The following is a 288,358-nucleotide window of genomic DNA, read 5'->3' as shown; positions in this document are numbered from 1 at the left end:
TTATGGTAGCAGGGTGAGGGAGTTCTTAACTTGGCAGTTACATGATTGGTTGAAATTTGCTTGGTGTACTTTTAATGGCTAGTAATAATTTCAGCTTGGTATGAACAATGGCTGCTAACTTTTTTTTTTTGAGACAGGGTTTCTCTGTGTAGCCCTGGCTGTCCTAGACTTACTCTGTAGACCAGGCTGGTCTCAAACTCAGAAATCCACCTGCCTCTGCCTCCCAAGTGCTGGGATTATAGGCGTGTGCCACCACCACCCGGCTAATGACTGCTAACTTAATCAATCTACTTTAGACATTAGGTGCTTTCCCCTTAAGAACTGATTTGTTGTTGCTGGGAGTGGAGTGGCTAGGGGAATTGTGATTGTTACTAGGGTGGCATGGCTCCTGGAACAAGTTGGAGTTTTTCCACTGACTGAGTTCATTTAGAGGGCAAATTAATCAGAAAATGGAGTCTGAAAACAAAATGAAGTTGGTAATGTTAAACTGGGCCATTCATTCCCCCCCATCACAAGTTCCTAAGAGGGCCCAATCATGGGACCTCAGTATCTATGCTCTCAAGTTTTTTGTTTTCAGCCAACATTTTTGTAACAAATGTTATATATTTTTAACCATTCCCAATAACTAATAAGCTAACAACTTGTACCTGAGACATGTAGAAAATAGTAAAAATACATTTAAGATTGTCAGGAATGACCATGCAGTATCCACATATATTTATACATTAAAACAGACTGACAAAACTTTCTAATTTCAAGGATGGAGTACCTTGTTACCTGTTGAATCCAATTTTAACAGGCAAAGAAGTTGTATAGCAGGATGAGCCATCAGCTTCCTTACCAGAGAAAGACTCATGCCAATCTTAGAGTAGCTTGTACACGATCAGGCAGCCTCCTATCTGGTGTCACCTCCATTCATTACCTGAGTTGTGCTTGAGACCAGCACCAGTTTAGAAATCCCAGTGATGGATTAAGACTGAGTTAATGGTGAACAGCAAGCAGATTAGTTTGGCCCATTTTTTGAAGTATGAAACAGAGCAACAATCTGACCAAACTAAGGCTGACATGACCAGGGAGTCTAGAGATGACATCTCAGACTTTGAATAAATTAGACAGATTAAATGAGCCCTGAGATGGCTGATTTGGAAGTCTGGCCCTTTAAGTTGGTAGAACAATGGTGGTGAAAAGGTTGGAGAATACAGTGCTCTCACAGGGCTAAGACAGGTAAAGTCTAGAGTCATGGTAACAGGCTAGGTGTGCTGCAGAGAAAATAATTTTTTTCTCTTTTGAGGATTTAGGCAGTGGAGGAAGGCTATTTTTCTTTAATCATTTTCCCCTTTGTAAAAAAACACAGAATAACAATCAAGCAATGAAATAAAATTACAGACATAAACGGGCAAAATGGACAGACTGGAACCAAGCAACCAATAGAATTGAGGGCAGGGGAGAGAGAAGAGGACCAGATGACCCAGCAAAGGGACCCAGACATCCTGTCAAAGGGAGTCATATGTTCTACTGAGCTGGCTGTCTTTCCAATCTTTAAGAATCAAACAATAACTTACCCATGAGGACAAAAATCATGAACAAAAATACACACAGACAACCAAAGAGCGATGTTCCCAGGAAAACCAAGGCAAAACAGAAAGGCTGCTTCAGATGGTCTCTCCCTCTGTGCACCAGAGAAAAGGAAACTGACTGCCATTTAAACAAAAACTAACAAACCAAAAAGCAGTTTTGAGTGGTCTTCCTTCCTGTGAAGGGAAGGCCCACAGAACCACAGCAGTTTTGAAGATCAAATGAGAACTAAGTTCTCTCAGATGGGTTTTCAGGAGCATCCTCCTTACACCCAGGCTAGGTGACAGTACATGTCTGCTCGGTCCCATTATTTTTAATTCAAAAATAAGAATAAAGTACAATAAAACAGACAAAAACCCCACAAACAAATGAACAAAACTCACAGACAAATAATGCCCATCAGTATATAATATGAAAAGCAAAACTGAGATGATGGCTACTTGCCATGTGGTGGGTAAGACCTGCTGGGTTTCTTCCAAAAAACAAGGGGGACCCAGTCTCCTATTAATGGCTCAATCCTGGTGGGGGCTGGTGGGGGGATCTCAATGGGGCCTCAAGATGTTATGTCCTGATCACAAAGTCCCTACGAACCACCAAAATCCACCAGGAGTCCAACTCATTTGCAAAAGCAAAGAGTAAGTTTGAGCTCAGACCCTCTCCAGCACAGCAGATTGTGTGGAAGGTACTGTGCTGATAACAGCATTGCCTTTTATTATGGTGGCAGGGTGAGAGACTTTTTAACTTGGCATTAAATGCTTGGTTAACATTTTCTTGGTGTACTTCTATTGGCTAGTAATGATTTCAGCTTTGTATGAACAATGGTTGCTAGCTAAATCAATCTACTTTAGACATTAGGTACTTTCCCCTTAAGAACTAATTGGTTGTTGCTAGGAGTGGAGTGGCTACTTGACCAGGGGAATTGTGATTGTTACCACCTGGAACAAGTTGGAATTTTTCTATTAGCTGAGTTCATTCATAGGGCAAGTAAATCATAAAAGGAGCCTGAAAGCAAAATGGAGTTTGTCATGTTAAGCTGGGCCCTTCAGAAGTTGGTATGGTGATTCGTCCCTTTAATCTCAGCACTGGGAGGCAGAAGGAGAGGAAGGAGTGACAGGCCAGCATGATCTGCCTAGGATGTCTTGCCACCATGTAGAAAGACTTTGCCTCTAATAAATAAATGAATGCAGAAAAAGATATCCATCCATATATACAGGTATGCATGCATGCAGGGAAAATGAAAAACAACTAGAGGAATCATCAAAGAATAAGCAGGAAAAAAAAGCAATCTAGCAATTGCTGCAATAGCAATTCAATATAAAATTTCCATTGCAGTGAGGTGGCTCAGAGGGCAAAGCTGCTGGCTGTTAGTGTTTAGGTAAAATATTAAAGCCCAGATGGAATGTTAAGGCTTAGGTAAAATGTTAAGGCCTAGGTAACCATTACCTGACTAGCCAGCTATTTTGGGCTGGTACTACTTTATAAGGAAACAGTCTCACATGTTGTTTCTGCTGTTACTAGGAAACATTCTCATGCCCAAGTTGATTACATATTTTGCTAGGTTCTGGGCTCTGGGAAACCAGTCATGATAGAAATCAGTAGAACTGCTTTGTATAGTTACCCACAAACACCCAGCAGCATTTCCTGAACCTGTGTATAAGTTTTTATGGTATTTGCTTTTAAAATCTGCTCCTGGGGTGGACCCCAATGTACGATACACACTTGACACAATATAAGAAACTATTTGGAGTAAGACTTTCATTTTGAGTAGGGGTTGAGTAAAGTTTAAGTTCCCAAGACCTCCCTGGAAACTGACATCCTACTGGGCAGAAAGAGACGTGTACCTGGGTAATTGACACTCTGGTTGGTGAATTAAGACATGAATTTTAGACAAGGCAAATTCCCTGCTGCAGTTGAATACACAAAGCAATGGGAACAGGATAAGTGTACACCAAAGATATGTTTCTAAGGAAATCCCCTACCCCTAAATCCATATTGGTGGAATAACTTGGCACAAATGTTTGTGGTTTTAAGGCATAAAAACCCTGTAGGATCTTAACTACAGTCACAGTTCACTTCTGGAACCTGAATTGTGACCTTAGTTGATCAATTCTATGGTGTATGCAGTCTGGAATCCAACACTGGCCAACCTGCCTGATGACCTGACTTTATTATTTATTTTGTGTGGGGAGGGAGGGGGTTGCCTGCCTGCCTGCCTGTCTGTCTTTTTGTTTATGTACCCTGTGCATTTCTGATGTATTCAGAAGACAGATGAAGGGGGGCAGATTGGTTGAAATTAGAGTTGTGGATGGTTTTCAGCTGCTTGTTGCCTGCCCTGTAGGTGGTGGGACATTAACCCATGAAAGACAGAGACATGACAGGAGGGAACAGAAACAGGCTATTCATTAAGCTTCTGTCATCCATTTTAGTGCTACAGAATTATATCTGAGGAACCTCCTAGGTACATGAAACAAAAACAATAATGGGGAAAATCATACATGTGTGTTCTGGTTTTCCTACTTTTACTTAAAAATACTTGATTATTTCTAAGGTATACAGATCAATGAATGCATACTTCCTGGAAATACATGGAAATAAACAAACAACCACAATCACAACCAACAACAAAAAAGCAAACAAAACAACTATGAGGAACAAGAGTCTGAATGCCACCTACCATCCTACCTCCATCACACACACACACACACACACACACACACACACACACACACACACAGTTTGTAGGGACCCTTCATTAGCTATCATGCTGCTGGCAAAAAAAGTCATGAAAAACTACAACCCATGGAGCTAGGGGGTAGGAGTGTGGCTTATCTTCATCTTTCAAGATATTGAGTGGTGGGATTATAGTTGGTGTGGCCAACACCCGCAGATTATGATGCAATACTGAGAGGATGGAACCCAGGGCTTCATGGCACCACCTAGGTAGGCCAGGGTTTCTCTCTTTCCTCATAATTCAGATCCCCAGCACTTCTATCCCTTGTTACTCCAAAGAATGTATGTATATATGTATGTATGTTTGTTTGTATGTATGTATGTATGTATGTATGTATCTATCTATCTATCTATCTATCTATCATGCCTGCCTACTCTAGGAAAGCCAATGTCTCTGACCTCTCTGAGCACCTACACTTGAGTAAGAGTGAACATACCCCCCCATACACATGTACACAATAAAAATTAGTAAGAATTAAAATTATCCATTTGCGTGAGATTAACAAACACATGATAATACAAGCGGAAGAAAAACAGGAATTGGGATTTTATGAGGCTTCCAGCGGTATTGGGTCAGGAAGCTGAGCTGGGCTCTAGGGTTATAGCCACCACAGTGCATAAAACTGGGATGTTGCCATAGTATACGGGAACAGAGCTAGTTCTGGTGGTTTGGAGGTGAGGTTAGCATGAGAAGAAGTCTGGGTGCTGATTGCAAATTTTCTGTCTTTCTTCCCTTCCCCTGTTTTTTCCTTAAGGATTTTGTTGTTGTTGCTTATTTGTTTATTCTTTTGTACATGAGACCCAAATCAAATAGTCATATAAACAATATGCACAGGAATCAATTGCTTTTCTCTCTCTCAGGATCTTTCTGTTTTTTCTATTTTTTGTTTTTGTTGGTTTTTCTATGTCTGTAAGTCCACATTTCATCTTTCTTTCTTCTTTCCTTCTTTCTTTCTTCCTCACCCCAACATTTAAGTTTTTTTTCTTTTTCCATGTAAAAAATACTAGTTGCCTGGATCAAGAGAGCCTCCTCACAATTCTGCACACACAAATTGGGTTCATGTGCTGGTCCTATGAGACTAGTAACTAGAACAAAAACTCCTTGAAAAGAATGTCACATGATTACTTTCATCTTGGTGAGGTCAACAGCCAAGCAATAGGCTAAGCAGTTACTGAAAAAGTTTGAATGGTGACTTCACACTTTCCCCCTCACCGAGAGAGAGGGGGGGGAGGGAGAATATGAATTTAAATGAAACATACAATAAAGTAACAGAAAGAGAAATTAAAACAGAAAACCTTCCTGGTGTTAAAGAAATAAGGAAACTGGGTGTGGCCATATATGCCTTTAATCCCATCATTCAAGAAGGAGACAGAGTTGTTGTATTCGATTACCAATTGAGGCCCCAACTTTAATGGCAGTCAGACTATTTAACAGTTTGGTCAAGCCTCTTCCCCCAGACTCCAGGCTGAGTTCCAGAAGTTGTCTGGTGGTCCTTGGCTCCACTGCTCAGGCAGCTGGGTGGGTCACCTGCTTAATTCAGGAATTCGGAGGCCTGGAGGAACAAAGAACTTCACCTTCACTCTGAGCACTCCACCCTAGGTGGAGCAGGATCCTGACTAGCACAGGATTCCCTGTTCAACAAAGGCTGGGAAGAGTTCACCTTGACCAATGTCAAGTACACTCTGAGCGCTCCACCCTAGGATAAAAATTCCTGCCATAACTTACTTCCCTATTATGCCCAAAGATCCTGTTCTTGGCCAATCCTGTTCCCAGATTCCTGCCCGAAGATCTTGTTCTTGGCCAATGTCAAGTTCCTACCATGTGGCATGACACCCCAATATGGCTCTGTACACAGAGTAGAGAGTGAATTGGAGGCAGGTCTGATCTAGATAGTGATTTCTGGGGCTATGTGAAGAAACCCCTGTCCCAACTAAATAAATGAATAGAAAAACTAAATACACATAATTATTGACTTGGAATGAAAAAACAAGCAAGCAGACAGACAGACAAACAAGGGAAGGCAGGGCTGGATGCTTGGCTTATTAGGGAGGAGAGAGAGCTGGGCTAGTGTCTGAAGCTCTGGGCTCCATACTCTCTACTGCATAAACTGGGTAATCCCAATACTCAGGGGGTGAAAATAAGCAGATAAGGTGCTGGTCAAATTGGGTTGGGGTGTGGAAGAAGTTGCTTCCATGCTGCTTCCCAAAGTTGTCTCTTTTCAGCTTTCTGAGGAAACTCTTATTTCAGTTTTTAATTTGATTTAATTTTATCTGCTAGTCAGATTGCCTTCTCTTTCCTCTACTCTTTGGTGGGAAGACATAAATGTAATGTGATGATGATTGATGATGATGATGATGATGATGATGATGATGATGATGATGATGAAGATGATGATGGTTAGGAGCCGTCTAGGAGAGATTAAAAGCTAGCAGGTGATATTCTTGAGATAGTTTCACAGTGGCAAGTGAACTGTGATGAATGAGTCCATGGAGCAAGGTCCAAGTGATGATATTTCAGGATCGATTTCTGCTATTGATATGCTTTTCCTGTTATTATTAAATTAAAATACAATTCCTGGACATTAGTTCATCTTATTGGGCAGATTTTCCGCAGACCAACAAAGACGTAGTGTCTTCTAGTGATGATATACAGACAAATAAATGATTTCTTAATCTCGAAAGATGATTTGTAAGAATTCCTAAAATTATACTGGTAATAATTAAGCCCTTTATACAAGGACTTCAATCAGAGCCTTCTGTGATTTGAAAACTGCTTCTGCTAATCTTCATATGTTACCAGTTAATTGCTTCTTTGATAGAAAGCAGGCATTGATACAGATTTATGATTTTGGAACACCTCCCTTTAGGTCTGTAAGACAATTAACCAAAGGTCATAAAAGGAAACGAATGATTTATTGTAGGTTTAAGAACAGAAGATGACAGAAAATGAATGTCTAGTTAGACAACTAGTCTTAATGGAAACATATATAAACATCTCTGTTGTAAACTTCTTATTTTATTTATGATTTGAATTTATGTTCAAAACTTTTTTTGTTTGTTTATTTTTTGTGTTTTGTTTTGTTTTGTTTTTGATTTTTGAGACAGGGCTTCTCTGTGTAGCCCTGGCTGTCCTGGAACTCACTCTGTAGTCCAGGCTGGCCTTAAACTCAGAAATCCACCTCTGCCTCCCAAGTGCTGGGATTAAAGGCGTGCGCCACCACCACCCAGCTTGTGTTCAAAACTTTCAGGGAACTTTTGAAATAGATACCATGTGATATACTCTCCTAAAAAAAGGCACAGAACAATAGAAACAATGACATTAGGTGGTAGAAGAGAGTGTAAGACCTGATAAAACCGAGGGCACCCCATGCCTCGGAAGGCGACACCCAAATCACCCGCGAGAAATGGTCTCGATGCAATAGCAAGTTCCAATTGTAAGCAAAAGGAGTAAAATTACAAAGGGTCTCATCAAAGCAGAAAGCAGGGTGGTCAAGAGTACAAGATAAGGGCCTTTCTATCAAGTCTCAAGGTTTTCTGTGCAGTGGCGGCTAACGTAGACCAAATCTCCAACTTGGAAGTGATGTGGGACTTGCAAGTCTCCTTCCCCTGAGTAGGCCTCCTGTAGCTGCTTCCACACTCGCTGCCTCATCCACTCGAGCACCTTGAGCCTAGAGAACAAAGGCTTGAATAGCACAAAGGGTAGGAGAGCTATTTAATCATTAACACCAGTCTCTGTGGTCAATTTGGCGAGGGTTTCTTTCATCAGGGTTTCAGCAACAGTTCCTGAAGCCTTCTTATACAGATCCAGTCACATATCTGGAAGCAGTGAGGAGTCTCTGACATGCTTGGAGCATTTAAGGCAAATCACATATTGTGGGACACCTCCTGGGAGGGCCCAGTGGATACCAAAGGAGTTGGAGTATCAAGGAGGAGCTCTAGGGGGGTCAGGCTAAAATGGCAGAGGCTGTTCAGGCACCACTCAGCCTGAGCCAGTCTCCAAGGTCAATTTAGTTAAGGGCTCTCATAGGGTTTTGTTTGTTTTCTCTACCTGCCTTGAGCCCTGGGGACAGTACATCCAATAATGTTTCCAATTAGTCCCCTATATCTGTCAATTTTTGACTTACCTTAGAAACAAAAACAGAACCATTGTCTGATCCAATTACCTTGGGCACTTTGAAACTCGGGAAAACTTCTTCTAACCTTGGCAGCTGTTTCCTGCTTACTGGAGAAAGTTTCAACCCATCTAGAGAAAGTATCTATAAATGCTAGAAGGTATTTTATAACTATATTCTCCTGCCTTAGCTTTTATAAAATCTCTTAATATACTCTAGGGTGTTCTCTTCTAAGTCTTTTGCCCTGTTACTTTTTACTGCATAAGTATTTACTTTCTGGCATATCTTACATTGTTCTATTATCTCTCTAGCCTAAAGCCTGAGTCATAAATATATACATTTGGTCCCTTAACTGCCAGGACAAGATTTTTAATCCCCTAAATGAGTCCATCTGTGCATTTGGCCTAGTGAGCCTTTGGCTTACTTCCTGGGGAGTATAGTTCTCCCTTTTTGTGTGCACCTTCTCTTGGTAATAGTTGGTAGGGTACCAGCAATCTCAGTCCTTTTTTTAAGTGAGGCTGTTTCTTAATTTTGTCCCATTTCCCAGTGGGTGTCTCTTACAGACCCATAACCAGTGTAGGCTCCTGCATATCCATTCCTGGAGTCACTTGCTCTACCTAGTTATTGCCCATTGAGTCTTTTCCCTTTTGACGTCCTGAGCAGTGAATAATACTCACAGTTGCTGGATTCATTAGGACATCTAAGAGGTCCAAGATTTCCTATTGGTTTCCTCTGATGTGAACAGTCCTCTTGGCATATATCCCTGTGGACATGGGCTGTGGCAAAGGCATACCTGTTATCCGTGTAGATGTTGATTTTCTTGCTGGTTTCAAGTTCCAAGGTCTTGGTGAGGGCAATGAGCTCCACTTTCTGCGTTGACATGCCAGGGGGTAAAGATTCTTTTACCCAGATGACACTTGTGCCATCTACCATAGCAGTACCTGATTATCTCTGTCCATCATGAAGAAAACTGCTCCTGTCTGTAGCAACTTTCAGCAGGGGTCAGTCTCTCTTTTGGGGCCAGTTAGCTGCAGCCCATTGGGCAGGAAGCATATCTGCCCCCTCCTCATTTTGGAGATTATGTCTTACTCCAACAGAGAGTAGGAACAGTCTGGGGTGACCCTAAATGACCTAGGGCTACCCATCCCATCCCTAGGTCAACTGTTCTTTGGGTAGTCCATGAATACATTTTGATGAGTGGTTTCTTGGACCCAAGATCTTTTCTTGGAAACAGCGCCATTGGCTTGGAAGACAGAGTGTTGAGCCCCTGTGTCCACCAAGAACTGAGTGTGTTTCTCTTTCACTCCCACAGTTATCCTGGGTTGGGGGAGGTGGTCAGAAACCCCATCTCCCCTAGTCACTGTCTTCACCCAGGGCTAACACCTGGGTTTTCTATTTGGGGGCACTTTTCCCAAGACCTGGGAAATCGTGCTCCCAGCTTCTATTTCTTAGGGCACACTCTGGCTCAGTGGCCTCTCTCCTTACAGTATGCACACTGGTCCTTTTCTGTCTCTCTTTTCTGCTTTTTCTAACTATTATAGCCAGGATTCTCTGTAGCTTCCTTCTCTGTCATTTTCTCCATTTTTTCTCCTCCTCTGTCTCCCTGTCTCAGCAAACTGCATTAACTCTCTTCACAGACTTTCTCAACAACCTATACTAAATCCTTCTACAGACCTTCTCAGCAACCTGCACCAAATCCTTCTAACCTCTGAAGCTTTTTCCTGATATCTCTACTAGCCCCATCTATAAAAGCCATTGTCATAGTAGCTTTATATTTCTTGCCCCTGGAGTCATAGCATGTATATTGGCAGAAAGCCTCTATGAGCTGCTCTAGAAAAGCTGCAGGTGACTCATCTGGTCCCTGCTTAACCTTACATACCTTGGTCAAATTTGTGGGCTGCCATGCCCTTGAGACCTGCCAATGGAGTCTGGTGTTAGTCTTTCAGGTGCCTCTTACCTTTTGTCTGAGGGGGGTAATCTTTTTGGCTTCCTGTATTATAAATAAAACAGTCTCAAAGAGATTAATCAGTCTCTTTGAAATATGCCCTTAGTGAGAGAGCTACCAGGGTATCAGAATAGGTGGTCTCCGGTCCTCTCCTACTGCACTCTGTGGTCCTCTTTAAATATCAATTGAGCATAATTATTACCATCTTGTAAATTATAAACTATAAGATAGAGATAACACCTATTTTATCATCCCTGTCAATTAAACAGAATCCTTTCATCTGTATTATCTTGAAAGACTGTCAGAATTAACACTTAAGAATTAGCATAGTAAGAATTGACCCATGTCTTGGCTTTAACATTTTTTTTTTGAGACAGGGTTTCTCTGTGTAGCTCTGGCTGTCCTGGAGCTCACTCTGTAGACCAGGCTGGCCTTGAATTCAGATATCCGCCTGCCTCTGCCTCCCAAGTACTGGGATTACAGGTGTGCACCACCACTGCCCGGCTTTTGGCTTTAAATTTTATATCACCTGAAAACCATTTATTTAAATCTATATCAGCTTTCTCAGGATTAAACAGCTTGGGCTGTCTATCAGACTAACAGTCTTCAAACCCATCAGAAATCTAAGAGTGACCAATATTAACTGAAAATATATAGAAAACTTAACACAGCTTTTAAGACTTAAACATCGGGGGCGGCAGTGGCGGTGGTGGCAGTGCAGCAGTGACTGGTCCAGTTGAAGGGCCATCAGCAGTGGAAACAAGGCGACACAGGGTCCAGTTAGGCCCTGCGCCCACGACCACTGACTTTTGCTGACCAGCCGGGCTGCAAGCAGCTGCGGATTTACGGTGCCTTTCATCGCACAGAAGCCACTTCAGAACTCTGCCTCCCGCCAGTCAGGAGAGACTCACCTCCATCTTGGTTTCAGACTCCAAAGAGATTGGACAGACTGAGGTTCACAAACATAACCCGAGGCCAACATCATGGGGGGGGGGGGGTCTAAGCCCGACGGGCATTGGCCTGCACCCAGCCCTGGGCTGTTCGGGGGGGCCATCGGGGTGCCAAACCAGCCAGGAGGTTTTTTTGCCCAGGCGGGTGTGTGCGCTGCCATTTTGCCTTCAGGACACCAGAGAGCTCTAGCAGGCAAAGCCGGCAAACAGGCATAGCCTGAGGCTAACAAAGCGGGGGTCTAGGCCCCAACAGGCCCTGGACTGACCCCAAGAACTGGGCGGCTTGGTGGGCCATCTGTGTGTCAACCCGCCCAGGAGGTTGTTAGTCCAGCAGACTCTCCCAGCACTTTCAGGGAGCGCTGGCCACCTGACAGACCCAATTAACAGTCATAGCCCGAGGGGAACTTTGCTCGGACCTTGGCCTCCCAGGCTTTTACCAGGACCCAGGGCCTGAGCAGCCAGGCTAGCCTTGTGTGCACCAACCCGGTTGGGAGATTGGCTGCCCAGCAGAGTGATCAGCAACATACACCATCAGCACTCCCTGAAGGTGCAAACAGGCTCCATCTGGTTCACAGACACAATCTGGGGCAAAGCACACTAGAGCTGCAAGGGCACCCAAGAGGAGGACAGCACATCAGCAATCTGCTACAGGGGAAACCCAGCCATATAGTGTTGCAGTAATAGCCCCAGAGCCCCTTAGGAGGACCAAACACCAGCCAGGGGCAAGACCAACTAACTCCAGAGAACAAGATGGCAAAGGGCAAATGCAGGAACGCTACTAACAGAAATCTAGGCAATATGGCAGCATCTGAACCAAACTCTCCAACATCAGCAAGTCCTGGTTATGCCAACACACCAGAGAAACAAGATTTGGATTTAAAATCACTAATCATGATGCTGCTAGAAGAACACAAAAAGGACATAAATGAATCTCTTAAAGAAATACAGGGGAGGCGGCGGCGGCAGCGGCGGCGGTAGCAGTGGCTGCTCCAGCTGAAGGACCATCAGCAGTGGAACCAAGGTGACACAGGGTCCAGTTAGGCCCTGCGCCCACGACCACTGACCTTCGCTGATCAGCCGGGCGGCAAGCAACTGCGGTTCTGTGGAGCCTTTCGCTGCACGGAAGCCACTTCAGAACTCGGCTTCCCGCCAGTCAGGAGAGACTCACCTCCATCTTGATCCCGGGCTCCAGAGATCGGTCAGACTGAGGTACACAAACATAATCCTAGGCCCAACACCGCAGGGGTCTGAGCCAGACGGGCGTTGGCCTGCACCCAGGCCCTGGGCTGTTCGAGTGGCCATCGGGGCGCCAACCCAGCCAGGAGTTTTTTTTGCCCCGGCCGCCATTTTGCCTACAGGAGCCAGAGTGCTCGGGAGGGCAGAGACTGCTAACAAGCGTAGCCTGAGGCTAACAAAACGGGGGTCTAGGCCCCAAAAGGCACAGGACTGACCCCAAGAACTGGGCGGCTTGGTGGGCCATCTGTGTGTCAACCCGCCAGGAGGTTATTAGCACAACAGACTCTCCCGGTGCTTTCGGGGAGCGCGGACGCGCACGCCCGCCATCCGGGTCACCTGGCAGACCCAAATAACAGTCATAGCCCTAGGGGAACTTTGCTCGGACCTTGGCCTCCCAGGCGTTTGCCTGGACTCAGGGCCCGGGCGACAAGGCTAACCTAGTGTGCGCCAGCCCGGTTGGGGAAATCGGCTGCCCAGCGGAGTGAGCGGAGCACAGGGGAGGTCACAGCAACATTCACCTTCGGATCTCCCTGGGGGTGCACACGGGTTCCACCTGGTCCACAGACACAATCTGCGGCAAGGCCTCAGGCAGAAGCCCCCAGCTCAACTCTCTCCGCTTCAGATCAGCCTGGGTGGCCGCCACATCTCCAGGTCCCTCAAGAGGCTAGGGGGGGCTTCCGGGCGGCCAGCTGGGAGAAGTCGGTGTGCTCCAATAAATCCTGCGGGCCCCAGCGGGAGCCTTCAGGTGCCTGCTTCGGGATCTGAACAGCCTGGACAACAGCACCCTGTCTACAGGCAGTGCAGAGTGTAAGCTGTGCACCAGAGGCCAACGGGGAAGGGGCAGCTTGCACTGGTGAGTCCAGCACTGACAAGACCAAGTAACACCAGTGAGAGCTAGATGGCAAAAGGCAAACGCAGGAACGTCACTAACAGAAATCAAGGCAATATGGCAACATCTGAACCAAATTCTCCTCTACCAGCAAGTCCTGGATACCCCATCACACCAGTAAAACAAGATTTGGATTTAAAATCACTGGTCATGATGCTGGTACAGGAACACATGAAGGACATTCAGGAGAAAATGGATCAAAAGTTAGAAGCCCTTGCAAGGGAAACACAAAAATCATTGAAAGAAATCCAGGAGAATACAAAAGCCAACAAGGAGAAAATGCAAAAAACACTTAAAGAAATACAGGAGAACTTTGGTCAACAGGCTGAGGTCATGAAAGACGAAACACAAAAATCTCTTAAAGAAATACAGGAGAACTTTGGTCAACAGGCTGAGGTCATGAAAGAAAAAACACAAAAATCTCTTAAAGAATTACAGGAAAGCACAAACAAGCAAGTGAAGGAGCTAAGCAAAACCATCCAGGATCTAAAAACAGAAGTAGAAACAACTAAGAAAACTCAAAAGGAGACAACTTTGGAGATAGAAAGCCTTGGGAAGAAATCAGGGGACAGAGATGCAAATATCAACAACAGAATACAAGAAATAGAAGAAAGAATCTCAGATGCTGAAGATTCCATAGAAACCATGGACTCAACAGTTAAAGAAAATGCAAAATGCAAAAAGCTTGTAACCCAAAATATCCAGGAAATCCAGGACACAATGAGAAGACCAAACCTAAGGATTATAGGCATAGATGAGAGTGAAGATTTACAACTTAAAGGGCCAGCAAATATCTTCAATAAAATTATGGAAGAAAACTTCCCTAACCTAAAGAGAGAGATGCTCATGAATATACAAGAAGCCTACAGAACTCCAAACAGACTGGACCAGAACAGAAATACTTCCCGTCACATAATAATCAAAACACCAAATGTTCTAAACAAAGAAAGAATATTAAAGGCAGTAAGAGAAAAAGGCCAAGTAACATATAAAGGAAGACCTATCAGAATCACAGCAGACTTTTCACCTGAGACTATGAAGGCTAGAAGGTCCTGGGCAGATCTCATGCAGACTCTAAGAGAACACAAATGCCAACCAAAACTACTATATCCAGCAAAACTCTCAATCACCATAGATGGAGAAACTAAGATATTTCACGACAAAACCAAGTTCACCCAATATCTATCCACAAACCCAGCCCTAAAAAGGATAATAGGAGGACAACACCAATACAAGGAGGGAAACTTCACCCTGAAAAAAGCAAGATAGTAACCTTTCATCAAACCCAAAAGAAGTTAAGCAATCAAATTTAAAAAATAACGTCAAAAATGATAGGAAGTAACAATCACTATTCCTTAATATCTCTTAACATCAATGGACTCAATGCCCCAATAAAAAGACACAGACTAACTGACTGGATACGTAAACAGGACCCTACATTTTGCTGCTTACAGGAAACACACCTCAGGGTCAAAGACAAACACTACCTTAGAGTAAAAGGCTGGAAGACAATTTTACAAGCAAATGGTCTCAGGAAACAAGCTGGAGTAGCCATTTTAATATCAGATAAAATTGACTTTCAACCCAACGTCATCAAAAGAGACTCTGAGGGACACTTCTTGCTGGTCAAAGGAAAAATACAACAAGAAGAACTCTCAATCCTGAACATCTATGCTCCAAATGCAAGGGCACCCTCTTTCATAAAAGAAACTTTATTAAAACTCAAAGCACACATTGCACCTAACACAATAATTGTGGGTGACTTCAACACTGCACTTTCCTCAATGGACCGATCAGGAAAACAGAAACTAAACAAGGACACAATGAAACTAATTGAAGCTTTGGACCAATTAGATTTAACTGATATATATAGAACATTCTATCCTAAAACAAAAGAATATACCTTTTTTTCAGCACCTCATGGTACCTTCTCCAAAATCGACCATATAATTGGTCACAAGACAGACCTCAACAAATATAAGAAGATAGAACTAATCCCATGCCTCCTATCTGATCACTATGGAATAAAAGTGGTCTTCAATAGCAACAGAAACAACAGAAAACCCACATACACGTGGAAATTGAACAATACTCTACTCAATGACACCTTGGTCAAGGAAGAAATAAAGAAAGAAATTAAAGACTTTTTAGAACACAATGAAAATGAAAACACAACATACCCAAATCTATGGGACACAATGAAAGCAGTGCTAAGAGGAAAACTCATAGCCCTGAGTGCCTCCAAAAAGAAAATGGAGAGAGCATACATTAGCAACTTAATGACACACCTGAAAGCCCTAGAACAAAAAGAAGCTATTTCACCCAGGAGGAGTAGAAGGCAGGAAATCATCAAACTCAGGGCCGAAATCAATCAAGTAGAAACAAAGAGAACCATACAAAAAATCAACAAAACCAGGAGCTGGTTCTTTGAGAAAATCAACAAGATAGATAAACCCTTAGCCAGACTGACCAAAGGGCACAGAGAAAGTATCCAAATTAACAAACTTAGAAATGAAAAGGGAGACATAACAACGGAAACTGAGGAAATCCAAAAAATCATCAGATCCTACTACAAGAGCCTGTACTCAACACAACTGGAGAATCTGGAGGAAATGGACAATTTCCTTGACAGATACCAAATACCAAAATTAAATCAGGACCAACTAGACCATCTAAACAGTCCCATAAAGCCTAAAGAAATAGAAGGAGTCATAGAAAGTCTTCCAACCAAAAAAAGCACAGGACCAGATGGTTTCAGTGCAGAATTCTACCAGACCTTCAAAGAAGAGTTAACACCAATACTCTTCAAACTATTCCACAAAATAGAAACAGAAGGAACACTACCCAATTCCTTCTACGAAGCCACAATTACGCTGATACCAAAGCCACACAAAGATCCAACAAAGAAAGAGAACTTCAGACCAATTTCCCTTATGAACATCGATGCAAAAATACTCAATAAAATTCTTGCCAACCGAATCCAAGAACACATCAAAACGATCATCCACCATGATCAAGTAGGCTTTATCCCGGGAATGCAGGGTTGGTTCAATATACGGAAATCCATCAATACAATCCACTACATAAACAAACTCAAAGAACAAAACCACATGGTCATTTCATTGGATGCTGAAAAAGCATTTGACAAAATTCAGCATCCTTTCATGCTTAAAGTCTTGGAGAGAACAGGAATTCAAGGCCCATACCTAAACATAGTAAAAGCAATATACAGCAAACCGGTAGCCAGCATCAAACTAAATGGAGAGAAACTTGAAGCAATCCCACTGAAATCAGGGACCAGACAAGGCTGCCCCCTTTCTCCTTATCTTTTCAATATTGTACTTGAGGTACTAGCTCGGGCAATTCGACAACATAAGGAGGTCAAAGGGATACAAATTGGAAAGGAGGAAGTCAAACTATCATTATTTGCAGACGACATGATCGTCTACCTAAGTGACCCAAAGAACTCCACTAGAGAGCTCCTACAGCTGATAAACAACTTCAGCAAAGTGGCAGGTTACAAAATCAACTCAAGCAAATCAGTGGCCTTCCTATACTCAAAGGATAAGCAGGCTGAGAAAGAAATTAGGGAAATGACCCCCTTCACAATAGCCACAAACAGTATAAAGTATCTTGGGGTGACTCTTACCAAACATGCGAAAGATCTGTATGACAAGAACTTCAAGACTCTGAAGAAGGAAATGGAAGAAGACCTCAAAAAATGGGAAAACCTCCCATGCTCATGGATCGGTAGAATCAATATAGTTAAAATGGCCATTTTGCCTAAAGCACTATACAGATTCAATGCAATACCCATCAAAATCCCAACTCAATTCTTCACAGAGTTAGAAAGAGCAATTATCAAATTCATCTGGAACAACAAAAAACCCAGGATAGCTAAAACTATTCTCAGCAACAAAAGAATATATGGGGGAATCAGTATCCCTGACCTCAAGCAATACTACAGAGCAATAGTGTTAAAAACTGCATGGTATTGGTACAGTGACAGGCAGGAGGATCAATGGAACAGGATTGAAGATCCAGAAATGAACCCACACACCTATGGCCACTTGATCCTCGACAAAGAGGCTGAAAACATCCAATGGAAAAAAGATAGCCTTTTCAACAAATGGTGCTGGTTCAACTGGAGGTCAGCATGCAGAAGAATGCGAATTGATCCATCCTTGTCTCCTTGTACTAAGCTCAAATCCAAATGGATCAAGGACCTCCACATAAAGCCAGACACTCTGAAGCTAATAGAAAAGAATCTGGGGAAGACCCTTGAGGACATCGGTACAGGGAGAAAGTTTCTGAACAGAACACCAATAGCGTATGCTCTAAGAGCAAGAATTGACAAATGGGACCTCATAAGGTTACAGAGTTTCTGTAAGGCAAAGGACACCATCAAGAGGACAGATCGGCAACCAACAAATTGGGAAAAGATCTTCACCAATCCTACATCAGATAGAGGGCTAATATCCAAGATATATAAAGAACTCAAGAAGTTAGACTCCAGAAAACCGAACAACCCTATTAAAAAATGGGGTACAGAGTTAAACAAAGAATTCTCACCTGAAGAACTTCGGATGGCGGAGAAGCATCTTAAAAAATGCTCAACTTCATTAGTCATTAGGGAAATGCAAATCAAAACAACCCTAAGATTTCATCTTACACCAGTCAGAATGGCTAAGATTAAAAATTCAGGAGACAGCAGGTGTTGGAGAGGGTGCGGAGAAAGAGGAACACTCCTCCACTGCTGGTGGGGTTGCAAATTGGTACAACCACTCTGGAAAGCAGTCTGGCGGTTCCTCCGAAAACTGGGCACCTCACTTCCAGAAGATCCTGCTATACCACTCCTGGGCATATACCCAGAGGATTCCCCACCATGTAATAAGGATACATGCTCTACTATGTTCATAGCAGCCCTATTTATAATTGCCAGATGCTGGAAAGAACCCAGGTATCCCTCAACAGAAGAGTGGATACAAAAAATGTGGTATATCTACACAATGGAGTACTATTCAGCCATTAGAAACAATGAATTCATGAAATTCTTAGGCAAATGGATGGAGCTAGAGAACATCATACTAAGTGAGGTAACCCAGACTCAAATGGTGAATCATGGTATGCACTCACTAATAAGTGGTTATTAACCTAGAAAACTGGAATACCCAAAACATAATCCACACATCAAATGAGATACAAGAAGAAAGCAGGAGTGGTCCCTGGTTCTGGAAAGACTCAGTGAAACAGTATTTGGCAAAACCAGAACGGGGAACTGGGAAGGGGTGGGAGGGAGGACAGGGGAAGAGAAGGGGGCTTACGGGACTTTCGGGGAGGGGGGGGCTAGAAAAGGGGAAATCATTTGAAATGTAAATAAATTATATCGAATAAAAAAAAAAGGACAAAAAAAAAAAAAAGAAATACAGGGGAACATGAATAAGCTAGAAACCCGTATAATGGAAACAGAAAAATCACTTAAAGAAATGCAGGAGAATAAGGCTCAAGAGATAGAAGCCAATAAAGAAGAAACGCAAAAAAAAAAAAAAAAAAAAAAAAAAAAAAAAAACTTAAAGAAATGCAGGAGAACTTGAGTCAAGAGGCAGAAGTCATGAAAGAGGAAACATAAAAATCTCTTAAAGAATTACAGGAAAACACAAACAAACAAATGATGGAACTGAGCAAAACCATCCTGGATCTAAAAACAGAAGTAGAATCAACTAAGAAATCACAAAGGGAGACAACTTTGGAGATAGAAAACCTTGAGAAGAAATCAGGGACCATAGACGCAAATATAAACAACAGAATACAAGAGATGGAAGAAAGAATTTCAGATGCCGAAGATACCATTGACTCAACAGTCAAAGAAAATGCAAAATGCAAAAAGCTTGTATCCCAGAACATCCAGGAAATCCAGGATACAATGAGAAGACCAAACCTAAGGATTATAGATATAGATGAGAGTGAAGATTTACAACTGAAAGGGCCAGCAAATATCTTTAACAAAATTATGGAAGAAAACTTTCCCAACTTAAAGAGAGAGATACCTATGAATATACAAGAAGCATACAGAACTCCAAACAGACTGGATCTGAGCAGAAATACCTCTCGCCACATAATAATTAAAACCCCAAATGCACTAAACAAAGAAAGAATATTAAAGGCAGTAAGAGAAAAAGGCCAAGTAACATATAAAGGAAGACTTATCAGAATGACACCAGACCTCACCAGAGACCATGAAAGCTAGAAGATCCTGGGCAGATCTCATGCAGACTCTAAGAGAACACAAATGTCAGCCAAGACTACTATACCCAGCAAAACTCTCAATCACAATAGATGGAGAAACCAAGACATTCCATGACAAAACCAAATTTACACAATATCTTTCCACAAACCCAGCTCTACAAAGAATAATAGGAGGAAAACTCCAATACAGGGAGGGAAACTACACCCTGGAAAAAGTAAGATAGTAACCTTCCTTCATCAAACCCAAAAGAAGATAATCACTCAGATATAAAAATAACATCAAAAATGACAGGAAGTAATAATCTCTATTCCTTAATATCTCTTAACATCAATGAACTCAATTCCCCAATAAAAAGACATAGACTAACAGACTGGATAAGGAAACAGGACCCTACATTTTGCTGCATACAGGAAACACACCTAAATGTCAAAGACAAAAACTGCCTTAGAGTAAAAGGCTGGAAGACAATTTTACAAGCCAATGGTCTCGGGAAACGAGCCGTAGTAGCCATTCTAATATCAGATAAAATTGACTTTCAACCTAAAGTCATCAAAAGAGACACTGAGGGACACTTCTTGCTGGTCAAAGGAAAAATCCACCATGAAGAACTTTCAATTCTGAACATCTATGCTCCAAATGCAAGGGCACCCTCATTCGTAAAAGAAACTTTACTAAAGCTCAAAGCACACATTGCACCTAACACAATAATTGTGGGGGACTTCAACACTGCACTCTCCTCAATGGATCAGGAAAACAGAAACTAAACAGGGACACAGTAAAGCTAATTGAAGCTTTGGACCAATTGGATTTGACTGATATTTATAGAACATTTCACCCTAAAGCAAAAAAATATACCTCTTTCTCAGCACCTCATGGTACCTTCTCCAAAATCGACCATATAATTGGTCACAAGACAGACCTCAACAAATACAAGAAGATCCAACTAATCCCATGCCTCCTATCAGATCACTATGGTGTAAGAGTGGTTTTCAATAGCAACAAAAACAACAGAAAGCCCACATACACATGGAGGCTGAACAATACTCTACTCAATGACACCTTGGCCAAAGAAGAAATAAAGAAATCAGAGACTTTTTAGAATTTAATGAAAATGAAGGCACAACATGCCCAAATCTTTGGGACACAATGAAAGCAGTGCTAAGAGGAAAATTCATAGCCCTGAGTGCCTCCAAAAAGAAAATGGAGAGAGCATATACTAGCAGCTTAATGACACACCTGAAAGCCCTGGAACAAAAAGAAGCTATTTAACCCAGGAGGACTAGAAGACAGGAAATCATCAAACTCAGGGCTGAAATCAATCACGTGGAAACAAAGAGAACCATACAAAGAATCAACGAGTCCAGGAGCTGGTTCTTTGAGAAAATCAACAAGATAGATAAACCCTTAGCCAGACTGACCAAAGGGCGCAGAGAAAGTATCCAAATTAACAAAATTAGAAATGAAAAGAGAGATATTACAACAGAAACTTAGGAAATCCAAAAAATCATCAGGTCCTACTGCAAAAGCCTATACTCAACACAACTGGAGAATCTGGAGGAAATGGACAATTTCCTAGACAGATACCAAATACCAAAATTAAATCAGGACCAAATAGATCATCTAAACAGTCCCATAACCCCTAAAGAAATAGAAGGGGTCATAGAAAGTCTTCCAACCAAAAAAAGCACAAGACCAGATGGTTTCAGTGCAGAATTCTATCAGACCTTCAAAGAAGACCTAACACCAATACTCTTCAAACTATTCCACAAAATAGAAACAGAAGGAACCCTACCCAATTCCTTCTACGAAGCCACAATTACGGTGATACCAAAACCACACAAAGATCCAACAAAGAAAGAAAACTTCAGACCAATCTCTCTTATGAACATCGATGCAAAAATACTCAATAAAATTCTTGCCAACCGAATCCAAGAACACATCAAAACGATCATCCACCATGATCAAGTAGGCTTTATCCCAGGGATGCAGGGTTGGTTCAATATACAGAAATCTATCAATGCAATCCACTACATAAACAAACTCAAAGAAAAAAACCACATGGTCATCTCATTGGATGCTGAAAAAGCATTTGACAAAATTCAGCATCCCTTCATGCTTAAAGTCTTGGAAAGAACAGGAATTCAAGGCCCACACCTAAACATTGTTAAAGCAATATACAGCAAACCGATAGCCAGCATCAAACTAAATAGAGAGAAACTTGAAGCAATCCCACTAAAATTAGGGACTAGACAGGGCTGCCCCCTTTCTCCTTATCTTTTCAATATTGTACTTGAGGTACTAGCTCGGGCAATTAGACAACATAAGGAGGTCAAAGGGATACAAATTGGAAAGGAAGAAGTCAAACTATCATTATTTGCAGACGACATGATAGTCTACCTAAGTGACCCAAAAAACTCCACTAGAGAACCCCTACAGCTGATAAACAACTTCAGCAAAGTAGCAGGTTATAAAATCAACTCAAGCAAATCAGTGGCCTTCCTATACTCAAAGGATAAGCAGGCTGAGAAAGAAATTAGGGAAATGACCCCCTTCACAATAGCCACAAACAGTATAAAGTACCTTGGGGTGACTCCTACCAAACATGTGAAAGATCTGTATGACAAGAACTTCAAGAATCTGAAGAAGGAAATGGAAGAAGACCTCAAAAAATAGGAAAACCTCCCATGCTCATGGATCGGCAGGATCAATATAGTTAAATTGGCCATTTTGCCAAAAGCAATATACAGATTCAATGCAATACCCATCAAAATCCCAACTCAATTCTTCACAGAGTTAGAAAGAGCAATTCCCAAATTCATCTGGAATAACAAAAAACCCAGGATAGGTAAAACTATTCTCAGCAACAAAAGAAATTCTGGGGGAATCAGCATTCCTGACCTCAAGCAATACTACAGAGCAATAGTGTTAAAAACTGCATGGTATTGGTACAGTGACAGGCAGGCAGATCAATGGAACAGGATTGAAGATACAGAAATGAACCCACACACCTATAGCCACTTGATCCTCGACAAAGGGGCTGAAAACATCCAATGGAAAAAAGATAGCCTTTTCAACAAATGGTGCTGGTTCAACTGGAGGTCAGCATGCAGAAGAATGCGAATTGATCCATCCTTGTCTCCTTGTACTAAGCTCAACTCCAAGTGGATCAAGGACCTCCACATAAAGCCAGACACTCTGAAGCTAATAGATAAGAAACTGGGGAAGACCCTTGAGGACATCAGTATAGGGAGAAAGTTTCTGAACAGAAAACACCAATAGCGTATGCTCTAAGATCAAGAATTGACAAATGGGACTTCATAAAATTACAAAGTTTCTGTAAGGCAAAGGACACCATCAAAAGGACAAATCGGCAACCAACAAATTGGGAAAAGATCTTCACCAATCCTACATCAGATAGAGGGCTAATATCCAATATATATAAAGAACTCAAGAAGTTAGACTCCAGAAAACCAAACAACCCTATTAAAAAAGAATTCTCACCTGAAGAACTTCGGATGGTGGAGAAACATCTTAAAAAATGCTCAACTTCATTAGTCATTAGGGAAATGCAAATCAAAACAACCCTGAGATTTCACCTTACACCAGTCAGAATGGCTAAGATTAAAAATTCAGGAGACAGTAGGTGTTGGCGAGGATGTGGAGAAAGAGGAACACTCCTCCACTGCTGGTGGGGTTGCAAATTGGTACAACCATTCTGGAAATCAGTCTGGTGGTTCCCCGAAAACTGGGCACCTCACTTCCAAAAGATCCTGCTATACCACTCCTGGGCATATACCCAAAAGTTTCCTCAGCCTGTAATAAGGATACATGTTCCACTATGTTCATAGCAGCCCTATTTATAATTGCCAGAAGTTGGAAAGAACCCAGGTATCCCTCAACAGAAGAGTGGATGCAAAAAATGTGGTATATATACACAATGGAGTACTATTCAGCCATTAGAAACAATGAATTCATGAAATTCTTAGGCAAATGGATGGAGCTGGAGAACATCATACTAAGTGAGGTAACCCAGACTCAAAAGATGAATCATGGTATGCACTCGCTAATAAGTGGATATTAACCTAGAAAACTGGAATACCCAAAACATAATCCACACATCAAATGAGGTACAAGAAGAACGGAGGAGTGGCCCCTTGTTCTGGAAAGACTCAGTGAAGCAGTATAGAGCAAAATCAGAACAGGGAAGTGGGAAGGATTGGGTGGGAAAATCAGGGGAGGGAAGGGGACTGATGGGACTTTCGGGGAGTGGGTGTCTAGAAAAGGGGAAATCATTTGAAATGTAAATAAATATATCAATAAATTAAAAAAAACTAAAAAAAAGACTTAAACATCATATTCCATGGATTTTTGATGTTTTTGAAAACCAACTATCTATGTAAAGTAATGTGGATTGTTGTCTGTTAAACTATCTTCAGCTATTTCTGATTAAAACCTAGAAAACACCCTAACAACAGAGCCTTGTATTTCTATTTGGCCCTAACATCACAGGCTTAAACATCTTAGATCGGTAATAATAACAACAAAGAACTGGGTGTAAATTCTGTAATTTCAAATTTTCGGTATTTATACCAATGAAAACCTTGATTTTGTATCAAAATAAAACCTGTATCAAATAAGAACTTATGCCTTGAACTTAACAATTATAAAGATTTTAGTATCACAAAGACAGATTTTTCATTTAATATTTTAGAATCTAGTCTTCTGGAGGTCTCCCTTATTTTGACCTCTCTCCCAGAGGAACAATATAACCACAAAGTTTAACATCACATCGATCACCATAATTTAAACAATTTAAAAATAAAAGAAATAAATCATCTGTACCAACTTAAACCCAAAATTCTCGCACCTGCCACATTTAGCGTCTTGTCAAGACTTATTTTCCCCACCAGGGGGTATTAGAGTCCAAGTATTTTGTCTCTCCTTTTGTTCTAAGTTGATGCGATTGAGTCACATGACCTGATTTTGGCACCACAGAGAGAATTGCTTTTCAGTCAGTCCAAAGTCCTAACAAGATCATCCTTCTAAGTCCAAGAACACAGAACACGATACAAAACAGCACCACATAGACAGCCTGACCCTGCCACTGTCAGGCCTCTAGATCTAAGAACACAGAGAAAGGAAAAATCATACAATTTGCCCCTAGAGGGGCCCAGTTTCAGATACCAGGTGCCCCTGCACACACTGCAGGGACCAGATAAACCAGATTCAGCAAAACAAAATGGCTCCCGCTGTTACTGCCTTGCTGTTTACAGATGAAGGAGAGCCTTATTCAGCTCTCTCCAGGGTCTAAAGCTTCCTCCAACCCCACCCCCACCCCCCCCACCCACCCACCCCCCCCCACCCCACCCCCCCCCCCACCCCCCCACCCCCCCCCACCCCCCCCCCCCCCGTGGTCTCGACTCTAGCAGCTGCCAGTCGAAGGCACTGCACCAGACAGGCTCTTCGAGCCCCAGAAGCTTGCAAGCAAAACCAAAATTTTCAGAAAGGCTTATAGACTCAGACTTTGACAAATGGTGAGACAGACAGAAAACAAACTGCAGCACCCGTCTAGTGGTCAAACTGTAGACAAAGACACACAAAACTGACAAGTATTCACCTCCACTGAGATGGACGGAACCAGATCAGAAAACCAGAGGGCCGGGAGGGCGTATAAGTTCTCCAATCCAGTAGAACTACTAAGTTCTCTCTGACACTCAAATGGGAATCTTCCAGGGTCCCTGGAGTTCCCCCAAAACTCCCTGGGACATCTCCCAGGGTCGCAACCTGTGGTCTACAGAGCACGTCTACCCACCACGGTCCTCTGGTTCTCATGAGCGGAGAGAACAGCTGCTACCAAAAGTGCACATCTCCTCAGATTCAGAAAACAGTTCAGGACAGACACTCAGGACATTTAGAACAAAGACACCTCTGGCACATACACATTCTAGAGGGGATCCCCTTTACGTCCAAGTCGGTTCTCACGTGTGAAGGAAAGTTGCACTTCCTGGCCAATGCACCAAGAAAATGTAAGACTCCCAAAAACCAAGGGTGCCCCAGTGCCCCATGCCTTGGAAGATGACACCCATATCACTCGTGAGAAATGGTCTCGATGCAATATGCAAGAGGATTTTTATTCCAGAGCTCTGGGGTCCACAGTCATACACCACGCAGGGGTAGATGGGTAGAGGACCGTGGGACCCTGTGCAACTGAAGTCAGGGGTATTTAAAGGGGAAAAATCACAAGACAAGGGGTGGAGGACAAATTATGCATGGGATGGGGAAGTACAGAATGAGGAAGTCAGGCAATAGTTTATGCCTTAAGGCAGGTTAGAGATTATCTGGAGCAAACATCCTTGGCGCATTGTATAGTTAAACATTGGAACTTGAACAGGGTGGGCTATCTTTCTCAAGCTGAAAGCAGAAAAACAAGTTACTCCGTGCTGGGCTAGTTGTTTAGGGGTCTAAAAACATTGAGTTGGGGTCTCTCAAGAGCAGAATGCAGATAGAGAATTAGAAACTAAGGCAGAATGGAGAGACAGCAGAACATTGACAAATATAACAAAGCACAAAAGAGAGATGAAGAGAGATAAAGAAGCTGCAGAGAGAGCAGAAAGAGCAGACAGGCTTCTCTTTACCATGGGATGGGACAGGGCTTTTCTTAACAGCAAGGCAGGCAGGCTTAGTCTTTTTTTTTTTTTTGTGCAAAAGTCTTTATTTTAAGAAAAAAAAATTTATTTAACAAAAAATTTAACAAGTTTCACTTAGCAAAATACACCCAAAAGGAAATCACAGTACAAGGAAAGCTTTAAGTCAAGGCCTCACCAATTCCTACAGTATTAGTATTGTGTCTCAATTCTCAAAACTAACTTTTAAAAAGCTTAAACTTAACCTAAGGATTTTAAATGAAAATATAAACTAGAATGAACATGAGAAATGCTTCTCTTTCCATCAGGAATCTAGCACTTTTGAGTTCTCTAGAAAAGTACATGTCCCCAGTGTGTTCACTGTGGTGTGCTTACAGATCCACTCAACATACTTAAACTACTTAACTCAGATAACATCACTCTTAAGTATTCTACCAAAAATGTTAATTGATAAAAGCAGAAGAAAATAGTTTTAGTTTACTCAATATTACATGCTAGAAGAAAAGTTTGCATGAGAAACACTGAAGAGGTAATTTTAATAATTTTAATTTTTTTTTTTTTGGTTTTTTTGGATTTGTTTTTTTTCAAGACACTGTTTCTCTGTATAGCCCTGGCTGTCCTGGAACTCACTCTGTAGACCAGACTGGCCTCGAACTCAGAAATCCACCTGCCTCTGCCTCCCAGAGTGCTGGGATTACAGGCATGCGCCACCACCGCCTGGCTTAAGAGGTAATTTTTTTTTTTTTTAGTAAGACCTTGCATTATGGAAATGGTGCAGCACCAACACATGTTGAAGTATCATTCTTTTTGTTTGTTTGTTTTTTGTTTTCTGTTTTTTTTTTTCAGTTTTTTTGAGTCTTTATTTTTTATTTTATTCGATATATTTTTTATTTACATTTCAAATGATTTCCCCTTTTCTAGCCCCCCATTCCCCAAAAGTCCTGTAAGCCCCCTTCTCTCCCCCTGTATTCCCACCCACCCCTTCCCACTTCCCCGTTCTCGTTTTGCCGAATACTGCTTCACTGAGTCTTTCCAGAACAAGGGGCCACTCCTCCTTTCTTCTTGTACCTCATTTGATGTGTGGATTATGTTTTGGGTATTCCAGTTTTCTAGGTTAATATCCACTTATTAGTGAGTGCATACCATGATTCACCTTTTGAGTCTGGGTTACCTCACTTAGTATGATGTTCTCCAGCTCCATCCATTTGCCTAAGAATTTCATGAATTCATTGTTTCTAATGGCTGAATAGTACTCCATTGTGTAGATATACCACATTTTTTGCATCCACTCTTCTGTTGAGGGATACCTGGGTTCTTTCCAGCATCTGGCAATTATAAATAGGGCTGCTATGAACATAGTAGAGCATGTATCCTTATTACATGGTGGGGAATCCTCTGGGTATATGCCCAGGAGTGGATTAGCAGGATCTTCTGGAAGTGAGGTGCCCAGTTTTCGGAGGAACCGACAGACTGATTTGCAGAGTGGTTGTACCAATTTGCAACCCCACCAGCAGTGGAGGAGTGTTCCTCTTTCTCCACACCCTCTCCAACACCTGCTGTCTCCTGAATTTTTAATATTAGCCATTCTGACTGGTGTAAGGTGAAATCTCAGGGTTGTTTTGATTTGCATTTCCCTAATGACTAATAAAGTTGAGCATTTTTAAAGATGCTTCTCCACCATCCGATGTTCTTCAGGTGAGAATTCTTTGTTTAATTCTGTACCCCATTTTTTAATAGGGTTGTTTGGTTTTCTGGAGTCTAACTTCTTGAGTTCTTTATATATATTGGATATTAGCCCTCTATCTGATGTAGGATTGGTGAAGATCTTTTCCCATTTTGTTGGTTGCCGATTTGTCCTCTTGATGGTGTCCTTTGCCTTACAGAAACTTTGTAATTTTATGAGGTCCCATTTGTCAATTCTTGATCTTAGAGCATACGACGCTATCGGTGTTCTGTTCAGAAACTTTCTCCCTATACCGATGTCCTCAAAGGTCTTCCCCAGTTTCTTTTCTATTAGCTTCAGAGTGTCTGGCTTTATGTGGAGGTCCTTGATCCATTTGGATTTGAGCTTAGTACAAGGAGACAAGGATGGATCAATTCGCATTCTTCTGCATGCTGACCTCCAGTTGAACCAGCACCATTTGTTGAAAAGGCTATCTTTTTTCCATTGGATGTTTTCAGCCTCTTTGTTGAGGATCAAGTGGCCATAGGTGTATGGGTTCATTTCTGGATCTTCAATCCTGTTCCATTGATCCTCCTGCCTGTCACTGTACCAATACCATGCAGTTTTTAACACTATTGCTCTGTAGTATTGCTTGAGGTCAGGGATATTGATTCCCCCAGACTTTCTTTTGTTGCTGAGAATAGTTTTAGCTATCCTGGGTTTTTTTGTTTTTCCAAGAGGTAATTTTTTAATCCAGATTTCGCAAACTCATGGTGCAAAGAGGGTCCCCCAACTTCCTCTAGAGTTATAAACTGCTCTTGACTGCTTATTGGCTGCCTGTGAAATTTTCTGATTGAAATAACTCAAATGTTCCTACAATACTAATCATATCCACCCATGCCATTCTGACCACTGTAACCGGGCTCCATAACAGCCACTCACTGACTGGCTCTCCAGGCCACTGTAAGTTACCTGGACAGCTGACACACCCATGCCCTGCATCACCTGGCTGTTATAAGTCCCATTGCTAGCCCCTGTTGTTGAATTCAGGAAGAATTCTATGTATCTGTGCTGCATGTTGGCCCTGTCCTTGGACATAGTGCCACTGCTTCTTCATGAGTAGCAAATTCAACATCAGCTTCTCCCCTCACTCTTCCATCAAGACCAATCTCAATATGAACTCTCACAGGGTTGAATGGAGAGAAGAAGTTGTAAATGTCGTTCTCCATTGCTTTATAAGGCAGCCCTCTCATGCGGATGCAGTGGCCGGTGGTGCTCTGCACTGTGAACTCGCTGTCTCTGTATCTGTGGTCATACATTCCTGTGAGACAATAGCTGAGGTCTCTCCCAAACAGGTCAGTGGTGAAGCCATAGCCATCCCTGAGGCCACTGTATTCTTCATAGCCCCCATAGCCTGCACTATAGGCACCAGACCTCATCCTATCCAGGCCGTCCTGTTTCACAATGCCAATGTACCTCCGGGCTGTGCCAGGACTGTCATAAGGCCCTGGCCTCTGCACAGACATAAACTTTAGAGGTGGATCTGAGTATGACCTAACTTCCTCCTGACTGCTCTTGAACACTTCAATATACCTGTGCCCTCTTCTCTCCTTGTGCTTCCCTAAAGCTTTCTCAGCTAACTCTTGTGCAGCAAACTGAACGAAGGCCTCCCCTGTAATCTTGCCTTGCAGGTACACAGGTAGTGTGATCCCGTTTGGCACAATTTCCAACCCTGAGAAGAACTGAACGATTTCTTCCTTTGTGCATCCAAATGGGAGTCCCAGAAGCCTCACAAAGCCATCACTGGCACTGTCGGCGCTGTTTGGACCACTGTGCTTCAACACCCAATCCATCTCGGTTCTGTGTGACTTGAACACCTCAATATACCGGTGTCCCATGCTTTCCCTGTCTTTTTTCAGAGCCAATTTTACATCATCTTCTGACTCGAGTTCAACAAAAGCCTCACTACTCTCCCTGCCATCTCTAATATAAATGAAATGAACACCTGCAACCCCATCATGAATTATGCAGTTGGAAAAGAAGTTTTGTATGTCCTCAATTGAGCAAGACCAGGGTAGGCCATGGAGTTTGACCACATAGCCTTTACCTCCCTCGGGGCCCAGCATCATGGACACTTGACAGGGCTGATGTCACACAAGCTTGGACAGTTTTTTTGTAGTTTAAGAAGAACCACGACAGATACCTTCTGAAGGAAACACTTAATGGAAGATAACAAGTTTTCCACGGGAGGAAGGTAGAAGTGACTTCTATTTTCAATAAGGAACGCAGCTTAGGAACCCAAACTCCACCTGACGCCATAAAATCACAGAGGGCTCTGGGGAAAGTTCGGATGCATCTTCTTTTTGTTCTCCACCTGAAATTGAAGTTCGAATGACCAGGGGCAAATGCTTTCCGCTGAAGCGGAGCCCCTGGAGACCAGCGTTTTGGCGAGAAGCAGGGCAGAGGGCAAGGGGTCGCTGCTCCGCGGCCTTCGCCCGGTAGTCGACCACGCCGAGAGCTCCCGGGCCAGGCTTAGTCTTATTAAAGAAAAAAAATAAGCATTTTTCTTACAGACCCGGGTTTAATTCATTTATCAATAAAAGGGTGGAGCTTATTTTTCATCCAGAATGAGTTCTTTTTGCACTGCCACTTGGGCTTTTTCTCTATGTGCATATGTAAGTAGGGGTGTGTGTATGTGTGTGTGTGTGTGTGTGTGTGTGTGTGTGTGTGTGTAAATATGAGATAAGTAGTGGGGCCCAACATGACTCTGTGAGTATATGTGTACGAATGTGTATGTGAATATATGTGCATATTTGGTTGTGTAAACATTTTTCCTTTTGCTAGTGTGACTCTCTTCTAGTTCAATAAAAGGTTTATCACTCCAATTCTCCGTCTCACCTGAGGAGAGGTGGGGCTTCCAGGTAAGAGAAAAAAAAAGTCCTAGCAATTAATCTTTCACTTAGCTCCCCACGCCTTTCCCACTGACATAAGTAACCAGCTCCCTCCCCTCACACTATGTTTGGAAGCTGCCTTCCCCTACTTGTTCCTTGTCCCACTAACTAATTCTTCAGTCATATACATTCACATTCACTTGAACCTCATTCTTAGATTTTGCCTGTTTTCATAGTTTCCTGTCACGCTTTTATTTTGCAGACCTGAGGGCGTGAGCCCCAGTCCAGCGGGTGTCCACTATGGCTAGACAACAGCCACTGTTTGTGCCACTCTGGAGAGGTGGTGGGCACCCTGCTCCACTGTGTGTACATGTCCCCTGAGTTAGGGAGGATCATCCTGAGGGAATGAGTACATGAGGTGCTTCTGTGTTGTTTCTGGTTGTCGGGCGACACCTAGTGGTAACAATTTTCTGCTATGCTCCAGTTCCCCAGGATGACAAGGTCAGGGAAGTGCCTAGCATGATTAAGCAGGTGGGAATGGTTTCTATCTACTAGGTTATACTTGGAGTCTAGTGGTAGTTGCTATGCAACCTATAGGGAAAAATTAAGGGGTTCGTGTTGCTTGACCAGGTGCAGCAGAAAGCTTAAGTCCTGACCTGGAATTTGTGTTTGTTTGTTTGTTTGTTTGTTTTCCACTCCTGCTTTTTTACTAAGCTGGGATCAAGGTGAAGTCTTGATCTGCCAGACCTACAGCTTCCTGAATCGCGGAGCCAAGACACGCTCACCAGAGAACCCTTAAATTGTCAGAACTCTAAATAAACTTTGAGCCTCAATCAGCAATTGTGTTGTCCTGGCCTTGGTTCCCCCTTTTCTTTTCTTTTCTTTTCTCTTCTCTTCTCTTCTCTTCTCTTCTCTTCTCTTCTCTTCTCTTCTCTTCTCTTCTCTTCTCTTCTCTTCTTTTCTTTTCTATATTCTTTGTTTACATTCCATATGATTTTCCCTTTCCCGGTTCCTCCCTCCCCATAAGTCCCATAAGCCCTCTTCCCTCTACCCGTTCTCCAATCAGCCCCCTCCCATTTCTCTGTCCTGGTAATCCCCTACAATGCTGCATCAAGCCTTTCCAGGACCAGGGCCCTCTCCTTCCTTCTTGGGAATGATTTGATATGTGAGTTGTGTCTTGGGTGTTCAGAGCTTCTGGGTTAATAACCACTTATCAGTGACTGCATTCCATATGTGTTCATTTGTAAATGAGTTACCTCACTTAGGATGATATTTTCCAGCCATTTGCCTAAGAATTTCATGAATTTATTGTTTTTAATTGCTGAGTAGTATTCCATTGTGTAAATATACCACATTTTCTGTATCTATTTCTCCATTGAGGGACTTCTGGGTTCTTTCCAGCTTCTGGCTATTATAAATAAGGCTGCTATGAACATAGTGGAACATGTGTCCTTATTGCATGCTGGGAATCCTCTGGGTATATGCCTAGGAGTGGTATAGCAGGGTCCTCCAGAAGTGTCATGCCCAGTTTTCTGAGGAACTGCCAGACTGATTTCCAGAGTGGTTGTACCAACCTGCATTCCCATCAGCAGTGGAGGAATATTCCTCTTTCTCCACATCCTATCCAACACCTGCTGTCTCCTGAGTTTTTACTCTTAGCCATTCTGACTGGAGTGAGGTGAAATCTCGGAGTTGTTTTGATTTGCATTTCCCTAATGACTAATGATTTTGAACATTTCTTAAGGTGCTTCTCAGCCATTCAAAGTTGATCAGGTAAAAATTCTTTGTTTAGCGCTGTACCCCATTTTTTAATAGTGTTATTTGGTTCTCTGGAGTCTAACTTCTTGAGTTCTTTGTATATATTGGATATTAGCCCTTTGTCAGATGTAGAATTGGTGAAGATCTTTTCCCAATTTGTTGGTTGCCATTTTGTTCTTTTGACAGTGTCCTTTGCCTTTCCGAAACGTTGTAATTTTATGAGGTCCCATTTGTCAATTCTTGATCTTAGAGCATAAGCTATTGGTGTTCTGTTCAGGAACTTTTTCCCTGTGCCCATGTCCTCAAGGGTCTTCCCCAGTTTCTTTTCTATTAGTTTCAGTGTGTCTGGTTTTATGTGGAGGTCCTTGATCCACTTGGAGTTAAGCTTAGTATGAGGAAATAAGAATGGATCAATTTGCATTCTTCTGCATGCTGACCTCTAGTTAAACCAGCATCATTTGTTGAAAAGGCTATCTTTTTTTCCATTGGATGGTTTCAGCTCCTTTGTCAAAGATCAAGTGACCATAGGTGTGTGAGTTCATTTCTGGGTCTTCAATCCTATTCCATTGATCTAACTGCTGGCCTTCGTTCTTTTTTCATTGTCTTCCCATCTATTCCCAGCTTCTCTTCCAGGGACCAAGTTCGCTGTAGCTGTGGACAGTTACACTCTAGGACTACCTCTGTTCACCACTGGCTGGGCTCTAGATGGTAAGTCAGCAGGAAGTGGAATATGAAGTTGTCAATTGGAGTCAGTGCTGGTAGCAGCTGATCCCCACCCCACAAATGCTGACAGCCACAGGTTATTTACATACTAAATTAGCACTGGTAATGCTGAAGGGAACAGAAGTTAATTATGTGGGACTGGTACTCTCTGTGACTAACAAAACATTCTGAACTCTTAATGGTTTTTTTGTTGTTGTTGTTTCTCTGTTTTGTTGTTTCCCATTAATTAATTTATTTATTCACTTCACATCCCAATCACTATCTGCCCTCCTGGTTGCCCCTCACAGTTCCTCCTTCTTCTTGAGAGCATGGAGGCCCCCCTCCATGTATCTCTCCATCCTGGCATAGCAAGTCTCAGCAGGGTTAGGCATTATCCTCTCCCACCGAGGCCCGAAATAAGCAGCCCAATTTGGGGCAAGGATTACACAGGCAGGTTCCACAGTTTTGGGGAATTCATATAAAGACTGAGCTGAGTTCCTATTTCCTTCAGGACCCTCAGTCCTTCCCCTAACTCTTCCAAAAGTGTCCCTAAGCTCCATCCACTGTTTGGCTGTGCATGTCTTGATCAGTCTGAGTCAGCTGCTGGGTGGAATCTCTCAGAAGACAGTTATGCTAGGCTCCTTTCTGCAAGCATAATTGCACCTTCAATTGCTTATGGGATGGATCTTAAGTTGGCCTGGTTATTGGTTGTGCGTTCTCTCTCTCTCTGCTCCATCTTTGTCCCTACATTTCATGTAGACAGGACAAACTTGGGTGAAAGTTTTGTGGGTAGATTGATGTCTATATCCCTCCAATGGGGGTTCTTCCTGGCTACAGGGGTGGCCTCTTCAGGTTACATATCCCTATTTCTATGAGACTTAGCTAAGGCCATCCCTATAGATGGGAAGCTTTCCCCATCCTAGATCTTGGTACACCTTTGAGATGCCCCTCAATCCCTCCACAATCCCAGATTTCCATGCATTCTCCCAGTCCACTGGCCCTGTCTTCTATCTCTTCCCTACAAGTGTTCCTGAACACCCCCATTCCCCTCCACATCCTAGTTCCCACTCAGTTCTTTCCCTCCATCTACCTCCTATGATTAATTTATTACCCCATCTAAATGAGAGTCAAGGATCCTCACTTGGGCCTTTCTTCTTGTTTACCTTGTTTGAGTCTGTGGAGTGTATCATGTATCCTGTACTTTATGGCTAATATTCACATATTACTGAGTACATATCATGTATGCCCTTTTGGGTCTCGGTTGCCTCACTCAGGATGATATTTTCTAGTTCTATACATTTGTCTGCAAAATTCACATTGTCTTTACTTTTAATAGCTGAATGATACTCCATTGTGTAAATGAACCACATTCTGCATCCATTCTTAGCTTGAGGGACATCTGGGTTCTTTCCAGTTTCTGGCTATTATTAATAAACTTGCTATGAACAAAGCAGAGCACATGTCCTCATAGTATAGTGGAGCATCTTTTGTGTATATGCCCAGGAGTTATATAGCTGTGTTTCCAGGTAATACTATTTACAGTTTTTTGAAAAACTGCCATGTTAATTTACAGAGTGGTTATACAAGTTTCCAATCCCACCAGCAATAGAGGAGAGTTCACTTTGCGTCATATCTTTGCTAGCATGTGCTGTTCCTTGAGGTCTTGATCTTAGCCTTAATTATTGGTGTGAGGTAGAATCTCAGGGTCATTTTAATTTGCATTTCCCTGACGATTAAGGTGAATATTTCTATAGTTGCTTTTCAGCCATTCAAGATTCCTCTGTTGATAATTCTCTGTTTAACTCTGCACCCCAGTATTAATTGGGTTAATTTTGTTGGTATCTAACTTCTTTAGTTCTTTATATGTTTTGGATATTAGCTCTCTGTCAGATGTAGGACTAGTAAAGATCTATTCCCAATCTGTAAGCTGGCATTTTGTCCTGAAAGCTCTAGAACAAAAAGAAGCAAATACACATAAAAGGAGTAGACAGCAGGAAATAATCAAACTCAGGGCTGAAATCAACCAAGTAGAAACAAAAAGAACTGTACGAAGAATCAACAAGACTGGGAGTTTATTCTTTGAGAAAATCAACAAAATAGGTAATCCCTTAGTCAGACTAACCAGAGGGCAAAGAGAGAGTATCCAAATTAACAAAATCAGAAATGAAAAAGGAGATATTACAACAGAAACTGAGGAAATTAAAAAAAATCAGATCCTACTACAAAAGCCTATATTCAACAACACTGGAAAATCTGGATGAAATATACAATTTTCTAGACAGACACCAGGTAACAAAGTTAAAATCAAGATCAGATAAACCATCTAAACAATCCCATAACCCCTAAAGAAATATAATCAGTCACTAAAAATCTCCCAACAACAACAACAAAAAAGCCCAGGACCAGGTGGTTTTAGAACAGAATTCTATTAGACCTTCAAAGAAGACCTAACACCAATACTCTTCAAACTATTCCACAAAATAGAAACAGAAGGAACACTACCCAATTTGTTCTATGAAGCTGATACCAAAACCACACAAAGGCCCAACAAAGAAAGAGAACTTCAGATCAATTTCCCTTAAGAATATCGATGCAAAAATATTCAACAAAATTCTTGCCAACCAAATCCAAGAACACATCAAGATGATCAAGTAGGCTTCATCCCAGAGATGCAGGGATGTTTCAATATACGGAAAACCATCAACATAATCCACTACATAAACAAACTCAAAGCAAAAAAAAAAAATACAAGATCATTTCATTAAATGCTAAAAAGAATTTAACAAAATTCAGCATCCCTTCATGTTAAAAGTCTCGGAAAGATCAGGAATTCAAGGCCCATACCTAAACACAGTAAAAGCAATATACAGCAAACTAATAGCCAACATTAATATAAATGGAAAGAAACTTGAAGCAATACCACTAAAACCAGGGACTAGACAAGGCTGCCCATTCTCTCCCTATTATTAGTATTTGAAGTTCTAGATAGAGCAATTAGAGGTAAAAGGGATACAAGCTGGAAAGGAAGAAGTCAAAATATCACTATTTGCAGACCATATGATCATATACTTACGTGACCCCAAATATTCCACCAGAGAACTAAAGCTGATACACAACTTCAGCAAAGTGGCTGGATATAAGATTAACTCAAACAAATTGGTAGCCTTCCTATACTCAAAGGATAAATGGGCTGAGAAAGTAATTAGGGAAACTTCACAATAGTCACAAACAACATGAAATATCTTGATGTGGCTCTAACCAACAAATGAAAGATTTGTACGACAAGAACTTCAAATCTCTGAAGAAATAAATCGAAGAAGACCTCAGAAGATGGAAAGATCTCCCATGCTCATGGATTGACAGGATTGATATAGTAAAAATAACCATCTTGCCAAAAGCAATCTATAGATTCAATGCAATCCCCATCAAAATTCCAACTCAATTCTTCATAGAGCTAGAAAGAGCAATTCTCAAATTCATTTGGAATAGCAAAAACCAAGGAGAGCAAAAACTATTCTCATCAATAAAAGAACTCCTGGGGGAATTACCATCTCTGACCTTAAGCTGTACTACAGAGAAATGGTGATAAAAACTGTATGGTATTGGTAGAGAGACAGTCAGGAAGATCAATGGAATAGAATTGAAGATCCAGAAATGAACCCACAACCCTATGGTCACTTGATCTTTGACAAAGAAGCTAAAACCACCCAGTAAAAAAAGGACAGCCTTTTCAACAAATAGTGATGGTTCAACTGGAAGTCATCATGTAGAAAAATGCAAAATGACCCATTCTTATCTCCTTGTACAAAGTTGAAGTCCAAGTGAATCAAGAACATACACATAAAACCAGACATACTGAATCTAATAGAAGAGAAATTGGGGAAAAGTCTCAAACATGTGAGCACAGGGGAAAAGTTCCTGAAAAGAATACCAATGGCTTATGCTCTAAGATCAAGAATTGACAAATAGGACCACATAAAATGCAAAGCTTCTGTAAGGAAAAGGATACTGTCAATAGCACAAAATGGCAACCAACAGATTGGGAAAAGATCTTTACCAATCCTATGTCTGATAAAGAGCTAATATCCAATATATACAAAGAACTCAAGAAGTTAGACTACAGAGAACCAAGTAACCCTATTAAAAATGAGGAACAGAGCTAAACAGAGAGTTCTCAACTGAGGAATCTCAAATGGCCGAGAAGCACCTAAAGAAATGTTTAGCATCCTTAATCATCAGGGAATTGCAAATCAAAACAACCCTGAGATTCCACTTCATGCCAGTCAGAATGACTAAGATGAAAAGCTCATGTGACAGCAGACCTTGGCAAGGACGTGTAGAAAGAGTAACTCTCCTCCATTGTTGGTAGGATTGCAAGCTTGTACAACTACTCTGGAATTCATTCTGGCAGTTCCTCAGAAAATTGGGCATAGTACTACCTGAGGACCCAGTTATACCAATTCTGGGCATATACCCAGAAGATGCTCCAAATGCTCCAGTATGTTCATAGCAGCCATATTTACAATAGCCAGAAACTGGAAACAACCCAGATGTCCCTCAATAGAGGAATGGATACAGAAAATGTAGTATACTTACACAATGGAATACTTCTCAGCTATTAAAAACAATGACTTTATGAAATTCACCAGCAATGGATGGATCTATAATATATCATCCTGAGTGAGATAACCCAGTCACAAAAGAACACACATGGTATGTACTCACTGATAAGTGGATTTTAGGTTAAGATCATGGAATACCCATGATACAACTCACAGACCACATGAAGCTCAAAAGGAAGGAAGACCAAAGAATAGATGCTTCTGTCCTCCTTAGAAGGGGCAACAAAATAATCAAGGGAAGTAGAGGGTGGACTTGGGAGGAAGAGAAGGGGGTGGGTAAGAGGGGAAGAATCAGGTATGGGAGGAGATGTACAGAGGGTCCGGAAATTGAACAGAGGTGTGTAGCAATGGAGGATGGGGAACTCAGGGTAGCAAGCAGAAAGTCCCAGATGCTAGGAAAGCAAGAGCCTCCCAGAGCCACATGAGGATGACATTAGCTCAAGTGCCCCACAAAGGGAAGGGAGAACCTGTCAAGACCATATTCAGAGGTTAGGCATGGCCCTCCAGTTGAGGGATGGGGCCACCCACCTATCTCCAAAATTTTAACCCAGAATTGCTCCTGTCTAAAAGAAATACAGGGACAAAGAGTGGAGCAGAGACTGAAGGAAAGGCCATTCAGAGACTGCCCCATTTGAGGATCCATCCCACATGCAGACACCAAACCCAGACACTATTGCAGATGCCAAGAAATGCTTGCTGATAGGAGCCTAATAAAGCTGTCTCCTGAGAGGCTCTACCAGATCTTGACCAATAGAGATGCAGATGCTCCCAACCAATCATTGGGCTGAGCACAGGGACCCCAATGGAGAAGTTAGGCAAAGGACTGAAGGATATGAAGGGGCTTTATCTGGCATCAGTGGGAGGGGAGGCCTTTGGTCCTGTGAAGGCTCCATGCCCCAGTGTAGAGAAATGCAAGGGGAGTGAGGTGGGAGGGGGAGCACCCTCATAGAAACAGGGTAAGGGGGTATAGGATAGGGGGTTTTCAGAGGGGAAACCAGGAAAGGGAATAACATTTGAAATGTAAATAAATAAAATATCCAATTAAAAAAAAGACAACATGAATTTTTCTCAAAAAAAGACTTCATTTGCTAAATGCATTTAGTAAGCTTTGCTTTGGAATTGCTTTATTTTTATAGGAGAACACAATACATCATTACCTTCCTGTATTTTTACAGAAACATTTCACAGAACATAGCACAAGCTATAGCCAAAACCATAACCCTAACAATAGCCCTAGACCTAGTTTTAGTCATAGCCCTAGCCCTATCCATAACCCTAAACCAAACCTGTACTTATCCCTATCTCTAACCTAAAACCTAACACTAACCCTAAATCTATCCTATACCTCTCTCTACCCTTAACCCAAGCCCTAACCCTAACCTAATTATAACTATAACCCCTGATGCCCTAGAACTATCCCTATCCCTAGCTCAAGCCCAAATTATAACCATAACCCTAACCTTAATCCTAGCCTTAGCCCTAGTCCTAGCCCTATAAATAACCCTAATCCTAACCCAAAATCCTAAACCTAGGCTGAGAAATTGCCCTAGCCCTGGTTCTAGGCCTAGCCCTAGCCATAACCTTAAACCTAATCCTAAATCCCTTAACACTAAAACTAACCTTAACAGTTACCCTAACAACTCTAACCCTAACCCTCTAACCCTCTAACTTTCTAATCCTAAACCTAACCCCAACCCCAACCCTAACCCCGACCCTGACCCTTACCTTGACCCTGACCCTGATCCTGACCTTAACTCTGTCCCTAACTCTAACCCCTAACCCTGACCCTAACCGTAACCGCTATCCTGTCATTCTAAAGTCCCTGTAAATGAAGTTTAATCAACTTATATCAATTTCTTACTAAGGCCTGTGATCATAATGTTTAGGCAGGGGTTTTAGGTTTTCAAATTCATCCACAATGAGAGTGGTCAGTGGGGTGTGCTGGGAGGCCCATGGAACCAAGGGAAACCGTGACTAGCTCAGGGCAATGTTCATATTCTTCACTGAAGGTCCATGACTTCAGGGTGTAAAACCAGCAAGTTTTAACTTAGTGACTTGCAACTAGTTCTGTCCTCTCATCAGTGCCATTCTCTTTCCTTCAGCTTGGGAAGTCTCTTTAAGAACCTTGGGAAGTTTAAGTCCCACTTCTCTTATATTTTGAATACAACACATGTATATAGAGTAGAGGATGTCTCTTAATATGGAGGTTGGGCTGGGCAAGGAAGAAGATACTTGAAACAGCCCATTGGCTAGGGTGGTTGTTTTTCTGCCTCTTCCCTACCAACATCTTAAAGGCACAGATATAAGCAAGAAACATCTGGTGCAAAATAAATGAAAGGGAATCAGGAATACTAGGAAAAGGAGCTAAAATTCACCATTGATGGATGTAGTAGTGGTGCCCACCTTTAATCCCAGCACTTGGGTGGCAAAGGTAGGCAGATTTCTGTGTCACAGAACAAGTTGAGGGTGATATAGGTTCTAGTGAACTGAGGAGCCCTTGCTCATATAGTGATGAGCAGGTCCTATTTGCCTGGGTCTGATTCTAAGCCTTAGTGCCAGGCCCCTTTTGTGTACCTGAGGGGCGGGCAGAGTGAAAACATCACTGGCTCAGGACTCCATGGGCCAGACATTTGCTCCTTGCTCCCTGCATGCTGGGGCAGCTTGGGCCTTTCACCTATCCCTTTTCATCTTCTTCAGCTGTCTTCAATAACACCCTTACCATGTCTTGGTTTCTCCTTTTCCATTGCACTTCACATCTTCTCAAGTTCAGTAAGATGTCAGGTTAAAATAGAATGGGCAGGCAGTGCAAGTAGGATGGAGGAGTAGAGGCTGCATGGTTTGCCTTCTGTGGCTAGAACTTGACTGGTGTGGAACTTGCTGGGATTCTCCTTTCTCAGCTGTTGGACTACCAGAATTTTATAAATACTGGCAATGGGCACAGTGCGCCATACTCACGTGGCACAGGGAGGCAGCTTAACTACCCAGGAATGCAGAGAGACCACCCTGGAAAGGTAGAACCACCCTCAAACCCTCTGGCGGAAGCTCTCTGGTTTCTGACTCTGGCTTGGGGCCATCCTCTGGCACAGCGTGCCATACCCAAGTGGCACAGGGAGGCAGCTTAGCCACTCAGGAGTGCAGAGAGGCCAGACAGCACAGGTAGGACCATGCCTGCTGCTCAGAGGAAACAGCCGGGAACCCTGAGGACACGAGAGCCTAGGAGCAGCCTGGGACAGGAGTCTTCCCATTTCTGCCTGCACCCAGAGTTGATCAGGACTGCAGGGCTACATACCCAAATACAGCCGCAAGAGAGCAGGTCCCATAGGAGTACCAACATACCTGTGTACACAGTGGGAATAGGTCTCCCAGGAGGACAGACACAGAGACTTGCATGACAGATAAGCCACAGTCAGAGACAGCAACACCAGCTAACACCAGAGATAAACAGATGGCAAAAGGCAAACACAAAAACATTACCAACAGAAACCAAGGCAACATGGCACCATCTGAACCAAGTTCTCCCACAACAGTAAGTCACGGATACCCCAACACACTAGAAAAGCAAGATCTGGATTTAAAATCACATCTCATGATGCTGATAGAGGATTTCAAGAAGGACTTAAATAACTCCCTTAAAGAAGTACAGGAGAACATGAGTCAACAGGTTCTTTTTAAGAAGCCCTTAAAAAGGAAACCCAAAAATCCCTTAAAGAAATACAGGAGAACATGGGACAACAGGTAGAAGCCCAAAAAGAGGAAACACAAAAATTCCTTAAAGAATTACAGGAAAACACAAACAAACAAATGAAGGAACTGAGCAAAACAATCCAGGATCTAAAAATGGAAGTAGAAACAACTAAGAAATCACAAAGGGATACAACTCTGGAGATAGAAAACCTTGGAAAGAAATCAGAAATCATAGATGCAAACATCAACAACAGAATACAAAGGATAGAAGAAAGAATCTGAGGTGCTAAAGATACCATAGAAAGCATTGACTCAATAGTCAAAGAAAATGCAAAATGCAAAAATCTCCTAATCCAAAGCATCCAGGAATCCAGGGCACAATGAGAAGACCAAACCTAAGGATTATAGGTATAGAATGGAGCAAAGATTTACAACTTAAAGGGCCAGTAAATATCTTCAATAAAATTAGAGCAGAAAACTTCCCTAACCTAAAGAGAGAGATGCTCATGAACATTCAAGAATCCTACGGAACTTCAAAGAGACTGGACCAGAATAGAAATTCCTCCAGTTTCATAATAATCAAAAGACCAAATGTACTAAACAAAGAAAGAATATTAAAAGCAGTAAGGGAAAAAAGCTAAGTAACATATAAAGGAAGACCTATCAGAATTAGAGCAGACTTCTCACTAGAGACCATAAAAGCAAGAAGATCCTGGGCAGATCTCATACAGACCCTAAGAGAACACAAATGCCAGCCCAAACTACTATACCCAGCAAAACTCTCAATGAAGAAACCAAGATATTCCATGATAAAATCAAATTTACACAATATCTTTCCACAAATCCAGCCCTACAAAGGATAGTAGATGGAAAATAACAATAAAAGGAGGGCAACTACGCCCTAGAAAAAGCAAGATAACAACCTTCTTTCAACAAACCTAAAAGAAGATAACCACTCAAACATTTAAATATAACATCAAAATAACAGGAAGCAACAATTATTATTCCTTAATATCTCTTAACATCAATGGACTCAATTCCTAAATAAAAAGACATAGACTGACAGACTGGATACTTAAATGGGACCCAGCATTTTGCTGCATATAGGAAACACACCTCAGTGTCAAAGACACTACCTTTGAGTAAAAGGCTGAAAACCAATTTTCTAAGCAAATGGTCCCAAGAAACAAGCTGGAGTAGCCATTCTAATATCAGATAAAACTGACTTTCAACCTAAAGTCATCAAAAAAGAAATGGAAGGACACTTCATACTCATCAAAGGAAAAAATCTACCAAGAACTCTCAATTCTGAACATCTATGCTTCAAATGCAAGGCACCCTCATTCATTAAAGAAACTTTACTAAAGCTCATAGCACACATTGCACCTCACACAAATAGTTGTGGGTGACTTCAACGCTCCACTCTCCTCAATGGACATATCAGGGAAACATAAACTAAACAGAGACACAGTGAAACTGAAGTTTTGGACCAAATGGATTTAACAGCTATTTATAGAACATTTCATCCTAAATCAAAAGAATATACCTTCTTCTTAGCACCTCATGGTACTTTCTCCAAAATTGACCATGTAATTGGTCACAAAACAGACCTCGACAGATATAAGAAGATCGAAATAATCCCATGCCTCCTATCAAATCACTATGCAGTAAGGGTGGTCTTTAATAGAAACAAATACAACAGAAAGCCCACATACACATGGAAACTGAACAATGCTCCACTCAATGATACCTTGGTCAAGGAAGAAATAAGGAAAGAAATCAAAACCTTTTTAGAATGTAATGAAAATGAAGGTACAACATACCCAAATTTATGGGACACAATGAAAACAGTATTAAGCGGAAAACTCATATCTCTAAGTTATGAGAATCAAAAAGAAGTTAGAGAGAGCATACACTAGCAGCTTTAACAGCATGTCTGTGAGCTCTAGAACAGAAAGAAGCTAATACACCCAAGAGGAGTAGAAGGCAGGAAATCATCAAACTCAGGGCTGAAATCAACCAAGTAGAAACAAAAAGAACTCTACAAAGAATCAACAAAACCAGGAGCTGGTTCTTTGAGAAAATTAACAAGATCGATAAACCTTTAGCCAGACTAACCAGAGGGCACAGAGGCAGTATCCAAATTAACAAAATTAGAAATAAAAAGGGAGATATAACAACAGAACCTGAGGAAATTAAAAAAATCATCAGATTCTACTACAAAAGCCGATACTCAACACTAATGGAAAATCTGGATGAAATGGACAATTTCCTAGACAGATACCAAATACCAAACTTAAATCAGGATCAAATAAACCATCTAAATAGTCCCATAACCCCTAAAGAAATAGAAGTGGTCATTGAAAGTCTCCCAACAACAACAAAAACAACAACAACAACAACAACAACAACAACAACAACAACAAGCACAGGACCAGATGGTTTTAGTGCAGAATTCTATTAGACCTTCAAAGAAGACCTAGTACCAAAGTATTTCACAAAATAGAAACAGAAGGAACACTATCCAACTCGTTCTACGAAGCCACAATTACGCTGATACCAAAACCACACAAAGACCCAACAAAGAAAGAAAACTTCAGACCAATTTCCCTTATGAATATTGATGAAAAAAATACTCAATAAAATTCTTCCCAACTGAATCCAAGAACACATCAAAATGATCACTCACCACGATCATGTAGGCTTCATCCTAGGGATGCAGGGATGGTTCAATATATGGAAATCCATCAATGTAATCCACTACATAAACAAACTCAAAGAAAATAAAACCACATGGTCATTTCTTCTTCTTTTTTAAAATTTTCTATATTCTTTGTTTACATTCTAAATGTTTTCCCCTTTCCCAGTTCCCCCCTCCCATATGTCCCATAAGCCCTCTTCTCTCTACCCATTCCCCAATCACCCCCTCCCATTTCTCTGTCCTGGTACTCCCCTACAATGATGGATCAAGCCTTTCCAGAACCAGGGCCCTTTTCTTCCTTCTTCATGGGAATCATTTGATATGCTAATTGTGTCTTGAGTATTCAGAGCCTCTGGGCTAATTAATACCCACTTATCAGTGATTGCATTCCATGTGTAGTCTTTAATGATTGGGTTACCTCACTTAGGATGATATTTTCCAGTTCCAACCATTTGCCTACAAATTTCATGAATTCTTTTATTTGCTGAGTAGTATTCCATTGTGTAAATATACCACATTTTTTGTATCTATTCCTCCATTGAGGGACATCTGGGTTCTTTCCAGCTTCTGGCTATTATAAATAAGGCTGCTATGAACATAGTGTCCTTATTGCATGCCAGGGTATCCTCAGGGTATATACCCAGGAGTGGTATAGCAGGGTCCTCCAGAAGTGTCATGCCCAGTTTTCTGAGGAACCGCCAAACTGATTTTCAGAGTGATTGTGCCATTTTACAATCCCACGAGCAGTGGAGGAGTGTTCCTCTTTCTCCACATCCTCGGCAACACCTGCTGTCTCCTGAGGTTTTAACCTTAGCCATTCTGACTGCTGTGAGGTGAAATCTCAGAGTTGTTTTAATTTGCATTTCCCTAATGATTAATGATGTTGAAGATTTCTTTTTCTTTTTTTTTCTTTTATTCGATATATTTTTTATTTACATTTCAAATGATTTCCCCTTTTCTGGTCCTCCACTCTCCGAAAGTCACATAAGCCCCCTTCCCTCCCCCTATTACCCCACCCACCCCTTCCCACTTCCCTGTTCTGGTTTTGCCTTATACTGCTACACTGAGTCTTGATGTCGAACATTTCTTAAGGTGCTTCTCAGCCATCTGAATTTCTTCAGGTGAAAATTCTTTGTTTAGCTCTGTACCCCATTTTTCAATAGGGTTATTTGGTTCTCTGGAGTCTAACTTCTTGATTGTTTGTATATATTGGATATTAGCCCTCTGTCAGATGTAGAGTTGGTGAAGATCTTTTCCCAATTTGTTGGTTTTGGTTTTGTCCTTTTGATGTGTCTTTTGCCTTACAGAAATGTTGTAATTTTATGAGGTCTATTTTGTCAATTCTTGATCTTAGAGCATAAGCTATTGGTGTTCTGTTCAGGAACTTTTCCCCTGTGCCCATGTCCTCAAGGGTCTTCCCCAGTTTCTTTTCTATTAGTTTCAGTGTGTCTGGCTTTATGTGGAGGTCCTTGATCCACTTGGAGTTTAGCTTAGTATGAGGAGATAAGAGTGGATCAATTCACATTCTTCTGCATGCTGACCTCCAGTTGAACCAGCATCATTTATTGAAAAGGCTATCTTTTTTCCACTGGATGTTTTCCACTCCTTTGTTGAAGATCAAGTGACCATAGGTGTGTGGGTTCATTTCTGGGTCTTCAATCCTATTCCACTGGTCCACTTGCCTGTCACTGTACCAATACCATGCAGTTTTTAACACTATTATTCTGTAGTATTGCTTGAGGTCTGGGATACTGATTCCCCCAGAAGTTCTTTTACTGTTGAGAATAGTTTTAGCTATCCTGGGTTTTTTGTTATTCCAGATGAATTTGAGGATTGCTCTTTCTAACTCTAAGAGGAACTGAGTTGGGATTTTGATGGGGATTGTGTTGAATCTGTATATTGCTTTTGGCAAGATGGTCATTTTAACTATATTAAACCTGCCAATCCACGAGCATGGAAGATTTTTCCATTTTCTAAGGTCTTCGATTTCCTTCTTCAGAGACCTGAAGTTCTTGTCATACACATCTTTTATTTGTTTGGTTAGAGTCACACCAAGACACTTTATATTGTTTGTGGCTATTGTGAAGGGTGTCATTTCCATAACTTCTTTCTCAGCCTGCTTATCCTTTGAGTATAGGAAGGCTACTGATTTGCTTGAGTTGATTTTATAACCTGACACTTTGCTGAAGGTGTTTATTAGCTGTAGGAGTTCTCTCATGTAGTTTTTTGGGTCATTTAAGTATACTATCATATCATCTGAAAATAGTGATAGTTTGACTTCTTCCTTTCCAATTTGTATCCCTTTGACCTCCTTATGTTGTCTAATTGCTCTAGCTAGAGCTTCAAGTACCATATTGAAAAGATATGTAGAGAGAGAGAGGGCAGCCTTGTCTAGTCCCTGATTTTAGTGGGATTGCTTCAAGTTTCTCTCCGTTTAGTTTGATGATGGCTCCAGGTTTGCTCTATATTGCTTTAACTATGTTTAGGTATGGGTGGGCTTTGAATTCCTGTTCTTTCCAAGACTTTTAGCATGAAAGGATGCTGAATTTTGTCAAATGCTTTTTCAGCATCTAATGAAATGATCATTTTTTTCTTTGACTTTGTTTATGTAGTGGATTGCATTGATGGATTTCCTTATACTGAACCATCCCTGCATCCCTGGGATAAAGCCTACTTGATCATGGTGGATGATCATTTTGATGTGTTCTTGGATTCGGTTGGCAAGACTTTTATTTAGTATTTTTGCATCAATATTCATAAGGGAAAGTGGCCTGAAGTTCTCTTTCTTCATTGGATCTTTGTGTGGTTTTGGTATCAGCATAATTGTGGCATTGTAGAATGAGTTGGCTAGTGTTCCTTCTATTTCTATTTTGTGGAATAGTTTGAAGAGTATTGGTGTTAGGTCTTCTTTGAAGGTCTGATAGAATTCTGCACTAAAACCATCTGGTCTTATGCTTTTTTTGGTTGGGAGACTTTCTATGACCCCTTTTATTTCTTTAGGGGTTATGGGACTGTTTAAATGATCTATTTGATCCTGATTTAATTTTGGTGTTTGGTATCTGTCTAGGAAATTGTCCATTTCCTCCAGATTCTCCAGTTGTATTGAATATAGGCTTTTGTAGTAGGACCTGATGATTTTTTGGATTTCCTCAGTTTCTGTTGTTATATCTCCCTTTTTAATTTATAATTTTGTTAATTTGGATACTCTCTCTGTGCCCTTTGGATAGTCTGGCTAAGGGTGTATCTATCTTGTTGATATTCTCAAAGAGCCAGGGCTATGAGTTTTCCTCTTAGCACTGCTTTCATTGTGTCCCATAGATTTGGGTATGTTGTGTCTTCATTTTCATTAAATTCTAATAAGTCTTTGATTTCTTTCTTTATTCTTCCTTGACCAAGGTATCATTGAGTAGAATATTGTTCAGTTTCCATGTGTATGTGGGCTTTCTCTTGTTTTTGTTGCTATTGAAGACCACTTTTACTCCATAGTGATCTGATAGGAGGCATGGGATTCGTTCGATCTTCTTATATTTGTTGTGGTCTGTCTTGTGACATGATCAGTTTTGGAGAAGGTACCATGAGGTGCTGAGAAAAAGGTATATTCTTTTGCTTTAGGATGAAATGTTCTATATATATCTGTTAAATCCAATTGGTCTTAAGCTTCAATTAGTTTCACTGTGTCCCTGTTTAGTTTCTGTTTTCTTGATTGGTCCATTGAGGAGAGTCGAGTGTTTAAGTCTCCCATAATTATTGTGTTAGGTACAATGTGTGCTTTGAGCTTTAGTAAAGTTTCTTTTATGAATGAGGGTGCCCTTGCATTTGGAGCATAGATGCTTAGGATTGAGAATTCTTCTTGGTGTATTTTTCCCCAGCAAGAAGTGTCCTTCCGTGTCTCTTTTGATGACTTTAGGTTGAAAGTCAATTTTATCTGATATTAGAGTGGCTACTCCAGCTTGATTCCTGAAAACATTTGTTTGTAAAATTGTCTTCTAGCCTTTTACTCTAAGGTAGTGTTTGTCTTTGACACTGAGTTGTGTTTCCTGTATGCAGCAAAATAGGGTCCTGTTTATGTATCCAGTCTGTTAGTCTATGTCTTTTTATTGGGGAATTGAGTCCATTGATGTTAAGAGATACTAAGGAATAGTGATTATTACTTCCTGTCATTTTTTATGTTATTTTTTATATTTGGTTGGTTATCTTCTTTTGGGTTTGATGAAAGAAGTTTACTATCTTGCTTTTTCCAGGGTGTAGTTTCCTTCCTTGTATTGGTGTTTTCCCCCTATTATCCTTTGTAGGACTGGATTTATGGAAAGATATTGTGTAAATTTGGTTTTGTCATGGAATATCTTGGTTTCTCCATCTATGGTGATTGAGAGTTTTGCTGGGTATAGCAGGTTTGGTTGGCATTTGTGTTCTCTGAGGGTCTGCATGAGATCTGCCCAGGCTCTTCTAGATTTCATGGTCTCTGGTGAGAAGTCTGGTGTAATTCTGATAGGTCTTCCTTTATATGTTACTTGGCATTTTTTTCTTACTGCTTTTCATATTCTTTCTTTGTTTAGTACATTTGGGGTTTTGATTTTTATGTGACGGGAGGTATTTCTGTTCTGGTCCAGTCTGTTTGAAGTTCTGTAGGCATCTTACATATTCATGGGCATCTCTCTCTTTAGGTTAGGGAAGTTTTCTTCCATAATTGAAGAAATTATGTTGAAGATATTTGCTGGCCCTTTAAATTGTAAATCTTCACTCTCAAATATGCCTATAATCCTTAGGTTTGGTCTTCTCAATGTGTCCTGGATTTCCTTGATGTTTTGGGTTACAAGCATTTTGCATTTTGCATTTTCTTTGACTGTTGAGTCAATGGTTTCTATGGTATCTTCAGCATCTGAGATTCTTTCTTCTATCTCTTGTATTCTGTTGTTGATATTTGCTTCTATGTCCCCTGATTTCTTCCCAATATTTTCTACCTCCAAAGTTGTCTCCCTTTGTGATTTCTTAGTTGTTTCTACTTCTGTTTTTAGATCCTGGATGGTTTTGTTCAGTTCCTTCACTTGCTTGTTTGTGTTTTCCTGTAATTCTTTAAGAGATTTTTGTGTTTCCTCTTTCATGACTTCTGCCTGTTGACCCAAGTTCTCCTGTATTTCTTTAAGTGATTTTTGCATTTCTTCCTTATTGGCTTCTATCTTTTGACCCATATTCTCCTAAATTTCTTTAAATGATTTTTGTGTTTCCCTTGTAAGGGCTTATAACTTTTGATCCATTTTTTCCTGTATTTCTTTAAGAGATTTATTTATGTCCTTCTTGTGTTCCTCTAATGGCATCATGACGAGTGATTTTAAATCCATATCTTGTTTTTCTGGTGTGTTGGGGTATCCAGGACTTGCTGTTGTTGGAGAATTGGGTTCAGATGCTGCCATATTGCCTTGATTTCTGTTGATAACATTCCTACGTTTGCCTTTTACCATCTGGCTATCTCTGTCGTTAGTTGGTCCTGTTGTCACTGGCTGGTGCTTGAACATCCTGTAAGCCTGTAAGGCTATTTCCGCACCACTGGATGACTGGGTTTCCCCTGGTACAGATTGCTGATATGCTGCCCTCCTCTTGGGTGCTGTTGGAGCCCTGTTGTGTCCTGCCTCAAGCAATGTTATAGTCGGGTTGTCTCTGTGAACTGAACCTGGTGCTGCCTGTCTGCTCTGTCAGGGAGCGAAGATGGCAGTAAGGATCCCGCAGGCACCCCGCAGGGCACAGGACCCACGCCTGCCTGGCACCCAGATGAACCGCCGATCTGCCCACAGCAGATTCTGGGTTCTGGGCACAGGCAGCAGCCCACAGCTCAGTGGTCTGTGTCCCCAGAGATCTTAAACTCGAGATATCTCAGTACCTGGGGCTGTTTGACCTGTCCGACTGGGAGTGAGGATGGCAGTGGGGAGGGGGCACCTCCAAGTACCGACTCTGGTCATTTCATTAGATACTGAAAAAACATTTGACAAAATTCAGCATCCTTTCATGTTAAAAGTCTTGGAAAGATCCGGAATTACAGGCCCATACCTAAACATAGTAAAAACAATACAAAGCAAACCAGTAGGCAACATCAAACTAAATGGAGAGAAACTTGAAGCAATCTCACTAAAATCAGGGACCAGACAAGGCTACCCACTCTCTCCCTACCTATTCAATATAGTACTTGAAGTTCTAGCTAGAGCAATTAGATAACAAAAGGAGGTTAAAGGGATACAAATTGGAAAGCAAGAAGTCAAATTATCACTATTTGCAGATTATATGATAGTATATTTAAGCGACCCAAAAAACTCCACCAGAGAACTCATACATCTAATAAACAACTTCAGCAAAGTGGCTGGATATAGAATTATCTCAAGCAAATCTGTAACCTTCCTATACTCAAAGGATAAACAAGCTGAGAAAAAAATAAGGGAACTCTTCACAATAGTCACAAAGAATATAAAGTATCTTGGTGTGACTCTAGCTAAACAAGTAAAAGATCTGTGTGACAAGAACTTCAAATCTCTGAAGAAAGAAATGGCAGAAGACCTCAGAAGATGGAAAGATCTCCCATGCTTGTGGATTGGCAGGATTAATACAGCAAAAATGGCCATCTTGCCAAACACAATCTACAGATTCAATGCAATCCCCATCAAAATTCCAACTCAATTCTTCATAGAGTTATAAAGAGCAATTCTCAGATTCATCTGGAATATCAAAAAACCCAGGATAGCTAACACTATTCTCAACTGTTAAAGAACTTCTGGGGGAAGTGGTATCCTAGACCTCAAGCAATACTACAGAGCAATAGTATTAAAAACTGAATGGTATTGGCACAGTGACAGGCAAGTAGATCAATGAAATAGAATTGAAGACACAGATATGAACCCACACACCTATGGTCACTTGATCTTTGACAAAGGAGCTAAAACCATCCAGTGGAAAAAGATAGCCTTTTCAACAAATGATCCTGGCTCACCTGGCAGCTAGCATGCAGAAGAATGCAAATTGATCCATTCTTATCTCCTTGTACTAAGCTCAAGTTCCAGTGGATCAAGGACCTCCACATAAAACCAGACACAGTGAAACTAACAGAAAAGAAACTGAGAAAGAGCCTTGAATACATGGGTACAGAGGACAATTTCCTTAACAGAACACCAGTAGCCTAAGCTCTAAATTCAAGAATTGACAAATAGAACCTCATAAAATTACAAAGTTTCTGTAAGGCAAAAGACACTGTCAATTGGGCAAAATTTATAACTCTATGAAGAATTGAGTTGGAATTTTGATGGGGATTGCATTGAATCTGTAGATTGTGTTTGGCAAGATGGCCATTTTTGCTGTATTAATCCTGCCAATCCACAAGCATGGGAGATCTTTCCATCTTCTGAGGTCTTCTGCCATTTCTTTCTTCAGAGATTTGAAGTTCTTGTCACACAGATCTTTTACTTGTTTAGCTAGAGTCACACCAAGATACTTTATATTCTTTGTGACTATTGTGAAGAGTTCCCTTATTTTTTTCTCAGCTTGTTTATCCTTTGACAAAATGGCAACCAACAAATTGGGAAAAGATCTTTACCAACCTGACATCTGACAAAGGGCTAATATCCAATATATACAAAGAACTCAAAAAGTTAGACTCCAGAGATCCAAATAACCTTATTAAAAAATGGGGGTAGAGAGCTAAATGAAGAATTTTCACCTGAGGAATATTGAATGGCTGAGAAGAACCTAAAGAAATGTTCAACATCTTTAGTCATCAGGGAAATATAAATCAAAACAACTCTGAGATTTCACCTCACACCATTCAGAATGGCTAAGACCAAAACCTCAGAGGACAGCAGGTACTGGCAAGGATGTGGAGAAAGAGGAAAACTCCTCCACTGCTGGTGGGATTGCAAGCTGGTACAACAATTCTGGAAATCAGTTTGGCATTTCCTCAGAAAGCTGGGCATAATACTACTAGACGAGCCTGTTATACTACTCCTGGGCATATACCCAGAGGATTCTCCAGCATGCAATAAGGACACATGCTCCACTATGTTCATAGCAGCCCTATTTATAATAGCCAGAAGCTGGAAATAACCCAGATGTCCCTCAATGGAGGAATGCGTACAGAAAATGTGGTATATTTACACAATGGAATACTACACAACTATTAAAAAACAATGCATTCATGAAATTCTTAGACAAATGGATGAAACTGGAAATATCATCCAGAGTGAGATAACCCAATCACAAAAGAACACACATGGTATGCACTCACTGATAAGTGGATATTAGCCCAGAAGCTTGGAATATCCAAGACACATCACACATATCAAATAATGCCCAAGAAGAAGGAAGAACAACGTATAGATACTCTGGTCCTTCATAGAAGGGGCAACAAAATACCCACATAAGGAGATACAGACACAAAAGGTGGAGAAGAATTTGAGGGAAAGACCATCCAGAGACTACCCCACCTAGGGATCCATCCCATATACAGTTATAAAACCCAGACACTATTATCAATGCCCACAAGTGCTTGCCGACCGGAGCCAGATGTAGTTGTTACCTAGGAGGCTCTGCTATTGCATGAGAAATACAGAGGGGGACACTCTCAGCCAGCCATTGAACTGAGCACAAGATCTCCAATAGAGGAGCTAGAAAAAGGACCCAAGGAGCTGAAGGGGTTTGCAGCGCCATAGGAGGAACAACATTATGAGTCACCCAGTACTCCCAGAGCTCCCAGGGATGAAACAATCAACCAAAGAGTACACATGGAGTTACCCATGGCTTCAGACACATAGGCAGCAGAGGATGGCCTTGTTGGACATCAAATGGTGGAGAGGACCCTGGTCCTGTGTAGACTTGATGCTGCAGTGTAGGGGAATACCAGGATTGGGAAGTGGGAGAGGGTTGATTGGAGAATAGGGGGAGGGAGATGGCTTATGGGATTTTCGGGCAGGGGAACCAGGAAAGGGGACAACATTTGAAATGTAAATAAAGAATATATCTAATAAAAATAAATAAACACCGTCAATAATACTTGGGTAGAGAGCATTGTCACTGACAAAATTAAATAATCTTTCAGTTGGTAAGTGGACAAATAACAGTGAGTGTCTGCCAGTTAAATTCACAGTTGCTTATTTCACATGGCCAAAAATAGATGATAAAACAGGTATTCATAAAATATCCTATATGCGTAATTATGCAGAGAGTTTGGCTTAATTGGTGGTTTATATTTCCTCCAATCCTGAAGTCTTGTTTCATAATTGACCCCACAGTTTCCTCTAAGATGCTCTGTCTTTCACTGACTGTGGCAATGGGGAGGAGAATCACTTTACAAAGAGGGGTGTTTGCAACATATAGTCTAGAACTCATACCTGCTCCACAATTGCTGTACTAAACTCAGCTTCTCATGTGGCTGCAGTTACAGGCTTGAGTCACTGTTCATGATTGCAAATTTAGTCTTGCCTTGGTAAAAGTTCTTGCAAGTACCATTTAGAGTGGCACAAAGTTGTTATGTTTTCTATAATAAGCTAAATTTTAATTTTATATTCTGATATAAGTTTAATTTAGTCATAACAAATACACAATTTTAACGATCTCTCATGCTATTTTGGGGAGAATGCCATTCTTTGTAAGTAGTACATGATTTAACAGAATTGTTACCAATGAGATTTTGGAAATGTTTCAGGAACATTAAATATTTCATGCATAATTTCTGACTACATTTTGGCCAACTGGTCAAAAATTGAATTGGAATAAAGAAAAATGGTTAGTAGTAGAAGTATTGATAGTTTACTGAGAAGAGGAAAGAAGGGAGGGTAGAATTTGGCTAGTGGAAAAGAAAGCACACAAGCTCCTGACCAACTGAGTTGTTATCTGATCTCTTCTTCCTTTTTTTCATTTGCGTGTAATGTGCATGCAAGTTTTTATGCATGTCTACATGAATGTAGACACATCACTTGCTCCCATATGTGTGGAGGCCAGAGATTGTGTAGAGAGAATCTTTTGTGAACTGTATGGAAGCATCACCTGTCAACAAAAAAGTTTATGAACTGAGGCAGGATTAAAAAGTGGAATATCTAGCAGGTAGAGAAAGGAATTCTGGGAATCAGGCAGGGAGATTTACTCCAGGCCTCTGAGGAGATGATTGCATGAAACTGATGGAGAAGTAACTGGCTGCATGGCACTTATAAAATAGAATAAGTAGGTTAAATAAGTTACTAGCTGGTTGAGGAATAAGCCAAAGCTTGTGGCCTAAGAATTTATAAATAAATAGTCTCAGAGAATTTTTAATGTATTTTTTATTGGATATTTTATGTATTTACATTCAAATTTTATGCCCTTTCCTGGTTTCCCCTCTGAAAGCCCCCTATCCCCCCCTTCCCCTGTTTCTGTAAGGGAGCTCTCCTATCCACCCATGTACTCTCATCTCACTGCCCTAGAATTCCCCTACATGTGCAGATGGAGCCATAGTCCCCTCCATGTGCACTCTTTGATTGGTGGTTTAGTTCCTAGTAGCTCTCGGCGGGGATGGGGGGGGTGGGGAGTGGGGGGGGGATGTCTGGTTGGTAGATTTTGTTGGTCTTCTTATGGGGTTGCAAACTCAGCATCTACAGTCCTTCACTGTGGCCACCTGTGGCCACAGGTGAACTGGAGACCGGGAAGAGAATTCTGGGGATAAATGGGGAAGCGACAAAAGAGAAATGAGTCAGGACGACATTTGCCGATTAAGACTGATTTTTACTAATATTTAGTCAATATATAGCCTTTAAAGTAAAACCCTGCTCCCCCCCCCCCCACACACACACACACACTTCAGTTGGCTCCTCTTCTCAGTGGGTCGCCTGCTGGGATTAAAGGATTTCATGTCTCACAGGTCCCAGCATGTTTCCAGGTGAGACTGCCCTGAGGCAGCCTTAATTTCCAGGTGAAAACAGCTGTATTGTTCTCAGAGGAACAAAGGCCAGGGATAACACAAGCGGAAGGCTGGGGGCTGGTAGCCAAGAATGTCACAGCTGATGGGATGGGCTGAGAAGTCTAGCTCAATGCTGTGGGGGAAGGGACACTTCACCTAACTCCTCCATTGGGGTCCCAGTGCTCAGTCAGATGGTTGGCTACAAGCATCTGCATCAGGCTCTGATAAAGCCTCAGGAGATGGCTATATCGGGCTTCTGTCAGCAAGCACGTCTTGGCATCAGCAATAGTATCTTGGTTTGGTGTCTGCAGATGGGATGGATCCCTAGGTGGGGTAGTCTCTGGATGGCCTTTCTTTCAGTCTTTGCTCCATTCTTTGTCCCTGTGTTTCCTCTCTCACCTTTGTTGTGTATTTCATCTAATGTCATTCCCATTGTGTCCTGGGAGCCTCTTGCTTTCCTGGCTTCTGGGACCTTCTGGTGGCTACTCCTAGTTCCTCATACCCCATTGCTACACACCTCTGTTCAATGTCCTGACCCTCCATACTTCTACCCTGTCTCCTCCTATAATTGATCCTGCCTCCTCTTTTCCCCTGCCTCCTCCTCTCTTCCACCTAAGTCCCTCTCACCCTCTACCTCCCATGATTATTTTGGTCCCCTTTCTAAATAGGACTGAAGCATTCACACTTTTGTCTTCCTTCTTCTTGGGTTGAATATGGTCTGTGAACTGAATCATGGATATTCTTAGCTTTTTGCCTAGTATCACTTATCAGTGAGCGCATACCATGTGTTTTCTTTTGTGATTGAGTTACCTCACACAGGATATTTTCTAGTTCTATCCATTTGTCTGAGAATTTCATGAACTCATTATTTTTAATATCTGAGTAGTACTCCATTGTGTAAATGTACCACATTTTCTGTAGTCATTCCTCTGTTGAAGAACATCTGGGTTCTTTCAAGCTTCTGGCTATTATAAATAAGGCAGCTATGAACATAGTGGAACAGGTGTCCTTGTTATATGTTGGAGAATCTTTTGGGTATAAGCCCAGGAGTGGTGTAGCTGGGTCCTCAGGTAATACTATGTCCAAGTTTTTTGTCCAAAAGACAGTTCACTGCATACATTTTATTTACAGTTTTGTACACTGTCTTAATATAGATGGGACCGCTTTTCAAGTAGGAATCACACAGACATAGATCACTGATTTGAATGAAATGTGTAAATTTGTAGCAAAATTTTGTAGTTAGAAAAAACAAAAATAATTACCAAAGAATGCACAAATTTAATGTTTATTCCACCTTTCTTTCATATTCCTGAATCCTTTATCAATGTTACATGAGGAAAAAAAAAAAAAACAAAGGCAAAAAAAAAACCCCTGAAATCAGAATCACTAATGTTATCAAGGAGGGAAGCAAATAAATTAAATCTATCAGCCAGCCCTCAGCAAGAGGACAGCAAGGACAATGCTGAGACAGGACACAGAAGGTTGCCAGAAAGCTGTACTCATACTCCACACCAGCAAAGTCTGCTTCTGCCTGGAGTGGAACAAAACCAAATCTTTCCTGCTAAGGTAATAGAAATGCAAGCTCTTTTTATGAATACTGTGGAAAGGCAAAGAAGACAGCCAAGTCACATGCTGCTTCCCTTTTGATGAGGTTACCAGCCATCCTGGTAGCAAACCACATGATACCTTTCTGCTCAAAGTTAGTTCAGCTCCATGGGAAGGTGAACTCATCTCCCATCAGGCACAAGTTCCTGTGGGATACACACATTTCACAGGTTAAATGTGCACTGTCACTCCATTTCTTTAAAAAAGACACTTTAGTTTAGCATGTATATAGATGGAGATGATGCCTATGGCCTAGGTAGTCAGAACCCAAATAGCAAAGGGACAGTGGAAAGAATTCCATGGTCTCAATCAGAGACAGTCAAGTCCATGTGTCTCACATGAATTGTTACTGTGGAAGTCAAGCATTGTCACTCAGAGGTTTTACCTCCTTAGTTCCCAGGCACAGGAAGTTGCTTGGCCCCGTGTTATTGTAGTTGAATATTCTGTGAGCTGAGATCAGATAAATCTGTGATTCTCCATGGAGGCTGAGATTTAAAACTTTTGGAGATAAGCTTTTTGAAGTAATTTATTACAATTAATATCTTTTTAAAGATTTATTTATTTATTATATGTAAGTATACTGTAGCTGTCTTCAGACACACCAGAAGAGGGCATCAGATCTCATTACGGATGGTTGTGAGCCACCATGTGGTTGCTGGGATTTGAACTCAGCACATTTGGGAGAGCAGTCAGTGCTCTTAACTGCTGAGCCATCTCTCCAGTTCCCTACAATTAATATCTTGGCAGTTTATTTTGGCCACTTTTACTCAGATCATTGCCTCATGGCATCAAAGACAGCCAAAATTAATTACACCAAAAGACTGCCTTTGACCCTTCTACCAGACATGATCTGTGGTTTCCCAGATTTTTCCTGAGGGAACTGGGTAGGGAGGGAAACAAGGGATAATGACATACACACAGAAGAAATGTAGGGACTTGAACCTAACTTTGAAGCCTTACAGTGTTCAATTTCTCCTTAGCCAGGGTAGGGCAGGTTATATTAAAGGAGACTAATTTAAAGGAGACTATAGTAAAGGAGACTACAGCTACAGGACATGGTTCCCTCTTCCTAGGTGAAATGTTTTCTTTTTCAGTTATTAAAAAATATTTTTTTATTTCTTTACTTTTAGAGCTCTATCTAAGTTGTTCTACCATCTTAGTTTACATTGTGCTCAGGGTCCTTTTATGGAGATTTCTTGTATCCAAGTTTCATGTTACACAAATGTCTCAACCCAGATTATGAACAAACCATCAAAGGAATACTTTTCTGTTCTCCACAGCACTTCTTATGTTTGGTCTGTGTACAGATTATTCCTTGTTGCCCTGCAATTTCCTTGGACCACTGTCCCTACGATGTCAAGAGACCTCTGTCCACAGAGTTCTTTTGCTTACCTAGAATGTTCCAGAGGCACAGGGGAGCTACAGAAGCTGGTGGGAGGCATTTACCCTGTGAGACCATCTGAGGTGGTTCCTCAAGTGAGCAACATTCTCAGACAAACCTGTGGATTACTACAAATGAGGTTCTGGACAAGACAAACTTTTCTCTTGATTAGGAGGGTGTGCTTATGAAAAGGGATTTAATTAGACAGGAACTGCCCTTGGTTTTATCCTAAGGAATGTGCTGACTGTGTCTTTTCCCCAGTATTTGGGATTGACCCTCACAATCTTATTCATTATGTGAGTATGAAAAGAATTGTTGCATAGGAAATAAAAGAGGAAGGGGAAGAGAGGCACTGCTTCAGGGAAAGAAGAATCATTGCTCCAGTTCATCAAACTCCTAGAATTCAGATGTGAGCCTGGAAATAATATGCTGGTTGAAGAAGGTATTGATATTTGATACTATTTGGTAGAAAAGATTCATATTTGATATTCTTATAAATATCAGTATAGCTAAATTCGTTGAAACCAAAGTGAAAGTGGGAGCTGCAGAAGCATAACAGGTTTGAGTGATCATCTCCATGTCCACAGAAAGGGTAACCTCTGTCTGGGGGAAAGATAAACACTCGGAGAGTCAACAACCTAACAGTTTAGGATTTACTTTAAGTCAGTTTTGTGGGAGTTGTGAAGTCTTTGTGTATTTAATCTCTATAAATATAGAATCATAGGCAGTAGGATAACATCTGGCAATATCACACATTTCCTGCCCAAGTTTCCTTTGATCCTTTGTTTAAAATTTACCCTAACCCTAACCCTGAACCCTGAATCCTGAACCTGACTCCTGACTCTTTTTTTCTATTGAGTATCTTCTTCATTTACATTGCCAATGGTAAAGCCTTTCCCAATTTCACCCACTCACAAAAGCCCCCCTTCCCAAAGATTCCAAACCCCTCTCCCCACCCCCTGCCTCCATGTATATGCCTCTATCAGACACAATCCCACCTCCCCCCCCCCCCCGTCCGTTTCCCTTTGTTGGGGTCTCTATTGAGCCTTTACCTGACCAAAGACCACTCCTACCACTGATGCCCAACAAGGCATTCCTCTGGCACATTTTTGGCTAGAACCATGTGTATCCCTTGGTCGATGGTTCAGTTCCTGGGAGTCTTGGGGTGTCTGGGTGTCCATAGTCATTGTTCTTTCCATGGGGCTGTAAATCCCTTTAGTTCCTCCAGAACACCCTCCAGATCCTCCTTTGGGGAACTCCTGACTCTTGACCCCTGACCTTAACACTAACACTGATTTCCATAGAATTAATTTCAATTTACTGTTCAAGGTTACAGTCTATAATTTCATGGAAGTCACTGAAAGGAAAGCTTTAAATAGCTGTCTATGTTGCATTCATAGTAACGATGCACAGACTAAGGGATTACTAAGCCAGGGTTGCCTATTCCCAGGTTGGATTCTTTATTATGTACAACTTAGGATACCCTGCCCAGGGAATGGTAATACCCACAATTAAGATGATTTTTCACACATATGTTCATACACTCAAGATAAATCAAGACAGATATGGCCAAAGGTCCATCTTTTGATACATTATTTACCTGCCATCAATAGCTTCTCTTTTATAAGCACATATTCCCTGTGGTTTAATTCAGACCCATATTAAGCAAAAGAAAAATGTTTGCTAGAACTTTTGTGAACAGTAGAGATAGTTGAGAATATGGCATATTATCTATCCCATTCAAGAAGTTTATGGATGCCGGGCGGTGGTGGCACACACCTGTAATCCCAGCACTCTGGGAGGCAGAGGCAGGCGGATTTCTGAGTTCGAGGCTAGCCTGGTCTACAGAGTAAATTCCAGGACAGCCAGAGCTATACAGAGAAACCCTGTCTTGAAAAAACCAAATCCAACCCCCCTCCCAAAAGAAGTTTATGGATTATGCATCTTTCTTTTATAGTGAACAGATTCTGTTTTATAAACAAATATTCACTATGGCTCAAAGCAAGCCTGTATACATTTGTCAAGGCTGCCATGAGCAGGTTAGAAATAAATGGTCAGATCCGTCTTCCCTCTGAGCCACAGGAGTTAAACTGTCCTGTGATTGTTGGTTTGTACTGCATTTCAGTCCAATCATGCTTTCTCCGAGTAATTGCTAATTTAGGAAAAACAAAAACTCTTTAAACTTTGCTTGAATATGAAAATCAATATAAAAACTGGGGCTCTGTTACATATATTGAACAATGATAAAGAAGAAATACTTTCAAACTCTTTTTGCAAAGAAGACTCATATTTATGTCTTTTAGAAAATAGGTACATAAGTTTAAATATATCCTGGGATTAACTTCTTAAAAGAGCTAATAAAAAACCCTGACATTTTCAGACTTATGTAACTGTATAATCTCATGTAGCAGTGGCTCTGAGGAGCTTTTCATTTTGACCTGGTTGTCATATAATTAAGTAGCTGATGGGACTTTTAGTTAGTGAAAGTCCCACTCAGGGCAAGGTTGAGGGAGTCTTTCAGCTAAGTGTAAGTTCTTTGTAATGAGACAATATGCCACACTTCTGCCAAGAAAATGAACTTATTTGGCAGAGGAAAATTACTCAAATTCAGACAATAAAGCTATTTGCTGTAAAAACAATATTAAAACAAAGGCACTGTGATGTTTAGGTAATAAAAAATAAGAATCATATAATTTCTGACTTCTGGTCATTCATAAAGACCAGAAAGAGCAAATGGAATTGTTCAACTGAAGGAAGCATTCACATTGCATTTAAGAATTATTTTAATGTACTCACCTCATTGTTTATATATCTTTAAATTTTGGGGAAAAGGCTTGTCAAACCACAAAGAACGTTCATCATAAAGAACGCTAATATGAATTGTGTAATATATAAACCAATAGAGTGAAATACTGTAAAAAGAAATAGGTGGCCTAAGATTCTACAACTTAAATACACATATACTTTCTTTTCTATTATATATGCAATATATATAATACATATACTAACATGACTAATAAAAACAATTGAATAAGCTTTAACACAAATATTGAGAAAAATAATTTAATGAACTTAAACAAAGACAATACTATACAGAAAGGGAAATGACTACACTAAAATGTAAGTGATAAGGCTAGCATGGTTGATAAGGCCAGTACAAAATAGCTTAGGAGGACTAGACAGGAGCACTGTTACAAGTTCAGAGCAAACCTTGCCAACAAAGTGAGTTTCAGGCCAGCAAGGACTATGTAGAAATGCATTGTTTAAAAAAATAACAAAAACAAAACTAAAAAAATAAAAAAATGTGATGAAATCACTCTAATTTTAAATCAGAAGAAAAATAATCGCAACTGGTGTAATAAGCAATGGGTAAATGATTGATGTGTAATGAACTCTACAAACTAGCAAATAAAAGCACAGTTGAATTAATACTGAATCATAAAATAAGTTATTATTAAAGAATAAATAATTAATAAACATATGGTAAAAACTTCAGCCTTGTAAGTATTAAGAGATATGCAAGTGAAGTGACATATTGTCAATTTCCATAATACTAAAACTTTTAGCACTTAGTGTTGAGAAAATTCTGCTGAAACATTTGCTTCATATACTCAAGGGACAGAACCATAAAATTTAATTGTGGAGATTTAAATTTAAATCTTAACATAATTTTTAATTAATTAGAAAATAATTTGAAGTATCTAATAACATTCAAATTTACATAATGCTTTACTTAAAAAATCTGATTTGGAAGATATCTCTTCACCATGATTGTATACACATAGGACATATAAATGTATACATAAACATATTGGATATATATGGTTATGATATATATCATAATACATTATAATAGATAAGAAGCATTTCTACTATAGACATAAATGTAGAAATAATAAAGGAATTTGCCCATGGTTTAAATGTACCCTTTAATCTACAATGAAAAGGTGAATAGCATTTCAGGCAGAACTGACAAAATAAATAATCTCCAGACTTGCTCTGAAAATTAATCCATGGATTCTGAGATGGAAAAGAATGCTATTTAGAAGTTTTCTATTGCTGTGTATATTCAGTCTTTACTATTCCTTAATAAAGAGAAAACTTAATTCTTTTTTTAAATACTCTTTTTAGGTTTTTTGGATTTGGTTTTTTCGAGACAGGGTTTCTCTATATAGCCTTGGCTGTCCTGGAACTCACTCTGTAGACCAGGCTGGCCTTGAACTCAGAAATCTGCTTGCCTCTGCCTCCCAGAGTGCTGGGATTACAGGCGTGCACCACCACCTCTTGGCTAAATACTCTTTTTAAATGACTTCATATGTTGCCAGGCTGTCTTAGATATGTAATCTTGTCAGTTGAGAGGCTTGTGTCAGGAAGATTGCCAAAAGTTAATGCCTGAGTTACATAGTGAAACAATCTTTTTTTTTTTTTTTTTAATATTGGGACTCTGTAGCTGTCTTGAGACACACCAGAATAGGGCATCAGATCCCATTACAGATGATTGTGAGCCACCATGTGGTTGCTGGGAATTGAACTCAGGACCTCTGGAAGAACAGTCAGTGCTCTTAACTGCTGAGCCATCGCTCGAGCCCTAAATTTTTAAATTAAACTTTATACATGCTTTTTGATGATCTTTATTTGATTTTACAGTCATTTGCTGCACATTTCTAGAGAGACTTAAGGTGTAAGTACAGCATTTAGGAAGTACCAGAAACCTTCATACATAAGAGTATTTCACGTCTGTGAAAAACTAAATTTGGTCAAGTATTTGTTATACTGAATTGCTGATAATTAAGTCTCTTTTCAAACACAGGTATTTTTAGGACAAGGGGCCTTGTTTTTCCTTTTTAAACACTTAAGTAGACTTTGATCAGTTGCAGTTATGCCTTTATCATGTGGCATAAATATATTGTATATATTTGCATATTAATTTCTACATTAGATGAAACACCTGAAGTGTGGACTGTATGAAAACTACAGTAGTTTTTTTGGGTGTGAGTCATTGATGCCACCACAATTTATCTGTTGTTATACAGGGAAGAAATTTTATTTTCTGTTGGTGATGACTTTCACTTAAGTAAAGTACCTAGTTATGAAATAAACCAATTCTGTGAATAAGAGTTACATTAAGTCAACTAAAGCAAGCTTGGCATATGCTTTTCTAAGAAAGAACCGCTACTCTCTGCATCTGGTTCCTTTAAGTTTAGAAAGTTTTATTAGAGTAGTAACATTTAATTATACCAAAAGACTGAAAATATAATTTGGTGGGAGAAGCAGAATTGTCTTTGACTAATTTTGCCCAATACAAAACAATACAACCAAACAATACCATTAGCAAACTCATATTTATATTTTAAAATTAAAGATTATTTGGGATCTTTACAACTTTACAATATACAGTTTAGGATTTCTTTAAAGTCTTCTTCTAGACCTCTTTTGAAGAGGACTCACCCCTTGAATACTGTCCTCTGCCCAAGGTCAATCTGGGCCATTCTGCTCTCAATCTTTAATACTTATTCCTACTTTTGAACCATGATGTTTTAAGGGAAGGTAAAATACTACAAGGAAGCTCATTATGACAGGAAGCAAACGACTCATAATAGCATCAGAAATCCCTGGAACTAGATTCACTAAGACCTTCCTTCCCAAGGAGTATATAAACAATAAAAACTGCTGAAAGAAGACTCTCAGACAAGTTTAGCTCCCTGCAAGGAGCAGCCAAATTGTCTTCAAGAGCTGAGTTTCAGAGAAGAGGCTCAGACCAACTGGACCATCAGGAAAAGTCACTCTCCAATCTGCCTGCAAGTAGTGTAGAGAGCTCAGGTTTCCATTTTCATGGGCTATTATCTATGCTGGGGTGGGCTTTAATGGTACAGCTGTCTTTGAGTCATTTCTGATCCTGTAAGTAACCCCAACAAAATTAACTGGTTCACCAACTTGTACTTTGGTCTGTCATTGGTTTCCTATTAGGGGTGAGTAGACATTTGTTCACATCTCCCCAGGAGCTCCCCAACCCCCCCCCCCCACACACACACACAAATACACATATGCACATTCCAAAGAACTGCAGAGTCAAAGGCTTACAGATAATTTAAAAGACCAGAGTTGCCGTCATCTTAGGGAAATATGGGGTAATCCAAACGCACAAATTTCTTGCTTGGGGTCTCCAAGAATTTTCTTAAATTGAGGAAGTATGTTTCTAGCTTCTCCACATTTGAGGTCAATTGGAGATTCCTGTAGTCACTACAGCATATGATCTCTTCTGGAAATACAAGAGTTTCAGGACATCTACCATTTCTTGTTTTCTCCTCCCATAAAGATACTTACCTCCAGCAGCTCACAGCCTGCAGCTTCAGATCCTGAATGCTGCTCTTTAATACTACAAACATTGCCTCCTGAGAGCATGACCAGCTATTCCTCCCAGGTCCTTCACTGGATATTAATTATATAATTATAGTTATAAGATATAAATACATATTTTATATTTGTTATTAGTTAAACAGAATAAAGTTAAATATATTTTAATCTATTTATCATTGCTTCTTACTAAGTTTTTTGTATTTTTCTTTTCTGTGTGAACAGTATATATATTGTGTGTGTATACTGTTTAGTTTCTATTGATGTGATATAACACCATAACTAAAAGAAAGTGTCTAGAAAAGGGTTTAGTATGTCTTGCAACTTCCAGGAAACAATCCAGCCCTGAGGAAATTCAGGACATGAACTCAAGGAAAGGCAAAAGAATGAACCATAGAGGAAAGCTGCTTAGTGACTTGCTCTCCATTGCATGCCCAGCCTGCACAGGGCTGGATTCTCCCAAATCAATCATTAAGAAAATGCCCCATAGACATATCCATACTACAATTTGATGGAGACAATTTCTTAACTGGGGTTTCCTCTTTTCAAAGGACTATTTTGTGTGTTGAGAGAAACTAACCAGCACATGAGAACATTTGTATTGGGGTACAGGTACATTCAGATTAATATTGAGTAGATATTGGGATATTGTCTTCTATTATTCCCTATTTTGTTTTATTTTATTAGTTTGTTTTGGTTTTTGAGACAGGATCTCTTACTGAACCTAGTGCTTTCCATTTGCTGGGATAGCTGGCCATTGAATTCTAGGTGGCCATAAAATCTTAATGATCCACCTGCTTCTGCATTTCAGTGCTAGGATTTAGGATTACAACTGTATACTGTCATGACTAACTTTTTTTTTTTAAAGATATTTAGGGTAGGAACTCAACTACTCTACTAAGAATTCTACTAACTAAGCCATCTCCTCAATGCTAAGATTTTTTCCAAGTACTATATTTTCTCATAAAAGTAATAAAGAAAAATAACTGCTAGTTGAGGGATCATTTACAGACTTAGATACTTTGAGTACATGAAGACAAAGGTGAATTTTTTGTGTGAAGTTTTATTTTTTTTAATAAATATGCCTTTTTGCATTCTGTGGTTTGTATCCTGGGAATTCTGTAGTTTTTGGCTAATATACACTTAATAGTAAGCACATAACCATGCATATCCATTTGGGTCTGAGTTACCTCACTCAGGATGATATTTTCTAGTTCTATCCATTTACCCACAAAATCCATGAATACTTTTAAAATTCTACTTGATTGCTGTTCTCTACTTGGAGTTCTGGATTGTACAAATTAGCATGATCCAGGACAATGAATACCTTCATATTCTAGCACTTTGGTTTCTTTTGATAGGAAAGCATGGGCTGTTTCCACTAAAAGTAAAAAATATCCACTAAAAGTAAAAAATTATTCAAGAATATGTTTTACTTAAAAGACAAATGGGACCCTTCCTATAAGATTGGTCAAAGAAATATTGTGGTAGACTTGCTGACTCTTGAAGTTTCATTGATCACACAAAATAATTAGAAAACTGAATATAATAAATTCAAATTAATTTTAAATACAGAACGAATACTGGAAAGATGCAAAGGAAATCCCCAGGTAGAAACAAAATATTCAAAATCAGTGTAATGAGCAAAACCTAAACTCAGTGACCTATGAAAAAGACAGAATAAGGCAAATTTCCCAAGGCCTAGAATTTAACCAGGGTCATAGGCTTATGTTTAATGTCTTAAGAAAAATTAAATAGAACATTGTACTCACTAAACCACTGATGCTGCGAAGAAGCAGGTCAACTAATGTGTTCTGTGGAAGAAAACAGAAATGAGAAGTTTACCCCTAAACCTTACTGGAGGTGTTGTATGATTTGCATTAATCTGTCTGTGAAAAATCCCAAATGATGAATTCTTAGTTTACTAAAATTCTTAGTGTCAAAAAAACCAAACCTGCTTTTATCTCATAGATACATTTATAAATCTGTATACATTAATCTTGTGGAAACAACTCCATGAAGGATGAGTTCATAGTAAACTTTTGCAATCCCAGAGACAAAGAAGTACAAAAGAGAGAGAAATGGGATGCAAAAATCTAGAGAAATAAAAGAAGTTCAAATGATAAAAAATTCCTAAAGATACTTCCAATGTTTAAAAAAGAAATAAAAATCATTATACAATAATAAGACATGGTGAAAATGGTCAGTCATTATTTAAATGCTTTATTTTTATGATTTTTTAGTGATGGGTATGTATGTGTATCTGTGTATGAATATGTGAATGGGACAGCAAGTGCCCATGGAGACCAGAGGCATCAGAAATCCTGAAGTTAGAGTTACAAACAGTTGTGAACCACATGATATGAATGCCAGGAACCAAACTCAGGTCCTCTAGAAGGACAGAAAACATGCCTAACTGCTGAATTATGAATATAAATTATTCATAATCACAAGTTAACTTCAGCCCTACTGATACATGTTTATTAAGCAAAATTGAAGTTCTAAAAGTTAAAAATATGATAATTCATACATTTTGATCCAGCTGTATAATTAGTAGAAGACTTGCTCCAATTTCATAAACAATAATCAAACATAATATGTATGAAGTAATTAGTTTTTGACACTAACAGCTAAGTATAATTATGGCCACTGAGAAAAGAGAAGTGAGTTAGCTGATCTCTTCAGTAGTCTCATTGTCTACTTATGACAAATTTTGGATTTCAGAAGAGGAAAAAAACTCAGAACACAGTGGACTCCTGAGTTATAAGATATTGATATTCTTGTCAGCAAGTCTAGGGTAGCAAGACTTTTCTGGAACTGTAGTAGCAGAGGGAACAACAGACAGGAAAAAGCTGAGAAATCAGTGAACCTTGTGCTAGTGATATAAGATTCAGTACAGAGCTGTGACCCTTGGGAGAATGCAGTCACAGGGTGACACTGAGGAAGCCAGCCCCAGAGGTCCAGGGCCTGAGTCAAGAAGATAAAACTGGAGCTGTTAATTTTGTCCATATTTAAATCTTCCCATTTAGATAGTAGACTTTTTCTTCCTTATGCTTTCCATATCCATCCATACAAGGCTGAATCAAAGTCCAGGTACTTACGCAGGCTGTTGATTACACATTCTGGTCCACCTAAGTTATTCACTGAAATGCTTTTTGATGGTTCCTCATGCCTTTAGGTTTGGTAGGTTTCTCTAGCTTCTATAATATACTTGAGACATGAGACATTCTTTTAAAAAGGGGAATTCCAATACATATAATTTATGCATGCTGCCATTTCTTCTAAGTTCATCAAAACCCCAGAGCTATCAAAAAAATCCACCCCTTGTCTGCTGTTTCATTTTCACTTTGGTGTCTGTGAAGCTGAGTATCTGATAATTCTGGTATCTTTGGAACCCACCCTCTATAAGCATGGATGGGTGACTACACTCACATATACTCAATTCTTAACCACTAAAAACCATTTTGTTCTCTGAAGTAAGTTTCATGTGCCCCACTTTGTCTCTTCCAAACTTCTTATTTTTTAAAATGTGAAAATTTTTTTACATTTCAAATAAAAGAGCTGAAGTTTTACAGATTACTTTTATTTTTTTTTTTTTTGCAAATTTCAACATGTTCAAAAGTTAAATTTAAATGATCAATAAAATAGGAAAGAAAATAGGGAAATTACCAGAAAGACATCATTTATACTTCAAAATAGTATGCAGATAAATAATCACAGTTAAAGATGAAAATAAAAAGTGGTATATGATTAGGGAAAAAGCACCCTCTTAGAGGCAAGGGGGAGAAGTGGGATGAGGAGCTGTGGGAAGGGGGACTGGGAAAGAGGGCAATGGCTGGAATGTAAATAAATGAAATAATTAAAAACAAGACAAAACAAAACAAAACAAAAACCAAACAATCAAACAAAAAAATTACCATTTCTCAGCCACTCAGAGATGGAGGATGTCACTATTTTGGAATATGGGAAACAAGATCTTGACCCCATAAAACTGTCACCAACAACATTGTCAGGCAACAACCATTGGTGTTGTCTTATGTCCCCAAAATGTGATTGATTCAGTATTAGTGTATAGTCAAAGTATAGACCCTGGGAGTTCTGGTTGGTTGATATTGTTGTTCTTCTATGGAGTTGCAAACTCCTTCAACTCCTTCAGTCCTTTCTCTAATTCTTCCATTGGGATCCCTGTGATCAGTTTAATGGTTGACTGCGAGCAAGCCCCCTCTGTGTTTGTTAGGATCTGGCAGAGCCTCTCAGGAGACAACTGTATCCGGCTCCTATCACCATACACTTGTTGACATCCACAATAGTGTCTGCGTTTGGTGACTGTATATGGGATGGATCCCCAGATGGGGCAGTCTCTGGATGGTCTTTCCTTCAGTCTCTGCTCCACACTTTGTCTCTGTATTTGCTCCCATGAGTTATTTTGTTACCCCTTCAAAGAAGGACCCACACTTTGGTCTTCTTTCTTCTTAAGCTTCATGTGGTCTGTGAATTGTATCTTGTGTATTCCGAGATTTTTGGCTAATATCCACTTATCAGTGAATGCATATCATGTGTGCTCTTTTGTGATTGGGTTACCTCACTCAGGATATTTTTTAGTTCCATCCATTTGCCTAAGAATTTCATGAATTCATTGTTTTTAAATAGCTGAGTAGTACTCCATTGTGTAAATGTACCACATTTTCTGTAGCTGTTCCTCTGTTGAAGGACATCTGGGTTCTTTCAAGCTTCTGGTTATTATAAATAAGGCAGGTATGAACATGGTGGAGGATGTATCCCTATTACATGTTAGAGAATAATTTGGGTATATGTCCAGGAGTGGTATAGCTGGGTCCTCAGGTAATACTATGTCCAGTTTTCTGAGGAACCACCAGACTAATTTCCAGAGTGGACATACCAGCTTGCAATCCCACCAGCAAAGGAGAAGTGTTCCTCTTTCTCCGAATCCTTGCCAGCATCTGCTGTCCCATGAGTTTTTCATCTTAGCTATTCTGACTGGTGTGAGGTGGAATCTCAGGGTTGTTTTGATTTGCATTTCCCTGATGACTAGGATGCTGAACATTTCTTTAGGTGCTTCATGACCATTCGAGTTTCCTCAAGTGAGAATTCTTTGTTTAGCTCTGTACCCCATTTTTAAACAGTGTTATTTCATTGTCTGGAGTTTAACTTCTTGAGTTCTTGGTATATATTGGATATTAGCCCTCTCTAGGATGTAGGATTGGTAAAGATCTTTTCCTAGTCTGTTGGTTGCTGTTTTGTCCTATTGACAAGGTCCATTTCCTTACAGAAGCTTTGCAATTTTATGAGATCCCATTTGTCAGTTCTTGATCTTAGAGCATAAGCCACTGGTGTTCTGTTAAGGAACTATTCCCTTGTGCCCAGGTATTCAAGGCTCTTCCCCACTTTCTCTTCTATTAGTTTCAGTGCATCTGCTTTTATGTGGAGGTACTTGATCCACTTGGACTTGAGCTTTGTACTAGGAGATAAGAATGGATTGATTTGCAATCTTCTACATGTTGACCATTAGTTGAACCAGCACTATTTGGTGAAATGCTATCTTTTTTCCCCCACTGGATGGTTTTACCTCCTATGTCAAAGATCAAGTGACAGTAGGTGTGTGGGTTCATTTCTGGGTCTTCAGTTCTATTCCATTGATCTACCTGCCTGTCACTGTACCAATATCATGCAGTTTTTATCACTATTACTCTGTAATACAGCTTAAGGTGAGGGATGGTGATTCCCCTAGAAATTCTTTTATTGTTGAGAAGAGTTTTCCCTATCCTGTTTTTTTTGTTATTCCAAAATGAATTTGCAAATTGCACTTTCTATGAGGAATTGAGTTGGAATTTTGATGGGGATTGCATTGAATCTGAAGATTGCTTTTGGCAAGATGGCCAGTTTTACTATATTAATCCTGCCAATCCATGAGCATGGGAGATCTTTCCATCTTCTGAGGTCTTCTTCCATTTCTTTCTTCAGAGACTTAAAGTTATTGTCACACAGATTTTTAACTTGCTTGACTAGAGTCACACCAAGGTATTTCATATTATTTGTGAGTATCATGAAGGGTGTTGTTTCCCTAATGTCTTTCTCAGCCCATTTATCCTTTAAGTATAGGAAGGCTACTGATTTTCTTGAGTTAATTTTATATCCAGGCACTTTGCTGAAGTTGTTTATCAGCGTTAGGAGTTCTCTGATGGAAGTTTTGGGGCCACTTAAGTATACTATCATATCATCTGAAAATAGTGATATTTTGACTTCTTCCTTTCCAATTTGTATCCCTTTGACCTCCTTTTGTTGTCTAATTGATCTAGCTAGAACTTCAAGTACTATTTTGAATAGATATGGGGAGAGTGGGCAGCCTTGTCTAGTCCCTGATTTTAGTGGGATTGCTCCATTTAGTTTGATGTTGGCAACTGGTTTGTTGTGTATTGCTTTTACTATGCTTAGGTACAGGCCTTGAATTCTTTTTTTTTCTTTTTTTTTCCCTTTTTTTTCTTTTCGATATATTTTTATTTTATGTGATATATTTTTTATTTACATTTCAAATGATTTCCCCTTTTCTGGTCCCCTACTCCCCAAAAGTCACATAAGCCCCCTTCCCTCCCCCTGTTCTCTCACCCACCCCTTCCCACTTCCCTGTTCTGGTTTTGCCTTATACTGCTACACTGAATCTTTCCAGAATCAGGGGGCCTTGAATTCTTAATCTTTCCAAGACTTTTAACATGAAAGAATCCTGAATTTTGTCAAATGCTTTCTCAACCTCTAATGAGATGATCATGTGGTTTTTAATGTGGGGAGCGGGCACAGGGGTCAGTCTAAAATGGCGCCTGGGCTGGTTGCCAAGTCACATGATTCAGCAACGTTCCCCCACGTTCCCCTTTGAAAGTCACGTACACACCAGAGAAGTGCGCATGCATCCTTTGATGTCATATCAGGTCACTCCCGGGCCATCATCTCCATCCTATCATGAGCCTCCACGTGGCGGTCGCTGATTGGTGCAGGCTGGGATATATAACTGGGGCAGCGGGCTAGGATCGGGGGCTTCCTGAAGTAACGTTCCCGAATAAACTGCGTCGAGAAGAGTCTCCTGAGTCGTCTGGACGGATTTGGTAGCAACATTTTAAATTTGAGTTTGTTTATACAGTGGATTGCGTTGAAGGATTTCCATATATTGACCCATCCCTGCATCCCTGGGATGAACCCGACTTGATCATGATGGATGATTGTCTTGATGTGTTCTTGGATTCTGTCTGGGAGAATTTTATTGAGTATTTTTGCATCAATATTTGTAAGGGAGATTCTTTGTTGGGCCTTTGCGTGGTTTAGGTATAAGCATAATTGTGACTTCATAGAATAAATTAGGTAGTGTTCCTTATGTTTCTATTTTGTGGAATAGTTTGAAGATAATTGGTTTTAGGTCTTCTTTGAAGGTCTGATAGAATTCTGCACTAAAACCATCTGGTCCTGGGCTCTTTTTGGTTGGGATACTTTTAATGGCTGCTGCTATTTCTTTAGGGGTTATGGGACTGCTTAGGTAGTTTATCTGATCCTGATTTAACTTTGGTACCTTTTATCTGTCTAGAAAACTGTCCATGTCATCCAGATTTTCCAGATTTGTTGAATATAGGCTTTTGTAGTAGAATCTGATGATTGTTTTTGAATTTCCTTAGTTTCTGTTATTAAGTCTCCCTTTTCAGTTCTTGTTTTATTAATTTAGATACTGTCTCTGTGCCCTCTGGTTAGTCTGGCTAAGGGTTTATATATCTTGTTGACTCTCTTCAGAACCAGCTTCTGGTTTTGTTGATTCTTTGTATGGTTCTTTTTGTTGTTTTCAGCCCTGAGTTTGATTATTTCCTACCTTCTATTCCTCTTGGGTGTATTAGCTTCTTTCTGTTCTAGAGCTTACAGGGGTGCTGTTAAGCTGCCAGTGTATGCTCTTTCCAGTTTCTTTTTAGAGGCACTCAGAGCTATGGGTTTTCCTCTTGGCACTGTTTTCATTGTACCCCATAAATTTGGGTATGATATGCCTTCATTTTCATTAAATTCTAAAAAGTCCTTAATTTCTTTATTTCTTCCTTGACCAAGTTATCATTGAGTAGAATGTTGTTCAGTTTCCATGTGTATGTGGGCTTTCCATTGTTTTTATTGTTATTGAAGACCAGTCTTAGTTCATGGTGATCTGATAGAATGCATGGGATTATATCAATCTTCTTGTATCTGGTGAGGCATGTTCTATGACCAATTAATTATATGGCTAAATTTGGTGAAGGTTCCATGAAGTGCTGAGAAGAAGGTATATTCTTTTGTTTTAGGATGAAATGTTCTATAGATATCTTTTAAATCCATTTGGTTCATATCTTCTGTTAGTTTCACTGTGTCTCTGATTAGTTTCTGTTGCCATGATCTGTCCATTGCTGAGAGTGGGGTGGTGAAGTCTCCCACTATTGTTGTGTGAAGTGCAATGTGTGCTTTGAGCTTTAGTAAAGTTTCTTTTATGAGTGTGGGTGTCCTTGCATTTGGAGCATAGATGTTCAGAATTGAGAGTTCATCTTGGTAGATTTTTTCCTTTGACCAGGATAAAGCGTCCTTTCTTATCTTTTTTTTTTTTGATAACTTTTATTTGAAAGTTGATTTCATTTGATATTAGAATGGCGACTTCAGCTTGTATTTTTGGGACCATTTGCTTAGAAAATTGTTTTCCAGCCTTTTACTCTGAGGTATTGTCTATCATTTTCACTGAGGTGCATTTCCTGTATGCAGCAAAATGCTGGGTCCTTTTTACATAGCCACTGTTAGGCTGTATCTTTTTATTGGGGATTTGAGTCTATTGACGTTAACAGATATTAAGGAAAAGTGATTGCTGCTTCCTGTTATTTTTGATGTTAGAGGTGGAATTATTTTGTGTGGCTATCTTCTTTTGGGTTTGTTGAAAGAAGATTACTTTCTTGCTTTTTCTAGGGTGTAGTTTTCCTCCTTGTGTTGGTGTTTTCCATCTATTATCCTTTGTAGGGCTGGTACCTTTGTGGAAAGGTATTGTGTAAATTTGTTTTTGTCATGGAATTTTCTGGTTTCTCTATCCATGGTAATTGAGAGTTTTGCTGGGTAGAGCAGCCTGGGCTGGCATCTGTGTTCTCTTAGGGTCTGTATGACATCTGTCCAGGATCTTCTAGCTTTCAAAGTCTCTGGTAACAAGTCCTATGTAATTCTGATAGGCCTGCCTTTATATGTTACTTGACCATTTTCCATTACTGCTTTTAATATTCTTTCTTTGTTTTGTACATTTGGTGTTTTGATTATTATGTGATGGGAGGAACTTCTTTTCTGGTCTAAATCAATTTGGAGTTCTGTAGGCTTCTTATATGTTCATGGACATCTCTTTCTTTTGATTAGGGAAGTTGTCTTTTATAATTTTGTTAGATATTTACTGGCCTTTTAAATTGGGAATCCTTGCTCTCTTCTATACCTATTATTCTTAGGTTTGGTCTTCTCATTGTGTCCTGGATTTCCTGGATGTTTTGGTTTAGGAGTTTTTTGTATTTTGCATTTTCTTTGACTGTTGAGTCAATGTTTTCTATGGTATCTTCTGCACCTGAGATTCTCTCTTCTGTCTCTTGTATTCTGTTGTGATGCTTCCATCTATGACTCCTGATCTCTTTCCAAGGGTTTCTATCTCCAGGGTAGTCTCCCTTTGTGATTTCTTTATTGTTTCCAGTTCCATTTTTAGATCCTGGATGGTTTTGTTCAATTCCTTTACCTGTTTGGTTGTGTTTTCTTGTAATTCTTTAAGGGATTTTTGTGTTTCCTTTTTAAGGTCTTCTACCTGTTTACCTGTGTTCTCCTGTATTTCTCAAGGGAGTTATTTATGTCCTTAAAGTTCTCTGTCATCATCATGAGAAGTGATTTTAAATCTGAATCTTACTTTTCCAAGGTGATGTGGCATCCAGGTTTGCTATGGTGGGAGAATTGGGTTCTGATGACGTCAAGTAACCTGGGTTTCTGTTGCTTATGTTCTTGCGCTTGCCTTTTGCCATCTGATTATCTTTACTGCTACCCGAAGTCACTGTCTCTGACTACAGCCTGTGCCTCCTGTTATCTTGGCTGTGTCAGAACTCCTCAGCGTCCAATTGTCTCTGTGATCCTGTGATCCTGAGATCCTGGGTGTAAGAGCTCTTGGGAGTCAAGCTGCCTTTGGGATCCTGAAATCCTGGTGTGATCAAGCTCCTGAGATTCTGTAATCCTATAATCCTGGGCATCTTAGAGCACCTAGGAGTTGAGCCTCCTCTGGGTATTGTGGGACTTTGTGCATAGCTAGTGCCCAAGGTCTGCTCAAGGCACTGGATCAAACTGGAAGGAACCCCATGCCACTGGTCAGGTGGGGGTTCCTGCCTCTCTGGATCCTGGGGATCTCAGTTACTCCCAGTTTGGGGTAGATGTTGTAGTTTCCTAACCTATGATCTTGGGTGTGTTAGAGATCCTGGGAGTCCAGCTTCCTCTGGTTGTTGTGGGACTGGGTGCAGAGCTTGTGCCCAAGGTCTGCTCAGGGCACCAGCTCAGACCAGATTGTCAATCTCATCTAAAATTTCAAAGTTCAAAGTCTCTTCTGGTCTCATGGCATTATCTTAACTGTAAGACTCAGTAAAATCAAAATCTAAAAGCAAATCATATACTTCTAACATACAATGGCACAAAATATACATTACCATTCAAAAAGGAAAAAAAGAGCATAGTGAGAAAATACTAGATCAGAGCAAGACAGAAAATTGGCAGGGCAAATTCCACATTCTGCATCTCCATGTCTGATAAAGGACTCTTCAGATTTCTAGCTCCATTCTGCTTTGCTGATTGCAACATCCTTCTCTTTTGGGCTGGTTCCACACCTAATCTGTAGCTCTCTTTGGCAGACATCCCACGACTCTGGCATCTCCCAAATCTTGGAGTCTCCAATGAAATTCTGGTTTCACTTTCTTGTCATGGCTTCATTGGGCCTCCATGCAGAGACACTCTATATACATACCTGTCCTAAGCAGCTTTCCTTAGTGGCAGAGGCAAGTTTTACAGCCCCTTTCTTGTAGCCCTGACTCTAAAGCCAGAATCATGTGGCTGAAGCCCCTATGTTTTGCTGCTTGGTGAGGCTGGAAATAAATTTGCACCAGTTTTCTGTTGTTGATAGTTTTCATCACTGCTTAAGCTTTTCTTTAATGCCTTTCACAAGTTGGAAGCTTAACTGGATGGTGGTCTTTCTCTGAGGTCACTACTTTATTAATTCCATTTAGCACCTCTTTTCTTTAAATTCATTTCTAAGTACTGGATGCATTTCCATTATATTTCTTAGTGCTCCTTTTCTCCTCAAACTGTAGATTTGTATAGCTTTTTTTTTCTACTGGTTCCTTTTCATTGTATATCTGCACAGAAATAACAACTAGTAATTACGTGATAGTCAGTATTAGGCTGTCTTGAAATCTCCCATGCCAATGCCATTAATTCCAAACACTTCAATTTAGCCTCAGGCAGATTTTTAGAACGAGTGCAAAAAGCATCCACATTCCCTTTTTTCTTAGACCCCTTATGCCCCCTTTCTTAGAATAGAAATAAAAGCTGAAATCACTTTTCAAAGTGTCCCTTTTTTTCTTCCTGTGACTTCAACAAGCAGGCTGGAAGTTAGTGCTGCATAGTTCCTGCAGAGATAGAACAAAGGCTACTTTTCTCAATCAGAGGCTGTTTTATGATGAGGTGCTAAATAGTTTCTCACCTCAGAGCAACCCAGCAACAAGGCAGGTCAACTACAGAAGCAAAATGACTTAGAGTTAATATAGGTAAAGGTTTTATTATTAAATAGCAACCCTAAATATCTCCTAAGAGTAAGTCTTACCTCTACTGGTGCTCGTCCCCTTCCTTCTGTTGCCTCAAGAAGAACCAACAAGAAAGAAGTGCTGGGGCTGGCTCCCCCCACAAAATGATTTTCAAGAAAATGAATTAACAAAGGAGAATAACTTTATAGTTACCATCAATTTGAAGTCCTATTTGAAACTGGTTGCCTTGAATTTACCCACCAATAAAACCCCTTTTGTGATTTTCTTTCTTTCTTTCTTTCTTTCTTTCTTTCTTTCTTTCTTTCTTCCTTCCTTCCTTCCTTCCTTCCTTCCTTCTTTCCTTCCTTCCTTCCTTCCTTTCTAAAATTTCCTTGCTTTTGCTTTTGTTTCATTTCAATTGGTTTAATTTAGTGACAAGATCTTTAAATGTAGTGTTGGTATCAGGATTGGCTCTGAACCCAGTAACATCACATCTAGGTGAGAAAGCAGCACATCTGCAGTCATGGCAACTGATACACATTCCCAGAATCCACTTGGCTCACTTCCCACCTTTACCTAGAGTAGCTACTATCCAAATAAAAGGCATATCCCTCTGACTGACCTCTCTCTTCCCCACTCCCTCTTCTTCACTCCTACCTTTGCCCTTTTCTTCCACAATAAATCTCTGCCATGTGGAACTGCTTTGGCCTGATGTGGTCTGTCCGGAAGCAAGTCACTGTTCTAACACAACATGTAGCTCAACTCATCTGAAACTTGAGAATCATAAGATCCACTGACCATAGAGACACTTCAGGTATGGGTAGTGGTGTCACATGTGTCCGTAGATGGTAGAGAGGAGAGAGGCTATGTCTACTCTTCCATGTCCTGAACTATGAACATCTAGATTAGTAGCCCAACATTCCCTGAAAAAAAGCAAGCCTGAGACAATCATCAGTCTGGTCCCAGACAAGTCCAGATGGGCTCCCAGGACAGGGAACAAGACTGAGATCAAGATCATTCTGGCACCAGGCAAGCTGGGAGGGGGCAGACTTTACCTGAGTTGACCCCAGACTCTCAGAGACCCCAGGTGCCACTTAGAGGAGCAAGTAAGTAGAGAAGAAATGGAAGAGAAACAAGGATATGGGTACAATAAAAAGAGGCAGAACTGGAGATTTGAGAGTAGTGAGAAATAACTTGTGAGTAGGCAGTGATGCCACCTGGGCTCACAGTGGGGTCCTGGCCTATGCTGCCACCAGGGGCCATGTCTGGGTTTGTGTTCCTATAGCAGCAGGGGTCTCTTACCACCAAAGGCCAGGCAGATGTTACTGGTCTTGACTGAGCCCAAAGACATATTAATATCTGAGAGCTATGGAGAACTAGTCCCACCCCTAACCTGGGCGTTGTGGGAGAGCTGGCCTTAGAGGCATGAGAACAGGAGAACTGGCCCTGCCTCTCACCAGCTGTGGCACTTGGGAGAGTGGGCCTTGCACTTTGCCTGAGCAGCACAGTAGAGCTGATCCTGGTGGCAAGGGATTGTGCAAGCTGGCCTGAGGATGTGAGCTAAGAGAGCTGGCCCTGTCACTTGTTTGCCTGTGCAGTGACATGGGCAAGAGAGAGATGTCCACATGTCCCCCATGCACCCCTTGCACCTATAGCAGGCAAAAGAACTGGCCCAGAGGTCATCAGAGAGGGAGAGTTGGTCTTACCCCTTACCTGCTGTAGCACTCGGGAGAGCATACTCTGTACCTCACCTAGGTACCACAGTAGATCTGACCCTGGATGTGGGGGTTGTGGATGAGCGTGCGCTGAGGGCATGAATGTGGGAGAGCTGGCCTTAACTTTTGTTTGATGTTCAGTCAAGTCATCAAGGGAGAGATTCCCCCCTCTCCTTTTGCCCTTGCTTCTGGCAGCAGACAGGAGAGTTGGCCCCAACTGGGTCATGAGAATAAAAGAGCTGGTCCTGACCTTCACCTACTGTAGCACTTCCCCTGGGCAGCAGGATAAAGCTGGTCCTGGTTGTAGGGATTGTTGGTAAATGGCCCCAAGGGCATTAGAATGGGAGAGTCAGTGGACTGACCAGTTCAGATACCACTCAGGCTAAGATTCAGGGATTTGAATTGGCCCATCCCAATATCTACCCATCAATGAACTGCTGAAGTGCATGAAGGTACCAGTCCTATAGGATCTACATGACAACAGAGCAACCACATGATATCTGAGAGGAGTCCCAGTGAGGTTCTAGTATTGACAGTGTAACAGCAACCAGAGGCCTAGTACCAGACCAATGAATCATTGGAATGAACTATTGCAATCAAATAACTATATTCTACGGGACACAGTGTGACACACTACAGCTGCCACAATGAGATTTTCCCCCTCGGTTAGGTGGGGGAGGTTGCAAGGGTGGAGGGCAGGTATGAAAGGAGATAGATATAGGTAGGATTGGGGTATATGATGTGAGATGCACCAAGAACCAATTTTTTTTTTAAAAGAAGGAACCACAAGCTCCTTCTACCTCAACTTCCTAAGTCCCTGAGTACTGGTATTAAAGGATTACACTACTACACTAACTTTGCCATGTGACTTTAAATGGTAGTACTCCAGAACATGGAAAGTAGAAAATACTATTGAACCTGATTTGGAGTTTTCAAAACACTAGTGAACACTAGTCAACAGAGGCAAAGGACCTTCTACTGTTGGGAGGAATCTTCTTGAACTTGTGATTTATAGTTTCTAGAATAGTTGAAGAAGTTACTGAAGAATAGAAAGGTAGATGAGAAGAGTGAGAAAGAGAGGGGCAGAAGTTGCCACATAAATCAAATGGGAATTAAGTGATTTGACCTTTGAATACATGTAGTATATTTAGAGTAGACTGTAGATAAAGCACAACACTTGAATTAATGGTTCGGAAGTGGTACAAAATTACATCACAGCCAGGTGTAGAGTATTATCAAGAAGGTAGTTTGCTGGTAGTACTTTTTTTTGAAACCACGTGAAATCTGCACTTTCATCTTTAAAGTTAGTATAATATCAATTATAATATTTAACACTGGCATTGAGTTGCACCTTACTTTTAAAACAAATCAACAGGGATAAATTTACATGTTCAGTCTCTGAATCTATTTTCACTGACTTTATTTACATGTCTTCAACTGGTAGCAATGATAAAACCTTATATTTAGATTGCATGCTTCCTCTCAGTTGCATTCAAATTTCATTTAACAGTTTAAGAATTTCCTAACACTGTGCTTTACAATCTTTCCTGATTATCAGAATCTCCTAGAAACTTTGTGTCATATCTCTGCCCACATCTCACCTGATTCAGTAGCTCCCAGGTCGGGAATTGTTGTAGTAAACTGAAAAGTATTTCCTCAAGAAAGTACAAAAATCAGTCAAAACGGCAACCACTGATCCAAAAATAGGGAAGTATTTCTCAGGTGATCTGTCTTTGTCTTCTCAGTTCTTCATCACAAAGTTCTGTAAGAGGGCACTGAAAGCTGAAAGAAATGACCACAGGACAAGCCTAAATGATTAAAGCCTAAATTTTATATTTTATGGAACTACTTTATATAAATTTTGAGCACTTTAGTTATTAACTCTTTAAAAAGCATGTATTTGTGATTTATAAAAATAATAGCCAACAATTATAACATTGTTATAATGTCATACTATACTACTATAAAATATAATTGTGATATTAATTTCAATATTTTAATTTTCTTATATTCTCTTCATATCTTAATTTTAAAAAATGAAAAACTGTAATTTATCAAGACATTGTAAAAACCTAGGTTGAATACAAAAACTATAAATATTGCAAAAAGAATGTAAGGATATTACAAAATTGAGTGATTGATTAAATTTGTATTTCTACAGGATTTCAAAAACATTTTACTGCAGTATCTATTTCTTCAAATCCATGGCCTGGGACAAAACCCAGTTGTAAAGCCCTTGGCTAGCTTACACGAAGCCCTAGGTTAGATCTGAGGCAACATACAAACAGGAGAGCTAGTCTGTGATTGTAATTATGTGATTAGGGTAATAATATCAGCTTATTTTTCTTTTTTCTCTTTTAATTAATTTTACATCCTGACTACAGTTTCCTCTCTCTTCTCTCCTCACAGTCTGGCCCCCACTCCTCCTTTTGTTCTCTTCAGTCTTGACATATCAGTTTTGTGAATTAAAACTAGGCACATCTTCTATTGAGACTAGATGAGGCAGCCCGGTTAGAGAATAGAGTTCCAAAGGCAACAGAGTCAGAGATGGCCCCTTTTCCACTGATAGGAGCTCCACATGGAAAACAAGCTGTACACTTGCTAAATATGTGCAGAGGGCCTAGGTCAGCCCATGCATGTTCTTTGATTAGTGGTTGTCTCTGTGAACTCCTGTGGGCCTGGGTTAGCTGATTCCATAGATTTTCCTGTGGTGTCCTTGACCCCTCCAGTTCCCACAAGCCTTCTTCCCCCTCTTCCTCAAGATTCCAATCTAAGCTCCACGTAATATATGGCTGTCAGTTTCTGCATCTGTGTCTATCAGTTGTGGAATGAAGCCTCTCTGAGGACCATTGGTTAACCATTCTCTCAATTTTGCTCCCACCTTTACCCCTGAACATCTTGTAGGTAGGACAAATTGTAAGTTGAAAATTTTGTGGCTTATTTTTCAATGAAAAAACCAGAGACTTAAACTTTTCAATTTTTAAGAGCAAGTTTCAAATTTGCTCTTGTCACATTTGCTCACCTAGGAAAGCACCAGAAAAAAGAAGAATCGAAAAGCAAGTGCAATGGACCTTGTTTCCTATTTCCTATGGGAACTCTTATGAGAATTTAAGATAAAGCCCATGGGAGAAGGAAGGAAGTGAGTTTAATTATGTAAGCCATGTCAACCAGAGACTGCTCTGTTAAAGTACTACTAAGACTTATAACGGCTGGTGGAGTAGAATTAAACTCTTTTAAAGTCCACACATTTAGAAATATAATTTAACTAAAAATTCTACTTTATGACTTAAGTTAAATTGGTTTTATTGAATTGTTGTCTTGTTTAGTTGGCTTCATTTAGGTTTTTTCTTTGTTTTCTTATTTTTGTTTGTTTATATTTTTGAGACAGGGTCTCACTACACAGTATAGGCTGACATCAAAATCACAACCCTCCTGTCTCAACTTCCCTAGTTTTGAGATCACAGCTATGTATCACTATAGCTGGCTTCTTTAATTCTTGCAAATAATTTTTAGAAACCAATAACAGTTCAAAGACAGAAAAAACTTTGTCTTCTCAGAGAGGCAGAAGAACTTTTTTTGTGGCAGCTACATGGAACTTAAGGGACAGATAACCAAAGCTGGCTGGACTATGATACTCCAGAGTTAATACTGACCTTGGAAAACTTTTAGGGCAAAGCTAGCTTGAATAAATATTATAAATATAACTACAAATATGGATAATTGGTTAAACTTTTAACTTTCAAATGTTAAAAGGCCTAAGTTCAGTATGCTAAATAAAATGGCTTATGAGAAGTACATCTAAAAAACAAACAAGCAAACAAATAATTCACAATGTTCATATCTCTATGTGAGTCAGTAATGCCATAGAATTGTCCAATTTGCTTCTCTTATCTTAGGACACATCAATTTAAGTACATCGTTCTGGAAAATTGAGAAGATAATTCCAGCTTTCTCTTTGTCGATGACATTAAACAATGTTTAAAGCAGGTTTGCTTACCACTTTTAGAAGGATCAGGAACAAAATTATTTGTACTTCAATAATTTTATCCATGATAAAAATTTTGAATGTTCAAAATGTTTATGATATAATTGATTTAAGAAGTAAAACAGTTGATTTATGGAATGAGACAGTATGGCTTGTATCAAATAGGTGATGAAAAACTCTATTCATTCTGTATTGTTTCAAATGGCAGTTCTTAGTAAGGTCAGTGAATGGAAAGGACAGATGTGTGGGCAAAAGTTTACTTCAGAGTTCTTAGTACACAATTTTGATCCCCAGCACCAATAAGGAAGGGGAAAGGAGAGAGAGAAAGAGAGGGAGTGGGAAGAGGAGCACTAGAGAGTGGAATAGACAGCTGCAAATTGTTAAAAGAGGTGGAGGGGGGACAAAAATAGGCAAGACTTTATTTAGGTAGGAGGAAGGGAGATCAATACAAAGAGTAGCTAAGGTAAATCTAACTCTAAGGGAGAGGGGGGAAGAAGGGAAGGAAAGAAAAATTAGTAAAGAGAAAGAGAAAGCAGATCAAAATTTGTCTTTATTCCAAAATAAGTAAAGAGCAAATGACTTAAATTTTGAGACCAGAGAGAACTAGTCAATCTCTTTGTGGATAAATGGAAAAGTATAATGTCTTGCATAAGATCCCCGGGAAGGCACAGGAACTTGCTTACATGAACATGTTGAAAACAAGATAGGTAACCCCTGAGGAATAATTCCAAAGGCTGTTGTGTGGCTTCCATACACACTCATGCACAGATGCATATGTAATTACATATATGATCACATATATACATATATATATATATTTACATACGCATAAAATGCTGTTTAACAAATTCAATGAGGTTATAGTTTTAGTATATCTATTAGTCATTATACAATTTGTAAAATATTTAATATATATATATATATATATATATATATATATATATATATAAACATCTAATCTGTAAAACAATTTGAGAGTATTAAGAAAATGGGAGAAAATTAGTAGGCAGTGTGGTACATGACTATAATCCCAGCACTTGGGAGTCTGAGATAAAATATTGCAAATACTGAGCCCATGTCTGAAAAAAGAAAGAAGACTAGACCTAGCCCCTCACACATATGTAGCAGATGTACAGTTTGGTCTTCATGTGGGGCCCCTGACAACGGAAGCAGGGTCTTACCCTGACTCTGTTGCCTGCCCGTGGATTCTGTTTCCCAAATTAGGCTGTCTTGTCTGACTTCAGTGGAAGAGGGTGTACCTAGTCCTGCAGTGACTTGAGGTGCCAGGGTGGGTTAGTACTCAGAAGGACCTCTACCTGTTCAGGTGAAGGGGAGGGGTTATGGGAGGACAGGCCTGTGAGAGGGGGACTGGGAGGAGAGGGGTGTTGCAATCGGGATGTAAAGTGAATAAGTAAATTAACAGAAAAAAATAAGAAAGAAACAAATTAAAACAAGTTTTACTCTGTTTTTTATTTCATTATTCAACTAAGTTAGCTAACACCCTAAATGTTTGCCAGTTGCTAAGAAAATCCCAGGATCAAGTATAATACTTCTTAGCCATTCCACAAAAAGCACCAATGTTTCTTGATCTTATATAGGGATTTTCCAAGGAGGAAAAAGGAGGATTTTATCCAATTATCCTTATGGGAATTCACTAAAAATCATTAGAAAGTTTCTGATTATTAAAAGCTCCACAAAGTGCAAATATCCTTTAGTAAGCATGAGCATAAGCCAGGAACACTCAAGAATTGTAAATATTCTATTACCATCCCCTGGATCTACTTCCTCTGTGTATATTTTCACATGTGGCATCAGGACCTTGCAGAATAATTTGCTTCTAATCCAGAGCAAGGATTGCTGAACTGAAAAAGCAGAAGTAAGGACAGTTTTTTGTTTTTTGTTTTTTTTTAAACAGATGAGGTAGTTGGCTCATTTTCAGTTTTGAAAGTGCTGAGGACTTAAAATTCACAAATTATAAGTCCATTAATGGCTGAGGACTGTAGAATCAAAATCACCTTTTACAAATGATAAAACAAAATTTCAGGGTTACATGGTCTGATGAAAGCCTCTCTTTAGATACTAATAGTGTAATAGGGTTTGCACTGGAATCTGGGCCTCCATTCTTAGACACCATATTAGTATTTTTGTGTAACTGTGACCAAAATACATAATTTACAGAAAGTACATGAGTCAGTAAAGATTCATTCTGGTTCATGGTTTCAGAATATTTCAACCCATCTTAGAAGGAGATATATGCTGGAGTATCTTAATTCATGGCAATGGACACAGTGTATGAAGAAGAGAGAATATGTCTGAAATGGAGACCTCACAAGTAATTTTTAAAGCCCATCCTTAGTTACTTTCCTACAGCTAAACCTCTCTTTCTAAAGTTTCCATGGCTTATTACACCTAGAAAACAACTATCCAATACATGAACCTGTTGGGGGATATTCCAGATTCAAAGAATATCAGGAAAGGGAAAATCTAAGATCATCAGCTTCAGATACCACTCTCAGGATGAGTAGCTCTACTTAGATGAAGGTGAATGGTGGCAATGGGAGATGTAGATAACAGTCAATAGACTGTACTGACTAGATGTAACAGGGTGATGATATGCTCTACATGTACATAGGATGACACTGATGTAGATTAATGACTGGTAATTCAAGAACTAAAGAAAAGAGCTGGAGGTAAAAGTATGGCTCTTAGGATGGAAATATAGATGGTATGATTTGACTAGTATTTATTGAGTGATATTAACTTTATAAGCAAACTATAAGAAGATAGAACCAGAAAGTCAATGTACACAAAATGACAATACTACAAAGAGCTGCATAGAACCTGTGTTGTTATTTATCCTCTACTACCATAGGTAAATCCACATTATTGTCACTAATATTTTAAAGTTAAGAATTTTCAGAAAGTCCTCAAATACACTTGTATCTAGTAGGGAATATTATATCAAACAGAAAGAAAATTGGGATTTTGATCCACTTATAAAAATTTTTAAGTTAGATGTAAAATAAGACTTAAAAAGTGCCATAAACCTAAAAGTTAACTAGATGTTATTGTTTTTTTTTTTTGTGGAAAGTAAAATTTTTTATTATTCTTTAATTATAAATGTTTCATTATGAATTTTTCATATATATCATTGTACTTTGATGAATATTTCCATCCTATTATCCTCCTTTGTTTCCTTTCTCCCCACTTCTGTCCCACTTTTCTCCTCCAATAGTTCCTGTTCTTTCATGATATATGTATAGATTTTGATCTAAATTCAAAATGTGGTATTTGTCTTCTTGAGTCTGGCTTATTTCCTTTAGTAAAATGATCTCCAGTTCCATATGTTCTCCACAAAATAAAACTATATTCTTTATGAGTGAATAAACTCAGTTATGAGTATATAATCTGAAGTGCAAGATATAGTAAAATAATGAGAGGACCATGGTTAGTGAGGGGGATTGCTAGAGAGATCAAGGGCTGAATACATGCTATTTGAAGGGAGATGGGTAAAATAGGGAAGGCTTTAATTGAAGATAAGGACAGAAGATCAATATAGAGGGAGGTGGGCAAAATAACACAAAGGTTGTCTGAAGTAGCCCTAAAAATTAATATTTATTTACATAAAATTATACATATACATGCAATTTATGTGAATACATGAACAGATATAGTTTAAATTCCATGTGGACCAACAATTCATATCCCAAGACTATTTAACAAAATCCTCAATACTAGACTTAAGAAACTGCTCTTCACATTGGAGTCCAGTGTCATAGACATTGGTCACAGAGGCTTTAGAGACTCAAAGCAATGCAGGCTATTCCTTTTAGATCCCAGTGGTTAAAGGTAAGTTCTTATTTCTGGAGATGTAATGTACTTCAGATACAAGATCCAGAGGACGCAAGGTAGATCTGACTTGAAAGCCTCATCTCTGAGGACTAGCTTTCATACTACAGGATTATGCTGTGTAAGCTTCTAAGAGAGAAAAATCAATCAATAATCCTACCAATACACATATGGTATAAGCCATAATGATAACCAGCACAGCATGCTGTTCCTAAAAATACAGCAGTAGCACTTATATCTCGGTAATAATAAGTTCTCTAACTTGACTTAAGGCATACTCAATAGGACGGAAATCATGCCTGGCACTGGAAACCCAATCAACTACCCAGGCCCAGTGAGGTCATAGATCTTAAAGAATACTACTACTTCTACCATAACCAGAATAATTTCTAACCATATTCTAAATATTTATCTTTATAGTCATAGATAAATGCAGGTCTTACACCCTTCCCCCATCAAAGAAACTTCTTTGCAATAGAAGGAGACCGTTACAGAAAACAACTTGTTAAAATGCAGAGAACAAGAGACTGTGTTTGACAAAATTGATACATCTACCATATAACTCCTGCACCTAAAGCTCAAGGAGATTCATGGAAGAGGGGGCAGAAAGATTATAAGAGCTAGAAGTCCAGGAAATCTGATGTGAGATTGTGCTTCTTTAAAATGACAGATATTTCACCCATGATAGCTCAACAATATAGCTGTTTAAATGAGGCTTGAAGTACAACACCAACAGATAGGTTAACATGTAAAGGGGAAACTTCATGGGGCCCCACCTATAGACAAAGAACTACAGGTAACTCAGGAATGCTGAGAGCAAGAGAAATAATGTTCCCCAGGAATAAGTCCCCAACTGACTATTCAATACCAGAAGTGGTCAGCTCTGACAATATATATAATAAAGGTCACACTAAATGGACTGAGTAGATTATATTTATATTTAGGCTCTCTCTCTCTCTCTCTCTCTGTGTGTGTGTGTGTGTGTGTTTGTGTGACAATAACAAAGAAAAAAAGAAGCCATAATTTCAGAAAGGTGTTGATAGTGGGGCACAATAGAGAGGTTGCGGGGAGAACAGGGAAGGGGGAAATGAAAAATTTAGCAATAATAATTAAAATATCCATTGTGTGTATACCACATTTTATTTGCTTATCAGTTAATGAGCCTCTAGATTGGTTCCATTTCTTAGCTACTGTGAATTGTGAGGCAGAATGTGCAAGCTCTGTGATATGTTGACATCAGGTGTATATGCATGAGTGGTATAACTGGATCAGATGCTAGTTCTAATTTTAGATTTTTTTGTTAGTAACCTGATACCAAGATCCATCCCTGCATCAGTTTTATTTATTTATTTATTTATTTGTTTGTTTATTTGTTTGTTTGTTTGTTTGTTTTTTGGTTTTTCGAGACAGGGTTTCTCTGTATAGCCCTGGCTGTCCTGGAACTCACTCTGTAGACCAGGCTGGCCTCGAATTTAGAAATCTGCCTGCCTCTGCCTCCCAAGTGCTGGGATTACAGGCGTGCACCACCACCGCCCAGCCCTGCATCAGTTTATATTTTCATCCTTAGTGTCTAAGAGTTCCTATTTCTTTAGGTATTTACTAGCATTTGTGGTTGGTATCTTTGAAGTTAGCTATCCTGATTGAGATAAAATAGAAATTCCATGTATCTTTGATGAATGTTTTTGATGATTAAGGATGTTAAGATTCTTTTCATATGTTTATTGACCATTTGTACTTGTTTTGAGAATTGTATATTCAGTTCATTTAAACTACACTTCTGAATAGTAATATAGTCTCATAGTGAAGCTGGGTAACTCTTTGAGTAAATTTTGAAATATGATTAGTAAGAACTTATGTAACTATTAAATGATATATATATATATATATATTTTAGAAAGTTAAGACAAATGAAAAGGTATACATATGTTACAGAAGGAATTTCTAAACAAGAAAATAATAAAAGGTTAAATATTATTATAACAAAAGAAAATTTATTTTGCAATTTGATAATGCATTATTTTAAGTAGATTGGCTTATGACCTAATTTTTCATATTAAAATAATGGATATTTTAACCAATAGTTAAGTAAAATCTTTAGCTGAAGTTATAATCAATACATAATATAAAGTTTAGATGATTGCTAAAAAGAACTTGAGTAAAATACATCTTCATCATATAATATCTATAGAAAGAATTGACAATTCATGAAGGAGAAACAGAAAAATGTATAGTAAAATTATATAACTCTCTTATCAAAAGTGAGTGGATGACTATTTTATAGTGGCTCATTTATTAATGCATATAATAAAAATATGTAAGAGATCATTTCACTAGGCCAAAAATAATTAATTTAAACTCTAAATTAATTTAAAAACTCTAAATTAATGTGAGAAAGCTATAAAAACTATAAGCTCTAAAATACGATTTTCGTGTGCGATAACTGGCAACTTCCAAAACCAGATATTGCCATTAATCACATGGAAAGACATTTAAGTAGATTCTCTGTTTTCTGAACCAATGACTCCCTCATCTTCACGAGGCATTGTCAATAACCAGCACTGAGGCAGAACTCTGGGGCTGTCCTGATTCACCACAAAGTCCCCATGAAGTTTGAACATGACTAAAGACCGTTTTTTATTTTACAATGCATCTCTAAGCCACAGACATTTGGTGTTCCAAATATTCACCCTTTCTACCTGCTTCTCTCATTAACAAACTCTATTGTAATTTAGTTTTACACATATATGTGTGGAAATCATCTCCAGGGGAGGAGATCACAGAAAATATTATTAGGGGAATAAGTAAATGAGAGAAGAAAAGAAACCTGTAATATGTGTGTCACCATATTAGTAATGTCTGAATGCAACTGAAAGTCAGTCTCACTCAGGCACTCTGTGGGCAGTGAAGAATACACCTGTAGTGTATCACAAATGAGGGACAGGGACAGAGAGCTGATATGCTTTTCCAACAGTCATGGCCTTGGTACATGACTCCAGCAGTTCTTTTTTTCTATATTCTTTGTTTGCATTCCAAATGATTTCCCCTTTCCTGGTTGCCCCCTCCCCATAAGTCCCATAAGCCCTCTTCCCTCTGCCTGTTCCCCAATCAATCCCCTCCCATTTCTCTGTCCTGGTAATCCCCTACATTGCTACATCAAGCCTTTCCAGAACCAGTGCCCTCTCATTCCTTCTTCTTGGGAATCATTTGATATGTGAATTGTGTATTGGGTATTCAGAACTTCTGGTCTAATATATACTTATCAGTGCCTGCATTCCATGTGTATTCTTTTGTAAATGGGTTACCTCACTTAGGATGATATTTTCCAGTTCCAAACATTTGCCTAAGAATTTCATGAATTCATTGTTTCTAATTGCTGAGTAATATTCCATTGTGTAAATATACCATATTTTCTGTATCCATTCCTCCATTGAGGGACATCTGGGTTCTTTCTAGCTTCTGGCTATTATAAATAAGGCTGCTATGAACATAGTGGAACATGTGTTCTTATTGCATGCTGGGCAATCTTCTGGGTATATGCCCAAGAATGGTATAGCAGGGTCCTCTGGAAGTGTCATGCCCAGTTTTCTGAGGAACCGCCAGACTGATTTCTGGAGTGGTTGTAGCATCTTGCAATCCCACCAGCAGTGGAGGAATGATCCTCTTTCTCCAACACCTGCTGTCTCCGGAGTTTTTAATCTTAGCCATTCTGATGACTCCAGCAGTTCTAACTTACTCTTTAGGGGTCCAACATTCTCCCATGGTTAGAAAAACTCTATTAACAATTTTATATTTTTACTCAGGAGAACCAGCAGCTATAGCACCATTTGCCATAGCCCCTTTCATACAGAAAAAAGATAGTGCCTAAGTCTGACTTGTTTTCCTCTTTTTATGTGTATTTTTAAAAAAACAGAAGCCATCTTCTTGCTCAGGGCTTCATTTATCTTCTGGGCATCAAATATTTTACATTTTACATTCTGGTATCTTCTCCAAATCCTGAGTTATATTCTTGACTTTCAGTGACAAAAGTTCATTTACATATCTCAAATGTCAACCTTCAAAATTTTAAATTGTTACAGTAAAATATTTCTCTCCACAATACTTGTTGAACATTAAGTATGATAACAAGTATTATCTACGTAATGGGAATATACCAATTAATAAACTAGAGTTGTCTTTAACATAGAATAAAATGTGAAGACAGTTACAGGAATATGGATAAGCAAACAGGTGTTTCTAAGCTAAGAATCCTTAGGATGTGTACAGTCCAGAATATTATAAGAGACAACAGAGGACAGAATTTAACATGTGGCTGAGAAGAAAGTAAATTACCAACTATTGTTTTTCAAATTAGTGAATGAGAAATAAAACATTTTTAAATATGCTTTTTAAAAAGGAATACCCTAGATAAGCAAAACATTTGTTTAAACTCAGTTTTGGTCAGTTTTTGTTGCTATGAGAAAATAAGAAACAAAGAAATATTTATTTTTCTCTCAGTTTTAGAAGTTTCAGTCCATGGTCCCTTAGTGTCATGTTCTTGCCCTGTGCTGAGACCATCACGGTGAGAAGTAAAGCTGCTTACTTCATGTGAGCGAAGAAGCAGGGAAAAAAAAGGATAAGGCAATTGGGATAATATCTCGTTCCCAAAGTACATCCCTACTTCTATCACCTCTAAATAGCTTATTCAATTATGAACCCAATAGATTAATCTATTAATGTCAGAGCTCTTGTGATCCAATCACTTCCAACAATGCCCAGTTCACGAACACTGTTTTTCTAGAAACGTGTTTCAGGAAGCATTTTAGATCCAAACTGCAACAATAAAGGGATTTCAGAAACTGGCAAAAAATCAGTATTAGAGAAGAGGGAAGTAAAAGATTGAAGAATCCTTATGTTTGAAATATATTTTCTTTATAAAATATTCTAAGCATTAAAAATATAATAAAGAGGAATTGTCTACCTAACACCAAAGTTAACAATATTTTGCCTTTGTGTTTCAAATGTCCTTCTCTTTTCAAAATAACAGGATTGTTTAATATAATGTCTTTCCTCTATTTTAAAGTATGCATTTTCTTTAAAGTATATTTAATACTTTGCATATTTTATATTTTTTTACCAAAATTGGATGCAAAAGAAATATTGTTTTGCATATTTGTAACTATATATAAATTACATGATACATGCATCCTATAATTTTTTGTATTTGCTCCAGTATGTTTTAAAGCATTATCTATATAGATACATATTGCTTTGATCTACCCATTTTACTGATATGTGTTACAAAAATTTGCATAGGTATAGCTTTCATACCAGAGTTTCCTCTAAATACATCTAGAGGTGAAAGAGTTGGGTCAATACATAAATACATTTTTGACCATTATAATAATTAACATGCCAATTTGTTAATAATACAAAATAATGAGTTTTGTTGTGACATTTCCACACATAAATGTGTGGTGTATTGACCATCTCGATCATCTTAAAATATTTTTTTACATAAAAACAAGTAGATCAATACATGCAAAGATTGGGATAAAACAGTGGGAATTAAGAGAGTTATTCTATCTCAACAGCAAAGCCATATGACTTTCACTGCTGCTCTGAACTTCCCATCCTGTCAATTAGATAAAATATGTTTCTTGAAATGGACTGGGTTATGACAGAGATGACTTGCACCATCTCCTGCCATTCTACAAGGTGCTTTCCAGAAAGAATGGGGTTTCCACAGTGCTGAAATCTGCAAGGAACTGGAACATATATGGAGTACTTTAGAGGCTGGAGCCTTCTGTTAATGTTTAGTATCACATAATACACAAAAGAGACTTTCTTATTCCACCCAGCTATGAGAATAGTCTCTAAGCCACATTATGTGTTCAATATATTGACTGAATGGACAAAATAACAAATTGATACAATATAAAGATATCACTACCCTTCTTGTATGTATCTTGTCAGAATATCAATCCTACCAGGGCCAAAACCTACAGGTAATGGCAGTCAAAACTGCAACAGAAGTGAATAGCAGATGGTGGAATGATATACCAGCTCTCTTGAAGAATCAGCATTTAAACTTCACAGAGTCCTTTTGACTCTCAAACAAACAAACAAACAAACGAACAAACAAACAAAAAAAAAACCCAAGAATGAGTATGATATATAGTCTTTTGGGGAAGACTTTTTTTGTGGGAGTGAACACTGTTCTCAAACAAACTGCAGCTTTGCTCTCTACACTTGGAGAAACAAATGCTACAGAGTTGTTATCTGTTCATTTCCTCCAAACTACAATATAAGTGCTGGGTCATGACTCAACATTGGACAACACTTTCCATTTTAAAAATATAAATACCAAGAATACTGAATCTAGAAAGGGAGGTGAAAAGAAGCCATGTAAAAAGTTTTTCTATTGTAGAGAAGCTCTATTAGATGTTCAAATTGACTTTTAATTCAATTGAAGCTTTTGTATTTTTTTCAAACAGACTCCAGTAAGGAGAAATGAGAAAATCACGGCAAACTTGGATGACAATGAATGAACTTGTAACAATCGTAGGGATGCTAATCTGAAAGGAATGTGAAAGATTAGGATGGTTAAAATATTAATGTGTTAGAAAAGAAAAATAAAAAATAGTATTTAACAATTAGCCATGGTATACAGTAGTGTTTCTGTATGGTTATGCAGTTTTGCTTGGCTGGAAAATGAAAGAAGAAGCTGAAAGACAGTGGAAGCCAGGTTTCCCAGCACAAGGCAAAATGTCCATCAACCAATCTTCAGGACAGCTGCTAAGCCTTCAGACCCACCAGGCACTGGTGTATACAAGTGATCTTTAGTAAAAACTGTATGCTTAATCATTTTAAGCAAGTATATATTTTATATTATACATTATATTATATGTTATATTATGACCTTGAACATTGTTATCGGAAAACATGCACTAGGTTAAAAAAATGACTAGTAATTTAATGAGTATGGTTAGACACAGCAGTTCACTAACATTCTCATGTTATTTAACTTTGATGTCTAAGCCACTTCTAAAATTTCTGAAAGCAGATTCTATAATGTGACTTGCTATATAGTAAAAAGAGAACTTGAAATGGCTACTAACTTCTAAATAGTCATATTTTAGCTAACAAGAATGTATAAGTTTGCAGAATGATACGTTTTTGTTTTATGTGTATGATTGTTTGTTTGCATGTATATATGCGCATCGTGACCCTGCCTGGTGTCCATGGAGGCCAGAACAACAGTGTCAGATTCCCCAGAACTGAAGGTATAGACAAAGTGTGCCACCGTATGGGTGCTGGGAACCAAATCCAGGTCTTCTGCAAAAGACGCAGTGCTGTTTGGTGTCTTGCCAGTCCATCTCTAATTTCTCATAATATATGAACTGAACTTCAACTTGCAAAAAATTTTTGCTTCCAATTAGAAGCAAATTGCCTTTTCCTAATCCATTTCATTCATTTCTGTAATACTAGATAAACAGATGATAGGTAGACAGATATTTCAATAAATAATATGTATAATGTGTCTCTTTCTTTAGTCAATATTTAAATTCAGTAAAAACTTTTTTGTTGTGATTCTATTTTCCTTTAATTTATATTTATTTATTCATTGCTCTACATACAAACACTGCCCCTCCTGGTTCACTGCCCCTCCTGGTTCCCCTCTCACAGAGACTCTCCTTCATCCCCCTTCCCTTCTTTTCTGAGAGGACAGCCCCCCTACATATCCCCCCAGCCTGACACATCAATTCTCTGCCAGATTAGGTGTATCCTCTCCCACTGAGGCCAGACAAGGAAGCCCTGTTGGGGAACAGATACCACAGTCAGGCTACAGCTTTAGGGAGAGACTCTGCTTCAGTTGTTGGGGGCCCACATGGAGACTGAGCTGCACATCTGCTACACATATGCTGAGGGCCTCATTCCAGCCCTTGTGTGTTCTTTTGTTGATGATTCGGTCTCTGAGAACTCCCAGAGGAACAGGTTAGTTGACTGTTTGTCCTACTGTGGGGTTCCCATCCCCTTCAGGGTTTTCAATCCTTCCCCCAACTGTTCCATAAGAATCCCCATCCAGTATTTGACTGTGAGTAACTGTGTCTGTTTCAGTCAGCTGCTGGATAGAGCCTCTCAGGAGAGTTGTGATGGCTTCTGTCTGCAAGCATAACAGAATATCATTAATGTCAAAGATTGGCACTTGCTTGCCTTTGGGATGAGTTTCAAGTTGGGCCAGTTATTGGTTGGCCATTCCTTCACTCTCTGTTCCATCTTTGTCCATGCATTTCTTTTAGATAGGATAAATTTTGTGTCAAAAAGCAAGCGCGCGCGCGTGTGTGTGTGTGTGTGTGTGTGTGTGTGGTGTTTTTATCCCTCCACTGGGGGTCCTGCCTGGCTACAGGAAGTACCCTCTCCCAGCTCCATGTCCCCACTGTTAGGCATCTAGGCTAAGGTCAGCCACATTGACTCTTGGGAGCCTCTCCAATCTCAGATCTCTGGGATTTCCTAAAGATTTTCCCCACACTCTTGGCTTGGCAGCTGAAGATTTCCATTCATTCTCCTGGCCCTCCGAGTCTCTCTCCTGTCTCTACTCACATCTGCCCTTCATTCCTCTTCCTTTTCCTTCTCCCACCCACTTCCCTCCCTCTCTCTGCCTCTTGCGATTATTTTGTTCCCCATTCTAAGTGTGATTCAAACATCCTTGTTTGGATCTTTCTTTTCGTTTAACTTCTTTGGGTCAGTGAGGTATATTATGAGTATTCTGTGCTTTATGTTTAATATGCACTTATCAGTGAGTACATACTCATCCTTTGGGTCTTTTTTAAAACTTAATTTTTAACTATGTTTTCATTTCTAATTTAAATTAGAGGCATTTGAAAAAGTAAATCATTGTTTGGAATTTGACTGTCACCCATAATATTAGTTTACTAACGTTCTATTTATGTGAATTCTAGGTTGAGAAGAAGAATGAAGGATTTCTGCATGTGTGAGGAGGGGGATGAGACATGACTAGTCAGCATCTTCTAGAAGCCAATGATCTCTGTTCAGACAAAACATTTGATAAATATGTTTATTTATATTTATCAAAGAAAGAAAGAGCAACTAAGAAAGAATGTTGAAATCTAGAGCATGGGGACATCCCCACTCACTACTCACTAGCCTCCAGCTACTCTTTTGGACTATGGTCAGGAGGCAGGCATGGGTGCCATAATGGTACCATTCTCCATTCCTGATGCATCAAGAGTCATTTGATTGGGTATTCTCCATACCTAGGAACACTGAGTGGCCAATATCTTGTTTTAGTATCCTATAAATAAAATATCTGAAATAGGTTAAATATGGTTAATGGGATGTAAAAATCTATGAGTTTTGCAGGACGTTTGCTCCAAATGACAGAAAAATATCCTTAGTTTTGACCTCAAAGGAATAAAAGTGGAAATAATCATGGAATACCTGTAGTGAGTGATAAATACCAGAAAGCCACTATAAATGGCTTTGCCCCATTTTCTCTAGCTCACCACAGCTATTATCACCACCAGCAATGCCTTCTTGTCTTAAAGCTGCAGTGTTTATTAGAATGTGTTCATGTACAGTTCAGGTAGAACTATTCTGAGATAGGGTAGGAGAGGTGGTTCAGTAGGTAAGAGCACTTGCTGCTCTCCCAGAATGATCAAGTTCACTGTACACATTTCTAAATGTGTACCTTTAACTAAAGTTCTAGGTCCCAGTCCTCTTTTCAGGCTTCCATGGGCACACACACACACAGTATACATTCAAATGCATACACAAAAATAAAAAAAAATCAAAATTAAAGAAAGTAAGTATTCTGTGGTAGTTTACTTAGAAGGTGTTGGTTTCAGTATCTACTCACTCTCATAATGAGACAGGCTGAGAGAAGAAAGGAATAATCTTAACTATGGTCTAGACCCTGATTAGTTTCATCTAATACTACATTAATTTTATTTTCCGAAAAAGGGAAGAATTTTTTTCCTCATGGAATGAATGAACTTCTTTCACTCTTAAGGGATCAACATTCTGTACCCCAAATGACAGCATGGAAATCCCCTAAAATAAACAGTTCCTCTTTGTTCTTTAAACTAACTGAGCAGAATGCTTTTATAAGAAGTCTTTATAAGTTTATTTCTATTTGTGTACATAAAACTTTCATGTAATATGCAATATACCCACATTACAAGTCACAGGCTTAGACTGTAAATTGGGACTATGACATTACATTAGTGACTTTCAAAATACTTTACTGGGGAAAATTAAGTATTGAAGAAACTGGCTTATTTATCTTAAAGTAATTTGTGGGTTGTTGGCCAAGCAGTATGCCCACCACCCCAACCTATGTTCTTGGTAGTATGTAGGCAGTTGAAGCCCTTAAAAGAATGAGCATTAGTTTACTTTAAGGGTATGACGACACTACAGGGAATGGTCACATACCCAAGAATATTTGAGTGGTACGAATTATTCTGGATGAAACTTTTGGGTTCTTTTTTCTTAAACATCATGAAGCTGAATGGGTAGGGATGTGGAGATGAACCATGGGAGATTCATGGAAGAGCTGGAGGTGAACCATGGAAGGATTAGATATGATCAAAATATATTTAATAAAATTCTGAATAAATTAGTAAATTTTTTTAAAGAAAGTGCCACAAGACTCAGTGGAAACAAATGTTCTTATGTATTCTTAGGAGAAAGATGTTGTATGCAGGATTTTCCCCTAGAGTGCCTATTTCTGTTTATCCCAGATAGGGTAACAGCATACCAAAAACAAAAATCATTCCATCAAGTACAGCTTCATGAACAATGTACTTATTTGGGGTTACTTGCAACAAGTTACAGAAGCATGAGCAACTTACAAGTAGCTACACTGTAAAGAATGTGCTATAAAATGTATTTATAAATTGTTATGTGCTGCTTGTACTTGTTGAAAGCAGACTGGGTATTAGAAGAGCTCCCTTTTCCCAGTTTGTAGTATGTATATTTCAAGTGTTCTCCAAAATTTCCTGTCTAGATGCCTATATCTGTGATGGGGAGGAAAGAAAATAGCAAAAATCCAAGGGTACTAAAATCACTATGTCCTTTAGAGCAGCTAGAAGATAAACCATATAATGTTTATGTTCATTAGTTTTGACATAGCCATTCATCCTTGTCTGGTGCCCTTCATTGAGCCATCAGTACACCAAACAATTATGGACATAGCCAGAATTCCATATATCACTTTGTGTGGTTTGGTTTTTGGTTCCATTAATTTAAGGAGGCTCACCAGTTTGAAAGGACATTGATTTCAGTGCAACCTGCATGGCATTGGTAGCAGAACTTGTGGATACCAAACTTCATGTCTATAGATATGAGTGCCATTTTCAGAGTCTAATTATGTGCCAGCACAGAAAGAGACTGGGCTGAAGGCCTTAAGTCTGGTCTAAAACTGGATATACTGTTTTAACTTTTACTGAAGTTGAACCTATAATGGATTTTGTCTGTTGACATGCCTTGTATACTGTTCATAATTGCTGCTCTAGTGTTATATCCAAACTTTTATATCTTTCCATGACTGTGATAATATTCTATAAGAGTTGTTTACTCAATTTCTCTATTTCAGTCCTCGTGGTAACCCTTTGAGCTTCTATTAATTTCAACATAAATTTGGCATCAACAGTATTGAGCACACAGATTAGCCTGTCCTATAAGTATCCTAGCTTCTTTAAAAGCCTTTTGAGATTTACTCTCTGTATCCCATTTGGAACTTCTTTTTTTCAAGTCATATAAAGGTTGAACATTTTAAGCAAGATGGCTATGACAATGTAGCTGTCCCTCTAGTAACTCCAAAAATGCTTGTAGTAGTTTTTCATTCACAGACACAGGCTGATATAGAATTTTATCAATAAGCCTGACAGGTATTGTGCATATCTTACTATACTCAAAGAATTTCACAGTTGTGCCTGACCCTCACAACTTGTAGGGTGTGACTTTATACCCTCACTTCTATAGGTGCATTGTGTATCTTCTATAGGTCTATTGTGTATTTTCAAGATACATTTCTAAATCTTGAAGACTCTCAAAGGATGTCATTATATAAACTATATAACTAAACCTTTTATATGGTCTTGTTCGATAATAAGACATCTCCCAAACTACAAATCACATAATACACACATTACTAACTGTGAAGATGAAACTGAGGAAGGTAAACAGCTATCTATTCCAAGTCTTTGGATGTAGTAACTAAAGGAATATTTTAAAAAATGCTAACATTGTCCAATGTAGTATGGACATGTCCCAGTGTGTGTGTGTGTGTGTGTGTGTGTGTGTGTTTGTGTGTGAAACAAGCAACATCTGATTATAGGATGGATAACAGGTACACTTCATTTAGCTCTCTACAATCAATGCACATATTCTATGAGTCATCTCTTTTATTTTCCAGCCCCACAAGGATTTTATGGCAAAACAAATAATCTCTACCTTTTCTAATTAGTTGATGATTTCTGAAACTTCATCATATTCCCAGTTAACTTGCATTGTCTATTATTTACCTCCCTTTGGGCACTAAATACACCCAACCACACATGGGGATAAAAATTCTTATCCCCAGGAGAAGTTCTCCAACCATGGTATGCAAGAAGTGTATTATCAGTTCATCCATCTCCAGTATATTATCTGGTAAGACAAAAATGACCACAGCATGCTCCCAGAAGTGATAATACCCCATGCTTGGGACAAACTAAGTCCTTTTTATCTTTATTATTCTATCCCTGTATCAGTCTACTGTTTCTCATTGTTCAAAATCATAAATTAATGTACACACAGTCTATGCATCCACTAAAGTACAAGTATTTTACCCATTTATAGAAGACCTGAAAGTGCCTTGTCTAGCCCAGGTAGCCCTTGGCTACTTCTTTAAGGGAATAGCTAAGGAGGTTCTCAATCTTAATCTCATCAGAAAGTGTATAAGGAAATATTCACACCTCTTTTACCCTTTTATTGTATTGAGGGAAATAGTAAAAAAGAAGCACCAAGTTTCAGTGCTCCATCCAGGCACTCTCTGCCTACAAATTCTCTGGCTTGGTGGGAGCTCCTGAGTTAGTCCCACTCAACGATCATCCACTTCACAGTCAGCTTCCACAACACACAGCAACCTGGTAGAAACAAAACTCTTGAAGCTTATAATTAAGCAATCAGATTTATGTATCAATAAATTCTCTATTCACAAGATGCCATTACAATAACTTCAGAACTAATTAATAATGATAAAAGCTGCCCACCTAGATTAGACAAATTATACCAATTATTCTATCCTTTATGATATCATAACTACCTGTGGCTATTTAAAGCCACACTGGTTCAAGATCTTCTTCCTGTCTATCTGCCTTCATCTTGACTTCTGCTCCTCCCTGTTCTGTCACTCTCTGGTCCTGTAACTCCTAGCTCCGCCTCCCTTTTCCTTGTCCAATCACAGGCTACCTGCCACACTAATATTTTAATGTAATTGGACAGGGAAAATCCTGCAACATTATTGAACTATTATTCAGACGTTAAAGTCTGTTTTGAGGGTTCAAAAGCATCAAATTCAGCTTTTTATCAATTTTCTTTCCTCTAGGAACTCTACCTTGACCTGTTTTTGTCACTGTTGTTTTATAGGGACTAAGATAGATATCATCTTCTGCCTTGCTTTTCTTTATCCCCACTTGAGAGGTTTAGCACCTTACAAACCCAACTTACATATTACTTGTTGTGTTAACTTTTCCTAGGAAGTCATGAACAAATACTATTCATTCTAAATAGGGTGCCAATGCTATATCCATGAAAGTTTAGCTTGATGAACCAATGAGTTTAAATGGGATTCCTGAGGGGAACACAGTTGCTACACTACTGAAGAAAAGAAATTCCCCCTTTTAGCAGATGTTTACCACTTAGGTATTGTCACAGAGAAGTGGAACTTTGTATACCTTATAAACCTCCTATGCATAACTGCAGCTGTTCTGATTTTTAAAAAGCATCATCATGTAATCATATCATGTCTCAAGGACAGAATTCTACAACAGAATGGGTATTTACACAACTTTTTTAGGGAATTTGTCATTAGCTAACAAAACTATATATATATATATATATATCATTTGACCAAGCAAATTTTTAACTGAATGTGTACATCCAACAACAGAAAAATAAAAGTAAAAATAATCTTGTTTTCTAATCTCATCTGTTGGTCTGTGCCTCTTGATTGAGTATTGGATACTGTTAGTATCAAGAATTTTTATTGAACAACCTAACATGTTCACATAAGAAAATGGTTGAATAAATCTTAGTTCGCCCATTCAAGAAGTGCCATGCATCAATAATGGTAGTAAGGAATATTTCTTACTCTATATGCAGTGAAATCGAACATATTTGTTAAGTTAAAAAAAAGTATAGGAGCACCTGTATATGGCATGCTTTCTTTTACGTGTGAAAGAGAAATAAGAACATAAATATGTGTCTGCTCATTGGGAAAAAGGATGACATAAAAACAAGAAAATACTGAATACAATAAACAGAAGAGGCATTTCTCTAATCATACATTTTCATATAGTTCTAATATTTAAAACTATGGGTTTTTTAAAAGTAGAAATGACAAAACATAAAGTAAAATGTAATACAAAGAGAAGTAAGTCAATCTAAATAATTAACACATCATACTGGAGGAAAACAATCTACACAGTTAAGGCTACAAACAAAATACAACTTTAAATTTTCCAGGTTCAGTAATAGACTGAAATTGAAAGGCACAGTATGAATCAATGGCAGATTTAGAAAAGGTAAAGGTTTACATAGACACGGACTACTTTTTATGTTTCATGCATACTTGTTCTTGTTTTGTCTGCTGAGACAGTAAAGAAGCAATGGTGTTCCACTAGTAATGAATGTAGTATTCAGAGTTTTGATTCTAATCATCAAGAGAAAAGCAAAATGAAAACATGTACCCTGATAAGATGAAGAAGGAGAAGAAGAAGGAGGAGGAAAAGGAGGAGGGGTGTTTGGGGGAGTAGACAGGAGAAGGAAGAAGAACCAACGTTTCTTAGAGAAAGAATGAATTCCAATGGTGAGTCTAGAAATCTGAGTCTAAGACTTTTTGTTTTATCTGAACACAAGGAAGTACTCAAAAATTTATAGGAACTGGACCAAAAAAATGAAACATGAACTATTTTGAGATCTTCTTCAGGGCATATCAGGAACAATTTGGGAATTAAAACAAATAACTTCAGTAACAGATCATGACTCATTGAATAAATAAGTTCACATTGATATAGACACTGATTTCATATAGAAAAATGAATGAATAAACAAATAGAAAAGAAAGCCTTTCTTTGTAGTGGAATGCCATTTAATAAATATGAAAGTAACAGTTGAATGCCATTTGGGAGTCATAAATGTACAAATAGAGTTAAGCAAAAATCATTAATTAATGATCTAAAATTAGCAGATAAAATTTGATTTTTAAATGAGGTATTTATAAAATTGTGAAATATTTCTCCCCAAAGTACTTGTTAATAATAAGATGACTTTAATAATATAATAATGACTTGTTAATATGTTAATAAATAACATTTGTTAAAGGTATTAATAATTACTAATAAAATAGAAATAAATAATAGTAATTTTACACTACAGAAACTTGGCTTTATCACTGCTTATATGATAAAAATGACTACTACTAATAAAAAGGACCATCAGGCAACATGTACCTCCAGATAAGCACACAGTATCTATCTCATGATATCTTTACCCAAAAATACAAAATTTCAATCTAATTGTGAAAAAACATCAAACCAAACTGAGTGATGCTGGTAACCAGCCTCCATGATGGTGCCCCTTCATCTTTGACTTCCATTATTTCCACACATGCATAGTGTCTCTCTGGCACTGAGAAGAGCTGATGTTTGTTATCAGTAGATTGTTTTCAAAATATGACTCCTAGGGATTATGGAAGATATTCTGGCTTAAGTCTTTTTTGATCTAGAAGAAGTAGCTGTCATGAGGTGAGAATTATCAGTCCCTGCTACCCAGCAGTCCAATCAATGACCACATGCACATGGTGAAGAAATGAAGAATCTAGCCAGCAGTGACTGAGTGTACATCTTGTGTGACTTTTCCTGCCCAGTCAACTGGATGACTGTAGTTCAAGCTATCACTTGGACCATCATATCAGGGGAGATGAAAAATTGCCAATCTAGCTAAATTGCCTCCAAATTGTAGTAGTACTGGAAGGTACTATTTAGTCTCACTTAAGCCACTACTAATCGTAGGGTAATTTGTTACTGTACTATATAGTAGACAAATGGTTTTAAGAGTCATTTTTAGAAAAACTATTACTATGTGTAGTTGAAAGATACCAAAAACTAACAACAAAAGAAACAATAAAATTTCAGACCCAAAGGTTGAGAAGGCTCTGTCAGTAAAGTTACTTGTCAAGTAAGCACAAGGGCTTGAATTCAGATTTCTAGAATCTAGGTAAAAAGCTGCACCCAATTTACCTGTAATCCTAGTGCAAGAGAGACTGACACAGGCAAATGGAATTCACTGACCAGCCAGTTTAGATAACCTGCAAGTTTAAGGGTCAGAGAGAGGCCTTGCTTCAAATAAGAGGGTGGAAAGCTGGTGAGAAAGACATTGACATTAGCCTCTAGTCTCCACACATCTTCATGCACACCTGAAAACCATAACACACACACACACACACACACACACACACACACACCTCCTACTCTCAAAGATCTTTTTCAAATTAAAGAAAAAGACCTGAAAATCAAATACATGACCCTGAAGTGTGGATGGTTTTGTTATTCTTATCATGCCATTAAAAAGATTATTGAGATATTCATCAAAACTTGAGGACAGTAAACAATTATGAAAAACTACTGTACCAATATTAGTGTCTTATAATTGATCATTTCATTATAGTTATAAAGAATTGTTCTTATTTTAAAGACATACACATTAAACTTACAGGAGCAAATACGGAGATAAAGTGTAGAGCAGAGACTGAAGGAAAGGTCATTCAGAGACTGTCCCACCTGGGGATTCATCCCATATACAGTCACCAAACCCCAACACTATTGTGAATGCCAAGAAATGCATGCTGAAAGGATCTTGATATGGCTGTCTCCTGAGAGGCCCTGCCAGAGCCTTACAAATACAGAGGGGGATGCTCGCAACCAACCATTGGACTGAGCAAGAGTCCGCAATGGACAAGTTAGAGAAAGGACTGAAAGAGCTAAAGGGGTTTGCAACCTCATAGGAAGAACAACAATATCAACCAACCAGATCTCTCAGAGCTCCCAGGGACTACACAATCAACCAAGGAATACACATGACTCCAGTTGCATATGAAGCAGAGAATTGCCTTGCCAGGCATCAATGGGAGGAGAGATCCTTGGTCTTATGAAGGCTTGATAGATGCCCCACTGTAGGTGAATTAATGGCAGGGAGGTGGGAGTTGGGCGGGTGAAGGAACACCTTCATAGAAGTAGGGGAAGGGAGGATGGGATTGGGAGTTTTGCGAGGGGAGAAACCAGGAAAGGGGATAACATTTGAAATGTAAATAAAGAAAATATCCAATAAAAATACAAAATAAAAAAGTAAAAACTACATGAAGGTGAAAAAGAAATACACATTAAAATACTTAAAGGAGAAAGAAGTTAGACCCCAGAGAACCAAATAACCCTATTAAAAATGGGGTACAGAGCTAAACAAAGAATTTTCACCGGAAGAACTTCGGATGGCTGAGAAGGACCTTAGGAAATGTTCAACATCATTAATCATTAGGGAAATGTAAATCAAAACAACCCTGAGATTTCACCTCACACCAGTCAGAATGGCTAAGGTTAAAAACTCAGGAGACAGCAGGAGTTTGCGAGGATGTGGAGAAAGAGGAACACTCCTCCACTGCTGGTGGGATTGCAAGATGGTGCAACTACTTTGGAAATCAGTCTGGCGGTTCCTCAGAAAACTGGACATGACACTTCCGGAGGACCCTGCTATACCTCTCCTGGGCATATACCCAGAGGATTCCCCGGCATGCAATAGGGACACATGTTCCACTATGTTCATAGCAGCCTTATTTATAATAGCCAGAAGCTGGAAAAAATCCATATGCCCCTCAATGGAGGAATGGATACAGAAAATGTGGTATATTTACACAATGGAATACTACTCAGCAATTAAAAACAATGAATTCATGAAATTTTTAGGCAAATGGTTAGAACTGGAAAATATCATCCTAAGTGAGGTAACCCAATCACAAAGAATGCACATGAAATGCAATCACTGATAAGTGGATATTAATTAGCCCAGAAGTTCTGAATTCTCAAGACACAGTTAGCATATATCAAAGGTTACCCAAAAAGAGGGAAAGAGAGGGCCCTGGTTCTGAAAAGAGTTGATCCAGCACTATAGGGGAATATCAGGACAGGGAAATGGGAGGGGGGTGATTGGGAAAAGGGTGGAGGGAAGAGGGCTTATGAGACCGATGAGGAGGGAGGAACTGGGAAAGGGGAAAGAATTCAGAATGTAAACAAAGAATATAGAAAAGAAAAGAAAAAAGAAAAAAAAGACTATGTACTCAAAAAAATACTTAAAGGAGAGATAAATGTCTGTAATTTATTAAAAATATCAGAAATAACAATTACATAACACAATTGCACAGTCAAAATACATACTTTTATATATCTTTATAATTACAGAGAGATAACATTTCTAAATTATTAACATTTAGAAAACCCCTTCACAGATATAAAGAAATAAAAAATTTCACTATTTACACTAGAGTAACAAAATTGCAATGTTAGGCAATGTTATTTCTGAACTCCCACTTTAAGTAAACTAAGCTGTTTTCTCAAACTGAAAGTTGATTACATTAATAGGGTTTGAAAATGAATTAACTGGAACAAAACCCCAAACAGGTTTAAAGAATACACACTGTAAATTAGCATATCATATGAACATGTAGATCAGTAAGCATGAGTATTATTTTGTGAAATTCTTGTTTCAGATGTCGGGGGACAAGAAAGTTAATGTACTTGGTTGCTCAATCAACAAAAAATAGGAGAGCCAGGGCTGAGCAGAACCCAGCCTGAACCAAAAGCAGACTTCCCGGGGACCGCCCCTCCCTGCCTCTTCCGCCCCTAGTCACCTGCAGATGTGCTCCACAAATCTTCAGTACCCAGAGCTGCGACGCGGAGCGATGCTATTTAAGGGTCCGCTCTCCACAGCTCACAGCCAGCCGCAGACTGCCAGCCGCGACCTCTTCCTTTCCTTGCTACAGGCTCATAGCTCACAGAACACAACCTGCGGTTGGGCTGCTTCAAGGCATGGGAGCTTTGGGTTCGCTCTGGGTTTTCTTCACTCTCATCACTCCAGGAGTTCTTGGTGAGCTGGGCGCCGGTGCTCAAATATGGGAATTCCACAAGGGCTGGGAAAACTTCTGTGCCTACACAAAGACTAGAGGCCAAACAAGGCATGTGGAGGGCATGGTTTATACTTGACTGTCCCTGACAGCTTTGGAGACGCTTCTGTCTCCTGATGCATAATGTCCCCACCTCTTTTGGGAGATGGACCACCAGCTGAGACAAGGTTGCTTTGGATTGCTTTGGGGGGTTCGCTTTCTCCTCCCTGGATCCCAGCCTTCTGGGAATTCAGCAAGAGCTCACACCATACCACCAATGGTCCCAGGCTGGTCCCAGACATGCATTGTCTGTAGGTATGCAGCCCCTGCTTCGTTTTTAAAAAGAATAACACCTGATTCTCCAATATGGGTCCCAGGTTTTTTATCTTTGATAGTATATTTTAAAACTATCTCCAGTTAGTTTTTAAAGTTGAACATGAATTAAAACTATGATTTCTATAGTGGTTTGTGCTTCTGTAGGTTCTCCTTCAGTGTTCTCTGTAAACATTTTGTGTGTGTGTATGTGGTGTTGTTGTTTCATAGATTGGCTTGCTTTTAAAATAGTACCTGGTAGTGAAGGGATAAGCCATAAGACATTTACTGCAAAAGCCTCATTAGCTGAATGAATTTTGGCAAGTCTCAGTGTAACTTGTTCTCATAGTGAATAAATTCATAGGTTACTTACAGTAAACCTCAATGGCTGAGTCAATTTTGGCAAGTTGGTTAGAGCCATGTCCCTCAGCTTCTCATATATAAAATGAAGTCAGAAATGAGCTGTGTAACCATGACATGGAGGTAAAAGAATTCAGGAGCTGCCAGAGAAATTAAGTCAATTGGCACTTGACTGTGTAGTCCTTAGCTGCTAAGGATGTATCTGGTTGTTACAGGGTCTGAATATTATGCATTAGTTCTACTACAATTTCTACTGGCAAATAAATTCTAGGGATGGTTGGACCTTTTCATGTTCATTGATGAAAGTTTTATGCTTAGTATTATACTTTGGTTAACATACATGATTCTCATTTTAAAATTCATCCATCAGATAGTCAGGAAACCTCGTGTTAAGGCATTTGATAATTCTCAATAATGATTTTTCTACTTCCTGCTTTCTGACGGACTTTTTTTCTATGCAATTAGTTTTTTTATTCGATATTTTTTTTATTTACATTTCAAATGATTTCCCCTTTCCTAGCCCCCCCTCCCCGAAAGTCCCGTAAGCCCCCTTCTCTCCCTCTGTTCTCCCACCCACCCCTTCCCACTTCCCCGTTCTGGTTTTGCTGAATACTGCTTCACTGAGTCTTTCCAGAACAAGAGGCCACTCTTCCTTTCTTCTTGTACCTCATTTGATGTGTAGATTATGTTTTGGGTATTCCAGGTTTCTAGGTTAGTATCCACTTAATAGTGAGTGCATACCATGATTCACCTTTTGAGTCTAGGTTACCTCACTTAGTATGATGTTCTCTAGCTCCATCCATTTGCCTAAGAATTTCATGAATTCATTGTTTCTAATGGCTGAATAGTACTCCATTGTGTAGATATACCACATTTTTTGCATCCACTCTTCTGTTGAGGGATACCTGGGTTCTTTCCAGCATCTGGCAATTATAAATAGGGCTTCTATGAACATAGTAGAGCATGTATCCTTATTACATGGTGGGGAATCCTCTGGGTATATGCCCAGGAGTGGTATAGCAGGATCTTCTGGAAGTGAGGTGCCCAGTTTTCGGAGGAACCGCCAGACTGATTTCCATAGTGGTTGTACCAATTTGCAACCCCACCAGCAGTGGAGGAGTGTTCCTCTTTCTCCACACCCTCTCCAACATCTGTTGTCTCCTGAATTTTTAATCTTAGCCATTCTGACTGGTGTAAGGTGAAATCTCAGGGTTGTTTTGATTTGCATTTCCCTAATGACTAATGAAGTTGAGCATTTTTTAAGATGCTTCTCCACCATCCGAAGTTCTTCCGGTGAGAATTCTTTGTTTAACTCTGTACCCCATTTTTTAATAGGGTTGTTTGGTTTTCTGGAGTCTAACTTCTTGAGTTCTTTATATATATTGGATATTAGCCCTCTATCTGATGTAGGATTGGTGAAGATCATTTCCCAATTTGTTGGTTGCCGATTTGTCCTCTTGATGGTGTCTGACAGACTTTTTAGATTTCTTTCTTTTTTCTTTTTTTTTTATTAGATATATTCTTGATTTACATTTCAAATGTTGTCCCCTTTCCTGGTTCCCCCGCTCCAAAACTCCCATAACCCATCTCCCCTTCCCCTGTTCCCCAAACAACCCTCTCTTGCTTCACTCTCCTGGTATTTGCAGTATTGAGCCTTCCCAGGATCAAGAAAGAGCCTCTCCTCCCTTTGATGTCCAACAAGCCCATCCTCTGCTGCCTATGTGTCTGGAGCTATTGGATAACTCCATGTGTACTCTTTGGTTGATGGTTTTGTCCCTGGGAGCTCTGGGAGTCTTGGGTAGTTCATATTGTTGTTCCTCCTATGGCGCTGCAAACCCCTTCAGTTCCTTGGGTCCTTTCTTTAGCTCCTCCATTGGGGATCCTGTGCTCAGTTCAATGGTTGGCTGAGAGTGTCCCCCTCTGTATTTGTCATGCACTAGCAGAGCCTCCCAGGTGACAGCTATATCCAGCTCCTGTCAGAAAGCACTTGTGAGCACCCATAATAGTGTCTGGGTTTTGTAACTGTATATGGAATGGATCCCTAAGTGAGGCAGTCTCTGGATGGTCTTTCCCTCAGACTTTGTTCCACACTTTGTCTCTGTATCTCCTTCTGTGGGTATTTTGTTCCCACTTCTAAGAAGCACCAGAGTATCCATACTTTGTTCTTCCTTCTTCTTGGGCATTATTTGATATGTGTGATGTGTCTTGGGTATTACAAGCTTCTGGGCTAATATCCACTTATCAGTGAGTGCATACCATGTGTGTTCTTTTGTAATTGGGTTACCTCACTCAGGATGATATTTCCAGTTTCATCCATTTGCATAAGAATTTCATGAATTCATTGTCTTTAATAGCTGAGTAGTATTTCATTGTATAAATATACCACATTTTCTGTATGCATTCCTCCATTGAGGGACATCTGGGTTCTTTCCAGCTTCTGGCTATTATAAATAGGGCTGCTATAAACATAGTGGAGCATGTGTCCTTATTAAATGCTGGAGAACCCTCTGGGTATATGCCCAGGAGTGGTACAACAGCCTTGTCTGGTAATATTGTGCCCAGTTTTCTGAGGAACCGCCGAACTGATTTCCAGAGTGGTTGTACTAGTTTGCAATCCCGCCAGCAGTGGAGGAGTGTTCCTCTTTCTCCATATCCTCACCAGCACCTGCTGTCTCCTGAGTTTTTTTCTTTTTCTTTTTTTATTCGATGCATTCTTTATTTACATTACAAATGATTTCCCCTTTTCTGGGTCCCCACTCACCGCAAGTCCCATAAGTCCTCTTCCTTCCCCCTGTTCCTCCATCTACTCCTTCCCACTTCCCTGTTCTGGTATTCCCCTATACTGCTGCACTGAGTCTTTCCAGAACCAGGGGCCACTCCTCCGTTCTTTTTGGACATTATTTAATATGTGGATTATGTCTTGGGTATTCAAAGTTTCTAGGCTAATATACACTTATCAGTGAGTGCATACCATGAGTGATCTTTTGAGACTGGGTTACCTCACTTAGTATGATGTTCTCCAGCTCCATCCATTTGTCTAAGAATTTCATGAATTCATTGTTTCTAAGGGCTGAATAGTACTCCATTGTGTAAATATACCACATTTTTTGTATCCATTCCTCCGTTGAGGGACACCTGGGTTCTTTCCAGCTTCTGGCTGCTACAAATAGGGCTGCTATGAACATAGTGGAGCATGTGTCTTTATTGCATGCCGGGGAATCCTCTGGGTATATGCCCAGGAGTGGTATAGCAGGGTCCTCTCGAAGTGTCATGCCCAGTTTTCTGAGGAACCGCCAGACTGATTTCCAAAGTGGTTGCACCATCTTTCAATCCCACCAGCAGTGGAGGAGTGTTCCTCTTTCTCCACATCCTCGCCAAAAACTGCTGTCTCCTGAGTTTTTAACTTTAGCCATTCTGACTGGTGTGAGGTGACATCTCAGGGTTGTTTTGATTTACATTTCCCTAATGATTAATGATGTTGAAGATTTCTTTTTTTTCTTTCTTTTTTATTCGATATATTTTTTATTTACATTTCAAAATGATTTCCCCTTTTCTGGCTCCTCCACTCCCCAAAAGTCACATAAGCCTGCTTTCCTCCCCCTGTTCTCCCATACACCCCTTCCCACTTCCCTGTTCTGGTTTTGTCCTATACTGCTACAGTGAGTCTTTCCAGAACCAGGGGCCACTCCTCCGTTCTTCTTGTACCTCATTTGATGTGTGGATTATGTTTTGGGTATTCCAGTTTTCTAGGCTAATATCCACTTATTAGTGAGTGCATACCATGATTGATCTTTTGAGACTGGGTTACCTCACTTAGTATGATGTTCTCCAGCTCCATCCATTTGCCTAAGAATTTCATGAATTCATTGTTTCTAATGGCTGAATAGTACTCCATTGTGTATATATACCACATTTTTTGCATTCATTCTTCTGTTGAGGGATACCTGTGTTCTTTCCAGCTTCTAGCTGCTACAAATAGGGCTGCTATGAACATAGTGGAACACGTATCCTTATTACATGCTGGGGAATCCTCTGGGTATATGCCCAGGAGTGGTATAGCAGGATCTTCCGAAAGTGACATGCCCAGTTTTCTGAGGAACAGCCAGACTGATTTCCAGAGTGGTTGTACCAATTTGCAACCCCACCAGCAGTGGAGGAGTGTTCCCCCTTCTCCACATCCTCACTAACACCTGCTGTCTCCTGAATTTTTAATCTTAGCCATTTTGACTGGTGTAAGGTGAAATCTCAAGGTTGCTTTGATTTGCATTTCCCTAATGACTAATGATGTTGAGCATTTTTAAAGATGCTTCTCAACCATTTGAAGTTCTTCAGGTGAAAATTCTTTGTTTAGCTCTGTACCCCACTTTTTAATGGGGTTATTTGATTTTCTGGGGTCTAACTTCTTTAGTTCTTTGTATATATTGGATATTAGCCCTCTATCTGATGTGGGGTTGGTGAAGATCTTTTCCCAATTTGTTGGTTGCTGATTTGTCCTTTTGATGGTGTCCTTTGCCTTACAGAAACTTTGTAATTTTATGAGGTCCCATTTGTCAATTCTTGATCTTAGAGCATACGCTATTGGTGTTCTGTTCAGGAACTTTCCCCCTGTACCGATGTCCTCAAGGGTCTTCCCCAGTTTCTTTTCTATTAGCTTCAGAGTGTCTGGCTTTATGTGGAGGTCCTTGATCCATTTGGAGTTGAGCTTAGTACAAGAAGACAAGGATGGATCAATTCGCATTCTTCTGCATGCTGACCTTCAGTTGAACCAGCACCATTTGTTGAAAAGGCTATCTTTTTTTCCATTGGATGTTTTCAGCCTCTTTGTCGAGGATCAAGTGGCCATAGGTGTGTGGGTTCATTTCTGGATCTTCAATCCTGTTCCATTGATCTGCCTGCCTGTCAGTGTACCAATACCATGCAGTTTTTAACACTATTGCTGTGTAGTATTGCTTGAGGTCAGGGATCCTGATTCCCCCAGAAGTTCTTTTGTTGTTGGCAATAGTTTTAGTTATCCTGGGCTTTTTGTTATTCCAGATGAATTTGAGAATTGCTCTTTCTAACTCTATGAAGAATTGAGTTGGGATTTTGATGGGTATTGTGTTGAATCTGTAAATTGCATTTGGAAAAATGGCCATTTTAACTATATTCATCCTGCTGATCCATGAGCCTGAGAGATTTTTCCATTTTTTGAGGTCTTCCATTTCCTTCTTCAGAGTCTTGAAGTTCTTGTCATACAGATCTTTCACATGTTTGGTAAGAGTCATCCCAAGGTACTTTATACTGTTGGTGGCTATTGTGAAGGGTGTCATTTCCCTAACTTCTTTCTCAACCTGCTTATCCTTTGAGTATAGGAAGGCTACTGATTTGCTTGAGTTGATTTTATATCCTGCCACTTTGCTGAAGTTGTTTATCAGCTGTAGGAGTTGTTTTGATTTGCATTTCCCTGATGACTAAAGATGCTGAACATTTCTTTAGGTACTTCTCATCCATTTGATATTCCTCAGGTGAAAATTCTTTGTTTAGCTCTGTACCCCACTTTTCAATCAGGTTATTTGGTTCTCTGGAGTCTAACTTCTTGAGTTCTTTGTATATATTGCATATTAGCCCTCTAACGGATGTAGGGTTGGTAAAGATCTTTTCCCAATTTGTTGGTTGCTGTTTTGTCCTATTGATAGTGTCCTTTGCCTTACAAAAACTTTGTAATTTTATGAGGTCCCATTTGTCATTTCTTGATCTTAGAGCATAAGCTATTGGTGTTCTGTTCAGGAAGTTTTCACCTGTGCCCATGTGCTCAAGGCTCTTCCCCAGTTTCTTTTCTTTTAGTTTCAATGTGTCTGGTTTTATGTGGAGGTCCTTGATCCACTGGGAATTGAGCTTAGTACAAGGAGATAAGAATGGATCTATTTGAATTATTCTGCATGCTAACTTCCAGTTGAACCAGCACCATTTGGTGAAAAGGCTATCTTCTTTACATTTATTTTTATTCTACACATAAATCCTCCATCTACTTTAAATAGTTTCTAAGCCATCATTGTAAAGCCTCTTACATCTAAATAGTTAACTGCTCCCTGTCCTCCAGAATAATTTTCAATGTTAGTCACTACTCCAATCTTCACTCCAGATGCTAGAAAATGTAAAGAGAGAAAAGGGACTCTCATGAAAATTTTGATCATATAATAGCATGTAGACTAGCCTTTCTTTGAATAATCATTAAATGTGTTTATTTGTTTATCATGTGTGAGGGAGGTGTGTACATTCAATGGCATGTGCCTGGAGGTCAGAAGACAATTCATAAGAATTAGTTCTCTCCTTTTACCATGCAGGTTCCAGAGATTAAACTCAATTGGTCATCAGGTTTGACATCAGTGCTTTTAGCTGTGAAACATTTCACCTGCTCCCTTTCATTTTCTGATTGGAGGAGAAACCAACCTCTGGAAATTCTGTACTGTGGCCTGGGAGGTGGGCAAGTTTAAATACAGTGTGAGATTTCCTTGCTAGAGATGAGACTTCCATTAACCCTCATGTGGAAAGTGTGATTCTTGCTTAACTTTGGCATGGAAAGTAACATTATAAAGTTCTCTCTTCATCTGTAGTTTCCATATCTTGTATCTCTCTTTGTATTGTTGAGTCTTATGAATTTAAATGTTTTCCCATATTGTAAGATAATTTAATTTTGTTCTTATTTATATTTGATAATCACAGATTATTATCTGATTAGAATAACTTGTAGGAGCCTCATCATATGAAGTCTGTCTTCACTGTTTTTAAAACTTTATTTTTCTTAGAGTCTCTTTTGTTGTTGTTTTTTGTTTGTTTTTTGTTTTTGTTTTTTACAAGAGTATGTAATTGGGGACATTGGTACGAATTAATGGAAGAAACTAAATTACAAAAGAGGAACCTACAGTGATATCTGGCTCCTAACAGTGGTGACTCTTTTTCAGTTCCCCAGTAGAAGCATGGAGTTAGCAAAAGACTAATCTGGCTGTGGCCTTGGGAGCTTGGTGAATGTAGTTGAGTCAGCAGGCAATCACTGTTTAGCTTTCACCTGTACCTGCCTCACACTTTTATGGAAAAAATTGAAATTTATAAATTTTCAGGTATATTTCTACTCTTGTAGGGTTTCACAAATTGGCATATTTTGTCTAGATTCCTCTGGTCTGAATAAGAGTGAACTTCTGAATCTCTGCAAATAAAATTAAAGAGGTAAACTGTGAGTCTTCACTCCAAAGTAAAAAATTATTTTTCTAGAGGCATATTCAAGTGTATGGATGCTGCAATAGACTTTATATCATTGCTAATGACAAGTTTTTTCCTCTGATACATCAGAAAGCTTTTACTAGCTATTTTGGAGTTTCATTAATCTAATTTGTTAAAATAAGAAAACAAATATAATGAGAAGTAGAGTACTAGAGGGGTTGAAACAAGGACTTCAAGTTCAAGGTCAGCCTAGGTTATATAGTGAAACCTTATCTTATAAAGCCTTAAATAATAAATAAGCAAGTTCAATAAAGAATGAATATGTTTTTCTCTATATGCTAAAGTTTAGTGATTAAGATACTTATATAAATCAATTAAAGTGATTTTGATATTATAAGATATTTGTAGTACTTTAGTTTCTCATGATAAATGTTTTTATTTATAAGATTTTTACTTGTTGGGTTGGAGAGATGGCCCAATAGTTAGAGCATTGTTGCTCTTGCAGAGGACCAGGGTTTGGTTCTCAGCACCCACTTGGTGCTTCAAAAGCACTGGTGACTCCAGTTTCAGGGGATCTATCACCTAGTCAGGACTTTGCAGGCACTGAATACATGTAGTGGACTTACACATACATATAGGAAAAACATTCTTAGAGGAGAAATTAAAAATAGAATCTTCAAAGTAATAAAACCTTTTAAAGAAACTTTTTACTTGTATACTTCTGGTTTTTATTTTAAAACCAGAGAGCAAATTTTTTTTCTTATTGTGCCCATTATTGTTTGAATGTAAAATGTCTCCCACATGCTCATGTATTTGAATATTTGGTTTACGACTGATTTGTAGAACCTGGAGGTTATATTCCTTTTCCCGCTCCTAGACAAGCCTTTTTGTTTCCTGGTTGATATCATGTAACCAACAGCTGTTGCAGATCCCTTCCCTCAGACCAAGCTGGTCCAGTCATATACCTTCCCTATCAGGATGGATTGTGGACCCTGGCATATGAGGCAACTAATCTCCCCTCCCTTATTTCTATCAAGTATATATGTGACAATGATCAGAAAAATAACTGGTACAAATAATGGACACAACTTTCTTTCTACCCCAGTGGGTAGAATTATTATTATTATTATTATTATTATTATTATTATTTATAATTATTATATGAGGTTATATAAGCCCATTCTCATGCAACTATACTGTGTATTGCCAACATATACTACCTACTACCCTCCCCTCCTTAATATTCTCCCCTCCCATTAATCCACTTTGTTCTCCAGACAATTTAATGGTACTTTCAAATACATATGAGACTGAGAGGTTGACAATGCACTTGATATTATCACCTCCAGTTTCATCCATCTTCTAACAAATAACTTAACTTCATTTTTCTTTATAGCTGAAAAAAGTTCCATTGTGTATATATACCACATTTTCATAATCTATTGTGTTGCTGGCCATGTAGGTAGGTTTCATAGCTAGTCACTGTGTATAATACTGCAATTAGCATTGTTATGCAAATATATTTCTGATATGTTGACTTGGATAGCTAATCATGTGGTAGAACTATTTTTAGTTTGGTTAGAAATCTCTAGACTGATTTTCGTGGTGGCCAGACTGGGTTACATTCTCATTAGCAAAGTAAAATTGTTCCTTTTTTGTCTGTATCCTTACCGGCATTTGTTGTGACTTGTTTTCTTAACAAAAACTAATGTGAGATGGACTCTTAATATAATTTTAGTTTTCATTTCTCTGATGATTGGTGAGGTTGAATTTTTTAATATTTATTGTATATTTTATTTCATTTGAGAATGGAATGTTCATTCCACTAACACATTCATTAATGAAGGGTGTTCATTTCTTTATATCGTCTAGTATTAATCAGATATATAATTAGCAAAGATTTTTCTCCCATTCTATAGACTATCTTTCATTTTCTTTTGATGTACAGATGCTCTGTAATTTCATGGAGTCTCATCCATCAATTTTTGTGCTATTTTCTGAGCACCTGGAAAAAAGCAACTGTTCACAAAGTGCTTTCCTATGCTGCTGTCTCATGGGGTTCTTCCTTCATTGTCCTTGATTTCTTTCAGAGTTTTGTGTCTTATATCAAATTCTATATACTTATTCCTGAAATTCTACATGTGTTTCTTATATTTTCTGACCACACCGTGGAAGAAAAAAAGCCAAAGCATAAGAAATCCACCCACAGTTTTTAATTACAGAATTATAAAAGAATGAAAATTTATGAAAAATATTTCTCCAGAGCTTCCTCTAAAATATGTATTTAAAACTGATTGAATTTCTTCATGTGTCTGTTCAGATTAGAATGATTTTTTCAGACAATATTTCTCTAAACAATATTACTTCTGAAGATCAAATTTGTTAGATTAATTGGTGATAAGAGAGAGCAGAGAAGATTTAGCTTTTCTCAGCTTTGATATTTCTGTGGTCCTTATTTCTAGGTCAGTGTAAGTTGCTGCCAAAGTATCCCTTTGCTAAGCCTTCTATTGTGAGTGATAAGTCTGAATTTGCTGTTGGAACAACTTGGGAATACAAATGCCTCCCAGGGTATTTTAGGAAGTCATTTATTGTCACCTGCTTAGAAACCTCCAAGTGGTCAGATGCTCAGCAGTTCTGTAAACGTGAGTACTTCTACAAGTCATATTTGGCCTTATCACTTTATCTGTGTAGGATAGTCTGTCATTTTCCAGACAAAAGACCAGTAAATTAGTATGTTGTGGCACACATACCTCTCTGTTTTCTTTAAATTCTAAGTTTTCTGAGTACTAGTGTATAAGTCACTATCATGGTTTAACCATGTCTTTATGACATCATTCTGTGATTTCTATATTTGTTAGAGTGAGCTTAGATGTTAGTATACAAAGGAATATTAGTTTTATCTTATTCTTACTACATTCAATTCAAGAAATAGTTTTTATTAATGAGAATGTGTGAAGCAGTAGAAAGTGCATCTTGTGAGGACCAATGGAAATCACACATATATAGTGCATAGTTGAGAACGGAACACCAGACACTGCACAGCGTAGCCAAGGACCCTATCACTGAAATATAGTTCCAGACTTTATGATGTATAGTAATAGAAGTAAACTGATACTCAACCACAGAAAAATAAATGCTATTTGAGAGAATTAGGGAAACTGAGGTCTTCTTGGCAGAGGGCAAAACTATGGAGAAAATAAATGCCTTTGGAAAAATGGAAAAATGTCAATATGGTTTGAGCAAATATAACTCTAAGATTGTATACTTTCTTTCCCATGAATAATGGTAAATCATCATAGGTTGGTAAGTGGGAAGTATGACATGACCATATTTATTCCCTAAAAAGGAAACACATGCCATGCTATGGAAGAGGTTCTAGACCAAGCCAGGCCAGCATCAGAAAGGTAAATTTTGCCTCTCCGCAATTTAGTAAAGGTATAAAAATGCCAAAATAATGAGTTTGGAGAGATATTCTGGAATTTAGGCACTAAAATTCTGTAGCTAATTGAAGTAAATGAAGAATTAGAGGATGGTTTATAGGAAAGAAATGAGGTTTTTAGTACAGGAGACTTAGCTAATAGAATTTAACAAAGAGAAAAATGGAGGCTTTTAAGTTAGAATTGACCACAAGTTAAGTTTTCCTCCATGTACAGAAGTTTAAACAATGGGTTTTGAACAATGTTCAAAAATTAACTGCTTCTTGAGAAAATATACATTTTACAAATCATAAAAATTGCAATGAGAAAAAACATATGCAGCACCATCAGCAAGACTAGTTAGGGAATTTAATAGAAAAACATAAAGTCTTCTTAATCCCAGCCCCCAACCCTGTTTTGTTTCCCTTGTAGGTAAACCATGTACGAATCCTCAAGAACCCCTCCATGGCTCTGTGCATATAAACACGGGTATCGAGTTTGGGTCAACCATTACGTATTCTTGTAATAAAGGGTGAGTAGGCAGGATGCTTTTGCAGGATTTGAGGGTACTGAAATAATAACCAGAAACCTTTTAATATGAGTGAATGCAAAAGCATAGTTTCTTTGTCCTGCTTCAGAAATGACATTTCAGTCAAGAAGACCCGTAGAGAAAAGGAAGATAAAGCTACCCTTCATCAATTTTAAGTCTCTAGTGCCATTAACTAGGAAGTCAGATCTTATCTGGCTAAACCGTTGAGTTTATTATATAAGTTCTTCTCTATCACTAATTCACTGTATCTTACATAATATTCTACCTTTTCTCATACTTTAAGGTTTTTCTAAAGTATCAGTATAACTGGGATATGATGAGTCACCTCTTTGCTTCTAGATATCGACTTATTGGTGACTCATCTGCTACATGTATTATATCAGACAATATTGTAATGTGGGATAATGGAGTGCCTCTTTGTGAATGTGAGTAAAATTATCTTTTCATAGTATCCTACTAAATTTCTCTTATCCTTTTCTAAGGGAAACTGAGCATCTGCACATAAAAATGAATGCTTGGGAAGTATTATTAGGTTTGGGTTGTTGTGGACCCAGCTCTGCCTAATTTTCTTCCATGACTTCTAATTCTATTGCACTTTTCAATTAATATTATTTCATGATGCTATTTAATAGTGAGTAGATTCTTAAGTTTAAAATATTCATTAGATTATACATTGACAAAAGTAACCACTCGAAAGTAGTTCACCCAAGAAGCCTATAGTGCCAGTCTCTGTATTTTGAGCTCATAGCCTTTTTGACTTTTTAATCAGCTGGTTCCATTTATTTTCCTTTCTGGTTTTTTCTTTACTTAGATTAGAATACAGAATTTCAATATTGTAGGTAAAGATTAAGCTCTGTTTATGTGAACAAAGACTACGTTTTCAAAAACAAAAAGTAACATTCCAATGCTTTCTCTCTTTTCTTAACTACTTCCCTCCAAAAGCTATTCCTTGTGAGTCACCTCCAGCCATCTCCAATGGAGACTTCTACAGCAGCAGTAGAGACAGCTTTTTCTATGGGATGGTAGTAACTTATTATTGCCATATTGGAAAGAATAGGGAAAAACTGTTTGATCTGGTGGGTGAGAAGTCAATATATTGTACCAGCAAAGACAATCAAGTTGGCATCTGGAACAGTCCACCTCCTCAGTGTATTGCTATAGTCAAGTGCCCGGTGCCACAAATTGAAAATGGAGATGTAGAGTCTGGATTTAAACACTCCTTCTTCTTAAATGATACAGTAATATTTAAGTGCAAGTCTGGCTTTACCATGAAAGGCAGCAGAATAGTATGGTGCCAGCCAAATAGCAAATGGAGCCCTCCACTTCCAACATGCTTCAGGGGTAAGTTGGTCCTGAAACTTTGGTTATCTATAAATAAAATTAGAGATTCTGCAGAATAGATACATGGTACATATAGAAAGAATAGAAGGAATATATGACTGGATTTCTAGGATCAAAACTTTAGAAGTAATATCTATTAGCTTTACCAATCCATGATCATGGGGGGGTCTCTAACTGTTAAAGGGATGGGGATTTAATTTCATTCAGGAGTAGTATTATAATTGTAAGAAAAAAGTATAACACACTTTTAAAAAAGCATTGGAATATTTTAAAGTGAAATTTTGAGACATAAAACTCTTTGAAGAAAAGTATAATAATTAGGAGCATTGGAATAGTCAACATGCTTTGGATAAGACCATGAAAAGTATAGAAAACAATGGCAAAAATACACTAATGGTATAATCAAAAAAAGTTTCTCTAAAACAAGTGAACAATGGAATAAGAGAATAATACAGAGTGAGAGAAAATATTTCCAAACTATACTTCTGACAAGGAATTAGTATTCAGCACATATGAGTAACTGAAAGAATTTAATAGCACGAAAGAAATCTAACATCAAAGTGAACATTAAATTTTTCTCAAAAATAAAATAAAATGGACAACAAATATATGGCAAAATGTTTAAGATTACTAATATCAGGAAAATGCAAATTGAACCACAATGATGTATGACTTCTTCAGTTAAAATGGCTCATCAGAAAAAATAGAACTGGAGAGATGGTTCAGTGCACAAAGTACTTGTACAAGCATGAAGACTTGAATTTAATCATGGAAGCTGTGTAAAAAGCCAAGTGTGGTGGCAAGTGTTTCTAATCCCAAAGTTAGAGGTGGCAGAGACAGACAGGTTCCTAAGGCTTGTTGACCAGCCAGTCTAGCGTAGTTGGTGAGTCACAGTTCCCACTAAGAACTTTGTTTCATAAAACAAGATGATCTTCTCTATAGGCATATGTATTGATGTACACCTCCACATACTCTCCCACATACATACACATGTAAGCATGAGGACCTGGCTCACTTCTACACATATAAAGACCCCTTCATTACATAATATATCAAATGCTGTTAAAAATGCAGATAAAAGTCAGATTAGATAGAAGAAATAAGTTCTGGCATCCCTACAACGAGAAGAAATAAGGCTATATATTATGATACTTTGTATGTATATATATATTTTTTAATTGTATGTAAATTTTAAATCTAGAATAAAGGAGTTTGAAAGTTTGCAAAGGAATAATAAGTTTTAGAAGACAGATATATTTACCCTTATTTTATATTACGCACTATCACATAGTATTTCATAAATATGTATGATTATATTCTTTAAAGAATAAAAGTAATTTAAAACATAGTTGATCATTAGAGTTTTTGATGATTTCATTATATTTAAATGAGGGTAAAATAAACTCTCCATTGTTTTAAGCTTATTAATAGAGGTAATTAGCTAAGATAAAATTTTGATTTAAAATTTTGTAGACATCATGTTGATACTGAAAATCTAATTTTGTGGAAGAAGTTGGTAGTTATTTTGAGTCTGTGGCTCACATTCTGTCCTATTCTTAATGTGAGTTGTCTGCCTTTCTAAAAGCAACAAAGCCTCACTAACCTTGCTTTTTGGAGCCAAAAGGATATGGCAGTTTGGGTAGGGAAATTATGTGTTTGATTCCTTATCTATCCTATTGGTAGAAGGATCTCTCAAAGTTTTTAGTTGAATAAAGGGAAAAATGAGTTAAGAGTAGTGTTTCCTGGAATGGATCAAAACAGAGAAATCAGATAGACACATGGCATTCCAAGTGTGACACATTAGAGAAGGATACATTAATCCCACCCCATGGCCTCTCTCTCTCTCCCTTAGCGTGGGAGAGTAGATATCAGTAAGTTGTAAAGAATACTTACTGAAGAAATAAAAGGACTTTCTGGTCCTGTTCTTTCCTCAGGATGTCTACCACCTCAAAATATCCTCCATGGTGATTATAACAAAAAGGATAAGGAATTCTTCTCTGTTGGCCACAAAGTGTCGTATAGCTGTAAACCTGGCTATACTCTCATTGGAACTAACCTAGTGGAATGTACATCCTTGGGAACCTGGAGCCCTACAGTGCCGACATGTGAAGGTGCCTAGAACTTTAGTTCTGTTAAATTCAACGGTTTCCTGACTCTTCATGTGCAAGCCTTCTCTTTTCTTTCCTAGTGAAATCATGTGATGCCATTCCAAACCAACTTCTCAATGGCCGAGTGTTTCTTCCCCCTAATCTCCAGCTTGGGGCAGAGGTTTCCTTTGTTTGTGACCTAGGGTGAGTGTGAAGTGCTAGGTCTGAACTGACTATTTCCCATAATGATTGCAAAGTATGAGTTCTGAAGATAGTTAAATTTTTGCTCTCTTATTATTTTCTTTACTTTTCTAGACCTTTTCTGACTTTGAACACTGCCATCAACCAAATGCTTTTTATTTTTTCCATGTGTATATGTTTTGTGATTGACTAGCAAAAGTAGTAATTGTCATTTCATCATCAGGAAATGCAAAGTTTTTGTTCAAAAATTAAGGCTCCTGTTATGGAAAATGAATATAAAATTTGGATTTAGAGAAACTCCTTGTAGTAAACTTAGGAAACAAGGTCTTCGTTATTTTCTCTGTATGAATGGAGATCATTTTCCTGAAGATGATCAACATAATCTTGACATTTGGGTGCCAAAAAGGAAAGGGAGAATTCAAAAGAAAAGATGCATTTTTAGTACATTTTTATCCATTATTGTTTCACTGTTTAGTGAATCAGATTCACAAATAACTGTGAGCTTTTTCTTAAGCCAGAAACGTTTTAAAATGCATTCCATCCTACGAATACATGAGAGAAGTGACTCACTCTGTATAATTGACAAGTGGTTTATTCTAGTGATGATTTGCTGCTCCTTATTGTTTAAGGTTCCAGTTAAAAGGCAAATCTTCTAGTCAGTGTGTTCCAGAAGGAGAGACAGTAATCTGGAATAATAAGTTTCCTGTCTGTGAACGTGAGTAGAAAATAAAAATAATCAAATATGGATCTTGTCTCGACTCTATATTTCCATATCGTTATTTAGTATAATAACTCAGGGTTAGAGTTACAATTATGTACTTTAAAGAAATAATTGCCCCAGTCTTCTTTTTAAAATGCAGAAAAGGATTACATTTGTACATTCATTAACATACTATGTTGTGATTCTAAAAATAAAATAATAAAGGCTCTGGAAAGCTACCTGTATCAAAACCAAGCATAACTCTTTCTAGTGTAATAAAACACTGGTTATGCCTTCATATGTCATGTTTTGTACTGAAGAGCTCTACCTACTACCAAGTGGACATTCATGAAATGCAGACATTGACAACTTTCTCTTCTTTTAAATTTGTTTATTTTTATTTATTCGTTTATTTGGTTTTTACTTATTCACTTTATATCCCACTTACTTCCTCCTTCCTGGTCACCATCTCCCATAATCCTTCCCTTTTCCCTTCTTTTCTGAGTGGGTGGAAGACCCCCTGTGTATCTCCTTACCATGGCACATCAAATCTCTATGAAACCATGCTCATCCTCTCCCACTGAGGCCAGACCAAGCAGCCCAGCTAGAAGAACATATCCTACATACAGACAACATAGTATGGATAGCCCCCACTCCAGGACTTTTTTTTTTAATTCCAAGAAAAGATGAGCATGTGTCTTATTAGCTGCTAACAATTAATTTCTTTCATGTCACTAGGATAAATAAAGAATATGAAATCATTGCTCAAAACATCATTTCTATGGTTTTCTCAAAGGAATCTGTCATTAAGGGATCACATGACTTGTAATGAGGATGCAGCATCTTTGGTGACAGTATCTAATGTGACTATGCTATCTGCAAGCTGGCTGTATGTTTCAAACAAGTACTGAGTAACTAGTGTGTTTCGGGTATTATGCCTGCTCATTCACATGCTTTTGTGAATTCATTGTATTCTCATCATACATTATGGAACCTGAACTACACTATAGATTGGGACTCTGAGATTGAAGGAGGATACGACTTGCCTAAGGTCATACAGCTATTGAATGACAGCAAGGATTTAAAATTATGGTTATTGAGCCCAAATGTCATCAGTCTATGTTGACTTACTATGTGAAATTAGCATTTAATTAACATATTTTAAGCTCATCTTTCATTTATTAAAATTTTTTGGAGTAAAAATGTGTAAAATTAATCCCTGAAACTACAGGATAGGTAGATTTGAGATCAATTCTATTTCCTTATTGTTTGATAAAGATTATTTATATTCATTTCTTTGCTAAGGATCAAGAGAGGTAAGAATTTAGACATACAGAAATAAACAAACTAACAGTAAAACCATAGCAAAGTATTTGATTTCTAAATACATTTCTGGAAAAGTGATTTGATCTATATTTGAAAATTATATTTATTTATTTTTAAATGATCAGTATGCTTATGTGGTTCCTTTTCTATTTTTCAGAGATTTCTTGTGACCCTCCTCCTGAAGTAAAAAATGCTCGGAAACTCTATTATTCTCTTCCCATACTGCCTGGAACTGTTGTGAGGTACACTTGTGCACCTGGATACCGTCTCATTGGAGAAAAGGCTATGTTTTGTATAAGTAAAGATCAAGTGAATGCCACTTGGGATAAAGCTGCTCCTAAATGTGAACCTGCAAATAAAAACATTTTGTGCTCAGAGCCCTTAGTACCAGGGGGATTCATAGATAAACGATCTAAACCACCATTCAGACATGGTGATTCTGTGACATTCACCTGTAAAGCCAACTTCACCATGAAAGGGAGCAAAACTGTCTGGTGCCAGGCAAATAAAATGTGGGGACCAACAGCACTGCCAGTCTGTGAAAGTGGTAAGTAGGAAATAGAAACTAGTCATGTTCCTGGTCTCTGCCAGCTTGTGGGAACATTGAGTGTGGAAGCAAAGCTACATCAAGTGCTGGGGCCTGCCAAATGGAGAGAGTGTTGAGGGGAAGTAAAGCCTCACTGAGGACTGTGGTCTTCCATTTATGGGCAGAACATTTGTTGCATGCTCCTGAAGGAAGAATTGTATGGGTCTGTGAGTTGCAGAGACATGAGCTGGGGTGGAATAGCAAGTGAAAGAGGAAAATGGTCACTTTCTGCTTTTTCTTTGTTGTAGGGATTATAATTATTCGTTGGAAACAAATCAATCGAGTAAAAGAGTTTAAAATAATTAAGGGATTTTTAATTGAATGTAACGTCTTTAGGGAAATCTTCCAAGGGTGAGGAGCTAGTGGAAACTCTGGGAATCAGGTGACTGTATGAAATTTGGAGTCTGGGAGGAAAATATGCCCAATGGATTTAAGATTCATCTGTTAATATCTCTTCATTGTAGTCTGAAACAATGGTCTGCTCTGTGGCCTCTGCAAACATGTTCACAAGTGATCTACTCTTTATTCAAACCATCTCCTAAGTTGTAGCATTTCACATCAACTAACTTTAAAAATAGGGACTACTGTGAATTTTTATTCTTATTTCATCTGGTTTATATTGCTAATGAATCTAAATTGAAAGTTTAATTCTGAAAGTATAGAAATTGTCAGGATTTGATAAAATTATACTATAGAATTTTAATAGAAAAAATATTGATAAATTATAAATATATTGGAGAAGTTAGGAATACTATATTGTTTATAAATATGATTCTTTCTGGTAGCAAAGAGATCCAATCTCAACTTCTCAGTAGGTTGAAGAGTGTTATTAGTTCAAGGCCCGCTTGGGTACACTGTAATTTTAATGTTGCCTGGGCAATTTAGCCTGACATTGTAGCAAAATAAAAAGTAATGAAAGGGATTGTGGATATAATTCAGTGACAGAGTACTTGCTTAGTTCAATACCAAGTACCACAAATTATATTTTTTCACTTATATATCAGTAGATTCACTAACTAATAGACAAATGGACAGTCTTAGAGAAAAGTGTTCTTTAACATATCTCAAAATGGATTATATATGGAAAACAAATGTTAAAGATGTTCATGTTTTCCATTAAAATAGAAAAACATCAAAGATACATTGTGCTATGTATGGAATAAAATAGAGTTAGAATCGTATGTGTGTTAAACATAATGTATATATTTATATACGTTATAAATAAGATACCAAAAAAAAAAAAACCCAAAACTGTATCAGTAATGCCTGTGAGGATGATCTTCTGAATGATAGGCTTTAAGCTGAACCTTTCTAGAAACTGAAATTTTTCTCTAGGCAAAAGTAATCCATTTAATATAATTAAAGATGAAAATGACACAGTAAAGCTGGGTATAGTGGTCCACACCTTTAATCTCCACATTGGGAGGCAGAAAGCAGGTGGATCATTTTGAGTTGAAAGATAGCCTGGTTTACATAGAGAGTTACACACCAGCAGGGCTAACTTGTGAGCCCATATCCCCCCAAATTGTAATAGCTTTTACATAAATGGTAATAATTAAGTCACATCTGCTTGAGATTGAATTGAAAGGTAATGATGACTGGTTACCACAGAATGCATACTATTTACTTAGCTAGATTTAGGAGTGTGTATCATCTGATTGATGGCTTTCCCCCTATGTGTATGTATAAAGATTTCCCTCTAGAGTGCCCATCACTTCCAACGATTCAAAATGGACACCACACAGGACAGCACGTTGACCAGTTTGTTTCGGGATTGTCTGTGACATACAGTTGTGAACCTGGCTATTTGCTTATTGGAAAAAAGACAATTAAGTGCTTATCTTCAGGAAACTGGGATGGTGTCATTCCGACATGCGAAGGTATCTTAAATTTACTATTGATTTGAGGCTGACCTGGTATAGGCCATGGTTTATTATTCTTGCCATTTTTTTTTAGAGGCCAAGTGTGAACATCTAGGAAAGTTTCCCAATGGGCAGGTAAAAGAGCCTCTGAGTCTTCAAGTTGGCACAACTGTGTACTTCTCCTGTAATGAAGGGTGAGTATCAGGAGGTGCTTTAAGACTTAATGTTCTTGGATTATATGTGTCTGCTGTGAACCATGCTGCCTACAGAAAGAATTTTGATGAGCCTGGAATAATCTGAAATAAGGTGTTGAAGAGAATACTGATAAAAGTGTATTCAGATACTACACAGATTAAGTAGACTCTACACAAATTAAGTGGACTCTACACAGATTTGAAGTCAAGCCTGCCAATTTTACAGCACAAACTGTCTAATAGTGCCAAATTCTAATCCCTGTCTTCAGGTACCAATTACAAGGACAACCCTCTAGTCAGTGTGTGATTGTTGAACAGAAAGCCATCTGGACCAAGAAGCCAGTATGTAAAGGTAAGTAACACAATGGTGGTTTATAAGAAAACAGAGGTTCACACATACCGTGTCCTTGACTTTCCTATAAGCATGAACTTTTTTTTCTATGAGCATAGATGATATATAATAGATGATAGATAGATAAATGATAGATAGGTGACAGATAGATAGATAGATAGATAGATAGATAGATAGATAGATAGATAGACAGACAGATAGAATAGATTCACAGCACAAAAATAAAAATAAAAACCCAATAACATAGAAATCTTAAGGGTTTAAGGATCTGGTCTGCACTGCAACATCCTTCAGTTACCTTTTTGCTCTGTTTCCTTAGCTAAAGTAAAGTTAGTGGCTTTTCTTTCTCCCAGAGATACATGATCTTGCTAAGGGAACTTGAACCATGTATACAAGGAAGATTGTGTATTTGGTAATTAGAACTAAGATATCAGCAAAGGAGATGTATTCAAAAATAAAATTTTTACAACCACATTTGTATTATGTTGCATTTAGCTACTGAATGACTCAGCAATTTCATAAATCACTGTTCTTTACCATCTCTAGAAATTCTCTGCCCACCACCTCCACCTGTTCTTAATGGAAGACATACAGGCAGCTTTTCAGAAAATGTACCATATGGAAGCACAGTTACCTATACGTGTGACCCAAGCCCAGAGAAAGGAGTGAACTTCACTCTTATTGGAGAGAAGACTATCTATTGTACCATCGGTAGTCAGAAGACTGGGATCTGGAGTGGCCCTGCTCCATATTGTGAACTTTCAACTTCTGCAGTTCAGTGTCTACAACCCCAGATCAACAGAGGGCAAATGTTATCTATTTTGAAAGATAGTTATTCATATAATGACACTGTGGAATTTTCTTGTGAACCTGGCTTCACCCTAAAGGGCAGCAGGAGAATTCGATGCAGTGCCCAGGGCACATGGGAGCCACCGGTACCAGTGTGTGAAAAAGGTAGGTACCTAATATGCAAAGTTGAATCATTTCAAAAAGTGAGTGGAAGTGTTTATGGACTTTACCCAGGGCCTTTTTGAGCCTATACTTTTAGTCATGATTGGGAATAGAAATTATAAAGAAAGATTTCTTCAGCACCCTCTCACCTTTATGGAAAATTCACCAGAATTTACTAAGTCATCCATTGCATTAGTAAATATGAGAACATAAACTCATTTGTCCTAACAATCATTTTCAAAACTGACAACCAACAAGTTTTCACCTGGGGGTATATTAAAATATTCCATAAATTCTTCTAAGATAGTTCCTTCAGAGGAGAAAATCTGGTGTAAAGGCACATGCTGAAAGTGCTATAATTGGGGAGACTGATACAAGAAGATTGTGAATTTGAGATCAGCTTGGCTACATAATAAAATCCTATCTTTAAAAAAAGTAAGAGAAAGAAAAAGAAAGAGTTGGGGAAATAGGTGGTGAATTATGGCAAGTAGGAACCAAACATCCTGAGTATAGAAAAGATGATTGAGAAATTACCTGAGAACTACAAAATACCCTCTCTTCCAGACAACTGCCATACAAATGGTATCAACATATTAATTTTAACTTCTTTGTCCCACTTTCTATTTCCTGTGCTAAAAATATTTCATTGTATCTGGTTTTCATTTAGGATGCCAGGCTCCTCCTAAAATCATCAATGGACAAAAAGAAGATAGATACTTGCTTAAGTTTGACCCTGGTACATCCATAAGATATAGCTGTGACCCTGGTTATTTACTGGTGGGAGAGGACACTATACATTGTACCCCTGAGGGGAAGTGGACACCCATTCCCCCCCATTGCAAAGGTACTATTCCACAATTACAGATATTTTATTTATTGTCTTGTGTTTTTACTCATTCTATCTTTTTTCTTAGTTGCAGAGTGTAAACCAGTAGGACCACATCTCTTTAAGAAGCCTCAGAATCAGTTTATTAGGACAGCTGTTAATTCTTCTTGTGATGAAGGGTGAGTGAAACATTTCTCTTTCTGAATGATGTCTGTCTTATCAGTACCCACTGCAAACTGTGTATAAGAATTCATTTCAAAGGTCTTCCCCCTGTCATATGCTCACAATATTTTTCTATGCATGAGGAATATGCAGTTGATGGATGGTGCTATTTTTATAGGTTGGCTATATTTTTGTTCCTGTTGTGTTTTGTCCTAAAATTTGTCAGTCTGCCTCTAGAGCCCATAATACTTGCTTAGTTTGTTGTAATCATGTGGTCAAATGATATGACTCTTTGTCTCCAAAGGTTCCAGTTAAGTGAGAGTGCTTATCAACTGTGTCAAGGTACAATTCCTTGGTTTATAGAGATCCGTCTTTGTAAAGGTGAGTAACAAAATTGATAGAGGCTTTAAAGTGATATGAGATTGATAAGTTTCCTACTTTAGAACTATGTCATGGGAATTACTACATTATTTTGTCGAGTTTTACAGCTAACTATTTTGCCACCTTTCTTTTGTCACCACTTTCTCTAATCAGTCATATTCCATGTATTTAGTTACCTAGTTTTTGTTGTGGTTTAGGATGCTCAGAACATAGAGAGATCACTCTATCAGAGCCACAATTCCTTCTTTGGGTTGCATCAAGGTTTAGTGAAGGGATAGGAGATTGGTGTCAAATCTGAACTCAGATTCTGTTCCTGCTGTCTAATACTTGTATAACCTTTGGCAACATATATAACTTTAATTAAAATTTTATTTACAGTGAAATTTGTTTAAATCAAATTTTATATACACGATAAGGTTTAATCACTGCATGAGTGCATCATCCACACCCTTCAGAGAAATAACATGGTCAGAACTGCTGCACGTCTAACTCTTGGTCAGATGTCTACAGTATCTTTTCATATCCCTAGAAATCACCTGCCCACCACCTCCTATTATCCACAATGGGACACATACAGGGAGTTCCTCAGAAGATGTCCCATATGGAACTGTGGTCACATACATGTGCTATCCTGGGCCAGAGGAAGGAGTAAAATTCAAACTCATCGGGGAGCAAACCATCCGCTGTAAAAGTAACAGCACAGGAAGAGGCTTCTGGAGTAACCCTGCTCCTCTCTGTAAACTTTCCCTCCCTGCTGTCCAGTGCTCAGAAGTCCATGTTGAAAATGGACTCAAGTTCACTAACAATGAAGCCCCGTATTTCTACAATGATAGTGTGTCATTCAAGTGTCATAATGGATACATTTTGAACGGAAGCAGTCAGATCCGGTGTAAAGCCAATAACACCTGGGATCCTGAAATACCACGTTGTGAAAAAGGTAAAAAGGCAAACCCAATGAAAAATGTAAAAGATATTTACTTATTTATATAATTTTTATGTTTTTAAATTGAATTGAGGGGCTGGAGACCAAATTTTGTGCCTTGCACCAACTATTCAAGTATGAGCTACATCTCCAGCTTTAGTCTTATTTATTATCTTCCACTTAAAACATAGATTACTTTCACACTTCATCTATTTGAAAAAAAGCTATAAATCTGTTGTATTGTGATCTTTGCATACATGTAACCTTGGATTTGGAACATATTCAAGATATATAATGAGAAGACCTTTGAAAGCAGTCTCATACCAAAAAGGAAGACAGATCAGTAACTGAAGGAACATTCACATAATGGTCAGGATCTCACAGTCCTGAAGGCAGACAGTGGACAGATTTGTTCTTCAGCATGTATCCAGGATAGCAAGGATAATCACATAACAGAAACCTTTCTATGATGAACAAGAGCTATGCCTTCAAGGTTTCAAATTGGCACCACCTGTTGTGTTCTTAAAGTTCTTGAGTCAAATGCTTGTCGTTGGTGGTTATGTGTGGTGTTTGCTTTCCAGGACACCACCTTCTTAGGCCCCTCTATATTTGGCATATATGTAGAAATATTGTCCTCTGACTCTGAGATAACTTTTGACTTTGCAACAAGCCATGGAAACAAATCCACCCATTGCCTTCAGGACAATAGAGTCTTGGACATAATGTGAAGGTTCTTTTGGTTCCTGAGTCATCTTTCTTTTTGCTATGAGGAATCTAAAAGCAGTCTCAACTTTGTCTCTCCAGAAGGATGTGAGCCTATGGGAGAAACTCATGATCTTCCAGATGATTCACATATAAAACTAGTGAACAGAACTTGTCAAAATGGGTGAGTGTGAAGCTGTCCATTCTAAAAAAGAATGCCCCCCTTATATTGAGTATTCTACCCACAGCTTGCTTTGGTAAAAACCATTTGGGGATTCCACAATGCTCCTATCCACATGGTCAAACTAGCAATCCTGTTTGCTTTTCTGACATGGGAAGGGCTTTTCTGAGTGCTTCTTATGTAGAAATAGTTTTCTGGCTTGGATGACCAAAAGTTTAAGTTTCTCTGTGCCAAGGGGCTCATTTAGGAATATCTCTATAGTTTTATTGTTTGTGATGAAGAAGTAAAATATTGAAAAGAAATGTAATATAACATATTTTTCTAGGTACCAGTTGACTGGACATACTTATGAGAAGTGTCAAAATGCTGAAAATGGGACTTGGTTTCAAAAGATTGCAGTTTGTACAGGTAAATTATGGACATGGGAGAAGCCATCCATAGGTTAGGTAGTTAGAAAAGGAAAATCAATTAATGGAGAGCAAGTTTACAACTACTTTAATAGTTTCTTGCTATGTATAAGACATGGTAAATCTTTTAGTTTTGATCAAAACTGTATTTCTTTATACTTTATTTTATTTTCTTAATTTTTTGGGACAAACATGTATTATTTATATAAGCATAACATTTGATAAAGTTGTTTAATCAAAAGCATGCTCATTTCTAAACCTTAAACAATTTTCTATTTATATAAAATATAATGTACTTGTGCAATGTTATTTATACTGTGATGAATGCTCAAATTCTCCAAATCTCTTCTGCAGTTATTCGCTGCCAACCTCCACCAACAGTTGCAAATGGTAGTCACACAGGCATGATGATGAAGCACTTCCTGTATGGAAATGAAGTTTCTTATGAATGTGATAAAGGGTTCTATCTCTTGGGAGAGAAAAGTTTGCAGTGCATAAATAATTCTGAAGGTCATGGATCTTGGAGTGGGCCTCCACCACAGTGCTTGCAATCTTCTCCTCTAACTCATTGCCCCGATCCAGAAGTCAAACATGGATACAAACTCAATAAAACTCGCTCTGCATATTCTCATAATGATATCTTATACTTTGTCTGCGATCAAGGCTTTATCATGAACGGCAGTCACTTGATAAGGTGTCATACTAATAACACATGGTTACCAGGTGTACCAACTTGTATCAGAAAGGGTAAGGCATTTTCATGATAAAAAGTGAGATGTTTTACAAAATAAAAAGGCTTTTGAGTTTTCCCTCTACCTAAATGTAAAACATTTAAAAGCTAAAGCAGTTAGTGTTTTTATAAGATTATCTGCCTTTTCCTGTCTTCTCACTTGATTTTTTTCTCTTTCCTTTTTATAGAGTAAGATTACCTGAAATGATGTTTAACATGTAGACTAATCTCTAATTTATTAATTCTTGTTACTTTAGAATTAGGAAAATGAGCATACTTTTTGGCAAATTCTTGACAAAAATGTACTTTGAAGTTTTGATATTTAAGGTTATTGTGTCACCCATAAGGAAAATGTTGAATGTAATGAAGAATGAAGCTGACCTTCAAACCCACTAAATTGTCTCATAATTATAGCTTTTATTTAACAGCTTGTTCCTACTAGTGAGGTGTAGCCACACTAAATTAAGTTCCACAGAGGTGTGGTTTCACTTACTTGTTCCTGGCCATTTGTATGTGTTATGCTTAGATTATAGCTTATTTTCTATGTAGAGGGAAGATAATAGATTAATTAGTCAAAAACACTCCTACACTTTGGGACCAACCAAGGGAAGATCCTAGAATACCATGGGCTGATAAATTATAATACTTTTGACTCTTTTCTTTTAATCATATATGGTGTAAAGAGGAAAAAGCACACATTTGTCCAAACTTGAGAATGAACTAAATGGCTTGTTTCTCATTGCTTTTCTGTATTGCTGTTTTCTAGAGATTGTGTTGTCTATGTGTTACTCTGTACCCAATTAAAAGTCTTTTCTTGTTGCTATCCTAGCTTCTTTAGGGTGTCAGTCTCCATCCACAATCCCCAATGGGAATCATACTGGTGGGAATATAGCTCTATTTCCCCCTGGAATGTCAGTCATGTACAGTTGTTACCAAGGCTACCTTATGGCTGGGGAGGCACGTCTTATCTGTACTCATGAGGGTACCTGGAGCCAACCTGCCCCTTATTGCAAAGGTACTTTTTCTGTTTTGTTGTTGTTATTATTTTTTCTAGCAAAGTAATTTATCCTAAATATATACATGTTCTTTTAAGCATTTTCAGATTAAAATTATTAGAGATCAATTGTATGATAATTAAGCATATTTAATCAATTAATAAAAACTTGGGGTTTTTTTGTAATTTAAGCAACTAAGCTAAGATTATATTGTTATAGTCACACTTGTTAAAGTTATAATAAGAGTGCATTTGACAAACATCCCTTTACCTTCAGTCATATGATTGTGGATATAAATTATAAAGAAGGCTTCCACCACTATGAAAATATACTAGAATTCACTGTTTTTCTTTTATTTAGAAAATATCAAAGTAAAAACTCTTCTCTTAAAAATGTTTTTATTAGATATTTGCTTTATTTACATTTCAAATCGTATCCCCTTTCTAAGTTACCTCTCTGAAAACTCCCATCCTATTCCCTCTCCCCCTGTTCATCCCCCCTACAATTTTCTGACTTGCATTCCCCTATTCTAAGGAATCGAGCCTTCACAGGACCAATGGCCTCTCCTCTCATTGATGTCTGAAATGGTCATCTTCTGCTACATATGTAGCTGGAGCCCTGTGTGCTCTTTGGTTGGTTGTTTAGTCCCTGGGAGCTCTTGGGGTACCGGTTGGTATATATTATTCCCCCTATAGAGCTGCAAACCTCTTCAGCTCCTTGAATCCTTTCTCTAGATACAGCATTGGGGACCCTATGCTCATTCTATTGGTTAGCTGTGAGCCATGGATATTTTGATCCACTTTCCAATAAGGATCAAAGTATCCACACTTTGGTCTTCCTTTTTCTTGAATTTCATGTGATTTGTGAGTTGTATCTTGGGTATTCTGAGTTTTTGCGCTAATATCCACTTGTCAGCAAGTGCATACTGTGTGCGTTCTTTTGTGATTGGGTTACTTCACTCAGGATATTTTCTAGCTCCATCAATTTGCCTAAGAATTTCATGAATTCATTGTTTTTAATAGCTGAGTAGTATGCCATTGTGTAAATCTACCACATTTTCTGTAACCATTCTTCTGTTGAGGGACATCTGGGTTGCTATTATAAATAGGGCTGCTATGAACATAGTGGAGCATGTGTCCTTATTACATGCTGGAGAATCCTCTGGGTATATGCCCAGGAGTGGTATAACAGGATCCTCAGGTAGTGCTATGTACAGTTTTCTGAGGAACTGCCAAACTGATGTCCAGAGTGGTTTTACCAGCTTGCAATCCCACGAGCAATGGAGGGGTGTTCCTTTTTCTCCACATCCTCTCCAGCATTTGCTGTCTCCTAAGTTTTTGATCTTGGCCATCCTGACTGGTGTGAGATGGAATCTCAGTGTTTTTTTGATTTGCATTTCCCTAATGACTAAGGATGTTGAACAATTTTTTAGGTGATTCTCAGCCATCTGTTATTCCTCAGTTGAGAATTCTTCATCTCTATATCCCATTTTTTAATAGGGTTATTTGGTTCTCTGGAGTCCAACTTCTCGGGTTCTTTGTATATATTGGATATTAGCCCTCTATTGGATGTAGGATTGGTAAAGATCTTTTCCCAATTTGTTGGTTGCTGTTTTGTCCTATTGACAGTTTCCTTTGCCTTACAGAAGCTTTGCAATTTTATGAGGTCCCACTTACTTAACAATGTTTTTTAAAATTAATCATTTTATTTATTTACATTCCAAATGTTATCCCCCTTCCAAGAGTTCTTCACCCCCTTCCCTTTCCTCTTCACCTCTGAGAATATGCATTCCCCCTCCTACCCCCTAGCCCCCACCTCCCCAAACCCCTTCTCTGGGTCATCAATTCTTTACATCCTCTCCCACTGGGGCTGGACAAGGCAGTCCTCTGCTATATATGTTCTGGGGGTCTCAGACTACTCTGTGCATGCTTTGGCTGGTGGCTTAGTCTTTGGAAGCACCCAAGGGTCCAGGTTAGTTGACAATGTTGGTCTTCCTGTGGGGTTTCCATCCTTTTCCGCTTTTAGTCCTTCCCCTAACACTTCCATAGGGGGTCCCCAACCTCAGTCCAAAGGTTGGCTGTATGTCTGCATCTGTCTCAGTCAGCTCCTGGTAGAGACAGACAAGCATAACATAGCATCAGGAATAATGTCACGGTTTGGTGCCTGCCCACGGGATGGAACCCAAGTTGGGCTAGTCACTAGTCAGCCATTCCTTCAGTCTCTGCTTAATTTTTGTTCCTGCATTTCTTTTAGACAGGAACAATTCTGGATCAAAAATCTGATCCAGAATTGGATCAAAACTACTAACTACTGGAGGTGGGATCTTCAGGTTCCATCTCCTCACTGTTGGGCATTTCAGCTAAAGTCACCTACACTGAGTGCTGGGTGCCTTACACATCCCAGGTCTTTGGGATTTTCTAGACGTTTAAAAGTATTTCTTTAAAGGAAAGTTACAAAAGCTTTCACTGGGGGTATATTAAAATATTCCATAGTTTTCTATGATGATCCCTTCAGAAGGGAAAAGTTAGTGTAATGGCACATGCTTAAAATACTATAACTGTGCTGGGCAGTGGTGGCGCACCTTTAATCCCAGAACTTGGGAGGAAGAGACAGGTGGATTTCTGAGTTCGAGGCCACCCTGGTCTACAGAGTGAGTTCCAGGACAGCCAGGGCTACACAGAGAAACCCTGTCTCAAAAAACAAACAAACAAACAAACAAACAAACAAACAAATGCTATAACTGGGGAGGTAACTGATACAAGATTGTTAATCTGATCAGATTTTGAAAACAAAAAGAAAGATGACTCAGGAACCAAAAGAACCTTTACATTATGTCCAAGACTCTATTGTCCTGAAGGCAATGGGTGGATTTGTTTCCATGGCTTGTTGCAAGGTCACAACTTATTTCAGACTCAGAGGATCACATTTCTATACATATGCCAAGTATAAAGCGACCTAAGAGGGTGGTGTCCTGGAAAACAAACATCACACATAATCACCAATGACAAGCACTCTACTCAGGAACTTAAAGAACACAACAGATGGTGCTAATTTGAAACATTGAAGGCATAGCTCTCATCCATCACAGAAAGGTTTCCGTTATGTGATTATACTTGTAATCCTGGATACATGCTGAGGAACAAATCTGTCCACTGTCTGCCTTCAGGACTGTGAATGAAGATTGCAATGTTTTTTGATTCTTTTTTCCCTATTTTGTACTGAGATTATGGGCAATTTTTGCAAATTTTATAAAGTAATTCTCAACAATGTGTATAAAATAAGTGTAATGAGTCAGTATAGAATATTGTGGAGGATTCTACCATATGTCAGATATTCCAATTATGATTTCATGTAATGTTCACGAGACCCAAAGGAGAATGGTGCTCTTACTATTCTGCCACTTAGATAAGGTTCCAATATCTCAGAAAGATTTTTGAATTACCCAAAGTTACACACCTAGCAATGAGTATTCAAGCCCAAGCTCTTACTGGGCATGTTTCTAATTTTCATATTGTGAAACAATGTTATCATACATAAAATTCATGTTCAAGGACTGTGCAATTGGGGCAAAGGATGGTCGAGTGGTAAGAGTGCATGCTGTTTCTCCATGGAACCCAAGTTCAGTTCCTATCACCCACATAGGGTAGCTCACAGCCACCTATAACTCCAGATGCAGAACATCTAATGCAGAAAAAGAGGACTTTCTGGCCTCTGAGGGTACCAACATACATATCCTGTCATTGTATACACACACACACACACACACACACAAAGAGAGGCAGAGACAGAGACAGTCCGAGAGAGGGGAGGAGATTGAAGAGAAATAAATATTTTAAAAAGAAATGTACAAACAAGTTACCAAAAATATTATATTTTAAATATGTTTAAAATTTTGTGTTAGGTCACATTTATAGGTATCATAGTCTGAATATGGCTACCTGTGTTGATTTTATAAGTAGTCTTTTGTTTATCCTCACTAGCTACCAAATAAATGAGACAAACTATAAGATGTATTTAATCAAGCTTTATTGCACAATATATGAGCAGTATTGATCTATTATTAATCCTCTAAGATAACCTGGCTATCTCCTAGTCAAAATCCCTGAGATACATTAGTATTGATCAAAATCTCTCTGCTCCAGGTGACTTCTCATGATGAATCCTCCCTGTTCTCATGACAAATCCTCCCCTCTTCTATCTCTCTTTCCCTCCCCTTGCTGGGATCAGAAGTCTAACCCTATTCTTTCCTTTGCTCAGCCATTGGCTGATCAGCTTTTATTGTGAAATCATAGAATAAATGAGGAGCAATGTTTACACAACTTTGAAACAGGAGATTTTTAGAATAAGCATTGCAATGCCATGTCCAGATTGCAATCAAATATGGTGGGGTGTATGTGGGGGAGACAGAGGAATCAGCATTTGGATACTATAAGGATAACCTTTACACAGTGCACAATAACATTATGCCTACACTGTAGCCTGCAGGCTACAAGTTGAACACTATTGGTTTATATGCTCAAAATATGAAAGAAATGAGAATGCATGTACATGTATAAGAATTGGAGAGTAAGACTAGAAATAAAGAAAGAACAGTAATTTGGAACATTTAATATTGTACATTCCTTCATCAGCATTTCCCCAAGAAGGCATTAGAATATTATTTAAATACTAATAGCATAGACATGCAAGTAGAAAACCTAGCTTAATTTGCTAGGTAGTTGTAAAATGGTTGACAATAAAGACTGCCTTATTGCCTTCTGCTATTCAATGAAGCTTTGCTTATGATTATGAAATAAGTTTATTTCATAACCTTTCTAGTAAGGACAGTTTCTATTTTCTTGGTAAAAGTACAAATCATAACTCTGTATTAGTAAGATTTTTTTTTTAATTGCAGAGGTAAACTGTAGCTTCCCTGAAGATACAAATGGAATCCAGAAGGGATTTCAGCCTGGGAAAACCTATCGACTTGGATCTACTGTGACTCTGGAATGCGAGGATGGGTATACCTTGGAGGGAAGTCCACAGAGCCAGTGCCAGGATGACAACCAATGGAACCCTCCTCTGGCTATCTGCAAATACCGTAGGTGCAAGTACTTTATTCTTGTTTATATAAGGCCCATGAAGGAGGGGAATGGAGTGTTTATCAGTGTAGGAGATTCTGAAATGGTGAACAGTTATATGACAAGAGACTAACTAACAGTTAATACAAAGCAGTAATCAATACAAAGGAAAGTATAGTTGAATATGGAGCACATCACATCAAAAGGGGCACAATACTCTAAAAGGAGCAAAAATGTAAAACACTGCTTTCTATTTTGGAAAAAAAAACCTACTGAAACTTCTCTCTTGGCTGATTTTTAAGTAATTACCAACTTGAGAGGTGCTCCAAAAACATATCAACTAACCTGTTAGAACAATTTATATTTTCATTTGATCCTAAAAATTACTGCCTATAAAGCTGAGTGTATCGATAAACTCATAACTTATCTAATCAAATTAAGAAGATATTCATTGAGTTTTGACCTAATAAAAGAGTGGGTGTAACTTGAGGAACCAATATATCATAAGTAGACTAAGTAAAGGGCTGAGTGTTGATTTCTGGGACATTATCAGATGTAATGGTACTTATATGACATTATTTTCTACTGCTAGACTGATATTTTGTGATTTTTTTTAATTCTCCTTAGGGTCAACTATTCCTCTTATTTGTGGTGAGTTTTCTTAAATACTTGAAGAGTGCTAATATGTAATTAGATGTTTTATATTATACCCATTAATATGTTTCATTTTAATATATTGGACCTGATGTTCTTTCATGTTTTAAGGGTATTTTAATGTTCATAACACATTATAAAATGTCCCTTTAGGTTAGAGTTAAAAATGTATTCAAGGAAAAAAATGTACTCATGGTTTTTAAATTGAAAGTCTAATTTCATTTGCTATTGGTATTTGGTACAATTTAAATAAGTAATCTTATTCTGCTATAACAAAGCATGTGTCACAACAAATATTGTTATGCAAAAATTATGTCATTCTGGTATTCTATGTTCCTAATTATACCCCAGGTCCAAGACTGTTTACCAAGGAAACTGAAAAGAACAACAAAAAACTTGATGGAAAGTTGACTAGAGCCCTGTGGTCCGTGTGCCTGATGCTGCAAATAAAAAATGGATTAGATACAATTAGAAAAAAGTAAAGCTTAATTGTGATTGTTCAGTAATTCACTGTTTATGGTTAAGAAAAATGTATTAGAAAATCACACTAAAAACTTCTGTGACACTCTGAGTAGGCCCTACAATCAGTTCCTAGCAATACATGTCACATTTTTTTTCTGGCATTAAATATTCATTTTTTCCCCTTCAGGTATTTCTGCAGGCTCAGTATTTATCGTTTTGATTAGTGTCAGCTTCTGTATGATGTTAAAATGCAGAGAAAGGTAAGTTCAAATGGATGTATGACCAACATATACAACAGCTTTGGGGTTCTTGTCTCCACTTAAACAAAACACACATGAACTGAAATTACAATGCAATTTCTAGAATAAAGGGCTTTGTTGTTATAGAGGGCAGATTGTCTATAGGAACTTAAAAGATACCCTGTACATACCTTAATTTGTAAAAATCAAATTAAAAATATCTAAGAAGTAGCACAAAAATAAACATCAACGATAACTCCTAAAGGTATTTTGAAATGGTTTAATGGTTTTCTTGCATTCTTTCTCTCTTTTGTTTTGTATTCTGTCATATACTGTTTGTCTAATTTCCTTTAGTTTATATAAAGCTCTTTAATAATTATTATCTTTCTAAAGAATAAAAGTAAATATATTGGTTTTAAAAATGAAACGATCTATATAGAAACCACACCATTTATTCATTTACACTACTCTTGATGCTTTTACATCTCAAAATTAAAGAATGCCAACGATTTGCTAATAATGTATCATGTGTTGCTCCATCTAGCAAATATACATGTGATTTTGTAAAAATGTTTGCAAGTGATGCTAGATAAATAGAAAGCATATGAAAATATATTGATCATGTCTGTTTATTGTTTGGTGAGAGTAACTACTGATTGCACCCTTGTCTTGGCACCATGCTAGACTACCAGGTCATAGATTTTGACATTAAGGTCATAATCTGGTTAAAGAGGTTAAGTTTGCAATTCAACAAGCACCATTATGTTGCTATACTTAATTATATGGTATTTGGGACACAAAATAGTGATTGATATTTAATAGTTTTTGTCTTCTTAAAAACATTTATTTACATATATTAATACTTTGTCCACATGTACATCTACATACTAAAAGACAGGACCAGATGGTTGCCATGTAGGTGCTGGGAATTAAACTCAGAATCTTTGGAAGAACAATGAGTGCTCTTAATCACTGAGATCCAGCTGCCAATATTTAATAGTTTTAATCAGAAAAATAATTGAATAGCAGAAAAACTCTTTCAGATGAACCCAAAGATAGTGAAAACAAAGAGAGGAAAGATACTCAGGTGAAGGTTTGCCAAGTATTAGGTAACGTTGAGTTGGGGAAGCCCAAGTCATGCTATCCCAAACATCACACACACACACACACACACACACACACACACACACACACACACACACCCAAAACACCTAACAACAAAAAAACTTCCAGAAAAATTACTTTAGCATACTAAGCCACTTGAACCTATCAATTTACCATGCCACTAGAGCCATGTGACACCATTGCTCATAGTTTCATGTTTTATTCATGGCATCAGCATGATGGAATCACACTACCACCACATAATGATGGTGTCATTGAATCTAAATTTCACATGTTTAGTCATGTTCTACAACAAGTGTGCACAAGTAATTACCAGGTAGGCACCATCATACAGCCTCAAATTTGAGAAAGATCTAAGTTCTACACTTCAATAGAACTAAGGAATACTACAAACTCCTATTTTTTCTTACACAGATTCATAGTAACCACAAGAATAAACTATGGCCATAAAGAAGCCTGTTTTAATTTTTGTTTGAGTTTTTCAAATGAGTTAGACTACACTACTTTAATTTTTTTTTATTAGATATATTGTCCCCTTTCCTGGTTTTCTACTCCCCCCTCTTTTTTTTTTTTTGTTTTTGTTTTTTAGATTTATTTATTATATGTAAGTACACTATAGCTGTTTTCAGACACCAGAAGAGGGCATCAGATCTCTTTACAGATGGTTGTGAGCCACCATGTGGGTGCTGGGATTGAACTCATGACCTTTGGAAGAACAGTCAGTACTCTCACCTGCTGAGCCATCTCTCCAGCCCCCCAATTTTTTTTTTAACATTTTTTGTTAGTGTTTATGGAAAGAACAATGTTCCACTCAGCAGGCATTGTGGAAAATCTAGCAAGGTCAGGAGGAGTTGAATCATGAAAACCCTATGCTATGACAAGAAGTTGTGTGACCCGTAAGATCATTGCAAGGAAATAAGGTCTTCAGATTTGTATTTCCAGAAGCAAGGCTTAGGAATTAGGAGGCTGTAGCACTGGTAAAGTGTGGCTTTGCTATGAAGAAAATAGATTTTCTGAACTTAATGATTTATACTAGATGTGGAAAGAAAAGACACATAGAAAGACCCCAGGGAAAAGGATTCACTAAGGAGAGAGAGGCAGAAGGTGAGGGCAGTATTATGAGGCCATCTGTGATGTAGAATCTAGAGGGGTCTGGAGTCAGGTAGATAACAGACAGTGGAAGTCTTGAGTTCACAAAGTACAAAAAGGGTGGAAGTAATTATATGAACAGATCTCAATGAGATCTAGTATCTAAATGTGGGAGGAGAAAACATAGTCACAGAAGGAGAAAAGATAGAAGAGTAATGTGTAAGGAATTCAAAAGAGAATATTTAAAGGACAAAAATTTGGCTGTCATTTGTATGGCTTTTCTCACAGGAAGTTAGGAGATAATTTTAGCCAAGAGTAATTAAAATTTTAAATAAATAGAAAATGTGGTTTCTAACTTTGCTATCAAAACACAACATGTGTAGGAGAATTTGAAAAAAATGGATATCTAAAAATAAATCATCTTCCTGTCTGCTTATTATCACTTATTAACATGTTATAACATAGGACAGTATGTTCTAGAGCCTAAATTGATATGAACCAAATAGTTATGTTTGTTGTTGTTTGTTTGTTTGTTTGTTTGTTGTTGTTTGAGATAGAGTTTCTCTGTATAACAGCCCTGATACTCTGGAACTTACTTTTTTATAACGGGTTGACCTTGAACTCACAGAGATCTGTCTGCCTCTGCCTCCCAAGTGCTGGGATAAAAGTTGTGCACCACCACACCCAGCAACAAGCATGTTTTTAAAAGTTCCTAACACTGATTTCAATTCCAATATCTAATTTACTTAACTTTATTTTATACTAATTGAAATTCATCTAAAGCTTTTATTATTTTGTAAATGAGAGAGATAAGTTAGTGTCAGCTTCTAATTTGAACAATATCAATTACCAAAAAAAATTACTAAAAGTTATTTATTTGTATGTGCCCTTAAAATTGGGGCCTATGCTGTTTAATATTTAAGGAAATGAGATGAAATCACATGTGAAAATACAATTTTCTGGGAGTAATAGAAAACAGACAGTTAATGAATCCTCACTATAATCACAATTACTGAGCAAATTTTTGTTTTTTTATGTCTCCTTTTTAGAAATTATTATACGAAGACAAGGCCCAAAGAAGGAGCTCTTCATTTAGAAACACGAAAAGTATATTCTATTGATCCATACAACCTAGCAAGCTGATCACATGACAAGTTGGTATATAATGAAACTGAAATACAGTTACTTATACATAGGTCAAGATTTGCTTTAATATTTTCTCATAGCCTTTTAAAAGCACAGTCTTAAGTAAATATTGTTCTATTTCAGACTTTATAGCCATGCACAATATTATTAGCTTACCTACTTCATATTCCAACTAGTGATCCTAGTTGAAAAACATCTGTCTATTCAGTAAATATGTAAAGAGTATAATTAATAAAATGATTAAGAATTATTAAAAATGAAATAAAGTCATATATGATGATACATGCCTATAATTCTAGCACTTAGGAAGTGGAAGAAAGATCAGGAATTTCAGGCTGACATTTGAATTTAGCTACATAGTGAATTGGAAGACGGAGTGGGCTGTATGAGATTCTGTCTTCAAAAAACCATCAAAAACAAACACAAAAAATGAGAGTAAATGAATTAGAATAAATATTACTAAGGAGAAATAAGCAAGGAAAAGAGGATAGAGAAAAGAAAGTGATTACATTGAAAATATTCATCATGGAAATGGCATTTACACAAAGACTGGAGGAAAGTAGAGAGCCAGCCAAATAACTACATAGAAGTGGATTCAAGGAATATACAAACAATGGCTGGTTCAAAGGCTAAGAGGTCTTCCTATGTTGGCCTAGCAAGGTGGTTTGTGTAGCCTAGAGTGGATTTTTTAAATAGGAAAAAGATGCTCTGAGTGTTATGTGGAAAGGAGCTGGCTGGTTAGATAGGGTGGGCTAGGTTATTGTAGTAAGTTTTTATTTTGAGATGGGAGGTACCATCTGAGTTTTAAGCAGAAGAATTACATCATCACCTCAACTGCTGTGTTGAGAAGAGGCTATAGGAAGTTAAGCATAGGAGAAGGGACTGAACAAGGAGGCTGATATAATAATCTAGGCAAGAAAAAACAGCCTGGCAAGAAGAGGCCATATTTTGCATGCATTTTTAAGATAACAACAAGGGAGATAAATGATTTAAAGAATAAAGAAAGATACCAATAATGATGCCAGGGATTTGGGACCTATGCTAACGGAAGGATAAAGTTGATATTAAGATAATTCAAAATGTGGTAAGTACACTGGGATAAATCAGTTTTTCTTTGGAGGTGTTAAATGTGAGATAATTAATAAATAATCAAATAAAAGTATCAAGAGGGCAGCTGACAAATTCACATTACTAATATCACAGTTAATACTGAACATACAAACACATACTTAAAGGGACCATATCAAATTATCATGGGGGTTTAAGAAGCTATAGAAGAAAAAAAAAAGTCCAAGTACTGAGCCTTACTTACGGTTTCTAATATGAGGAGTTGTAAAATGAGGAAGACTAGCAAAGAGTCGGCCTCTGATGTAGAGATTCCATTCAGTGTAGTGTGTTGGGTTCAGGTACAGGGGACTTAGAAAAGAGGGAAAGAGCTTTGAAGTTGCTGTTGACACCTTAAAAATGACAAGCAACAAAAAATGGATTTAGTAGAACAAAATTTGTTGATAAAACTAACAAAACAGTTTTAGTAGAAATAATTTGGATTAATCTTAAGAGAAAAATGAAAGAACAAAAATCAAAGTCCTAGGAGGTTTGTTATCTCTAGTTTTTCAATAATGGGTCTGAAAATCATAGCAAAAATGAAGGAAAGACTTTTGAATAATTAATATATGCATCTTTGCCACAGTTTCTATAAGATGATGGAGATGACTTAGTAGATATGGAAAAAAATAAAAGCAAGTGAGTAAAAAGAATTGCTTGGCTAAGACCTTAGTGGAGTAGTTTCTTAGGCAGTAATAAATACTTAGTTACAAAATGGAAGCTAGAACAAACAGGAGCCAGGAAGATAGATGTTCCCATATGATATGATGGTACAACCATTTCCCCCTAGTCATGCGGCTTGCAATAACTAGCAAGCAAACTGATTACATGAGAATAAAAGTGGGGTAGATCCTAGAAATTAAGAGAAAAAAGCAAATGTTAAAGTGAGCTGGAAGTAGAAGACTGAATGATGAAAAGTCCAGAAAGGTGAGCAGGCATCATTTATAATCCACCTGAAGTCCCCTGCATTCCTCCTCCTGCAAAAGTATAGAAGTGAACACTAGGTTAATCTTGCTGAGAGTCTTAATCAGATTTCACTGTGAATTTGAAAGATAAATGTTGATAGATCAAAATGACAAATAATGAAAATTGATCATTGGATTTAGCAGCACAAAATTTGTTGATGAAATTAACAAGAACTTCTTTTTGTATAACTGAAGGAGAAAGACAATACCAAAGTGAATTAATATTCCAGATGGAAAAACTAAAGCTAAAATATTCTCTTAGCCAAAGAATTTAGGATCCGGATATGGAAAAATGAATGGTTCAGAGGTTAAGAGCACTTATTGCTCTTGCAGAGTTTTAATTCCCAGAACCCACATAGTGGCTCACAACCATCTGCAACTTCAGGTCCAAAGAATCTAATGTCTTCTGTTAACTTCTGTGAGCTTTTGCATACATGTGGTACACATACATATTCAGGCATATATACATATGCATAAATCCTTTAAAAAAGAATTTACAGTCAGTTGTGACTTTAAACGGACTCCTATATATTTGACAGCTAACTTACCTTCTGTCCTCTTAGATTTACTTTAATAGGACACACAAGACATATATATCATAAGGTTAGGATAAGTGTCATAAGTAAAGTACAGAGAAGCTATTGTAGAATTTGAGGAGGAAAATGTTATATTTTCCTGGGGAGTCTTAGCAAAGGAACAGAAGAGAAAGGGAACATTATATTGAAGGGATCCCCCACTCAAAGCATGGGACCCAAAGAAAAGCGATTAAATATTTGTTGGATAGACATTGATTTTTATTTTATTTGTATTTAGCAGCATAAAATACAGTTATGTGTTCCAGTTCATACTATCTGCAGTACTTCCTAATAGAATAATACCATCTAATCGATTAATGGTTGTAATTGTCAAATAGAAAGACTGTTGATGCTCTAGTCATGTTATTTAAACATGAGTTACACTGTTCACATTGTTACCTACACAGAAATTATTTATTTCAGTGTGTTTATTGGCTTGGAATTGCATTGAACATTGATAAGAAAGAAAGCATTTGAATATCAGTAAATCTCTGAGTAGTTGCAACATCAGTGAACTAATCTCAGAAGCTGTAGCATGCAATTTATTCTTAAGCAGAGCAGAGATGGTTTGTTTGATGTTAAAGTTGGGTTCACAGCCATGGTACAGTGAGGCTTCCTCTATGAAGCCCTATTATGATCTGACTGAAGCCAGGCTATGGTATAGAAAAGTAAATGATACTGCAAGCACACTTCCTAAGGAAAACCCATCCTTATATGTAGCACCATCTTTTTGAAAGCAGCCTATTCACTCTTACTACATGCTTTGGATTATCATGGAGCACTTAACATCTACCAGGGGTGTCCAAACCATGGCCTGTAAGTCACATGAAGCCCAGGAGAACTATGAATATAATCCAATATAAAATCAAAAACTTAAGATATTATTAGATTTTCTTTTGTAACTTTTATTCTGTAACTTGGCTTGAGCAGTTCTCAAGTGTGAGGTTTTTAGATGACAGTGCATGTTGGAGAAAGAAAAATGTTGTACACTCCTTCATCTGAAATATTCCACTGGATGTGATAAGTGCACCTAGCTGGAAACACTGACTTGAATAGAAACTTACTTCTCTGGTTTGGTTAAGCATACTCACTTGGGGTAATGTTTTTCTCATAATACTGTATATTCTTTACCTATCCACAATTATTCTGTAATTCTGATTTGTACAGGATATGAGAACTATAAGAGCTGAGTTTTAATTTAAGCTTTAGTTATTCCTTTAGAAGTTTTTTCATAAGCTTCAGCTCTTTATAAAATACCATTTGGTAATAGACACATTTACCACTCAAATAAACTGTATTTTTAAAAATTTAAAAAATCTTATTTGATTTTTTCTTTCTGAAGAAAGTGATTTCCTAAATAGTACATATAATTCTAGGGTCTTAAGAGTTTATAATTTAATAGTAATTCATTCTAGAACACACTTTTGGTCATTTTAGCCAGTCTCTCAATCCAAAAATTTAGCTTCCTCAACCCCAAAACTTGCATATTACCCAGTGAACAACTTCAGCTCACCTATCATCTCCCACTGTGCTTTAGATCTAACCTTTAGATCATTAAGAAAAAAAATAACACCAACAAAGACCCTTCCCATTGGGAATCAGCTTTGTGTCTCATCTATTATGCTATTAAGCTGTGTGTGTGTGTGTGTGTGTGTGTGTGTGTGTGTGTGTGTGTGTGTAGGGACAGTTATAACTGTGGCTTTAAAAATCATATGGAGGAGCCAGGTAGTGGTGGCACACACCTTTAATCCCAGCACTTGGGAGGCAGAGGCAGGTGGATTTCTGAGTTCGAGGCCAGCCTGGTCTACAGAGTGAGTTCCAGGACAGCTAGGGCTACACAGAGAAACCCTGTCTCAAAAAACCAAACCAACCAACCAACCAACCAAACAAACAACAACAAAAAACCCAAACAAAACAAAACAAAACAAAACAAAATCACATGGAGGAATGGAAAGATGACTCAGCAGTTAGGAACACCTGCTGGTCTTGCAGAGGACCTTGGGTTGGGTTTAATTCTCAGCACCTACATGGCTACTTACAAACTATTTAAAATTCCAGTTCCAGGGAATTAGCCTCCTCTGGTGACTATGAGTACCAGGCACACAAAAGGCACACAAACATGAATGCAAAACAGCCTGTGGTTGTTTGAATAAGAATGGTCTCTCTTAGGCCCATAGGGAGTTGCACTATTAGAAGGTTGTTGTAGTAGTTACAGCCTTGTTGGAGGAAGTGTGTCTCATTCTCTCTTTTTTTGTTGCCTGCGGATCAAGATGTAGAACTCTCAGCTACCTCTTCAGCACCATATCTGCCTCCATGCCACCACTGAGCTACCCTCCATGAATTGAAGAGTTTTGGATTAATTATGTTGGCAAAGGAAATCTCAAAATAGTCTAGTATTGACTCTGTTGTGAAGTTACCAATGGTTACTTCTATGCAGACATATAAGGAATAGAAGCAAGCTGAGCAAGGAAAAATACAAACTGTAATATTTGAGGAGAAAAGGAGCACCAGAAAGTATGAACAGATTAAAGGAAACCCTGATGCTAAATGGAATAAAGGGAGTGGTGACCTCAGAGCAAGGCCCTACCTAGCTAAGCTTCCAATTTGTAAAAAGAATTAAAGAAAAGTGAAAGCAAATTAACGGACAGTTTAGGGCTAGGCATGGTAGTGTACACTTTTAATCCCAGAGTTTAAGGCTAGCCTGGTCTACAAAGCAAGCTGTGGGACAGCCAAGCTTATGTAATGAAGGTAAGTACCTAAAACAGAAAGATTTTGAAAAATTATTTGAATGAGGAACCATGTGAAACAAGGGCCCCAGCAAGCAACATAACAGGGTGGCCTTGGCCATGTGGTTCTGGCTGTAGAGTCAAGGATATAATAAAGGGGTTATGTAATCTCCTGTCATGACTAGGGAAAGCTAAGGAGGCCAGACATGTGTCAAGGGTATCCCTGAATAGAGGCCTAGAAAGGCCATTGTGCAAAGCTGTGAAGGTGAAGCCTGGACTGCCTTGGAGACCCCAAAATGGTGGAGATGTCAGAGCTGTGGGTTACCTTCAAAGGAGAGTGGAATCAGCCCATGAGAAAGAGGTGCATTGCATTCAACAAAGATGAAAGGAGTTGGAGGTCTGAAGAATATTTTGATGTCAGACATGGAAATACAAGAGTTTGGAGTTTGCCCAGCTGGTTTTCAGTCCAGTATTTCTTCACTATACTCCCCTTTAGAATTATAATGTATATCTTATGCCATTATGTTGAAGCCCATAGAGAACTACAACGACTCTAGAACTCATGGAGTGTGCCTACCCGTTAGCACAATCATGATGGGTGTGACTTAGAGAGGCAGAACTCCAAGGACTGTATGTCTTGAGAACTTCATGCTATTACAGAAATCACTCTGTTGTCCTCTCATTCATCACGCTGCTCCTAATCTATGAGTTGTCTGAAAACTATAAGGGGTCTTCCAGCCCTGACCGGGCAGTATCATTGGCACTCACAATAACAGTGATTGATGTTTTTCAAGCATTGCTGCTGGAGGAGATTAATAATTCATCTACCTTCAGTAAGACTTAAAGATATAGATGTTTAGTAACATTCACCACCCTTAGAAAGAATTTAGAGATGTAGATTGTTAGGAAAGTTAGGTTAAGATGTTTTTGCTAGTGTATTTGATATAGAAAATTTTAGAGAACAACCTGAAGTTCAGAAAGGAACATCCTTAATAGTTAGGCTAGAGATTTTTTTGAGGTCAGGGGACAGGAACAATGGAAGCCAGACTGCTATTGGCTGATACGCCTCTCTTGTTAAAGCTGGGCTCAGGAGCAAGGTGATGATTCACTTCATGTACCCACTTTTACACTCAGCTTCCTGGTATTGATTTAATAAAAAATTATTAATGAGTAGATGTGCACCTTAAGGATTTGAAGTAGAAATGACTGATTTTTTATATAAAAGTTTAGATTTGTGATTCCTTTAAGGTTTTTATAAGATTATTTTTTAAGGTAAATAATAAAATTATTCTTTCTTTGTAACTGCAAATTGCTGCCTGCCAGTAAAAGAATCTGGCTGAGAAAATTAGCTTGCCTGCTTACACTTTGTTAATACATAACAAGTTGCTTGGTTATAAATGCATGCAGGTTTTTGGAAATATTTTTTTATATATAATACATAAAGCATTTGATCATAAGATGATATTGGGGAAGATGCCACACTGATCCCACTAGAATCTTTGTGACAAGTTCCACAGACTGAGGCATTAGACTTCAAAAGAAGGAGTTGTGGAACTCTTGGCCAGAGCAAACATATTGAGCCATAGTTCTCATGGCAATTTTTCTGTTTTGTTCTTTTTCATTCCTTTTCTTAGTTACTGGTTTCTGGTAGCTTAGACCATGATCTTAAGCAAGAATAATGGGTACGAAACCATTCCTAGAGACTAACATGACCTAATCTCTGGGGAAACCAACGCTTTACTTTTCAAATAATTTACAAAATTATTAGGATAGATAAAACTTTCCCAACAATAAAATTTCATATGGCTACAAGTGTGTCATTGGAGGTAGGTTTTGGTATATGGTAAAGAAAGTCTTAATTGGAAATAATTAAAATAGTTAAAATTTATATATTGAAGATTTATAAAAAATCAGACATTAGATGTTAAATAATAATTAACCATATGGGGTGGAAAGTCAACTCAGCAGTTAAGAGCACTGACTATAAATATTTATTAACCTGTTCTTGGGAATATGCCTCTAGCTTTAGACAACCGCCCTATTGATTACATTTGTTTAGAATTGTTATATTTTGATGATTTATATTATTAATAGTGATGTTACCTGTTCTATTTGTTATTCATTGAACATGGAGTTTCAGAGTTGTGATGCTCAGATGATTTTTGTTGGCATTAGTGATTGTTTTGCTGGATATGCTTTCTATGAGTTGTTATGTTTGGTTTTAAGGTATAAAATCACCTGCTTGAGAGCTGCAAAATATACTCAGATTCAAACTGCCTCTGTGTTTGTTTCTGTTTGTCACTACTGAATCCTTACCCACCTGGACGTCAAGGACCATCACCCAAGGGACCTCTATACCCCGCTGGGGTGGTCTGTGGCAGGAACACTTCTTTTTTCTTTTTTTCTATGTATACTCACTGTAATTGTTCACTTAAAGAAAAATATAATGTAGTCACATTGTAATTTTTATAATGCTGGAGATATTTTTGTGAGTGATATAAGCTATGGGGAAAATAAAGTTAAGAGAACTTGTGTAACTATCAAGAAGATTCCGTGTCCATGTCTTCTACTGACTCCATGTCCCCTATTTCAGACCCTGATGTGTCAAAGCCGGACTTTAACATCCTTATCTGTTGGAAGTATGCGATCTGCTTTTTGATTTTGATCTTACAGGGATTAAAGTTAAAAGGTTGGATGTGTCTCAGAAGAAGCTTTGAATGTCAGACTTTTTAAAAAGTTTGAGATTGTTATAGACTATGGGGACTTTGTGGTAGTTAAACTAGAGGAGAGAAATAATCTTGGTATTCAGGGGGTAGAGGCCAAAGCTGCAGCCAAACACACTACAATTCATATGGGCATCATTTATAATGAAATATTAAATTGATCAACGAACAGTGGGGACATCAAGCAGAATTACATATGTTGCTAAAACTTATGAAAGTCCCTTTGTGATCACCAAATGATACTAGGGAAATCTGGGTTCCCTCTTTGAGCTCTTAATTTCATCAATAAAATAAACTAAGAATGGAATAAAAGAGGAGCTCAATGACAATTTTACTAAACTTTTAAAGAAACTGTTTCCCAGACTCTGTAGGTTGCAAATCTCAGCAGTTGCCCAGAGGAGGAAAATGGAGAAGACAACAATTTATACCAGTTGAGTTAAACCAGCATGGAGGTCAGCCATGTGGTGTCAGGCAATCACATGGTGGGGAGGATGTCTGTAGAAAAGAGTGAAACAAAGTATTTGGGAAACCTAAAGTGTTAAGGAAAGTATGTTTAGAAAAGAGGTAGGAAGGACTGGAGGGATGGCCTACTGGATAGGAGTGCAGGTTGCTTTTCCAGAACACAGGCTTCAATTCCAACCCCACATAATGCTAACACTTGTAACTCTAAAACCCAGGAGATCTGAATCTCTCTTCTGGCCCCTGTATGTACTTCACATATGCAGTGCCCAGACAAACATGCATGCAGGCAAAAAACACCCATACACATAAAAGCAAGTAAATAAAAATGTAGAAACAAACAAACAATAACAACAACAAAACCAAAGAAAGAAAATGAAGTTATCCTTTAGTGTGTGCTTCAGAAAAGTTGGCGACTTACAAATCAACATAGCTGTACTCTTCAAAAGACTACAGTAGAGGTGGTAGAAATTTTGGGAAGAAAAAAAAAGAACAGTATCTCATTTAAGTAATAATTTTTCTACCTATCTCTTTATCATGGCTTAACATGAACCTATCTGACAGGTAGTGGTGGCACACACCTTTGAGCCCATCAGTTGGGAGGCAGGCAGATTTCTGAGTTCAAGGCCAGCCTGGTAATACAGGGTGAGTTCCAGGACAGTCAGCACTATACAGAGAAACCATATCTAGAAAAAACAAACAAACAAACAAAGGTGAGCCTACCTTTCTAGAGGTGGTCTCTTAGCTAAGCTTGCTCTTGCCCAACTGGAATGTTAGGCTTTTATCTAGGCCAGGTATTTTATTTTCTTGACCAAAAGGATTATCTTAATGTGTTGTTATCCTAGCACAAAGATCTAAATGAAATATATTGTCATTAAAGTAATGAGAAGGCTAGGTTGACTTAATGACAGGCTTCAAATTGGCAGTTCAGGAGACTAGGCCTAAATCTTTCTTTCCAAGAACTGGGCAAGTCCAGGCCTCATGCCACCTGGCATGAGGCAAGAACAATGGGTCAGCAGCAGTTTCCAGACTTCATCAAGTTTCAGACTTCTGCAGCAACAGCTTCCAGTCCCTCCAGATCCCGGCAACGGTTCTGGAGAATCCCTAGAGACAGAGCCAAGATTAAGATAGAGGTCACCTAGCCCTCCCAGGAACCCCCCTAATGTGCTTCAAATTGGGCCTGTGAACTCATATTGGGGTCTCTCCATCTTTGTAAATGGTAGACCCTAGCATGCTAAACTTCTGCAAAATAAAACACCCTTTGCGTTTATATTCTATTTGAGGCTGGGGTATCATTCTTCAGAGAATCATGGACCCTTTTAGTAAGACTAGCCATCATAAATTCTTTGTTTTTCTCTAGCCACATTCAGTGTTATAGTAATGGAGGCTAAATAGTAGAGAATTGAAACTTTTGTTGTTCCATCCAGTAAATAGTGTAAGTGAAGGTGTATGTAAAACAGTGACTGTAACAATGGAGCACAAACCTAACCTAGCAAGAGACCAGTTGTGGCAGGTCTGTGGGTTTGTAGATACTGTGAGATGGAGATTTTGAGAATCAGGATACTGGGAGTAAACTAGAAGGGTAGGATGTGTGGTTAAGAGTGATAGTTAAGCCCATGGAGAGGACACAGTTATAGTGACAGTTCCAGGATATTCTCATGAGCCTTGGTGGCACAGTAGAGTAGAGGACAAGCTCATAGGCAAAGATAATTTAAGGAACTGTGAGGCCAACCATGTGGAAAAAAGTTTCTGTGATCTTTGAAGTCAGGGAGGAGTGAGAGAAGAGGAGCATTGGCAGAAGTAAATATCAGCCAGGAGCTAAACCCATCAAGGTCTCAGGGAAGAAAGTGGATGCTAAAAGGTAAGCTCCAAACACTGTGGGGATAGCAGTCTATTCTGACAGCATATGGTGTAAGAAAGGTGAAGAAAGTACACTTAGCTGCAATATAATTTCTTCTTCCATACCTTTTCTGAGAATAACTTAAATTCTAAATCCAAAGTGCTAGCAGGACTGGTTCCATCTGAAAGCTCCAGGGAAGAATCTGCTTATTTGTTCCACCTTTTAGAGGCTGCTAACATTTGCTCTCTGGAGGCAGCAACTTTGATCTCTGTCCTCACTGTTCTCCCTCTCTGATCTAGGACCATGTTCCTATAAGGCCCCTTAGGATTATTAAGCCCACCTTGGCAGTCAGGGCTACCTCCCTACTTATGTTCTTGATTTAATTTAATTAGCCAATGTTTCCCTGCTATATAAAGTACCTAACGCAGGTTCTGAAAACAGAATGTGGACATTTTTGTTCACATACCCTATTTCTCTCTTGGAATCTTTGAGTTCTTAATCCTGTTCTCCAAACTTGGCCCTCTATATTTGTTATTTCCAGAAGCACCACCCCCACTCTCTGATTAGGGCTCTTTCTATCTCTTTCATTAGTATTAAGAAAAGAATTAAAATTCAGTGCAAATCCTGTTTATTCCATTTCTTTAAACTTATTATTTGCCTGCCATCAAACTTCACTTGGATGATGGGAAGGCCTGGCTTTCCCTGAATAATTACTGCACTATCCTGGTCTAGGATGAATAGCATTGACATTGTATTTGTGAACAAAAACTTCTGGAAAGAAACTACATCTGACTATGAAATTCCTGAATGTTATCTCTGGCTGACTTGAATTTCAGTAGCCTGGAGAGATTGCAATTTTGCTGGTCCAGAGGCCAATAATTACATTATCTTGGGCTAAATCAGAACTAAAATGTCTTGACACAATAGATACAAAAACAAACAAAATCACAAACCTTTTAGAATCTACTGACTTATCAGGCAACTAGATTCTACCAATCCAAAAGCTGAATGCTATTAGATAGCATCCTGAGCCTATAGAAAAGCTTCCACCACCTGCTTCTTTGATGTACCCTACAATATATTTTAAACTTGCCTTGATTTATGACTTTCTGTACTCTGTAAAACCATAAAAATTTTGTGAAACTGCTTCCACTTTGGACCATGAAATCTGGAGTAACCTAAATCATTTTTCCACGGCTATGATCACTCAAAATGTCTTCAGAATAAACTCTTATTCCTTTTAAGATGAAAACTGTGTTTTTAAATTCTACGTATTTATAACATTTACGTCTGATTAACTCACTGCTTTCAGTTTTTTGTTTCCAGCAGCACGTTGCATCCAAATTCATCATAAGGAGATAGGTTCTTACTGCACACTAGGCAGGGTCTGCAACTGTATGCTCACTGTTTAAAGACAGTTGCAGGTTAGGGTTAGGCTCCTCCTTTGCGGATTTTTAAAATCTGCAAAAGGATTAAGTCCTGGTTATATGCAAACCAAGTTCCCATAATGCCTTGTTTTCTTAGGAGGCGAAGGTGCTTGCAAATGGAAAACTTCCTGGAGCTTACTTACTAGGTATTGATTCAGTTCCTGCCTTGCTGAATCAATCTCCCTAGGGAAATTCCACAGAAATCCCTGGAGCTAGCAGTAAACAAGACTCTGCCCAGCCCTTTAACAAGAGGAAGTTAAAGCTTTACTCCGGAACCCAGCGCCATTTCCTGCACTCTGGGTGGGGCTTCTTTTTCACCGCTTTGCCGCCAGACGGTGTTTTTGAGTCCGTAACTCCGTCAGACGGTGTTGTGAGCCCGTTACTCCATAAGACTGACCTTGCTTGAGACCTTCGTGAGGGGAATGGATGCCACTTCTCGAAGTTCAGAGCCTCTGGACCAGGTGGGGCGCCGTGTAGTCTTCTGCCGTGGAGGAGTCCAGCTGGCCATCCTGCTGCTGTTCTTGCTACCATTCACTTTGGGTGAGCTGCGGGAGGCCTGGGGAGGCACGGATGCGCGGTTCACTAGGGACCCGGGGTAAATAGGCTCAGCGCAGACTCCAACGCTGGTCTGGGGCCCCTGTGGGTGTCCAGCGCCCCTTTCCCATGGGTGATCGTGGAGCGCGCTCAACCTAGATCGTGGGTCATACTCAGCGGGCAAGAACGCTTGGTTTCCCAGTACTTGTCTTTATTAGATGTCTAGTGCGCATGTCTGTGCAGTATTGAGCCAATTGCAGTGAGAGAAAGGGTGTGGTCGGAGAAGGGGGTTGCGTAAATATGAGAGATGCAATTTCTAATCCTAGAATTTGGTTATGAAGAAAGTTAATATGTTTTTGCATTTCCTTATCTGTGAAATGGAGATACTTATGTCTTTCGTGGTATTGCTATTTAATAGGTGCTGTCAAGTGTCTAACTCAATTCCTGTACCTTAATTTATTTCTATAGAGGAGACATTAAACCTATGCATTTATTCCCAAGGCCGAGACAAACAGGCTCAGGGAAACAGTTTTCTCTTGACAACTGTTTTGTCTTGGGACTGTGTACTTTATCTCCCACCCCAAATCATCATCCACTCTCTTGAGTTCCCACTTTAAGGAAGGCCCTTCCACTCCCACTCCAGGGTAAGATGGGAAAAGCTAGGAAGCCTCAGGTGCAGTGAAATATTTGCAAGTAGGAAGGACTGTAGAATTTACATATTAAAGTTTAGTGATGGTTAAGAACAAAACAGAGTGCCCATTTTACTCATGGAAGTTCTAATTTCTCTTCCTCTTCAATTAGAACTTTATTACAGAAAGACTTCCTTGAAGTCTTTTGCATTGTTTGTTTTTTATTGAATGCTCTTCATTTTAACTGATAAAATTGTTTATGCAAAATCTTAGCAGAATGTCTTCCTGGAGAGTAAAGTGTGTAGAATGGAAGCAGGTTGACAGCTCATACTCTAGTGAAATCATGGAACTGGTCATTAGTTCACAGCGCTGATGAGGCAGGATGAATCAATCAGTGCCCCAGATGGAGCATTTATTATGTCATCTAGGACAAAAACACAATAAGATAACATACATGAGAATAGTTAAAAGTAAGGCTCAATTGTTAGCAATAGGTAAAGTGATTCAAATTGTATTGTGGCATTCACTGGCAGGTAAAACAGTTTGAAACTGTTGGACAACAGCTCAGCAGTGTTTCAGAACAAATCCTATCATTCAATTGGGCGTTATACTTCTAGGTTTTTACTTAAGAGAAATAAAAATCTGTGCTTGTGTGTTTGTGCGTGTAGGGACTGGGAGAAGAGGGAGGGGGGTAACTGGTCAGGATGTAAAATAACGAAGTTAGTTAATTAATTTAAAAAAACAGTGCCCAACAGAGACATTTATCTTAGTTTTTATAGCTGGGTGGTGGCTTTTGTTTTTTTTTTCTTAGATTTTATTTATTTTTATTTTACACATGTTAGTGTTTTCCTGCATGTATATCTGTGCACCATATGCTTGCAGTTCCTTCAGAGGCCAGAAGAAGACATCAGATCTCCTGAGACTGAAGTCACAATAGGCTGTGAGCAGGTGCTAGAAATAGAACCTGGTCTTCTGGAAGTCCAGAAAGTACTCTTAACTGCTGAACCATCTCTTCAGCTCCTTCGTAGCTGCATTATTGGTAATTGCCAATAAATGGAAATAAATTTAAAAAATCCTTCAGTTAATTTATGACACATTTATTTATCTAAGTGAATATTTCTCAGCAATGAAATACATGCAAACTAGGTGATCTTAAAGTAACTATACTTTTTAAAGCTGGACCAAAGAGAAAGCAATGGTTGACATTTGTATGATAATTGTACAGCATTCTAATGTCTATCTGTAGTTAGAGAAAACAAGTTGCTGGGTGAGTGTAGTAGCCAGCCTGTAATTTCAGCTTCTGAAGGTATAGACTGGGGATCCTTAGATTGGGCAGGTTAGCAGGATTAGCCATATAAGCAAGGTCTGGTTTTCACTGAAAGACCCTGCTTCAATGAGAAACTTGGTGTGATAAAGGATAATTTCCAACATCACTTTCAGGCTTCATTTGCACTCACAAACATGCAAACACACACGTGAAAAGCTATGCCTATATGCATGTACACCAAACACACACACACACACACAAACACACACATATACATACACACACACATACACACACACAAATCAAATAAACCAACTGATATATTGAGTATTAGAAATCCTATTCTATGTAGTTTGATTTCAGAAATAAAATACAATATGAAACAAAATTTATTGTGAAAATTTGGGATATTATAAAAATTAACCTTTCATGAAATATAATAATTTAAATTTTGATGTTCTATTGATACAATATATAAAATAAAAGCTGGGTATAATGATTAGAAATAGATAACTATACAATAAAGTAGAATATTTAAATATGACATTTAGCATCTAGTAGAATAAGCAGGCTATTAAATGAAAGTATTAGAAGGAAAAGAAGTCATAACAAAAATGTAGTTTTTTCAAAGTTAAAATGATTTTTTTCCAGCAGATAATTATTGGTTGCATATTATTTGACTCTTTCTGCCAATTAAATTAATGCTGCTAAGCCTTAAAGGAGGATAACTGAGTCTAGAAGTTAAATCAAAACATATATCGGAAAGTACATTAACAAAATGAAATGCAGTTTCTTTTTTTTGAATTTTATTATTTTTTTTCCCTTGACCATAGTACTGATCCATTGTTGGATGCCAGAGAGGAGGATCATGGTCTCTTGTAGCTAGCTAGAGAACTGGGAGTGATGAGGGATGATGCAAATTCTTTCATCCAGTGTAATGTTGCTGTATCTCATTCTCCAGGTCAGTGTCCGGCCCCATCACAGTTTTCTTTTGCCAAATCTATAAATCAAACTGATGAATCCATGTTTCCCATTGGAACATATTTGAAGTATGAATGTCGCCCAGGATATTTTAAGAGGCAGTTCTTTATCATCTGCCAACAGAGCTCAACCTGGACAAGTGCTGAAGATGTGTGTATACGTAAGTAACTGCAGAAGAAGCTCCTTTATGACAGATAGTAGAGTCTGCCTCAGTTTGTCTGGATTTTAGATTATGACATATCATTAATAATCTTATCAAAAGTATATAGTACATGTGGATCATCTCATCAGTCAAATCTTTTTACTAGTGATTCTATCTTCTCGATTGTTAATAAGTTTAATCAAAATAATTGTCACGGGAATGATTAAGAGAAAATATCATCAGAATATTTCACTTAAGGTGTCTAACTTTGCACAAGTGTCATTAACAAATGATTGTGAAGCAAAGTGTATTTAATAACTAAGAGATAAAAATATTTTAGACTTTGAGGCCCGTGTATTGGAATACTTAGAAGAATGCTTTATGTTTTAGGGAGTCACTGTGTGAAAATAAGAAAAATCTTGGATGAGAGTTCTTTTGGAAACTAGTGTCTGAAGAATTTCCCCAAAGTGGCAAAACCCTTGAAATATTACAGTTATATATATATATATTCTACAGTAAGTTATAATCAGGTTAGAAATTTATAAACTACAGAAAGTTTAGTTTATTGTACTTGGTTTCAAAATTCGGTTTCTTTTTCATAGGTAAACAATGTGAAACTCCTTTAGATCCTCAGAATGGCATGGTACATGTACACACAGACATTCGGTTTGGATCCCGTATTAATTATACTTGTAATAATGGGTGAGTTGTCAACTACATCTCTTCATTCAAGAGTGTTGGAGTTAGTCAGATCTCAGGAAAGACATATAATCTATTACTTCCTTATTTAGTTTTCGTTTGTGTTGTGTTTTATTGTGTTTGTGCTACAAGTTGAACTTAAGGCTTTAAATATGCTAGACAAGTATTCTACAACAACATAGCCTTAAAAGGCTTGAACAAGCTTGTTTGATTCTTGATTGAAATGAATAGAAATATAACATGATTTTGTGGGGAAGATTTCCATGGTGAATAAGGAAAATAACACATGTATTAACTTTCCATTACTATGATAAAATAATTGGGATAATGAATTTAAAGGAGGAAAGGTATATTTTAACTCACAATTACAGAAGTTTCAATTCATGCTGTCTTGACTCCCTTTCTTGCTTTGGTCCATTAAAGAAGGCCCATTCACCTTATTCTTGCCATAAGGAAAAGAGAGGCAAGAAAGGGCTAAGGTCTCAATATCTTCTCCTAAGGCGTTGTCAGTGGTGTCCTAATTTTGTCCCTTAAGGCTTACCTCTTAAAGATTCTACCACATCCCAATAAGATTATAGCCTGGGAGACTATGCTTTTAATCTGTGAGCCTTTAGGGGATGTTTCTAATTATGGAAGCATAGAGAAAGTGAGGCACTCACTGAGTGAGATAGTGCAGTCTAAGCACACAGACTTCTGAAATTCACAGTGGATGCTACTAGAAGAAAGAAAAGCTCAGGGTGCTCTGAGGAAAAACAGGCCTTAAATTCAAAGCCTTTATTAGTTTACCAAGGTTGTTGATAGGAGTACTACAGAGTGTTTCTAAATAGAAATTATAAAGAGTTTTATTCTGAGTCTACAAGTCCAAAGTAAGGTGTTATCAGGACTCTTCTCCCTCTGATGTCTTTAGGGGTGGAATCTTCCTTGCCTCCTCCAGCTTCTGGGAGCTCCAGGCCTTCGATGTCTGTAGAGCATAACTAATTTCTGCGTCCATCTACATGGTTGCTTTCTTTCTATATCTGTGTATATATGTAGTTCTGTATGTATTTATATTCAGTCTTCTCTCTTTTTATGGTTATACTGGTTATGTTGGATTAGGATCCATTCTAAAGACCCTAATTTTAGCTTAACTACATCTACAAAATGATGTCACATTAACAGAGAACAGGAGTTTACAGGATCTGCATATGATTTAGGGAAGACAATTCAACCTCAGAAATCCCTCTTTGAATATGTCAAGCATGAAGTCTTCACATTTATGTGCCAATATTAATTCTCCTCATTACTCAACACAGAGTGAAATTCTGAATGTTAATTAAGCTATAGGACATGAACTAAATCTCTGTTTTTATCAAGAACCAAATAAAAATGGTATTTGAGGGTTCAAAACCTTTAAAACATTTGCTTTTCAAAGAACAGGTTTGAAATAACACAATTAGAAAAATACTTCTAAAGCATGGAATTTAAAAAGATATTTCCCTAATATAGAGTTCTTATAATTCCTGTGAAAAGACAGATAATTTTAAAATAGGCAAAGGAGGGACTGAAGAGATGGCTCAGCTGTTAAGGGTATATACTGCCCTTGCTGAAGACCTGGGGTCAGTTCCTAGCACCCACATCTACCTGTAACTATGGCTCCAGGGAACTGAAACACACTCTTCAGGTCTTCACTAGTCCTATATGCACAAACACAAACCCACATATACACATAATTAAAAAGAAGAAATATATCTTTGAGCCAAGGGTGGTGATGTATGTCTTTAACCACAGTGCTCAGGAAACAGAGGGAGACATAGCTCCTGGATTCAAAGTCAGTCTGGTCTACATATCGAGTTCCAAACCAGCCAGCTTATAATGAGATCCTGTCTCAAAACAAACAAAAAAATGAGCAAAGGATTAAACATTTCCAAAGAAAATGCACAAATGGTCTATAAGTAAGATATTTACTGCATATGTATATCAAAATACAAATTATAATCACTTTGAGATACTTTCTCACCTACAAAAAAAAATCTAAAGGAAAGATCATAGAAGTGTTGGCACAATTGTAAAGAAATTGAAGACCCCATACATTTCTTTTTTTTTTTAATTCGATATATTTTTTATTTACATTTCAAATGATTTCCCCTTTCCTAGCCCCCCCACTCCTAAAAAGTCCCGTAAGCCCCCTTCTCTCCCCCTGTCCTCCCACCCACCCCTTCCCACTTCCCCGTTCTGGTTTTGCCGAATACTGCTTCATTGAGTCTTTCCAGAACAAGGGGCCACTCTTCCTTTCTTCTTGTACCTCATTTGATGTGTAGATTATATTTTGGGTAATCCAGGTTTCTAGGTTAATATCCACTTATTAGTGAGTGCATACCTTGATTCATCTTTTGAGTCTGGGTTACCTCACTTAGTATGATGTTCTCTAGGTCCATCCATTTGCCTAAGAATTTCATGAATTCATTGTTTCTAATGGCTGAATAGTACTCCAGTGTGTAGATATACCACATTTTTTGCATCCACTCTTCTGTTGAGGGATACCTGGGTTCTTTCCAGCATCTGGCAATTATAAATAGGGCTGCTATGAACATAGTAGAGTATGTATCCTTATTACATGGTGGGGAATCCTCTGGGTATATGCCCAGGAGTGGTATAGCAGGATCTTCTGGAAGTGAGGTGCCCAGTTTTCAGAGGAACCGCCAGACTGATTTCCAGAGTGATTGTACCAATTTGCAACCCCACCAGCAGTGGAGGAGTGTTCCTCTTTCTCCGCACCCTCTCCAACACCTGCTATCTCCGGAATTTTTAATCTTAGCCATTCTGACTGGTGTAAGGTGAAATCTCAGGGTTGTTTTGATTTGCATTTCCCTAATGACCAATGAAGTTGAGCATTTTTTAAGATGCTTCTCCGCCATCCGATGTTCTTCAGGTGAGAATTCTTTGTTTAACTCTGTACCCCCTTTTTAATAGGGTTGTTTGGTCTTCTGGAGTCTAACTTCTTGAGTTCTTTATATATATTGGATATTAGCCCTCTATCTGATGTAGGATTGGTGAAGATCTTTTCCCAATTTGTTGGTTGCCGATTTGTCCTCTTGATAGTGTCCTTTGCCTTACAGAAACTTTGTAATTTTATGAGGTCCCATTTGTCAATTCTTGATCTTAGAGCATACGCTATTGGTGTTCTGTTCAGAAACTTTCTCCCTGTACCGATGTCCTCAAGGGTCTTCCCCAGTTTCTTTTCTGTTAACTTCAGAGTGTCTGGCTTTATGTGGAGGTCCTTGATCCATTTGGATTTGAGCTTAGTACAAGGAGACAAGGATGGATCAATTCGCATTCTTCTGCATGCTGACCTCCAGTTGAACCAGCACCATTTGTTGAAAAGGCTATCTTTTTTCCATTGGATGTTTTCAGCCTCTTTGTCGAGGATCAAGTGGCCATAGGTGTGTGGGTTCATTTCTGGATCTTCAATCCTGTTCCATTGATCCTCCTGCCTGTCACTGTACCAATACCATGCAGTTTTTAACACTATTGCTCTGTAGTATTGCTTGAGGTCAGGGATACTGATTCCCCCAGAATTTCTTTTGTTGCTGAGAATAGTTTTAGCTATTCTGGGTTTTTTGTTATTCCAGATGAATTTGATAATTGCTCTTTCTAACTCTGTGAAGAATTGAGTTGGGATTTTGATGGGTATTGCATTGAATCTGTAAATTACTTTTGGCAAAATGGCCATTTTAACTATATTGATTCTACCGATCCATGAGCATGGGAGGTTTTCCCATTTTTTGAGGTCTTCTTCCATTTCCTTCTTAAGAGTCTTGAAGTTCTTGTCATACAGATCTTTCACATGTTTGGTAAGAGTCACCCCAAGATACTTTATACTATTTGTGGCTATTGTGAAGGGGGTCATTTCCCTAATTTCTTTCTCAGCCTGCTTATCCTTTGAGTATAGGAAGGCCACTGATTTGCTTGAGTTGATTTTATAATCTGCCACTTTGCTGAAGTTGTTTATCAGCTGTAGGAGTTCTCTAGTGGAGTTTTTTGGGTCACTTAGGTAGACTATCATGTCATCTGCAAATAATGATAGTTTGACTTCTTCTTTTCCAATTTGTATCCCTTTGACCTCCTTATGTTGTCGAATTGCCTGAGCTAGTACCTCAAGTACAATATTGAAAAGATAAGGAGAAAGGGGGCAGCCCTGTCTAGTCCCTGATTTTAGTGGGATTGCTTCAAGTTTCTCTCCATTTAGTTTGATGCTGGCTACCGGTTTGCTGTATATTGCTTTTACTATGTTTAGATAGTCCCCATACATTTCTGAAGTAGGCAACAGACCAATATGTCTGAAAACTCCAACAGCAAACTTATAGATCTCATTAGAGCACGGTGACTTGTGAAATGTTTGTGAACACTGGATTGCCTGTCTACCTTTTAAGGTACAGCAAACCTATGCATAAGCAAAAGAACAACAGCTCACTTTGAAAACAGCTCCACAAAATGCACTTGGGATAGCAGCTGAAACTGACAAAGGAACTCAATAGATACTTAACCAAAAACTCAGAATGACTTCTTTGAAGGAGGTTGGTGAATTGCAGGAGAACACAGAAAATGCAGGAATACAGTAAACAAAACAAATGAAAACTAAAACCTAAAGAAGACTCAGACAAATTTTACAGTCAAGAAATACAATGAGTAAACTGAGAATACATACAAAGGTTTTAACACTTAGTTTGAACAAAGAGAAGAAAATTTTAATGAAGTAAAGGGGAAGCATTTTGAGCCATCATTAAGCACATTAGTATAGTTTGGTAGTCTCTGAAAGAACAAAGAAAAATAAATAGGCAGAAAGCTTACTTTTTTAAAAATGTGACATCAAACTTCCCAAACATAAAGGGAAAATAAACATTAAGATACATGAAGCTAGCCTGGCGGTGGTAGCGCACGCCTGTAATCCCAGCACTCTGGTAGGCAGAGGCAGGCGGATTTCTTGAGTTCAAGGCCAGCCTGGTCTACAGAGTGAGTTCCAGGACAGCCAGGGCTATACAGAGAAACCCTGTCTCGGAAAAAAAAAAAAAAAAAAAAAAAAAAAAAAAACAAATCCAAAAAACCAAAAAAACCAAAAAACCAAAACCAACCAACCAAACAAACAAAAACCAAAAACCAAAAACAAAAAACCATGAAGCTGTAAGAACTCTACACAGATTAAAAATAAAAAGATCATTTAAACAGTGCATTTTGAAAGGAACAAGAGAAAAGCAATCTATTTCCTCAGAGGGATATTAGTTATTATTCTCATTGCTCTAACCAAATACCTGACAAGAAGTAACTTAAGGGAAGAGAGATTAACTTGAGCTCATGGTTTAAGGCCTTGTCTATCACAGTAGGAAGGCATAGTGGTAGGAGCGTGAGGCAACTGGGTATATCACATTGGCTGTTAGGATGTAGGGAAATCAAGCCAGAAATAATGAATCAGGCTATAAATCTCAAGGTCTCTCAAGTGGCCAGCTTCCTTCAGCAAGACCTGATCTCTCACAGGTTCCATGTCTTCCCAAAATGCACCACCACCTGAGAACCAAGTGTTCAAATATGAGCCTGCAGAAGGCATTTCACATCCTATCTATAACAAGAGGCAATTTCTGTAAGACCATCTGTGGATTTCTCAGCAAACAACTTATAAGGAGAGACAGCTAAGATAAATTCAAATTGCTAAAAGAAAAAAAATTTAACCAAGAATACAGTACCACAACAATCAGCAAGGCTGTCCTTCAGAATGGAGGGTAGACAAAGCCTTTTTTAGACAAAGATTGTTGGCGTTTATAACCATTAGTCTTCTTTACAAAAAATGTTAAAGAGAGTTCTTCAAGTTAAAACACGCTAGCTAACAACATGAAAACTTAGGAAAGTAAAAACTCACTGTAGTGATAATACAGTCAAATTAAAACACTGTAATAGTGGTACATTAATTAATTTTAGCTTTAGTACAACGTTTAAAAGGAAAATATTTTTAAAATAACCATAGCTATTGTTATCACAGAAACAACTCTCAGAGCAATGGAAATAAGAGATTGTTTATTTTTGAGCCAAATATGAGCGTGATCATGGCCCAGGAACAGATTTGGGTTGCTTAACATACCATGTTCCAACATGAAGTTTTGAAACATGAAGTTTTTATAACAGAACAACAACAAAATCTTAAGACATTTAAAAGCTCATTGGTATAAACACCAGATAGATGAATTTTAGCAAAGCAACCTCTATAATAGGACTCAGATGTTAAAACAGTCTTAGCTTTTGGATTGGTGGAAGAATCTGCACAGTCTAAAAGAAATTTTACCTGCTAATCACAGGACATTAGTCAAACAGATGTGGCCAATAAGTAGGTATTAAGGGAGCTAAACATACAAGACAATTTGGCTCCAGACCTATAGCATTTCAGCTCTCTACAATCTAATTAGTCAGTAAGACTTGTAGAATCTTTAATATAGGTGTGACTTTTTTTCTGGGCACTTCAATTTATATTACAGTAATTTTTAAATGGATATATAACAGATGTGTTGAAAATAAAAAGTGGTGAAAGAATATTAAAATATAAAACTTTAAAAAATAGTATTGGTTGAAAATTTCACATATGCATATCTAGATGATCAAATATACCCCCCTTTCCACACTTCTCCTCCCCTACCTTCCACTACCACTATTCTTCCCACTTTCATTTGTTCTGATTTCAAACCCACTGAATCCACTTAGTGCTACCTATGTGTGCATGCGATTAAGACCATCTATTAAAACATGGGTAATTTCTCAAGAACTGCATCCCTGAAAAAAATTATTTTCCTTCCCCCAGCAGCTATCAATTGCCAACAACTCCTTAGCTAGATATGGGTCTTCATGAGCCCTTCTCTATCTATGCTGTGGTTTTGGCAGGCTTGATTTTATGCAGCTCGTATGCACACATCCAAAGCTGCTATGAGTTTATATGTGTCGTGGCCCTGTCATGTCCAGAAAGCACTGTTCTTTAGCAGTCAGTCATTATCTCTGGCTCTTGGAATTCTTTTGCTCTTCTGTCTATGATGATGCCTGAGCTGCAGGTATAGAAGGATAGAATGTATGATAAAGATGTCCTATTTAGAATTGGCCACCCTGTATTTTCTTATTCTCTGGATGTTGACCAGAAGTGACTATGGGTATAAAGATAAGAACTTAGAATGCAGTTTACTACTATTTACTGCTACGTAGGTAGCAGAATAATATTATTAGATTCCTCTCTAGGGCCTATGCCCTAGCTAACCACTGGTTTTATGTCAGTTACCAGTACCAGGTACACATTGCATCTTGTATATCAGGCCTGATCAGAAAGTGGTATTATTTTTAATATTTGTGTTACTATTGCCTCAGTGGACATATCTTGCCATGACAGTGGTTATGTAGCTTGCAGAGTTTATCATTGCTAAGACTGCTGATAACTCTTTGCACATGGTAATGTACCTAGAGCATTCAAGTATTATAAAAGCTACCCAATATGGATAACTTCCAAGTCACTACCAGCTTGATTATTTTCGATTTGAGTCAAGTATGTGGTGTCTTCAGCAATAGAATCTTATCAACAAGTTCTGAAGGTGAATAAGAGCAGTGGTAATAGCCTGCTATGTTTGAGGGGGTATCTATAGCACTCCACTGATCAAAAACTCAAAGAGGCAAACCATACCTGAGACTGAACTTTTTGTTTAATATCCTATGGTATCTATAAGAGGCATTGTCCCTCAGTTATTGTGTAATGCCATTTAAGCTTCTTTTATATATGTATGTATTTAAAACTTTAACAGCAGTAGGTTTCCATATGACTTTTTCAAAAGTCTTTAGTTATTTATGTTGGTTAGTTTTTGTTAACCTGATACAAACTAGGGACACCTGGGAAGAAGGAACCTCCGATGAGGAATTGGCTCCATTGGATGGACCTGTGGGCGTGTCTGTGGAGTATTGTCTTGATTAATGATTGATGTGGAGGGTCCAGCCCTCCACAGGTGGCTGAGAATGAACAGGACAGTGAGACAGACAGCAAGGAACATTCCTTTGCAGCCTCTATTTTAATTCCTGCTTCTAGGTCCTGGTTGGGCTCCTACCCTGACTTTCCTCAATGCTGGGCTGTAACATGGACGTGTAAGTCAAATAAACCCTTTCTTTCCCCTTATTTTTGCTTTTGATCATTGTTTTATGATGGCAGTGGAGACACAGACTAGGCCAGTTATTCCTCCCTGCATTCCTTCTGTATTCTACTCTCCAGTTCCCAACCGTTCTCTTTAGCCCTTCTTCTTTCATTATTGACCATTCTTCCTTCATACTACCTCAGTTAAAGTTATCATCAGCTTCAAAATTATTATTACTCTAAGGCATTTTATATAAGCTTTGAAGTAATGACAAAGTCAACCTGATGAGTTATACAAAGATAAAGTTATCAAACATGACCACTGCCAAAGAAGCATCAAATTACAGAAGAAAATAAGTGAGAAAGAATGGAAACAAAGTAGAAAATAGTCAGAAAACAAAATAATAGGGGCCATTCCTTAGTTATCTATAATTTGCTTTAAAAGAAAATTAGTTATATGCTCTAATAGGAAAAATATCTAGAGTTGCTGAATAGATAAAACAATATGCAGCTACTTCTAAAAAACTTAAAATACAACTTTAAAGACACAATCTGAAGGCAAGTGAAGGAAAACATACTCTATGAGAATGGCAAATGGAATAAGGCAGGGTGATTATTAGTATATAAAGTGAAAGACTACCACAATAGACAACACCATAGATATGTAATTTTTTCTGGGATAAAGTAAAAAAACAGCTTTTACACAGGTAAGGAAAGCAATAGCAGATCAAAGAAAAGATTCTAGCTTGATGATTCAATAAAATTTTCAGGATTACTTACAGGAGAATGGTTGTCTCAAAGGCAACTTCAAGTCCCACCTTCAGCACAGATAACTCAATGAAAAGCTACACTATTGAAATATTCCATCTCCCAGTTAATCTTTTGCTTCCTATGAATCCTAGTAGCCCTTACAACTATGTGTAGTTGAAGCAGGAGGGGGTGACTACTGGAATCTCAGGTAAGGATCTTGTGACCCTTCTATTTCCTTCCATAAATGCATGTTTATAGCTTTATCACTATTACCACAAATCTAGCTATGAGCCGTATTTTTTGCTTATTTTTTCAGGACAAGGTGTCTTATAGATTACAACATTAATTGTACTTCATATTGGTGATAGTCATGTTGAGCTCAGAGAAACTAGCTCCACTGCAACTGTATAATACTAAAATGATCAATTGAGTACAGGGATGTGACAGTTATAAATGCATATTCATGTCAGAGCACATGATTATGTAAAGCAAATATTAACAATTGATGGATGGAATTAACAACATTACTATGATAGTACAGGACGTCAGTACTCCATTTTCAGCAATAAATAGATCGTTCATCAAATAAACTCAGTAAAAGAGGAGCAGATATAAATAGAACAGCCTATCAAATAACAGAGAATATACATTCTTCTCAAGTGTACATAGGATATTCTGTAAAAGATGTAAAATATTAGACCACTACCATGCATACACTATATCAGAGATTAATGTATTTCTGTCTCTTCATAATACCAGGATTATCAAAAGTTATTAAATAGCAATAAGTTCACTAGGTCTATGTCATACTTTCAGTGGGAATAACTTGCTAGATAATTCTGTTTTTCTTGGTAAACCTGGCTGAGGTATATAAAATTTTTTGTTTGTTTATTTGCTTCTTCCTTTCCATCCTAAAAGCTGCTCCCCTGCTCCCCCCACAGAGACTCTCATCCCACCTTCCCATCCCATCTGAGAGGGTAGGCCCCTCTGGGTATGCTCTCACCCTGACACATCAAGTCTATGCCAGATTAGGTGCATCCTCTCCCACTGAGGCCAGCCCTATTGGGAAACAGACACTATAATCAGGCTACAATTTTAGGGAGAGTCTCTGCCCCAGTTGTTGGGGGGCCCACATGGAGACTGGGCTGTACATCTGCTACATATTTACTAGGGGTCTCATTCCAGCCTGTGTATGTTCTGTGGTTCATGGCTCAGTCTCTGAGAGCTCCCAGGGGTCCAGGTTAGTTGACTCTGTTGGTCTTCTTGTGGGGTTCCCATCCCCTTCAGAGTCTTCAATCCTTCCCCCAACTGTTCCATAAGAGTCCCCAACCTCTGTCCGATATTTGGCTGTGGATATCGTCATCTGTTTCAGTTAGTTGATGGGTAGAGGGAAGTGGGTGAGGGGGAGAACGAGGGAGCAGGATCAGGTGTCAGGAGAGACATGGGAGAGATCCAGAGGGCCAAAAGAATGAATGAAATCTGCAGCTGCCCAGGGTTAGGGTGTTTGTGGGGATCTTTAGGAAGTCCCAGAGATCTGGGGTGGAGGAGGCTCTGAGGAATCAATGCAGGTGACTTAGCCTAGATCCAGTGGGGGCATGGAACTTGGAGAGGTCACCTCTTGTAGCCGGCAGGACCCCCAGTGGGGGGAATGAGGACACTAACACACTCACAAAACTTTCGACACAAAATTTGTTCTTTCTAAAAGAAATACAGGGACAAAGATGAAGCAGAGACTGAAGGAATGGCTAAATAACTGGCCAAGTAAAGACCCATCCTGTTGACAAGCACCAATCCCTGACACTATTAATGATACTCTGTTATGCTTGCAGGACAGGAGCCTTGCCTAACTGTCCTCTGAATGTAAAGTCTTTTAAAGAGCAATTGTAGTTACTAATATTAATTTTCAGTTGTATATTATACCCCACTCCTACTGTGTGTTAGGGGTACTGTTGCTATAATGAAACACCATGATCAAAGCAATTTGGAGAGGAAAGGGTCTTGTAGATCTTGACCTGGTGGGAAATATACAAGCCTACACATAGGAAATTGTGTAAAAGTCTTTTTTTTTTTCTTCCAGGTGATGGTGATGCTAGTTTCTAATCCTGGAACTTAGGAGGCAGAGGCAGGATCTCTGAGTTTGAGGCAATACTGGACTATAGAACAAGTTCCAGGACAGCCAGGGCTATACAGAGAAACGCTGACTCAAAAACAAAACAAACAAGAGTCTCTTTCTCATAGGAAAAGGGGCAGGTGGAATTTAAATTTAAAACACACCATTTGCAGTTATATGTACAAAATGATGTGTATGTGTGGAGCTAATAATATAGGTATGGATCCAGTTGCTGTGAAGTATATCATGAATTGTTTTAATTTTATGATATACTAGACAGTTTTCAGCACAGTAACAAATAGAGTATTGTCGACATTAATTAAGTATTGCTGTTTTAAGAATGAAGTCTTCAAAAGAGTTGCTTTGGCCATATTCGCTGCCTGCCAGGACAGAAAAGGGTCACTAGGTACTGTATCACCCTGAGCTTCAGATCCCTGGGGGTGCAAACCACCAGGGGTCTGCCTGCACTCAGGAACTGAGCACATAGGCGGTTTGTCTGCCAGTCCGCCTGACGTGGGGACTGTGTCCTGCCCAGAGAGCAGCAGAGGAAGAGATTCCCCACGGCCATATTCACTCCCTGCCGGGACAGAAAAGGGTCACTAGGTACTGTATCACCCTGAGCTTTAGATCTCTGGTGGTGCAAACCGCCAGGGGTCTGCCTGTACTCAGGAACTGAGCACATAAGTGGTTTGTCTGCAAGCTGGTCGGTTGCGGGACCTGTGTCCTATGTGAAAATCAACAGAGGGAGTGACTCCATCACACCATCTTCGCTCCATAACAGAGCAGTCAGAGAACACCTGGTTCACCTTGACAACCCAAGTATAACATTGCTTGAGGCAAGACTGAGCAGGCCTCCAAAGGCACAAAAGAGGAAGGCAGCATGTCAGTAATCTGTGCCAGAGGAAACCCAGTCATCCAGTGTTGCAGAAATAACCTTAAAGATCCACAGTAGGTTGAAGCACCAGCCAGTGACAATAAGACCATCTAACACCAGGGAGAACTAGATGGCTAAAGGCAAATGTAGGAACGTTACTAACAGAAACCAATGCATTATGGCAACATCTGAACCCAATTCCCCAACAATAGCAAGTCCTGGATACCCCAACACACCAGAAAAACAAGAGTTGGATTTAAAAGCACTGGTAAGGATGCTGTTAGAGGAACACATGAAGGACATAAATAAATCTCTTAAAGAAATTCAGGAGAAAAATGATCAAAAGCTAGAAGCCCTTACAAGGGAAACACAAAAATCACTTAAATTCAGGAGAATATGGGTCAGAAGTTAGTAGCCAGTAAGGAGGAAATGCAAAAATTACTTAAAAAAAATACAGAAGTTTGATCAACAGGCAGAAGTCATGAAAGAGGAAACACAAAAATCGCTCAAAGAATTAGAGGAAAACACAAACAAGCCAAATCTAAAGATTATAGGTATTGATGAGAGTGAAGATTTACAACTTAAAGGGCCAGCAAATATCTTCAATAAAATTATGGAAGAAAAATTCCCTAAGCTAAAGAGAGAGATGCCCATGAATATACAAGAAGCCTACAGAACTCCAAGCAGACTGGACCAGAACAGAAATGCCTCCAGTCACATAATAATCAAAACCCCAAATGTACTAAACAAAGAAAGAATACTTAGGGCAGTAAGAGAAAAAGGGCAAGTAATATGTAAAGAAAGACCTATCAGAATTACACCAGACTTCTCACCAGAGACCATGAAAGATAGAAGATCCTGGGCGGAGCTCATGCAGACTCTAAGAGAACACAAATGCCAGCCGAGACTACTATACCCAGTGAAACTCTCAATCACTATAGATGGAGAAACCAAGATATTCCATGACAAAACCAAATTTACACACTATTTTTCCACAAACCCAGCCCTACAAAGGATAATAGGGGGAAAACACCATTACAACGAGGGAAAATGTACCCTGGAAAAAGCAGGATATTAAGTTTCTTTCATCAAACCCAAAAGAAGATAACCACACAAGTATAAAATTAAAATAAAAAATGATAGAAAGCAATAACCACTACTCCTTAATAGCTCTTAACATCAATGGACTCAATTCCCCAATAAAAAGAGATAGACTAACAGACTGGTTACGTAAACAGGACCCTACATTTTGCTGCATACAGGAAACACACCTCAGTGTCAAAGACAAAAACTACCTTAGAGTAAAAGGCTGGAAGACAATTCTACAAGCAGATGGTCCCAGGAAACAAGCCAGAGTTGCCATTCTAATATCAGATAAAATTGGCTTTCAACCTAATGTCATCAAAAGAGACATGGAATGTCACTTCTTGCTGGTCAAAGGAAAAATGCAACAAGAAGAACTCTCAATCCTGAGCATCTATGCTCCAAATACAAGGGCGCCCTAATTCATAAAAGAAACTTTACTAAAGCTCAAAGCACGCATTGCACCTAACACAATAATTGTGGGTGACTTCAACACTCCACTCTCACCAATACACCAATCAGGAAAACAGAAACTAAACAGGGAAACAGTGAAACTAATTGAATCTTTGGACCAGTTGGATTTAACATATATATATATATATATATATATATATATATATATATATATATATATATATATATATATATAACTTTTCATCCCAAAGCAAAAGAATATACCTTTTTTTCTCAGCACCTCATGGTACCTTCTCCAAAATCAATCATATAGTTGGTCACAAGACAGACCTCAACAAATATAAGATTGAAATAATCCCATGCCTCCTATCAGATCACTATGGAGTAAAAGTGGTCTTTAATAACAATAAAAACAACAGAAAGCCCACATACACATGGAAACTGAACTCAATGATACCTTGGTCAAGGAAGACATAAAGAAAGAAATCAAAGATTTTTTAGAATTTAACGAAAATGAATGCACTACATACACAAATCTATGGGACACAATGAAAGCAGTGCGAAGAGGAAAAGTCATAGCTTTGAGTGCCTCCAAAAAGAAATTCAAGAGAGCATACACTAGAAGATTAACAGAACAACTGAAAGCCTTGGAACAAAAAGAAGCTAATTCACCCAGGAGGAGAAGAAGACAGGAAATCACCAAACTCAGGGTTGAAATCAATCAAGTAGAAACCAAGAGAGCCATACAAAGAATCAACAAAACCAAAAACTGGTTCTTTGAAAAAATCAACAAGATAGATAAACCCTCAGCCAGACTAACCAAAGGGCACAGAGAAAGTATCCAAATTAACAAGATTAGAAATGAAGAGGGAGATAATACAACAGAAACCGAGGAAATTAAAAAAAATCATCAGATCCTACTACAAAAGCCTGGACTCAACACAACTGGAGAATCTGGAGGAAATGGACATTGTCTTAGACAGATACCAAATACCAAAATTAATCCAGGATCAAATAGACCATCTAAACAGACCCATAACCCCTAAAGAAATAGAAGGGGTCATAGATAGCCTTCCTACCAAAAAAAGCACAGGACCAGATGGTTTCAGTGTAGAATTCTATCACACCTTCAAAGAAGACTTAACACCAATACTCTTCAAACTATTCAACCAAATAGAAACAGAAGGAACATTACCCAGTTCCTTCTACGAAGCCACAATTACGCTGATACCAAAACCACACAAAGATCCAACTAAGAAAGAGAATTTCAGGCCAATTTCCCTTATGAACATCGATGCAAAAATACTCAATAAAACTCTGGTCAACCGAATCCAAGAACACATCAAAATGATCATCCACCATAATCAAGTAGGCTTCATCCCAGGAATGCAGGGATGGTTCAATATAAGGAAATCCATAAATGCTATCCACTATATAAACTCAAAGAAAAAAAAACCCACATGATTATTTCATTAGATGCTGAAAAAGCATTTGACAAAATTCAGCATCCTTTCATGCTAAAAGTCTTGGAAAGGACAGGAATTCAAGGCCCATATCTAAACACAGTAAAAGCAATATACAACAAACCGGTAGCCAACATCAGACTAAATGGAGAGAAACTTGAAGCAATCCCACTAAAATCAGGGACTAGACATGGCTGCCCCTCTCTCCATATCTTTTCAATATAGTTCTTGAAGTCCTAGCTAGAGCAATTAGACAACATAAGGAGGTCAAAGGGATACAAATTGGAAAGGAAGAAGTCAAACTATCACTATTTGCAGATGATATGATAGTATACTTAAGTGACCCAACAAACTCTACTAAAGAACTCCTACAGCTGATGATAAACTTTAGCAAAGTGGCTGGCTACAAAATCAATGCAAGCTATTAAGTAGCCTTTATATACTCAAAGTATAAGCAGAGTGAGAAAGAAATTAGGGAAATGACACCCTTCACAATAGACACAAACAGTATAAAGTATCTTGGGGTGACTCTAATCAAACAAGTGAAAGACCTATATGACAAGAACTTCAGATCTCTGAAGAAGGAAATCGAAGAAGACCTCAGAAAATGGAAAACTCTTCCATGCTCGTGGATTGGCAGGATTAATATAGTTAAAATGGCCATCTTGCCAAAGGCAATCTATAGATTCAATGCAATCCCCATAAAAATCCCAACACTGTTCTTCATAGAGCTAGAAAGAGCAATTCTCAAAATCATCTGGAATAACAAAAAACCCAGGATAGCTAAAACTATTCTTAAGAGTAAAAGAACTTCAGGGGGATTCAGTATCCCAGACCTCAACTTTACTCAGAGCAATAGTGATAAAAACTGCATAGTATTGGTACAATGTCAGGCAAGTGGATCAATGGAATGGGATTGAAGACCCAGAAATGAGCCCACACACCTATGGTCACTTGATCTTCGACAAAGGAGCTGAAAGCATCCAGTGAAAAAAAGATAGTCTTTTCAACAAATGGTGCTGGTTCAATAGGAGGTCAGCATGCAGACGAATGAGAATCAATCCATTCTTATCTCCTTGTACTAAGCTCAACTCCAAATGGATCAAGGACCTCCACATAAAACCTGACACACTGAAACTAATAGAAAAGAAACTGGGGAAGACCCTTGAGGACATCGGTACAGGGGAAAAGTTCCTGAATAGAAAGAACATCAATAGCTTATGCTCTAAGATCAAGAATTGACAAATGGGACCTCATAAAACTACAAAGTTTTGTAAGGCAAAGGACACTGTCAAAAGGACAAAACGTTAACCAATGGATTGGGAAAGGATCTTCACCAACCCTAAATCCGACAGAGGGCTAATATCTAATATATACAAAGAACTCAAGAAGGTAGAACCCAGAGAACCAAATAACCCCATTAAAAAGTGGCGTATGGAGCTAAACAAAGAATTTTCACATGAAGAACTTCAGAGGGCTGAGAAACACCTTAAGAAATGTACCCCTATTAACAAATGGGGTACAGAGCTAAACAAAGTATTTTCACCTGAAGAACTTCAGATGACTGAGAAGCACCTTAAGAAATGCTCAAAATCATTAATCATTAGGGAAATGCAAATCAAAACAATCCTGAGATTTCACCTCACACCAGTCAGAATGGCTAAGGTCAAAAACTCAGGAGACAGCAGGTGTTGGTGAGGATGTGGAGAAAGAGGAACATTCCTCCACTGCTGGTGGGATTGCAAGATGATGCAACCACATTGGAAATCAGTCTGGCGGTTCCTCAGAAATCTGGGCATGACACTTCCGGAGGACCCTGCTATACCACTCCTGGGCATATACCCAGAGGACTCTCCGGCATGCAATAAGGACACATGCTCCACTATGTTTATAGCAGCCCTATTTGTAGTAGCCAGAAGCTGGAAAGAACCCAGCTTCAAAAAAATGTGGTATATTTACATAATGAAGTACTATTCAGCCATTAGAAACAATGAATTCATAAAATTCTTAGACAAATGTATGGAGCTGGAGAACATCATACTAAGTGAGGTAACACAGTCTCAAAAGATCAATCATCGTATGCACTCACTGATAAGTGGATATTAGCCTAGAAACTTTGAATACCTAAGACATAATCCACATATTAAATGAGGTCCAAAAAGAATGGAGGAGTGGCCCCTGGTTCTGGAAAGACTCATTGCAACAGTATAGGGGAATACCAGAACAGGGAAGTGGGAAGGGGTAGATGGAGGAACAGGGGGAGGGAAGAGGGCTTGTGGGACTTGCGGGGAGTGGGGACCCAGAAAAGGGGAAATCATTTGAAATGTAAATAAAACATATATCAAAAAAGAAAAAAAAATTTTAAAAAAAGGAAAAAGAAAGAATGAAGTCTTCATTCAACTCCTGTTCAGATTAGAGTTTCTTTGCTGTATCTTGCTGATAAAGCATTCCCTTATCTAGGTATTCACACTAATGCTTACAAAGTATAAATGAATTCATCTTCATATAATATACAAAAATACATATAACATTTCCTTTGCCTTCAAAAGGCTTGTAATATCTTTAAATATAAGACTTATAGGAAATAACTATAATTTACTGCTGGTTGGTAGTAGGATAATAAAAAGAGAAATCTCTTTTAGTTAGGAAGGAATGTAGAAGGAAATCAAAACGTCCAAAAGAGGATGTAAGATTTTGTTAACATGACAAAAATATCCTGAAGTTTCTAAGATAGTAATCCCTGGGAATCAGCAGTTTAAGCATATACTTACATATTACTTAATATTCTTTATTCTGTGTGTAGATATCGCCTGATTGGTTCCTCCTCTGCTGTATGCATCATCTCTGATCAAAATGTTGCTTGGGATACTGAGGCACCTGTTTGTGAGTGTAAGTTGAAATTTTTCTTTCTATTACTTTTATTCATATATTTTAAATTTTCTTTTAACTTATATAATTTTTCCAGGCCGAGATTGAACCCAGGGTTTCATGCATGTTAGGAGGTGCTCTACTAGAGACATAAACCTGCAAATTTATGAGGAGAGAGGGGGCAGCCTTGTCTAGTTCCTGATTTTAGGGGGATTGCTTCAAGTTTCTCTCCATTTAGTTTGATGTTGTTTACTGGTTTGCTGTATATTGCATTTACTGTGTTTAGATATGGGCCTTGAATTCCTGTCCTTTTCAAGCATGAAAGGATGCTGAATTGTGTCAAATGCTTTTTCAGCATCCAATGAAATGATCATGTGGTTTTTTTTCCTTGAATTTGTTTATGTAGTGGATAGCATTGATGGGTTTCCATATATTGAACCATCCCTGCATCCCTGGGATGAAGCCTACTTGATTATGGTGGATGATCGTTTTGATGCGTTCTTGGATTCGGTGGGCAAGAATTTTGAGTATTTTTGCATCGATGTTCATAAGGGAAATTGGCCTGAAATTCTCTTTCTTAGTTGGATCTTTGTGTGGTTTTGGTATCAACATAATTGTGGCTTCCTAGAAGGAGTTGGGTATTGTTCCTTCTGTTTCTATTTGGTGGAATAGTTTGAAGAGTATTGGTGTTAAGTCTTCTTTGAAGGTCTGATAGAATTCTGCACTAAAACCATCTGGTCCTGTGTTTTTTTTTTTTGTTTGTTTGTTTTGTTTTTTTTTTTTTTTTTTGTTCGGAAGGCTTTCTATGACCCCTTCTATTTCTTTCTTTCTTTTTTTTTTAATATTTTTATTTTCTATATTCTTTGTTTACATTCCAAATGATTTCCCCTTTCCCAGATCCCCCCCTCCCCATATGTCCCATAAACCCTCTTCTCTCCATCCATTCTCCAATCACCTCCCTCCTTTTTTTCTCTGTCCTTATATTCCCCTCCAATGCTAGATCAATCCTTTCCAGGATCAGGACCTTCTCCATACTTCTTCATGGGAGTTATTTGTTATGCGATTTGTGCCTTGGGTATTCAGGGCTTCTTGGCTAATTAATATCCACTTACCAGAGATTGTATTCCATGTGTATTCTTTTGTGACTGGGTTACCTCACTTAGGATGATATTTTCCAGATCAAACCATTTGCCTAAATATTTTGAGTATTCATTGTTTCTAATCGCTGAGTAGTATTCCATTGTGCAAATATACCACATTTTCTGTATCCATTCCTCCTTTGAGGAGCATCTGGATTCTTTCCAGCTTCTGGCTATTATAAATAAGGCTGCTGTGAACATAATGGAGCATGTGTCTTTATTGCATGCCGGGGAATCCTTTGGGTATATGCCCAGGAGAGGTATAGCAGGGTCCTCTGGAAGTGTCACGTCCAGTTTTCTGAGGAACCACCAGACTGATTTCCAAAGTGGTTGTACCATCTTACAGATCCACCAGCAGTGGAGGAGTGTTCCTCTTTCTTCACATCCTCACCAACACCTGCTGTCTCCTGAGTTTTTGACCTTAGCCATTCTCACAGGTGTAAGGTGAAATCTCAGGGTTGTTTTGATTTGCATTTCCCTAATGACTAATGATGTTGAGCACTTCTTAAGGTGCCTCTCGGCCATCTGATTTTCTTCAGGTGAAAAATTCTTTGTTTAGATCTGTACCCCATTTTTTTAATAGGGTTATTTGGTTCCCTGGTGTCTTAACTTCTTGAGTTCTTTGTTTATATTGGATATTAGCCCTCTATCAGATGTAGGGTTGGTGAATATCCTTTCCCAATTTGATGGTTGCTGTTTTGTCCTTTTAACAGTGTCCTTTGCCTTACAGAAACTTTGTAATTTTGTGAGGTCCCATTTGTCAATTCTTGATCTTAGAGCATAAGCTATTGGTGATCTGTTCAGGAACTTTTCCCCTGTGCCCATGTCCTCTAGGGTCTTCTCCAGTTTCTTTTCTATTAGTTGCAGTGTGTCTGGTTTTACATCGAGATCCTTGATCTACTTGGAGTGAAATTTAGTACATGAGATAAGAATGGATCAATTCGCATTCTTCTGCATGCTGACCTCCAATTAAACCAGCACCATTTGTTGAAAAGGCTTTTTTCCACTGGATGTTTTTGGCTCCTTTGTCAAAGATCAAGTGTCCATAGGTGTGTGGATTCATTTCTGGATCTTCAATTCTATTCCATTGGTCCACTTGTCTGTCACTGTGCCAATACCATGCAGTTTTGTTTTGTTTTTAACACTATTGCTCTGTAGTATTGCTTGAAGTCAGGGATACTGATTCTCCCAGAATTTCTTTTGTTGTTGAGAATAGTTTTAGCTATCCTGGGATTTTTGTTATTCCAGATGAATTTGAGAATTGCTTTTTCTAACTATGTGAAGAACTGAGTTGGGATTTTGATGGGGATTGCATTGAATCTGTAGATCACTTTTGGCAAGATGGCCATTTTAACTATATTAATCCTGCCAATCCACAAGCATGGCAGATTTTTCCATTTTCTGAGGTCTTCTTCGATTTCTTCTTCAGTGACCTGAAGTTCTTGTCGTATAGATCTTTCACTTGTTTGGTTTGAGTCACACCAAGATACTTTATATTGTTTGTGGCTATTGTGAAGGGTGTCATTTCCCTAACTTTTTTCTCAGCCTGTTTATCCTTTGAGTATAGGAAGGCAACTGATTTGCTTGAGTTGATTTTATAACCAGCCACTTTGCTGAAGTTGTTTATCAGCTGTAGGAGTTCTCTGGTGGAGGTTTTCGGGTCACTTAAGTAGGCTATCATGTCATCTGCAAATAGTGATAATTTGACTTCTTCCTTTCCAACTTGTATCCCCTTGACCTCCTTATGTTGTCTAATTGCTCTAGCTAGAATTTCAAGTACTATATTGAAAAGATATGGAGAGAGAGGACAGCCTTGTCTAGTCCCTGATTTTAGTGGGATTGCTTCAAATTTCTATCCGTTTATTTTGATGTTAGCTACCGATTTGCTGTATATTGCTTTAATGATGTTTAGGTATGGGCCTTGAATTCCTGTTCTTTCCAATACTTTTAGCATGAAAGGATGCTGGATTTTGTCAAATGCTTTTTCTGCATCTAATGAGATGATCATATGTTTTTTTTCTTTGAGTTTGTTTATGTAGTGGATAGCATTGATGGATTTCCTTATATTGAACCATCCCTGCATCCCTGGAATGAAGCCTACTTGATCATGGTGGATGATCATTTTGATGTGTTCTTGGATTCGGTTGGCAAGAATTTTATTAAGTATTTTTGCATCAATATTCATACGAGAAATTGGCCTGAAGTTCTCTTTCTTTTTTGGATCTTTGTGAGCTTTTGGTATCAGCGTAGTTGTGGCTTCATAGAACGAGTTGGGTAGAGTTTCTATTTTGTGGAGTAGTTTGAAGAGTATTGGTGTTAGGTCTTTTATGAAGGTCTGATAGAATTCTGCACTGAAGCCATCTGGTCCTGTGTGTTTTTTGGTTGGGAGACTTTCTATGATCCTTTTTATTTCTTCAGGTGTTATGGGACTGTTTAGTTGATCGATTTGATCCTGATTTAGTTTTGGTGTCGGATATCTGTCTAGGAAACTGTTCATTTCCTCCAGATTTTCCAGTTGTGTCGAGTATAGGCTTTTGTAGTAGGATCTAATGATTTTTTGAATTTCCTCAGTTTCTGTTGTTATATCTCCCTTTTCATTTCTAAGTTTGTTGATCTGGATACTGTCTCTGTGCCCTTTGGTTAGTCTGGCTAAGGGTTTATCTATCTTGTTGATTTTTTCAAAGAACCAGCTCCTGGTTTTGTTGCTTCTTTCTATGGTTCTCTTTGTTTCTACTTGGTTGATTTCGGCCCTGAGTTTGATTATTTCCTGCCTTCTATTCCTCCTGGGTCAAATAGCTTCTTTTTGTTCCAGGGCTTTCAGGTGTGTCATTCAGCTGTTAGTGTATGCTCTCTCCATTTTCTTTTTGGAGGCACTCAGGGCTATGAGTTTTCCTCTTAGCACTGCTTTCATTGTGTCCCATAGATTTGGGTATGTCGTGTCTTCATTTTCATTAAGTTCTAAAAAGTCTTTAATTTCTTTCTTTATTTCTTCCTTGACCAAGGTATCATTGAGTAGAATATTGTTCAGTTTCCACGTGTATGTGGGTTTTCTGTTGTTTTTGTTGTTATTGATGACCACTTTTACTCCATAGTGATCTGATAGGAGGCATCAGATTAGTTTGATCTTATATTTGTTGAGGTCTGTCTTGTGACCAGTTATGTGGTCGATTTTGGAGAAGGTACCATGAGGTGCTGAGAAAAAGGTATATTCTTTTGCTTTAGGATAGAATGTTCTATATATATCTGTTAAATATAATTCATCCAAAGCTTCAATTAGTTACATTATGTCCCTGTTCAGTTTCTGTTTTCCTGATCGGTCCATTGAGGAAAGTGCAGTGTTGAAGTCACCCACAATTATTGTGTTAGGTGCAATGTGTGCTTTGAGCTTTAATAAAGTTTCTTTTATGAATGAGGGTGCCCTTGTATTTGGAGCATAGATGCTCAGGATTTAGAATTCTTCTTGTTGTATTTTTCCTTTGACCAGCAAGAAGTGTACCTCAGAGTCTCTTTTGATGACTTTGGGTTGAAAGTCAATTTTATCTGATATTAGAATGGCTACTCCAGCTTGTTTCCTGAGACCATTTGCTTGTAAAATTGTCTTCCAGCCTTTTACTCTAAGGTAGTGTTTGTCTTTGACCCTGAGGTGTGTTTCCTGTATGCAACAAAATGTAGGGTCCTATTTACGTATCCAGTCGGTTAGTCTATGTCTTTTTATTGGGGCATTGAGTCCATTGATTTTAAGAGATATTAAGGAATAGTGATTGTTACTTCCTGTCATGTTTGATGTTATTTTTTAAATTTGATTGGTTAACTTCTTTTGGGGTTGATGAGGGAAGGTTAGTATCTTGCTTTTTCCAGGGTCAAGTTTCCCTCCTTGTATTGATGTTTTCCTCCTGTTATCCTTTGTAAGGCTGGGTTTGTGGAAAGATATTGGGTAAACTTGGTTTTGTCATGGAATATCTTAGTTTCTCCATCTATGGTGATTGAGAGTTTTGCTGGGTATAGTAGTTTTGGCTGGCATTTGTGTTCTCTTAGAGTCTGCATGAGATCTGCCCAGGATCTTCTAGCTTTCATAGTCTCAGGTGAAAAGTCTGCTGGGATTCTGATAGGTCTTCCTTTATATGTTACTTGGCCTTTTTCTCTTACTGCCTTTAATATTCTTTCTTTGTTTAGTACATTTGGTGGTTTGATTATTATGTGACAGGAAGTATTTCTGTTCTGGTCCAGTCTGTTTGGAGTTCTGTAGGCTTCTTGTATATTCATGGGCATCTCTTTCTTTAGCTTAGGGAAGTTTTCTTCCATAATTTTATTGAAGATATTGGTGGACCTTTAAGTTGTAAATCTTCAGTCTCATCTATGCCTATAATTCTTAGGTTTGGTCTTCTCATTGTGTCCTGGATTTCCTGGATATTTTGGGTTACAAGCTTTTTGCATTTTGCATTTTCTTTAACTGTTGAGTCCATGGTTTCTATGGTATCTTCAGCATCTGAAATTCTTTCTTCTGTATCTTGTATTCTGTTGTTGATATTTGCATCTATGACCCCTGATTTCTTCCCAAGGTTTTCTATCTCCAACGTTGTCTCCCTTTGAGTTTTCTTAGTTGTTTCTACTTCTGATTTTAGATCCTGGATGGTTTTGCTTAGCTGCTTCACTTGCTTGTTTGTGCTTTCCTGTAATTCTTTAAGAGATTTTTGTGTTTCCTCTTTCATGACCTCAGCCTATTGACCAAAGTTCTCCTGTATTTCTTTAAGTGATTTTTGCATTTCCTCCTTATTGGCTTTTGTATTCTCCTGAATTTCTTTCAATGATTTTTGTTTTTCACTTGTAAGGGCTTCTAACTTTTAATCCATTTTCTCCTGAATTTCTTTAAGCATGTCCTTCATGTGTTCCTGTACCAGCATCATGACCCATGATTTTAAATCCAAATCTTGTTTTACCAGTGTGATGGGGGTATTCAGGACATGCTGTTAAAGGAGAATTGGGTTCAGATGCTGCCATATTGCCTTGTTTTCTGTTAGTGACGTTTCTGCGTTTGCCTTTTGCCATCTAGTTCTCACTGGTGTTAGTTGGTCTTGTCAATGCTGGACTCACCAGTGAAAGCTGCCTCTTCCCAGGTGGCCTCTGGTGCACAGCTGACCTCCTGCACTGCCTGGAGGCAGGGTGCTGTGGCCCAGGCCATTCAGATCCCGAAGCAGATACCTGAAGGCTCCCAGCAGGCCTCCGGGATGCCCCTCTTGCCTCTTGCAGGACCTGGAGATGTGGTGTTGCGGCCCAGGCTGTTTTGGATCCCGCGGTGATCTGAGGGCTCCAGCCAGAGGCCTCAGGACTGGAACCTAAGCTCTGTGCTGCCGGAGCAAGCTGTGTGCTCACAGTCTGCTTCCAGGTGCACACCAGGTCTGCTGCACTTCCTGGAGACCGAGTGCTGTGGCCCAGGCCATTCAGATCCCTAAGCAGACACCTGAAGCCCCTTCTATTTCTTTAGGGGTTATGGGTCTGTTTAGATGATCTATTTGATCCTGATTTAATTTTGGTATTTGGTATCTGTCTATGAAATTGTCCATTTCCTCCAGATTCTCCAGTTGTGTTGAGCACAGGCTTTTGGTTTTTTTGTATTCTTAAGAATTATTGGTCAGGGGATGGAGAGATGACTCAGTGGTAAAGAGCACTGACTGCTCTTCAAGAGGTCCCGAGTTCAATTCCCAGTAACCACATGGTAGCTCACAACCATCTCTAACAGGATCCGATGCCCTCTTCTGTTGTGTCTGAAGACAGCTACACTGTACTCATAAACATAAAATAAATTAAAAAAAAAAAAAAAGAAATCAGGCCTGGTACTTACATGGAGACAGATGGGGTTTGTGTTAACCTTTCATTCTGGCTTGCTAGGTCCCTGCATGGAAGAGTTATTGGTCAAATTTAGCTTTACAATATTTTGCATGAATATTAATGGTCTATATTTTCATTTATGCATTGCATTTTCAAAATGCTTAATACAGAATAATCTACGATTTCACCAATTTTCTCATATTTGCAGGCATATTCAAATTGTTTTTTGTACTTCTATCTATTTGTGTTTCATTTGTCTCGTATTTTTTCTTAGTGAATATTAATTTTTTAAAAACTTCCTTTCAGTTAACAACAAATTTTGAAATTTTAGGCAAGAAGAAAAATCTGGCCAGGCGGTGGTCGCACACGCCTTTAATCCCAGCACTTGGGAGGCAGAGGCAGGTGGATTTCTGAGTTTGAGTCCAGCCTGGTCTACAGAGTGAGTTCCAGGACCGCCAGGGCTACACAGAGAAACCGTGTCTCAAAAAAAGAAAAAAAAACAAGCCCCCCACCCTCCGCAAGAAACAAAAAACAGAAAAGGAAGAAAAATCTGGAAGCTAATATAAACTAATATGATCAAAGAGTTATTTCAAATGAAAAGGTCAACTGCATAAATAGGAAAGTCAGAGCACATATTATTGTATGCATCTAAATGGCACCATTTAAAAATTCACCTACAAGTCAGTAAATATTAAGAGCAAATAATGAATGTAAATATTTTCAGTTCAGTGATTCATTAGGTTTAATCTGCTTTCTTTGCCCAGCGATTCCTTGTGAGATACCTCCAGGCATCCCCAATGGAGATTTCTTCAGTTTTAACAGGGAAGACTTTCATTTTGGAATGGTGGTTACCTATCGATGCAACACTGATGTGAGAGGGAAGAAGCTCTTTAACCTGGTGGGTGAGCCCTCCTTACACTGTACCAGCAACGATGGTCAAACTGGAGTCTGGAGTGGCCCTCCTCCTCAGTGCATTGAAATCAACAAATGTACTCCTCCTCCCTATGTTGAAAATGCAGTCATGGTGTCTGAGAACAGAAGCTTGTTTTCCTTAAGTGATACTGTGGAATTTAGATGTCAGCCTGGCTTTATCATGAAAGGAACCAACAGTGTGTCTTGTCACTCCCTAAACAACTGGGAGCCAGAGTTACCAAGCTGCTTCAAGGGTAAGTCTGAGATGGGCTTTGAAGTCTGCAATGCCCTGGGGTATTGGAGGACCAGGGATAGGGTTGTTTCTGGATGAGAGAATACAGTAAACAAATTGAATGAATACATTTTCTTGCAAGGGAATATGAAATCAAGAAAGGATATATGTTTGTGTGGCAGTTCAAGCAACCTTATAAGCACATCCATTCAAATTGAGCTCACAGAGCTAAATGTGAGCAAGGAATGTGATGCATTCTGGGAATTATCATACGCTGAAGTTCTTTTCATGCATTGCAATCTCCAGCTTCCATCAATTCATATGCATAATATTTACTAATATGAAATGAGTGATCCATAGGCAGTTATATTTAATGTATGCATATTTAACTTATAAAACAAAGCTGTGGAGTAGTACTATTTTTTCCATATCGAGGATTAGAGGTTAGGTAATTTTCCAAGATGATATAAATTGCAGAGCAAAGATTAGAATCTAAGTCTGCCTATGTGTCAGATTTTTCAAAGAACAAAGTCTTTCCTATAGAAAATGAATTATAAAGATGTTAGAGGTCAGGAAGAATAAGAGGAGGAAAGCAATGTTGCTAAAGATTAGGGAGCTACTGTTACTATAGAAATAGAGCTGATACAGCTGTCCCTGCCCTGATACTGTCACTGTCTGTCAGCCAGACTCTGTCTGGTATGCTTCCAGAATAGAGGCACTCCTTGCTGGGCATTGGTGTTGCTAGAGTTGAGTGGCTACTGCTCACTTGAAAGTCATCAAAGCTGTCTCACCTGAAGCTGTTCCTGGATACATAAAGCTGACGATTGTATCTTGTCCTTTAGTTTGATATATATGCTTCCAGGTAGCAGCACTTAATTAGAGCCCCTAGATCTTTGTTTCTTAATCTGTGGTTTGAGACCACTCTGGCAAACCTCTGTCTCTAACAATATTACATTACAATTCAATAGCAGTAGCAAAATTACAGTTTCGAAGTAGCAACGAAGATAATTTAATGGCTGGGGTCACCACCACATGAGGAACTGTATTAAAAGTGTCACAGCCATTAGGAAGGTTGAGAAACACTTCCCTAGAGCGAAGAAATTGTATTTTTCATGCTTCTGCCCATAATAATCAAGAGGTAATATATAGCATGAGGCTGAGAAGCAACATAAGTATCACAGCACAATGTATTAGTTAAAGAAGAGCCCTCAAAGGAAATAATTTATTTTAGACCAGTACCACATTTTTAACTGGAGAAATCTAAAGGTCAGAGAGAATTGACTTGAAATAAGGTTTTAGATTGTTATTGTTTTTGTTGTTGTTATTGTTGTACTTGTTTGTTTTGGTGTGGTGTGGTGTGGTGTGTGTGTGTGTGTGTGTGTGTGTGTGTGTGTGTGTGTGTACATATATGTGAGAGAGACAAAGAAAGAAACAGAAAAGGAGTTTTCCTCATTTTGCACCTTAATGTAATTGTGTGAAGACTCACAGATATCCTCACTCCCTGAATTCAAAAACATTGCTTAAAGAGAAGCTGGACCCAGGACTGTTCGGACACTGCATTATATAGCACATACTTTGATTATGATAAACTGGAGGGTTTTTTTTAAATGTTATTTTACAGTCCAGTCATTATCCTCCTCCTGGTCTGTCCTCTGGCTGTTCCTCATCCCATACCTCCTTCCACTCCTCCCACAACCCCCTCTTCCAAGACATTCTTCCCTGAGGCCTCAAGTCTCCTGAGTGTTAGGTGTAGCTTCTCTCACTGAGGCCAGACCAGGCAGTCTTCTGCTATATGTGTGTCAGGGGCTTCATATCAGCTGGTGTATGCTCAGTGAAACCGGAGGTGTTTTTTTGTTTGTTTTTTTTTTTTGTTTTTGCTCAGCAGCTACTCATCTATCTTCTGAATGGAGTGAAAATGGTGACTGTACAGTACTGGCTTTGGAGGGCAACAAAGAAGGCATCTCTCTAGTAGCCCAGGCCAGGTACTCAGTGAAGCAGGATTCAAAGGAGATCAGAATAGAAAGAATAAACATTGTGGTTATCCATTAGGAAATATGTCAGAATATTGAGATTCCTAAAAGTTGGTAATGCCTTTCTAGAAAGGTAGTATGGGAATCTAAAATAAACCATCAATCTTTAATTTTGTATAGGATGAGTAGAAATTGGAATTGTAGCCAGGCAGTAATGACTCACACCTTTAATCCTAGTGGATCTTTGTGAGTCAGAGGTCAGCCTGGTCTACATGGCTATTCCAGGATAGCCAACGCTGCACAAAGAAATCTTGTCTCGAAAAACAAAAAAAAAACAAAACAAAACAAAAATATATTGGAAGTGTTATAACCCTAGTGTATACCTTAGAGATAAAATAGTAAATTCAAGATTTATCAGTTGTAATCACAGTGTCTATTGTATTGTCACTTTTGGCAGGAAAGTTATTTTGTCATATATAAATAAGGCTGTTTTTCCCTTCTTTCTTTTTCCACATGTAGGCCTATAGTTGTGTTCCTTTTGCATCTGTAATCCAGTTTACCATTGAGGGAAAATAGTTTTCATGCCTGAAACTTTCTTTTACTCTCAATATGTCAGCTGTCCCAAAATCCATCAATAGGATTATACCCCAAACAAAGATCAGTTTTCTCCAAACAGAAACTGCTCTACAGCTGTGAGCCAGGCTACACTGTCCACTGAGCTGTCGCTCTGCATTTTGCAGAGTCCAGTAGCCCCGACATAAGCAGATCCCAAGGCTGTCATCTTGCTTGACATATGTGGCTTATGTTTTTATTTACCATGCACTGCTATTATTTCTCCAGTGAAATCCTGTGGTGCTTTCCAGGACCAGCTTCCTAACGGTCGTGTACTGTCGCCACCAAATCTTCAACTTGGGGCCAAAGTGTCCTTTGTTTGTAATAAAGGGTGAGTGCAAGACTTAATCTGATGGTCATTAAAACTAAGTCTAAACTTGTCTACAGTATGAGAAGGTTGGTATGGAGAAGACACAACTTCTAATATTGTACATAGGAAAGACTGATGGTTGGTAGAATTCATGAAATAAGATATGAAGGGAAAACTGGGATGTTTACTAAATGACAGATTCAAAAGCAAAAATAACTTCTGGTTATAAATATACAGGTAATACACTAAGTGAAAAAATCATTTTCTAAATAGAAAATGACACTAGTAATTTTGAGAAAAATATATTACAGAAAGTTTTTTTATTTGATATATTTTTTTATTTACATTTCAAATGATTTCTCATTTTCTGGTCTCCCACTCCCCGAAAGTCACATAAGCCCCCTTTCCTCCCCCTGTTCTCCCATCCACCCCTTCCCACTTCCCTGTTCTGGTTTTGCCCTATACTGCTACACTGAGTCTTTCCAGAACCAGGCCACTCCTCCGTTCTTGTACATCATTTGATGTGTGGATTATGTTTTGGGTATGTAAATAACAATATATTTATCAGTTGTTTTAAAAAAATTAAACCCTTAATAATAGATTTTTTTTTTTTTTTTGGTTTTTCGAGACAGGGTTTCTTTGTATAGCCCCTGGCTGTCCTGGAACTCACTCTGTAGACCAGGCTGGCCTTGAACTCAGAAATTCACCTGCCTCTGTCTCCCAAGTGCTGGGATTAAAGGCGTGCACCACTACCACCCGGCTAATAATAGAATTTATAAGAGAAACAAAAATTAAGGTGCAGGATTAAAAAAATACATTATGTATCATTTGATCAGTAATGGGCTATGATCTCTGAAATGGTGGCTGATTCTAGCATTTAGGTGAGGTCATAAACATGCCTGACAACAGACATGCCTCTATGAAACTACCAGTCATGGATAACCAAGAATCTGCTCTTCACTGCTTCTCAGAATTCTTGGTATGCACCAAATACCAGGAATAAAATGTAGGAGAGCATAAGAGTTTAACATCCTTTGAGAATTGTGGATGACTTCTTACAAAAATTGGCTTTTTTCCCCTTTCAATTTTCTCTCCAATCCAAGTGCATTAAAAGGAAAAATAAACAAAACAACAAAAACTTCCCCAAAACAATACATTTTAAGTCTCTCATATGCCATACACATGTACTTCATAAGTCACCTGCTTCTCTGAACTACCCATGCTATTCTTTTTTTTTTTTTAAGATTTATTTTATGTATATGAGTATACTGTAGCTGTCTTCAGACACACCAGAAGAGGGCATAGGATCCTATTACAGATGGTTGTGAGCCACCATGTGGTTGCTGGGAATTGAACTCAGGACATCTGGAAGAGCAGTCAGTACTTTTAACCACTGAACCATCTCTCCAGCGAGCATGCTGTCCTAAAGTAGCAACAATCACAGGTACCGAGACATAAGAACAGTCTCTGTTTCCTGCCAGTTAACTCTGCTTCTTCAGTGCTAGAGTTGGCAAGGTGTTGCCTTGGCAGAGTGGGTTTACAGTTGTGACAGTGAGAAGTATCAGGTTCCCTGTAGCATGATCAGTGTCTCATTCACCTGCTGGAAGCTGTGGTAATTGAATGGCTTAGCATCCTTCCATCTCCTGGTTTCATATCTTCAAAATCCTCACATGCTTTTTTTGGCTAGACCTGGGAATTATTACTCTAGCCAAACCATTTTACAGCCTACTACCCATTTCTCTTTAGGTTTCAATTAAAAGGCAATTCTGCTAGTCATTGTGTTCTTGATGGAGTGGAAAGCATTTGGAATAACAGTGTTCCTGTGTGTGAACGTGAGTATATAGAATAAGACTTTAATCCAGTTGTTTGCCCTAACTTTTTGTATTTTAACCCATACCCTCCCTGTTAGTGTTTTTTTTTTTCTATATTCTAGTCTGATACAGTAACAGAAGTTGATTACTTTAATAAAATTTTGTCTTGAATCAAGTGAGTATCTCTTTACTTTGGAACCTCTTTGATTAGCATCCATCATTCGAATTCTGTATTATCTGTGATATTTCCTAAGTAGAAATAGCACATGTCCAGGAGTCGAGGGTGTGTCTTATATCTTTAGCAAAATGGCAAATGTCAAGTACATAGATTCTTTTGGATTTTTTTTTAATTGGAACTAGAAATAAATGCATTGTTGCTTAAAATAAAAGAATTCTTGATGAACAAAACTTTACATAATGATAAGTCAGACAAGGATCATGTCAAATACATAAAACCAACCAGTAGTAGAATCTGTAGCAGTATATAGATAAGTATATTTTGATTCAATTATACATCTTCTCAAGGATTACAATGGCCAATGACAATATGTTTTGATGGTAGTTATTAGTCATTTATGAATCTATTATTGTTGGTAGCAGATTCTAAAGGTCTGTAGAAAGTAAGACTGGGCAAGAAAGTAGTTATCTTGAATAATTTTTAAGATATCTACTATTTATGAAATCTGCCACCCACAATGTTTTTGGGTTTTTTTTTTTTTTTTAATTCCAGAACAATTACAAATTTTAGGACAATAGAACCCAACAACAAGCTGGGCACCCAGAATGGCAGACACTCATTCATTTCTTTCTTTTTAAAGCATCTAGCATAAGATGCTTCCCTGAACACAGTGCCTGATTTCATCCCCAAAATATCTGCCATGTCTTCTCTCCAAACACTCATTCATTTCTTTCTTTTTAAAGCATCAAGCATAAGATGCTTCCCTGAACACAGTGCCTGATTTCATCCCCAAAATATCTGCCATGTCTTCTTTCCAAACACTCATTCATTTCTTTCTTTTTAAAGCATCTAGCATAAGATGCTTCCCTGAAAACAGTGCCTGATTTCATCCCAAATATTTGCTATTTCTTCTGACTGGCAGAGGAGAACAAGAGAAATGGCAGCTAGAAATCAGAAGTGCTCTGAATGTTCAGGATCTTGTGCTCTAGGGATGTCTGTTTAGTACCATGGTGGTGGTGGTCAGGAGTTGGTGTGACACTTGAGCACACCAGCTTTAACCATGTGGTCAGTCACAAGATTTAGATTCAAATCCTCCTTAGGTGGGGAACCTGAACATCTATCAGTGAAAAAGATAAAATGAGAGAGAAAAGACAGGAATTGTTTGCTAGCTGATCCCTGCTTCCCCATGCCTTAGGGTCCAGTTAAAAGGCAGCTCCACTGGAACAGCAGAATACATGTGTATAAACATGAGTAAAAAGATTGTATTATATGCAGCCTTGGTGGAGGGCACTTCTGATTTTCTTTCCCAGTATGTTTTCCCTCATAGAATTACCTGTTGTCTACATCTTTACTAAACTACTTATTCGCTAGGAGAATTTCAAGAAATGCCTTATGTAACGTGTATTGTGATAGAGTTTATCAACATGTAGTGTGCTAATGTTGAATTTTGTAGGGAATATGTAGATGATATAAAGGTACATGGAATTATACCTATTTGTTGTATTTATTAGTTTCATCATCACGGGCTGCCCTCTCTCTTAGATTGCTGTGCTCTTTTACCTTCTCACTGATCTATTTAATAGGCCAAGTTTCTCCTCTTTGGCGTTTACTGACAAAGACTTCTGTGCCACGACTTTGTATGTGTGGGTCAGAGTCATCCATATTTTCATGGAGTTAGTATTCCAGTTAGGAAACAGATAATGAATAGGAAAATAAATATACTTTTTAAAAAAGTAAAGTACATAATAGTATGGTAAATCATGATGTATAGTAAGGAAAAGAAAACAAATATATATATATATATATATATATACATATATATATATATATATATATATATATATATATATATATATATATAAGAATTTATTTATGGCACAGGAAGTGGGGATAGTAAATCAGTCTTTGACATGATGGGGGACCCTTCATTTCCAAACCATCTGCTTACAAAAATTGGTAAATGGATTAAAGTACATGTTTTCTATATTAAACACTAGTAGTTTATCTTATTTATATTTCCCAAAGCAAAGCAAGACAAGTTTTTAAAATTCCCTTTTCCTGTTGACTATAAAACTTTCATTTAAAACAAAATTTATTAAAATATACTACTAGTATCTATTTGTATACTTTATGATGAAATTTTATAGGAATATTCAATCTGTAAGAAACTGAGGTATTGAACCAATATAGAGACACATAAGACTGACAATAAATGTATTACAACTGATTATAGTGAGATAAAATTTTGTTTGTTTTTGAAACAAGATCTCATGCCAGAATCATCTGATCTGGTATAAAAAGATATCTGTAGTTATTGATGTAGTGCGATGACACCATCGTATATTTCGTTGGTGCCGATAATAGCCTTGAGCCACTAAGAGACATTGATTTTGCTAAAGTTGATAATACATGCTTCAGACAGGTTTCCCTAGAACTTATTATCCATATGACCCAAGAGTCAACCCAAGAGTCACCTGTCCCCAGTCTTGTTGTAAACAGGACTCTTACTATCCCTTGTTTAAAGCAATTGGATGGTTACTTTAAAACCAAAACCAAAACAACTTATTTCCAAATCCATTAAAAACTTAGCATCCTAGGTGATCTAGGACTACTGTCTCCTGGGCTTTTAGAATAACCTAGCTTAGGTTAGGCCTCAGTTTCTTCTAAGCAAAGAACTTACAGATCCAAAACTACTAATGTCCCATGTGCATCATCATCATAGTTTGATTGAAATTAATAGAACTTAAAGCTTTTGTCTTCTTTCTTTCTGGATTTTTTTTTGTTCATACTCTCCAGTTGTCATCAATATGAAAGCATATATAATACTTTATTGGGGTTTATTTACTTATTTACTATATGTACAATTCATTTTGCCTTAACCAATAAAGTATGTTGTACACCAGTACCTTTCCACTATCATAATAGCAAAATTACTGAAATGTTAATTCAGTAACAAGATATTTCCTTAGTTCATTTCCATGAACTCAGATTCTGTAGGTACACTGTAACTGTCTTAAGACACTCCAGAGGAGGGAGTCAGATCTCATTACAGGTGGTTGTGAGCCACCATGTGGTTGCTGGGATTTGAACACAGGACTTTGAGAAGAGCAGTTGGTGCTCTTAACCACTGAGCCATCTCTCCAGCCCCAGATTCTGTTTTGAAGAGGGTCAGAAGGCTACTTTTATCAGATCAATCAAAATCCTCTGATATAGGAAAACCATATTTCTAGAAATAACATTATATAAATCTTGAGACAATTACAACAGAAAAAAGAGGCTTTGCATGAATTTGAGGAAGGTATTTATGGCTGGAAAGAAAAAGAAAGCAATTTAAAGGTTGAATTAAATGAAATAAAATAAATTAAATAGATAGTATGTAAAATTAGAATTGCAAGTTACTAATTTCTTTGTTCTATATACAAAAGTAGGCAAGAAGTATTTACTTTTACTCCATAGCAAAAATACCAGTATATGTTGTATACCAAGAGAGTTAGCATGAAATTATAATTTTTTTATTAGGTGCGGCCCACATGGACCAAGGGCTAAAACATGGTTGTCCTGACATATCGTTCTAAAAATTTCCAGCTGCACAGTTGATAATCAAAAGTGTCCCATGTTCCCTTACTGTACACAAATAAAAGTCAGAAAATTTAATAATAAGGTTGTAAGGGTGACAGTAATTCTTTATTGAAAATGTACCCCATTTCATAGAAGGCAAAATCTGGGGTTTCAGATGTTTCTATAATAGCAATTTTATTAACTACAAAATCCTAATTTCCTTGTGCTTTTTCCAATTTCAGGAGTGACATGTAGTCTCCCTCGGGATATGAGTGGATTCAAGAATGTGTTGGAAATGAAAAAAGAATATTACTATGGAGATAATGTAACCTTGGAATGTGAGGATGGGTATACTCTAGAAGGCAGTTCTCAGAGTCAATGCCAGTCCGATGTCAGATGGGATCCTCCTCTGGCCAAATGTTTATCTCGTAAGTGCAAATGTAGGGGTGGAGCCCCTCCGTAGCATGGTCACTGTCTGCCTAGTCATCTATCTAGCCAGGTGCCCACTGTGATGGGGTGTGATTCTATGTAGTGATGAGGGAGCTGAGGATGTACTGTCTCAATATTTGACAAATTGGAGTATTAGTAAAAATCACTTGAAATGTGACTGCAGGAATCCTTTGGAAGATTTTCTGAAGGGATATTTTTTGTATACAAAGACAGGAAAATAACCTCAATCACAAGAGACCAAGAAATGGGGCTGTGATAAAATGAGTAAATTAATTCATTGTAGTAAACATTTTTTAACCAATTTTTACTTTCCTACCCATACATCTCTTAAATTATCCAGGTCTAGTGACCCATTTGTACTGTCATTCCTTTACAAATTTATTATCTTTGTCTGCAAAGTATAAAAGTGTGTTGCTTTGGTCATTGATCTTGTGAAGGGCTAAGTTTATGAGTAGCTTTAATAAAAGTTGAATGTTTGTGTTCTTTAGCCTTGTTGGTTAATTAACTAATCAATCCAACCAAGGTCCCTGCTAAAAATTTAAGAGGAGATAGTGAGATTTCTTTTCGTCAACACTAACTGTCAGGCAATAATAAATAAACACAAGACCTCCAAAGGCTCACAACATTGAAAGCAATCCCTTCCTTTCTGTCTTCATGTTTCCCAATCTGTCATCTCTACTCAAGCTCCCACTGCTCTACCTTGTTCCACCATTGCATTTATCATATGGGTTTCCTTTATGGCCTGAGAGCCAAGAGCACATCAAAGGATGGAGTAGGCCTTTGAGAACTGTTTGCAGGGATATAGAGTTAAAGTTACATAAATTTTATAATAGTACATTTATCAAGCAGCTTGAGCTGAGGAGAATGTGGCTGAGTGATAAGCCATATGTGTTCATTGGCAGGCAAAACACCTTGTTTTGTTTTGTTTCTTTGTGGGGTTTTTTCATACAATATATTCTTTTTTTATTCGATATATTTTTTATTTACATTTCAAATGATTTCCCCTTTTCTAGCCCCCCCACTCCCCGAAAGTCCCACAAGCCCCCTTCTCTCCCCCTGTCCTCCCACCCACCCCTTCCCACTTCCCGGTTCTGGTTTTGCTGAATACTGCTTCACTGAGTCTTTCCAGAACAAGGGGCCACTCCTCCTTTCTTCTTGTACCTCATTTGATGTGTGGATTATGTTTTGGGTATTCCAGTTTTCTAGGTTAATATCCACTTATTAGTGAGTGCATACCATGATTCACCTTTTGAGTCTGGGTTACCTCACTTAGTATGATGTTCTCTAGCTCCATCCATTTGCTTAAGAATTTCATGAATTCATTGTTTCTAATGGCTGAATAATACTCCATTGTGTAGATATACCACATTTTTTGCTTTCACTCTTCTGTTGAGGGATACCTGGGTTCTTTCCAGCATCTGGCAATTATAAATAGGGCTGCTATGAACATAGTATCCTTATTACATGGTGGGGAATCCTCTGGGTATATGCCCAGGAGTTCTAACCCAGATTTCCTGTCCCTCTTCTAGATCCTCTCCACCTTCCTGCCCATCCAATTCTATACTGTTCTTTTTCGTTAAAAACAAACAAGCAAAAAGAATAGAATAGAACAAAACAAAGAAATAAAGCAAAAGCACAAGATACACATACATAGAAATACCTGCCCACACAGAAAACCTATAAAGCCACAAAATCAGAAACCATAATATATAAAAGCAAAAGAAGAATAAGGTTAAAAAATTTCCCAGATGAATCAATAGGAGACAAAACGAAACAAAAACTCCTCTAATACTGCTGAGTTTATTTTGAGTTAGCCATCTATTGCTGCTCATAAGGCCTGTCCTTGAGTGTATTTTTTATACTCAGTGAAACCACTGAAGAAAACTAATTTACTTGTGAGCTGTTGTCAGTTTGAGATGGCTGCTTGGTTAGTGACAGGAGAGCATGTCCACAGGGTCCCTATCTCAGAGTGGGAGTCCATCTGGCTTAGACCTATGCAGACCCTTTGCATGCTACTACATTATGCACCAGTAACGTTTCTTTGGCTTTTTCTCTCTTTCAGGCTCAAACAGTGGTCTAATATTTGGTAAGTCCTGTGATGGGTTTACTGAGAAATTCTTTAGCAGTATCTACTTATAATAAATGATATGTAAAAAGAAGGCAAAATATCTTTTAAGTTCAATTAAAATTAGCGTAAGTTTAGGGTAGCAGTTCTCAACCTGTGGGTCGTGACCCTTGGCTGACAGACTCTTTCACAAGGGTCACTTAAGGAAAACAGATATTTACATTATAATTCATAATAGCAGAATTATAATCATGAAGTAGCAATGAGAATAATTTTATAGTTGGGGTCACCACAACATGAGGAACTGTATTAAAGGGCCACAGTCTTAGGAAGGTTGAGAACCACTGGTTTGGATGTCATGAAATTGGCATCTTCATGCACATTGAAGGACCTCCTCTTTGAATTATTTGAGTGAGTAATGATTCTTCACTGTCAACAATTATTTATTTTAATGACTGGAGAGACAACTCCTTCTTTACTTTGTACCTAGAAATATCCATCCTGATTGTACTGTTAAAGCCATAAGACCATCATGTGAGTGAATCTTGTGTCTGGAGATAGAAGACTTAGAGAAGAAAGGAATTTTTATTCTTAGCTAATAATTCCAGAGTATAGACCATCACTGTGGGGAGTCAAGGTAGCAGGAATTTGAAGCTGCTATTCACATCTATAGTCAAGAACCTTTGTCTGTTCTTGAACAGTCTATGATCGCTTACATGAGAATGATGCCACCTATAGTGTATGTCTATAGGGCCACCTTAATAAATGTAATTAAGATATCTCCTTTGGACATGTCAATAGGCCAGCCAGTGCTAGCTAATTCCTCACTCAGACTCTCTTCTCAAGTGATTCTAAACTGTGTCAAGTTGATCATTTAGCCAACAAAAATGGATTTATATAGTTTGATACCAAGGGGATTTTTATTACATAGAGCATCCTGTCTCATGCCTTCCATTAAAGACTTGGTAAACTGAGTGTACTGAGCCCAGCAGCACCATTGTTATGAAGGACTGTGTTGTTAGGAAGAAGCTTACGGAATGTTCTGTCCCTATAACTAAAACTATAGGTCTAATGTCCTAGATTAAAACCTGAATAGAGCAGAACCTAGGGTAAAAGAATTATTGATAAACAACAGTGGGACTAGTTATTAAGATAGAGTTTAAAACTTTTGTGATGTGTTTTTCATTTTTATTTTATTTTTGTGTTTAGGAATTTTCATTGGGATAGCCATCTTTATTTTATTCATCATTGTTTTCTATTGGATGATTCTGAAGTATAAAAAACGGTGAGTATAGCCACATTCTCTAAAATAATTGTAGCAGGAAGCTGTGGCCTATACCTGTATCTTAACATTCTGGTGGCTTAGACAGGATTACCTTAAGTTTGAGGCTTGTCTCAGTCACAGAATAATATACTGTGCCTCAAACAAACAAAGTGACAGTAGTTTTGGGAAGGTGGCTTAGTGATTAAAACTCTTGCACAGCAAGTATGAAGACCAAAGTTTGAGTCCCCAACACCTATTTATTGCCAAGTGGACATGGTGACTTTCCCATAATTTTAGTGCTCAGAGGTGGAGACAGTAGATATCCTGGAACACACTGATTAGGCAGACTTGCCATATAAGTTTGCTCTGGTTTTTTGTGACCTTGTTTCAGTGGAATAAGGTGGTAAACAATAGAGGAAGACTCCTAACACACATCACTTACATAAACCCTCACACATGCAGATATGTATATGTGCATGCATGCATACACATATGCACAGACAGACACACACACAGAGGGAAGAGGAAAGGAGAGAGAATAAAGGAAAAATAAAAAACTGAATCTGTAAATTTTATATTCCTTCTTTTGGAAAGCAAATTGAATTAAAAGAAAGCAATAGAACAGACTGCCTTAAAGATAGGAAGTTCTTAGGAAGGTGGCCTTGGTTATACAAAATAGTATATTTACACCAAGGAAATATATATGATTGATATTTTAAGTATATGTGGGTGTGTGGGTGTGGTATGTATGTGTGGTTTGTTGATGCCTAGCTTCTTGAGTTCTTTGTATATTTTGGATATTACCGCTCTAATGGATACGGCATTGATGAAATTTTTTTCACATTCTGTCAGCTCCCATTTTGTCTTATTGACAGTGTCTTTTGGCCTCATAGAAATTTTACAATTTCATAAGGTCTCATTGTCAGTCTTTGTGCCTGTGCTATCAGTTTTATATTTAGGAAGTTATCTCCTGTACCAGTGAGTTCAAGGCTGTTCCTGTCTTTCAGTTTCAGTGTGCCTGGCTTCATGCTGAGGTCTTTGATCCACTGGGCTTAAGTTTTGTGCAGGGTGATAAGTATGGATCTATTTACAATCTTCTACATGCAGACATCCAGTTAGACCAGGACCATTAGTTGAAGGTACTTCCTTTTTTTCTGTTTTGTATTTCAGGTGTCTGTAGATGTGTGTATTTATATATGTGTCTTCAATTTGATTCCATTGATCAACATGTCTGTTTTTATGCCAATACCATGTGGTTTTTATTACTGTAGCTCTGTAGTACAGCTTAAAGTCAGGGTTACTGATACCTCTAGAAGTTCTTTTATTCTTCAGGAATGTGATACCTCAGGTAGTTCTTTTATTCTTCAGGAATGTTTTAGCTATCCCAGGTGTTTTGTTTTTCCATGTGAAATTGAATATTGTTCTTTCAAGGTCTGTAAAGAATTGTGTTGGAATTTTGATGGGGATTATGTTAAATCTGTAGATTGCTTTTGGTGGGATGGCCATTTCTACATTAATTTTACTGATCCATGAACATGAGAGATCTTTTCATCGTGTAAAATCCTCAAATTTTTTTTCTTCAAAGACTTGAAATTTCTGTCATACAAATCTTTCACTTTTTTGGTTAGTTGAGTTTACCTCAAGATATATTATATTGTTTGTGGATATTGTGAAGGGTGTTGTTTCCTGATTTCTTTCAGTTAGTTATTTTATATAGGAGGTGTACTGATTTTTTTTTTTTAGTCAATCTTGTATCAAGCCACATTGATAAAGGTGTTTATCAGCTGTGGGTGTTCCCTGGTAGAATTGTGGGGGTTGCTTATGTATAGTAGCATATCATCTGCAAATAGTGATACTTAGACTTCTTCCCTTTCCAAGTCGTATCCCCTTGATCTCCTTTAGTTGTATTATTGCTATAACTAGGATTTCAAGTATTATATTGAAGAGATAGTGAAAGAGTGGACAGCCTTGTCTTGTCCCTGAATTTAGTGAAATTGCTTTAAGTTTCTCTCCATTTAATTTGATGTTAGCTATTGGTTTGTGGTATATCGTCTTTATTGTGTTTGGGTGTGTTCCTTGTATCCTTGATTTCTCCAAGACTTTTAATATGAAGGGGTGTTGAATTTTGTCAAAGGCTTTTTCAGCATCTAATGAGATAATCATGTGGGATTTTTTCTTTGATTGTTTATATGGTAGATTACATTGATGGATTTTTGTATGGTGACCCATCCCTGAATCTCATGGTGGATGATCTTTTTAATATGTTTTTATATTCAGTTTGCAAGTATTTTGTTGAGTATTATTGCACCTAATGTTCATAGGACAAATTGGTCTGTAATTCTCTTTCTTTGTTGAATCTTTGTGTGTTATGGGTATCAAGGGTGAGTGTGGTCTCATAGAATGAATTTGGCAAAATTCCTTTTATTTTCTGTTTGTGGAATAGTTTGAGAAGGATTTGTGTTAACTCTTCTTTGAAAGTCTGATAGAATTATACATTAAAACCACTTGGCTCTGGGCTTTTGTGGGGAAGTGTTCAATGACTACTATTTCTTTAGGGGTTACAGATCCATATAAGTGGTTTGTTTGATCTTGATTTAGTTTTAGTAAGTGGTATCTATTGAAAACATTATCCAATTCTTTTAGATTTTCCAGTTTTGTGGAATGCAGGTTTTTAAAGTATAACCTGATAGTTCTTTGGCTTTCCTTGGTTTCGGTTATTATTCCCCCCCCCCCCCCCCCCCCCCGCTTTTGGTTCTGATTTTGTTAATTTGAATAGTCTCTCTCTTTGCCTTTTAGTTAGTTTGGATAAAGGTTTGTCTATCTTGTTGACTTTCTTAGAGAATCAACTCAGTTTCATTGATTCTTTGTATTGTTTTCTTTGTTTCTATTTTATTGATTTCAACCCTCATTTTATTTCTTGCCCTCTACTCCTCTTGGGTGTGCTTGCTTCTTTTTGTTCTAGGACTTTCAGGTGTTCTGTTAAATCCCTAGTATGAGATCTCACCAACTTTTTTATGTAGGCACTTAATGCTCTGAACTTTGCTCTTATTTCCACTTTCATTATGTCCCATTAGTTTGGGTATGCTGTGCATTCATATTCATTCAATTCTAGAAAGTCTTTAGTTTATTTCTGTTTTGACCCAGCAGTCATTCGGTAGAGACTTGTTCAGTTTCCATGAATTTGTGGGCTTTCTGTTGTTTCTATTGTTGACATGGTAGTCTAATAGGATGTAGGGGGTTATTTTAATTTTCTTCTATCTTTTGAGGTCCATTTTCTTGGAAAATCTTTTTCTAACCCTTTATGTTGAAGTAATGTTTATCCTTGATGCTAAGGTATATTTGTCATATGTAGGAAAAGGTTGGATCCTGTTTCAAATCCTCTTTGTTAGTGTCTTTTTATGGGGGGAATGGAGTTCACTGATATTGAGAGATATCAATTACCAATGATTGTTAATTCACAAATCTTAACCCTAATACCAACTCAGAAATAATCCAGCATGCAAGTATTGTTGCTTATGTTATATAAAGTACTTGCTAAGTAACCCCAGAAATCATGGTATAGCATTTGTGGTGAAAGCGGGGACTTATAGTCAGACCTGAGTGCATTGTCAGTCACCAGCTATAAATGCTTGGACAAAACACTGGTCATCAAGCTTCACCTTCCTTGCCTATCATATAATAGCTCCTATCTTACTGAACACAGTCCTGTACTTGTAATGAATGCCAGAAAATGTCTTTTCATTAGTTACTGATCTTAAAAGTAGTTAACTATTTTCTTTTTCTGTAAGTTATTACATCTAGGCATCCATAATATGAAGGCTCTTGGTTCTAGAATTCTCACAGATACCAAAAATCTGGATGTTCAAGTAACCTTACATAAAAAGAGGGTAGTACTTTTTTAGACCCTCCTACATGTCTTATTTGTCTATAGATTACTTGTGATAATATAATACAATGAGAATTCTGTGTAAATATGTCAAACTATATAGTTATACTATATGGTTTGGGGAAATGGCAAGAGAAAAGCTTTATATATTCATCAGAGTTACAGCTATTTTGAATGGTTTGGGCTTGTAGTGTGTTGAATGTGTAGATGTGGAGCCTGAAGGTAGAGAGGGAGGCAGGCTTCTTTATAACACCTGCTGCTGCTACTGCTGTGCTAATAGTGACGATTACTTTGATGCAAAGTAGAACTTTCTAACCTCACTAGTGATCACAGAGCACAATGATGCTATGTCAGGTTGCAATATAAAGCTTATTAATATGTGAAATTGTTAAAATTTATGGTAAATCTATTTACTAACCAAAATCACTTAAAAAATAGTGAGATGTGTTGTAAGGTTTGGATACATGTATATAAACAAGCTAGAGTCTCAATACAATGGGTTTAGTATTTTCTAGTCTGAGTTTTTACTTAGTAAAATTATAACTTATCAAAATAAAGGTTATTAATTACTTTCAATACTGTAAGATGATTCATACAGTTTTCCTTTCCCCACTACCAATTAGCAATACCACAGATGAAAAGTGTAAAGAAGTGGGTATCTATTTAAATTCTAAAGAAGACAGCTGTGTTCGCCTTCAGTCTCTGCTCACAAGTCAGGATAACAACAGGTATGCACACCCTGAACTGAAAATGTTTGCAACTCTGATTTAAAAATGGGCTGCAGAAATGACTCAGAGGTTAAGAGCACTGGCTGCTCTTTCAGAGGTCCTGAGTTCAATTTCTAGCTACCATATGGTGACTCATAACTACCTATAATGAGATCTGGTACCCCTTTCTGGCCTGCAGACATACATGCAAGCAGAATGCTGTATATACAATAAATAAACACATCTTCAAAAATAAAACAACAACAAAAAAGCCCACCCAAACAGATTAAAAAACAGAAATAATTCAAACAGAATACTGCATTCAGAAGCTGGAAAGTACTTCTCAAGCTGGAATTTTTATTAGTTTGTTTCCTGGGTTATTGTTATTTTTATTATTTTGTTTGATAACTGTTAATACTGTGCTAAGGTATACTGTGAGGCTTTGGGGGATAGTAGATTTTGCTTTTTCCTGTGAAAGCCAAGTACCTGCTCCCTAGGGGTACATGCACATACTGATATGGGATCTCTTAAGGGTCCTTGGTGGCTCTCTTTGCCTCTTTCCCAATTTCTGTAATCACTTGGCTTCCTGTGACTCTCTCTCTCTCTCTCTCTCTCTCTCTCTCTCTCTCTCTCTCTCTCTCTCTCAAAGCAGGGTTTGTCTATGTAGCCCTGACTGTCCTGCAACTTACTAAGACCAGGTTTGCCTTAGACTCAGAGAGCCACCTGTTTCTGCCTCCCAAGTGCTGGGATTAATGGCATGCTCCACTGCCGCCTAGCTTCACTCTCTTTCTGTCTTTCACTGCAGCTATATCCATCCCTAACTCATCAATCACATCTTCTGTGCCTCTTCACCACAAACCCTTTATATGGCAACTAATGGCCAAAGGTTTGGGGTTGAAAGGGAACTAATACTACTCCGAGTGAATTATGATGATTTAGCTGAATATTGTGAATAAGTGAGCTACAAACCAAGTAATAGTTCCAAGGATCCAACTCTAATCTGGGCCAAATGCAGCTGACCACTTGTGTTACATAAGTCATTTTAAATGCACATCCTCACCCAGTCATGTTGTCAGTGGTTGCTTTCTCTCCAGGGCAGCAAGGGATTAGTGAAACAGGCCCAGAAGCAACATGCTCACCAAATCCTAGATACTTACAAATTTGCTCTATTTTTAAGCAGTTTTGATTAGCAAATAACATAACTCCAATTTTGATAGTTTCATATACCAATAGCTTTGTAATGTAATCTGACACAGCATTATTGTGCTCTTTGATCACAAGTAATGTTGACAAATTCTACTTAACATCAAAGAATTATCAGTGGCAACAAAAACTGTGTAGTTCCCGTAAGCCCTGAATTTCTACCCTCTTTCCTTGCCTTACTTAGTTCTGTTGCTTGCTCAGGCACCTCATTTCAGCCCTTGGGCCTCTCACAAATTCACAGCTCTATATTTCTGTATCACAGAGCTATTCATTTGTTCACTGTCTTCCCAGGAATCCTGACATATCCTGTCCATAGGATCTTGGGACATTCTCAGAAATAGTAGCACAGCCAGTGTGGATCTATCATTTTCAGTTATGTAAGGAGTTTGAGGTCAGCCTGGGTTATCTGAGATCCTGTGTAAACAAACATACCCCCAACGGCACATTTCTAGTGTTATTTCACAAACACTAGAAATAATCGCAGCTCACGCTCTGAAAAGGAATGGGTACCTCTCCTTATAAGCAGAGGCAAAAGCATCACATTGTTTAGTAAAATTCTTCTATGCCCCTCTTCTTTCTGATAATAATATGTGTTACTTGAAACTTGACATTTTCTGCCAATACATAAGTATTAAACATCCTTAATTTAACAATGGGCAGTAGAAAAGAGCCTCAGGAAAAAAATAGTAGGTACAGGAAAGGCATTTTATAGTCAATAGAGATGTAAATACAGGCAACTCAATTTTTTTTTTAACAAAAAACCTGCTGTTTGTTGTATTAAATATTTAATCTCAATTGGGAGTTTCTACCCAGCCTTTGATCATTCAGTTCCCAGATAAAAGACACACAACCTTTTTGTTCATAATAAGTCTTTAAAGCACTAGAGCTGGGTAGATATCTACCCTCTAAGCTATTAGTTTCCACTTCCCTATCCATAACTCTGAATTATCATTTGTCATAATTCCATCTGGGCAGCTCTTAACTCCAACTGTCCTTGTTTTCATTATTTACCTACTCCATGCCATCTTTTCCTCTCTCTGCCTTCTCTCTCATGGTCCCACTCAGATCCCAAGCCCAGGGACTAAAGACACACCCCCTACCTCCTACCCTCTACCTGCTATCCCCTACCCCCCCTACCTTTTTTCTGCCCAGTTACGTAGGCTGTAGGCATCTTTATTCAACCAATAATTTTAAATTTAGAAGCAAGGTGACATATCATTACTTTGTATATGCATGCAGATTCTCTGGGGGCAACCAGGCCTTGGGGACCAGTATTTAGCATTACAGTACATAGCAAAAGACAAACCTCAACAGCAGTCAATATTTTCTTTTCTTCTGCAATGGAAGTGAATTTACAAAGCTTTCTATTTATTATCTAGTTTCCTAGTTACTTTTTTCCTTTTCTCTTGAAGCTCATTTTTTAAATACTATATATAAAAGAAAATGAAATACTCAATTTTTTTTTAGAATTCAGACAAAATAACATAGAAAGCAATGCTTTGGGGGATTTTTTTTTTAAGAACTGTATCCAAGGTTCTTATGTATAGAATTTGTTTCCTTTACTATTGGAATTGTTGATGGGAAAATTGTGCAGAACAAGTTTCAAGCGACCCATGTAATTATATTTGTAGGGAGAGAATAACAGACTGGGAGCTGTTTGTTTTTACAGTAAATTATTTTTAAATATTCCATAAAAATGCTTAAAATATCATTTATTTAGATACATATGTGCAATATTACCCACCTGAAATATTTTTCATTTTTCTTTTTGCTGTACCACTAGCCCAGCACCGAATTCACTCACTCAAGAAGCCTCCTAAATAGCTGCAACGCAAAATGATGTCTTTCTCTGAAACTCAAAATGTGTCTTGTCTGTATCACTTTTAAAATAAACTATTTTCTTTTAAGATCTAGATGTGTGGTTCATACATATAATTTCAGCACTTGAGAGCTGACATGGAAAGAATGCCACAAATTCAGGGCCACTCAGGACATTTAACCTGTCTCGAAAGTAAATAAAAATAAAAGGTAGTATGTATTCATTCTTTGAAACAGTAAACATATAGACTACTTTATATATATTGAACCAGATGAGATAGCTGACTCCTATAATCCTAGCACTTACTCTGGAGAACTCTGGGTTAAGAGTATTACCTTGATTCTGAAAAGAAAAATTAAAATCATTTCACAAAGAGATCATCAAGGTCAGTCTTGACTATAGTTTTCCAGAGCATCAGAGTTAAATAGTTTTGACAACACTTTGTTAGTAAAGGGGTGAGAATATATGCTAAGCATAAGACCTGTGTGTCCAGGATAAATGTCAAAGTGAAGAAGAGACAAGGTAGAGGCATATGGTGATGGAGGGAGTGTTTTTAGGAGCTGTAGGTAGTGGGTGATGCTGACCAGTTATGAAAGAGAGAGAGAGAGAGAGAGAGAGAGAGAGAGAGAGAGAGAGAGAGAGAGAGAGAGAATATGAATATGAACAATGAAGAGCACTCAAGTAAATCAAGTAGGTAATAACATCTGGAGGCCAGGTCATCTCTCAGGAATTTGTCCACTGGTTTAAGCACAGTATCCAGGCTAGAAAGGAAAGGTTCCAGATAAGAACTGATATCCTGTACTGAATATGCCACTCTTGCTTATTCTTCATGGTAGTGACAGGAGAAGGACGTGCTTTTTAAAGCTGACACTTAGAGGACTGACTACTCATTCTTTACACCTCTGCCACAAGTGCACTTTTAAAGAGTCTCAGATAAATATGAGTAGTGTATTGTGGGTGAACTGCTTTCTGTTTGTTAATTAACAAAAGGAAAAAATAAGGAGGTGTATCATTAATCTTTTCTTTCTAGTCCACTTCTTCCTTTACATCATACTTTCTTGTATCCTGCATAAAAACAACAAAGAGTAATACACACTTTTCATGAATCTGCATTTATATGTAATACCACCATCCTGATTATGTAAGAGTCTGAAAATCAGTAAAGGAAGACCCCAGACTCAGATAGTATGCAAAGACAAAGTGTTTTTTTTCTGCAGAATCAACCAGCATACCAGGAGTCAGCCATTCTTCCAAATGGCAACCCTAGACAAAGGTGTGCTGGCCTAATCCTTCTAATATGATTGGTGGGGGCCAAAGTGGTGACATTAGTACAACTTTGATTGGATACTGTGTTAGTTCTTCTATATTTAGAGAGCGAGTTAGGTAATCTAAAATTTCATTGGTGGGTGCTGGGGCCGTGGTCTGCATTCCTATGTCGTGAACATTTAACCACAGGATGGGATAGGGCTGACCAGTACAGATAGCCCATCCTGAGATAACATATTTCCCCATTCTTCTGGTTATCTCCAGGACTTTGGGAGGAGGGTTTATGACCTTATTCCTGGAATTTATGGTCTGTTCCTGGAGCTGGTGACCTATGGCCTAGTCCCTGGGATTTATGGTCTGTTCCTGGAACTGGTTGGTGACCTATGGCCTAGTCCCTGGGACTGGTGGCTATCTTTTTAAAATTAGGCCTGGTCCTAAATGGAGATAAATGGGGTTTATGTTGTCCAATTATTATTGTATGAATTTTTCATAGTTTAGGTATTCGCAATGCTGTCATCTAAGTGAAAATGTCCTGTTATTTTAAATGTTCCTTCTTGACAAAACAAATAGCAAAAAACCTGCAATGTTATGGATAGCATTGGTTTAGAGGCCAATTCATTTCAACAGAATAAGATCTGAGATTCAAGTCTTTGACATAACTTCACAGAAATGCAAAAAATTTTCTTGAGGAATGAAACTTCTATCATGCCTGCTTGGTTGTCACTGCTATGCACCTGTACTGCATGTTAAAATCATATATCATCTAGTTAGAGTGGACAGAAAACTGGATGACTTGAAGAAAGGAGATATAGTCTAGGAGTTATGCTTTATAAATCTATCATTTTCCTTTCTTATTTTAAAATGTTCATAATATGGAATAAGGGTAAAGAACATTAGGAAAATGCAAAAGTATATGAAAACAAGTAAATAATTATTCTATGTAGCAATAGTCACTACTAATTTATTTTTATTAGGCTTTTTCATATATGTCTCTATATGCATATTTTTCTCAAATTGTTCCTACATTTTTAAAACAGCACACTTTAAAAACAGATTGTAGAAAAACATGTAATATCAGTTATCACCTTTTCTAGGGAATAGAAGTAACTTTTGTTTACTTAAAAATAAATTAAAAAAAAATGTAAATGGTCATAGGGAGAGTGACCAAGAGTACTGAAAAGCACTATCTGCAAAAAACAAAACAAAACAAAAAATAGTGCCCAGGGAGTGGCACTATTTGAAGGTATGGCCTTGTTGAAGTAGATGTAGCCTTGTTGGAGCAGGTGTGTCACTGTGGGTGTGGGCTTTAAGACCCTCATCCTAGCTTCTTTGAAGTGAGCCTTCTCCTGTTTGCCTTCAGAACAAGATTTTAAACTTTCAGCTCCTCCACCACCATGCCTGCCTGGGCACTGCCATGCTCCTGCCTTGATGATAATGGACTGAACCTCTGAACCTGTAAGCTAACCCTAATTAAATGTTTCTCTTATAAGAGTTGCCTTGGTCATGGTGTCTGTTCACAGCAGTAAAATCCTAAGACAGAAGTTGGTACCAGGAGTGGGGTATTGCCTTAATAGGCTTGACCATCCTTTTCTTTGGAAGGATATAGATTTGGGGACTTAGGATTTGGAGAGTCGTGAAATGCTTTAAGTGGAGCTCAATGGCCTAGCCTAGTAGAAATATGGAAGACTTTGGTGCTGAGTGTGATTTGCACTGTTGAAGCCTGGCTCTAGAGGTTTCAGAGGAAAAGAATTTCAGTATACAGCAAAGAGACTGTTACTGTAAAATTTTGGTAAAGAATGTGTCTGCTTTTTGCCATTGTCCAAATAGTTTACCTGAGGCTAAAGTGAAAAGATTTAGAGTAATTGTTTGACAAAGGAATTCTCAAACAGCCTGGTATAAATTCTGTTGTGTGGTTACTCAAGTTTACTCTTATGAAGAGCCTTTTGGGTTTTTTGTTTGTTTTTGTTTTTTTAACGTGTTTATCTATTTATTTCTTGAATTTTGCCAGAAATATTTTTCATGTACATCTTCAGTGTTATCTGAAAATGTTTGTAATTCCACCTTCAATCAAATTAGAATTATCTTTATGCCTGTCATTTTATCTATATAATTTCCATGATAATCTTTAATTTTAACATGTTTTTCTACATATTTTTTTAAATTCTACGTATTCTTTATTTACATTTCAAATGATTTCCCCTTTCCTGGATCCCCTCTCCCCAAAAGTCCATAAGCCCTCTTCCCTCCCCCTGTTCCCCCATCTACCCCTTCCCACTTCCCTGTCCTGGAATTCCCCTACATTGCTGCACTAGGCCTTTCCAGGATCAGGGGCCACTCCTTCCTTCATGAAGAGCCTTTTGATGAAGCACAGCAAGCTCAAAAAGGAAAAGTACAAAATGTATTTAACAAGCCTATCGGGGCCAGGGAGTGGAATGTGGTGGTTTTAATATGCTGGCCTGGGGAGTAGCACTATTTGGAGGGTGGCCTTCTTAGAGTAGGTGGGTTACTGTGAGTGTGGGCTTTAAGACCCTCATCCTAGGTGCCTGGAAACAGTCTTATCCTGTGCCTTCGGAACAAGATTTTAAATTCAGCTCCTTCTTCCCTTGACACTGCCATGCTCCTACCTTGATGACAATGGACTGAATCTCTGAACCTGTAAGCCAGCTCCAATTAAATATTTTTCTTATATGTGTGCCTTGGTCATGGTCTCTGTTCACAGCAGTAAAACCCTAATTTAAGAAAGGCCTTGCCTCTGAAGATGAAGTGGGGGAGTAATTGATCAAGATTCCTGGGGCTGGAGAGATGATTAAGAGCACTTGTTATTCTTACAGAGGACCTAGGGTTTAGTTCTTGACACCCACATGGTGGCTTGGCTAACAACCATATGTAACTCCAGTTCCAGGGAGTCCAACACCCTTATCTGTCCTCTGAGGGCACTACATACACATGGTTACAGACATATATTCAGGCAAAATACTCATAGAATAAAAATAAAGACATCTTTTTTAAAACTGAAGATTCCAAGTATCAACCACAGTATCTTTAACTTGGTTTAACAGTAACTTTAAACTGAAGATTCCCAATATCAAAAGTACATGAATGGACATACACACAAAGAGGTATGCACAGGTGTGTGCATGAACGACACATATACATATGAAGAAAAATTAAAACAAGTGTTCCTGTATATTTAACTATTATGTACATAGTGATATTTTGAGCTATGCTCATGATCTCAATAAATGTCAGAATCTTTCTGGATATTGAACAAAAGGTTTGCACATAATTTTTGCTTGTTTCTGTGTTTTAATAGCTTCTTTAAAGGTATGTTATATAATAAGTGGTTTGACACTGTCCTGGTTAGTTTTATGTCAATTTGACACAAGAATGAGTCACTGGAGAGGAGGGAGCCTTTGAGAAAAAGCTTCAATAAGATTGGGCTGTGGACACGTCTGTAGGGCATTTTCATAATCAGAGAATGATGTGGGGATTGGGGGTCAGCTATTTTGGGGGGGGGCACTTCTAGGCAGGTAATACTGGGTTATAGGAAAACAGGCTGAGCAAGCCATGAGAAACAAGCCAATAAGCAGTGTTCCTCCATGGCTTCTGTATCAGCTGCTGTTTCCTGGTTCCTGCACTGGTTGAGTTCCTGTTCTGACTTCCTTTGATAGTGACCTGTGATGTGGAAGTGTAAGTCAAATAAACCTTTCCCTCCCCAACTTGCTTCTTAATCATGGTATTTTGTCCTGGCAATAGAAACTGTAAGACAGGCACCATAAGAATGAACTGTGTATCAACTTGATTTTAGATTATGAAAGATAGAGGAAGAAAAAGGCCTATGCAAAGTTTACTAGCCCACACCTCCACCATACAAAAAAACTGGAATTTTAGCACAAAAAAGATATTAGCGAATTATTGAAAGTTTGCAATATAATATATTTACCCTTTACATGTCTCTTGCATAAGCATGAGGACTTGCATTCAGATTCCTAGAACCCACATAAAAAGTACAAAAAGTACCTGAAGGCCAAGAGATGGAGAAGCAGAGACAGGAAGATTCCTGGGGTTTGCTGTCTCAGTAAGCTTTAGGTTCAGTCTGCCTCACAAAATAAGTTGGAGAGTGTGGTGGTTTAAGTTAAAAATGTTCCCCATAAGTCCATAGGGAATGGCACTATTAGGAGGTGTGGACTTGTTGGAGTAGGTGTAGCTTTGTTAAAAGAAATGAGTCACTAGGTGGTGGTGGTGGTGCACACATTTAATCCCAGCATTTGGGAGGCAGAGGCAGGCAGATTTCTGAGTTCGAGGCCAGTCTGGTCTACAGAGTGAGTTCCAGGATAGCCAGAGCTATACAGAGAAACCCTGTCTCAAAAAAACAAAGAAAAGAAAAGAAAAGAAGTCACAAAGGGATGGACTTTGAGGTCTCAGTTTAAGCCAGGCCTAGTGACTCAGTCTCTTCTTCTGCCTGAGGATCCAGATGCAGAACTGTTAGCTCATTCTCCAGCACCATGTCTCCCTGTATATCATATACATCCCATTCATGACAATAGTGGTCTAAATGTCTGAACTATAAGCAAACCCTAATTAAATATTTTCCTTTATAAGAGTTGTCATAGTCATGGAGTCTCTTTACAGCAATAAAACCCTAAGACAGAGAGTGACAAAGGAAGACAACAGGTATTGACCCCTGGCCTCTACAACCATATTCACACTCATGCATGCACACTTACCTGCATGCACAGGTGCATACACCCAAACTGGTATGTACATTCACAACATACTACGAGGACAAAAGCACAGGGACAAATGTAAAGCAAAAAAATGGATAAAGTAAGTGTCCTTGTGAGACCAGCCCTTGTTTCTGTACTTGCTTTTGTTTGTTTGTTTGTTTGTTTTTTACCTGAATTCCTGGAGAAGAAGTTAGATCCTGATCCACTATGCAGAAAGGTTGGCTGGTCTATAGCTGTTATCCCACTATCTTAATTAAGGTTTTATCACTGTGATGAAATACCATGACCAACACAACTCTTAGAAAGAAAAACAATTGGAGATGGCTTACATTTTCAGAGGTTTAGTTCATTATCATCATGTGAGGAAGCATTGTGGCATGCTTCCTCATGTGACAGACATGGTGCAGTAGAAGGAGCTGGGAGTTCTACATCTGAATCCACAGGCAAAAGGCAGAGAACTAGTTTGAGCTTCTGAGACCTCAAGGCCCACTCCCTAATGATACACTTCAACTTCCAACAAAGCCACACCTCCTAATAGTTCCACTCCCAATGGACCAAGTATCAAACACATGAGTCTATGGTGACCATCCCTATTCAAACCACTACACCTACCCTCTGAAAACCACAATGTAAACATAATTCCTGGGACACACAAAAAACACCTAACAGCTGACTTCTCTACTACTTAATAATGTCCCTCCACCCCACTGTCCTACTACTCTTCAAAAAGCTTACAGGAAGAGCCCTATTTTTGTCCACACACCTTCCCCCGCCCCCTTGCTTCTCTTTGACAGTTTAACAAAATATTTCCTATGAACGGGGAAAAACACCAAATTTGAATCCTCTCCTTCATCCAAAGGTTTGACTCTAGACTCCAGGCATTTGTCAGGATCCTGGGTTGTTCACTGTCAACACTGTCACTGAAAGCATTCCTAAGCTCCACTTCAGGAGTGGGCTTGCAATACTTGCCACTGAGAAGTGTTTTGTGCAATCATTTATAGCAGCCATGGGTTGGGTGGGGTTGGGGATGGAGGGGTGACTTTAGAAGTTGAGAACCCAGTGGGAAAACCTTTGAGATTTGAGGATTGTGAGATGAGGCTGAAAGAGAATTCAAATGAGGAAAATATAAGTATTTGCCCTAATCAGATGTGACTAATGCTAAAGATAAGTCTGAAGCAGCCCCCTGATAGTGCTTTAGGTCTCTGTTTTTAGGTTCCAGCACTTTATTCAAGTTCGGAGCAATGATCACAGGGCCAGCAAGTCTTTCCACCCTTCCTGAATAAAGTGTCCTCCTTGTTTAAGTGAGGCAAGGTCCGCTCCAGCTAGTAAGCACACCTTAGCTATAGAGCCACTGAAGGCGGAATAACCGAGCAGCCTCAGTAGGAAAACAGCCCTGAGAGGAGCACAACCCTGACAAAGGAGGAGCTCTCCGCAGCTGAGGTGCCATCCAAGCTGAGGAGTGCAGCAAAGCTGCAGAGGACTTGGGAGTAATGCAGCTACATATGGGAGGAGTTAAAAGTGGTAAGGAAGGAGCACAGCAAGGTGGGACAGTCGAGAAGCCCAAAATTCCTGGAGGGAGCGCAACCCCATGACCCAGCCCCTTGAACTGAGGCCCCGCCTTACTGCCAGCCGATTGGCCTAGCTAGCACTACCAATCACCATCCTGCCAGGAGCGGCCTGGCCACGCCCACCTGTTGTGCGGCTCAGCACAGTTTAGTTTCAGGATTGTTGCGTCTGTTCACCTAGCTCAAAACTTGCTCTCTGGCTTGCTGGCACCCAGTTTTCTTTTCAGTCTGGTAACATGACAGCGTCGCCTCTTGTGCCAGTCTCAACGCATCCCCGTCGTAGAAGGAAGAGCTACACTTTCTTCTGGTGCTCCCTGGGCATCTATTCAGAGGCCCTTCTGTTTCTGCTGTCTGGTTTATCTGGTAGGATCCAGGAGAGAGGCTATGTTGCAGGGAAGCTGGGAGGAGCTCAGAAAGACCTGGTAGAGTTCTCCTAGGGTTGTGCAAATGTGTGAGTTTTTCTATGGCTGTGGAGATCATGCAGTCCTCATTCCCAAAGTGCAGACTTTCTTAGTAGGCAGCACTTAAGGGGCAGGCAGCCTGAGTGGAGGGAGGGGTAGATGTTCACCTAGAGCTCTGCTGTGTCAGTAGCAGGTTGCACTGCCTATGCACTGGGTAAACAACTCTGGGTTTAGCAGGGAAGGAAAGTCACACTTGGCCCGCTTTATCTTAAGTCAAATTTCCTTGTTGCCCGAGTTGTTGGTTTACAAGTGGCTATTTTGTTTGACTTTACCATTTTAGAATTTTAGTAGATTAACCCCCCCCCCCACACACACACACATATAGCGTGTTTAATCATATTCCTCACACCCCTACTCGATGCTTGGAATTATTGTCCATTCTTAGCCAATATAGACAGTGTCTGATTCTATTACCAAATGGCTCTGAGATATCTTCCTTTACAGATAAATCACAGTAGAAAAGAACATACTAAACATCACTCCGGAGACAAGAAGTATAAGTAACACTCTGGTTTTCACCTTAGCTCATGAAGTAAAACTCAAGGTTTATCCCCCAACATTTGGATGGTGTTTCATTACATGGAATAAATGCTACACATGATTACTTTATAAAATTTACCCAAAGAACAATACTTCTGTTTTGCAGCATTCTGTGTTTATGGCTGATATATACATAATCTTGTTCATGTAGTGTGTATGTAGTCTGTATGTACTTCTGTATTTTTCCTTATCAGCATCCATTCAGCAACTTTTGCCTTCTATGTTCCAGACTCTGTGCTGGTCCCAAGGATGGATGTTTTGGGGGCAGTGACAAACCAGTCTTGGTTTTGTGATCCTCTTCTGTTGATTGCTCACAGACATATATGTGTAGGAATGTAGGCAGGCACTTTATTGTGCTGATAGATACCTAGTGGCAGATACATAGTATCTGATCTATAAATATTTGCTAATATTTTTTCTTTCAAGATAGTTTCTCTGTGTAGCCCTGGCTGTCCTGGAGCTCATTCTGTAGACCAGGCTGGCCTCGAACTCAGAAATCTGCCTGCCTCTGCCTCCCAAGTCCTGGGATTAAAGGTGTGCACCACCACTGCCTGGCTAATATTTGCTAATATTAACCAAAGGTTAACATGAAGGACTCGAACCATGCTCTGGAGTAAAGGAACATGCTTCTCTGCCTGGATTTTAAAATGACTGAGGGTCAAGACAAACAACAATCCAAACTCTTGACACTTTAAACCACTGGTTTGTTACTGTCTTCCTTATATATGGAACCTTATCCTGATATTACATATTTGACTATCTTCTCTTCAAACTTAGTTGGAATGTTACCTTCCAGGGAGACCTCCTCTGACTATCCTCAGTAGACATAACCCAGCTTAACCCATCTTTCAACTTGCAATCACACCTATAAAACTGGGTTTTCTGTTCTCTACCTCTCTGATTATGAAGGCAAGAGATCTTTTCTTTTTTTCACTCAAGTGACTCCAAATGTTTGGTTTTTTTTTTTTTTTTTGTCTTGGTGTTCTTACAAAACTCAAGTACCAGAATATTAAACTATATTATATATTAAATATATATTAAATATATTATAAATTTATTTATTATAAATTTATATATTATAAATTTATATATTATATATATAAATATATATTAAGTATATTTGGCCAAGGCATGGAACACAGAAAAGATTCTTCCTGCTTGTAGAAGGGAAGTTCTTTAAAGAACTTTGCTTTTCATCACTCACTCTAAAAATCCACTTCACAAAGAATAGAAGGGGCAGGTACTAGCTTAATAGGAAACCAATGGACTTTTAAGAAGAATAATGTTTGGGATGAGATAAAAGTTTAAGAAGATTCTGCAGTTATTTGAAATAGAGAAAACAAGATAAAATGAATAGGATATAACATAAATGAAGGGAAACAAGATAAAATCTGAAAAGCAAAATATAGATTGAAACCCGGAAAACATAAAAGGAAATGTGCTAGATAGGGAAAATTAAAAGAGAATAAGGTCCCATTTTTGGAACAACTAAGCAGTTTATACGTGGACAGTGCTCATTAGGATTGCAGAAGAGAATCTGTCACATTTTGAGGCTGATCTCCTTCTTTCAGAAGAGGGACTGCTTCTTTGAACAAAGCCGCAGTTTCCTGTTATGGCTGCTCTCTTAGGCCTATTTTATGTTTTGCTAAGATCAGTAAATGCATACACTTTATATCTCAGTCTTCACCCTGTGTGCTACAATTCAGGGAATAGTCTTTATGGTCAATTGCTGAGTTATAAAATACTAGTAAACAGTCAAAAAGGAAAGAAAAAGAAAAAAATATATGCCTCTCCTTTCTCCAAATGTATAAACCTTTAAAATGACTATTTTCATTATAAAAATCATGACAATGTAATCCTTGCAAATGTCTTTGTGGTACTCTTATGTTCCTGAGAGAAGCTGGTGCTGGACATTGTGTCCACATGATGACAAGATTTCATCTTAGCTATTAAACACAGTCACATGTGACCTATCTGAAATACCCTGATAGGAGACAGCCCAAAGAAAGGGAACTGTGTGCTGCTTCCAGAGTTGAAGCACAAGATGTTTCCTACAGGTGTCTAAAAAATGAGGAGAGTTGCTCAGCATTCATAGCTAGGAACTGGGCTGAGGATTAATGTAATCAAAGACATTCCCAGGTGGGACATGGCTGAGCAGTAGTTACTCAGTTTGACCAAAAAAAGAGACAAGAGAAAGGTAAAGTACTAAAGAATCATGAGAGGCAAGTGGCTAATTTGGAGCAGTTCAAGCTATGATGTTTTTATCCAGTGTGTGAGACAACTTGATCCTTACTTGATCCTAATCTTGAGTCTAAACTAGAGCTGTTGTAATGTCCCCAAGCATTATAAAGGCAATTTCTTGAGGACTAAACACAGGATACTGTGGCATCTGCTTTGGGGTGTCCCAGATGAGGACTAGAAAAGGGCCACTGCATTGGCAGTTGTGCCCACTGTGGCCTGGACACATGTTGCCTAGTTTGACACTTGGTCTGCTACCTACTTGGGATGCATTCCTAAAGAGGTTACTCCACCTTGTGATACTTCCGTTTTCTTGTCTTATAGAGGGGAACACTGTTTAAATGATGAACATGAAGACAAGTTAGTTAAAGATATGTTTAGCACAGTGCTGAGTATTTGGTATTTCTAATTTTTTAAGAAAGAATCCTTATCACTATTGCTATGAAAAATAAGTTCTGGTATCTGTTATTACTGTACTTATGGGAAAATAGAAACCACAGTATTTGGAGTTCACTTTCTAATTATAGCAGTAATGCAGAATGAATCCATAATAAACTAGTAAAGTGTAAATATTTTGACATAGGAGAAACATCAACACAGAAATGTTTATAGCTAAACTAATAAAAAAATTTTTAAAGTGTGACTAAAAACAGCAAAGAAAATACAATTTTCAGATATCACCAAAACAACTTTTCTGAATAATAAAGAATTTGAATTTTGATTTAAAGAAAATAAAGAATAAATTACAGCACTCACTCAGCCTTGGTCCTGGGTACTAGACAAGTGCTAATTAATGAGACACAGTCCTTAACAGTCTCATTAGCCATGTCTTCCAACAACAGTCATAAGAACATGATGGTTTCATATCTTTCTTTTTTTAAAAACCAAAACCATGAATCATATCTCTTTGTTTTACTTTTGAATAGGTATTATTTAATAGATGTTATTTTTGAACAAGTCACGGTATCCTTGCACTGCTTCTGCTGGTTGAGTAAAGAAAGGCATGGCCAAATCATTTAGAATCTTGCTGAGAACATTTCTACTTTTTTCTGTCCTTCCTGCTATAAAATAACATTTTTCAGTTGATAAAAGTGGTACTCACACTTCATCTTCGTGTTCTTGCTCTATTGTCCCTAGATGCCTGTGAACTACCACCACCATTTGAAGCTATGGAACTCAAGGGTACACCTAAACTCTATTATGCAGTTGGAGAAAGAATAGAATATAAGTGTAAAAAAGGATACCTTCATCTGTCTCCATACCTGATGATTGCTACCTGTGAGCCAAATCATACATGGGTCCCTATTTCAGATGTTGGTTGTATCAGTAAGTAAACTCAACTTTTTGTTTGTTTGATTGGTTGCTTGATTGCTTTCAGACAGGTTAGAATGGAGTCATATACCCCTATTGCAGGGATCAGTTTGCTATATGTAAAAAAAGCTTTGATGATTTCCCCCCCCTCAGGTTTTGAGAAATTTATAGGGAATCTTTTTTTTTCTTATCATTTAGTTGCTTTCCTAATTGCTACTCTTGTGCTTGCCCTTTGTGTTAGTTGCTTTCTTGACACTGAGATCAATCGCATGACCAGGTTTAGTTGGGTTTGTGGTCCCAGGGATTAGATCCAAAATGGTTATCAAGACATGGTCGCAGAAAGAGCTGAGAGCTCACATCTCAGAATGGCAAGCAGGATCAGTAAGAATACTGGTAATCGAACAAATCTTTTGAAACTTCAAAGCACACCCCATTCCAGTGACATTCTTCCTCCAGCAAGGCTACACTTCCTAATCTTCCTCACACAGCCACCAACTAGGGATCCACTATTCAAATGCCCTTATGGAGGGCATCTTATTCAAACTACTATACTCTTATAATGTAATCATTAAATAATCCACAAACCCAAAAGAGCCGTATGTGATTTTGACTTTAATTCAAGTCAACTGGCATTGGAGCTGGATTAAATTTTTCTATTATTATTTTTTCTAGAAGTTCAGTGTATTATGTTACAGAACCCTTCATTTGGCAAAGTACACTACATAGATGGCAGATTTTCATGGGGTGCTCGAGTTAAATTTACTTGTATGGAAGGGTAAGTTGCTCCTTATGGGAAATAAGGTAAATGTTCATGATTCCATTGTTTTATTTCCCTTTTTAAGCATTCAAATAAATATGCTTTAATTTTGCTTCTATATGACAAGTTGTGCTCCTAGCCAAACAATATTTGGGTACTTTATGGACATAGGAGTGATATTTAATAAATGAATTGAATATACATCTGTATAATACTTGATGTATCTAATAATAAGTCTATGATAAACATTAAGAATGGGAAAATTTTCCAGGGGTAATGATTCATACTTGTAATTCCAGAACTCAGGAGGATGAGACAGATGGATCTCCATGAATTTGAGGGCAGTCTGTGTCATACAGTGAGTTCCAGGCCAGTCTGGGATACAGATCCAAAGAGGGTGGGTAATTATGGTGACCTTATCCTTCAAGGATATCTACTGCCAACTCAAGGTTCAAGTAGGGCTATCATGAAATTGAGGTAGAATTGTTAACCAAAGGAGAATTCTGGAAGGTATTAACAAGTCAAAAATTAAGATGACTCATCTTAACAACCATGTGACAGGATATTTCAGTTGGAAAACATTATTTTCTAGACTGCTACTTAATCTGAAGTGTCTCAAAAGGAGGTATTAGCCACCAAATAACAGTCTTTATTCCCTAGGACTCCCTCAGAAGTAATTATGAATCTCAGGGAAGGTAGGCTGTAATTGTAAATGGAGTTTCATTGATAATTTTTTAACTCTCACATAAAAACACATTCATTTAAAGCTATGTGGAGGAAATTTTCTAGGCACATTTAGGCAACCAAACATTATGGCCATAAATCTTTCTCAAAGACACTGTAATCTTGTTGATAAACCCAGTAGATACAAAAGCTATTGAGCAAAATAACAAAGAATATCAGATAAGAATACTTTATGATGGTGACATGAGGGTGCATTTAAATCTTGGAAACACTTGATAGGATTAATCCTGAGTTGTTTCTAGGAAGACATTATGATCATAAAATTAGTAAGAGATAACATTATTTCTACTTGCTGTGGGCCAGACTCTAATTTATCTAATTCTCTTGACAATACTATGAAACCTTTGATTTATTTTTGTTTGCTTGTTTTTTATGAGAGGTCTCACTATGTAGGCCTGGAGCTTGCTGTGTAGAGTAAATTGGCTTTGAACTCACAGAAACATGCATGCCTCTACCTCCTGGGTTCTGGGATTAAACTTGTATGCCACCACACCTAGCTATTTGTACGTTTTTAGTTGAGGAACAAGAGAAACTTTAAACGTTTTGCCAAAGATTAAGTAGTCGGCAGTCATGAAGCTAGGGCTGGAGCCCAGATAGACCTTCCTAAGGAATCGTTTCTCCTCTGCTTCATCCTCCCAGAGCAGAATGGGTGAGCAAAGATGCAGAAGCATAGTTACATGACTGTAGGTGATAGCAAAGATGCCAGGTCATATCAGATGTCCCTAGACTACAGTGTGTGCTCACAGACAAACTTCATCTGATTAGAGTTTATTTCAATTTGTCTAATATTTTCATTATACCTTAAACAAACCTATCACTCAAACTACTACATTAAGGGGAAAACAATTTAAAACTGTCCTTCATTATTGAGTATATCTTACCAGCTACCAAAGAAAATACTAACTTTTTCTTTGCTCATCTAGTTATTACTTAGCTGGTATGTCAGTTCTACACTGTGTGCTTAAAAGTGATGGTGCATACTGGAATGGCCATCCTCCAAGTTGTGAAAGTAAGTAAATTTTCTTTTTAAAATTTAGACTATGAGTTCTCAACCTTTTGGCATGAGGACCCTATTATGATTTTAGATTGATAAGTACCCAAAAACCTTTTCCCTGTTGCTATATCTATTGATATTAATCATGCTGGAGATGTTTTAAAATAATTATTTCTTTTTAAGGACAGTAAACTCAATAAAATGTTTTGAATTGAAATTTCAGAAAGTGAGGCTAGGGATACTGCTTTACGGTTTTGTAATCTCTTCAATATTTGGCTTAAAGAAAGACTTTGGGGGTTAATTCTCTTGATTATCAAAATTTGTAGCTTCTGTGAAAGCTTATTGTACTGTGAGGATGAAAATAATAAATGATGATATCTTAGTATGATTGTAAGCCACTAGCCTAGTGAATGAATGTAGCTGTCTCTTAAAACACATTTCTTATCAGTATTCAGTTTAATTTTTTACATTACAGTTTTTCATCAGCTGATCATCATCTTTTCTATAAAGTAGCACAAAATTCAGCATGGTCTCACAAACTCTTTGTTTTCCCTTAGGAAAATGAGTATTTGTCCTAAAAGATCATTTCTTAGAGGTTTAAACTTGGGGTGATGGATTTTATCATGGAAACTATCTTCTAGATTAAAATTGAGGCCATAAATAACAGCAATCATGTATTGAAGAATTTGTTTACAATAATTTATAGAGCTTTCTAAGACTGTAGTGAGTAAAGACTTTTAACTTTTAACTTTTATTTCCCTCTTTTCCTTTTTATAAAGAGGTTTATTGTTTACCACCTCAAAAAATAAAAAATGGAACACACACCTTTACAGATATAAATGTATTCAAATACCATGAAGCAGTAATTTACAGTTGTGATCCTAACCCAGGGCCAGATAAGTTTTCCCTTGTTGGAACAAGCATGCTATTCTGTGCTGACTATAACACCTGTAGTAACAACCCTCCAGAGTGTAAAGGTAATAATCTTTTCTTCATTCGTAAATAGTTTTACCTAAAAGGAAACATAGTAAGCATATGTACTTCCTCCTCTTATGAAACTATGTTCTAATTTAATTTCATAGCTTTCAAGTTAAATAAAAAAATAATTTTAGTTATGGTGTTCTCATTTTCTGGCATGTGAGCTACTACCCATAGCCATGAAATAGGATATTTCTGTTTGAAAGAACCAAAACCACAATATATACTGGCTAAATAACACTGATAAAAAAGTGTTCTCATGTGTTACAGGAAGATGGAACAGACTAGCTACAGGCAATGGCAGAGTGGATTATAATCAGCAGTCCTCTCTCTGAAAGAATTGTAAAATCTGGACAAAAATATTTGGGTTTTATATTGTTTTGTTTTAATTCTAAAATGTTTAAGAGTCTGAAGAGTTACTGAAAACATGGAGACACTTGGTTTTTCTCTTGAAAGAGAGATAGCACTGAATCATAGCAAATGTTTATTCATCCATACCTGTAAGGTAAATAACAGTCTATGTGCTAAGACGTTTTTGTTTCGTTTTGATGGTTTTTGTTATTTTGATATAAGGTCTTACCATGTAACCCTGGTTAGCCTAGAATTGATAGAGATCCTCCTACTTCTGCCTCTCAAGTGCCGGAATTAAAGGTGTATGTCACTATGCCTGATGACTAATAGAATTGTTAACAAATATAAAAATCAAGTAACTGAAAGTATATTATCTAACCTCAAGAAATGAAAGAAGAAATCAGCAAAGAAACCCACAAAAATTGAAAATTATACAAGATACTTCTAAATAATCTGTTGGTAAAGAAGTCAGAAGAAGAATTGGGAAGTATGTGAAATCCATAAAAATAAAAATGTCTCAATGTCAAAATCTGCCAGGGTTCACCTGAAATTCCTAGCACAATATGTTTGCTTTATGAAAAGAAAAATTGTAAACCAGGGACCTAGGAACCTATTCCTAGCCTTCCATTGTAATATCTAAAGAGCAAATTAAACCTGAATAGCAAGTTGCAAGAAAGTGATAAAAAAAAAAATAGGCAGATATCAATGAAACAAGAAGGAGAAGGGAACAAGAAAAGTAACTGAAACCAACATCTAAGTTTTAGAGAATAGAGAAGATGGATAAAGTAGTTAAACCTATAATCAGACTAGTGTGTGTGTGTCTGTGTGTGTGTGTGTCTGTGTGTGTGTGTCTGTGTGTGTGTGTGTCTGTGTGTGTGTGTGTGTCTGTGTGTGTGTGTGTCTGTGTGTGTGTGTGTCTGTGTGTGTGTATGTGTGTGTGTGTGTCTGTGTGTGTGTGTCTGTGTGTGTGTGTGTCTCTGTGTGTGTGTGTGTGTGTGTCTGTGTCTGTGTGTGTGTGTATGTGTGTGTGTCTGTGTGTGTGTGTCTGTGTGTGTGTGTGTCTGTGTGTGTGTGTCTGTGTGTGTGTCTGTGTGTGTGTCTGTGTGTGTGTGAAGCAATATTAAGAATTAAAAGGAGTACATCACTAAAGATACTTCAGACATTTAAAGATGATAAGGGAATATTACACACAGTTTCATGGCCATCAGTTTGACAACTTAAATGAAACTGACATTTCTCAAAGACAATATACCAACTTCACTGGAAATAAAGATAACTTAAACAGTTCTTATCTCTAGAGAAATAAAATTGTAGTTAACAGCACTTTCCTGAGACCAAAAATTATAAATAGTATAATAAAATTAGCAGCAGTATCCTTAAAATACAACACTAAAATGCCCAATAAGACATGAGAAGATCAAACCTATTATGCATAGAAAGAGAAGTGTCTCATGACCAAGTAGGACTTGCTGGTGTAGCTAGCAGGGTTACAAGTCTGCTTCAATAAAAAGGTAATCAGTGCAATTCACTATCAAGAGTTATATATATTCCTTAACTCTCTATATAATCATTTTATTAGATGAAAAAGACCAACAACTACAAAAACTAAACAGGAGTATTTGGCAGAATTATCTTTTCATAATAAGACTCAGCAAACTAGGAGAAAATATTTATCCCTTCATTGATAAACAATGTCCTACAAAAATCCTATAGTCAACATTATATAAAATACTCATTTTTTTTTCTAATTAAGAAAGGATCTAGCTAAATAAAATCTACTCTCACCATTCTGTGCAGCACTGTACTGGAAGGCCTGCCCAGAACAGTAAGCTATGAGAAATAAAAGGTGAAGAGAGTAAAACTGTCCCTGAATACACCTTGAGATACTAGACACACACACACACACACACACACACACACACACAGAGAGAGAGAGAGAGAGAGAGAGAGAGAGAAGTACCAGGTACTGGCAAAGAGATGGAGTGGTTGGAACTGAGACATTTGCTGGTAAGAACAACACAAAGTGGAGCAAGGATTTTTTTTTTCTTTTGATTTTTGTTTTTTTTCGAGACAGGGTTTCTCTGTCCTGGAACTCACTCTGTAGACCAGGCTGGCCTCGAACTCAGAAATCCGCCTGCCTCTGCCTCCCAGAGTGCTAGGATTACAGGCGTGCACCACCACCACCCAGCTACATTTAAATTATATAAATAATGTTGTCAAAGTTAATTACTACTACTATTTTTAGGTAGTGTTTTATTTCTTTTTGTACATCAACCTTATCTTATTTTTTCTTTCCTTTTTCCTCATTATTTTATGTGGTGAGTGTGTGTGTGTGTGTGTGTGTGTGTGTGGTTTGTCTGTTTTTTGCATGTATGTGGATGCAAATGTGGGTATATGCAAGTGCTTGGGGAAGTCCAAAGTTGATGCTGGGAATCATTTTCTATTTCTCTTCCACCTTATTCACTGTGACAGGACGTCTCTGCCAAACTCAGAGCTCACAAATACAGCTAGCCTCCAAAGTAAAGAAGCCCTGCTTACATTTCACCTACATCAGCCCTTCTTAGTCTCCAAATGGGAATGAGGGAAGGAGGAACCCTCTTACTTCTCCTTGAAGCTTTTTTAAATAAAAAGCTACAAATGCAGGTAGACTGACTATGTAGGTTTCTGGGGATCAAAACCTCAGATCATTGCTCTTATGTATCAAGCGTTTAACCCCTAAGCTATCTCCTCAGTCCATTTTTTCTTTCTTTCTTTTTTTTTTTTTAAGAAAAACTTATATCAAACTGCATATTTTCCTTTGATTTTTTCCTTCCACTTAATGTCTTAGATTGGGGTTTATTTAGATTTAGTCTCATAATTGTTGCATATTACATATCATACTTTACTATTCTAGTGGTCATGTGTATCCAGAAGTTTTATATGATTGGGTGATTATATATTAATTGTTCCACCAATGCCTATAAGTTGTATGTTACATAAAAAGCTTTAGGTAAGGATTGGGATGGAGAGATAATTCAGTGGTTAAAAGCAATTCTTGTTCTTGTTCAGGACCCTGGTTTGATTCTCAGTACCCATGTAGAGTGGCTCACAACCACCTGTAACTCCAACTTTAGGAGAAATGACACTCTCTTCTGGCCTTCTCAGATACCTTGATATACATGGCATACACATGCACACACACAAACACACACACATGTGCATATAGAGACACATGAATTAGGAAATAAAAATAAAATTTTAAATAAAAAAGCTTTTGATGTTTCTCTGGCAGGAATTACGTAATCTCAGACATATATCTGAGTTTGTTGTACAGAATTGTTGGTACATTTGAAACACATGCTGATGTCTGCAGGGAGAGGTAACAGGGTTCTTCCCTCCCTCATTCCCATTTGGAGACTAAGAAGGGCTGTTGTAGGTGAACTGTAAGCAAAACTTCTTTAGCTGGGAGAAGACAGCTTGTCCCCTTTCCATTGTACATAAAGTCACAGATGTTATGGCCCTCTTTCTCCTTTGAACTCTAGTCATTCCTGTGTCGGATTTGTCTTTTTTTAAACTACAGTACCCTTTTCTTTAATATTTGACAGTTTTTAAAAATTTATAGATCACTCTGTTAATTTTACAAGGTAACTAGACAATTCTTTGGCATTACACACACCGACATTCTGGCGAACCCAATTCCCCTTCATTATCCTTAACTGAAATTTCCACTGTTAAACAATGACTTCCCTTTCCTCTGGCTCCCAGCACCTGCTCAAACACTGCTCTCCTTGTTTCCACTTATGTTGTCTGTTCTAAGTACTTCCTACAACTAGATCATACAGCATTTGTCCTCTTGTGTCTTACTTACTTCATATAGCTAAATCCTTTTAAAACTATTTTGCAATCTATGTAACTTTCCTTTTTTTTTTTTAAATAGGATATTGTCTTTATTTACTTTTCAAATGTTTTCCCCTTTCCAGGTCTCCCCTTCTGAAACCCCTTATCCCACCTCCCCTGCCCCTGCCTCTATGAGTGTGCTCCCCCACCCACCCACCCACTCCCATCCTCTGGCCCTGGCATTCCCACAATACAATGGGGCATCTAACACCCTCAGGTCCAAGGGCCTTTCCTCCCACTGATGTCTAACAAGGCCATCCTCTGTCACATATGTGGCCAGAGACAGGAGTCCCTCCATGTGTACTCTTTGGTTGGTGGTCCAGTCCCTGGGAGCTCCGGGGGTCTGGCCTGTTGACACTGTTGCTCCCTCCATGGGACTGCAAAACCCCTCAGCTCCTTCAGTCCTTTCTCCAACTCCTCCAATGGGGACTCCCAAGCTCAATCCAATGGCTGACTGCCAGCTTCTGCCTCTGCCTTTGTCAGGCTCTAGAGGGCCTCTCAGGAGACAGCCATATCAGGCTCCCATCAGCAAGCACTTCCTGGCATCCACAATAAAGTCCGGGTTTGCTGGCTGTATATGGGATGGATCCCCAGGTGGGGCAGACTCTGGATGGCCTTTCTTTCAGTCTCTGCTCCACACTTTGTTTCCACATTTCCTCCTGTGAGTATTTTGTTCACCCCTCTAAAAAGCATGGAAGCATCCATATTTTGGTTTTCCTTCTTAGGTTTTATATGGTCTGTGAATTGAATCTTGGGTATTCAGAACTTTGGGCTAATATCCATTTATCAGTACCCTTATGTTGGCAGGAATTTCTGCATGAGTTTTGAAGAAAACTAACATTCAAGTCATAGTGCCAAGTTAGATATGATTAGTTTTATTTTCATTTCCCTAATATTAGTGAAGTATTGAGCATCTTACCATGGGCTTGTTGGTCATCTATGTATCTTCTTTTGAGAAATATCTATTCAAGTCCTTGGGCTTTTCAATTTTGGTATGCTGTTTGTAAGTTTTAAGAGTACTTTTTATATTCTACAAATAGCTTATCAAGTATGCAATTTACAAATATTTCCTCTCATTCTGCACATCGCTTTTTCACTCTGTTAGTGTCCTTTAGTGCACAAAACCTTTCATTTTGATGAAATTCAATTAATCTGCTTTGTTCTTACTGTGACCTATACTTTGTGTCACACTCAAGATATCAGTCAGACCTAAAATCACAAATTGTTTCCCCATATTTTTTTCTGAAAGTTTTATAGTTTTAGACATTATTTTTAATAATTTGATCAATAATTTTATTTTAAAGGTTTGGCCTCGTTCTTTTAGCTGAAAATATCTAATTTCCCAACACCAACTGGTGAAGAGACTACCCTCTGCCAGTGATTGTTCTTGTGCATCCTTTTTTAAAATCACCTTAAATGTGTATGTGTGTTTATTTTTGAGCTCTATTCCATTCCTTGGGTCTGTAATGCCTTTCTTTATCTCAATACCATACTGCTTTAATTAATATATCTTAGTATATTTTGAAACCAAGAAGTATGAATTCTCTCAACTTTGTGTTGTTCAGATTTTATACTGATTTAGGAAAGATTTTTCTACTTCTGAAGAAAGCATCATCACAATTTTAATAGAGGTTACATTGACTCTGTAAACTGCTTTGAGTATTAAATTATTTTATAAGTATTAAATAAGTAAATATCTTTTGTCTAGAAAACAGAGAATATCTATATTAGGTTTTTGTTGTTATTGTTAATGCAAAACACTATGAGAAACAATTTAAAAGGAAAAATGATATATTTTCACCATTTCAGGGGTTCTGCTAACAACACTGTTGTGGATCTAGGGTGAGGCAGAACATAGAGATGGGAGTGTGTGGCAGAGGAGTCTGTTCATCTTCTAACAGCTAGAGACAGAGAAACAGACCATGAATAGCCTTCTGAGGCATGCCTATATCCTCCAGCAGGGCCCAATTCCTAGTTGCTACCACTTACTTATGCTACCATCAAGTTATATATCTTGCAATGGACTCTATTAACTTAACCAGAGTCCAGAAAATGCCACCATTTTTCAATGACTGGGTCTATCAGTTGAGTACCAAGTTTTCAACACATGAGCTCTTTGGGGATGCTTTGTATGCAAAGCACAACCATGAGTTTCCATGTGTATATCTCTTTAATCTTTTACAGCAAAGGTTTCTAGATTTTACTGCCTTGGGATTATTTTTAGATTTTACCTTTTTAAATGCTATTTCTTTTTCATTTTTTCTTTTTTAGGAGTGTGTCTTATCCTGGTATTTTCCCTTGCTTCCTTCCTTCCTTTTTTTTTTTTTACATCCCCTTCCTCTCCCCTTGCTTCTATGAGACTATTCCTCCATCTAACCACCCACTCCTGCCTCCCTGCCCTCGATTCCCCTACAATGGGGGCATCAATCAAGCCTTCAGAGGACCAAGGATCTCTTCTCCCATTGATGCCTGACAAGGCCATCCTCTGCTACATATGCAGCTGGAGCCATGTTGTTCTGCTCAGGAACTTTCCCCCTGTGCCTATGTCATTGTTTTGCTCAGGAACTTTTCCCCTGTGCCTATGTGTTCAAGACCTCTCCCCACTTTTCTTCTATTATATTCAGTGTATTAAATGTTATTTCAAATATAGTTGTCATCATTTCCTTTTCATAGTAGTCATTATTCTTTGTGTGTTGATTTTGTGTTCTGCAGCTTTGCTGGACTCATTAGTTTTATGGAAGACTGTCTACACAAAAGCACATGTCATGGCTCAGACTGTAGCAAAGCACAGTGATAGGCTACTATGTTTAGGCCTATATTCAACTCCAACAGCACAATATCATGTAATTTTTAAACATATATTTTATGTATTCTTTTCTAACTTGTAATCATTTTCTTTTGTCTTTCTTATCTAATTGCTTTGGTTAGATTTCAATACCATATTGACTATAAGTGGCAAACAATGGTACCCAATCTTGTTCCTGATTTTAGAGGGAAAGTTTTCAGTTTTTCATTATTGATAAAAATTAACTGTGGGCTTTTCTTACATGGGATTTATTTTGCTGAGAATTTTTCTTTTATTTCAAGTTAATAACTAAAATATTTATCAAGCCTACTCAGTATCTTTAATTTTAAGTAGAACATCATGAAATATACAGACTAATTTTGAGAGTATATTAAAAAGGAACTGTGTTTACCACCATATAACATCACTATAGGGAATGTTAGTGGGCAGGAAGAAAGGTGATAATGAAAACATGAAAATGTAGGATTATACGATGCTACTCAAAATAAGAAATATTAATGAGATATATAAGGAAAATGAAAGTTTAGGAGCTTTTATAGATGGGTGAAAAATAAACTTAGGAACTTAAAGGATGTTTGACTTTTATTTCTTTTTGTTTTATTTTACTTAATTAATTTCTCTTTCTTTTTTTCTTTCTCTAGGATATCCTAATCCCCGTGAAGGAATAGTTGGACAAGAATTAGGTTATTATTTCAATTATTTACACCCCTGAAATATGACGCCTTAACAGTTTACATGGAAATATATATTTCAGTTACTAGCAGTTAAAGAAACAGCATATCTTGTTAGTAGTGATAGTTGATATTTACAATTACTAACTTTGGGCTAACACCAGGATAAATATAAGTTCTACCATGTAGAGTGATATATAGGTAAGTGATATATAGGTAGTAAGTTTCATAGAAGGTCCTTTATAATAGGAAAGTTAGTCAGCTGGTTAAAGTACATAAAACACAACCTGACTCCCAGTGTCTGATGTACACAGACCTTAAAGTGCTATTAGTTGGATTAGCTTTTTTTTCTGTAAAAAAGCTTTGGTTTTTTTCTGTAAAAAGATTGGTTTAACATATTTTATGTAGGCTTTTTTTTTCTGTAAAAAGCTTTGGTTTTTTTCTGTAAAAAGATTGGTTTAGCATATTTTATGTAGGCTTCAGTTTATACAATATTCATTAAACGAAATCAGGTATATATGTACAAGAATTAAAATTCAATAAAATTTAAAGACATGATAAGACAAAAATCTGCTACATTAAGAGGGCATCAGATCTTAGCCATTCTGACTGGTATAAGGTAAAATCTCAGGGTTGTTTTGATTTGCATTTCCCTAATGACTAATGAAGTTGAGCCTTTTTTTAAAATTTTTTTATTCGATATATTTTTTATTTACATTTCAAATGATTTACCCCCTTCTAGCCCCCCACTCCCCAAAAGTTACATAAGCCCCCTTCCCTCCCCCTGTTCTCCAACCCACCCCTTCCCACTTACCTGTTCTGGTTTTGCCTTATACTGCTACACTGAGTCTTTCCAGAACCAGGGGCCACTCCTCTGTTCTTGTTGTACCTCATTTGATGTGTGGATTATGTTTTGGGTATTCCAGTTTTCCAGGCTAATATCCACTTATTAGTGAGTGCATACCATGATTGATCTTTTGAAACTGGGTTACCTCACTTAGTATGATGTTCTCTAGCTCCATCCATTTGCCTAAGAATTTCATGAATTCATTGTTTCTAATGGCTGGATAGTACTCCATTGTGTATATACACCACATTTTTTTCATCCATTCTTCTGTTGAGGGATACCTGAGTTCTTTCCAGCTTCTGGCTATTATAAATAGGGCTGCTATGAACATAGTGGAGCATATATCCTTATTACATGCTGGGGAATCCTCTGGGTATATGCCCAGGAGTGGTATAGCAGGATCTTTTGTAAGTGAGGTGCCCAGTTTTCTGAGGAACCGCCAGACTGATTTCCAGAGTGGTTGTACCAGTTTGCAACCCCACCAGCAGTGGAGGAGTGTTCCTCTTTCTCCACATCCTCGCCAACACCTGCTGTCTCCTGAGTTTTTAATTTTAGCCATTCTGACTGGTGTAAGGTGAAATCTCAGGGTTGTTTTGATTTGCATTTCCCTGATGACTAATGAAGTTGAGCATTTTTTAAGATGCTTCTCAGCCATCCGAAGTTCTTCAGGTGAAAATTCTTTGTTTAGCTCTGTACTCCATTTTTAATAGGGTTATTTGGTTTTCTGGGGTCTAACTTCTTGAGTTCTTTGTATATATTGGATTTTAGCCCTCAATCTGATGTAGGGTTGGTGAAGATCTTTTCCCAATTTGTTGGTTGCTGATTTGTCCTTTTGAAGGTGTCCTTTGCCTTACAGAAACTTTGTAGTTTTATGAGGTCCCATTTGTCAATTCTTGATCTTAGAGCATACACCATTGGTGTTCTGTTCAGAAACTTTCCCCCTGTACCGATGTCCTCAAGGGTCTATCCCAGTTTCTTTTCTATTAGCTTCAGAGTGTCTGGCTTTATGTGGAGGTCCTTGATCTATTTGGAGTTGAGCTTAGTACAAGGAGATAAGGATGGATGAATTTGCATTCTTCTGCATGCTGACCTCCAGCTGAACGAGCACCATTTGTTGAAAAAGCTGTCTTTTTCCATTGGATGTTTTTAGCTCCTTTATCGAGGATCAAGTGGCCATAGGTGTGTGGGTTCATTTCTGGATCTTCAATCCTGTTCCATTGATCTGCCTGCCTGTCACTGTACCAATACCATGCAGTTTTTAACACTATTGCTCTGTAGTATTGCTTGAGGTCAGGGATACTGATTCCCTCAGAATTTTTTTGTTGTTGTTGTTGAGAATAGTTTTAGCTATCCTGGTTTTTTTGTTATTCCAGATGAATTTGAGAATTGCTCTTTCTAACTCTATGAAGAACTGAATTGGGATTTTGATGGGTATTGCGTTGAATCTGTATATTGCTTTTGGCAAAATGGCCATTTTAACTATATTAATCCTGCCGATGCTTGAGCATGGGAGATTTTTCCAGTTTTTGAGGTCTTCTTCTATTTCCTTCTTCAGAGTCTTGAAGTTTTTGTTATATAGATCTTTCACATGTTTGGTAAGAGTCACCCCAAGGTACTTTATACTGTTTGTGGCTATTGTGAAGGGTGTCATTTCCCTAATTTCTTTCTCAGCCTGCTTATCCTTTGAGTATAGGAAGGCTACTGATTTGCTTGAGTTGATTTTATAACCTGCCACTTTTCTGAAGCTGTTCATCAGCTGTAGGAGTTCTCTAATGGAGTTTTTTGGGTCACTTAGGTAGACTATCATATCATCTGCAAATAATGATAGTTTGCCTTCTTCCTTTCCCCTTGTATCCCTTTGACCTCCTTATGTTGTCTAATTGCCTGAGCTAGTACCTCAAGTACAATATTGAAAAGATAAGGAGAAAGGGGGCAGCCCTGTCTAGTCCCCAATTTTAATGGGATTGCTTCAAGTTTAGGTGTTGGCGAGGATGTGGAGAAAGAGGAACACTCCTCCACTGCTGGTGGGGTTGCAAACTGGTACAACCACTCTAGAAATCAGTCTGGCATTTCCTCAGAAAACTGGGCATGTTACTTCAGGAGGATCCGGCTATACCACTCCTGGGCATATACCCATAGGATTCCCCAGCATGTAATAAGGATACATGTTCCACTATGTTCATAGCAGCCCTATTTATAATAGCCAGAAGCTGGCACGAACCCAGGTATTCCTCAACGGAAGAATGGATGCAAAAAATGTGGTATACACACACACACACACACACACACACACACACACACACACACACACAATGGAGTACTATTCAGCCATTAGAAACAATGAAGTCATGAAATTCTTAGACAAATGGATGGAGTTGGAGAACATCATACTAAGTGAGATAACCCAGTCTCAAAAGATCAATCATGGTATACACTCACTAGTAAGTGGATATTAGCCTAGAAAATTGGAATACCCAAAACATAATCCACACATCAAATGAGGTACAAGAAGAATGGAGGAGTGATCCCTGGCTCTGAAAAGACTCAGTGTAGCAGTATAGGGCAAAACCAGAACAGGGAAATGGGAAGGGGTGGATGGGAGAACAGGGGGAGGGAAGGGGGCTTATGTGACTTTCAGGGAGTGGGGAACCAGAAAAGGGGAAATCATTTGAAATGTAAATAAAAATATATCGAATAAAAAAAAAAGAGGGCATCAGATCCCATTACAGATGGTTGTGAGCCACCATGTGGTTGCTAGGAATTGGACTCAGGACCTCTGGAAGAGCAGTTGGTGCTCTTAACCCCTGAGCCATCTCTCCAGCCCATGATTACTCTTCTTAAAAACTGCTTTTGGCATATATATATATATGTATATATATACATATATATATGTATATATATATATATATATATATATACACACACAGAGAGAGACACACATATATAATTGTTTCTCTATATGCATGGGAGATTTCACTGATAAACCATAGTAAATTGAATATCCCGAGTTGAAAATGCATTTAGCATACCTATCTGAAGATTATCATGGTCAGAGTTCTGATTTCTCTCATGTGATCCTGGATCTGTAGGAACAGAGGCTAGCCAATGCTGCCAAAATCTAAGATACAGCTTTATGTTATATTGTTAACCCAGGCAAAGGTCAAAATTCACAGTTCAACACTGGTTTCTGCTGAATATGCATCAGTATCATACCAATGTAAAAAGGAAATTATTTGGTCAACCCATTACAGTAAGGGCACTTTCTGTGTATACTTCAGCTTCAAATTTTGTGGCCACTGTGCATCACTATGATAGTAAATCCAGTGCTTCCTTAAACTGTTATACATGTGGTGACTGAAGAGCAGAATGAAGACTAACATTTCATTCTTCGACTGGCAGCAATTTAATAAAAATGATGCAACTTTAGAAGCAAATACATTGCTAGACTTAAATACTTCCAAAATTTAAGATTTTGTAGAATTTAATGTTATCTCGTGACCTGCTTAGCATTAACTGTTAATTCAATACCATCTAGAGTAACCTGAAAAGGCATTGTCAATTTAGGGATTGCCTAGATCAAGATTGGCCTGCAGGCATGGGGAAAGGGTGTTGTCTTTATTGCTGACTTACATAGGAGAGCTCATCTCAGTATGGACTGAATCTTTCCCTAGGCAGATGGTTCTATACTGTTTAAGAAAGCTAGCTAAAGCCGGACAGTGGTAGTATACACCTTTAATGCCAGCATTCTAGAGTCAGAGGCAAGTGAATCTCTAACTTTGAGGCCAAACCCTAATCCCTGAATCTCTGTAAATTTGAGGCAAGCCAGGTCTAGAGTGCTAGTTCCTCAAAAAAATGAAAACAAAATTAAAACCAAACAAACAAAAAACAAAACAACCCCCCCCCCCAAAACAAAAGAAAGCTAGCTAAGCATTAACCTTTTATCAAGCCAGCAATAACCTTTCTTCATGGTTTCTCCTGTATTCCCTTGGCTGTGAGTTTCCTGGTTAAAGGTAATATACATAGCTGACACACCTGCCTTCAAGTTCTTACCTTGACTTCCCTGAGTGAACTATAACCCAGACAAATTCTTTCCTTCTCTATGTTGCTTTTGGCCAGAGTATTTTATCTCATCAATAGAAATAAAACGAGCACACCCAGTCAGTCAATTATTAAATTCCTCTGCATGACTTATCAATGTATGCAGACGTTGTATCTTGAGCATGTCATGTAAGTGCTCTGCTACTGAGCTATATCTCTACTTCTTAGGTTACACTTAGAGAAGGGAAAGTCTTTGGCATTTAGCATTATGTTTTCATTTGGAAGGAGGGGCTGGGGTGGGATGAGGTCATAGGGAGGAAGACAGGGCCCTGATAGGATAGAATATTATTTGTAAGAACTTCAAATAGTATCTGTTTAATTAACTCACTGAAACTTATTTATAACATTGTACAGATCCACTTTTTGGGAAAAATGGATTTATTTTTAAAATTATAAGAAATTATAGAATGCATACTGAACCAAAGCAAATACAAGAAGGTAGTATATTGTGTAATGATTTTCCTCTATTCAGTGAATCCTAATTGTTCTGTAATAATGTTTACTAAATAAACTGATGGAGTAAGAAAAGAAATAATACTGAAAATTGAATTTCACAAGTTGGACCCCAAATCTGGAAATGGGCTTATACATATTTTTTTATATAAATAACTTGGTTACATTAGTAATTGTGTTCTCTTAAGTGTGGATTATCTGAACTAATCTAGACACTTCTAAATGTTTGGCTTCTTTTTTCTTTAGATGCATGGATTGTTGCTTTGATTGTTATTATTTCAAGTAAGTATCCCAAGCTTTTCACTGCTTAAATTTGTTACTGTAAAGCAGCACATTTTTTTTTTAAAAGACGAACTATTTTTTTTTTTTTTTTGGCTTGTATAGTTTTTAAACTTGAAATTAACTATCTTGGAAATACCTAGTTGTTTATGTATTATCCTTTGTTAACTTATATTATTTCCTTTTTCATTTTTATCGGTTATTTATTGACATTTCAAATATTATCCCCTTTCCCAGTTTCCCCTCCACAAACCTCCTATCCTCTCTCCCCTCCACCTGCTTCTATGAGGGTGCTCCCTCACCCGCCCAACAACTCCTGCCTCAGCACCCTAGCATTCCCCTACCCTCGGTCATCAAGTCTCCATAGGACCAAGGGGCACCCCTCCCAGTGATACCAGATAAGGCCATCCTCTGTTACAAATCCAGCTGGAGCCATAGGTCCCCCCCCCCCATGTGTACTCTTTGGTTGGTGGTTTAGTCCTAGGGAGCTTTGGGGGTAGGGGGTCTGGTTGGTTGATTTGTTGTTCTTCCTGTGGGGTTGCAGACCCCATCAGCTCTTTCAGTCCTTGCCCTAACTTCTCCATTGGGGTCCCTGTACTCATGTTTGACTGCATGCATACACATCTGTATTGGTCACACTATAGCAGAGCCTCTCAGGGGACAGCTATACTAGGCTCCTGTCAGCAAGCACTTCTTGGCATCAGCAATAGTGTCTGGGGTTTTGTGTCTGCAGATGGATGGATCCCTAGGTGGGACAGTCTCTGGGTGGCCTTTCCTTCAGTCTCTGCTCCACTCTTTGTCCCTGCACTTCCTTTTGACAGGGGAAATTCTAGATTAATTATTAATCCAGAACTTATATTATTTCATATTCTATATGTCTGCTTAGAAGTACCCTGTAAGCAGTGTGTACTTTCTTAAGATGACTTACTATGAATGTTCATCCTAAGTATGCTTTTGATAATTTTTTAAATTAAGCCAGGGATTTCCTCTTTCTTACTGTGGTATGTGATTCCAGAGAATCGGATTTAGAGAATAAAGAGTCTAGATGGAATCTAAATCTATAACTCCTTATCATTGAATTGTAACTGATTTATTTCTTCTGCTGAGATTTTGAGTATTGGCAGTGATTATTGATGGGATTCAGTAATTGCCTCACACACCACACACACACTGATCTCAGTCAGAAGAGTGTAATTTGAGCATACACACCAGGACGAATTGACCAAGGGCCATGGTCCAGATTCAGAAACTGAACCATGATGAGTTAAGATCCTAGAGCGTTTTTAAGCCCCAAATCCACAAACATCTGTGCCAAGTTATTTCACCGATCAGGATTTAGGGATAGGGGATTTCTTTAGGAACATGTCTTTGTTTTACATTTATCCTGCTCCCATTGGTTGGAATACTCAACTGTGGCAAGGGACTTTCCTTGTCTAAAAATCATGTCCTAACTTGTCCACCAGGATGGGACTTGTCTAACATTCATGTTTTAACTTGCTAACCAGGATGTCAGTTAGCTACTTACATGTCTCTTTCTGCCAAATAAGATTTCAGTTCCCGGGGCTGGAGAGATGGCTCAGCGGTTAAGAGCACTGACTGCTCTTCCAGAGGTCCTGAGTTCAAATCCCAGCAACCACATGGTGGCTCACAACCATCTGTAATGAGATCTGATGCCCTCTTCAGGTGTGTCTGAAGATAGTTCATAAATGAAATAAATAATTCTTTAAAAAAAAAGATTTCAGTTCCCAAGGAGGTCTTGGAAATAGTTTCTTATATTGGTGTAAGTGTCTTTCTTATGTTGAGGTCTATCCCACCAGCAGCCTATACCATAAATGCTTATACACAGGTGCAGTAAGTGCTGTTGAGTGGTTGGTTTAGCTTAGTTACCTACAAACTTATTGTAGGTAACTACACAAATGGTTCTATTGACATTTATTATAATTGGTTTCCAATGGCACAGAACATTATAGAATATGTAATCAGTCATGGCAGTAGAAAGTTTCCTAGTAACAGCAGAAACATATGAGAAAGTTTCCTTATAATGGTAGGTTAACCAAGTAACTGTTACCTAGGCCATAACATTTTATTTACCTAGCTAGGCTTTAACATTCCATCTAGGCCTTAATATTTCACCTAGGCCTTCATAGCTCTCAGAGTTAGACATGCTATTTATTTTCCTTTTCTTGTAGTTGTTGGAGTTTTGGTAATTTGTCTCATCATGCTCAGGTATTTTGAGCACAGGAAGAAAGGGTAAGTATTCTAAGTTGTTATTCATGCAACTGATTTGTCTTCTGCATTGAGCACCCTCCTTTTCAAAGTATGCCTGTAGTAATGTGCCCTACAAATTGCATTTCTTTGCTAAAACGTGGTCAGCTATTCTAACATCATTGTAGCACAAGGATCTGTATGAAGTTGCTTTTTTTTTTTTTTTTTTTTTTTTTTTTTTTTTTTTTTTAGCAGTTACCATCAGTACAAGAAAGTTTCCTATGGGATTTGAAGTTTAAGGTGCTTAGTGAAACAAGATCATTATGAAGTGTTCCCTGTTTTCTAAGTTCACAAGTAGCCAAAATTAAATTTAAAATATTTCACTGTGATATTTTTACTTTGTACACTGTGATTTTATGAGAAAAACTTACATTTGTCTAACTTGGCTAGTGGTAAAAAGCTATGTAGGGGGTGTTCCCCGCCACCATCTTCGCTCCCAGACGGACAGGACAGGCAGCTCCAGGTACAGAGATATCCCAAGTTTAACATCACTTGGGACACAGACCACCAGGCTTCTGCCTGTGCCTAAGACCTGGACAGCTCTGTGGTTCATCTGTGTGCTAGCCTGTCATGGGTCATTTGCCCTGCAAAGTAATAGGCATTTGGAGGGGCTCCCTGCTGCCATCTTCACTCCAAGACAGACAGGACAGGCAGCTCTAGGTACACAGAGACAAGCCCGAGTATAACATTGCTTGGGGTAAGGCACACCAGGGTTCCAACAGCACCCAAGAGTAGGACAGCCCATCAGTGTTTCCCCTGTGCCAGGGGAAACCCAGTCATCCAGAGGAGAAGAAATAGCCTTACAGGCTTACAGGAGGGTCAAGCACCAGACAGTGACAACAGGACCAACTAACGCCAGAGATAACCAGATGGCAAAAGGCAAAGGTAGGAATGTTACTAACAGAAATCAAGGCAATATGGGAGCATCCGAACCCAATTCTCCGACAATGGCAAGTCCTGGATACCCCAACACACTAGAAAGACAAGATTTGGATTTAAAATCACTGGTCATGATGCTGTTAGAGGAACACAAGAAGGACATAAATCTCTTAAAGAAATACAGGAGAAAATGGATCAAAAGTTAGAAGCCCTTACAAGGGAAACACAAAAATCATTTAAAGAAATTCAGGAGGATATGGATCAATAGATAGAAGTGCAAAAATCACTTAAAGAAATACAGGAGAACTTGGGTCAACAGGCAGAAGTTATGAAAGAGGAAACACAAAAATCTCTTAAAGAATTACAGGAAAACACAAACAAGTGAAGGAACTAAGCAAAGCCATCCAGGATGTAAAAACAGAAATAGAAACAACTAAGAAATCACAAAGGGAAACAACTTTGGAGATAGAAAACCTTGGGAAGAAATCAGGGGTCAAAGATGCAAATATCAACAACAGAATACAAGAGATAGAAGAAAGAATCTCAGATGCCAAAGATACCATAAAAACCATGAACTCAACAATCAAAGAAAATGCAAAATTGAAAAAGCTCCTAACCCAAAACATCTAGGAAATCCAGGACACAATGAGAAGACCAAACCTAAGGATTATAGGTATAGATGAGAGTGAAGATTTACAACTTAAAGGGCCAGCAAATATCTTCATCAAAATTATGGAAGAAAACTTCCCTAACCTAAAGAGAGAGATACCCATGAACATACAAGAAGCCTACATAACTCCAAACATACTGGACCAGAACAGAAATACCTCCTGTGACATAGTAAAACCCCAAATGTACTAAACAAAGAAAGAATATTAAAGGCAGTAAGAGAAAAAGGCCAAGTAACAAATAAAGGAAGACCTATCAGAATTACACCAGACTTCTCACAAGAGACCATGAAAGCCAGAAGATCCCGGGCAGATCTCATGCAGACCTTAAAAGAACACAAATGTGACCCAAGACTAAAACTCTCAATCACCATAGATGGAAAAATTAATTAGCCCAGAAGCCCTGAATACCCAAGCCACAAATTGCATAACAAATGACTCCCATGAAGAAGTATGGAGAGGGTCCTGATCCTATGGAAAGGACTGATCTAGCATGGGAAGAGAATATAAAGACAGAGAAAAAGGAGGGAGGTGATTGGAGAAGGGATGGAGAGAAGAAGGTTTATGGGACATGTGGGGAGGGGGATCCGGGAAATGGGAAATCATTTGGAATGTAAACAAAGAATATAGAAAATAAAAATATTAAAAAAAAAAGAAAAAGCATAAAATCAACTCAAGGAAATCAGTAACCTTCCTATACTCAAAGGATAAGCAGGGTGAGAAAGAAATTAGAGAAATGTCACCTTTCACAATAGCCACAAACAAAATAAAATATCTTGGTGCGACTCTAACCAAACAAGTGAAAGATCTGTATGACAAGAACTTCAGGTCTCTGAAGAAGGAAATCGAAGAAGACCTCAGAAAATGGAAAGATCTTCCATGGTCGTCGAATGGCAGGATTAATATGGTAAAAATGGCCATCTTGCCAAAAGCAATATACAGATTCAAGGCAATCCCCATCAAAATCCCAACTCAGTTCTTTATAGAGTTAGAAAGAACAATTCTCAGATTCATCTGGAATAACTAAAAGCCCAGGATAGCTAAAACTATTCGCAACGTAAAAGGACTTCTGGGGGAATCAGTATTCTGAACCTCAAGCAGTACTACAGAGCAATAGTGTTAAAAACTGCATGGTATTGGTACAATGACAGGCAGGTAGATCAATGGAATAGGATTGAAGACCCAGAAATGAACCCATACACCTATGGTCACAAAGGAGCTAAAACCATTCAGTGGAAAAAAGATAGCCTTTTCAACAAATGGTGCTGGTTCAACTGGAGGTCAGCATGCAGAAGAATGCAAATCGATCCATTGTTATTTCCTTGTAGTAAGCTCAACTCCAAGTGGATTACTGACCTCCACATAAACCAGACACACTGAAACTAATAGAAAAGAAACTGGGGAAGACCCTTCAGGACATGGGCACAGGGGAAAAGTTCCTGAACAGAACACCAATAGCTTATGCTCTAAGATCAAGAATTGACAAATGGGACCTCATAAAATTACAAAATTTCTGTAAGGCAAAGGACACTGTCAAAAGGACAAAACGGCAACCAACAAATTGGGAAAAGATCTTCACCAACCCTACATATGACAGGAGGCTAATATCCAATATATACAAAGAACTCAAGAAGTTAGACTCCAGAGAACCAAATAACCCTATTAAAAATGGGGTATAGAGCTAAACAAAGAATTTTCACCTGAAGAATTTTGAATGGCTGAGAAACACCTTAAGAAATGTTCAACATCATTAATCATTAGGGAAATGCAAATCAAAACAACCCTGATATTTCACCTCACACCAGTTAGAATGGCTAAGATTAAAAACTCAGGAGACAGCAGGTATTGGCAAGGATGTGGAGAAAGAGGAACACTCCTCCACTGCTGGTGGGACTGTAAGCTGGTACAACCACTCTGGAAATCAGTCTGGTGGTTCCTCAGAAAACTGAGCATGACACTTCCGGTGGACCCTCTTATACCACTCCTGGGCATATACCCAGAGGATTTCCCAGGATGCAATAATGACACATGCTCCACTATGTTCATAGCAGCCTTATTTATAATAGTCAGAAGCTGGAAAGATACCAGATGTCCCTCTATGGAAGAATGGATACAGAAAATGTGGTATATTTACACAGAAAATGTGGTATATTTACACAATTGAATACTACTCAGCAATAAAACACAATGAATTCATGAAATTCTTAGGCAAATGGTTGGAACTGGAAAATATCATCCTAAGTGAGGTAACCCAATCACAAAAGAATACACATAGAATGCAGTCACTGATAAGTGAATATTAATTAGCCCAGAAGCTCTGAATACTCAAGACACAATTAACATATCAAATGATTCCTAAGAAGGAAGGAGAGGGCCCTGGTCCTGGATAGGCTTGATCCAGCATTGTAGGGGATTACCAGGACAGAGAAAGGAGAGGGGAGTGATTGGGGAATGAGTGGAGGGAAGATGGCATATGGGGAGGGGGGAACTGGGAAAGGGGAAAGCATGTGGAATGTAAACAAAGAATATAGAAAATAAAAAAAGAAGCTATGTAGGGGTCTGTTTTTTTTTAAAATACAATTTAGAGTCATTTATTAATGTTAACCAGAGTGATTAAGACTATCACCATTTGATTTTTTTCATGTTCTCCTAAATTTTTTGACTACTAACTCATTCATTAATTAGTATCAGAAATAGCTAAAAGGGTAAAAGTAGAATAAAGTAACTTTATTTTTAAAGTAAATAAATTTAAGTAATAAAGTAAGTAAATTTACTTTAAAAATAAAAAAATTAAAATAAATATGCAATCACTAATATATGAATAAATACATTTCATATAAATAAATAGATAGGTTGAGCTTTTTACAAGTGAAAAATATACTTCTATCTTACGGCCCAAACTTAATGATTAATTTAAAAGGAAACATGAAATAGGGCACTCTATTATCTTTTATCTGTGTTCTACCTCGATAAAGACTAAAACAAAGCGGGGGGGGGGGTTAAAACAGGAAAAATTAAAAATACATATACTTCAAAAGAAATGGGGATTTAGAGGACATGGGGGTATTTAGGATAGTATGTCCCTCAGTAAAAACAGGGAGTTAAAGTATAAAATTAAATGTAGCAACTTTACATATAATGGAAAATTTGGAATAAATCTTAGGACACAGATTACATTAGTGCTTTGGAAGTTTCTGATAGGATTTAGGTAATTTCATTTTTTCTTGTCACTTTAAAATAGCTCTGAAATCATCCCTAATTAATATAAGACCCATGTTTCATGTTTCCTTTTAAATTAATCATTGGGTTTGAGCTATATGATTGAAGTATATTCTTCACTTGTAAAAAGCTCAATCTTCTCATTTATTTATTTTTAATATAAAGTCACTTTATTCTAACTAACTTAAATAAAAACATCAGAGAGATTGTTGGTGGCTCTTATTTTATTTTATTTTATTTTATTTTATTTTTTGGTCTACTTTATTGGGTTCTTATATCTACCATCCTTCCAACCCCTATTCCACTCTAATCCCTTTCAACACCTCCCCCCCCCCCCAACTCTATATAGGAGGGAAAGAAGGTTAGAGGGGAAGGGGGCACATAGATCTCTTTAGACTACTTCCTGCTGATTAAGGGCTTGAGTTCCTTGGGGCAAATTTAGTCTATGGGATCAGGAAGTCTAATTTCTTCTTCTGCTCTTTGTTCAAGACAACCTGACAAACAGCAGCAGCAGGAACCAGCAGCAGCCTCATAAGAGCACCCCACCCACCTCAGGGTATACCCTAGTGGAAGTTCTCAGAATTCCAAATATACACACTTGAAGAAACTATCGGTAGCTGGCAAAACCATTCCCTGCTAGTGCAAGAGGCATATCAAAATCACCTGCTGTAAAGCAACCTCTTACCCCATATCTGGGATTGAAACAAAAGCATTCACATAACTAGGATTTTAAAGAAACCAAAATTCTCACTAGATTGAGGAAACCACGCAAACACTTGCCCAGACTTGCCCAGTCCCAAACGCTATACATTTTAGTGATCTTCTATACTGTTAGTAAAATCATCCTGAAGCAACAGAGCTTTGGTTAGGTTTTACATTTTCTCTGTCAATTAGATTTTTACTCTCCTACCACCAAAAAAGGAGGTGAGGCCTCTACGCCAGAGTTAAAACTGGAAAAAGCAAATACATTTGGAAGCTTTTAAATATTACTTTATCTGTTTTAAATATCTGTAATTCCTTTATTTGAATCTCAAAATTTATATTTATAGAACATTTAAAAATAACATTTGATATATCTATTGATTATGTTTTTAAGCCACATGTATAAACAATATCAATAAGTAATACTATCAGTGGTTTTACTAATTAAAAGGCCTGTGTAGAAATAACTTCCAAAGAAAGTAAAACAACGTAGCTTTTCATTGCCCTTTTTTGTTATTTAACATTATTCCATGAAAAATTCATGATAGATCCATAAAAATATTTATGTACTATACAGATTGTATAGCTACCAGTTAATGGGTCTTTTCAACCTAAACAATTATCTGGTCATTGTCCTTACAAATTAAAGGTTCAACAGTGACTTGAAAATCTAAAAATAATCTGTTTTGTAATTCTTCATGCTCATATGTAACACCACAGTAGTCTAACAGAAAATTAAATATCTAAAAATGTTTTGGAAGATAATTTGTCTTCAAACAGTGTAATGTAGGCACTGTACAAAATATTACAACTTTAGATAAAGTGCCCAAGAATGGTGTTGAAAGTAGTTAATTGCCTCTTAATTGCCACTGAGCTAAAATATAAATTGTATTGACAGTCTTTTAGGATATAATTTGCACCTTTTAATGACTAGATGCCAATATAACCTATGATGGTTAAATTAAAAGTTAGGTTTTTCCATACTTATCACACATAAGGCATTGGGGTCAATCTCCAGCACACAGAAAAAGTAATTTAATTTTCAGAATGCTTGCCTTCAGAACACTGAGTCCACATACAGATGTGTGTGGTTATTTCTGTTGTTTGTTTCAGGGAGTATCTCCTTATGTGGCTCTGGCTAGCCTCGAGCTTGTGATTATTCTCTTGACTTGCCTCCCTAGTGGTAATATACCTAAGTCCCAAAGAGTGAGATGCATTTCTTCTTTAACACCCAAGCAATACTTCTTTGTAGGCTTATGAATCACGTGGAGATCTTCTGATCCTTTGGTCTGGCATAGGTCTGAAACCTACTGTTAAATGCATTCCTAATGATGCTGTTTGATCCACTGTATATAATTAATCACACTGTTGAAATTTTAAAAATTACTGTCATGCAGTCTTTTTATTTTCTTCTCTGATATTTAAGATCATTAAGTCTTTCTTTTTTTATTATTCCTTTTTTCTTTTTCTTTTCTTCTTCTGTTTCTTATTTCTTCTTTTTTTGAAATAGGGTTCCACTATGTAGCTCTAAGTATCCTTGAACTCACTCTGTAGACAAGGCTGGCCTCAAACTCAAGAGATCCACCTGTCTCTGCCTCCCAAGTTCTGGGATTAAAGGATGCACTACTACATCCAACTATTTTATATGTGTGAGTATGTGTGTGTGTTTATTTTTATTTGTAGATGTGTTTTGTCTACATGCATGTAAATATACATGCCTGGTGCATGAGGCTAGAGTAGGGCACCAGATACCCTGGAACTGGAATTACAGCCAGTTGTGAGCCACTATGTGGTTCAAGGAATAAAGTCACTTTATTCTAACTAACTTAAATAAAAACATCAGAGAGATTGTTGGTGGCTCTTATTTTATTTTATAACCCTCTATAAGTGGTTTTATAAAATAAAACCCTTATGTTATTTTATAACCCTCTATAAGTGCCTTTTACCACTCACTTTTTCAAGAGTGGGTTAACAGTGGTTTTATCTTTCGTGCTATTTTCTTTTTAAGATTTATTTATTTTATTATATATGTGAGTACACTGTCTCCATCTTCAGACAAACCAGAAGACATTGGATTCCATTACAGATGGTTGTGAGCCACCATATGATTGCTGGGAATTGAAATCAGGACCTCTGGAAGAGCAGTCAGTGCCCTTAACTGCTGAGCCATCTCTCTAGCCCTTATGCTATTTTCTTAATCATGTTTAATCTCTATAATCTTTCCCCTCAATGTGGCTTTCATTTCCTTTAAGTTATCAGGAATAATAAATTCATTTTTCCTCTAATCTTGCTTGACAATCAACACAGAAGACTGCTGTGAGAAAATATGTAGATTTTCCACACACAGAAATCAATCAGATCTGCAGTAGACAACAGTTGGCGCCTTTTATTTATTTCAATTCAGATCTCCACAACTTTCCCTTTTAGATGTCAGTCCCAAGCTCAGTTATTTTACCTGTGCTTCTGACCCACCAACTACAAGGTACGTTCACCACAATTAATTTGCTAGAATCACAGAACTAAAACTGATTTGAACTGCAGAGGAAACTGTATACAGCCAGAGAAGGAGCAAAAAGGCTCCATGCCTTCAGGAGGAACTACCCCTAGAAACTGTTGCCCACCTGTCTGGAGTCTCCAAACCAGTCTTTTCTGCCCCCCTTTAAATAATCATGATTAATTAGATCATTTAGGCTTCAGTTCTCTTTGGAGGTTGGATAGTATGGGCGAGTTTCAATCATCAAGTACTGCCTAGCTCTTTTCCGAAGCTTCTGAGAGATTCCATGAATCAGTTCATTAACACACAAAAGACACCATTTTGAAGACTCTAAGGATATCAAGAGTTGTTGGTCACAGAACAATAATAAAGACCAAATATATATTTCACAATACCACATTGCTGGCTAACTTTTCATACAAGACTATATAAAATGTTTATTTTCTATTTTGAGAAAAAAACCGGAAGAAAGCATAGATGTTCTCAAATTGCTGTTAAAGTATGGTTTTAAAAACTGGCTTTGATGTAAACAGATATTTGTGATGACTTAAGAGCATGATGATCCTTTTCCAGCCCTCATCACAAACCACAAACATTGTACAAGTAATACTTCAAGAGCATTAACACCTTTTAAGTTTGTGAAAAAAACTTAAGAATTCTAAAGTATTCTATAATATTGGTTATTGTCTCTCAGGTATAAGGAAAGGATAGAATTTGGACTGGGGTGGTAACTTCTCAGTAAACTATTTGCCACATAAGCATGAAGTTTAATTCTCAGGATCAACAAAAACAGCCAGGTGTGCCGGTCCATGCTTCATAATCACAGCACTGGGGAGGCAGAGATAGACAAATTCCAGGGATTGCTATTCAGTCAGCCCAGTATATCACACATACAAAAGAGTAAGTTAGGATCACTGGCATGTCTCAAATAAGTATAGTCCAAAGTATCTCTCCATTTTCCTTCCCAGTTACCTTTGTTCACTTTCTTCCTCTTGGAAGCAACTGCTTGGCGCTTAAAAGCCTGTGTGCTTCTGAATAGGTACTTTTTTTTTTAACTGTTTTCACTTGTGAAGGTTTTTATATACGCATCATTTTCTTTACTCCAGCTAAGATATTTCTTTACTTACATCCAGAGAGAGGTAAGAGTTATTCTATAAATGAGTATTATTTGCATAATTCATGTGTTTTGTTTTCCATAATAGTAATTTTCATTGTTTTCCATTAGTGGTGCTAATGGAATGCTAAGATACTAGTTGATATTACTTAAATTAATATTGACTGATTTATTTTATGATCTGTAAGTTGTATGCTTAAAAAAATGTAGTCAGTACAGATAACTGAGGAGTTCCTAACATGGTGCAGAAAAGTCAAGAATCCAATTAATTTCAGCATTTGTTTTCTATTTGATTGAAATGTATGAGCCTTCAACAGACTGTTCTATGATTTTTTTTTTATACCAAAGAATATGTAGGAAAATATTGTTAGGAAAATAATTGTTTAGAAATCATATAACAAAATTACTATTAACCCCCAAATTTAGAGGCCATGTTGTAAATTACATAAGGATTATCCTGCACATGATTTTAATCCCAACACTCAAGAGGCAGAGGCAGGCAAATCTAAGTTTGAGGCTAGCCTCATCTATATAGTGAGATCCTGCCAAGGCTACATAATGAGACCCTGCCCCTTCTACACTCCCCACCAAAAAAAAAAAAAAAAAAAAAAAAAAAAAAAAAAAGAAAAAAAAGAAAAGAGAAAGGAAAGAAAAAAAGAAAAAAGGAAGTAAATAAAGAAAAAATGTATGGAAAAGAAAAATGTATGCCACAGAAAGCAACTATACTCAATGCAAAGTCAAGATGTCTCAAAAATACTTGATTTGTCATAAAGTTGATTCCCAAAATAAGAGATTTACTATAGCTTTTCTCCAATATTAAAATTATATAAACCTGAACTGTTTTTCTTACAAAATGTTGTTCTTTGAGCTTTTACATTATTTGTTTTGAACAGAAAGTTGAGAGGTAAACACAAACAGCACTGCCAAAAGTGCTTATCCGCTGGGTGGTGTATGATTTTAGAGTTAATGTCACATACTTGAGTGAGAATCCTGAAATTTCAGTTGATAAGCCTTCATTCAATAACTCCTTAGGCCTCTCTCCTGTCTCCCCCACGACCTGCTCCTGCCCCCTTGTCAGCTGCACTGAAGGAGCTCTGGAGGCTGACCATACTCAAGTAGAACAGAGCCTGACTTCCACCAGGCCGCAACCCAGTCAGTCTCTGAGGAACTAATGCTGAGAGAAGAAACTGCCACTCCTGATTAATTGTCCTTTCTACGGTGTATTAAAAAAAAAGAAAGGAAGGAAGGAAGAAAGAAAAAGAAGTAAATAAAGCAAATGTATGGAAAAGAAAAATGTATGCCACAGAAAGTCATATGCAAAGTCAAGATGTCTCAAAAGTACTTGATTTGTCATAAAGTTGATTTCCAACATAAGATATTTACTATATAGCTTTTCTCCAATATTAAAATTATATAAACTTTCATGTTTAGTACCATAGAGGGGCCAAGGAAACATCACCTTGAGAAGACCGTGAACTGAAACTGAGTGAAGGTGAACCCTGTTTTGAGTATAAACACCTATAGTCACTCTGAGTGACACTCCAACCCTTTGTGCCCTCCAAGTGGATATTTCAGGAAGATTGTTTTTCTTGAGCAGAAAAAACAAACAAAACAAAAAACCACCTAGGAATCCAATTAAGAAAAATTGAAATCTGTACTCATTTTCACATATTTAAAAAAAGAAAAAAGGTAGCAACTGTACCTCTGCATGGTGCTACACTTAAAATCACGGCATTATAAAAAAAAAAAAACAAAAGATAACAAGTTAAGAAACAGAATATACTAAATGTTTAAAGACAAGAAATGTCTTTACTGCTTTTAAACTTAATTTAAAATATTTTTAATCAAATATTTTATTTTCAAAATAAATTTACCTTTATAGCTTGCTCTGATTCAAATTTAATCTTCAAATTAGTGTTTATATTTTACACGTGTCTGTATAAATATATCTTTTATTTTTATGAAATATTTTACCAGTTATATAAGTAGAAGAAAAAGTGTTTTTTAAAAAATTGTCTAAATGGCAGAGAGTCATATTTGAACTTAAAATGTTCTTTTAACTTCAGAAATGTATCTGCAGCAAGATGAATATCCCATGTGTGCAAGTCATTACTGTTCCATTTTTGAAAACTGGATCTTCATGTCTGGCAAAAGCAAAATTGTATATTTGCAGGAGCTTTGTTTGTGGTAATGTGTATGTGTTTCTAATGTAAATGAAATCTGTTTATAAATAGAATCTGTGTCCAACCTCTCTTTCATAGCCTCACATTTCAGCCTCTGCAGCTCACCAAGGGTTCTCAGTATCCAGCCACGAGTGCCTGTGTCCTGAGCAGAATGTTCTGCCTGTGACATGGTATGTGCAGGACACAGGCACTCATGGCTGGATACTGAGAACCCTTGGCCACATTTCCAAGCAGACACCAGACCTTGTCCAATTTGAGCTCATATCCCTATGCCTGACACTTTCACTGCACATAATGGCTTTGAATTAAGCACATCTGTGCCTTCCACACCCCCAATCTGTCACCTGAAATGCTTAATATTCTCTCCAGATCCATGTACCTCTAAGGCCAATGCATGTCCTACCCATCCCGCGAAGCTCTAACTCCTCAGGTTATCCTTTATTGCTTAGCCTTAAGTTAGCCACATTTAAGATTCTGTATACACGTGTCTAAAAGATGTAACTTTCATATCTCTTTAATGTATTCATATGGCTTAAAAAACAAAAAACTTGACCCATGTAACTAATAGGACATGATTTTTTGTATGTGAAAATAATTCTTGCTGCCTTTGCAAATATGAAGTAGGGCAGATTAAGCAAAGCCAGGCCAGTGTTTCTCACCTGAGGTTGTCCACTAGCCTCCCCCAGGGTTCTTCATTGACACTCGAGTACCACCCCAGTGGGCTCTCCTGCTATGAATTTGAGATGTGGCCTAAACACAGGAGGTTTTAATTTCTCTGGTGATTTTAATTTGCAGCTGAGGTTAAGAACTTGCATTTGTGATTAGAGAACCTGACAGTCAACTCTCCATATAAGGAGGATAAAGGCTTAAAGAAAATCATAGTTTAATTCTGCCTATTAAAAACCAAAATTTCAAAGACTTTAACTTAAAGTTGGTCATGGGTTAGGGATGTAGCTCAGCAGAAAGTTTGCTCAGCATGTACAAGACCATGAATTCATTCCTTAGCACTTGGAAGAAAAAAAAATTAACAGATTATAACATACTCTTATTTGCTTAGAAGTCTTGATGTCTTTCAAAATAAGCAATGATAAATTGTAGGTTTAAAATACGACAGTAATGTTTATGAATAAAATAAACACAGAATGAAAATTACATTGACTAAAGCATTTTAGAAAATTAACATGAGACCTAGCATATTTTTAATTGGTATAAAATATATAGAGAGGACATTTACAGTAACCAACAAAAAATTGTCTGAATTATGCTAGAAAGACTTAGGGGCAAAAAGAGCCTGAATTTGCATCCCAATTTTAAGGTTTAAGGGAAATAAGCAATTCTAAATAAACAGTTCTAAAGCTCATGGTACCAGAAAGCTAACATTTTAACCATAGACAATTTGCTTATTTAAGAACAGAACTGGCTGAATCTGATACACAACTATTCTTCCCTACGCATCAATGTGCTTAAGGTCTCTAGGCTCATCCTGAGGTTACCCTAAAATGAGCTGTCAGCCTTTGAGATCATAGCACTGCTGCCCTCCTGTGGACTGTTTAGATATTGACTCCAGAGCCATTAATTTTATTTTAGATCAGGTAGAACACTAGCTGTCTTCGGCTTTTGTGAAGGTAGTAATTTTTTTGTTCCCCACTTCTTAAATATGGGGGAAATATAATACTTTGGGGAACAGGCGAATGCATAATTTCCCTTCTTGCTTGTTTACACACAGCAGGCGAACATATTACCACACAGACAATGCTGAAAAACTATCCACCTTGATTCCTGACATGACTGGACAAAACCCAGTAAATACAGGTAGTAAGACTGAAGTGAGGAATAGCTCTGAAGACTGTTGTACACTGCAATGCTAAACCCTGTGCTGAACCACTATAAAACAGGAGCTTTAGTGTTTGGGGCTTATGGCTTCACTGGGAATTTAGGGAATGTCTAATACTTAGGTGAACATATTAAGTATGGTAATTGGAAAAATTAAATCATCTGATTACCTACCTCCAATGCCTCCTTAAAAAATATTAAATCTGTACTTGAGGTAAGCTTCAACCATGAAGAATTCATTCTGGAGGCTTCCATAGCAATATACTCTTCAAATTGATGTGCAGGTTAATCACATCATGATTTTGTTAAAACATGAACACTGATCAGAGAAGACAGTGTGACCACAGAGGTAAAATGTGACCCTGCTGGCCTTTGAAGCTGGATGGAGATAGCACGCCAAAGAACACAGACTGTTTTCAGACAGAAGCAAGGAAACTAATTTTCCTTCATATTTCCGAAGCGTTTGTGTCTGATAGCACCTTGATTCCAATCCAGTAAAAATGTTAGATTTCTGCTATCCAGACCTTTTAAGAATGTTGTGTATGTTAAGATATCACATTTGTGCTAGTTTGTTACAGTAGTGACTTGAAATGTATGCACCAACATATTAATTGGCAGCATATAACTATGACCAAAATAGTATGGCATTTTTAGAAACAGGGAAGTGGTGCTCAACCTTGGCTGTACAAACTCATCTGAGCCCATTCTAAAGCCAGCTAGAATAGTACTTGCCTGTAGGAATGGGACCTGAAGCTGAGGATCACTCTTTTGGTGACCAAAGCCAGAACAATGTGGCAGTGGGTTAGAACGTGCCCCAGATCAAACACAGAACTATCTTAGGCTTCTCTGAAAAGCATGTTAATATTAGTGTGCTATCTATTGCTGAGACTATATGCCAGCTTCCGAACAGAAGGCCTAGACCAGCTTCTTAAAGATGCTAGGGTCTAGACTTAAAATTTGGTCTACTAAACTGGTTGCAGATCTTTGATCCCCACAGTTAACAAAAATACACTGTATTTACTTTTAAAAAGTCTGGTAAAGCTTAATTTAAAAAATAATGCTTTAACGAAAGACTTCATACCAGGGTTGACAGCATGGTTTTATAAACCTGACTCAGGAGGGTGCTGCCAAAAAACATCTACATTACCAGCCAATTATGAAAAACTATCCCAGAGTGACAATTTTATGTAAAGGGCTATAAGCATCCAGATTAACAACAACAACAACAACAACAACAACAACAACTGGGAGGTGTTCTGGTTTCATTTCGCTTTTCAGAACATCAGGATATGGAACAGTTTAAGCATTTTATGAGAATATTATGATTTTTCTAAATGGAAATAAATCTTAAATCATTGTTTTTATGCTTTTAAATTCCACTTTCGAGCACTTAACTCATTAAAGAGCCAGAATCATGACCTGGGGGAGTTTAAATCATATTTTCAATACAAATTAATTGGGAGCTTTGGACAAGGTAGCTAGGTTTATATAAAAAAGACTTAATGTGTAGTTAATACCACAGACCCAATCTGTCATGCTTCAGAGGAGCTGCAGTCTCCTACTTTAGTGGGGCTAATTAGAAAATACAGCTGAGGGACCCTGCCATTCCTGCCAGCACATCCTGGGACTTAGAACATGGATTCTTCAACAAAAGCTTGAAATAGCTTTGCAGCTGCAGGATGCATCATAGTCACTGCGAAAAAGTCTTTCCAGCAAATTCTCCACAACAGCCTCCCACTTCCAGCGAAATGGGCAAGGCAGCCATCTGGGGTAAGGGTACTGGGATGAAAGCTTAGAAAAGGCTTCCTGAGCAGCTGATTTGCCATTAGTTATTAAAACCCACTGGCTTGAAATAATTGTACTGCAGGTAGTTCATAGTTAGCTATACAGCTCCTATGGAAAGGGCCACCTGCTTTATTCCTGAAAGTTCTACAACTATGAATCCTGCCCCTCCACCACCCCCAATGCTGGCAAATCTCTGAACAGTTTTACAGAACTGATTTGCCGCCTATTGAAGGGTTCAAATAAACTATCAGTGGAAAGTAAAACTCCATCTGCTACAAATACAACTGAAATTAGCCTGCTCCCCTTTAAGGGCCATGTGACAGTGTGGTTAAGTAAGTTCCCTGCAGCAACACTGACAGGAGGAGGGGCAGAGTCCACAGTTCCCTTGGAACCAAGAATAGTCTTCCCTCAGCCTAGAGCTCCAACCTTCTGTCTCTGCTAATCTTTCATCTTTAGAATTTCATTCCTGTCTTAATGACCTTCATTTTTAATGTCTGTATGCAGCAACCTACTTCCAATTCCTTATGACTGGCACAGCAAATTAACTTTCCAGAGACCACTTCTCATTGCCATAGAATTATGAATGAAAAATAATAGATAAAACACAAGACATGATAGATTAAATGTAGCAAATTATTTATTAAAGTCAACACTTAACAGTTCAACAGCACCTAGTTTATAACAGTACTACATGTCAGAAATTGTAACAGGATATTTTACAACAATAAATTATAACTTTAAAAAAAAAAACCCACTGAGTGATCTCTAACTTTTACAGTCAAATACATATGCATTAGAGAAGTTAGGAAACTGTGATCTTCGTTTTCTGCTCTGCCTGTGTAGGAAATGACAGGCTGATGCTGAGCAGACACCACAAAGCTCTGAGGCTGGTGCTTTTCCCCCTACATCATAACCGATTTCAAATGGTGCTAGACAAAAACAGACTCTGAACACCAGGAGAAATCGGTCAGCCTGTGTAAGAGATGGACCAGTGGTGTTCTTCAGGTCAGAATCTCAAGGCAGGTGACAGTTTGATTTCAGCTGTGCTGCAACCAGGACTGATGCTCCATGGATCTTCCAGGTACAGGCAAGCAGTACTGATGTGAACGAAGCAGTCCTCCACATACACAGCCCTTACCCCTTCCTTGCAACAATCAACACACGAAAAATTACTGGACAATGAACAGTGCAGGCCCAAGGCACCCTCCTCCACCAGTGGAATGCAGGATAAAGTGGATCACTCGCTGCCCCTGACTACATTCTTACATTTATTCTGAACACCAAAACTTTCTCACTTTCACTGCCTCTAAACCAGACTCGAGCAAATTTCACTATTCAAGTCTTCACTTGATTTCTCGAAGGAGAGAGCCAGTTCCGTGTACAGCTGTTTCTCTGTAGTCTACCCTCTGCTGTGCTGCAATTCTTACTCCTAAAACACTGATTTCAAATGGTGCTAGATACAAAGATGGAAAAATCTAAGCCACCATGTGAAACCAGCTTCCAGAAGAAGAGGATCTCAGTGAAGAAAGCAGAGATGTGCAGTTGGAAGAACCAGCCTCAGCCCTGAGGAGCGTGGTGCCTGTCAGAGGCAGATGACAGCCATACAATGCTGCTCAGAAGCACCAGAGTCACAGTCAACACTTTGAGCGCCCAAGACCAATGCAAAGATTGTTTCCTGTGTGACTTCATATTAGTCATTAGAAATTACTATAAAGAACCAAATCCATTCAACATATGGGCATTTGTAATGTTTTGGATTTATGTAATATTTCCCAAGATGCATAGTGTCTGTAGATACATGTCACTTGTTCAAGACAGTGACCTACGAGATGTTAACACCTGAACCCAAGTGAGTTCACCTGTACCTGGACAGCTCTTCCATAAGTATTCAAAAAGAACACATTCCTTCCTCTTCTTCATCTCATGACCCTGTACATTAGCAATTTGATTTACCCCATAAGGACTTTAAAAAGCTGGTATCTTATCACTATTACACAGAAGATCCTCTAACACAAAAACAAGGATTTTTTTTAATTTATCTAAAAATTAGATTCACAAACTGTATTCCACATTGGACTACCTCTTTGCTGTGTTTCTTCTGACATCACAACCCAGAGAAAGGAGACAAAGAGTAGAGCTGTATTTTTCAGGTTCCCCAGCAACTCTTTTTGGCCTCCAGATACAAGCTTATCTCCTTTTATGGCTCCTGACTGTTATAGGGTAATAGAGCAAATATAATATGAGCATCCCCAGAGTCACAATACTTAATTGTTCCAAGAGTCCAGTGAAGCAGGTTATTGTGATATCTGCACAAGAAACTGTACTCACAGGATATGATGAGCTAATGTCTATATTCCTTTCCCTCTGTTGCTGCTTGAGCCACAGATTGACTGTGACCTCCTTTCTCTTGAACTGCACTCTGAGCTAGACTGGGGAGAGGGATTTAGCTCAGACCATCTGGATGGGAGTGGAGAGACTCACTTTAAATATGCTAGACCCGGGTGAAGATGAGAGCACCTGGTCTTGGTTCTGCAAGAGGTCAGGTAGTCTAGGAGAGCCTGCTTTTGTTCTTTTGCCCCACTGGTGCCTCTTTATTCTTCCCAGCAATAGAGAAGATCATGGCAGCGAGGCCCAGCAATGCTGACACTGCATAGGCTTTAGCTTCTCAGGAACAAGGCCAGCCAGAGGAGAAACAGAAGGCCCAGCAGCCTCCTGGGGCTTTCCAGGGCCTTAGATGCAGATGAGTGCAGGCAGACCTATACACTGGGTTCCTGAGTGACACTGACACTGGTTGCCAAAATTAGGGTCTGTGGCCCATGATAGGGAAGGCTTTAGGTCATAAAAAGATTAGATGGCAGTTTTAAATGAGAGTCAAAACCCTGTAAATGAAGGAGATGAGATTTGCATATGATAATGTTCTGCTCTTCTGATTTCCATTTCAGGCAAATTTTCTTAGCAACTTCCTCTAGCATCCTCAATCTCTCTATGCTAAGGAGAGAGATCAGGCAGGGATCCAGGGCACATCCTTCCTCCCAGCAGGCTCTGCCTGTGCTGGTATCTCCTTTTAGCAACTCTCCACCTTCTCTCTCAGCCATCTCAGCTCTAGAAAGCATTCCCTAAGGCTATCCCAGTTTGCTACCATTTAGAAAACACCTGTGGTTTTTTGTTTTTTTTTCTTGGTCCTTATCATTGCATGAAGTTAATTCCTTTCTTCCTACCCAGCAATTTAAGTGCCTAACAAGGGGAAACTACCAATGAAAGAAAGGTAAGGTCTAGATTTACATCCACAGACTGCAAACCCTGTTTTCTGATAAATAAGAGTCACTGAAAGTAGGTGATTTAGGCAGTGAACTACAGAAGAAGGAAAGAAGTAGTCCTAGCATCTAAACCTTTTGCCCATCCAATCCCACTCAGTCTTCTGCACCCTATAAAAGCAGGATTCCCATAGTCAGCTGAGCAATGTCCCTTTTCTGAAATAAGGTGGTGATTCTTCACTAGTTTGGAATAGCTGGATGATTTGATAAAGTCTGGAAGACTAGTTCTCTGGCACCAGGCCTGAGAGTCACCTGAATGTCTAAGAGGGCAACCCATGAAAACCTTAGGGCTGTTAGGACTCTGCTCTCGGTGAGAATAATGGGATCTCCCTCCTCAACTATGTGGCTTCAAGTAAATTTTAAGTTACTGGTTTTGATGGGGTTGTCTAGAAAAGAAACCCTGTCTCACTTAGCAGCTCTGAACAGGCCACAGGTCAGGGAAGAAGTCTGAGACACCACTCTCCAGCCTCCATCTGTTCCTATACTTACTTCTCTCTGGAAGCCATTCTACCCTCCAATGACAGGTCACTCCTTTGGTAAGGCAGGGGCCAGAGGAATAGAGGCAATGTTACTCCATGGCAAATTAGAACACCTGCTTGCCTACATGCTGAGAACAGGGCCCTGCCATAGTCCTGAATGGCTTCAATGTCTTCATCTGTAAAGAGAAGCTAGGGAAAACTGGTCAGAACACACGCACATGCACAGCCAGAGGCAACAACAGCATGCAAGAGAGGTACAGTAATCTGGAAAAGTCATATTCTGTCTAGATGTAAAATTAACACATAGAAAACCCAACCCATGAAAGCTAAACAGTACAACTAAAGGTTAAACACTTTTCATGAACCACTGGTTAAAAGCAAAGAAGAAAAAGGCTACTTATACTTTAGTCTGTGACTGATGAAATGGTTTTTAGAATCCTAAATATCCTGGGCCCAGAACAGAAATCCCTAAAATGTGGGAAGAATTTGGGTTAGAGGAGAAAATACTTGCCCCGGGAACCTCACCCTGCTGGCCCAGCCTGTGCTGTTTGATGAGCTCACATGCAGAATGTGGGGAGGTTCCAGCCAGGCAATAGCTTCTCCCTCCTGACCCAGCAGTGAGTGCTGAGTCACAGCTATGTGCATGATGAGAATTCCAGCCAGGGTGGGGGAGGGTGCCAGAAGCCTGCCATCCATTTCTTTGCCTGCCTCTGAAGACTGATTTAGGAGTTCCCACCAGTTAGAAGAACTCATCTTTGGGAGAGAAGGCTATGGAAGGTCTTTTTTGAAAGCAAAAGGAACATCTTACTTCCAAAAAAGATCATCTGCATATGTGCATTGAAGAGGGTGCCAGGCTTGTTACTCTCGGCAGCAGCCTAGGCCCAGCATCCAGGACATTTTGTCTTTAGCTGTCAGGGTAGGCAGAGCATGTTGCCAGCAAGCTGTAGCGAGTGAATCAGAGGAAAGGGTAATACAATGAGGAGTATATGTTGAGGATCCATTAGTAAAGGGGAATTTGGAGCTTGTTAGCCTAAAATCAGTGACCACTGACTCCGAAAGTGGGCATAATATCCTCGGAGATTCAGCATGTCCCTCAAGTAACTTGGGTAACTAAGGGAGAAGTAAAGGCTTCAGAAGCCTGTGGGGGCCAGCGCTGGTTCTCCTGGCTCCACTGAATCAGAGACAAGGACACCTATGTTCCCGGACAACAACATTCCTAAAAGTTAGGTTTTCTGCCCGCTTCCTTAATGCTAATGAATAAGTCTTGGTTCTCAAAAGCTCCCAAATGCAGCAGAATTCTGTACAGAGCACTAAGGTCCTGGCACAGTATCTGGGCTAGACAAGGCATGGTACCACACTGCCTTCTGGGACGAAACACACATGGTGTGCAAGGAGAGGAGGAGGTAAGAGCAGCGTGAAGGCCAGAGTGCAATGTACCCTGACTGTAGCAGAAGGCTTTGCTCTCAGGCAAAAGACCACCTTTGTGGAAGTTGAAGCTTTCCACGAGAGAAAAGATAAGCCTGTCCATAGTCTCCTAATGCCTATCAAAGTTCATGGTCCTAGATCCAAACACCCCACTCCATTATGGCTCAGAGGAGACAGATTCAGTAAGGAGATACCAGTGTAATCAGGTCAGGACAGAGATACTCAAGACCAACTTCCCTACCTCTCACTTAGCCAGGACTGCTCTGTTCTTCCTCCTACTACTAAGAAACAAAGTTACTTGTTTCTTGAGATAAGAGACAGGCATAATATCCCATCTTGTGCCATACTCACCAGACCATGTGCTTACTCACTGGGTTCTCAGGAGTTCTCAACAACAAAGTTCTATGCAACAAGCCTTGCTCTTCCTGTAGACGGCAAAACCACTCATAGCAGAGATCATATCAATTTGCCATCCTCAGCACAGCCCTAAGGAAGACAGGGTGGACCCACTGAACTCTGTGGTAGTTCTACCCAGTACCTGGGTACATACCTAACAGTATATAGACTGGGCACATTACGATGTGTATGTGGCTGTACTGCCCTAGGCAGGTCAGAGAAGGAGACGGCTTCGCAGAGATAGACCTGAGCCTGTAGGCAGCAAGAGCCTCAATTCCAGTTTCATCTTTGGCAGGCCCAGGCAGTAGTAGCAACTACATTGCTATTCTAACCCTTTTCTATTATCATTACTTCTGTCTGCTACTCTCAAGAACAATGAGAAGGAGGAGGTAGAGGATTAAGGGAGGTAGGAGGGAGAAAATGGAAAAGGAGGAGAGAGGAAGCAGAGGAGGAAGTTGCACAGTTTAGGGCCATTCCCATCAAATTAGAGAGAGAAAACATACAACTTCCCTTTTATAAGCTCTTCTCTGACCTCTTTTATTTGGATTCCTTCTCCTCTGGACTAGGGATAGCTTAGCACTGGGCAGAGCAGGCACCCAGGTACCCAGTCAATTAGGCTCTCACAGGCTCTATACAAGCCTGGCATGTTCCCTGGGGACATTACCCAGTATGCCCTTTCCCAAGAGGCTACACCCTCTTGTTTTCAAATTTTTATAACTGTATTGTTTGTTGTGCAGCAGATTAAATTCTTTGGTAGTTGAGGAAACAGGAAGGGTGAGGGAAGAGCAAAGGAGAGAAAGGAGAGGCAAGAAGAGAGAAAATACAAGTAGCTTCTATTAGGCCCAAAAAATAAAATGCATTCCTTTCAAACATAAAGTTCACCTGTTTTGGAGAGCAGCCAGTGGCCAGAGGCAGTGTCCCCTCTTCTCTGTGCCAACTCTGGCCTTTCTTACCTAGTAGAGTGACATCCAAGGTCTTAGATATCCAAGGCCATTAGGATTTGAGCTGAAAAGAAATAACAACTAATTAGGTTTAGGATTTGCATACCTAAACAACCACTTCCCAAAAATTAGGTACATACTATAAGGAAAACTGTTCTCTGCTGAGGCCAATAGGAAGCTAAATCTGGAGTCAGAAGGGCCCTGCAGTGGGCAGTCCATTTATACTCCAAATCAAAGTCACTCCATTCACTGATACCAGAAGAACTGTACTTCAAGAATGTAGCAATGTAACTGCAAAGGCAACTATCGTCAGCTTTCTATATCCCCAGGTTCTGCATCCCTGCACTCCAAATCATTGTCCATGAACATGTATATATAAATATGAACTACATCTTTACCTTAAATATACAGACTTTTTTTGCCACTATCCTCTAAAGAATTTTCAAAACAATCATTCAACAGCATTTTCTGTGAATTAGGTATTAGAAGAAATCTGGGCATGATTTAAAGAGCTCATAAAAGGTTATGTGTAAATTAAGTGAAAATAATTTCATTTCACAGAGGGGCTTCGGCATTTGTGGATACAATCCTCAAAAGATAAATGACTGTATTCAGAAATGGCTAAGGAACACAAGAGAGTAGGAAATAGAAAGGGAAAGAGAAAGAAAGTCAATAGTAAGTGTGAACTTAAGATACGACTCACTTAACTATGCCAGCCTGTCGACATGCCCAATCTTCTGATGCTAAATATACAGCTAGTAATAATGCAAAAGGACACAGGATTTTCCGTACTTTCTCTGAGCCATTAACCAATTATTTCACACTCTGGAGTTCTAAGTAGTCCATCTACTTGAACATACACCTAAGCCTTTAGAGCCATAGACAATGACTGTCAGAGCTTTGGATTTACTCTGAAACTCTTCTAGAAAATCTCACCTGATCTTGTTTTCTCTACCATCCACAATCCTTGTTAAGAATCCCCTTCACTGGGAGGAATGGCCCAGGATAGGGGTAGTAATGATACAAATGCAGGAATAGAACAGATCTTCCCTGGAAGATATGAGAGATAGTATATACTTTCTCTACTTCTTGTATGAGAATTGAGAACAATTCCTAAGCTCAGTGGCAAAAATTTTCTCTGCAAAGGTAAAATATATTATTACAGTTCCAGATTCTATGCCTACACTGGCTCTCCCAGTCTTCCAACCTCAAGAATGCCACCAAAGTAGCTATGGTTGATATAAAGTAGAACAAAGGAGCCACTTTATATCCTAGAAACTTGGCCACACACAGTTTCAAAGTACCATAGCCTCAGAACTAGGCAGACCTGACAAGAACAGACAATGTCTCCTCGGGAAGTTCTTCCTTCCCTTGGGAACTCAGCAGTTACAAACAGGCTTTTCATGATATTTACGTGAATTTCCCTCACAACTTTGGGTTGGATCCACCCTCTTTTGCATTCTCCAGGGGACTAGAAAGAACCAACTCTAATACATGACAAAGTCATAGAGGGCTGCTAAATACATCCTCCACCAAAAGTGCTCCCATGTCCTTTCTCTTCCACAGATGAGATTTGTTCAGGGAACATAGAGAGACAGACACAGATGTTTACTGTCTTCATCCAACCTCAACTGTCCTGAAGGGAATACTCTCAGAGAAAGTGTAACCCTTCATGCCTAAGTCCATGATAAGTGAAGGCACTTCTCTACCCCTCTATCAGATCCCTGTGTCTATTAAATGAAGGTCACTTAGAGGCTGAATAGCCAAGATGTGATACAGTGTAGTACTCAACCTCAGTACCCTTGAATGAATTGAGGACTGTTTTCAGGACTCAAAGAAGCCTAGGGCCCATCTTTCCTCTCACCAGATTTTCATATAGAGAGGAAACTCATTCTCCTATACTGATCATGAGGAAGGGGTTCTGAGCTGATGACAGTATTTCTAGCATCTAACTATGCAGTACATTAGTCAGTGCTTCCAGTGAATGATATATATCAGTCAGCAAACAAGTAACACAAACATGATACATTTGCTGAGAAAGCTCCAGGCATCCCTCACAAATAGTATGGGAAAACCTCAAAGATGCCACAGTGAGACTTCCTCTCTCAATGAGCAACACACACCAGAAATATGCCTCAATTCACATATTTCTCATCTTCATACACTCTTATGAAGATGTTAAAATGGCTTAACAAGAAATCTCTCCAGAAACATGGGGAATACCTGGCATTCTAGCCAAGAAGTGCAGGCCAGATAACACAAGAGCTCCAAGGAGTCCGAGAAGCAGTGGGAAAGAGAATAGAGGCATCAGGAGCTTTCCTCCCTCTCTCCAATGTGCAGAATAGGAAGTGAAGAACTCACAGATGCAGAACATTGTTAATAACCTCAAAGTCCCACTCCAAGCCCTGGTCTAGCTGGAACAGGGGACCTAGATTAGAAATTCAAGTTCAAAACAATCAATGTAGCTCTGAGTGGGCTCTTCTGGCTCAGTTCAATGACGACAGGACTAATGCTACCTCTCTGCTCAATGTTGTGCAAAGACCCAGTGAACCAGCTAATGTGAAGAGATCTGTGTAGTGACTTTAAGGCTCCTTAGAGATCCTTATATCCTTTTTTTTATTGATATATTTTTTATTTACATTTCAAATGATTTCCCCTTTTCTGGGTCCCCACTCCCCGCAAGTCCCATTAGCCCTCTTCCGTCCCCCTGTTCTTCCATCCACCCCTTCCCACTTCCCTGTTCTGGAATTCCCCTATACTCTTGCACTGAGTCTTTCCAGAACCAGGGGCCACTCCTCCATTCTTTTTGGACTTAATTTGTGGATTATGTCCTGGGTATTCAAAGTTTCTAGACTAATATCCACTTATCAGTGAGTGCATACCATGATTGAGAGCTCCTTATATCCTTAAGACTGTTCTATATCTTCCTTGGTACAGTGGCTCCTACTCAGGCAGCTTTGGAGAATTTTTGTCACATTATAGCTAGGCTAGAGTCTCAACCATACAAGAAAAAGAGGATAAATAAATGCAAAGTCCTCTCTGCACAAAGGCAGGCCTTGAACAGAATACCTTCCTTGAACATACATGGTCTCTCAATCTGAACCCTGCACCACAGCCGGCTCCCATATGTTTATCTCCTACTTGTCTCTAAGAGGGAACAGTGCCATATCCTGCCACCTGGTAAGGCCTCATCAGCTACCTCTACTCAGTTAACCCCTTCTCTTCACTGCCACCTACCCCAAACCCACTCCTACTACCCACTTAATGTCCATCACCAATTATCATTCACACTAGTACTAGAGTCCCTCTTTGGAACTAAACTTGGTTGCTCTTAGGCCTTCAAGATCCCTCCTTTCTCTCTTTGCAACTTGGGTCATTTTCTTTACCCTGAGTTTCTAGCTAAACAAAACCTTCACAAATATTCAGGACAGGCCTAAGGGGTAAGATGAGTTGGGACCTGAAACAGGATCCTCATTCAAAACCTGTTTCATAGACATGTAAACTGAGGAAATGGACATGAACACAAAACAATGTAAGTCCTTTTCCCCTGGCTTACTTCCCCATGCTATTACCTCTAAACACACACACACACACACACACACACACACACACACACACACACATACACACACACACACACCTTTATTCCCTATGCAAATTTTGATACCCTCAGCCAGTAGCAGCTCCTATATTTTGAGTAGTTCCAAGTAGCAGTGTTAGGCCAAGGAGGAGGGAATTGCATATGGTTCATGTTAGCTACCTCTTTCTAGGTAAACAAGTTCTGAATCCTGAAGCAGAAGCTCTTATGGCTTAGCACCACTGGCCTGCCTCAACCTCGTAGAGCACACACTTTACATAAAGCACCTAACTACAGGTGACTTCTCCCAATCTGGTCCTGTCCATTCCCTGTAGAAACCACGATCCCAGAAGAGACTGTGATTCAAATTAGCCTCCTGAAGGCATATACTGTCAGTGACTTAGCAAAGACCTGGCCTGAATGCTCCTTGTGCTGCACAGATGAGAGGTGTAGTGATTAGACTGAGGCACAAAAGCAACTGATGCCTGATGAGGGCTAAAGAAGAAAAAGGCTAAGGGCAGATGTACCAAATGACTGGTGACTCAGAGCCTGACCTCTCCTCCCACCAGTTCCTAGCCTAGTACATGCTTTTGTGAGCTACCAAGAACTTGTAAGGATTTGTTTAACTAGAGAAAAGAGGAGTTGGTATCCTTATCAATTCTAACATTTTGGAAGGTAGCCCAACTAACATGGACTTGGCTATCTATCATTTGGACCTCTTCTTTCCACTCTCCTCACTGTGATTTACTTTGTAGTTTGTTTTTTTTTTTCCTTTTGGAGAGGGAGATATTTGAGACAGGGTCTTAATCTAAGCTAGCCCAGGCTAGCTTAGAACTCAAGTCTCCTGCTTCAGCCTTCTGAGTGCTAACATGACAGAAGTTAGTCACCATATTTTCAATGAGTGATGTCTTCCTCTTCCTTCATACACAATGTTATCTGGGGATACTGTGTATTTTATGCTGCTATATTATAGACAATCTTATATACACGGAACAAGAAGAAACCTAGTCTCTGGGCTCTGTATCTCCAGCTCCTAGTACATCCACCAATATCTAAAAGGTATTTTTCATTTCCATGGATACCAAATAACATCTGCCACACCTCTACCCAAAATGGAATGTGGACAGCATTACTAGACATAGTTTGTTTACACTGGAGATTATATTGTTTCTTGGGGATGTTAATTCACAAAATGTCTGATTTTAGTCCAAGGATGAGGAGAAAACGTAGCTTTGGAATTAGAAGTGCCAAATCAAACCTCAACATCACTCATCAAATATGTGAATTTGACTTAAGTCATTTAATAATTATACTTTTATAACAATAAAAGGGAAATAATATCTGTGCTACCATGGGTGGGGGGGCAATTTCCTTTTCCATGGATGGTATATGGAGACCAAGATATCTGATCCCATCTCCTTGCCTCATTAGAGATTCATCCAGGCTCCACCCTACCTACAGCCTAGACATTTGGATGTCATATCCAACCTCATGACTTGTTCCTTTTATCAAACCATAAACCTATGAGGTTTCCTCCATCTTATTTCTATACCCTACCCACATAGGTATCATTCCATAGCATTAAGCTCTGCATAGACTATGAGGCTTCAAGAGTATTTTCTTGCCTACCAGCCCAAAAGCAGTTGGAAGGAACCAGTAGGGATCCAAACCCAGTGTATATTTTTCTCATGGCCACTGATCAGAAAAATTACGGAAAACAAGGACCTCCCATAGATGGCAGGATGATTAAAAGGGCAGTATCTCTTACTTATCCTGAAGGCTGGTTATATGTATAAAAAAATGAACTGTAAGAGTTCATGTCCTCTACAGTATTGGAGACATACCCAAGTCAGAGGATAGGGCCAAGATATCTATTGAACAACTCATAGCTCTAGTAAGAACAGAATTCAGTAGAACCCAGATAGTATGGCCCAATAAGGGCCCTGAGTAAGGTACTTTGCATTCTATGGCTATACTATCTCAGCTCCAGTACCACAACTTTCTTCTAGAACTTCTAGAACTGAGTCTAGAGACTCAGAGGCCAAGGAAAAAGTGCCAGGCATGCCTAGATCCTACTCAAGGCATGTTAACTGTCTTGCCTGCTTGGCTGGCAATACACAATGCTGCCTGTCATAGAGCAGAAGCCAGGCTAGGGTTAGGGGCAAGGCATTAGATTATACTTAAGTATATCTGGCTGTAGCCCACCCATGGCTATCATCTTGAACTAGATTTATTCCTTTCCACCTCCCACCTGCAGAGCTGACTAAACTTACCTCTCCATTTAAACATCAGTCCTTCCAAACCCCTGCTATCCCTCACATACCACTGACTGAACTTTTTCAGCTCCTTGAAGTAACAGACAACTCATCCAAACTGACTTTTCTTGGCAAGAACCTCAGAGGCTTGCCTCAAGGGAGAAACAAGACACATGAGGTGAGATTTATTTGCCTTCCTTGGACAGTAGAGGGAGGGAGCAAGGAAGGAGAAACACGTCTACATGGTACCAGCAGAATAGCTACATTAGATAGCTGGGATTGAGATTTCACAGATACCTAGTATAATTATCCAGATTTATTCCTTTTCTCCTTAGACCCTATACTCCTGGCTATTAGTTAGTTTCCACTGGCCATATTGGCTAAGAACACTGCCAGAAATGATGGACAGGGACTTTTGAATGTCATAGCAAGCACTTGCTGCTTTCTGATTTGTGTTTACAATGGGTTGTCTTCCCACTTCTGAGGGACATCATCACTTTAACTCATCATTGCTGTTATTGTAAGACAGAGGAAAAGCATATCCCTGTAGAGTACCTGGAGATACTTTGAAGACAACTGAAATACTGAAGAAAAACAAACAAACAAACAAACAAACAACCCAGATTCATTCAAAGGAAAATTTCAAGTAGGGAAAAATCCAGAATCCAATTATTGCTTAGCCCATCCCGGACTAAACTACCAATCCCGGACTTAGCCTAAGCCCCCTTAAAGCTCATTGTGTCTGGAGTAAGACAAATACCCACTCTAAAAGGAAAGAACATGTTTGCATCCTGGGCAGCTCCCAGGACCCCAGGGATAGTATGGGAATTATACCCTGAATAAGCTCACATTAGCAGTCAGTAGCCAAGGAGCTTCCTTTCCCTGACTGTGGGAAACCCAGGTACCCGGCTACTGTCAAACCCTGTCTACAGTGTTGCCTAGGTATTTCCCAAACATCTCACAGCCTAGCTAGTTGAGAAAGCTGCCTTTATGCTAGCATTCTGCTAGTTACCCATTTATAGAAAAGCCAGGAGTGTGAGAATTGAAAGAAAAGGATAATCGTTGGAGGTTTGGAATGGTAAAGTTTAAGGGAATAGATCCGGAGCAGCCACACTCCACCTACCTTAGAGGCAGTATCAGACCTTTCCTTTGTTGCTTCTCATTTCTAATCAGCAGCCTGATATTAATCTATCAACAAGACTAGGTTCATGTTATATTAGACTATACTTGAGGTCAAGGAATCACGCAAACTGGTGGCTCAACAGTACCTACAAGAAAGACTATCTAACCTACTATGCTCTACAACTCAATGCCATGGGCTTTTATTTATTAACCACCGTCCTTTCTTTCGGCCTAGATTAATTAGGATGAAGGCAAAGAAGACAAGAGAAGTCAAAGAATAAATATGGCTGTTGGATCAGTAGTGGAGAATGTTTTCATTCATCCTAAAGAAAAATCAAAGGGAAGAACAGGCAGGGGTAGATGAAAAGAGAGGGTAAAAGGTCCAAAAGAATGAGGAAATGTCCAAAGATATCTTTGGGCAGAGCAAATTAAGCAGGAAATAGAGGAGACACTGGAAGCTGGGATTTGATATAGGACATAACCACCTTTGGCCACATGGAGTGCTCCAAGTCTTTCCTTGGCATCTTACTGGCCCTCATCCCACCTCGGGAACCTTATCCAGCATGACTTTTCAGCTATCAGCATCTGAAACAGGAAAAAGAAGAGTAAGTATGGCAGACCCAAGCCTGATATGGAAATATACACCTTCCAGCCCTTGGAGATAACTCACTTTCTACCCTGTAGTTATGATAGAAGTACTCTTTTCCCACAGGGAAGGGTAGACATGTCTGCTAAGATCTGCTTAGTTCAAGGCTATATATAGTTGAGGTTCCTACACCTAGAGATTTGGAGCTAGAACTTGGAGCAGCACTTGGTCTATGCCAGGTGCTGGCAAGGACCGTACCCATGCAGCCAGCCAGCTAGAAGCCTCAGCACAAGCTGGACACAGTGAGTGCAGCAGGTCCTTCATGATGCTATTCTCACTTCTCACCACCATGTCTGGATCCATTTTAGGGAAAACTGGCTTCTAAAGTATGAGTCTAAGGAAGATAGATATATGGTGGCCGAACACTGAATTCCAACATTTCCTTCTGAAAGACAAAGGGTGAAGCACATAGAAAAGGAAGAAAGAAGGTATAGCAGCCCAGGATTACAAATACCTATCTAACTTTGCACGTTTGAAGGCAGAAAAGAACATACAAAAATGAGGATTAACACTTACCCATAGAAAACAGGTTGGTCAAGCAGGTTCTCCTTGCTGTTCCACAAAAATGCAGGCAAACTGCTCTAGTATGATGTCTTAGATGCACAAATATCATCCTCAGCTGAGCCTGAGTTGCCAAGAGATTGTCATCTACTCATAGATGGAACTGTACTCTATAGAGTTCTATGTTGGGGGGGGCGGGGGAGGAAGGTAGAAAGTAGATCAGCTGGGTTCAGCATACAAAATCAATCAAGCAACAATCTTGCAACTGGAGTTCTATGTAGCTGCTGGGACAATAGTCCTCTGCTGTGACAGATGCAAGATAATATTGGCCAAAGCAATCTGGAGAAGAACCAATACCTGTGGGTATAACATCTGACCCAGGAGTATGTATCTACCACTGCTTTGACAAGTGAAGATGAAACAATAGAGTTCTCTGGGCATGACAGCTAGACTTTCATCATATGCATAGCTCAGAACCTAGAAGTATGATCCCCAAATTCTACACTAATGTAACCTTTCTAGTCAAAATGCTTTCTACTTAGACACAAAAGCTAAGGGTTTCAGACACTTTTGAGAGCCCTGTGGGTATAGACATCTAGTTCCTGTGCCTGCTCTTCTCTACTCTGCTGTGACCTCAGTCATATTTCACAGCCTCCATTTGTTCTCAGGCCTAAGAGATGCACCTCCCAGAAATCCCAAATAAGTGGCCCTTTGGGAGAGGAGGTGCTTTGGTGACAAATGGCTACCTTAAAATTAGTGCTAGAAAATAGAGGAATTAAAAATGGCTCCTGGCAAAAGTCTGGATGGAGGTGAGGGCCAGGATGTCTCCCATCCCCAGACTTAAATTGTTTGATCCTTGCCCTAGACTGTGCCAAGGATGGCAGAACGAAAGGTAATAGTTTGTCTAGGATACAACTGCAATGAAGGTGTGATTGGTATGGCTGGGAATCATGTGTCTTTAGCACAATCCTGCAGGAGAAGCTCAGAACTCAGAGTTTCCATGATAATGTACTACAGGGGCAGGGGGAAGGTATGGGGAGAATTCATTTTGTAGGAAATGAGGAAGATTAAAGGGTCAGAGTAAGCTCTGACATGCCTGCACAAGGAAAGAGCAGGCTGAGATATGACTGGGGGCTGCCTTCAGGTTACGGCAAGTGAGGCAGACCACCATCCAAGCTCAAAAGATGAAGGGTATTTAGGCATCATACCTCCATTGGAACACCTACTCCAGGAGACTATAGTGTCAATGTCATGGAGGGTCTCCTTGCCCACTCTTGGGAAGTAGGAGTTATCTTTTATCCTCAATAAGACCACCAAGCCTATCATAGACAGATCCAATGAAAAATACCAAAGGGGTATCTGTCTCTGAAAATATGTCTGTCATTGGGGACCAGTAAGAATAATTCTTTTTAAAAAAAGGAAGTGGAAGAAAAGACAGAGGGCAGGTATTGTTTTCTAAGCTCACTGAAAATAACATAACCAGCTCTCTCTCCTCTAAATCCAAAATCCAAGGGTCTCAGGGCCCTTGTGAGGTACCGCATGTCTCCCCATCTCTGAAGCCCAGTAGTGGCCTTCTCACTACCCTGCCCTCAGTAAAAATAACTGAAGGTGTAGAATCACCCCAGAGCCCCAACTGCTTTCATGTTGTCAGAACATTCTGGCTGTTCAGCTGAGAGCTTCATCTTTCGACTCCAGATACACTGAGTCATCTTCCAAAGAGGAAAATAAGAAACACACACACACACACACACACACACACACACACACACACACACACACAGAGAGAGAGAGAGAGAGAGAGAGAGAGAGAGAGAGAGAGAGAGAGAGAATACACAGCAGCTGTCACCAGGGCCCAGATTGCTGTTGACAAAGGACTCACTGGCTGTTGTCACTCCATTGGCTCCACAGCGCAGTACTGGGGATGAGGGGCATCAGGGTGGTCAGATTCCCCTCCCACAGGAGTCAACAACATCAGAAAGTACAGAGCCACTGTTGAGATTCAGCAAGAAAAGAAACAAATCTACCATCAGAAGGCTCTCAGGAACACTCTTGCTTAACCCCTGTTCTGCCCTGACCACCACCTCATCCCCTTAGAAACAAAGGTATACTCACCCCTGGTGGAACACCACTGCTTTGCAGGCTTGAGGTCAAACTCCTGAGATAGTCCTCTCTTTTCTTGCTGTAACAACTTAGAAGTATATAGTCCTCCCCTCATTTGCCAGTCACCTGCTATTCTCTCATTTTACATCCCCAACAAATCTCCAGGTAGGGAAAGAGGGCTTCAGCCAAATCTACAAGGAACAGAAGATACAATGAACATTCCTACAGAACAGGCTGCTAGGGGTCTACTTCACAGACTAGGATGACCTGTCTAAAATCGGCCGACTGAGATTGGGGTACAGACCTGGTATGAGTACTCCAGTGTCTGTACCTATCTCAGTGTCTGGGCTTACCCTCCTCTGCCTGTTCTTCCAGGAGGAAGGCGTACAACCAACTGAGGTTTGTTCATTTCAGATACAAAAAATATATCATCTTGACTGGACCTGGCCAGGAAGGAAAAGGACCAGCTGAATGGTCTAATACAACTTTAGAGATTTACAATAATCCTAAAATAGTCACATTTGAGAGTGTCACCTTCTAAATAGTCACATTTGAGGGTGTCATCTTGAAACCTTGGAGGAAAAAAGATTTTTAAAGGCTGGGCTTCTTGTCAGCTACAGGATTCTCCCTAAAGGTTTATGATAAAACAAAAACAAAAAAGCAAACGACCCAAGTAGCATTCATGAGGTAACATGGCATCCGGCAACAGAGGTTCTGAATAGGGATGTCTTCTTCCCCCTGGCTTCTTACTGGAACACAAATTCTGATAGAGAATACATGAAACCAAACATAAAAGAAAGAAAGAAAAATACCATGAAAGAAAGGGGACTCGTAATAGTGGTTACAGGGATTTCTTCTTATAGGGTGCTCAGGAAGAGGTCCATAAAGACAGCGGCCCTGCAACAGGTAGAGCACAGGCATGGAAAACAGCAATATTGAAAATAGAAAAGAAAAGCAGGGAAATATGGGTGGTCTGGTTTTCACCTGAGGAAGGCTTTTTGGGAAAGCTAAGGCCACTTGTAGTCAGCCCAGAGTACCCTACTGAATAGGAGGAATTTCAAGCTGACAATGGGAAACCATTTTAAATCTCTGAGCAGGCAGACAAGATGGCTGCTATCCGCAGAAGGGCCTAGAAAGGGTTGGGCAGCAGGAAGCCTCACTAAAGAACAGCAATTAGAACTGTGGCCCTGGCAGGGGGCAAGGAGGAAAGACAAGGTCATCTGACCAAATATTGCTGCCTGCTGTGGACCTCAACCCATGTCTCTATATGGAGGCTGAGAGAGAGAGGGGGGGAGGGAGGGAGGGAGGGAGGGAGGGAGGGAGAGAGAGAGAGAGAGAGAGAGAGAGAGAGAGAGAGAGAGAGAGAGAGAGAGAGACAAAGACAGAGACAGACAGAGACTATTTGAAAAACACAAACCACAGGTTTACCACATCTGAGATGAGCTACTATGTTTGTCTTTACTCTCCTCCGACACTAGGCACTAGATGGAACATATCTGTTTCAGGCTGACTAGGGCAGGGAAGCCAAGTAACCATACTCTGGTAAAGATGGGGTCCTGGGCCTTGGGACCCTGACCCAGAAGGCTCCCATCCAGTGCTGTGACCCAGCATAGAACCAGGCAGTCCTGCTTCCAAACCATCACTGCAGCAATCATAACTACATCTATCTATACAGCGGATGTATCCCTCAATCAGAGACCCCTTTTTTATCCCCACCCACTCCTTAGAATTAGCATAGCAGGGCCAACAAATCCAGCAGCACCAGCTACCATGTAAAGGACAAGCAGAGATGCCTTCAAAATGGCAGCCACAATGAAATCCAGAAAGGGTGTGAACCCTTTTTAGCCAGGGAAAGGAAAGCTAGAGAGAGACAAGGAAGGGAAACTGCTACCACCCCCTTCCCCCCCAAAAAAAGGTTTTCACTCCTTTCCTTAAGAAAGTCCCTGCCCCCAAACTAGAAAGGATAAAGGAGAAAGGAAGACACTATCTTCACCTCTAAGTCAGGGACTACAGGTGACACAGGGTACTCAGAAGGGCATTCTGGGGTCCGTGTCTTCAGATGAGACAGCAGATCATTTCTCAAATGCTTAAATTTGGTCACGATGTGGACAAGGGCTAGCCCATTCAGGGAGAGAAACTTCCACGGTTCCCTAGCAGACCCTCAGCTGTGAGTCACAACGAGTGGCGAGGTAGAGTTGCAAAGAAGGCTTGAGAAGGCACAGGCCACCCTGAATTATATAACAAGGAGGGAGGTGTTTGTCCCAGGCCAGAGACCCAGGGTGCAATGCGTTCTTGCTCTGGATGCGCAGTCATGGGCGGAGCCACTACACATGATGCAGGGCCAAGCAACCCCCCTCCCACAAATATGAGACCCACTACAAGGACAAGATGGGGTACAAAAACTCTAATTTTCTAGCTTCTGCCCCCAGTACAAGGCAGCTGCGCTGCCCCAGTTTCATTCATCTCCTGGTTCCCTAGACTGACAAATCATTCTAAAGGGAGTCCTTCAAAGCCTTACCCACTCACTTTTGGGGAAACATCACAACAGCCAGCTTCCAAGCAATACTCTGAGGTTAGTCCCCATCCTCACCTTTCCAAGCACAAGGTAGCGGCACTTCCAAAAGGCAGGTTCTTCCAATAGTGGGCTCAGCTCAGAGCTGATTTGAGGACTTTTGGACGACCAGAGCATCAGCGCAGATCCCTTCACTTGGGAGCAGCCCATTCAATAGGAAGGCCAGGGTTATGACGATAGCAGCAGCAGTTCTGCCCTACCTTGCCCGATGGTTTCCAGGGGAGCCAAGAATTATTTTTGCCGCAACACTGAGGTGTGGCAGATTGGAAAATTCCCTTTTCTAACACCAAAGCGGAGGACAAATATTTTCTTCCAATTTGGTCAATCCTCTTCAAATCCATCTCCCTAGTCTCCTCCCTCAATTAAAAAAAAAAAGTTTGAGGCATTTTAAGCTCTTCCTCCTAGTTTCTGAAATTTTCAAAAAGGTAAAGGAAGATGCTTCAACTGGGCAGTCTGAAGCAGGCAGACACACGTACCTACGCACACCCCTAAAAGAGATTTTAGAAGCTGCTGGGCTTCTTCCCCTCCCCTTTAAGCAAGTGAAATGCAAATTCAGATTTGATACACTGTCCTTAGCCAATCGAAAAGAGGTTTTCACCTGCCAATGGCCCTCCCACCAATGAGAGGAAGTGTTTGAAATAAGAGCCCTCCCCTGGCCAATGGAAGGCTAGCTCAGTCACTTAGTTAATGATGCAGCAGTACAGGGAAGGCCATCACATGTGAACTGGAAGGAAGCCAACATGGAGACACAGAGAAAGCAAGGTAAACAACTTTCTAACGCCAAAAGGATGACATTTAATCTCTAAATGTTAGCTTCCCACCTAGAGTCATCTTTAACCCTTCTGCTAGCCCCACTGATGCCAGAAGCTTCACTACCTGTCTCCACAGAGCTCCTAACAAGATGCAACAGTGACTGCGTCACCATTCCCCACTTTTCTCAACTACGCAGTGACAACCTCCCAGCATCACCCCACTTCTCCCAGCCCACACCCTACCCTATGCTGATGCTCTCTACCACCCCAGATGCCCAGAACTAGACGTTTTAATAAGAGAATGTCTGGAAAAACAGCCCCTCTTGCCTGTTTCTTGTAAGTTCTCACTCTCTTCCTTTTCCATAGACCTGCACAGATGGACACTGACACCCAAACAACCTGGAAAACTAGTCTCCCTATCCACCAGCAGAAAACAGGGTAAAGGGTGAAAGGTTAAATGGGAAGCCGGGGATGGTTCATTCCTCTCCTCTATCCTAGTCAGACTTAAATAGCTGACACTAAGGGGGAAGAAATTAAAGTAAAAATAAAATAAAATAAACCTCCAAGGGAAAAAATAGCAAAATGCAAGAAAGAAGGTGAGAAAAACAGCATCCACATGCTCTAGACATTGCCCTTATCACAAGAAATACATACGTGGAAGAAGTGGGTTACGCCATCAAGTCCTTAAGCCCCACTGGACCACCAGTCGTCTCCTGCGCAGTTCCAAATCCCTGTCCAGATACAAGGTGCCGCAGTCCTGAATGTTCCAGAATCCACTCTGATTAAGCCTTCCACTGCCACCCCACCAACTCCTGTACTCACTCCTGCCCCCACCCATTCCCACGTCCTTCCCTTGGGAACTGCCTGTGCCACCTTGCGTGACATCTTAGCCTAGGCTATCCAGAGGCCTCTGGCACCCAACAGATTTCTGAACGCTTGGCAGAACCTGGTGCCCAGTGTTGTTATGACTTGTTTCTTGATTTTTCTCTCCGCTGCAGCACGGCTGCTGCTAGCAGACCTATCGACAGCTTGTGTGCTCATGCTGGCGCTCTCTCTCTCTCTCTCTCTCTCTCTCTCTCCTGGCTCCCCCTCTCTCCCTCTGTTCCCTCTCTCTCTCTCTCTCTCTCTCTCTCTCTCTCTCTCTCTCTCTCTCTCTCTCTCTCTCTCTCTCTCTCTGCTTTGAGCTCTGTGACGCAGATCTAAATTCTCCAGTCTGCTCCTTGTGTTGCAGGAGCAGAACTGCAGCTTTTCCCCTGGAGAGGCAGAGGGCAGTGCCAAGGCTGGTCAAACAAGGAAAAAAAAAAGTTGGACCTACATTCTGTTTTCTTGGCCACACATTTTAGCCTGTTTTTTTTTTTTCCCCCTCTCTCATAACCTAACAGATCCGGAACACACACATCCCTATGTCTGCAGCCTCTCCTCTTCACTTTGAGCTTCATGGAAGTAAGACTAGCTTTAACTCTTGAATGGCAGCTCCCAGGGCTCAAATCAACCAGGGTTGTCCTGTACTAAATGTTGCGTCATCTTTTCTTGAGCCATATGGGCTTCTCCTAGTATAGGCTAAAACAGTCCCCACTGTGAGATCACCGTTTCATTAACTCTTTCTGTCACAGACTAGTCCAAAATTACAACCATGGCTGATTTCTGACATTATTTTTGCCTTTTTCTTTTTATTTCTTCTCCCTCTTTTTGTGTTCATTTTGCTTGTTCGTTTGTTTTGTTTTGGGGCATGAAATCAGGACTTTTAAATCCTGAATTTCCTAAGGATAAACAGCATAATTAAAATACTGTCTGCTTATTCCACAAATGAGATCCTTCTATAAGGTCAGGTATTTTAAAAAACAAACCAAACAGCAGCCTGAAGAAATCCAGAGTAATGTACCTCTATTCATTTAGTGTTCAAAATTTTAGGATCTAATTAGGTATGTTCAATTACTTCCCAAAAGGCACGCAGGCCACACAGTCTGATATTTGTTGCTGAGTCATTTGTTCCCAAGAAGATCCTTCTGACAACATAAAAGACAACAGAGTGACAGCCAAGCCTAGACCTAAGGTAGCCAATACCTGGCTCTTCTGTAGGATGCATAATCAGCCGAACCCTCAGTCCTTGGGCAGTAGTTCAACACATCCACATACCTGTAAAGTCTTATGAGGAGAGTCCCACTGATGCTTCAGAGGCAAGTACAAGTTACTTTAGGATAGTGACAACTCTTAACAGCAGCAAAGAACTGCTTCTAACATCCCCCTTCCCTGACAATGCTACCAAAAATAGCTCAGATGCTAACCAATGAACCCTACATAACCAGATACATTCAACAAGGCTCATGTTCCAACTATCATATATATTAATGTTTTCCATGTCAGCCTCTAACTAGATGTTTTAGATGTGCTCAGATCCTGGGGGCAATAAGCTGATTCATAAAAGGCATTATATCAGGATCTTGTAACTTTCAGGAAGATGAACAAGAGGCCAGGCAGCCACCTCTTCTATACCAACTATCCTATACAGCTTTTACACAGCCACCCTGGCCAACATTTTAGCCAGCAGAGAGAAGGACCACCTGGAAGATAACCTGGTATTCCCTGGTTTTAAAAGAAGCCTAGGGCATTTGTGCCAGGATCCCAGGGAGGGGAAACTGCTTCAAATTTACACCTTCTGGGCTGCAGGGCATCGTATGCCAATAAAGAAGTTACCTACTGGTCTGATAACCAAAGGCATATGGCTTTGATGTCACTTAAAGAAAGTCCCCTAGAATGGTCTTCTGCTTACCCAGATCTCCATATTTCCAGTTTCCTTCTCCAGGGGGAGGGGGACAAACAAAAACAACAACAAAAAACATGCCTAAGTTCATGTCAGGACATCCCAGATTTATCCATGAGCCCAGGATCAAATAAACAAAGAGCTCTGCCAAGGAGCCTTCTCTTTCAGAAGGGGGAACTAGAAGGAAGTAGGATCAGCTCACAGTGAGCTCATAATCGCATGAACTTGGTGAATGATGTTGCAATTTAGTGCCACGGCAGTAGGAATGTCATGGTAGGTAGAAGTGATAGAAGGTAAATCATGAGAAACAAGCAAGAGATGCATGGGATCAGAGTAGGAACAAATATAGCCATAGAATTTGAGGAGTGAGGCCACTGAGGTCTACAACACAATAAGACTGTGCTGAAGTCTTCACAGAGAAATGACTGTGACAGCAGTGGTGACTTGCACAAGTATGATGACACTGTGTAGAAAAACTTTTCTTCCTATGAGCCCATTTACCCTCCTCAGAATTTTACTAAGATTAAAGCAGTCATCTTAGTGGCCTCTGACTAATTCTAGGTCTTTCTTCCATTAACCTGATTCTGTGGGGCACTGAGAACAGAAAAACAAGGGATGACCAGGAAGCAGAAATGAATTCACTTCCAAAAGCATGGGCAAATGTTTACTTAGCAAGCTCGGTGAAGCTTACAAGGAAGCAGTTTTACAGGGTGCTATGTGTAGTATTTGATTTCTAGGGGTAAAGATAACTCCTGAGCAGGGACAGGATACTAGCTTCTGCCATCTACCCTCAGAGGCCTGCCTGGGAACCTGAAAAAGCAGGGTGTCAGCTCCTACCCCAATAGCACCAGGTTCCCTAGCTCCTCAACAACCACAGGCCTTGGGAACTAAACATACTCTCCAGACACAGTGAGTTTTCCTTGGCCTCCAAAGGATATGGGTCAAAATTTCAAAATGCCCCACCCTCCCCTAAAAAACAATGCTTTCTTTTTCTTCAAAGGAAGGGAGCTAAACTTTGACCTATCCTTGTTCAAAGTGTGGACTGCGTGTACTCTGTACTGGTCACAAACTCCATTAGACATATTAATAGGCAAAAGTCAGGCTCCTGCCTTTTTGCTCTCCCATCAGGCACATCATGGGAAGAAGATTGGATTCGAGAGCTGTGTAAGAAGCTAACACACACTTGGAACATTTGGAGCCTGAGTGTGTACTCCAGATAAAATATGGTCTCCTGTGGAAGTAGCCAGCTAGGTACAAAATGTGGTAGGCATTTCCACTAAGAACCTGGGAACAGACAAAATGCTGTGATCTCAGGAGGTAAAACATTCAGGAAGTACCTACTAAGTGCTAAACTAACACACAGTACAGAAATATAGGAAATGGGCCAACACTTAAGACAGATTTGCCAACTTAGTATCCTATAAGCATTCTTAGATTTGCATTATGGATATTAAAAGAGTCTACTCTTAAAAAGTTTGAATTTGTTTTTCCAGTGAACTAATAGCAACTGATCGATCCTCAGGCTAGCCCATAGAGGTCCAGTTTCTCCTTTTTTTGAAGTAACCAACTATAATGTCTCTCAGCCAGGCAAGTAATAAAGAAGAGAAGTAGACTAGGAAAGAATGTCCTAAGAAGGCGTATGTCAGTCTTTGCAGGTAGCTCCTCTAGCTCCAGTGGTCAGAAACATCTAGAAATAGATATCACAGAGTCCAGACTGCCCAATTTTTCATAATAAAAGGGAAAGGGAAATTTAGTTTTATGTTAAACTTCCAGGTTTTCAACCACTACCAAAAAAAAAAAAAAGAACTTGTAAAATCCACAAACACCTACAAAACTGCCAAGGTGCTCATGGGTCCAATAATGAGTGTATAATGCCAAGGAGAACAAGTACTGCCAGAGAAAAATGCAACAAATTAAAGAATATGCCAAATAAAGAAATTCAACACACCAATATTGCCATTTGAATAAAACAAAGGTAATTAAAGCTTTCAGATCAATCCTTGATGGATGCAAGTAGAATGCTGTATTAAAAACAGTTGTTAAGTAGACATGATACCATTAAAGTACCAGTATTTATATCCTACCTTGAACTAGTAGAAGTGTAGAGGGATGTTAGTATACTGGCTCTGTCTCCACTGAGGGCTATGCTTGTATGTCCATAATGCTGGAAGAGGGTATCATAATCTAGCACCCTAAGGCATAGGGTCCTCCATAGAAAACACTACAGCCAAGATACTATTCTGCCTCTTTGTGACTCAGTAACTCTAACCCTTCTTTAGAGAACTTGGATAACTAAAGCACAGCAAAGACCAAGCTTCTCTATAGGTAAATATGAGCCTTTTGGGCTTTGTTCTGTCTCCAGAGTACCATGGAACAAGTTTGCTCTCCCAAAGTCTTTTGAGATATTTTATGGTATGTAGCTCAACAAGAAGGTACAAAAAGGAAGTTAAAAAGGAAGCAGGAAAAAGAAGCTAGGGAGAAAAATTCTTAGAATAGTTGATCAAAGTTTATACACCAAAGGAAAGTTAAAGACATGTGTAGCATTCTTGACAAAAGAGGAACAGCTGGGTAAGGCAGCATGGGAAAGGCCGGGTGTTCATACAGAAGAGGAAGACAGGTCTGAGGCCAGCAGGCACCAATAATCCAAGATCCACAGATTACAACCAGGAAATTGTAGAAGAAATGGCCTATGACTCATAATCCTAAGTGCAGAACATTCTTCTGCTCACTGGGGGTTGGAAGGAGGAGTCTTTTTTTTTTTCTCTAAAGGATCACATATTCTAGATGTGACCCATCTTCCATCCTCAGGTGCTATGCTACATGGATAGTCTCCATATTGCTTGTTTTTTGACCTTTTACTGAGACATAATAATAAAAATTTTTCATTTTAAAATCATCCAAATCATCAGGCATTTTCTTTATAGTAAGTACTTCCTGTGCTATCTTTAGGAATTGCATGTCTAGCCCAAGATCACGAAGATACTATTAGCTTGTACATGAAGCTTTGTTTTAACATTCACATTTATATCATTGCTGGATCATTATTTTTATACGGTCTAGATTGTTTTCCTTCAATCTTATCCCACTGAACTAGCACTGGCTTTTTTGTTTGTTTGTTTGTTTGATTAAAATATCTATTTACCAGTACATAAATCTAACCAGTACATAAATCTCTTTGTCATAAAGCAGGGATTTCAACATGTATGTATCTAGTAGGCATTCTATTACTTTCCTTTAGTCACAAATAAAATAGAGCCAGCATGATAGCATAAACTTATAATCCATAACTTGGAAGGTAGAGGCAGGTGGATCATAAGTTTGAGGCCTGTCTATGCTACAAAGTGTTATGTTCAAAGGAGAGTGGGAGCGGGCTTTGAATTTAGACCAGTGACAGAGTGCTTGTCTAGTATATGTAAAGCCTTATGTTCAATCCCCAGAAATACACACACACACACACACACACACACACACACACACACACACACATATATATATATATATATATATATATATATATATATATATATGTAGAGAGAGAGAGAGAGAGAGAGAGAGAGAAGAGAGAGGGGAGAAAAGTGTGCCAATTCTTGTAGTTGGGGTCACTATTATAAGGCTTAAGCAAACACAAATTGAAGAATCAATTGTGTATAGTAAGCTACACATGGATAGACATAATCTGAGCAGGAAAATAGAAAGAGCAGAAACAAACTATGAAAAGCATCATAAGCTAAGGAAAGAAGCAAGAAGAAAGGCACAGGAAGAAAACGAGTATTAGTTTATGTGGGCAACAACAGGATTTAGAATGCAGACTTAGAATTCTAGAGATAACCTGTACCAAAATCCCAATTTATACTACTTAGCTGTGCAACCTAAAGCAAGTCACCTTGGTCTTTCTAAGCCTTCATTTCCTAATCAGCAAAATAGGATAATCTATCATATAGAACCAGAGAGCCCAGTACTATAAGTATTCAAAAACTGTTGAAATTATTGATAGTGATACCATGAAGACTACTGGCCTATGAAGCAATCTTGACTTTCCATAAACATTTATTAAGTACACAGACTGGTTAAATACTCCTGGCTCTCAAATAAGACAGATATAAATCTGAATTCTTGTGCATTGTATTTACTAGTTAAATTTGAACAACTTAATTCACTTTTTTTTAAATTATATATTTTTATTTTATATATTTTTTGTTTACATTCCAAATGATTTCCCCTTTCCCAGTACCCCCTCCCCATATGTCCCATAAACCTTCTTCTCTCCACCCATTCTCCAATCACCTCTCTTCTTTTTCTCTGTCCTGATACTCCCCTCCAATGCTAGATCAAGCCTTTCCAGGATCAGGACCCTCTTCTTACTTCTTCATGGGAGTTATTTGTTATGCTAATTGTGCCTTGGGTATTCAGAGCTTCTGGACTAATTAATATCCACTTATCAGAGATTGCATTCCATGTGTATTCTTTTGTGATTGGGTTACCTCACTTAGGATGATATTTTCCAGATCCAACCATTTGCCTAAAAATTTCATGAATTCATTGTTTTTAATTGCGGAGTAGTCTTCCATTGTGTAAATATACCACATTTTCTGTATCCATTCCTCCATTGAGGGACATCTGGGTTCTTTCCAGCTTCTGGCTATTATAAATAAGGCTGCTATGAACATAATGGAGCATGTGTCTTTATTGCATGCCGGGGAATCCTTTGGGTATATGCCCAGGAGAGGTAAAGCAGGGTCCTCTGGAAGTGTCATGTCCAGTTTTCTGAGGAACTGCCAGACTGATTTCCAAAGTGGTTGTACCATCTTACAAACCCACCAGCATTAGAGGAGTGTTCCTCTTTTTCCACATCCTCGCCAACAACTGCTGTCTCCTGAGTTTTTAACCTTAGCCATTCTGACTGGTGTGAGGTGAAATCTTATGCTCTAAGATCAAGAATTGACAAATGGGACCTCATAAAATTACAAAGTTTCTGTAAGGCAAAGGACACTGTCAAAAGGACAAAATGGCAACCAACAAATTGGGAAAAGATTTTCACCAACCCTACATCTGATAGAGGGCTAATATCCAATATATACAAAGAACTCAAGAAGTTAGACCCCAGGCAACCAAATAACCCTATTAAAAATGGGGTACAGATCTAAACAAAGAATTTTCACCTGAAGAAATTCAGATGGCCGAGAAGCACCTTAAGAAATGCTCAACATCATTAGTCATTAGGGAAATGCAAATCAAAACAACTCTGAGATTTCACCTTACACCAGTCAATTCACTTTTTAATACTTCTACTACAATTTCATCTGTAGATTAGTGGTTTTTCTTAGAGACAATACAAAATCAGTCAGCCCAAAGCTCAATCCAAAGAAAGCAGTTCAGGCTCTTTTATCCTGCTCCCTTGTCTCCTTCATCTCCATCTCTTTTCTTTCTCCCTCTTCCACGTGGTCATGGCCACCCTCATCTCACTATCTTCTCTTTCTCTCTATTCTTCTCTTTCCCTTTTCTCATTCTACTCTTTTAATAATAAAGCATAAAAACTTAAAAAAAAAAGAAAAGAGAATCTCTTTCCTATTAAAGAAGAAATCCTTTGTTTCACTGGGTCAGATTTGGACATCAAGACTCAAGAACACATACAGCCCTAACTTCAGTTTTCATTCCATACAGCTTTAGTCTTAATCCAGGGCAGCATTTCCAGACTCACAGCCTAAGACAGAGGATGTGAGGAGAGTTATCAAATATGGTCAGGACACAGGACCTGGGCTTTCAACAACCAAGCATAAGCTTGAAGAGCTAGATCAGAGACAAGAATTTGAGGGTCAAGGCCATCATCTGGACAAAGGAGAGACTACTGACCATCTATAATGTGATAGCACAATCATTTAGGAGAGTACCCAGGGTATATTTATATAATGATATTCACAATGTAAAACATCTTATCCAAAGTACAATTCCTCAAATTGTGTAATGATGTGAGGTATGTCCTAAAGTTTAAGGGAAGAGAGCTGTTAACCATAGTAAGGAAATCACATTATTATATACAGAATAATATGATAGAGCAATACTCTTCCAGAGAGTTCCACTCTCTGGAAGCCCTCTGGGATGTTATTCTTAATCTAGGCTTAAGAATCTGTTCTAAGGCCTTTATTCTCTCCTCAAAGGCAGAGCAGCAATGCCAACCATACTTTGAAGACTAATTATCTCACTTTAAACTTTACCAATGCCTTGCAAAATGAGAGGCAAGGAGCCCACATCAACCTTCCTCTGAAAACTTCAACTCTTTTGGAGGCCAGGGTGAGGATCTACAAAAAGAATCACTATTCATTAATCCCAGTGAAATGCACAGGTAAAATAAAGTTCTGTGAGGAACTCTACCATTGACAGAGGCAGATGATATAGGAAATGAAATATAGCCAGCTCTTTGGGCTCACCTGACTTCAAAACAAGATGGTTCAAGTCGTTCTGCCTCTCTAGATGAGTACATGGACTTCACAGGCCTATACCTTCTAGAGAGGCAGAGTTAGGGAGGAAGCTGATAACATAATTAAAAAGTCTCTGTGGTCTGGAGCACCTATGAGCCCAAGTTATAGGGCAGGGGCTGGAAAAAGAAAGCAGAAGGTTTTGAAATGCTAAGCCTGGGATTCACCAGCCTTCTTACCCAGAAAAGCCTTTACCTAAGAGTCACAGAATTCTCTTGCTCATGAAATTTTCCTAATCAAAACTTTCACAATGATCCTATAGCTAAAAAACAGTAGTCACAGCGAGGTTCCCTAGAGAACCATTACCATTCCTGCACTAAAGCACAATGATCTCATATTCCCTTCCAAATGGTTTAGAGTGGCCTGCCAGTAGGGCCTTCAGAATCATAGGATTTGGGCTAAAGACATAACATGAGGCCCTGGGTTCAATGCACAAGACCCATTTTTTTTTTAATTCAGGTGTTTTAAAGGAGTCCTCAACATCATTTGGCCTTACCTGGTACCAAGACAAGAAGAATAGGTCTTGTATTTGTATCCAAGGTGGGAAATCTTGAATGAGCTATTAGTCTTTTGGCTTAATAAGCTCAGAACACCCTTCCTAGTGCTGTGATGAGTCCATGTAAGTAAAGTACTTAGGATATTTGCTAAATGATGTTTATTCAAATTGTTAACATTGTTACAGAAAAACTGTAAGGTAGCCATTTGCTTATATGTGAATCCAAAAAGGAGTGGCCACCTGACACCCCACTCAAGGCTTTCACAGCTACAAAAGTAGTACACTTCAAATTACACAGTAATGTGTTACAACTCCCCTCACCTCCTCAGGTCTTCAAGCATTGTTGGCCAATCAGCAGCCCTCTTGTCTACTTCTAGCTTACTTTTCCCCCTCCTAACTGGGACTAAGATGTCTCACAGATTCTGATCTTCAGAAGAGCTACTCTGTGGCTGCCATGGCTCTCCCTTCTAACCTTGCAACCCCGCCCAATCTTTGCATTCACCCCATCTCATGCTCAATGTTAGAATGCTTGACTAGTATACATAAGGCCCTAAATTCAATCCTTAAGACCTAAAACAAAAAAAGCCATTGCTGAATTCTTCCTGTAAGAAGAATCTTTAGGTTTCAAGCTTACTGCAATGATTGTTCTCTTTTCTCCAAACGCCAACATAAAATCCAGAATTTGACATATGCCATGGCATCTTATGTCCCATGGAGCTCAGCTGGTGCCTCCAGTGAGTTTGGAGCTTTGCATAGGTAGGAACTGGGCAAGTTTTAGAATTCTCAGGCTTTCCAAAGCTAACCTAACTACAGGTCCCATGAGCACTTGCTAGATGGGGCTTCCCTGTCAAAAGACAGCTCATACATTCCACAGGCTACTGGGAATAGCTACAGAGCTCCTTCCATACTATACTGGTCCTCTGAGGTTTCTACTATTGTCCCTTTCCTTTGATCAGAACCTTTTCCTCTTCCAACTCTCACTTCTAGAAAGGGTCCCCAAGCAATAGCAGAAGAACCAACCTATAGTGCCACAAACTCCAACACTCATATCACCCTCAAGAAGATTTTGCTAACATTATCTTTTTTCCACAAGAATAGTACAAGCCTAACTCATCTCTAGGAGATGTCTTATTTGACTTACTTTTCCTTTGCACCAACTCCAAGCACAGGCACAGAAATCAGATGAACTTTTACATTGATGAAAGCTCAGAGTCAAACCAACTCTTACCCAGCAAATCAAACCCTTGAGATTCAAGTAGCTCCCTATGGCTATACACTATAATTTCTGCTAAGGAGACAATATAATGCTGAACTTGTATGATAAGGTATAGATGAAGGGAAAGGAACAAAGGAAAGCCATTCTTAGTTTCAAAAAACAGGTGGGAAGACAGAGCTTCACAAATCTTTAGATATAATGTGTAGTCTATTACAAGCACACACTGACCTGAGATCAAAAGGCAACAAAATTCTCTACTTTGCTGCCTTGGTCCTGGCATGTCAGAACCCCAGACTGAAACTCAGGTCCTTCTGGCATTTGGAAGGTAAAGTGACCACACAGAACAATGTCCAAGGTTGTCCCTCAAAGACGACTGTAAGTGGCAGCTTGGATGAACTGGTGAGCTCTAAGTACCTCCAATACCTAAGACAAGACCAGGCATACAGTGTTTGTTAGTGCTGCTACTGAATCCAGGACAGGAGGGAAAAGAGAATCAAAATTAAATATAAGATATGGTTCATAACCAAAGGCATTCCTAAAATAGCTTCCAGAGCTAACATGATTTAGGAACAGTTATAAAACAGCCTCACTGCTGAGATGTTTCTCATGAACCTGAACTGTGTCTTTTAGCCCCCAATGCTTATCAAGTAGGCCACAACTATCTGTTGGATAAATGGACCAGTAAGCACAGGAATGGGAACACAAGTTAGTTCCTTTGGGGCTTACAAAAACCACATTATTTTCAGAATTATAAAATGCCAAGGATCTACTAACTATACACTTTCAGCCTATAAGCTATACCTTTATATTAAAAAAAAATGTGTTCCAGGAAGCTGTCCCAGCGTTTCACTGTCTTAAGACTGCTCCTCTTGTCGCCTTTTTCACTTACACGGAACAAAGTAAGAAGTTAAATTGTGCCTTGGACAAGACGAAGAAAAGTCTTACCATGGCATACTACCTGCTTTCAGTGATTTAGAGGTTGCTTAGGCCCAGATTAGTCTCTCAAGACATAGCCATATCCCTGAGGCCTGTAGGAAGAGCATGGGCAGAGGCTGCCTTCCTCATAATCCCTTTTGCTGGCCCACAACCCTGTTCCTCACTGATACTGGTACCAGAAATGTGGGACAATGAAGTCTTCTTGTGTAGAGCCCTTTCTATGTGTCCAACTTAACCCCACGGCCCTTGGACATGTGTCCTGTCCTTGCCCCCCTACCCTAGCAGAGCTCTTAAATAAGACCAAGCACCTAACTTGCTTCCCCATGCTTTTTATCTAACCAAACAGCAACTTCCTCATAATGAACATGACTTCATGATTCACTCCACATTGGGTCTGCTGCAAATATCTGCCACCTCATATAGCTGGTCTTACTATAAAGGTCAGAACTATGAGCCTGTCATGGAGGCACAGTCGGCAATCAACAGGCAGTCACTTCACAGGGCGGTGCCATTCCCTGATTAATTGTTTCCTATTTACATACCTTATAACCCCTGCTGTGCATCAGTACTAAACATGTGTGTGTCTCACACACACACACACACACACACACACACACACACACACACACACACATCCCAGAGTGAAACAATGCCTGAGAACCTTTCTTTTATAATATTATACTTTAAGTAATTTTTAGTTTTCCTAATTTACTTAAAGTAGTGTGTGACATACTTTCATGGCAAATAGGATTTACTCTCTTAAGGATGTCTTGTGAAATACATAAACATAAAATTGTTCAGTTTACAAGTAAGCAAATGAAAAAAACAAACCAGGATCAGCAATATGGCTTACATTTCATAATAAACTTAACCTGAGACTTCTAAATCTAAACCTTCCTCTCTGACACCCATGGTATGAGAGGAAGCACAGACTGTGGTGGTAAGTAAGATAAGAGGTCAAGAAGACTCACATTGGCTGTGCTACATGAGATCTTCTTCATACCTGAAGCAGCACTAATAAGATCTGTGGCATGCAGTCATTGTGAAAGACTAAGATGTAGGTGAGATATCTATGCATAGTGCTTGGCATGGTGCCCAGCCCACAATAAACATTTAATAAATGTCTGTTCTTATCACACACCACTGCTTATGCAGAAACAATGGCGTTCTCATCTCTGTGTGTCAATTATAGCAGGTTTCTGTATGTAGGAGGCACTAATGGAAGGCTAATAGAAACTTTTTATGTGCCTTTATATAGCCTTTTAAGATATATCCCTATTTTTCTGCTTATCTCCAAATAACTGTGGCCAGAACGACAAGATGTCAGGACAGAACCCAGTACCATAAGTAGGCGGTATGACCACTGCACAGCAGTCAGCAGAAGCTGGGACCAGGCTTCTGGCCACAGTCACCATAAGGATATAGAATTCATCCTGAATTTAAGAACCAGTACGACAGGCAAAAGCTGGGAGCACTGTGGCCAGGCAAACAAAATGAGCACCCAGGCAGAAGTATCTTCTAAGTAGTGTCTCCTTAGGCTAATTCTTCTCCAATTCTTCCTCACACTATTCTCCTCAGGGACATACCTCCTGGGGCTTGGGAACAGGCTTGTCCTTGGTGAGAATAACAAATAAAAGCATATGGCCTACTTCCAGATGTTTCAGTGTTTCTCACTTACGATGAAAATAGCAGAAATACAGAGATGCTGGAGAATGAGAGGGACTGAAGCAGACCCGGGTCGATGGCACAAGGACTCATGAAGCACAAGGTGTGGTGACCTGGGAACATGTATAAGGTATTTCTGAGTAAGATGTAGAAAAGTATTGGGTCTGGGAACAATCAGGGATAGACATGATGAGAAGGTTACAGTTTGCCTGCTGGTTTCTTCTAGCACTGAGCAAAGGAGGCGGGAGAACAAGAGCAGGCATAATGTTCATGCCCACACAACTCGTGACTTGTAGCCATGTGTCCCAGAACCCTCTTAACTACCTTGCTACGGCCAGGCTTTTTCCTACAACAAAGTTTAGAAACTTCTATCAGCAACTTTTTGAAAATCACGACCCTTAACATCTTTCCTGGACTCAACTCCCCAGTGGCAAACCTAACTGCTATCATTTGGTCCTAATCTGCCCTTCTAACATTTCCCCTTCATTTCCCTACAAATTGTCTGCTCCAATGCCACCTCGATCTTTTCCACTCATTTCTGCCTATATCCTGAGGTCACAAATCCTTCAAAATTTTTTTACAGAATGATCACTAGGCAACAAGCACTGAGATAAGCACGGGAATAAGAAATGTAAGACATATCTTATAAACAAGCCCATGATCACATATACAAGTCAGACAACCCACCAATGCCACATAAATGGGACAGACAATAACAGTTACTAACACAGAGGACTTAGCATTAATAAAGCACTGTTTTAAGCCTGTCTATGAACATTCAATACTTTCCATGACCTTATGTGCTAAGTATTATTAGTATCATCATCATTTTGTAGATAAGGAAGTTGAAGGAAAGGTCAACTTCAACTCACTCAAACTCACCCTCAGTAGAGAGATGCTTAAAATTCCTGTGTTTACTGCAGCATTATTCACAATAATCAAAACTGGAAATTAACCTACGAGCTCAATAATAAGGAAATGGATTAAAAAATGTGGTATTTATATACAATAGAATACTATTTAGTCTTAAAAATAATTTGATACTATCATTTTTTTATAAAATGGATGAAATTGGACATCATAATTTTATATGTAAAATAAGACAGAAAAGAAAGACAAGTACCATACACTCTCACTCATAGGTAATTGCTTTAAAATTGATAGAACGAGAGAGTAAAACAGTGATTTCCAGGATCTGAGAAGGGAAGAGGGAGGGAAATGGAAAAAGGTCAATAAATAGAGTAGTGTGGTTGAATGGGAAGAATAACTTGTACCAGTTTATATCATAGCAGGGTAATTATAATCTATAGCAATTTGTTGTATATTTCAAAATAACTGGAAAAGTATAAAGATTTCCAAAACATATCATAGTGTTTGAATAGGTTTGACTCCCATAGACACATTTATGTGTTTGGATGCTTGGCCTACAAGATATTATTAGGAGGTATGTCCTTGTCAGAATAGGTGTGGTCTTTGAGGAAGTGTGTCACTATAGGGGTGGGCTTTGCCAGACTTCTCAGAGCTGCCTTCTGATCAAGATATAGAACTCTGGGCTACCCCTGGACTGTGCCTGCCTAGATGATACCAGAATTCTCGCCTTGATGAAAATGGACAGACCCTTAGAACCTGTAAGCCAGCCCCAATTAAATGATGTCCTTTAGTTGCCTTAGTCACAGAGTTGCCTCTTTATAGCAATGGAAATCTTCACCTAGACACATAAAAATAAATGATAAATGTTTGAGAACATAGAAATGCTAACATCCTGATTTGATCATCACATGTATGTTAAGTATGAAAATTTCATCTCTGTATTCTATAAATATGAACAAATGTTATATCAGTTTAGAAAATAAAAACAAATTCCCCCTAAAGGAATGCAGGCTCCTTGGACACAGGGTGCATCTGAGACATGGAGATACTGAGAAGATTTGTTATGTATTTGTGTCCCCACCACCTCAGACTATGACAGCTGGCTACTGCTCATACACTGACCCCTTCTGCTTGCTTCTTCTTCAGGATGCGGAAGAGAACCCTTTGGATCTTATTTCACTTCTTATCTCACGTAGCTCTTCCATCTAGGTAATCCTTAATTCCATGATATTCTCTTTGGGAGGTAGAAACAAGATGATGACCACAACCAACTTGATTTTGGCTTTATTATTAATGTAGCTAACTGTGGTCATCCTACTAGGCCTTAGAGCTTATGTCTCTCTCTCTTTTTTTTTTATTTGATATAATTTATTTACATTTCAAATGATTTCCCTTTTCTAGCCCCCCACTCCCCGAAAGTCCCGTAAGCCCCCTTAAGAGCTTATGTCTCTTACTAATGGTATTGGTGCCAAATCCTCAAATTGGCAAATGTATTCTGCTTACAGATGTATATATACCTCTAAGGGAAAGACATTACAACTGAGACTCAGTTTCCTTATCTGTGAAACCTGCAGTTACTGTTAAGTTTCAATGAGCAAACACACAGAAACTCTTAGAATATCATGTGGCATCCAGGTGCACTGTGATGTCACTGTTTATGTGAGAATCCCTGAAAGTTGGTCCCCGGGTCAGCATTGGTATAGGAAGCTGTGGACACTGACACAGGAGCATCTTAGGAGTTCTTTGAGTCTCCAGTCCTATATCTTCCCAGGCTCTGCAGAAAGAGAATCCTGAAAGTCTCAGGTAAATCTAGGTATAACCTTTACTTCTTACTCAGTACTACTGCTCATTTTTTTTAGCATGTTGTACTTTTCCATAAATTGTATTTCAATAAGACTAAAAAGGACACTATCCTTGTAGACCTTACATTCTAGAATGTAGACAATAGTTACTTTCTAAGGAGCTTCCTTATCCAGCCTAGCCTTCTGTTCTCCAGCCTGCAAGGTGTTTCTGTACATCTCCTCCTCTCCCATATTAAATCCCATCTTTCCTATTAAAGCCTTTCCCTCAGTTTTCCTTCCCTGTCAGTACCACAACTCTCATCAGTTTTTAATTTTTGACATAAAACCTAAGAAAGTAGGAAAAACTCTGCAGGGCCTGGTTCTAGTGCTAGCTCTTTTAATTACTGAATGACCTTTCATTGGGGTTTTAATTTCCTCACCTATCAAATGACGAATCAGACAAGACATACACATGGGCATCATCTGATTCAACCTGACCTAAGGCTCCTCCTGAATATGTTCCTTAGTACTTAGGTACTACACACTATCAAGAAGAAAGGCCCTATTCAGGAGGGGAGTTCAGACTGGCAATGGTACTCCTGGCTCTCTCCAATCACCCTGAATTTTACTGCCTGAAACCTCTAAATCTTTACTTACTTGACCTTGATTCCTGCTAGTCCTGTATACCTGCTGAGACCTCTATTAATGTGACTGTCAATAGCTGGGATGTCCTCCCCTGCTGACAAAGCACCTTGTTCCTTGACCACAAGCTTAACTGTCTTGTTTCTATACAACCAGAATACTTTAGCTAAACTGAATGTTCCTAGGCCATCTCTATAGCTTCAACTAATATGCTTGCCTCAGCCTTGGTCCCTACATGGCCTGCTGAGTTCCCACATCTGCTAAGCAGGGTCCATTACCTATAAACTGATTCTTCCACTCCACAAATGTTCTCTTGTCTCCTCAGTGATAGGCATTATTGTAAGCAAAGACATAGCAGTATGGAATACTAGCACTTCTTATACTAGCAGCTAGAACAAACTTCCCTACTCATTAAAGAATGTCCAGCACACATTGTTGAATTCTTTCCATCAAGAGGTATTTACTGAGCACTTATAGATTGGTACCATTGTAGAAAAATAGCTGGTAAATGTGGCTCTTTACAAAGAATAGTACAGAATAGCATGAAGGGTATAAACTCTGTAAGCCAGAACCCCAGCTTTGTGACTCTGGGCACAGATGATGCTGGTTCAATTGGAGGTCAGCATGCAGAAGAATTCAAATTGATCCATTCTTATCTCCTTGTACTAAGCTCAACTCCAAATGGATCAAGGACCTCCACATAAAACCTGACACACTGAAACTAATAGAAAAGAAACTGGGGAAGACCCTTGAGGACATGGGCACAGGGGAAAAGTTCCTGAATAGAACATCAATAGCTTATGCTCTAAGATCAAGAATAGACAAACGGGACCTCATAAAACTACAAAGTTTCTGTAAGGCAAAGGACACTGTCAAAAGGACAAAACGTCAACCAACAGATTGGGAAAGGATCTTCACCAACCCTAAATCCGACAGAGGGATAATATCTAATATATACAAAGAACTCAAGAAGGTAGAACCCAGAGAACCAAATAACCCCATTAAAAAGTGGGGTACAGAGCTAAACAAAGAATTTTCACATGAAGAACTTCAGAGGGCTGAGAAACACCTTAACAAATGTTCAGCATCATTAATCATTAGGGAAACGCAAATCAAAACAACCCTGAGATTTCACCTCACACCAGTCAGAATGGCTAAGGTCAAAAACTCAGGAAACAGTAGGTGTTAGCGAGGATGTGGAGAAAGAGGAACACTCCTCCACTGCTGGTGGGATTTGAAAGATGGTGCAACCACTTTGGAAATCAGTCTGGCGGTTCCTCAGAAAACTGGGCATGACACTTCCGGAGGACCCTGCTATTCCACTCCTGGGCATATACCCAGAGGATTCCCTGGCATGCAATAAGGACACATGCTCCACTATGTTCACAGCAGCCCTATTTGTAGTAGCCAGAAGCTGGAAAGAACTCAGGTGTTCCTCAACGGAGGAATGGATATAAAAAAATGTGGTATATTTACACAATGGAGTACTATTCAGCCCTTAGAAACAATGAATTCATGAAATTCTTAGACAAATGGATGGAGTTGAAGAACATCATACTAAGTGAGGTAACCCAGTCTCAAAATATCAATCATGGTATGCACTCACTGATAAGTGGATATTAGCCTAGAAACTTTGAATACCTAAGACATAATCCACATATTAAATGATGTCCAAGAAGACCAGAGGAGTGGCCCCTGGTTCTGGAAAGACTCAGTGCAGCAGTATAGGGGAATACCAGAACAGGGAAGTGGGAAGGAGTAGATGGGGGAACAGGGGGAG

General features: G+C 38.7%; 3 protein-coding genes, 3 long non-coding RNA genes, 1 other non-coding gene and 1 pseudogene across 20 annotated transcripts; 4 read left to right on the top strand and 4 right to left on the bottom strand.

The window, feature by feature from the left end:
- Positions 1–28,765: 28,765 nt before the first annotated feature.
- Positions 28,766–30,167, bottom strand: LOC127697249 (heterogeneous nuclear ribonucleoprotein F-like; annotated as a pseudogene).
- Positions 30,168–64,275: 34,108 nt separating this feature from the next.
- LOC127697125 (uncharacterized) lies at positions 64,276–105,160 on the bottom strand. 2 transcript variants are annotated; one of them, XR_007980410.1, is made up of 4 exons: positions 105,096–105,160; positions 79,704–79,884; positions 66,365–66,406; positions 64,276–64,497 (listed from the first exon to the last, which is right to left on the bottom strand). It is a non-coding gene; the product is annotated as an uncharacterized LOC127697125 (long non-coding RNA). The 2 variants fall into 2 exon arrangements; XR_007980409.1 differs by lacking the exons at positions 79,704–79,884; positions 105,096–105,160 and adding an exon at positions 67,694–67,762.
- LOC127697974 (small nucleolar RNA SNORA17) lies at positions 77,180–77,308 on the top strand. The gene has a single exon (XR_007980634.1). It is a non-coding gene; the product is annotated as a small nucleolar RNA SNORA17 (small nucleolar RNA).
- Positions 105,161–105,168: 8 nt separating the features above from the next.
- Cr2 (complement C3d receptor 2) lies at positions 105,169–149,510 on the top strand. Of its 8 annotated transcripts, none has more exons than XM_052199985.1 (26): positions 105,170–105,331; positions 115,679–115,858; positions 117,065–117,164; positions 117,522–117,607; positions 118,125–118,523; positions 120,458–120,634; positions 120,712–120,814; positions 121,441–121,526; positions 122,995–123,384; positions 125,115–125,303; positions 125,380–125,479; positions 125,749–125,831; positions 126,378–126,785; positions 127,450–127,626; positions 127,697–127,787; positions 128,075–128,151; positions 128,681–129,088; positions 129,878–129,959; positions 130,282–130,364; positions 130,718–131,110; positions 131,923–132,108; positions 136,983–137,174; positions 137,776–137,799; positions 138,452–138,524; positions 141,767–141,871; positions 146,778–149,510. In XM_052199985.1, the coding sequence occupies exons 1-25, from the start codon at positions 105,274–105,276 to the stop codon at positions 141,858–141,860; spliced, it is 4,239 nt and encodes a 1,412-aa protein (XP_052055945.1). In that variant the 5' UTR covers positions 105,170–105,273; the 3' UTR covers positions 141,861–141,871; positions 146,778–149,510. The 8 variants fall into 8 exon arrangements, with proteins under 8 accessions (XP_052055949.1, XP_052055948.1, XP_052055945.1 ...); XM_052199986.1 differs by having other exon boundaries at positions 141,767–141,875; XM_052199987.1 differs by having other exon boundaries at positions 136,983–137,168; positions 141,767–149,510.
- A 1,276-nt stretch (positions 149,511–150,786) lies between these two features.
- On the bottom strand, positions 150,787–154,174 carry LOC127697124 (uncharacterized). The gene is made up of 2 exons (XR_007980408.1): positions 154,080–154,174; positions 150,787–151,519 (listed from the first exon to the last, which is right to left on the bottom strand). It is a non-coding gene; the product is annotated as an uncharacterized LOC127697124 (long non-coding RNA).
- Cr1l (complement C3b/C4b receptor 1 like) lies at positions 153,772–203,648 on the top strand. Of its 5 annotated transcripts, none has more exons than XM_052199993.1 (13): positions 153,773–154,143; positions 155,728–155,884; positions 157,074–157,253; positions 157,838–157,937; positions 175,548–175,633; positions 183,342–183,743; positions 186,532–186,634; positions 188,360–188,445; positions 192,403–192,588; positions 194,673–194,696; positions 195,885–195,960; positions 200,449–200,553; positions 203,519–203,648. In XM_052199993.1, the coding sequence occupies exons 1-13, from the start codon at positions 154,105–154,107 to the stop codon at positions 203,553–203,555; spliced, it is 1,581 nt and encodes a 526-aa protein (XP_052055953.1). In that variant the 5' UTR covers positions 153,773–154,104; the 3' UTR covers positions 203,556–203,648. The 5 variants fall into 5 exon arrangements, with proteins under 5 accessions (XP_052055955.1, XP_052055953.1, XP_052055957.1 ...); XM_052199996.1 differs by having other exon boundaries at positions 154,125–154,222; XM_052199995.1 differs by lacking the exons at positions 200,449–200,553; positions 203,519–203,648 and adding an exon at positions 196,947–197,048 and having other exon boundaries at positions 153,772–154,143.
- A 7,641-nt stretch (positions 203,649–211,289) lies between these two features.
- On the top strand, positions 211,290–247,140 carry Cd46 (CD46 molecule). 2 transcript variants are annotated; one of them, XM_052200752.1, is made up of 9 exons: positions 211,290–211,475; positions 215,489–215,677; positions 216,335–216,437; positions 218,087–218,172; positions 219,048–219,134; positions 226,810–226,851; positions 232,484–232,519; positions 234,706–234,766; positions 244,890–247,140. In XM_052200752.1, exons 1-9 carry the CDS (start codon positions 211,349–211,351, stop codon positions 244,942–244,944), a joined length of 786 nt encoding a protein of 261 aa, XP_052056712.1. In that variant the 5' UTR covers positions 211,290–211,348; the 3' UTR covers positions 244,945–247,140. The 2 variants fall into 2 exon arrangements, with proteins under 2 accessions (XP_052056712.1, XP_052056713.1); XM_052200753.1 differs by lacking the exon at positions 219,048–219,134.
- Positions 247,141–250,277: 3,137 nt separating this feature from the next.
- Positions 250,278–270,811, bottom strand: LOC127697537 (uncharacterized). The gene is made up of 6 exons (XR_007980480.1): positions 270,393–270,811; positions 266,427–266,605; positions 266,194–266,303; positions 264,330–264,494; positions 263,653–263,752; positions 250,278–256,277 (listed from the first exon to the last, which is right to left on the bottom strand). It is a non-coding gene; the product is annotated as an uncharacterized LOC127697537 (long non-coding RNA).
- Between the last annotated feature and the right edge of the window lie 17,547 nt (positions 270,812–288,358).

The sequence above is a fragment of the Apodemus sylvaticus genome, chromosome 12 (assembly GCF_947179515.1).
Source record: "Apodemus sylvaticus chromosome 12, mApoSyl1.1, whole genome shotgun sequence".
NCBI classification, from domain to species: Eukaryota; Metazoa; Chordata; class Mammalia; order Rodentia; family Muridae; genus Apodemus; species Apodemus sylvaticus.
The sequence above is the reverse complement of the archived record's forward strand: the minus strand, read 5'-3'. Positions and strand labels throughout refer to the sequence as shown.

Bases quoted from the DNA above. Each gene is read 5' to 3' on its own strand.
- Cr2 (XM_052199985.1), top strand. From the start codon at position 105,274: ATGGGAGCTTTGGGTTCGCTCTGGGTTTTCTTCACTCTCATCACTCCA. The intron at 125,480-125,748 runs GTGAGTATCAGG...CCCTGTCTTCAG, and splicing joins TACTTCTCCTGTAATGAAGG to GTACCAATTACAAGGACAAC. The intron at 127,788-128,074 runs GTGAGTGAAACA...TTGTCTCCAAAG, and splicing joins AATTCTTCTTGTGATGAAGG to GTTCCAGTTAAGTGAGAGTG.
- Cr1l (XM_052199993.1), top strand. From the start codon at position 154,105: ATGGATGCCACTTCTCGAAGTTCAGAGCCTCTGGACCAG. The intron at 155,885-157,073 runs GTAATTGCCAAT...CTCATTCTCCAG, and splicing joins CCTTCGTAGCTGCATTATTG to GTCAGTGTCCGGCCCCATCA. The intron at 195,961-200,448 runs GTGAGTATAGCC...ACTACCAATTAG, and splicing joins ATTCTGAAGTATAAAAAACG to CAATACCACAGATGAAAAGT.
- Cd46 (XM_052200752.1), top strand. From the start codon at position 211,349: ATGACAGCGTCGCCTCTTGTGCCAGTCTCAACGCATCCCCGTCGTAGA. The intron at 211,476-215,488 runs GTAGGATCCAGG...TATTGTCCCTAG, and splicing joins TCTGCTGTCTGGTTTATCTG to ATGCCTGTGAACTACCACCA. The intron at 215,678-216,334 runs GTAAGTAAACTC...TATTTTTTCTAG, and splicing joins TTCAGATGTTGGTTGTATCA to AAGTTCAGTGTATTATGTTA.